At 44.6% G+C, this 237,936-nt stretch overlaps 18 protein-coding genes and 1 long non-coding RNA gene across 28 annotated transcripts; 4 read left to right on the top strand and 15 right to left on the bottom strand.

Moving 5' to 3' along the window:
• The first annotated feature begins 16,277 nt into the window (after nt 1–16,277).
• On the top strand, nt 16,278–32,104 carry CAT (catalase). Its single transcript, XM_064657091.1, has 13 exons — nt 16,278–16,574; nt 20,715–20,886; nt 21,796–21,906; nt 23,218–23,348; nt 23,997–24,101; nt 24,522–24,647; nt 25,100–25,291; nt 26,161–26,313; nt 27,103–27,241; nt 28,563–28,693; nt 29,206–29,313; nt 29,913–29,999; nt 30,420–32,104. The coding sequence occupies exons 1-13, from the start codon at nt 16,509–16,511 to the stop codon at nt 30,483–30,485; spliced, it is 1,587 nt and encodes a 528-aa protein (XP_064513161.1). The 5' UTR covers nt 16,278–16,508; the 3' UTR covers nt 30,486–32,104.
• A 6,427-nt stretch (nt 32,105–38,531) lies between these two features.
• LOC135415420 (acyl-CoA (8-3)-desaturase-like) lies at nt 38,532–48,018 on the bottom strand. 2 transcript variants are annotated; one of them, XM_064657102.1, is made up of 12 exons: nt 47,755–48,018; nt 45,901–46,011; nt 45,040–45,237; nt 44,577–44,678; nt 44,278–44,406; nt 43,119–43,179; nt 41,686–41,762; nt 41,268–41,365; nt 40,555–40,651; nt 40,001–40,080; nt 39,224–39,349; nt 38,532–39,130 (listed from the first exon to the last, which is right to left on the bottom strand). In XM_064657102.1, the coding sequence occupies exons 1-12, from the start codon at nt 48,001–48,003 to the stop codon at nt 39,079–39,081; spliced, it is 1,380 nt and encodes a 459-aa protein (XP_064513172.1). In that variant the 5' UTR covers nt 48,004–48,018; the 3' UTR covers nt 38,532–39,078. The 2 variants fall into 2 exon arrangements, with proteins under 2 accessions (XP_064513172.1, XP_064513173.1); XM_064657103.1 differs by lacking the exon at nt 39,224–39,349.
• On the top strand, nt 42,488–80,447 carry LOC135415425 (uncharacterized). The gene is made up of 3 exons (XR_010431119.1): nt 42,488–42,929; nt 74,703–75,028; nt 78,053–80,447. It is a non-coding gene; the product is annotated as an uncharacterized LOC135415425 (long non-coding RNA).
• LOC135415418 (acyl-CoA (8-3)-desaturase-like) lies at nt 66,558–78,447 on the bottom strand. The gene is made up of 12 exons (XM_064657100.1): nt 78,163–78,447; nt 75,440–75,550; nt 74,825–75,022; nt 73,739–73,840; nt 73,421–73,549; nt 72,061–72,118; nt 71,598–71,674; nt 71,075–71,172; nt 70,656–70,752; nt 69,960–70,039; nt 69,552–69,677; nt 66,558–69,240 (listed from the first exon to the last, which is right to left on the bottom strand). The coding sequence occupies exons 1-12, from the start codon at nt 78,445–78,447 to the stop codon at nt 69,189–69,191; spliced, it is 1,413 nt and encodes a 470-aa protein (XP_064513170.1). The 3' UTR covers nt 66,558–69,188.
• A 7,499-nt stretch (nt 80,448–87,946) lies between the features above and the next one.
• LOC135415422 (acyl-CoA (8-3)-desaturase-like) lies at nt 87,947–98,590 on the bottom strand. Its single transcript, XM_064657106.1, has 12 exons — nt 98,311–98,590; nt 95,831–95,941; nt 95,350–95,547; nt 94,494–94,595; nt 94,237–94,365; nt 93,090–93,150; nt 92,908–92,984; nt 91,938–92,035; nt 91,520–91,616; nt 90,873–90,952; nt 90,383–90,508; nt 87,947–89,657 (listed from the first exon to the last, which is right to left on the bottom strand). Exons 1-12 carry the CDS (start codon nt 98,503–98,505, stop codon nt 89,606–89,608), a joined length of 1,326 nt encoding a protein of 441 aa, XP_064513176.1. The 5' UTR covers nt 98,506–98,590; the 3' UTR covers nt 87,947–89,605.
• An 8,495-nt stretch (nt 98,591–107,085) lies between these two features.
• On the top strand, nt 107,086–127,201 carry FADS2 (fatty acid desaturase 2). Of its 2 annotated transcripts, XM_064657105.1 has the most exons (13): nt 107,086–107,555; nt 112,059–112,169; nt 113,526–113,723; nt 114,153–114,254; nt 115,215–115,340; nt 116,783–116,843; nt 117,138–117,214; nt 117,380–117,477; nt 118,327–118,423; nt 119,212–119,291; nt 120,109–120,234; nt 121,603–121,676; nt 126,361–127,201. In XM_064657105.1, exons 1-12 carry the CDS (start codon nt 107,349–107,351, stop codon nt 121,652–121,654), a joined length of 1,335 nt encoding a protein of 444 aa, XP_064513175.1. In that variant the 5' UTR covers nt 107,086–107,348; the 3' UTR covers nt 121,655–121,676; nt 126,361–127,201. The 2 variants fall into 2 exon arrangements, with proteins under 2 accessions (XP_064513175.1, XP_064513174.1); XM_064657104.1 differs by lacking the exon at nt 126,361–127,201 and having other exon boundaries at nt 121,603–125,944.
• A 6,808-nt stretch (nt 127,202–134,009) lies between these two features.
• RAB3IL1 (RAB3A interacting protein like 1) lies at nt 134,010–149,822 on the bottom strand. Of its 8 annotated transcripts, none has more exons than XM_064657092.1 (12): nt 149,471–149,822; nt 144,885–145,119; nt 144,349–144,444; nt 142,780–142,857; nt 141,983–142,198; nt 140,566–140,688; nt 139,668–139,796; nt 139,466–139,578; nt 138,609–138,632; nt 137,169–137,268; nt 136,288–136,354; nt 134,010–135,944 (listed from the first exon to the last, which is right to left on the bottom strand). In XM_064657092.1, exons 1-12 carry the CDS (start codon nt 149,692–149,694, stop codon nt 135,862–135,864), a joined length of 1,488 nt encoding a protein of 495 aa, XP_064513162.1. In that variant the 5' UTR covers nt 149,695–149,822; the 3' UTR covers nt 134,010–135,861. The 8 variants fall into 8 exon arrangements, with proteins under 8 accessions (XP_064513162.1, XP_064513164.1, XP_064513167.1 ...); XM_064657094.1 differs by having other exon boundaries at nt 140,566–140,637; XM_064657097.1 differs by lacking the exon at nt 149,471–149,822 and adding an exon at nt 148,221–148,348.
• A 5,072-nt stretch (nt 149,823–154,894) lies between these two features.
• On the top strand, nt 154,895–166,144 carry LOC135415414 (bestrophin-1-like). The gene is made up of 9 exons (XM_064657090.1): nt 154,895–155,046; nt 155,607–155,701; nt 156,212–156,445; nt 157,086–157,240; nt 158,220–158,297; nt 159,643–159,795; nt 160,233–160,313; nt 161,803–161,954; nt 162,297–166,144. The coding sequence occupies exons 1-9, from the start codon at nt 154,895–154,897 to the stop codon at nt 163,474–163,476; spliced, it is 2,280 nt and encodes a 759-aa protein (XP_064513160.1). The 3' UTR covers nt 163,477–166,144.
• On the bottom strand, nt 164,313–167,823 carry FTH1 (ferritin heavy chain 1). Its single transcript, XM_064657108.1, has 4 exons — nt 167,543–167,823; nt 166,020–166,166; nt 165,465–165,590; nt 164,313–164,650 (listed from the first exon to the last, which is right to left on the bottom strand). The coding sequence occupies exons 1-4, from the start codon at nt 167,651–167,653 to the stop codon at nt 164,486–164,488; spliced, it is 549 nt and encodes a 182-aa protein (XP_064513178.1). The 5' UTR covers nt 167,654–167,823; the 3' UTR covers nt 164,313–164,485.
• A 10,175-nt stretch (nt 167,824–177,998) lies between these two features.
• On the bottom strand, nt 177,999–179,083 carry LOC135415423 (olfactory receptor 5AS1-like). Its single transcript, XM_064657107.1, is given in 2 exon segments — nt 177,999–178,761; nt 178,764–179,083. Coding segments are annotated over 2 exon segments (939 nt in total). The 5' UTR covers nt 178,978–179,083; the 3' UTR covers nt 177,999–178,036.
• An 8,272-nt stretch (nt 179,084–187,355) lies between these two features.
• LOC135416546 (olfactory receptor 8A1-like) lies at nt 187,356–188,404 on the bottom strand. Its single transcript, XM_064659762.1, has one exon. It carries the CDS (start codon nt 188,310–188,312, stop codon nt 187,356–187,358), a length of 957 nt encoding a protein of 318 aa, XP_064515832.1. The 5' UTR covers nt 188,313–188,404.
• Nucleotides 188,405–190,571: 2,167 nt separating this feature from the next.
• LOC135416545 (olfactory receptor 5V1-like) lies at nt 190,572–191,992 on the bottom strand. Its single transcript, XM_064659760.1, has one exon. It carries the CDS (start codon nt 191,577–191,579, stop codon nt 190,572–190,574), a length of 1,008 nt encoding a protein of 335 aa, XP_064515830.1. The 5' UTR covers nt 191,580–191,992.
• Nucleotides 191,993–196,739: 4,747 nt separating this feature from the next.
• Nucleotides 196,740–198,871, bottom strand: LOC135415413 (olfactory receptor 4E2-like). The gene has a single exon (XM_064657089.1). The coding sequence runs from the start codon at nt 197,905–197,907 to the stop codon at nt 196,981–196,983; it is 927 nt and encodes a 308-aa protein (XP_064513159.1). The 5' UTR covers nt 197,908–198,871; the 3' UTR covers nt 196,740–196,980.
• A 4,067-nt stretch (nt 198,872–202,938) lies between these two features.
• On the bottom strand, nt 202,939–204,135 carry LOC135415412 (olfactory receptor 4S2-like). Its single transcript, XM_064657088.1, has one exon. The coding sequence runs from the start codon at nt 204,052–204,054 to the stop codon at nt 203,065–203,067; it is 990 nt and encodes a 329-aa protein (XP_064513158.1). The 5' UTR covers nt 204,055–204,135; the 3' UTR covers nt 202,939–203,064.
• Nucleotides 204,136–210,832: 6,697 nt separating this feature from the next.
• Nucleotides 210,833–212,099, bottom strand: LOC135416768 (olfactory receptor 8A1-like). The gene has a single exon (XM_064660083.1). It carries the CDS (start codon nt 212,005–212,007, stop codon nt 211,051–211,053), a length of 957 nt encoding a protein of 318 aa, XP_064516153.1. The 5' UTR covers nt 212,008–212,099; the 3' UTR covers nt 210,833–211,050.
• Nucleotides 212,100–214,177: 2,078 nt separating this feature from the next.
• On the bottom strand, nt 214,178–215,454 carry LOC135416767 (olfactory receptor 5V1-like). Its single transcript, XM_064660082.1, has one exon. The coding sequence runs from the start codon at nt 215,272–215,274 to the stop codon at nt 214,267–214,269; it is 1,008 nt and encodes a 335-aa protein (XP_064516152.1). The 5' UTR covers nt 215,275–215,454; the 3' UTR covers nt 214,178–214,266.
• A 5,194-nt stretch (nt 215,455–220,648) lies between these two features.
• Nucleotides 220,649–222,322, bottom strand: LOC135415411 (olfactory receptor 4E2-like). Its single transcript, XM_064657086.1, has one exon. The coding sequence runs from the start codon at nt 221,623–221,625 to the stop codon at nt 220,699–220,701; it is 927 nt and encodes a 308-aa protein (XP_064513156.1). The 5' UTR covers nt 221,626–222,322; the 3' UTR covers nt 220,649–220,698.
• A 2,115-nt stretch (nt 222,323–224,437) lies between these two features.
• Nucleotides 224,438–228,338, bottom strand: LOC135415410 (olfactory receptor 4S2-like). The gene is made up of 2 exons (XM_064657085.1): nt 227,451–228,338; nt 224,438–225,739 (listed from the first exon to the last, which is right to left on the bottom strand). The coding sequence occupies exons 1-2, from the start codon at nt 228,321–228,323 to the stop codon at nt 225,683–225,685; spliced, it is 930 nt and encodes a 309-aa protein (XP_064513155.1). The 5' UTR covers nt 228,324–228,338; the 3' UTR covers nt 224,438–225,682.
• Nucleotides 228,339–235,241: 6,903 nt separating this feature from the next.
• Nucleotides 235,242–236,265, bottom strand: LOC135416766 (olfactory receptor 8A1-like). The gene has a single exon (XM_064660081.1). The coding sequence runs from the start codon at nt 236,260–236,262 to the stop codon at nt 235,330–235,332; it is 933 nt and encodes a 310-aa protein (XP_064516151.1). The 5' UTR covers nt 236,263–236,265; the 3' UTR covers nt 235,242–235,329.
• Nucleotides 236,266–237,936: the final 1,671 nt, after the last annotated feature.

Raw genomic sequence — 237,936 nt, 5'->3', positions numbered from 1 at the left:
AAGCCCAGGACCCCGGCTCGTCCCTGCGCGGTGCGAGGGCGCTCCCGCTCGGCCGCACCGGGGAGCGGCAGCGCAGGACGCGGGGTCTGCCCGCGCCTCTGTCTCAGGTCCTTTCAGACTACAGTGATTTAACTTTAAAATTAAATATAAATAATTACTAAATTAATTTAACTTTGAAATGCACTTTTCACAGCTTCCCACAAGGCGCGACCGCCCCCCGCCCAAAGATCCTGCCATCTACAGCCAGCCGAGCCAGGCACACAAAGTAAAGCAGGAGAGAATGCACGTTCTTGAAAATGTGCATCCTTGATAATGTCGCAACTATGCCAAAATGTATAAAACTCAGAAGATTGGATTTTTATCTATTGGTTCAAAAGGATTCCGAATTTTTCTTTCTATTCTTGCCATATGCTCACTCTTTGTAGGATGTAAGTGAAAAGATACTTGTTCAGGCCAAAAGAGTCAATTCAAGATTTCTCACAAATTATATCCCCCCCCAAACTACAGAGTGGATCTGTAGAACTTCACACGAAAATCTACAGATCTACACAGTCCTGTAACAAAATACATAGATCTTACACAGTCCTGTAACTTACCTACAGGTTTAAAAAAAACCATTGTATATCTTTTCCACAGTAATGTCCCTTACAAGATACAGCTTCCAAGTATTATCAGCTTCAATATCTGGAGAATACCTTCCAAAACCTCCTTTTGTGTTTTTGTACTGCTCTATGTACACCACTTAGTGCAAGTAAGAAATAGATCGCTACTATTAGGTATGAGTTAAATACTTGAAAAATCATATTTTACTTATCCACTTCTGCTCACAGGATCAAGCAGCTCCTGTTTATACTGAAAAAGAAAGTACTTAACAGGGTGTACTAACTTTTCACTAGCTGACCATTAAAACTGATTTTTTTAAAAATCCAAAATATCTTCTTTTATCTTTCTTAGATCAAAGTCCAACTGTAATTCATCTCTCTGCTTTTTCACAGCTTCTCCCCACGAAAGCATGAACATGGAGTAAAAGTCATCTGATAAAACCAGACCTAATTCTCTCAAAGTCATTCTAATTTATTTAGAATCTTAACACCTCAGCACCTCATTTTGTGCTCCAGTCAGCTCAGGAATAGATATTTTTACTACACAACTAATACCTCACTCAGGTGTTATTTTACAGATCAAAGCTAACTCTGCTATTTTGTCATATTTTTCAGGTTTGAGCTCTACTTTTAAGAGTTTCAAACTCAGTAAAGACACCAGAGCTAGCTGACAGTGCACATGGTAAATAGGTGTGACAAGGCATAATGGATTCAAACCACAGCTTTAAGTCTCATGCATTCAGTTAATACACTGATTTTTAAAAATAATATTTCCTCTCTTACATCTGCATTTAATCCTATATACTAGGTGCCATGGGCCACTGCAGGGCTCTTAAGTGTGACTTTTGTGGGGTGCCCATCTCTCTGTCCCCACATCTCTCCATTACATCCTCAAAATAAGGGTTTTTTTGGGTCTTGTTTTACAAAACTACCTGTTAATTCTTTAAAGATCATACACAGAGAACTCTTTGTTTTGTGTTGCCTCTTTGCAAATGCCTTCCCTAAAACTCATCCTGTTCCATCTACCCCTTGGGATTCATATCAATCTTAAAACAACAAGGAAAAATTGCCATTGAGAATCACTACACAGTTAGCAACTGACATTATTTGGGAAAAATGCAGCTGTGAAATTACTTAAAACTTCCACAAATCATTTTTGTTCCTTCCCTTTATCACACTTCTCTCATACTCCCACACAGTTTGTTATTCCTTCCATTCTGTGCAATTTAACAGCACAAAAATCATCTGGCTTAACAAACAGTGTTTTCCCACTTCCCTCAGACAGCGTTTTCTCATTGTGGGGAGTCACAATTTCACTTGTATTTCCTTATACAAAACCACTTTGTTGATAAATCTTTCTCCCTCTGTACTGCAAAGGCATGACCAGAGTTTTCCTCAGGCAAACAAACCTTGGAACAGAAGCCCCCAAGCGCAGAAAGGATTTTCCTTACTGAAGATTTAAACCTCGAGCTCCAAGATATTGAACATAGCAAAGATACCAAGTCACGCATCTAAACACCAATAAAAACAACTTATCATTCCTTGATTTATAAGGCACAATAAGTATTTGGCTTTTTTGCATATGATGCATTAGCAATTTTCATGTGATAAAAGTCAACTTTCTACAAGCAGATTTTCTCATAATCATTTCTCTCTAGAATTAAAATCTTAAGGAAGTAGAAGGTATCAAAAGTCTTTCAGGAACATAAGGAAAACAGATAAAACACCTAACAGTGAAAGTTCCATTATAAATAAAAACCTGGCACTCAAGAAGCCCCATTTTCCTTCATGTAAAGAGTTCAGATATGAATTATTCTAGCTCTGATAAACTACAGAGTTTTAAAATTTGAATTCAAAGTACACCAGAATTCACCAGAATTTAAAAGCCTCAGCATTCTCTGATACACAAATAGCAACTGAATGAATAGCAAACTTATTTTAAAAAATAAACAATTTGTTTTAAAGAAACACAACAGTCAAAGCAAATGTAAAACCCCTATAAAGTTAATCTGTACCAAAGACTCCAAATCAATACTTCTTGAAGTAACCAATTAATCTGTTACTTGTTCAAAGTTCAGCGAACTTCTAGAAAATAATGTTCACACATAGACTATTGAGCATAGTTTCTACATCCCGTAGAAACTTATTTCAGTCACTTGAAGCAAAGAAGACTCAAGAATTTCCACCAGGAAAAGACAAAAATATTAATAACAGAACTGTCCTCAGCAGAGCCCTCAAAAAAGCTGCTTGAGTGGTGCAACCAAGCCTTGGAGCAGTACTTGGAACACACTTGGCAGAGGAGCCCTTTTCAGGCCTTATTCCCTGCAGCTGTGGGAGGGAGTGCTGATGAGCCCAAAGGCTCAGCAGCTGGGACCTGGTATTCCATGGGTATTTCTGGAAATTTCCTTCTCAAGCTGCTGTCTCTGTCTTGAGCTGGTGCTAATGGCATTTTCCTTATATAGCTACTTAATTTACTGCATTTTATCTGCACCATTCAGAGCTAACTTTGTTGTTAAACTGGAGCTGTGTTAACAGCTGGTGCCCGTCACCTGAAAATCAGGTGAACCCAGACACCAGAAGATGTGGGGGAAGCAGAGAAGAAGCAGGTGAATCACATATCAGGCCTAAATTAAGTGAAAAAAAAAAGTTTACTGCAGTTAAGAGAATACATTTTGTGTATTTTCAAAGCAACAGTGATGGAGAGATAACAAAAATCTGGTTTTCTGTACAGTAAAGGCACTCAATTTCTTGTCTAACTGGATTTGATGGTCAGGTGAACAAGTGACCAAATACTCACTGCTGACCTCACAACTGCCAAAGAAATAAGAGGAATATCTTCCCAGTTGAAGAGAAACTCTATTCAACATGTAATAGTTCAAATTCTTCTTCCCTTATTCATTTTGTGAAGAATGGGCTTTGCAAAGGTTATAATACTTACATTTCAGAATGTGTTAATTGGTAATTCAGGTAAATTTGCTTGATAGCACCAATTAAAATTGAAAAAGAGAACATAGAATGTCATGAATGTAGAATTTTAGGTATAATACTACCCCTTGTGTAAACTTTTCAGGTAGGTAGAACTCACTGAAATCTTGTGCAGAGAGTGCACTGAAGAAATCTTCAGGATTATTAGTAATAAGTGGCTATTCTACCTTCTCCCTGCCTTGGTTTTATCTGTGTGATTTAGCACAGATTAAATCTACATTTTGCTGTTAACAATTCCACAGAACCACTCCTGCCTAACAAATCCTGCCTCATTTTTTTTTCTACTCAAGTGATTAGTCTAATAAAAGACATTACTTGTCCTTACATAACTTGCCTTGCTGATATCCTTAGGCTGTCAATTAAAACATCATTTCTATTTAAAAAAGATCAGCCAGGTAAATTTGCTTAGCATAGGAAATCAGCCCAGATTAGCTTTACTGTTATTTGTAATGACAGATAAGGCAGAGCTTCTCAAAATTAATACTGTCAGGAAATGAGGGGTCATGTCTATCATGACTAATAGTGACTGTTAAGCAAAGACCTTTTAAAAAATTAATTGCTGAAGATTTTATATAACAACCTGCTTCTGACACACATTTTCATGTATGGAAAGCATAAGAGCCACTGCGAATCTATATGAAAATTATCCTTTCTACTTTCAAAAGCTGCCTTTTGTAGTAGACATAATTAAAGAGATAAGTAAGGTGGAGTGAATTCTCCTCTAGGGAGGAATAACCACCTGCATCACTATAAGCTGGGGGCTCACCAGCTGGAAAACAACTTTGGATAAAAATACGTGGTGGTCCTGTTGGAAAACAAGTCGGACATGAGCTGGCAGTACATCCTTGTGGCAAAAAAAAGCCAGCAGTATCCTGAACTGCACCAGGAAAAGCACTGCCAGCAGGTGGAGAAGGCGAACCTTCCCTCTGCTCAGCTCTGAGGAGACTCAGATGGAGTGTGGAGTCCAGCTCTGGGTGTTCCAGTACAAGACAGACACGAACAGACTGAGTTAGTCCATCAAAGGGACACAAAGATGGTTAAGGAACTGGAGTTTCTGTCATTTATGAGAGGCTGAGATGCCTGGGGCTGTTCAGCCTGGACACCGTGACACAGTATTTTAGTGTATAAATACCTGACAGGGGCAGAGTAAAAAAGAAAAAAGATTGATAGAGAATATTCCATTTAAACATTAAAAATCCTCACTGGAACAGTTTTCCCAGGGAGGTTATGGAGTCTCCATCCTCAGAGATATTCAAAACTCAGCTAGAAACAATCCTGGACAAGCTGCTTTAGCTGATTGTGCTTTAGGGATTGGACTAAAAGATCTCCAGAGGTGCCTTCCAACCTCGATAAGAATTCTATGAATTCTTTCCACTGTGAAGGACAGAGAGATGAACCTTCCCAAAGTCAGGTTCTCTGCCTACATTTGGAAGCCCTCTCCTCACTGGCATTTCTAACACTGCTGCTGAATCCTCTGATCTTTAAACATTTCTGGTTAATTTAGTTTTTGATATCTCTTAATTCAGCACACATTTTATAGGTGAAACATCTTTAAATCAAACACTAAGATTGAAAGTAGTATTGAAGATGCTTCCTACACTTGTTAGATGCAGGAAATAGCCTCCTTCCTCAGCCGCAGTTCCCCTTGTAATGTATTTATTCTGTTTGTTTTGAAAACATTTTGAAGTAGAAAAAGCAAACTCATCTTGGAAATAACCAGTGACATTTTACCTAATTTAAAATGCAATCCTCAACAAACACTGGACATTTCTGTCCAGAAATTTGGATTGTATGAAGACAAGAGGTGACAACTTTACTGAGGCCTCTTTTCCCATCCCTTCTCTTCTCATTTCAGCGCTGACTATTAATTACAATTTTACAGTGCCTGCATTTTCTTTCTCATGCAGGGATGGAACAACTAGAACATTCTGAGAGCCATTAGGCATTACCAAATAGCTACAAATAATGATGTTGTTCTTCAGCATTTAACAGCTACTAATTCATAACATGCAGCTATAAGGTTACAACAGGATGAACTTCCCCACTCTCCAAGATACTTAGCCCTGATATAACACCAGGTCTGCCAAGTCTGTATGATTACCTACCAGTGTCAAATAACTCTTGGGAGGCACTTAAAATAATCTCAGTTATCATGGAGCCATACGTCATGTTTCCACTACTATATCACAAACCTGCTGCAGCTCTGGGTACCAAAATACTCACGTATTTGGAAGAACTTCATGTCAAAATTGCACTTATTACCGTGGATGTAATATTAACTTGTCTCATGAGGCACTTGATAGAGCAAATTAAATGTATTGATGGCATAGGATGTGTGTCATGTTTCCTGGGACGCGTGCACTGAAATAATGTTCATGTCCTCAACTCTCTCTTATTAGCCAGGGATACAGTCCTGACAATAACATTATCAAGAGTCAGTCACTGTGATCACAGAGTCAATGGAAAGAATAGCCAGAGTTAAATATTGTATTTTTCATAACCCTGAGCAGTCAGGAAATTGCCAGGAAGCCAAATAGAGTATTATCCTCTAACATATAAAGTGGATGCTCCAAAAATTATGGATCCATGCTGAGATTAGTGGTTATATACAATGACAAACAGTACTGAAAAGAATTGAAGACAAATTATTAGGGGACATTCAAGGGCAAAACCCAAATCCTAATGTGTTCTGCCTTGCCTGGGATCATTCAGAGCTGCAGTGTTTACTGTGGTACTGATATGCAGGATCTCATTCCACGAGGTTCTTACCGGCTCTCACAAGAGCTACTACTCCATCACAGTCTACACTGGCCGTGTGCATAAATTCAGCTTCCCCCGGTTGTGCTTAGACCTTTGTTTTCCCAAGGAATACGAAACTTTGTAGGATTAGGAGCTGTGCTTTACCGCAGTGACCCACTGTCTCCCTCTTGTGGCCGGTTCTAGGTAATAATGTAACAGCACCGAACGTAAACTGCTCCAGGTTGCCTAAAAAACGTGGAGTAACTCAATTCCCGAAGAACGCTGAGGGGAAGGACGCAGAGCAGCTTTCCCGGCGCCGTGTGAACGGTGGCTGTGTGACACTCCTCATGGAACGGGGGCAGAGCCGGGCACGTCCCGTGATGTGGCACCATCACAAGGTTCTTGCCTCATGGAGGGATCAACGTGAGCAACACCTCTCCTGTGTGACTGCTTGGAATAGCTGCAGGATTGCCCAGAGCAGCAGCTGAACTGCGTAGTAATGAAACCACCAACTTTCTATTTATAAGACTAGGAAGAGATGTCTGCTTTCTTTCCTTATCCCGAGCCTAAAGCCTCTGGAATGGGGAGCACCCCTTTCTCTTCGCAATATGTTGGCAAAGCACGGTGCCCTGTTGCAGACACTTGCCCCACAAAGGCAAAACCTGAAATTCTGCACGAGGAGGAGATTTAAACCTTCTCATTTGCACATCACATTCCCAGCACCTGAGGAGGTGGCCCAGCATGACAAGGTGCTGTGCCTACCAACCCTGGCATCTCTCCGTGGAATAACATATTCCTGAGTGAGAAAATGCAAGGAAAAAGGAAGAAAAAAGCAAATGAGACAGAGATGTGAAAACAGCATGAGGAGACAAATCAAGCTGACACATTTATGACCAAGTGCAGTGTGGAAATGGAACTTGCCTGCTGTACTTCTCTATTCTTCCCTCAGTGAGGAGTGAACCAAAAGCTTTGTGATGCTGCAGGTGCCTCACTTTGAATTGCAATATATTCTGTAATTCCTGGAGCATCCTCTTTTTCACACATGCCCATGGGTGACAGGCCCATGGGAAGGTGTCTCCTGCATTTAGGAATCTCAGAGAGCAGTTGGCTGGGAAATGCACATGAAAGCATCAGTGGGAGAGGGCAAGAGGTGTGATGACTCTCCCTCCACCAGGATGATGTCACATCATTTATATAAACTGCATTACAGGGTGGTGGTGATGTTGTTTCCATGGGAAGGATGGGTAGAAGGGGGTTTGCACCTAGGGAGTACTACTTTTTCTGGTTTACACTGAAAAGTTTTGTGGGAAAATCTACAATGAATCAGTACTTCCAGCAACAAAATAATTACTAAAAGAATGCCAACTATTTTAGAATTAGGGGCAAAAACCACAGAAAATATCTTTACTTGCAGAATTTTCTTTTCACTAAGAACTTCCTACTGTTTTATTTTGTGATCCCTAATTTTCTATTCTCTGATTTCTCTGGTAAACTCCAGAGTTTTTAGCCCTTTCCACTATACACTAGAAAACCTTGCCTACCTGCACATAAATCCATAATAGAATGCTATAAATTTTTCAGTTTGAGGTATATTTCATATTGTTTAAATACCTCAGAGCCAAGAGCATGTAAAGTTAATTTAGTAAATAAATGAGTGGTTGTCCAAAATTAGGCTGAAATTTTAATAAACTTACATCTAAAATTTGTAAAGCCTATGTGAAAAGTGCTATATAACTCAGCTTGGGTTGGGGGTTTTTAATGAAATAAAAATAATTTCAACAAACAAACCAGAAAACAAAGCTTTGTAACACTAGTAGGCCACTAAAACATGAATATTTGAGACAGAGGAAAAATCTTTGTTTCTCTCTCAAAGATTCTGTAAGAGTTTCAAGGAGATATTTTTATTTTTTTAATGTTATATAAATATTTAAAATATTTACAATATACAAATATTCACAATATTTATGTTATTTATATAATATTGTAAGAGCACAGTAACTAGTTTTCTAGTATTTATCACCAAATTATATTGGCCTTATTACAAATTTTACAAACTTTCTTCAATGAGATTTAATCTCAGTATGTTGGGAGCAGGAATTTGTTTAGTTGGACATTTATTGCCCAAATGATTGGACTAATTAATGAAAACTTTCTAAGTTAATATGACAGTCAGAAAGTAATTTATATAAAACAGTGTTCACTCTTTTTCAGGCAGTTTCTTCCTAGTTTTTATGTGGATGGACAGTGTTTTACCACCTCACTATTCTTGTGGAATGTGTATCCCATGGTTTTGCTACAGTAGAAGAGTATCCAACCCAAAAAGGAAAATCCTTGGAAAAAAAACATTAGGGAAACAATCCCATACTAAAGTTCCAAACCTCCTTGTCAGCTCATGGCACATGTTGTTAATTAGCATTGGTGGCTCAGGAGCCACCTTGTCTGAATAAATATAGCACCATCCACCTCCTTGTATCCCTAATTCCAGGTATGACACAGGGCTGTTTGTTATCATAGAACCCAGGAGTATTTTTCCAACAAGGAGGCCACTGACACAGGCCAATTTGTCATTGCCACTTGGGATGAAACACATGCTGGAAGCGATGGGGACATAATTACCAACTCCCTTTTTTTCCACCTGCGTCATTGGGAAGGAATTCCCGTGACACATCACCTGTAATGGAAGGATCACAGTGCTATATAATGTGCATTGGTCCCCAAAAATATAGGAACAGTCTGTGGGATTCAGTAAAAGGGTGGGTATTACCAGGATTCTGAAGGATGGGATTCATCAGAGCTCAATAAAATGGTGTATCGGAAGTTGATAAAAAAATTAAATTAAATGAAGAATTGGAGGGTGGATGTTGTAGGATAAGTCATTAGGACTGGATAACAGCTAAAACCTCTACCTTCTGTACATTAAAATAGAGATGGATACACCAAAGCCTATCTCAAATCCATTGGGAATACTTAGAAGTTAAATCTCAAGTACAATGGAATGGAATATATTGATTACAATCCCTACAAGTGGTAAGGAGGAAAAGGAGAAAAGCATCAATACAAAAGAAAATGGTGAAAAGCCTCAGGAATCTCTCATGAAGCCAGAAAACTAAGATATCTCAGCCTTCCATATCTTGAAATCTATTTTCAGATTTCAGGAATATTTATGAATAGAAACACGAAACAGAAGAGGGATTAGCATGCTGTGAAACCAAATAAAAAAAACCCCTACCATATTAACAACAACAAAAAAGGGAAAAAATGTAAGCTTCCAAAATGATAACCAGAGAACTACTGAAAAATAGCTGTTTTCTCTCTGGGTGAATCAAAAGTAGTTGGTTGTCAAAAATAGGCCTAATTTTCATGATTAGTATCATGTAACTGTAAAAACTTATCAAATTATTTTAGACTAAAAGTATTGAAAAAAGGAAGGCAGCATATCCAGTGAAAAATGTGTATTCCTCTTAAAATTGTTTGGAAGTCCACGTTTTGGATCAAGACTGTGCTGTTCAACTACTGCCCTCAATCCAAGAAAAATAGGAAATGCACATAAACAAAGCCGGACAGGAATGCTGATAGATCCCTGTAGATCTGCTCCAAAGGGTTTACTGTGTTTATAAGTTCGGTGGTTTGTAAGTTATTATCTGTATTTCATTTTTATGCCTCCATTAGAAGTTTCTTGGCAATGTAAATGGCTTGTAAACCTCTCACAAATATCTTGTAAAGGGCCAGCCAGGGTGCAGGCAACAATTAGTAGCTAGAAAGAAACATATCAATTAACTTGGTAGCTTAATGTCAACCTCCAGGAAAAGAAAAACAAACCACATTAATTATTTGTTGTAGTTTCCAGATAAGTTTCACCTCTTGGTTGTCATGAAACAGCCAAGCTCTGTACTGATAAGTCAAAATCTTTTTATTTCTTTTAGCAACTTTTATAAGGAAGATGCACATTTTTAAAAACAGAGCTCTGCATACACATAAAAAAATCTTTAAGATGTCTAAAATTGAATTCAATGTCTAGCTAAATGCTGTAGTTGTGGAATTATGTTGGGGTTTTTTTCTACTATATTAGATGCTTCTATAATTTCGCTTTACCTATTTGAGGCCATGGATTTTCTGTTAATGGAAAACCTTGGAAAAATGATGTAAAATGTACAGAAGACAACCCTGGCTTCAAGAACAGCCACACCTAAATATGTGGAATAGAACCTGCTGTTTGTTTTCCAGGCATCTACCTGTGGCCAAAACACTCAAGGTCTTGTCCAGGGCTTTAATCCAGAAGCAGGTCCCTGGCAATTGTGTAAATCTTAAAGAAAACAATGGCCATCTTTGCAACCCATAATGTTACATAACTAGGCAGGGTGAAAAACTGCTTTTAGCCAAGGACTGGAACAACAACTCCAATGGTGCCGTTACACAAGAGAGCTGGGGCAAAGGGCATCAGCCAGCTCCTGGCCATATGGCAGGCACTGGGCTGGATCAATTATTCCGGGCTGCAAATGCTATTTTATGTTTATTTAGTGTGCTACTAACTGTTATATTTCACTCTGACCATACACCTTGGTTCTTTGTATCTCCCAAGACCCCAGAACTTTTTGTAGTCTTTCTTATTGTCAAAAATAAGATATGTAAGCAGATGGCTTACAGATTTTTTTGCCACTGTTCCATCCTTAGATGCCTCCTATTATGATGTAAAATAGAGTGAGAGTGGCAGTTACTTCAAGGGAAAAAAAAGGCTAAAATATTCACACCAAAATAAAAACAGATTTTCAAAGGTACTGAGAGCCTGCAGCTCCTATCAATTCAAGCAATACTAATTAGTGTGCTGGTGCCCTAGGATTAATTATTCCCTTGGTTCTATTTGCCACCATCTCAAGGGACAAGTCTTATGTCGATAGCTGTTATTCCTCTTAAATGGGACAACTAAAGAGATGCCATAATTCATCTTCTAGAATAAAGCAGAGTTTTAAAACTGCATTTATTTCACAACTCATTGAAATTACCTTAAAAATATTGGAGTTATGTTCAGCATCTCTTAATTAATGAAAATGAATCAGTGATGAACTGCCATATTTTAAAGTGTGTGTGTTTTCAGGACAAAAAAAAAGGTGCAAGAGAAACAATATTAAACTACGTTTGGATCATAAGCATATCAAACTTAGAAAATATTATCTTAATGGGATCCTGGCAGGCAATCTGAACACTGGGAATTAGCAGCAATTCCCTCCAGGTGATTCCATAGGAACTTGACCCATCAAGTCATCAGGGCAGATTATTATATATGTAAAGTGCTCTCTGAAACTGTGGCATCCAAATACCACGTGTCCCTGTTCCATTTGTCACATGCACTGGAAGAGGCTTTGATGTCTCTGTGCTTGCAGAGCTTTGCATCTTTCACAACTGACACAAAAAATATAGATCCAGCCTTTTTTTAGGCACCTAAGCATCATTACCTGCCTGACTTAAATCCCTCAGATTTGTTTTAGTGACTAGAGCTATTTGCCTATTGGTTTCAAAAATAATGACATTTTTTCTTTTTGTACCTTGCAAACCTTCTTCTTTGTCTTTCCTTGTTTACCGACATTCATATTTGCTCTCATGACACAAATCCCTCCCATTTGTTGCCATTCCACTGACTGTTTTCTTTGGGTTTTTTTCCCATAAACTCCCTGTGATAACATTATAATCTCTTTCAGTCACCACCATGATCCATAAAAAAATTCAGAAATCACCATGGAAAAGAACAATGTGTAATCAGATGACAAATTTTACACTGTTTTAATACCAAAACTAACTGAAATTTGATGTTAGAGCCATGCCTAAATCCATTCTAGCTGGTGTTATTCACTTCACGACCTAAATGTCAGTCATGCACTCAAAATTACACTAATTAGGGCTTTTCTTTCCCTGCTGGTAAACCTGTTGATATTGTAAAGTATATATGCCTATATCCAAATTTTTCAGAGGCACATATCTAATTTTTCCTGGCAATGAAACAACAGCCTGATTTTCCAGTCCTGCTGGGCAGCCAACATTTTTAATTGCCTTTAATTTTCTGGAAATCCAATTGGTTTGAAAAACCAGTTCATTTAGGATTCTCTTCTTTCTAGAGGATTAGAACACATGAAATGACACCTATTGTATCAAGGTATCTCTTGGATCAAACATCTATATTTATACATGCAAACACCCAGCATGCCAATTAAGCACTTGACTAATTTAAAGTACATGTGACTTAATCATACTAATGGTTGACCCATTTAAAAGCTTCAGAGCTTCTGATTCTAACAACTGGACAAAATATTGCTGTGTTCAGATGGAAATCTTTTGTTATGCAGAATGAAGCTTTTATGGGCAAAAACATGTTTCAAAACAGATGTTTTATTATTTATTAGGTAAATGCTTCAGATAATGCTGCCAATAATACAGAGGACAAATGCAGGAAAACATTCCTAACCTTATGGGTGCTCGAGCTTGAAAGGAAATCAAATAAAAAGAGCTACATTAACAAAAGAAAATTGTATGTGTACGATGTGAATTAATTTTAATAATGTAGTTTTATGGAATAAAAACATAAATATCCAGGATGCCAAATACATGTTTGAGTAACTCACCACTTGACAAGTGCTGTATTTCTTATTCTTTTCTTATTCTTCTTTCACTTACCTCAAGGACTATATTGCAGCTGTCTTTCCAGCACTAAATATGAAACACATAGATTAATTACATTCTGGTTTTGGTAAAAAATACAGAAAAAATTATTTTGCTCTAGGGCTGGTGTATCTATTGGCATTTAGGAACCACAAAGTTTGGAGACATCTAGTTCAAAATCACTGAAGTCACTCTCATGTTTTCAATGTTTTCCACTAGATCTGATAACTGAAAATACAAAATTTAAAAGTCTACATATAGTCAAGTTACTGAATGATAAACTTATCACCATGATGGCTTAAGCTGTAAATTGCTTTCAGACATACCCCACAGAGTACATAGAGATGACCAGTTTATTATTACCTCTCTATCTATCATCACAGACTATGTCCAGTATCTCCCACATGCCACCCAGAGGTTGGAAGGACTTTAAGAGCATGAAATTCACGTGTCTGTAATTGCAAGTTTGACATATAAAATTATTTTGGGTGTGTATTGTCAGCTTGAAATCAAGACAGACAATATGTTCTGTCTTCTGTATTACAATGGACTTTAATATGTTGTTTCTATTCATACGTCTCTGGGTTTTTTTCCAAAATATAGTAGCAACCTTCTTTTTCTGTCTGTATTTGCCATACTCAATCCTCTGTTGTGTGAGTAAACAGATAAATATTAGTCTATGTTCCTCTTTCAGTGATTTTTCTGGGCCCTGATATTTACACCACAGGTGACAGCAAAAGGATGGGTGGAAAAGTCATTTGCAGAGGTTCCTGAGGTGCTGTAAATATCCAAAGGTTGGCTACTGATAAAGGCCAATTACTATTTCAAGTCTTGAGAATAGATTCATTGTATTACTTCACAATTGGAGTACAGGCGGTGCTGAATTTGTTTCACGACTGAAAACATACTCAGTAATATCAATTATATTTTTATTACGTGAGCCTAAACCAGAGTTTTTATGTTTTTCTTTCTGACCTTATTCCTTGTGGCATAGGTAGAAAACGTATCCAAGCCTCACCTCTAGATACATAGTTTGGATACTCAGGAAGATACAAGTTTGAACATATTTAGTGGAAGTGTCAAAAATTAGGTTGCCCAATCCTGTGATCACTGTTCTCATCAATAATCAACTTAATTAAGAAGTAGGCACTCTCTGCCTTGTGCTTCCCTTTTCTGGTCTTTTAGAATAAAATAAAGGTTTGGATGCCTGTGTAATTTAATTAGCAAAGCAACAGGCACTGTGGACCTCCTACTCAACTAATTCCCTTGGGTGTAAAACACTGAATTACCTGTTTTATTTACAACACAATTGTGTATGTGTGTGTGAGTGACACTGACATTGCAGTTTTGTGTTTAAACTCACTTTAAATACAGAAAACAAAACACAAATGAAAAGCACCATGACTTTTAATCTCCCAAAATCTTAATTAAGGGTGAAGTGTGGTTTGGATTATGCCTCAGAAAGTCATGCAGCAACACAGAACCAGTCTCCCCAGGTAAATAAAGATGATTAATTCAGAATTGTTAATGGTTTGTTTACTTAACACATGTATAACAGGAGGCTCACACAGGCAAATAAGACGCCGCAGGAAACAAATATCAAGATAGAAGGGCGGAAAAAAGGAAATAAATGAAGATACCATAGCAAGAAACCAGTGGGATTCAAACCAGTATTCACTGCTTTCTTGACTAAAAAGGTAAAAAATTTGAGCAAGGTGAGAGATAAATGTATTTGTGTCAGGCTTAGCTTTATATGACCTTGCTTATGAAACACAGTCACTTGGTTTTAGTTAAGCTGAAGTGCAAACACTGTTTGCAATACATGCCATTGATGTTGCCACCTGCTCTCCCTTGGGTTTTATTTTGGCTTTTGCATATTTCCTTGGTCAATATTTAATCTCTTCTTGTTTGTTTTTTTATGCAAACATACACGTATGTATATACACTTATATCTTTTTCTCTAGCATATAATAAGAAGGGTTGATGGGAGAGGAAAGAAGTAGTTTTTACAAGTTACTCTTATTTTGAAACAGATTTGTGACCAGCAAGGTTATCTACACACCTTGACCAGCAACGTTAAACTTTAAAGGAAAAGCAAACAATAGCTTTTCATGAAAATGTCCACATTTTCCTCATGTTGCTGATTAAGCAAACTGAAATATCAATCACTGATTCAAAAAAAAATCATGTGTGTGCAATCCTAGTAGTAAATCTAGATGGTATAGTCTGATGATGTATATTTTGTATAGAAATATCAGAAACATAGGTGACCTTCCTTGCTCTTTTTTATTATGTTGGTTATCATGTTAAGGAAAAAAAGATTATGAAACTCAGAGACATGAAAGAAATGTACCGAATAAGGCTGAAGCAGAAAAAAGGGAGTTTTCTGTTCTTAATTCTGAGGAAAATTAATGATATTCCCTGTGTAGTACAGACAGAGGTTTAACCCTCTAATTCTCAATAACATATACTAGATAAAGCAATTGTCAGATTGAAATAATGAGCTAGACAACTCTTTGTGTCTGTTAAGAGAAAAGAATGCAAACATAATCTCGTAGATAAGCAGTTTAAGATAGAATATTCATGTTGCTCAAATGTTTTACCTCAGAATTAGGAAAAACAACCAGCTGTTAACCACTTTTATCAGCTGTGGTACATGAATTAGGCACAAAGCCAGATCTCCTTCAGTGTTACCAGTGCCTAATGGGAGAACAGTATTTATCTCATGATTCGTAAGCATAACTACATTATTAATTCAAAAGTGGGGTTTTTTTAAGGGTATACATTCAGAGCTCTAAAGAAATACTCTTTACTGTTGGGCGCATACGATTATTACCAATGTTAATGTATGACCTGTACCTCGTTTAAGGTACAAGAGCGAGCCTTTATATAGCTACACGTTTATATAGTTTTTATAGTTCTATTTGGTCACTTTGATTTTGCAGTTTACAAACATCTTTTTCCTGCCGAAACCAACCCTGCCTCTGAAACTCCGTAAGCAAGTGCAGCCTTCACAGCGCCCTGAGCCTGCAATTTCTTAACAACACCTCCACCCTCAGCGGCTGTAGAAAGCTCCGGCATCTCAAAATTTAAATCAGAGCCGAAAAAAAGTACTTTCACAGCTCCGTATTAGTTAATTACACTGCAACAAGGGAACGCCGCGGCCCCACCGCCCTCTCGGGGCGAGGCGGCGGGCGGTGCCTCGCAGGGCCTGATTGACGTGCCTGTTGGCCAATCACAGGTCGATCTGGCAGGCTGGCGGCGATTCTATTGGCTGAGGGGGTAGCGGGGGGCGGGCGCAGTGCCGGGGGTAGGAGCCGTGCGCGGGGTGCCTCCCGCTACCCGCTGGTGCTGCGGGTCCCCGAGGGGTGACACTGTGACACGGTGACAGGGCGGTGACAAGGCAACAGAGCGACCTCTCCGGCGCTGCCTCCTCGCTGGGAGCGAGCGCAGCCCCTCTGCTCCTGCTTTCCCGCAGCTCCCGCTTCCCTCCTCGCCGCCCTTCCTGCCTCGGGGGTCGCCCGCGATCGCAAAATGGCCGACGGGCGGGACGACGCCGCGGACCAGCTGAAGCAGTGGAAGAGCCACCGGGGCTCGCAGGTACTCGCCGGCACAGCCCGTTCCTCGCATCCCCGGGGGGAGCGGGCGAGCCCTGGAGCCGGAGGGTGCAGAGCCCGAGGTGTTCCGGGGGATGCGGGGCTCGCTGTGCGCGGGTGTCCCCGGGACACCGCCGGCGGGCGAGGCGCCCTCGCCCCGTTCCGCCCTCGCCCCCACGGGCTGGGGCCGTGCCCGGGAACAGCAGGCGCACGGAGGGCAGGGGAGCTGCCAGCTGGCCCCGAGCGATAAGGGCGGTCAGCGCTGCCTGGCCCCGAGCGATAAGGGCGGTCAGCGCTGCCTGGCCCCGAGCGATAAGGGCGGTCAGCGCTGCCTGGCCCCGGCATATTCCTTAGGCAGTAGTGGGGCTGCTCTGCGCCCAGGCCGGCAGGTCCTTGGGCAGAGATATCGTTAACTTTTCTCGTCTCAAGTCAGATGCTTGCATTTCAGTTTGCTGTCACATTGGTAGAACCCAGTGAAATTGTAACCAGGGAATAACATAAAAGATAAAGTGTGTTCAGCGGTATGTGGGGACTTGCTGACCAGGTTGAAGTGAATTTTTTAGGAAAAAGTTCTTCCCTGAGAGGGTGGTGAGTCACTGGCACAGGTTGCCCAGAGAAGCTGTGGCTGCCCCATCCCTGGAAGTGTCCAAGGTTGGACGGCTCTTGACCAGCAACCTGGGATAGTGGAAGGTGTCACTGCCCATTACAGGGGGTTGGAAGTAAAGGGTCCTTTCCAACCCAAACCATTCTGGGATTCTGTGATTCTGTGAAGTGAATTGACTGAAATCATAAGAGCATGTAACCAACAGCATGGCACTCAGCCTTCTGAAGCTATAGAATATTTCCAAAATATTTGGGTAAATATATAAATGCTGCAAGACTTGATTTCCCTCATTCTTCATCAAATCATTGTGACAGTTTCTGTATGTGTTTTCTGACAGAAATGTGTATATTCCATTTAATACTCTTCCTGCTGGTTTTACTAAGCAGAAATCTTACAAGATGGAAGTGGATGCCTCAGTTCCCGCTGGCTATATCTATTATGTCATCTTAATATTATTTTATTCTTCTCACTTCTAAAAGGTGCTGTGTGAGAACTACCTGCTGAGTTCTGACTTCATCAAGCCCCAGTGTGTGTCATAATGGCTCCTTTTTATCCATGAGTAATACTTTTTGTAAGGATGTCGGCTTTTCTGTAACATAGCAGCATTTGAAAACAGGCCAAGGTTAATTTGAAGGTTTGGGAGGCAACCCATAGTCTGTGTTGCATAAGGAGTCATGAGACTTTAAGATAGAAAGTAGGGAGGACTTATTAGAATTTTAAAGTGAGTTGTATAAGGTACAAAGTATCAGTAATGCCTGGAAGTGTGTACTTTGATGTGTGGTGTTTACAACAGCAGTGACTAAAATTCTTCTGGCTTTGTTTCCCTTCTTTCTGTCATGGCAGGTTGGTGCTGTAATGAAATACAAATGCAGATTCATGAGTTCTTGTCGTTTAAGGTTTGGACTGTATGCAGCTCCCAACCATATGAAAATACAGGCATCAAACAAGCTCAAGCCCAAAAGTAGTGTGAGAATTCTTCTTACAACTACTGTGTGGTTCTTTTCCTCTCCCTTCACACTGATAGAACTTATTTTGTGTGCTCCACAGGTTATCCTGAAACCAAAGTGAATATATCCTACCATTGCAAAAGTAAATATTTTTAAATTCTAATGAGAATGGTAGAAAGGACCTTTCAGAAAGTCTACTTGCATAAACAAAAGAGACTGTACAGCCACAAAGCTGTTAATTTTTTTATAGTCTTAGTTTCAACAAGCTGTGGTTTTAGCAACTACTTCTAGTAGTCCTAAATGTGATCATTAGAGGTGAAGTGGGTTTTAGACCTGTTGAGCTGGGAAGGGCTGCGTTACCTCTACAAACCTTCGCTCTTTGTGGCATGGCTTACAACTAATATTCAAAGGTTTTTTCTACCCTTAAGATAATCTCACAGATATTTTAAAGGCATAGGTGAATCAAAAAGTCTCCTTAAGACTAAGGATACATTTCCTCCTCCATTCTGTCTTTTACCAAGCTGTTGCAAGGTCTTTGCAGAGGAAAAGGTCATAGATGTAGTATATGCATTATAGTTCTGCCTCTGTGTGTTTAAACCTACTGGGCTGCTTAGAATTGATGAAGAATTCTGAGGTAACCAGAGCTCTAATTACACATAATTTTTCTATGTTTCTCTGTGGACTGAGTGAAACTTGGTTGATGCTTCAAGATGACATACTCTTGCATATTTCCATTGACAAACCGTAGATAATGTTTTTATTTAAGCAGATGTTGCTTTGACTTACGATACTTTAAATACAGGAAAGTTCCCATTTCAGCTTTAAGTTTCTGAGCATCATGTGCCTGTTTGTTATACATTGTCTTTTTAAATGTTTGTGCACATTTCAGTGTAGGTGAGAATTCCAGGCATCCTGAAGGAATTGAATTTATGCTTATGTCTTTATGCTAATGAAGTGGTGAAGGAAGAATAAAGAACTTGGATATTTTGGGAATGCAAGCCAGCTGAAGGAGTGTGTGTTGCGTATTAGCAAGAACACAGTGGAAATGCAGTTATCCTGTCAAATGTCTTTTATGTGGTTATTCAGGTACCTGAGCTAAACAAAGTGTCTGTAACTCCCTGTATTCTCTGCCTCATCCGGATCTCTGGGCGTGGATGTGAATAATTGTTCTTTCCCTGCCTTTGGGGGTTGCCTCTTGGGGAAAAAAGAAGTCTTCCATCAGAATTTTGTCTGTTTACCATAATTAAACCCCTTAAAGCAGAGCTTCCCTTGTCAGTGTGAAAATTGGAACCCCCTAAGTAGCTGATAGAAAAGTGAAGGCTTTTCTCCTCAAGAGTTGCTTTTTTCTTCTCTTCACCATCCCTTTTCATCTGTAGAACTTTAAAAGAAGGAGAACTAGTTATGAGGGGCTGAGTGAGTTTATGCTGGTGTGTCCTGTGGTCCAGGTAGGGTGGTGTGGATAGGGAGCCCATATGGATTCGTGGCAGTTTAGTGCAACGTGTGACTGGGTTTAGTGTTAATCTGTGACTTGGGTATTTGAGCTCACGCCGTTGCAAACTTTATTTTCTTTTCTTTGTACTAACTTCTGTTCTTCTGAGTCCTTTATATGCACTGCCCTGGCTCCTGACAACAAATGTACTCCAGGAAGAACTGGCACCTGTGACCATCAGGTCTCTGGAGCTGATGGACCTTTCTTGCTATGTTTTCTGCAGTACTCAGTAATATGGGAGTATTGCCTTAGAGGATTAATTGTATGACCCCATATGTGATGCAGAGAAAGTCCTTTCCACTGGGATTTTTTATGAGAAAATAGGAGTACACTCAATTGCGGTGCTACAGAATTCCAGCAGGTGTTTCTTGAAGTTTCTTGGAGATTTTTTCAGTTACAGGATCATTCCTGCTGCTGCTCTAAGTAGCCTATAAAAACTTAAACTCTTAAGGTATGAAAGGGAGGGGAAAAGGATGAGTGTGGGTTATCTTGGGCAGTTTCTTGATAGACAATAACAATGTTAGAAAAAAAAGAAAAGCTATGATTGCTGTCATTTTGACAGGACATTTCCGGGCAGTAGGGCTTGTGTTGATCTTGGTCCTTCCATGGTTCAGGAGTCAGAATGATGATTCCTCAGGTGTTCCTGTTATTTTCCATAGCTCTTCCACACCAATAGTAATCACAGATACCCCCTTTTATTCTTTATGCGGTGTGACTGTAGCTCTTTCCTTATGCCTCTGTCCCTGTACTGACATTACCTCCTCCTTCCTCTCCTTTCTTCCTTATTACTTTCCAGCAGCTTTTTTAGCTTTTTCTTCACATCCCAAATTTTTCTTGAAGCAAGACTAATAGTCTCAACAAGTGATATTTCTGAACCATGGAAAACATTCTTGGATTATACATGACTTGAACTCTCGTTCTTAAATAGCCTCAGACACAGCACTGGGATGTAGTTGACACATGTATTTTCTGTAACTACTTCCAGAAACTTAAGTCATTTTGTCATATACTTGTTCGTGTGACATGTAATGGTTGAACAGTCTGCACATTGTGTGATTTAAACACAGAGGGCTGAGTGTGATATTGACTGTCCCCTGCTTTCAGAAACCAGATGTCTTGACCACTGGTGCTGGGAACCCCATAGCGGATAAGCTGAATATTCTGACGGTGGGGCCACGTGGACCTCTTCTTGTCCAAGATGTTGTTTTCACTGATGAGATGGCTCATTTTGACAGAGAGAGGATTCCTGAAAGAGTTGTGCATGCAAAAGGGGCAGGTATGTTTAAACCTACGTATTTTCTTTGTGTAGAATTAGAGTTAAAAGCTTTGCAAGTAACACGTAGATTGTGACAATAAATTGCATTATGTTATCTATATTTAGTGTTATCAGTTATAATAAATCTATATGAACAACAGTGCTAGGGCCTGGTTTAAAAAAATCTCAGTGCCAAAACTTGAAGCACTGAAAAATTGTTTAAAAAAATTAAGTAGAAAAAATGCAGTTATTTGATTTTTACTGCATTTTCTGCAATCTCTGCTTCCTCTGCTTGTTCTTCCATAGTATCCCATTCCTCTGGAAGGGGAAACCTATCATCTCTATTTTAATGTTTGTTTTCGTGTTATTTAATAGAGAATCTTGTCTTTGTCTGCCAAAGCAAGCTGATGATATAATATTTAATTTAAAACCCTAAATAATTTAAAAATTTATTATTAATCTTAGAAGGGTAGAACTATCACCTCTGATTTTTGTTATGTGTTGCCCTAGAAGGAGCAGCATATGAATTTATAACGTGAATGTACATGGGAAAAGTTGCTCTGTGGGAGTGGAAAAAGTTTTGTTGCTTCATCCAGCTTGCAAGTGGACCAAAAATTCTGCAACACATAGCAGGATTAAAGAAATAATAAAGATAAATACACAGATCGTGGCAGAAGAGCATCTTCTGTACTGCTACTGGGAGCTGTTAACAATCAGTTAAGGAGCAGAGAGGGAGCACTGTGCAAATAGAGTGTTAAACAAGTTTCATTTTGTGAAAATAAATGGAGTGCTTAGAGCATGGAAATGAACTGTGTTTAAACTGCTGTATGTTTGCTTTTGGCTTGAAGTTGTATGTTGGACCACAGTAGAATAACAGATGAGTGGAAGGAAGGTACCTAGAGCTGATCTTTTGGAATTCCTGTTCTTCAGGAGCCTTTGGCTATTTTGAAGTCACTCATGATATCACCCAGTATTGCAAGGCAAAAGTGTTTGAGCACGTTGGGAAAAGAACTCCTCTTGCTATTCGATTCTCCACTGTTGGTAAGACTTTAAAATTACTGTGTACCCTCTCCTATGTGTGCCTTGGTTCCCGTGAGAGCAGTGTGGAGCACTTAAAGTAGTTTCAAATGCTTTTTGCCAACCCAGTCCTCCTCTGAATTTAAATTAATTTAAATTAATTAATTAAATGAATCGTGTGTAAGACCTTCAGCACCTTCTGCCTCTTTCTGTCAGAGCTCTCAGGAGACACTTTTCTGACTGAAATGCGAGAGGGAGGGTGACCTGCACTGTGTTTTTTCTAACAGAAAATCTGCTTTGTTTCTGGTTGGATCATAATCAACACTTGCACACTGCAGCTTAACACTTGGAAGTTAAATACATGTAATCTCTTATGCCCTGGGAATGTTTTGGGGATGAATGATGTAACGTAAATACTGGGCAAAAGAAAAGAAACAATCTTCCAGAAATAAACTCCGATTTTTTTAAAGAGTTGAATACGTAAACTAGCAAAATCTTAAATGCTATGAGTTAAAACATGCATTTTGATCAATATCTTGTCTGATAGAAAAAAATTATAATTCATAATGTGTATGTTACTACTTTATCTATATTTAAAAGAAATCCTAATGAGGATTTGGTTCTGGAAGTATTGGAGAGAAAAAAGTAATCCAAGAAGGCTGTGTCAGCAAAAATTAAGGGGTCCTGGTAGAGAGTAAAGACATGGAGCTGAGTTTGACTTTCCCTTCCTCTTCCCCTTCCCCTTCCCCCTGTTTGAACGCGTTCTGTAGAACACAGTTTTTATAATGAGAGGATGAGTGTCCTGCTTATTTCATCAGGATGTTCTGAACACTTCTGGAACACTTCTGCTCAGCTGTTGTGCTTGGCACTTCTGCCCTGGTAGAATTTACCCATTGAAAATTCTGTCCTGGATGAAGCAGGAGGAATTTAAAGGATTACAATCCTTCCATAATATTTTATTAGGCACGCTGGTTAGATTGCTACCTTCTACATGAGAGCTTTAACACTGGGATTTGATGCACAGAAACAAATGTACCTTTAGATGATTCAGCCTTATAATCTGATGATGTCTCTGTTAGTGATAATGCAGATTCCACTCTTAATTGGTTCATGTGGATATACTTGTTTTTCTTTCTTTTAACTTTAATGTTCGGGTGGGTTTCTGTTCACACTTTGAAGTACTGTTAAAAACATGCCTAAAATTCCTTGGTATAGAAAAGACTTGAATGCCCTTTTAGGATATTATGGCCTAATTTCAAGTTATATGGGGTTTTGCTTACAATTTGTATGCATTTCCGCTCCTAAGACTTCTGTATGTCCATGTGTTTCTTCAAGCTGGAGAAGCTGGGTCAGCTGATACAGTTCGTGACCCTCGAGGCTTTGCAATGAAATTCTACACAGAAGATGGGAATTGGGATCTTGTGGGAAATAATACTCCCATCTTCTTTATTCGGGATGCAATCCTGGTAAGCACCAGGGATGAGGGTACTTTGGGAAAGACTCCAAAAGTTCATTCACATCTTATTCTTGCCTCACTGAGAAGTAAAACCTGTTAAACTTTGTTACATACTCTGAACATTTTTGACTTGAAAAGATGTTACTAAAAAAAAAGTGAATTTGAGAACTAATGGTTGATTACTTATGTGATTTCATACTTTTCACTCTAAATTTTCACTTTAAAAGCTTCTTGCAAATTCTTTGTATTAAGTCTGATTTTTTTGGTCTTTTAGTAAGCTTAACAGCTCTTTGTAAGATGGTTTCTAGTGTCTTTGCATTTGTTTATAAGTCAGATCAGATACTCAGTAAAGTTACACAGATTTGAAAAGATTTACCTCTCACCTTATCCATCACAGAATGAAAACAGTCTTTATCTCTGAACAACCTGTTTATCCTAATTGTAAATGCTTGACTTTACCCTAATTTTACTGGTCTGTGAATGAATTGGTTGCAGGAGGGACGTGACAGTAGAAGATTTTTTCAGTTATCTTACAGCTTTGTCTCAGTTTTCAATATGCTGTTCTTTCATTGTGACACATATTGAAAAATTGTTTGTCTTGTTCTTGATCTCATAGAATTTCTTTTTTTTTTTCCTCCTCCACTTCTGGACAAATTAGTTTCCATCCTTTATCCATAGCCAAAAGAGGAACCCTCAGACTCATTTGAAGGATCCAGACATGGTGTGGGACTTCTGGAGTCTTCGCCCTGAGTCTTTGCATCAAGTGAGCTTCTCCTTTGACTTTATTTAGTAAAATCATGCTATGAAGCATGTTTTTAACTATCTCTTCTCCATGTTTGATCTAGAAGTCTATGTAGTCTTAGTTATATTTGTAATTTAAATTATCCATGCTTACCTGTTCTGTGCTTATGGGGAAGATCATAACATTACCACGAGGTTTATGTCTACTTCTTGTGGGCATAAAACTTCACATAGGTTTAATTCCCAGTTTTCCTTTGTGCAAAACCAAAGCAGTTTTTTCATTAGCACTCTTAAAACTTAAACTGGAAATTCCTCAAGGAATTCCTAACATTAACATAGCTTCCAGTGATACAGATTAATGCAATAAACAAACTTAGTCTTGAATGATCACTTTATCTTTGATCTGATGAGCCCTTTAATATTGTTTCATCCTTCACTTTAGGTGTCTTTCCTGTTCAGTGATCGTGGAATTCCCGATGGTTATCGCCACATGAATGGATATGGATCACATACTTTTAAACTGGTTAATGCTGAGGGAAGACCAGTTTATTGCAAATTCCATGCCAAGGTATTGATCTTTTCTTTTTTTTTTCCATTTATGTATTAGAGCTATACACCATGTTGGATTAAAACCATAAAAGTGTTCAGTGACTTTTCAAGTTTAAATCAGAGACAACTTTTTAGTGCTTGGACTGAAAAGGTGTGTGGTGTCCTTGTTTAATATCAGTAGCATACCTTTAATCAATATAGTGGGTCATTGTTCTTGCTAACACAGCAGTCATTTACTAGACTATAAAGAACTCTTCTTTGGGGAACTGTTTCTTGTTATTGGAGCACTATCAATGAACTGATTTTTATTTGAAAGGCAGCTGTTGAATGTACTGTAAATCTGAACTCAAATTGTTGCAAGTTGGAACATGGACAGTCTCACTCTTGGATTACAAATCTTGTTAAAATTCATTCTGATTAATGATTTCTGTAATACTTTGTAACTGGTGCTGTTGCTTTTATTGCTTTTAGACTGACCAGGGCATCAAAAACCTCTCTGTAGAAGAAGCAGGAAGACTGGCTTCTACTGATCCTGACTATGCCATACGTGATCTTTACAACGCCATTGCCAAGGGGGACTATCCCTCATGGTCTTTCTACATTCAAGTTATGACCTTTGAAGAAGCAGAGAGGTTTCCATTTAATCCTTTTGATGTAACTAAGGTACATCAAATTGTGAATATTCCATTTCAGCTGGTTTAAGAAAGGTCAGGAGATAACGTAGCAAGTGCCAGAACCGAGCTTATCTGTAAAAAAAGCGTAACAGTTTCTGTGGATTAGCACTGTTCTCTTACTAGTTCCTATCAATAAAGTTAGTCTGGCCTTTTTATTCTTCCCTTCTAGTTTTTAAGTGTACTCTTCATTATATAGCCATGATGAGTCAGATTCTGGAGATGAAATTGCAGTGATGTTGTATCTGATGTTACTCTTCCTCAGTGAAATAGGGATAGGGCTTGATTCCAGAACTGGATGTCACTTCAGAACTGTGATCTCAGATCAGAGGGTCACACCCTGAGCTCTGTTGGTCTAATTTTGTCAGACTTCCAATAGCTGTTCCTAGGAATGGCCTGTTGGAAAATCCTCACAAAAACTTGTACTACGCTTTTTTTCCCCTCTAATATTGCTCTCCCCAAATGGCTGAAGACTTTTTGAACTTGAAAATAATGGCTCAAGTGACAAAGACAAGGCCAGTTAAGCTAGTTAAGCATTTTGAAGTAGCTGAAAACAATTGTGCCACCAGTTCCACCTACGAGGTGCATTCCTAGGCAGTTTTTCAAGCCCCTGCGGGTATTTGATTTAAGTACTCAAGAGCTGAGATTATCCTGGGATGATGAAATAAGTTGCATTAATACTCTGTATTAGTTGCAAAAGACTTCTTAAAATAAGACATTTCTCAATGTTTGTTAGCAAAAAAGAAATGCAGGAATGAATTTTCTCAATCAAGGCTTAAATCAGGCAAACGCTGCCTGGCAATTAAGCTAGATAATACTATAATAATGTTGGTTTTAATGTATGTGTGTTATGTCTTATAGGTTTGGCCACATGGTGACTACCCTCTCCAACCTGTGGGGAAGCTGGTCTTGAACAGGAATCCTGTAAACTACTTTGCAGAGGTGGAACAGATGGCATATGATCCAAGCAACATGCCACCTGGGATTGAACCTAGCCCTGATAAAATGCTGCAGGTAAACTGCAATGTGTATGAGATTTGACCTGGTGAGCATTGTTTGCTTTGCTGTTTATGAAAACATTCCTATCCCTGTTCGTGTAGCAGCAGTAAACCTGATGGATCAAAAGCAAGTGATTTTTTTATTTATTTTTTCTGTGGCGGTGGTTTATTGATCACCATTTGATGTGCTCATGCAGAATTGAAATATAAAGAGAACAGGACAGAACTAAAGGAAGAGAAAATCTGGACTTTAGAGGGCATCTGCAACAATTACCAAAGTTGTCAGTCTGGGATGGATGAAGCCATGGCAGCAATGCACATTTATTCATGTTTTTACAGCGTTTCTCAGAATTCTAAATTCTTACGAGTAAGAGGTGAACTTTGGTGCTCTAAAATACAGATATAACTAATTCCTGATACAAACCACAAGACTAGAAGTAGTATCGGATTTCTTATAGCTCACAACATTTGATAAGGCTCATTGCAGAGTCATCGATGTTTGCATGTTATGGTTTTTCAGATTAAATCCAAATTGTTATTTCAAATTATATCTGTGGAAACAAGAAGGTATTTTGACAGTTTTAGCTGGATAAACCCTTGAACTATCATGCAGTTCTTTTTTTGCCTCTCTTCACTCCCTCAAACTTCATAGTCAGAGTCTGTTGTCTTGGCATCTGTATGTCACCAGAACTGCTGAAGGTTCAGTTCAGTAAATAATGCATTTAAAAATAAGTGAAATAGTGTTCAATGCTTTGAATTGACATGTACCACTGCAGTGATCTCTTTTCTGTTTATGATATTTTAGGGACGTCTGTTTGCATACCCTGACACTCACAGACACCGCCTGGGCCCAAATTATCTCCAGATCCCTGTGAACTGCCCCTTCAGAGCCCGTGTGGCCAATTACCAGAGGGATGGACCAATGACTGTTACTGACAACCAAGGTAGGCATGCAAATACCTTTCAGTGTAATGACACTTATGCATGGACTGCAGAATTCTTTTCTGTTCACTTCCCGAGCTTCAGAATTCCCAGTCTTCACCACTCCTGTTTGTGTATCCACTCTATCTCTTGTCAGTCTTGTACAAGTTTTGAGAATCAAAACTTCCTGTAAAACAGAAGTTTGATTGGGTAGATTACAGAATATATTATCTACATGTGTTTTTTTAAGACTCTAAAGAAGCTCATGGATGTTTCTGACACACCTTCAGGCTTGTTTCCAGTAGTTGATACGCTTAAAATAAGTGGTTTTCAAATCGATGTAACTTCTGCTTTCTAAAAAAAGACTAAATTATTCATTTTGTAAGCAAAGGGGGGGCAGGGGGAAGGAAGCTTTTGGTACCTGAAAATTAGAATGTTTGTCATCTTTACATACTTGTTATGATGGGTGTATATCTCTGCTTTTAATCCAGGAAAGGAGACTTCAGATGTTTGGATACGGGATGGGGAGTTTGTTTAAAAGTATGACAACCAAGTGAAGCTTAAGATGTTTTTAAAAACTTAACAAATAGGCCTTTAAGAGAAAGGGGGATTGCAGAACACCTGCAGTTAAATTCATTCAGTATTGTTTGTCCCTAGTTATGTTCCTTTAAAGACTTCTAGAAACATGCCTGTTAAAGGGGTTTAATTGAAAAAGTTCCAAATTAATTATTTGAAATGAAGAAACATGTCAGAGAAATATTATTACAGAATTTAATTACTACCTCTTTGTTTCTACTTCTAGGCAAAATCTAATCTAAAAATAATAGAGGTGGGCTAAATGTCTTTTGAGAAATCTGCATTTGAATCTGTTAAATTTAAAAACACTTTCTTATGCTCAGTCCACTTCATTGAACTGCTTTGCTTTTCTGATTTCCAAGAGATTGCGACAGGCAAGAGTGAAAATGAAGTGTAACTTTCCCTCTGTTGAGCAGCTCATGGCCTGTCAGTGTTTGCCCAATAGTGACAGTTTTACACCTGAGAGTAAACAAGGATATACTTAAGCTGTGGCTCATGCCAAAATATGTATTCCCTTGGGCTGGGGATTCTGACACCTGCTGAGGGAGGAGAAGGAAATATTTGAAAAACAAGAGAACAGCCGCTCTTGGCCAGGAACAGATAATAAGTTCATTTTTATGCAGTTCTGTACATTTGTGTTTAAAATACACCCCCTGTATAGGGAAGCTTATGTTCTTCTAAGCAAAGAACGTTGTCTTCTGGCTTAATCTGAGAGTGCTGGCATCTGATTGTTTTGGCTTTTGGGGGGTTGTTTTTATTTGTTTTCAGGTGGTGCCCCAAATTATTACCCCAATAGCTTTACTGGTCCAGAAGATCAGCCCCAGCTTAAGGAGAGCCGAACGTTCGTTTCAGGGGACGTGCAGCGCTACAACAGTGCCAATGAGGACAATGTGACTCAGGTGTGGGGCATGGAAGGACAGGATGGGTTTACAGGGTGACTTTAGAGAATATTAATAGTGTCGTGCAGACGTAGCTCCTTTCTGAAGCATCTGGGCTGAGCTGAAGGTCTCCAAACAGCACAGTTTCATGAATAACTGAATTTTTGCTGGCAGGACAATTAGCGAATTGTCCCAGACCTTTGCCATCCATATTTTGGGCATCAATATATAAAAGGCTGCGACGTGACTTCTTGCCAGTAGTATCTGCAGATACACAAACTAGAGTGTGTCATGCTGTGATCCTCAATTCCTGAATTAGATCCTAACAGCAATATTTATTTTCATTAATTCCATAAGCAACAGTTTAGTTCAAGTTAGAACCAGAAGGAATTGGTAGCAGGTTTGCCAAAGGAAAACCCTCACAGGTTGGTTGCCTTTTGAATTTTAAGTATTTTGAGTGTTTTGAGTATTTTCTAACTGCTTGCTTTTGGGAATTTCCAAATAACCCTTTTTTTTTTCCTTCCAATGGCAAGGTACGGGAATTCTACCTCAAAGTGCTGAATGAGGCAGAACGCCAAAGGCTCTGTAAAAACATTGCTGAGCACCTGAAGGATGCACAACTCTTCATCCAGAAACGAGCTGTAAGTGGCCTCTTTGGTTTTTAGCCTTGGCTCTTTATTCCAGGTTTTCTCCCAGTCCAGTAATTTTGTCAAAATGGCAACATGCTTATGGAAAAGAAGATCAGGAATTCTCTGAGAAGGCTGGATTTCTTCTTACACAGGAATTCTCAATACAGATGTGCCTATTTACATAATATAAATAACATACAACATGTTAAAATAATCTTTTCCTGGTGGGAAGAATAGGGTAGATATTGAACATTTAGGATGTATTTAGCTTAGTGCTTAAAAAATCAGATGACTGCCAGTGTAATGTTTAGCTCTAAACAAGGAAAAGGCAGTGAGGGCCAGGAAGGGATTGGATCTTTATTCTTCCCAGTGTAATTTGGTTTAAATTGAGAATGAACTCTAGGTGAGACAGTAGAAATAGTGTTTCAAGATGTTCATATCTCATTTCTGGCTGGTCAGAATTAAACTTAGAGAAAAGAGTTTTCATCCTCCTTTTTGTCCTTATGATACAAGTACTGCTTGTAAACTGCAGAGCAGAAACATGCTAAAGAATATGTTTGAAATGGAGGAAAAAATTCCTGTTGCCTTTTCTGTTCTGTCTTCCTGTTTAGGTGAAAAACTTCACTGACGTTCATCCTACCTATGGTGCCTGTGTCCAGGCTTTGCTGGACAAGTACAATGCTGAGAGTGGGAAAAAGGTATGGTCATGATTTTTGTAGCTGATTTTTGATTGGCTGTGAATTCTTTTGGCTTCTCTTGTAAATCCAGTGAAGTGAGAAATTGGTTCTGATTCCCATTTGATTTGAAGGCCAGAAGTCAGTGCATGTAGAATTACAAAATAAGGAAACATCACTCTAATAACACTCAATTAAATGTTGATTAACCAATGATGTGCAATTACTTTGTGTCAACTGGGGTTTGTAAGGCTTCTGGAAAATAACTGTATGTGATCTGTGATGTGTTCAGGTTAATTACCCCCTCTTTGTAATGGTAATGAAGCATTTCCACAAGCCTTTCCTGGGCTCAGTGCTTGCTCCAAGGAGCCACAGCATTGACTCAAGTACTCATTTTTTCTCTGAAGTTCTCTAATTTTAATGGAAGTGTTGTGTTATTTTTAGGATGTGATTAGAACATACACACAGTCCACATCTCGTATGTCTGTCAAGGAAAGATCCAACTTGTAAAACATCCTGCAGAGATTTGCTTTATGAATTTTGCATCCCTGCAACTGCACAGGAACCAGTTGAACACGTTGATGAATGTAGCAGATCTTGGCCCAAACACGGGAGTGTTCTAAGTTGTGATTTACTGAGCTTCCAAGTGCTTTTGTCTGTATTGGAAACCAGGTGACAAGAGCTAATGATCCCCTCAATAGTGCCTTTCAACACAAGTGCTTTACTGCTTGATATGGTGTTTTTAAAGGCAATTCATGGTTAGAAATTCTCTTCTAATCAAAATACTGTCTAATTTTGTTGTGTCAAACTTTCCTGGCTAAATCACACAGGAGGATTTCTATAATGACATTGTGATTGTCCTCATGGATAAACTTGTAATGTTAAAAAATTGATGTTGCTCAATTATTTCTTATAAAATAGTTATCTGTATGTATTTGTAAATGCATCCTTTAAATTTCAGTTTTGGCCTTCCAGAGGTAAAATGTTATGCAGTAGTTTGAGTAAAATGTTGGTATGTCTCATTCCTTATGGTAGAAATGAAGTTAACTACAAAATTTAATCTGAATATAGGTAAATTTTATCCCAATATGTGTTTTAAGATAATCTTTGCTTGCTAATGCTTGGTTGGGATATAACTGACATAGGGGACATAGGAAATGTTATTTTCTTATTCCATACACTGTCCAAGAAATTTGATTCCATCTTAAAGTCCTTTCAGGCACTGGGAGGTAAATTGTTCTTTCTAATCTGTAAGAAATTAAATAGAAAAATATAAATATGCCACCTGTTTGACAGATTAACCTCCAAATGCACAAATATTTTTAACTTGGCTGAATTCAAGCTCAGGGCCTTTCAAAATTATTCCAAATGGTTCCTGAAGTTCTGTTGTTTTACTGCAATAATCTGCTATTGCTATTTCTGAATCAAGCCAGAGCTAGTTTTTAGAATAAGACTTTAAAGTGGAATGTTCTTATGAATGTAGGTATCTAGAAAATATGTATAAAGTCTGATTTTAAGCATGTTTAATGTTACCTAATATAATCAGTGTCCAAGCTAAATACAGAGCATTTCAGAGCTCAGCTACTAACACTTAACTCAGACAAATGTGATAAAAACATCAAATCATGGCAGTTTGGAGGTGATTTTTCAATATTCAGTGTGCTTTTGGGTGTGTCTTGAGTTGTATTTTGAATAGCATTATTTCCTGATTTGACATTTAAGTGGGAATTCCCAGAAGTGATGGCAGATAGATAAAGAAAAGTACATACTAAGTGCTGTCCCATTAAATTAGAAAGCTATTAATTAAAATTAAGTAGAAAGCTACTTTTTCTGCAGCTCAGTGATCTACTAATATATAGTGTTAAATTATCTGAGATAGAGGTGCAGTAAAATAATATGAACTGATAACCTATTGTATTCTGGTATTCCACTGGATTTTTACCTGATCAGGCAGGTGGGAGCTGTGAAAGAGCTACGTGATTAGGTGGGAATATTTCTTGCTGGAACATTAAATCCTAATGAGTTTTGGAAAAGAGTAAACAAGGCCTAATCTTCTAAATTTTGGTTGTATCTGCTAAGTGAATTATATTGTTGTCTTTTGCTTCTGAAATAAACTGAATTTAAAAGTCTCTTGGCTACATGTTTTCTGTGAAAATGTCTTCAAATAGTGTGTTTTAATCTAGGAAGTTCATAACTTCATCAGCTTTTTTTGGAGATGGTGCAGAAGCTGTTGAAGTTCTGGGTAATTGGTATCAGTTTCCAAATGTAGTTATTTTGTTCCTAAATCCCTACTTTTTCTTTCCCAGGTAAGGAACTGCGTGTCTTGTTGTACATTGCGAAGTATCAGACCATGCCCATAAATTATCATTATTAATAAATTCTTCTGTAATTTAGAGTAGTTTAGTAATTAGGCTAAAATTTGGACGGTGTCAAGTTAAAAAAGAAAATCAAGCACGAGGGAATGAGGAACAGAGAGGAAACACCTTGTGCAGTGATGAGGAGACATGGAATGGGCTGGGTAGGTTGTATGTACCTTTTGCAGCTGCCTTTGTTCTGAAAACTCACATTTCAACTACACAGTTGTGCTTAAATGACCTGTGTTATGCTGCTAAACTGGCCATGACAAGTGTCACACAGAAAACTTGGCTTTTTTCAGAAGGTGCTGAGAGGGTTGGGCAACACTGGAGGACCAATAATGCTGTTTCTTCAAACAAATGAGACAACAAATCCATTTACAGCTACTTACTGTGGGAATTATAGACTGTTGACATGGCACAATCTCACTCGTGTTTTGATTTTGTGTTTTATTGAATTAAAATCAAACATTGCTTTGACAGGTTGTGTCATTACAATTTTCAGTGATCTATAGAGGAGAATTTCTCAGTGTTTTCTTATTACAGTTTTATTTCAGATGCTCATCTGTAACAGTGGAATTGGTAATGAATTTGAAACTAATGTTTTGGAAATTACAGTTTCTTCAGGAGTTCTTCTCCTTCTCATGGGCCTTTATTCCTAGGTTGTTTTCCCTTTCCCAAAATGATTGATCTTGAGTATCCAGAAAACCTGAGCAGATTCTCAAATCCCATTTGTTGAGGTGAGCTGTGCCAGGAAATAAGTGAGTTCATAGGATTGCTACGTATTATCCAGGGAAGAAAGGTGAGCTAGGTTTGGATCAGACTGTCACTGTTTTAAATATATTGGAAAAAGGAAATCAGGGCTTTCTTGAACCCAGCTGGCTCATTGTCTGGTGGAAGCCATGAATGGAAATTGTCTCCTAAGCAGTACATAGGTATCCATAACTTCAGCATCCATCAAACCAATCATGTTGATTTGCCAAATATTGTTACTCATCTTGGAGAAAAAGCCTGTTTGTTCTCTGGAGATCTGATACATAAATTCTCAGACAGGTGGATCTGTGAGTCACTGTTTTCTCACCAGATGTTTCCCTATGAGGGTGGTGAGGCCCTGGCACAGGTTGCCTGGAGAAGCTGTGGCTGCCCCATCCCTGGAAGTGTTTGAGGCCAGGTTGGACAGGGTTCTCTGTCCCTGGTTGCTGCAGGAGGTTGGTAGAGGGCCCTTCTGCGACTTTTCTGCACTCTGAGTTTAGTTTGGTGTGGGGTTTGGGGCTTCAGAGCAGCCTTGCAGAAGGCAATCAGTCCAGAGAAATGTTGCATGTTCTGATCTCCTGTTGATAGTACATTATATGAAGATTTGCAGTGTGTGGTGAAGCTTGGCCATTCCCCCCAGGCAATATTGTAGAACTTAAGCTGAAATTGTAGAACTTAAACTCGAAATTGTGGGGTCAGGACAAAGGTCATGACATGCAAATGTGGACTTGAGCATACCCTGGACTCTGTTGACATCAAGGGTGCAACCCAAGCAGTTGCCTAAGTCCATTTTGGACAGAACTGGAAAAGCACTAAGGCTCTATTTTGATGATTTGACATGAAATTAAGGCAGTTTTGCCAGATTTGTGGTTTATGTTTCAGTAATTGCAGGATTCTAACTTAGCTCTTGAATCCAACCTAAGAACTAAAGACTTTTAGTCTGTGCTGTACCATCTTCTCACAAACAGCTGTTTGAGGTACGTACAAACCTATCACGTTCCTGTTCTCTTCTGTGCCATATCAATGTACTTTTCCTGTGGAAGTTTCTCTCACATGAAAAATCCTGAGGTTTTCTCATTCGAAGTGATTTCAGTTGTGCGAATGGATCAGTCAGACCAAAGAATATTCCTGAAGAATCCCTGAGTTTGCAAAAGCTTGTAAAAGGGTGCACAGTTACACACTCTGGGAAAGCAAATCAAGGCTGAACAATGAGGCAGTGGTGTAAAAATAACAGTTGAAGTATATCCTGATAGTTTCCTGTTAATGATGACACTTTTACAGCCTGGATTGCTGAGCAGAGCCTGGGATTTGGTTGTGTGATGAAAGCTTGGATTTTGTCATGCTGGAGTTCCACCCAAAGCCAAACTCCCACCCCAGAGCAGCTGGAAATCTCCCTGAGGAGAGCTCTCAGGAGCTGGGCTGAAATTTATTTTTGTATCACTCACTGAAGCTTGGTAAACTGAGAGTTTTAATGCCTTTTTAATGAAAAAGATAAAATAATTTTGCATTCTGCCTCCCAGACCAAAGTAGCTGAATCAAGGAGGTCAAAGAAGACAACGTCTTCATGATTTCTTATGAACCTCAGAAATTCACCTTGATCTTAATCCATTTCATTTAAATCTTTACAAGATTATAAAAGGCTTTTTGCTTAGTGGAATCTTATGATTCAAATACTGTAAATCTCTAATGGACTAAGTCAGAAAAAAACCTTGGTTTCCTGTTTCATAACATGATAAAACAGAGAATGCTTTATATAGATTTGCTGTGCCAGTAAATGTCAACGTTTATTCTTTGCTCATTTCTCTCACGTTTCCCCATTTTAAAACTTTGACCAGTATTGGGAACTTTGTTATTATTTTATTTTATGGTTTGTTTGTTTGTTTTCCCTAGTGCAATTATCCTCCTCTCTCTGATTGTTGATTCAGGATTGACACACAAGTGGATGCACTTTCCTACAAATAGCTGGGAAGCCAAACTATTGTATGATCCTATTTTCCACACTTAAGTCTTGGGAATCTTTGACCTTGTGCATATATTTTGTAAGAATTATTCAGGAGAGATAGATGAGAAATTCTGTTTGCAGACCTAGTTGCAGCTGCAACACTCCCCAAACAGACTGAAAATAAAAAATGCCTTAAGCCAGCCTTCCCTGGGATGGGAGCTGGGCAAATTGGCAGCTTTAAGCCTGGCTTACAGGATGTGACTGGATTGCACTGGAAGTGTGTGAAAAAGTGGTAACTGAGCTCTTGTGGAAGTTGGTCTCTTACTCTGTACGTGGACTGCGTTTGTGAGAAGCTCTCCAGAAGATGGAAACCACTGGAACACCTGAATCTAAATACTCATTTCTCTCTTCCCCTTTAACTTGCTTTATTCCATCCACTGCAGTCACTTCGCCCTCATTGCCCACGTCCAGCCTTCTTTTTGCTTCCTCCTCGCTTTTAAAAAACTCAATTAAACATGTTTCTTCACCTTGGCATTGTCTTGATAGAACAGATCAAAGGAAAACATGCAAAATAAATTGCCTGTTTGGCCAAACATCCCCTTTTGTTGGGTGCTGGAGTGAAGGTTTGACCCTGCCCGAGCCAAGGGCTGCACGACCTGTTCCAACCACCTCTGCTCAGGCCCTTACATTACACAATACCAGCTCTGCCTAAAGGTGGAATCTTTAGCAGGAATTTGATGTATTTTGTCTCACTTGCATTTTCCCCTCTGATCTTTCTGTTATACCCAGTTAAATCAGGCAGTAATTCTGGTGTTATTTTTTGTGTAGCTCGAGTTGAGGGGGAACATCAATACTGATGTGTATGAAGGAGATAAAAGTATGTAGCTCTACTTAATCATAGCTCCCATATTGTCTACAGGGTCTTAATGCTCTTGATTTTGTGGAGAGAATTGGGAAAAAACAAGGATGAAGGAATCTGCTCATTTGTCCTGCTTTACTTATTGCAGAGTGCAAGATGCTTTAAACACTCAGTACTTTGCCTAAATGCTACTCTTTATTTAGAGTTAAATAAGTTTCAAGCTTCTTTTAATAAAATTATGCATCTGGTAGGTGTATATGTGCAAGTTTATGAGGGCTGCAGGATGAGCAATAGTTTCAACACTTCCATGAAATAAACATGGTGATTATACTATAAAAATTTTGGCTAAGATCTGTCAACATTTGAATTGACACAGCTGTTTGTTAAAATAGTCAAGATTTTTAAAAATTATTTGCTATTCAGCTTTACAACACAGAAAATAAAGTGCTTATTTCATTTATTTAGATTTATTTAGTATGTCTGTTAATGTGAGGTGTTGTATGTAAAATGAAATTTGTGATGCACGTTGTTGTTTCTTAAAACAGGGCCCTTTTCCAGAGAGATTTTATTGGAAAAATACTTCACTTTGAATTTAAACTTTCACTATTATTTCCAGTGGAAACTTGTCTCTCCTGAACCTCTGATTCCAAGATAAGACCATTGGAAAAGAACAGAATTTGCCTTTCGGAGTTGCAGGAATCAAGGGTGTATTTTAGAATAAGTCAGTTAATATTTTGTGTTATTTTCACTGTTCTTCCCATTTGGAGAAGATGCTTTAGTGGTGATGCTTATTTTACTTTCACGCTGTTTCCATGTACCATAACTGTTTTACGTAAGAAGTTTTTTTGTGTTTGTTTGTTTGTTTGTTTATGCTTTTCTGCGGTTGTGTAACTAATTTGTATGTGTTCCCTACCTTCTTTGTAAAATCTCACCCAGCTATCAAATATTTTCCTGAGGGAATGCTGGCAGCCTTTCCTCTGGGGCTGATTCTGATAGGATTGGTCAAAGATAATCGGCAACTCCTATTTGCTCTGGCATTGATCCATTTTGCTTAGGCTTTATTCCATATTTATCCACAGCCCTTCACCTCAGTCTTGCTCAACTTTCTTACACACCTTTCCTCATTTGTGCTAAAAACATTTACGGCTCTCTTTTTTTAATTGCATTTTGACTTGCAGGGTCCTGACTGCAAGTTGCACCAAGAGCCCAATGATGCCAAACGTCCAAAAATCAAATAAGGATCTTCAAAATCAGGCTTTTCATCTACCCAATAAATTTTCAAAGACTACTTAAGGTAATTTTGAAAGGCTTTTTAAAGTAGTGGAAATGAGTTTGTGAGTAACTGATTGTTTGACTCATTTACACAGAATTTTGGGGAATTGCTGCTTTTATTCCCGTAGGTCAGTTAGGAGTTAGACTTTTTGCTGTTAACCCCTAACCATAATTGCACATTTTCCAAGGCAGAAAATGGTTTAATAGCAAACCTTTTACATGTTCTGGCTGCCTGTGCAGGGGTTAAAGGTTTTTAAGTAGAAGCCAGTGCTGAGCATGGTACATGTAATTCAGTCATTGCACAAACGACACAAAGTCCATTCATTGTATCAGCAGAGGCTTTTTTATATCTTACTTTTTACCTTCTGAGATTTCTATTTATATTAACTTTACATTATTCTCAAAAGTGGTTCTAACTGCTGGTACTCAGCTTTTGTTGTTCCCACAGTCCCCTTTCCAAAAGCTGGTCTTTTATTTCAGGGTCTCAGTACTGTGGAACTCAATTTAGACAAAGATCATGCTCTCTTACTAATTAATGGAAAGATATTACCTCCTCTCAGGGGTGATTCAAGCACCTGGATCAACCTCTTTCCCTGACTCACCTTTTGCCTGGCATAGCCAAAATCTAAGTCCACTCAGGTAATTCCATTTACCCTTGAACTCTCAAAACTGCTTTAACAAGCTTGAGTTTAATAAGCTTTGACACACAAAAATCCATGTCGCCCTTAAAGCCTTGAGTCTGGGTCCTGTACTTTTATTCCCTTATGGTATATGGCCTTTTCCTAAGTCCAGCTGTCTGTGGCTGCTTTAAAAAGGAGCCAGGATCTAGTCTTGGATTAAGACCAGCTTTGCATGACCAGTTCACGTGGCTGCTGTTCCTGCAAGCCAGACTTGCATAAGCAACTATCTAACTCTCCCCTTTTCCCTGCTTGCTTGTCCCACCTTCCTCACCTGATTTTATTTGTAATCCAAACTCTCAGCTGGGAAGGGCAGCTCCCTGACCCCCAAAACGTCCCAGAGTGCTTAGAAACACAATGTGACTTTCTGAATAACCTCCAAAAATTAGTTGTGTTTGCAAAGCCTTGGAACTGAGGCTTCTCAGCCTTGCTCAGTCTGATATTTTACCCTCAACTTTTTATTTGGTTTAGATGCAACAGCAACTTTTCTATTTGACCAAAGGTCTATAGATAACTTATTTTACTTTTGGTTTATCTTTCTGTAGTATGATCTTTACATGGATAGCAGTACCAAGCAGTAAAATAAGAAATAGCTGTCTCTTAATATATAGAATTGGTATAATAGTAGCAGCTTTGAGAAGTGAAGACAAAGAATGTGGCTTGAAAGAGTACAAGGCATTAAGTGTTTGAGAACAGTAATGGAAACACATTTACATTTATTTATTAATTTGTCAATTAATTGTTTTTTACATTTATTTATTCAACTGTGATCTGTAGTTTGTTATAACTTATTAACCACATTGCTGGAACAAATTCAAATTGCAATTTCAAGTAACTTCAAATAAGCAAATATTGTATTAAACATTAAACCTTCCACATAAGGAGAACCTAAGGAAACATGGTCAGAGGACTCTGACATGAAGTGAGGTGTGTGCATCTGCACCAGTCCAAAGTCTGACTTGAGCCTGTGCTCAGACTCAGAAATGCTCAGACGTATTTAGCAAAGAGCTTCTCCCTGTTCTAACAATTCACCTTCTGCTTGCCCTCCCCACTCTTAACAGATCTGAACCAAAACCCCAGGAAAGACCAGAAGTAAAATTCGGGCGGCTTCATCCCTATTGGAATGGTATCCTTCAGTTCTTATTCATTCTCTTCTGCTAGAGAGTCCCTTGTGGTCCCTGCTCCTCAGCTCTGCTGGGAATGCAGACATGGCAGGTTCTGAATGGCACCACCAATTCTTGGCTTCTTATTTGTGCAGGTAGGCGTCGAGCCAGAGCTCTCCTGAGCTTTTCAGGGAACTGGGAGAGGGAGAGAGAGGACACATTGCTTAGAGGAGTGTCGGTGAGGGCCTCCTCCTGCAATCCTTCTACCTTTTTGTGTGCTTCACTTACTGCACGATGTCTGCAAAGGCCGTGAGCAGGGGCTTGCACTGATACTCCAGGCCGTGCTTGGCACACAGGGACTTCACCAGAGGGGCCACCTTCCAGTAGTTGTGTCTTGGCATTGTGGGGAACAGGCTGTGAACATGAGACAGGCAGGTTCTCTTCTGCTCCATGAGAAATCCTGCCTTTCTCGTGTCCACATCTATTCATACTTCTCAGGAATCACCCAGCTCACACTGAGCAGGGTCTGTAGCTGCTCCCAGCTCTTCTTTCTTTTATGACTTATACGACTTTTCCTGCTTTTCCCCCTCTTTTTTCCCCCCCAGTTTGTCTCTAGCGTCTTCAAAACAATGTTTCTCCAAATTAAGTGCTGCTTATAGAAGAAACTACTTTCCCCCTGCCCTCTTTCCAGAATTAACCACCTTTGTAGCACAGAGAAGGAGGTGAGCCCATCCTTCTCATTCTCTAAAGTAACAGCATAAATAGTCAGCGTAAGTGGGCTTAACTACTGTGGCACAGTATAAACAGGTGATGTAACATGGATATTTTCCCTAATCCTTACAAGCTACTACTTGAGATAGACCGTGTTGCTGCCCATGTTCCATTTTCACTTGTCATCCCTGTGATTTTCTTTAGGGGTTTCAGTCTTTTTAAAGACAAACTCATTGGTGCCCCACAACTATTTGTAGAATTCAGAGCAAAGAAGAGAAGGGAAAAGAAAGAGGAATAAAAAATAGTTTTAAATAAAAGGAGGGAAGAAAATTCCCTCTTCGTGTGTGCACTCACTGATGTTCAATCTGGAAGTTCAGATGCCCAGTGAACCAGTCATTGAAAAGTGACTGCTCAACATTGCACGTTGCCTGGAGCTAGAGGAGGGCAAAGGAAAGCAAAGTTAGTCCAGCTTAGTAACTGCAGCCTTTCTCATCTCTCTGAAGAGCACAGTGCACTGTGCTGCTCTGCTCTGTTGTTTTCTTTTAGCCTAAGCTGAGCTACCTCCAGCCAGGGATCATAACCATCCTGCAGCTTTGTCAGCCAGCAGATGTACAGACTGGCTAAACTGGACCATGGTAAAGCTAGGAGTTGGGTCTTGCAGAAAGTGAGGAGATGGGTGTGTTTAGGAACTGGAGCTGGGACCTGGGTTTGATTTTAGATTGCCCATGATTGCACATGTCATTGCTGTGCTCCTTTACCATTTCCATAAGTGAATCCATTACCGTGCTAACCTTCCCTGCCCAGTTGCCAGCAGGTTTCATCCCCAATGCCACAGGAGTCTTGCTTATCTTATGGTTAAAATTTGTACCTGTATGGCCACAATCCTTAAGAATAGAAAAATATTTTACCTGCGTAGACACCCAGTCCAGGTTCTTGTCGTAGTAAATATCCATAGGGATGTGGTTCATCTGGGAAACCCAGACAAACCAGCTGCTCTCCAGCATCCTGTGCAATCAGACCAGAGAGCAGAATCCAGCGTCAGGTGGGAGGGTTAGTGATGAGCCATTAATTAACAGCATAGCCAGACTCACAAAGACATGGCTGAACACCAGCCTTGCTAATCCAGCACCTGGAAGAACTTCCAAAACCTGGAAGTGTCATACTTCCTTTTGAAACTCATGATTATAATGTGTTTTAACACTGACATAGCTTGTGTGCAGCTTGTTTTATCTGCAGCCAAGGACCAAACTGATTAAAATCAGTGAAATTGTTCAAGTGGAGAGTGTGTTGTCCATTCAAACCTGGGTATTTGCAAGCCCAGACTAAGCTGTTTTGGTTAAATGTTCTCTTAACCAGTAGAAGACCCAACACCCAAAGCACTGAATGTAATTTAAGTATTTCTCAATTTGGTCAGCACCCAGTGAAGTCTCTTTGCTGCCACAGCAACCTAAAACTTGCCCTGGCAATTGAGCAGATGAGTGTTAGTTTAACTTTATGGAATTAAAACACTAAGCAAAAAATGAGGTGGTTAAGGGAGAATGTGGTAAGATAAGCAGAGGCAGACAAAGGCAGGCAGGTACAGATGGAAAGAATGTCTAGAGGAAAGCTAAAGAGACATCACCTGAATATAAAATAATATGCCAGGACACTCTTTATTTCTAATAATGATCCATAAATATAAAAGAATCTGATATAGAAGGTCATCATCCAGGCCAAGTCCTACCAAAAGCAGAGACAACAAGAAAAGGAAAAAAAAAAAGTGAATTACTTTTCTTTAAGTCTTTCTAATCTTCATTTATATGTGCAAGAGAATAATTTACATTCAGCTTTTTTAGTTTTGGTTTTTTTTCTGAATGGTATAATCTGAAGAAATTCAAGTTAACACATGTTAATAATAATTTTTTATGGCTTGTATAAGAGATGAATCTGAGCTTTCACACCCTGTAAGGAGATTTTTATAGGCACAGCTTTTCCACAGAGCTCAGAAGGTTGAAGGCCCCCAGCTGACCCCCTTTTGTCACACAAGGAGCAGTACTTACCACCCAATACCTTTTTGTGTAAGCAATGTAGAACGTATGCCAGTGGAAGTAGGTGGGAAACAGGAGTGGAGGAAGAGCTGTAGGGGAAAATCCATTATCATTGGGAATGTCATGGACTGAATGACTGGATCTGTCCATTGATCTGGTGGTGCTTACAAACCTCAGACTTCATTTTAGGCTTTTAGCTGGGGAACAGCCACAAGTGAGTATTTTGAGAAGTGGTTTCCAAAGCCCAAAGCTTATCTGGCTCCCCATTCTGCTGTACAAAGCAGGGAACAATGAGAATACACATGAAATCCGTCACCTACCAGGGATTTGGGGTTGGAGAATTAAAATATCAACCTTCCAAATAGACATCTCACTTGCAAAGAAAAACCCCCAAGCCCAAAAAAACCCCACAGACTATTATTTAAATTTGAAAAGTACTGAAAGATGTGGTGTGATATCATAACCCAGAGCCTCTGTGGAGGATGTGGGAGATCAGAGATACGATCTCCTTCCTCAACCAGGCATCTTGGAATTGTATATCTGAGATATTCACACCTGAACTAACCCTGCTGTTTCTGTTAGCCAGAAGAGAGAGACCTGACACTGCTGGGAGCAGTTCTTGCCTTCTTCAGAGGTTAAGGGTAAAAAAATAGGTGAAATTAGTCAAATCAAAGTGTCCATTTCTGCTGGGTTTTATGGTTCAAATTCATACTGTTCATTTTCAAGCAAGAAGGAAACTTCAGACTATTCTGGAGAGAGGCAAAAGTTGATTATCACCTTGTCCCATGTTGAAATTGAGCTGCTTTGCAAAAGGAATAAAGCTTCATAAAGCTTCACTAGGGTGGGAAGAAGAGGGAAGAAGGAGTGAGCCTGGAGATCAGGGCACCGATGGGAGAAATTCTGAGTTTTTCCCTCTCCTCTCTTTATATAGTTTATTAACCCTCATTATACAGCTCCCAAACAGCCCCTGGAGTCTCATCTCAACTTCCTTAATTAGGGAGTTAAGAGACTTTCTCCTTTTCTCTGTCCAAATAGCTGTTATGTTTATTATTGCAAAGCCATACAATTTTAAGATGACCTGGTATAAGGGTACCCCCCTACTTTTTCTACTGTGGAACAAACAACATTTGGCTAAAAATTCTCAAACCAAATCAATGTGTTTCAAGTCAAAAAGGGCACAGAAACCTGATCTCACACAGATAAGATAATTCAGGCTGGAAAGGACCTGAGGATCTTGGAGCAGCACCAGCTCTGAGGTCAGACCATTTGCTTGGGGTTTGATCCAGTCAAGTCTTCAGCTGTTCCAAAAACTAGGTCATTATGTTCTTTTATTGTGCTCTTTGACACAGGTACCTTCATTTTGCTGAATTTCTACAGGTCAAAAGTAGAATCTGCAAGCTCCATTAATACCCCTCATGGTATTGCAGGAGAATGGAGATACTCACTGATGAAGAAGTATTTGTGTTGGTGATTGTAGGGCATGTACTTCTTCTTTTTGATCCCAAGCTGTGAAAACAACCCAGAAAAACAAATTACTGAGTGGCAACTAGGAAATTTGCACAGCTAACTCGCTCTTTTCCATTTATTTTCCAGAGGCACATTCTTGCAGACTTCCCACAAGCCTCATTCCTTCTGTCTCCCTCCTATTAGTTTACAAATATAATATTGTCTATAAACCCTCATTGCATTAATGTAGGGACTTGATGCCTTTATCCATTAAAAGATGGTGTGATCTGTAAGTTATGGTAAAAAGAACATTGAGCATGGACAGAGGTGAATTTTAGCTGATGAATTTATTGGTTTTACATTCTTGCCACATTCATAATTAATTTTGTGAGGAATTAGATATTTCAAGGCTAAATTGTATTATCAGTCAAAAATAGTTATATGTATTTTCTCCCATTTCCCCCCCTACTGTCTTCTGTGATTTTATGCACTTAAATGACAGCTTCATGACGGCAGAGGTCTGCCAAGGAGAAAAATATTTCACTGCTGTAGCTGCTGTGACAGGGATTCAAGAACTGACGAAGATTTATAGCAAAAAGGGTTCAGCACTCTTAGGTTGTCACTTCTGGAAGTGTCCAAGCACATCCTGTACGGTCAAATGACTTCTGCCCAACTAGAGCTACAGGAGCAGCCCTGAGTTATTAAGTCCTGCTGTTCCTATCACAGCAAGGCTTCTGCCTTCTGGCAGACACAGCCATGCCAAAGGCACTTGTATCTCTGAACCTCTGACATTAGTATAATAGTAATATAAATACAATATTAAAAAAACCAACTGCAGACATGCTTTATATTAACGTTTACAGGTTATCTAATAATCATAAATTACTGAGTTGGTGCTCCAGGTCGTTAAGTTTCTATAACCATTAACAGTCCTTTTGCTGGTGGATTTTTCACCCTATGTGTGATGCACGTACATCATGTCTAATTTATTTACAACTTGTCAGCTGTTTAAGATATTCTTAAAGGGATTTAATGTGAACTATGAAGAAAGTAGACCCAATATTTTTGCAGAAACTGCCATCACATCTCACTTTTAGATCTTTATGGTCCGGCATGGTTTTGTTGACTGAGGTGTTCTTCCCATACACACACACTGACCTCCACTGAGAGTTTCTTCCCCAAAGTGAACAGGAAAGGGTGCATATCGATGTCGGGGTCTTTATGGAAGCAGTTGGGTTTGGAGTGGTGCTGGGAGTGCAGAAGAGTCCACCAATTGGCTGATGCCCCCTTTTTAAATGAAGAACAAAGTGTGAAAAGTATGATGCTTTCAGAGCCAGATTCTCCCCAGTTCCCCACTTCCCCCAGTGCTGAACAGAATCCCCCACAGAGTCTTCAGAATGCACGTTTTTAAAGGAAAACCATCCAATCTCAGCAGTTTTCCAGGGTCAGGTACTTACAATCAAGTGGCACATCACAAACTTGTGCAGCAAGTGGTTCCACTTGGTCTTCCTGAATACTGAAAGGTGTCCTAAATCATGTTGTAGCCACGAAGCCTGGACCTGGAAGAGGAAAAAGAAAACTTTGGGAGGGGAGAAGACCAGGATGGTGCCACATCCATCCTTTGCTTTGAAATACCCAGATTTACTTCTCTGACACCGCTCCAAAGTCACCATCAGAAAGGGACTATGAAATCCTGATGCTCTTAAGGCCTTCCCCAGAATATATCTCACTGAAAGGATGCCAGACTAAGTTTAGTGGGAGCCCCCCACATGCAGAATTTCTTAGTTATATCCATATAGTTGTTGTTTTCTTATGATAAAGGAGGACTTGTGCCAAGTCAGGAAATGAAGGACTAGGAAATGTAAGTGGATGAAAGGTGATGGAAGTCCTTGTGCACATTCTGTGGGCTCCGTTGCTTACCTGGGAAATTGTCAACACGAGCAGGGAGACAGCAAAAGGCATTAAGGATGTCCCAAAGTAGAAGAGAATGAGCCAGGCAGCAGAATCCAGCAGCAGGATGTGAGCGAGGTGCAGGAAGAAGAAAAGCTGATTTGGCTCCATAAGTCCCGTTTTCTCGACAGTATCACGCAATTCCCGGAAATCTTTCACCAGCATTTCCTGGAGGAAGCACCAGGGTTATACATTCTCTAGTTTTAGATGGCACTGCAGCCTCATAACCCAAAAAACAATTGAGGAAAGAAAGAGCAAAGGCTCTGGCTAAAAGGGCAAGACTTGGGCTTGCACACAAATAAACTGTTCATGGCTCTCTTACAGATTCTCTGTGTCTTTGCCAAGGTGCACAGAGCAAAGAAGCCATCCCAATTTCTGCACCCCCAGCCCCTAAGGCTAATCTTTGGTGCTCCTTCCATCACCTCCTTGGCAGGGGGAAAGTAGCACAGTAGCTCAGGTGGAGGTTGTGTCTAGTTGTACTTTATATGCATGAGCTTCACATGCCACCTTGTGGTAGGTCTTCGGATGAAATCATTCCTCTTAATTTATATTGTCACTTTACCCTTCCCAGGATTAAGAGAGGAGAGTTAAACTCCTCTATTAAAAATCTGCACCTCCAGCCCAGCTGGCCCCCAGCTAAACAGGAGTTACTGTGATAAGAAAAAAATAATCTTCAGGAATCTCATTCTCAGCCACAGATTGTGGATTTAGTCTAATATTCATTTATGGTTTCTAAGTGGTAGCACAAAAATTGGGAAGATACAGAACAAGGCCTAATCTCAGAGTATCTTTTTAATCTGCCTTTGATCTGATTTTTGAGGACAGACTTACATTTTTAGTGGGCTCAATACTGGGTTGGTCTGGTGCCAGCTCCCCAATCTGCAGTGGCTTCAAGTACTTGCTCACCAGCACCTTGTCTACATGGAATGCCACAAAGGCATCCTGCAAATGCATGAGAGTAAAGGAAGAGGTAAGAAAACCAAATTCCAGGTGAAAAACCCCAATCTGCTGTGCAAGACATTCTCTGTGGAGGAACCACAATAGCAAAGATCATTTATCTTCCTAATTCATCAAGCTTTTGCAGCCTTTGCCTTCCTGTGTTTATCCTAAGCTCTTGAATGAGATCTTATTTCAGAAGAGGGCTCATGTCCACTATTGCAACTAATGCAGGTGTACAGGCTTCACAATACAAAATTAAATGAATCTCCACCATATGCCTAAATCAGTCTTGTGCAGTGTCACCCTGACTAATATTGTGGCATTAATTATCCTCATTTTACCATCCCTCAGGTTTCTTTGCTTACTGAGCCCCTTCTGTGTTTTTCATCCTCTCCTGAGTTGCTACCTTTCCTGGCTTTCTGCTCTTGATTAAAATCTTCCAGTCAACAAAGATAATTTCTTAATTTTTCCTGAGTCTCAAACATCTGTTATATGTGGAAAATCAGGAACTATTTGTCTGGTAATTTCTTTTTTTTCTTTTAAAATACACAGCAAAGAAACAATCACATTTGTCACATCTTTGTCTAGATGTTAATTTACCACTATTTTCTACTCCTGCACATACTAAAAGGCAAGAACTCCAAGGAATTTCCTGAATGGTTCTGTGTGTGTTTACCACAAGTTTCCATGGCATTAAACGAACAAGACAAGCAAACCTGATGAGCAGAAGTCAGCACCAACTCCCATCCTTGGACACCTCTTAACTGGCTAATTCTTTCCATTTTGTTCATCCCAAAGGTCAGAAGGACCACAAGCAATAACTACAGAAACTTTTCCAGATGCCAGCCTGGAAAAGCACTGCTGTCTTTGCTTTCCCTCCAGCTTATACTGGGGGGCATTTAGGAGGAATAGAATTTAGGAAGCGTGTTTCTGGAAGCAGCTCCTGAGGCAGCTTTCTCACCTTACCCTGGCTGTGAGCAATCACTGCAGCTCACAGTAGTTGCACAAGCAAGATCAGGATATAAAAGTAATCCTAAAGGTTTAAGAATTGTAGAACTAGATAAAACTAGACCAGGTTGCTCAGAGTCCTGGCCTTGAACACTTCAGAGATGGGGCAGCCACAGCTTCTCTGGGCAACCTGTGCCAGGGCCTCACCATCCTCAAAGTAAAAATTCTTCCTTACATCTAATCTAAGTCTACTCTCTTTTAGTTTAAAGCCATTCCTCTTTGTCCTGTCACTCCAGGCCCTTGTCCAAAGCCCCTTCCCAGCTCTCTTGTAACCCCTTTAGGACTGGAAGAGGCTTTAAGGTCTCCCTGGAGCCTTCTCTTCTTCAGGCTGAGCACTGCCGGCTCTCCCAGCCTGTTTCCATAGCAGAGGTGCTCCAGCCCTCGGAGCATCTCCATGTCCTCCTGAGAACCGGTTCCAGTACCTGAAGGGGCTCCAAGAGAGCTGGGGAGGGACTTTGGACAAGGGCCTGGAGGGATGGGACAAAGGGGGAATGGCTTTAAACTAAAAGAGTCTCGCCTTGGATCGATGCCGTTGCCCCGAGAGCTGTCTCTCCTCATTTCTGCGTGTCCACAGCACGGGGCTGGGGAGGCTCGCACGGGGCAGTGACGCTTCATTCCCCCGACCCTGTCCCATGCCCTGAGCACCCCTGCATCCCGCAGTCGCCCCCCCAGGCCCTCCCTGCTCGGCCCCCGCATCCCGGGGCGCTCCCGGCCCGTCCATGTCCCGGCGCCCCTCACCGTGGCGTCCTGCCCGGCGTGGCTGACGAGCAGCCGGGCCCCTCCCGGGTGCCTCCGGCAGAAGTGGCTGATGTCGTACACCTTCCTGTCGATCACCAGCCAGTGCTCCTGCGGGGCCGGCCCCCGCCCGTTCCGCTGCCCGATCTCCTCCCAGGTGAAGCGCCGCAGCCCCGCGGTGTCCCCATCCCCGTCCCTATCCCCGTCGCCATCCCTATCCTGCACCGCCCCGCCAACCCCCAGCCCGGTCATCCTCCCTCCTTCCCTCCTCCCTCCCGTCCCTCCAGCCCGGCATCCCGCTCCGCCGTGGCATTTAAGGGTGGGATCCGCCCCGGCCCTCCCGCACCCCCTGCCCCGCCTTTCCCCAGCTTCTCCATGAGCTCCGACTGCTCCGAGTTGGGTTTGTCCCCAAAAAATCGCCCTTTCCCTGCCCCGGTTCTGCACCCCCAGAGCATCCCCAGCATCCAAAGCCCTGCAGTACCTATAGGTGGGGAGTACCTGACTACTTGAGGGGGGGAGGTCTCAACAAGCTCATCCTGTTCCCAGGACTGGCTCAGACAGGGAAAACTTCCCTTCAAACACACCCCTGATTAACCAGAAATGTGATATTGCTCTGCAGTTTAGCTTTGATGTTACAGTCCCTGAAACCCTTGGATGAAACATGAATTAAGCACATTCTTATGCGCAGTTAAAAAAATCCCAACCAAAACACACCAATTTCCAGGAAACTCAGTATTATATTTAGCACCTGATGAAACCCAGTATTTCTCTATTTCCAGTTCTCCAGCACTCACAGCAAAAAGGAAGCAGAGAGCAGAGGGTTCCACAGAGCAGTAATAATCCTTGGAGCTTGCACTGGATGCTTCTGTCACCTGGGAAAAACCTGGGATGGCACACACTAAATGTTGTACCAGATTCCGATGGGAGATTGTGAAACTGCTTTTTTTTAACCCCCTCTGTGCCCCTTTCTTGTTTGTAAAATTATAAGTAAATTATTGACTTGGGGACTCCAAGAAATGAGTATTAATTGCAAAACAACACTTGGTTCTACTTTTCCTATATTCCTAAACAGTCACAGCATCTAAATAATCTTCTGTTTTCAAAACAGACCACAATCTTGAAAATATAAAGCTGTGATTGAGTCGATGATTTCTTTGTTCCATAGAAAACCACATGTTAAAACCCACATCAGCAGCAACCCAGATGGAGGAGCCCACAATTAGGACAGAGTTTTCAAAGTGTGTGATCAAAGCTGGTGTTAGTTTATCTGAGTTACTGTCTTTGATGATTAATTTGAATTAATTCCTTTACATTTATAACATTTCTCGCACATCTACTTGCCTTTTTTTACTCAGTGCTCATTTGCTCTTGAGTCTGCTTGGGCTGGTAAAGCTCTCACTCAGTAATGATTCTGCAGTTTAGATTTCAAGTAAGAAATGCTGATGCAAAGAGAAATCTCATCTAATTATCACAATTAAATTGTTTACACAGTGTTTATGGCTCCTCCCCTTTATAGGAAGATGTGAAAGTCCTAAAGCTGGTTTCTCAACACAGCTCCCAAAGTCAGCCAGTGCAATAAGATGCCTTAAAAAAAGGTTTAATAGCTTCTATCATCAAACTGTTTCTTTGCTTCTCCCCTGTAGGCAGTCAGGAAGCACATTTTCCCTTTCTCGTTCCTGGGCTTTGGCATCCCTTTAGGCTCACATTTGGTACTTTTTATAGAATATGTTTTTATAACATTTGAGGTAAGCCACCTCCTGCCCACCAGCATGCACCTTTGGAAGGGCAGCACAACTTGTTCCTTTTAGCTGCCCTCCTACACTGAATACTCAATTTTGAATACTCAGCAGAAAAGGAGGAAGGATTCAGCCCCTCCTTGGCCTGTGTTCATACCTCCTTAGCTACTTCATAGAATCATTAGGGTTAGAAAAGACTTCAAGACCATCAAGTCCAACCTTTCTCTGATCCTAAAATCCTGCACAAAGGTAAAAAGCTCCAGTGACATCACTGAGAGATTTCTGTGTTTTTTCCCACCTCTCCAAGTGGAGATGGAGTGTGTTTCTCGATGGCCAGGACAATCTAACAGCCCTTTATTAATCTGCTCCACAGCTCTTGCATTAAGTCCAGCTGCTCACTTTTCTACTGGAACCCCACATTAAGCTAAACTCGAGCATTTCCAGTCTTGCAAGCACTGGTGTTTTGCAATCTATCTTTTCACAATCAAGATCTCAGCTGCTAAAAAGATAAACATCAAATTCTGACTTGACATCTACCTGATATCCACTTGTTCTATCACACATCCCACGTTTTTATGCTCTGTAATCCATTTTTCTTCTCCTTGCAGCAGGGTGAAGTGGGCGAAACCTGCACGATGGTTCCTTCTTAAACATTTGTCTTAATAAATATGTCATCAAGCCTAAATTAAAAAACCTAGATATTTGGGGCAAGGCTAAATGGATCTTTTGTGCAGGTTAAAATCTGATTTTTCCAAACTGAGCTGTTGCACCTCCTAAGTGATTAATATATTTGCTGCTTTTTTCACTGTAACTCAGTAAAATCTTTTTAATGGGTTCATCTTTCATTACAGTTTGTGGGCAGCAGCAACAGCCTCAGTAAAAGGTGATTCTGTGACTTCCAACAATACAAGAAACCAAGGGATGTAATCAGAGGTAACCCAAAATCTCCATAAAAGGAGAAAAAACGCCACACAAAGCAAAAAAAACCCCAACAAACCAACCCACAAACAAAAACCACAAAACCACAAAAAGAAAAGGAAAAAAAAAGGGGAAAAGGGAGCACTAATTAAGCTGAGCAACCTAGAACAAAATATAAATAAAAATATAAATAAAAGAAATTATTCATAATGAAGAACTAAAATAAATTATTAATAAAAATGCAATATATAGGAGGAAAATGCAAATTGTATCCATAAGTAATTATTTGCAGCCTGTAACTCCTGTTCCTTCTTTTTCTTTTCTCATTCTTCTTGCTCATGTTGTGCAACTTGTCAGAAGGATGTTCTCTGTTCATTCCTCATTCAGAGCAGGATCTGTGATTCTCTCCTTGGAGTTCAGAGCATCAAGCTGGAAAAAATGCCATGGTGGGGACTTTTGAGGGTCTTAATATTCTACTGAGGACTTGGGATATGGGACTGTTCAGCCAAACTGGTGCTGTGGGTCAGACCCTGTGATTTCCATGGGTCTGAAAGAATTTGGATTCTCCTTTAAGGAACATCAGGATGTTCCCCATGGCCTTTTAATATGTAAAGGGGACATAAGGAAGACAGAGAGACACATTTTTCTAAGACATGTAGTCACAGAACAAGGAGCAACATCTTTAACCTGAAAGAGGGTGGGTTTAGACCAAAAATAAAGAATACTTTTGTTGCAATAAGGGTGGTGACAGTGGAACAGAGAAATTGTGGATGCCCCATCGTTTTTGTTGTCAATCAAGCTGACAAATGCAAATTTGTGTGGAATTATGACAGAATATCTCTTAAACTCTTTATAGCTCTCATTAAAGTTGATTATAATAACTTTGCACAAGTCCTCAGAGGTGTCACACCATCTGCATAAAAGATGAATCCATATTCCCCTCCAGTTCGAAACATCACAACTCTTGTTGCTTCCTGGGACTAATTGATGACCAGAAGAGTGTCCCTCTTCTGCTGTAACTTGAATACTGTGCTTTAGGGAAGAGCACTAGTGTTATGTAGCTTAATCTGAACTCTTCTAGAGCCACAAGCAGAGTCACATTTTGGAAGAATAACAGTGACCTTTAGAAAATTTAGAAATTCTTCATTTCCTTTTGTTCAAGGTCCTGAATGCTGGTCTAGAAAAGACTCAGGTGAGTAAGGATTGGATAAATAGTGTTTTAGTGGAGCAGCTGATGAGGCCCAGAGTTGATGCCAACCCTATTCTTTATGGATGTTCCCCATTATTTGGGTATGCTCCCCTAGTTTTAACCAGCACTGGGTTCAGAGGTTGTCAGTAATGCCACTGAAAGTAGTTTGTTTGTGCCACTTTGCAGCAATTTCTGAAAAATTGAGTACTGTAACCCAGTGGAGGTCAGTAAAGAGGCAAAGGATGTGTGAAAAACCTGGAATTTCAAAGGAAAAACCCCACTGTATTTTGACTGAAAGATTTCTTATGCTTATACCGTGTAAGTTGTGTCTGCACATCACTCAGGATGGGATGAAAAAAGTTGTGCTGCCCTGTTTGCATGAGACATCTGAGCTGAAACACGAGGTTTTACAGTAGGGATGGAAGGGAGGCACTGGCAGAACTGTATCCTTGCATCTTCTCCTGATGTAACCTGTTCTTTCACAAGAGCAGATCTTATCACTGCCCCTCAAAAAGCATCAGCATATGACTCAAGGTTTGCAGCACAGATTGCTGAATAGAAGGTTATATAATCTGATTTTTCTATCACACCACACACCCTTTTTGGCCAGTAGAGCTGATTATATCCTGTTTTGGCTGCACCCACAGTCGTGGGCTGGGTGCCTAAACCCCTTGAAGAAATTATGGAAACATATAGAGCCATTCTCCCACTATTTTTCCTCACTTTTAACAACTCAAACTTGCTTTTCTAAGCACCAGATGATCCTATTTCCATCTAAATCAAACCAGAAGTTCTCTGTCACAAATTCAGGGCTGAGGAGGCACTAAATATGCAGCTCTGCATGTCTAAACAAGGCAGGTACGAATGTCATGAAGGAGAAGCTTCCATGGAAACTCAAAATATAATTGAGACTCACTTGAGCCAAGCTATGAATACAAGAATAGGGGAGAGAAGAACAAAAACTACAAAGAATGTGGCTTCCTGGGGTATATCAGCAAGGAATAACTTCTAGTTAATGGGATAAATGGAAAATAAGCTGAGAAAGGTGCTGTGTACAGAAGTTGTGGAGGTGTCTGTGCTCATGTGCTTAAAGTTGCTGCATAATGGATTTTGTAATCCTGATGGGGAAGTGATTTCTCTCATCAGCCTTGTTTCTCACACCTCGAACTTCATCAGGCGTGACAGCAATTACCTTGCTTCTACAGCAGAGGACAGAAAGGAAAGTCCTAATAAAGGATCACATACCACCTCTACATCGAAATGACACATAAAATGAAGTGCACGATCACTTAGTCCCACAAGGGAGCATTAGGTAGTAAATTCAGCAGCTGAAAGCTTTATCAGTCCACATAACTTTCCCTGGTGTTATCCTCGTCCATTTAGAGAGCAGCTGTCCTACAAGCACCCGAAAATCAGTGAAAGTACTTCACAACCAAAGTATTTCAAATTTGGTCCTGTGAAGAACTGAAAACAGAGTTAAGGTTATGCCAATTATTTGATTGCTATCCAAATATACCAGTCCTTCTCCCCCTGCAAAGACAGACACTCCTACTTCATTTTAGAATCGCAGTGAACAGGATTTGGTCTGGTTTTGGTTTAGCCCCTTTGATTTTTCCTACAAGGCCAAATATTTAAGTTTGGACTCATCATACCTCAGTTAATTGCCAAACTCCAGTTCACTGCCTGCATTAGGAGGCCAATTAGACTCTCCTTGGCCAGTGCAATGAGATAAACAACTTGAGTGGATGATTTGTAGGTTTAAATTGAATATGGAGGTTTAGATTGGATATTAGGTGGGAATTCTTCCCTGTGAGGATGGTGAGGCCCTGGCACAGGTTGCCCAGAGAAGCTGTGGCTGCCCCATCCCTGGAAGGGTTCAAGGCCAGGTTGGACAGGGCTTGGAGCAACCTGGGCTAGTGGAAGGTTTCCCTGCCCATGGCAGGGGGTGGAACTGGATGATCCCTTTGCACTGGATGACCCCTTTACATGTAATACTGTCCTCTGTGCTCAAAAGGGTCAGGGAGAGCCTGAAACCCCTTAGGAATTCTTGTCTCCTCCAGATAATCCTGTATCACATCATAGCTGAACTGACCTCTCACCATCCATTTCCCTGACATTTTAAGTGTACCTGGAATGTTCTCAGCTGATTTCCACTTTACATTGCCAATCTGTGGGGGAGATAGGGATTAATATTGCATAATTTCTTAGTTCTATATATCATAACCATAATTACTTCCTTTCCTAATCTGCAGAGAGTGATGTTCTGCTGAAGAGAATATTTGGAAAAGGCCAAAGGAACAGCCTAGAAACTATAAATATGTTGGAATTATGAAGGAAAAGGAACAAAATCAATGTCAAATTATATGGTATAGAATTATGAAAGGAAAGGGACAAAACCAACCTCCAATTACCTGGTATAGAACGTGAAACATGGGTTTCATGAAAGTGAGCAGAGAGATTTCATAAGAGTTATGTTGCCATCACACCACTGGCAAGGATGGGGAAAGACAGAAAAATGTGGAATAATTTGGTTGGAAAAGACCTTTAAACTCATATTCTTAAAGCAAATCTAGAGAGAAACTTGCGACAGTGTCCACAGTAATTACACATTTTCTCCTGGAAAGGAAGACAGAGAGGGACATTCCTCATTTTTATACCACTGCACCCCCTCTTTTTCCTATAAAAGAGAGGAACTGTGGACTCCAAGAGTTGAAGAAGCACAAGGAGATGAAGAAGTACAAGGAGCCAGCAAGGATTTCCTGCACGTTATAGGCTGTGTCCACACTCAGATTTACAGACACTGTTTGTAGAAAGCTTTGTCTGCTGTTAGTACTTGGAGAAAACTGGTCATTCCAAGCTAAAGATCCACCCAACCTTCCCATCTGAGGTGTGTCAGCACGTCCAGACAAGTCACAGCAGGAAGAGGTGAAAACACGTTGCAAAACACCCCAAATTAGCTCCATGAGAAGTCTCTTCCATAACATGTGGGCAGAACATGTGCTTCGCTCACTGGGGCTCAGGAGAAGAACTTCCTTTGTATTTCTTTGACCTTAAAGGCTCCTACAGGGAGCGACACAAATTCACATTGTTCTCCAAAATTTAAATATATACGTATAAATTACTGTTGTATTGGTTCCTGACTTTTCCTTTGGAGAAAAATACTACAAACATCATCTGGAAATTTGCTTGGTTCTTTTATTTTCTGATAATATGATCACCACAGCATTTATCTGACCTACCAAGTAGCCCTCTCTCTTCCATTTTTAGTTAATCATTCTGTGGAACAGGCAACCAGCACTTTGCACAGCCATTTAGAAGAGATTTCCCCAATCTTCTACAAGACCACTACATTTTTTCTGTCACTACTGATCCTTCCTTGACTGATATTTGTTTCTTTCTTTTCCAGAGATGCACCAAAGCACTTGGTTTGTAGATATTGTTGCTCTAGGAGAGTTCAGATATAGTAAATGAATTAATTACCTGAGCTTTAGCTGTCTTCAAATGCTTAATCTAAATGGTTTATGTATTCTTGCTCTGTAATCATTTAAGCAAATGGACAGCATAAATTAAATCTAGAGGTGATTATCTCACTCTGTTGACAAGAAAACTTAGGAACTATCTTGGACTAGATGCCTGACTTCATAAAGCTGGACAACTTAATGAAGTTGTTCAGTGCTTGCGTTGCTAAGTTTTTTTCTAAAAAGTCACTGCTGGAGGCAGCACAAGTTTTAAATTCAAAGAAAACTAAAGTACTTGAGATCTAATTATCTTTTCTTTGTGTTCCTTCCATCTGTTATGGGCAGTGACCAACTTACCTCTCCTCTTCTCTCTCATAAGTGAAATAACAGAGTTCTTTAAGGAACTGCACTTGCAGAAAAAGTCTGAAGAAGCAATTGAAACAGAAAATTAAACAATTAAAATAACCTCTTGCAGAATTGCTCTTTTACAATCAGCTTTTACAATCTCCTCACCTCTAGGAACGAGTCTAAATGATTCTCCTTTATTCTCCCCAAGGGAGACAGAAACTAAAATCAAGTTATTCAGCCAGTCTCAACTGAGAATTGGTGTTTTCCACACTTAGAATTGTCTTACAAAATCCCAGACACCCACTCACTCTGTGAGAACAATTTACTGACTTTTATTTGAGGGAAACGAGGGGGAGCAAAGCAGAGGAGTATAACTCATCCTGTCACTTCAGAGCATTATCAAGATTAAAAGGGAGGAACTATATTTTGTAGCTGGACCAGTTCCTTGCTCAATCTGTACCCAGCACCAATTGGGTTACCTAATTCCCTTGTTTCTCTTGGAGTGAATGGATCCACATTACATCATCCTTTCTTCTAGGGTCTTCTTCCTTCTGCTTCCCTACTAAGGGGAAAGAAAAAGAAACCTAAACCACACAATCATTCTTGCTTGCCAAACAGAATTTATCTAAAATAATCCATAAATTATCTAATTTGTTTATATTTTGGCTTATATAAATTTCTATAGATGCAACAGGTACCGGATACACACCAACTTCATTTACATCCCCAGGAATCATAAGTGCAGCTCCCTCTGGAAACTACGTGGATATATTAACTGCACCTTCAATGTTGTGAAACAAAGGGTACAATTCAAGCTATCAGTGTCACATCAATCACAGCCGCTCACTCTCACTTTTGAATGTATGTAATATTAATCAATATCTGTCAAAAGCTTCTTACACATTGATTAACAACCAGAAAAATAATTATGTGATTAGAATTCCAGCATACAAAGAGCAGATAATATAATTCAATCAGCCAGTGTAAATGGTGTTAAGTAGTGAATGTTGCATTGCAGTACCTCCTTTTTTATTTTCTGTTATAAATATCTTTTTCATGATTTCGTGTTATAAACATCTTTATCTAAGGGCAGGAGATGATTATATGTCCTTCCCACTCAGGGACAAACCCATTGTTCAGTTAAAGATTTCTTTATCCTACTTACCTATGATCAAAGTTTCTTATTTTTCAGACAGAACTTTTAATTATCTTCTCCGAAACCAATTTTTAAAGAACCAATAAGGTTAAAATTGTTAATTCTATCTATAAATGTCATGGAAGGTAGCAAAACTCTTTTCAGTATCTCTTTTTTTGTTTGCTTATTTCTGACTAAGACAGGAGATTTAGTATTAACTCATCTGGTACAATCTTCAGCCCTTTGCCCCTTTAGGATTATTTTATGCTCTTCATTCAAAATTGACCTGTATATTGCAGGGAAATTGGTAAAAGTACAGTTCAACTGTTCCCAGTTGATTTTAACTTCAGCTTTTTCTAATTATGGCTCAGCAAAGGGTAAAAAAGAGTAAATAGGAGTTTATTCAGAGTATCCACAGTTTAAAATTATCTGAGTAAAACAGAAGGTTAAAAGTTTGGGGAGGGAAAAACATCTTTAAAATATAAAGAAATGTTAGAACTGAGGCAGATAAAGCAGCTACTGAGGGAAGCAAAGACTCAAAAAGTAACTGGGGAAATTATAATGCCTGGTAAAAATAAAGAACAAGGAAACAGTGTGGACTTAAGGTGAATTTTGATGTGCAGCCCATCTCTTTTCAGTTCTACATCCCTGAATTGATTGGAATAAGAGCTCTCTTTTCCTAAATGAGACAAGTCCATTGAGCAAACTGATTGCATTATGAAGACACATTTCCTAAATCTTTTGCACCAGCCCAGCATGATGGATATTAGTAGATATAGTGCAAGCATTGCATTTAACTTCTAATTGCTCCTAATCCTTGATTAGAGAAAGGCAGGCCTTGGACTATGCCTGTGGGATACTTCTGGAGATCCGAGTGAAGTACTAATTTTTTAATCTTAGCCGTGGGCAGCTCCTAGTTGCTTGTGTACTGATTGCTTCCAGACTGTAAACCTAAGGAGGTGGTGATGCCAGGCACCACACCACTCCACACATTACAAGTGCTGTCCTTTGGGCATGGAACATGAAGCTCGACAGCAGCTGGGATTATCCCTGGGAGCTCTGGATCTGGACCTTCACTGTAGCAGGATCTCCCAGTGTCCTGGGACAACAGGCTAAGGAATTAATTTGCAGCTAAAGGCATTATATCAGGGACATAAAAAGACTTCATTTCCCATTGGAAAAGGGCTTTGTGAGCTGCAGATGGAGGCAAAGGAATGAGTTTAACTAGCCTAGGCTGTTAGAGTCAATCCCAACCACTGCTAGTCTGTCACAGGATGTCACATGGATAAAGCAAAGGAGACACAAGCCTACTCCTGGCCTGTGACACTACATCCCATTTCACTTTTTGTAAGATGGATTGAAAGAAAAGGGTATTTATATAAGAGTCCATGTAGCTATTCCTATGCTTCTTTTCTTGGAGAAGAGGTTTTGGAGGAGTCTTGTGCAGAAGGGAACTCAAAAGACTGACCTGTCATCCAAATCTCGAGTCTCTCCCCTTCAGAAAAGGATGAACCATAAGCTGGTAGCAAAGAGGCCTTCTGTGGTGCAGAGATAGTGTCCTTAAAGGTCCAAGGATGCTCCAAAGAATCTGTTGTTCCAGTCCCTGCAGCAAACAGGGAGGAATTCATACAAAGAGAAGGTAAATGTGGCCCATTTCCAGGCGTAACAGCGGGACAGTACCACAAGGGGGCAAACTTGGATTATTTTCCCTATCCTTTCCTGGGTTTCTCCTTGAGAAAGGATATACATCTAAATTATTGGTATGGTCGAGTGGTTTAGTTTTAGGTGGTCCTGCAAGGAGCAAGGAGTTGGACTCGATGATCCTCATGGGTCCCTTCCACCTCGACATATTCTGTGATTTTAGGTGACCTGGGCAGGACACAAGTCAGTTCAAAGTCTGTCAATGCTCTGGGAAGCTCCTTTGGCTGATGACAGGATGACGCAGGGTGACACAGGTGTAGCTGCTGGCCAAGAGAAGGCTCTCAGGATGCAGCCAAGGTAGGCAGGTCCCCGAAAGTGCTATGAGGGGCAGCTGAGGGGGCTGGGGGAGAAAAGGAGACTCAAGGGGGATCTTTTTGCTCTCTACAACTCCCTGACAGGAGAGTGATGCCAGGTGGGGATTGGGCTCTGCTCCCAGGGACCGGACAAAAGGAAACAGCCTCAAGTTGCACCAGGGCAGGTTTAAGTTGGATATTAGGGAAAATTTCTTCACAGAAAGGGTTGTCCAGCCTTGGCACAGGCTGCCCAGGGCAGTGGTGGAGTCACCATCCCCAGAGGGATTTAAAAGCCATGTAGATGTGGCACTTGGGGACACAGTTTACTGGTGGTCTAGTGCAAAGATCATAATTGGTCCTGATGAGTGTATCAGTAAATGCTCCACCACCGAGGAGATAAGGAGGCTTCAAAGCACCAAAATTCATCCCTCTTCATGTGTTATTTGTGGTGATAAAATTGCTACTGCAATATAATCAAGTTAAATGATGTGCATGTTGCTTCTCAACCCCTCCAGCCTCTGATCAAATTCTTGAGGCTCTCTAGCCCTCCTCTCATTAGTTGTCCCAATATCGATCGATTATAAACTCAGATGTTTCTCCCTAGGGAGTGAAGAAAGACACAATTTTCTCTAGATCTGCATCCAGTCAAACACTCCTTTGAAAGCACTTGGTAAATAAAATTTTAAAAAAAGCTTTGACTTGACTTGAAGTCATAAGGGGAACTTCTGACTCCTGAATCAAGATGTAATGCACCCAGGAACCAAGAATTGCACTCCAAAAGAAGGTGATTTGACATTTTGGGTTTAGAAAACATAAAGTATAATCCTGGCATGTATTTTATCTGCACTTGGATGCATGTGCCACCAGAGAGAGCACATTGCTACAGCCAATATTTAACTTTAGTAAGAGCTGGACAGCACTTGGAGCAGGCAGGTTTTACTCCCAGTTTCAGGTGGAAATGATGCTAAAAGCATCAAGCAGTGACCTAGAGGACAAGTTCAGTCTGAAGAGGAGTTCAGTAGAGAGTGAGTCTGAGCTACTAAATGGGAAGAGAATCTAAATGGGAAGATCCCCTCGCCAGTAAATAGAAGGAAGTCTTACCACCTTCTCCTGGCAGTGCCACCATGCAAACATGCAAACTTCGAGACAAATGAAGAATTTTTTGGTCTCAGCAGTGGGCTTATCAAGTACCAACTCACCACTTAGCACCAACTTCATTTGCCTTTTAATCAGCATTAATATCACAGTGAAATGTTGTTAAAGTATGTTGGAAGGCACACAGGGAGAGTAAATGACACAAGTGCCACATGGTAGGCTGAGACACAACACAAAGACAGAGCCAGGCGAAAAGGGACTGAGCCCAGTTGCCTTTCCAGTGCAAACACTCACCTTCAAAGGCCTCCAACCTGTTTTTAAATTACCATTCTGCATTTCTTTCTTGTCTTTTTCTTTTGCATATGAAGCTCCCAAAAGTATTTTGAAGATCAATGCACAAAAAAAATCATGTGGTATGATCAGATACTGCTATTGTGGAGTTACAGAAACTTCTAGTTACTGCTTTATTTTTCTCCTAAACACCTCATAAGGTCTTCACTTAAACCCCTTCACATTAACAGACCAAAGGCACACAAATGAGTAACAAGTCTTCAGCAAGCACTGGCACAGATTGCCCAGAGAAGCTGTGAATGCCCCATCCCTGCAAACACAGACTCTTATTTTATTTTAGAATTGCAGTAAATAAGATTTAGGGCTTATGGGACCTATGTGGCCTATGAGTTCTATGCAGCCTGTGGGGCCTATGAGGCCTCTGGGCCCCATAATTTGTCCTGGTTTTGGGTTTTTACATTTGATTTTCCTTACAAGGCCAAATATTTAGGTTTAGGGTCATCATATCTAACTTTAAGTGTCAAACTTCAGTTCACTGCCTGCATTAGGAGGCCACTTAGGCTCTCCCTGGCTGGTGCAATGAGATAAACACTCTGAGAGGATGATTTGTAGGTTTAGATTGGATATGGAGGTTTAGATTGGATATGGAGGTTTAGATTGGATATTGGGGAGAAATTCTTCCCGTGAGGATGGCTGAGGCCCTGGCACAGGTTGCCCAGAGCAGCCTCATCCCTGGAAGGGTTCAAGGCCAGGTTGGACAAGACTTGGAGCAACCTGGGCTAGTGGAAGGTGTCCCTGCCCATGGCTGGGGGGTGGAAATGGATGATTTTTAAGTCCCTTCTAATCCAAACCATTCTACGATCAGAGAAAACCCCGACTGCCTTTCCACAGCTTTTATTTAAAATCCTTTCAACCTTGCCCTGTCCCCAGGGAAGCTCTACACCTGGGAAACATGTTGAGAGGGTTTCTTTGTAGAGAGAAGAGGGATTATATTCTGTCAGCAGATTCAGACACGACAGCAAGAAGAACACAAGGCACACCTTGGTTCATGCAGCTGAACAGTGACAACACACTCGTGGAAGCCAATAAAACAGCCTGTATGAATGAGGCAGTGATGCCTCAACCTTGCTTTTAATATCTAAGGTCATATTTAAGAGCTTGCTAGTGGAGACAATTCCTTTTCCAGGACTTCTGTTCCACAAAGATTGCAGCTCTGAGGAAGAAGCAGCAAAGGGAATTATATTCCATGGATTTTTTCCAAAGTCACTCTTTTGTTAAGAGAAAAATTGAAGGCACCTTTTTATTGCCATGACCCATCAACACTGACACTGGGCAATAGGACCAAGTACACTCCAGTCTGTGCTGGGCGTGTCCTAGGACAAGGGGGAGGGTTTTAAACTGTCAGAGGGCAGGTTTAGATTGGATATTGGGAAGAAATTCCCTATGAGGGTGGTTGAAGCCCTGGCACAGGTTGCCCAGAGAAGCTGTGGCTGCCCCATCCCTGGAAGTGTCCAGGTTGGACAGGGCTTTGGAGAAACCTGGTCTGGTGGAAGGTGTCCCTGCCCATGGCAGGAGGTGGAATGAGATGATCTTTAAGTCCCTTCCAACCAGAACCATTCTATGATTCCATTATTCTATCAGCAGGGCTGGAGGGAGAACTGGAGCTGGAGGAAATCAGGTTAGAATGACGTTGGGGAGGTGCAGAGAAAAAAGGAGATACAAGATCCTTGTATTCCTGTAGTTCAGATTTTTCAGGAAACAGAGGTTCCTTGGTTCATTGGAGGGGACACATTTCAGAGGGATGCTCAAAGTGTAAATCGCAGTCCCAAGAACATCTTATTTCAGCCTGAAAAAAGTTCCCTCAGTACTTTTTCTACTACATTATTAGACACTGATGGATTACATCTCATTCCAGAGAGCAGGATGTGCTATCAACCTGCTGCCCTATCATCCTCTGGATATTGGATATATATATTTCATTCTCTTTTACAAATCTACAATAGAACACAATTAATTCAACAGAATGAACATGAACTCTGCAAGTTTAAACCTGCCTGCAGGTAAAAAGTGGGGACAACCCATGGTGTTACAAAAAGTAGGGTTAAAATGTACTCTGAGAGCTTCTCTTTCATTTTAACACACCCACAGCTGCAACTTCATTCCTGGGGTTAAAAACTTACAACACCAACCCTTACACTGAGCAAATTCAGAATGCTGCAATATCCAACTTTTTACTCATGTCTCACAGCTGATATTTAAAGTTATTATAATGAACATTTTGCTCCTTGCTGTGCATGGCTGATGAATACCAGCCTTTCTGATTCAGCAAATTGGGCCTTTGTAATGGGGTGTTGAAACAGGGCATCAGAAATCCCAGTAGGCCCTGACAGAAAGCCAGGTAGAACATTCCAATATTGATTGACTCCTCTAACAGGAAGAATACAGTGAATCTTAGTTTGAAATAAGTGTTTCCTATGGCATAGGTTTTTAAATATATACTATTTATTTGGTTTGGTGGTTTTTTTCTCATGGTGTGTGTGGCTTTAACACCCACTTCAACAAATATTAAAAAATAAATCCTTTGGCAGCTTCCTGAAGAGCTACAACCTGGTAAACCCACTGCTATTGCAACAGGTCAAGGTGCTTTAGGCTATTTCATCATTCCAGAGGAACAGAAGAAGGTTGGATCAATACTTGGGACATGTGGCATGAGGATGCAATTTCCCAGTAAATCAGTGGGAGTGGAGTAAGTAATTCCTGAGAAGAGCTACCATTTAAACCATTGTCTCAATGGTCAGAGCTGCTCCTTCCCACAGTGGATGTCACTGTATATTCAGTCCATATATGATAATAAAATAGACACTGTAATTAATCTTTATTGAGCCTGGGTTTATATCCTTCTTCAGGCACCCACTTTTGGACACTGGACTGGTTGGAATATTGCTCTGATGGTCTCTCTTTTGCCCCCTCATGCCTATTTGTTGTTTTAGATACCCCCCAGACCAGTAACTGAAGCTTTAACCAGTTTGTGACACTGATACAACAGGTCATAAATGGGTAGAAATACCCACGTAAGCAATTCCCAGCTCCACACTGACTGGTATCCAGCTGCTCACAAAAATGGAATTATGAATCACAGTGAAAATTAAGGACCTGCAGATCTCTGTGTGCAGCAATTCTCACGGAGTATATAGGCTTCATTTGCATAATTAGCTTGTTCTTGCTCAATGGTCTCCACGTAGGGCTGGGATGAGCCTGTGTGGATCAGCACGGCATTGGTTTTGGCACAAGAAATGTGCAGTGATAAATAGGCAATTTTAAACTTCATATTTGGCATGAGAGACCTAAACCGAAGCAGAGTGAAGCTGCTGTGCTCAGTAGACACTTCTCACATGTTTTTAAGACAGTTGTTGATGCTCTTATTCTCCTGTCGAGTTTGATACACAGCAGCAAATGGGTGAAAGAACCCAAAAATCAACAGTCACCATCCAGGGATGGCTTCCATAGGAAACGAGGTTCATAAAGCACATCTAGTATTAATTCACACTGGAGTCTCATGCTGGAGATTTTAGATCTTCTGTTAGATTTCTTGGGTATTATATGCCATTAAAAAAACAAAAGGCAAGAAATGGTGCTTTAAAAAATTACCCTTGTATTTATTTCACTAATACACATAGGATGAATCTCTTCTAACCCATCATAGGTCAGAAAAACAGCCCCCTTGTGTCAACACCTTCAATCAATAAACTTGATTAATTGGCACAACAAGATAGTGTGGATCACTAAGCATGTTTCCAGTAGAATGGGAAAACCAAAACCTCAAACACGAGCATGTTTTCTTCTAAGAATAACCACCCTGCTGATAAAACATAAGTATGACTTGAGTGGTAAATATATTTAAGGATAGGGCAGTGAATAGAGAGAGTTCTAGATCCCCTAGGAACCTCAACCATCCCCAAAAGGTGTATTTTCACATTATGTATATGTGTTTTTTCAAATGTTAATTTTCACTTCCAAGAAGGAATGTGGGTCCATTAGAGGAGAAGGAATTTTTTCAAATCTTATGTCACTAGATTCAGTTTAGTGACCAGGCAAATCAATAAAGATTATTTCACTTAATTCTCATTTTTCCTTGTGTATCCTCTACCAGAAGAGAATATGAGGAAGATGCATTTATGTCTTCTGAGAAGATAGAAATACCCTTGAGGGACCAAGGGTTCAAATGAGGAACATCCTCACAACGCATCCAGACTCCAATTTGTACGTGCAGAGCTTAACTTGTACTGACTCCACCAGTGTAACAGAACTCATCCCATACCACGACAGATGGTTCCAACAGCTCTTACAGCAGCATCATGAAAGTCACCCCTTCATATTGCACAAGTTTCTCTAGGCTGTCCAGTAATCTCTGCTTCTCACTCTGAGTTTATCCTCAACTTCTGCACACAGCTGTTTATCCTCTAGTATTCAAGGCATGTTGTTTAATTCCAGTTGGCAATAATGGGAGCAGAAGCAGGGACTGGGTGGCACTACGATGATTTTGAATTGTTACCTAAGACCCATCAAGTCCCTTGGGAGCAATTCCTCAAAAATGACACCAAACGCAAACATTTGAACAACTGACTCAGTTGCTTTTTAGTCCCTGGTGGAGTTTCAGCAGGGACAGGCTCAGCAGAACAACTTCAGGGCCCAGGCTGCCCAAGATAACACCTTAGGTATCACACTGCTCTTTAATTACAAAGGTGGAAATCTGCGTTGCGATTGTCAGTTGCCGTTGAACCTGAGATGTAGAAATCCTCTAAAATGGGGCTCAAGTTCCTGCTCGAAGTATTCTGAGAACCAGACAAGAAATGCCATAAATAAGAGGCTTCTGCCAGTTTTGAGCTCTTTGCTGTGCTGTTGTCCACATTCCAAGGAGAGGGGAATGTGCTACCAGTCCATCTCTGGGGAAGAGGTAGGCATTATGGTTTTAAACAACTTTTCCTTGGCAGAGAGTCAAACCAAGGTAATTATACTGCCACAACAACCCTATAAACACCCTTTATGGAAGAAGTGGAGGATCACCTCTTCCAGCTCCATTTTAGAAAGAAAACAGACACAAATGTCCTCTGAAAAGCACTTTCCTGCCTGGCTGCCAAGTGGGACCAGGCCTCTTGGGGTATGACAGGCAGGAAAACCAAACACACCCCACCCTTAGGTGGGTGATAAGATAAAAATTGCTCAGACAGAGGCAGCTCTGTACATGTAGAGACGCCCAGCTCAGCGTTTTTAGAGCTTTAGAGTAACAGCAGAACACACCTACTGTGGGCAACACCTGAAGAAAAGTTTAGGTGGTGAGATGGAATATCTGACCTGGATTGTCAGGGTAGATAATGGTTTTATTTCTGGCTGAATGTCCCTTTATGGGTGTACATTATATATATAATGTATGTATATATTACACATATATTATATGTATATTTTACACCTATATGCGTATACATATGTATATATATAATATATATAATATATATTATTATACATGTATATAATGATAAACATTATATATTATATATTTTATATACATATATATGCATATATAATATAGATAGATTTTTATATAATATGTACACATTATATATAATGTATATCTAATAATACATATGTATAATATATATGTGTATATATAATATATATTTAACATTTATATTTCTAATACATATTTACTATATATAAATGTATAATATAATATTTTTATATATGTATGATATGTGTGAATTTAATATACATATATTGGGTATACATTTATATATAATATATACATACTATATATAATGTATGTCTAATAATATATATGTATAATAGATATGTGTATATATGTATGATAATATATATAATATATAATAAAATAACATACTATATATTTTATATTATGTGCATATATATTATTATACCTATATTATATATAGATTTATATATAATGTATATATAAAATTCTAAATTATATTTTATAAACATGTATGTATAAATGTATATTATATTTTATATAATATATAAAATAAATTTTTAGATATAAAAATTTAAATGTATATATAAATTTCCTTCAGCTCAGACAACAAGTATGCAATAACATTGAAGAATTCAAGGAATTTTTTTCTAGGGATGGTTGGCAAGAGGAATCAGCGGATAAATCTTTCATGGGAATCATTTTACCCTTTGGTGGGAAGGTGCTAAGCTGAGATCCTGCCACACAGAGCAAGACAACAGCAGAAAAGAGAGTTATTCTTTCCATGTTTAAATTCTTTCCATCATAGTCCACCCAAACTACCTTATCCAATTGCATCCCTAAATCTGGAGCCTGAGTGAAGAACAAAAACAAAGATACAGAAGAGCTTTTGCTCCACCTGGATAAGAAAAATCACTTTAGCAGCACTTCAAACTCCTGCAGCAAATAGGATCCTGCAAACCATCTCCCTCATTTCCTTGTCTCTTCCAGGTATTCCAGATGGCATATATTGTCTTTCATGAAATATTGCAGTTCTCAGCAGCTGTTATCCTACCCCTTGAAGTTTGTGAGCCATGTCTGACCAAGGTAAACCAGCTCCATTGTTAATAACTTTTATAAAATAGATAAAAAAATGAATATTGGCACAGAGCAGCCTGTTAAGCCAATCGGAGACAAGACATTTTAATTAAAATGAGGCTGCAAAAAGACAAACTCAATAAATAACAACACTCAAAGAAGTAGAATTCCAATTAAATGCAACAAATCATCAGATTTATGAGTCACACCAGAAAGAATCATTTTGCATCAGTCTTATGCTGGTTTCAGTGGGACTCAGGATATAATGAACAAAGCTTTCAAGTCTCACCGGTAAAAAAAAAATATAGGCATCCTTAATATTTATATTGCCTTCAGCAAGACATCAGTTTAACACTATCTTCATGTGCATGCAATACAATTCCTGCAGTCATGTTAAGACAGTATTGTCCTTTAAATATTTATAAAATGTTTCTACTGTTGCAAATAATTGTGGATATCACCATTCTAACCAGGCTAGGATTTCAGAATACAGAATTGGTATAGGCACTAGTTAGCAGAGGTTTCCAAATTACATTTTAAACAGATTTTTTTTTTAACAGCTTCTTTTTTAAACAGGATCATTCTCAAAGGCATCTGTCAACTATTATTATGAAATAACCAGAACAATGCTATTAGTACCTGCACCTACACAAAAAAGAAATATAAATAAAAAGAAGAAATGGAGATGTTCTTAAAACAACAAAGGCAAAAATGAAAAGCCCAAACTCCTGCTTTGTGTGTGGGGGCTTGATCTTGTTACCTAGAAGAGGCTGTTGGTGCCTGTAGCTTGTAACACTTGAGTTGCTGCTCAGTTGTTCATGGTGGTATCTCACTTTAAGATCTTCCACATCTTCCTCCTGTGGGTGTTTTGTCCCCTGAAAGCTCTGGGTGTGAATGGTAGAGGAGAAGAACCACATGGTCTTTGTTTCTGTGGGCAAATTGTCTATTTACTTGCCATTGTAGACTCACCTTCACGGGTTTTGGTCAATTAGGTGGACATAGCACAACACAGGTTCTGCCAGTGTGGCTCAGCTCTCTCCTAGTGGAATATCTTTGCTCTACACAGTATTGGGAGATATCATTGAATCAGAATTCCTTTGCAAAATCAGCAAGATTAATCAGAGATCTCACACTCTTTCTAAACCAGGAATTAATTTCAATCCAAAAATCATGAAGAAGAACTTTATTCATAATTATAGCTATAATTTCTTACAATTTCTCTTTTTTTCCTATTTTTAGCTTTTCTATTTTAGCTTTTCCAAACAACCAGGTTATCACCACTCAGCTTTTTTCCCCCTGCTTTTTTCCCTGCTGTTAAATGATAACCACACATCAACTTGTTCTTTCATACATCCTCTATTTTTACTATCTGTTATTCATCTCTCTGCCTTGACATTTTACCTTTCCCATACAATTTAAAGCACTCTGAATGAAAATATTCAACCATAGACCCACTTCTTTCTTTTATTGTCTCTCTCAAAACCCAGCAGTGTTCTTGGAGAGCCTCTACACAGGTGTGTATGACACTTTCCACCAGCAGAAGCTGTCCTTGACCATAACCACAGGTCCTTGGAATGACCAAGAAATAATCATTTAGATAAAATTTAATACACATAAAACTCAATAAAAGCAAGAGTGCCATAAACACCCTTGAAATGTGGACCTGCTCCTCAGTGCTTAGGCTTGTTCTCAATCTTATTCAAGGCTGGTCTACATCAGAAAGCCAGTCAGACAGCACAGTTAGCACTCAATTAACATATATACATGTATTTATGCCTATAAATAATACATGCTATACAAACTGGATTCAAACTGCCTACTACAGGTGTAAACCAGCAATTAATTATCTCCCTCCCCACGCAATCCATGAACAGAACTAGTTATAGCACCTAAGTAATCAGAACAAGTAGTTTACATGTGATCAGTAGCAACGGGGACATACCCCAGGCCATCTTGTTCTTTGCACCTTTATCTATTCAGAAATATCCCTTAAAGATTCCCCCTGCCCTAATATCTCCTGACTTCCTGCAGTTTGCTTTGTGCTATCCCAAAAACACTGAGACCTTAATACTGAAAGAGGCTTGTAAGGAAGATGGGAAGAGAGTTTTAACCAGGACTTGTAGTGACAGAACAAGGGATAATAGTTTTAAACTGACAGAGAGCAGGTTTACATTGGATATTAGGGAGAAATCCTTCCCTGTGAGGGTGGTGAGGCCCTGGCACAGGTTGTCCAGAGAAGCTGTGGCTGCCCTGTCCGTGGAAGTGTCCAAGGCCAGGTTGGACAGGACTTGGAGGAATCTGGTCTAGTGGAAGGTGTCCCTGCCCGTGGAACAAGATGATCTTTAAAGTCCCTTCCAATCCAAATCATTCCATGATTCTCTGACATTATAAAGAATTTCAGTTTAAACTTCTTCCATAAGCAATGAGCTGGTGCCTCCAATGAAGTTCAACTCATCAAGTTGATTCAAATTCTCCCCAGTTTAAAAGCCCATCTCTAAATTCTGAGATTGAGAGCAGGAAAAATAGAGGTTCATGGTTGAGACCAAGAAAAAAATATGTATCTTTAAGCCACTTTCCCACTTGATTCTTACTGAAATTAGCTTTGCCCAGCTCCTGAATTTATATGCCTGAAGACACACACATGGATGGTCTGTGCTGAGTCCTGGCAGCAGTTGGGTGGTGAAGAGGTTCCCTTTGAGAGTTGCCAGTTTTTACCCATGCAGATATGCTTCAAGCCAGTGCTCCCCAGAATCCTTCAGGGAACTGCAGGAACAGAAGTTCAAAAAACCATTTGTGAAGAGACTATTCAGTTTTCTTGGAAGCAAATTGTAGTTAAAGGAATAATTGGAAAAAAATGGATTTTAAAGTGCATGGATATCTCATAGCAAAGTCTGACTACTGGGAATGAGTAGAGAGGATTTAAGGAAGAGGGAAAAAAAAAATCTTTCAAATTGCCTGTAGAAAAATCTAAATAAACTACAGGTTTGATCATGGTTGCTGACTTGCAGCAGTTCCCTGCATCCTTCCCTTACATGACATTAGAGTGCAAAACTATCTTGTTAATGGATACTTACTGCAAAATATCTACAAAGGCTGTCAGTAAAGTCTTGGTTTTATATTCAATGCCGTGCTTATCACAAAGGCTTTTCACTAGAGGAGCTACTTTCCAGTAGTTGTGTCGAGGCATTGTGGGGAACAGGCTGCAGAATGGGATGAGACAGAGTTATTGTAAGACTTGGCTTGCACCACTTTCTGCCCTCCCTGATCAAAATATTCCCCTGCCCTCCCCCAGAAGGAGAGCAAAATGTCTCCTGAGATGGCTTATTCCTGGAAACAAAGAATAGTTTGGATGGGAAGAGACCTTAAATATCATCCGATTCCACCAGATCCTTTAAGGTCCCTTCCATCCCAAACCATTCTAGGATTCCACAGTTCTAAATGCCCCATATTATTCCCACTCTTACGCCCAAAATTATACTCACTGGTGCTCAATTTGGAAGTTCAAGTGCCCAGTGAACCAGTCATTGAACAAAGATTGCTCCACGTTGCAGGTTGCATGGAGCTGGGAGGGAAAAAGACCCCAAAGTACATGGTTTAGGTTTTATTTTCCTGCAAGTCTGATGTTTGAACCCCAGCAATCATTGCCCACCCTCATCTTGCATAAAAGAAAAGTCAGGAATTACAGCCATCATTGCCCTGAGGAACTAAATAAAGTCTAGACTAGCCAGGTTGAGTCTTTTTCCCTTAATAAAAGGGAAAATGCTTAGAACACACTACATGGGATTTTGTTGCTGGAGGCATTATATATGTGAGTAAAGTTGTATTTACATATTTATTTTTATCAGATTTTACCAAATTTTGTCAGATTTATCTTATCTGCAATAAACCTGCAACCTGTAGGGTAAAAATAAAGGGATCCAATCCCACTTTGCTACCTTTAGTTGGCCTAAAAGGGAGATTGACTGTTTCACCATCAATACTTTTCTGTAATAGGAAGGGAAAAGCACTGCAAAAAATATATCAACACCTTTCAGTCAAAAAACCAAGACTTTTTAAATCTAGATGTCCTGTTTTCCAACTAAAGCTTTAAAAGGTTTGATTATTACAGAAAGGATGTTGTCTTTGTCCTATGATTCAGAAGTGTAGACCCGGTATTCCAGAAGAAAGGAGCTTCTCACCTGAGTAGACACCCAGTCTTTGTTCTGATCATAACCAATGTCCATGGGAATGTGGTTCATCTGTGACACCCAAATAAACCAGGTGCTCTCAAAGTACCTGGACAGATAAACAGGGAAACACTTGTTACATCTCCAGTGTCGTCCAAATTTACCATTAAAACACATTGCTGAGTCTCTTAGTCTTAACTAAAAGAGCATTTTATGTAATTCAGGATTTCCTGTTCCTAACTTTTAGAGTGTAAGAACCACTCAACTTGTAGTTGAAGGTGTCCCTGAGCAGCGACCAACACCCTGAAGTTAAACTGATCCTTCTTAACTATTTATTGCTGAGAAAATTGTAGTGACTGGGACTAATTTTAATTTATTTCAGTATTGATTACACATATTAGTCTTGGAGACTCAGATGTTCTGTGTGTTACCTGGACAGCCAATAGTATATCATGAAGTTCTTAAATCCCATTAAAGGAATATACATGAGGGAAACTCGGATGGTGAAAGACACAAGCAATATCAGGTCCTGTAAAAAAAATAACCCAAACCAAGATGAAAATCAGCCTTTGTTGATGAAATCCCTCCACTCCATCCTCTCCCCTTTACTTGAACTGCAGCTAAAAACTGTTCTGATGTATGGATTTCTTATTGATTTATCAAGAGGAAGCTCCACACCAGCATTCTACAGCAAGTTGGGTGTATCCCTAAAATATTCCCACAGCACTCACTTAATAACTGCAGACAACAGCCCTGTCATCACACTCTGGCTACGTTTGAGTTTTCTCTTAACTTTTATTTATCTGCTAGAAGATTGAAAAGCCTTTTCTAAACAATTCTCCCTTGCTGCAGCAAACCCAGAATCAGCCTTTGCTATCTTAAACCCCCCAAACGGAGGTAAATATTAATATAGTGACATTATTTGGGTTTTCCAGATGCTGAAGCTGTGCTTACCAACCACTTTTTCCTCTTGATTGTAAAGTGGAATATAGTCAGCTGGAAGAAGGGGATGAGTGCAAGTGGGGCCAACACTGAAGGAAAGAATGGAAAGAGAGAGGCATTTATAATTTCACTGCATCATAGCTCTTACAGAATAGTCTACTGTGAGAACAATGATTCTTCTTTCCAGTGGAAGAAAAATTGCTGTCTTCCATTTACACCAACATTCATGAATTTACAAAATCTCTTAGTCTTTTTTCTCATCACTTTTTCATTTCTTTCCCATCCCTTTCTTCCCTCTACTTGACTCACCCTCATCTAGTACTTCCATCACATAACCCTTGCAGAGACACAGGGGCAATTCCTCCTCAAGTGGACCTTCTTGAACATGAAGGAAGCTTTCTGAAGGTGTCACTTCAATCTTAAAAACACCTTTATTTTGGGGAGGAGATGCACTCCTGATTTAGCGGATACTCACAGAAGAAATACTTATGCTGGTAATTGTAAGGCATGAACTTCTTCTTCTTCTTTCCAAGCTGAAAAATGAAAAGATATTGTAATGAGCCAGTGAGAGACTATACAAATATGCTCAAAAAAAAATGCTTACAAATAATTTGCATTTTGTAGGAGAATGAAATTCAATCTAATCAATTCACCATGGAGTGCTGAGGCTATTGGCGCTTGGAGAGGAACAGGTTGTTAACATGGAAACTCAGTCACTAAGCTGGTGGGTTCCAACTTTGGAGATTGGAACTAGCTGATCTTCAAGGTCCCTTCCATCCTAAACCATTCTAGGATTCTATGAATGCAGGATGTGTTTGCTGTGGAAGTTACATCTGAACTTCTGTATCCCAAATTTCTGAGTAATAGAGGAGAGGGTGGTCAGATATGACATAATTTGGAAGCTGTCCTATAATGTCTCTAAAATAACTTCTGCAAGATCAAGGTACTGAATGTTCTATAAATAAATCTGCCTTCTTGTTTTGTCAAATACTTTGTCTTCAATTACAGAAATATGTACACCTCAAAGATGTCTTCCCTGGATCAAAACCGAAACAACAAAGGAAGCAGACAAACAAAGCCCCTGAAATCCATTTTGCCTGGCCATGGTGTGTGGTATTTTGTAATTCTCACTAGAGAAGCCTTTCTGAGACAGCAGAGCTGGAATTTTCCATGTGCCTTGGAGAGCTGTAGTTTCTTTGCTTATTACTAGCTAAAGGAGAGAAAGAGGCTTTATTTTAAGAAGCTGATTACCTTGCAATAAAGTCATTTCATCACCCCATGAGTAAATAGAATTAGTCGGAAAACAAAAGGCAAATGAGACCTTGATGATATCAGAAATCATAATGGTGCAGGGAGGATGTATTCCTAGTTTTTCTTTTTGTGAAAGCCATACAATTTTGGGTTAAGAAATCATCTGCACTCGTGTTCGGTGCATGGCAGCAATACTGGTCCTGAAGGATTTAGGTGCCAAACAGCCAGAAGGACCCAGAGGGAACATCTGACTCACTAATAACTGACTAATAACATGTAACATTAATGTAAATGCACTGACTCACCCTCTGAGCTGCCTCCAAGGTGCTCACCCTTCCTTAAGCACCGATTGCAAGACTTGGCTTCTCAGGAGCTGGTGCCTCAGCATCATAAGAACCAGGCAGTACATGAGACTCTTAGACCTTGGAACACTTTGGGAATTATCAGAGAATCCTGAATGGCTTGTGTTGGAAGGGACCTTAAAGATCACCTAATTCCAAGGCACAATCTGGATGATTATTATTATCCCTCCCTCTATAGATTTCTGCCATTAAATCTGCTTTTCCAGACATCCCCATGCTCACCTCCACAGAAAGTGTCTTTCCCAGGCTGAAGAGGATGGGGTGCATGTTGAGGTCAGGGTCTTTACGGAAGCAGTTGGGTTTGGCGTGGTGCTGGTTGTGCAGGTGGTTCCACCAGCTGGCAGGTAAGCCCTGGAAAAAGGGAACACCAGGGATTCAAACCAGAACGATATCAATGATCGCATTGCTATTTATCCACCTGTTATTGACAGCTTGCACTGCAATTCCCTCCCAGTTGATATTGCCTGGATATAGGGACACTCCAATCCATTGCTTTGTCCCCATTAGCCCCAGAGAATATTCCCACCATGAGCCAACTACCTTCAGAACATTTATCACCACCATCTGCAGCACCCGATTCCATCTGGGCTTCCTGAAGACAGAGCAGTGCCCCAGATCATGCTGGAACCAGCCCATCTGGATCTGGAAGACCAAAGGGTCAATGAAGAAACAGAATCTTGGCAGCATTGCAATAATTTGCCTTGTAATAATAATTTGCCTCCGTAACTTCATAGTGTGATGCATCTTCCTTCTGCTTTGGGGAAACAACAATCCCTGATGTCTTGCATGTTCAGTGCTGAGAACTTCCAATCAAGCTACTGTCCACTAAAGCTGCTCAATTCCAGATATTGACTTTAGCTGGAATATAGGGAAATCAGCAAAGCATCACAACAATTAACTGTTACAGCATAGAAGTCTGTTTGCTCCTATCACAAATAATGAATTTCCAAGTAACCAGCTAGAAAGTGGAAGAATTTCCAAGTCTACAGCTTTATTGCATTCCATATTCCCATGGAAATATGAGTGCTCTTTGAGGAATATCCACCTTAACAGATAATAGGCAAGTAGAACAGATCATGTAAACGAGTTAATTTGCATTTGTTCTATGGATGTCTGAGCAAATTTAAACTTTCAGCTCTACTAAGAAAATCTTTCTTCTTCCCCTCACCCTAAATTTATCACATCTAAGGGCCACAAAGTCCTATTCCCTCCTTTCCTGCATGGATCCTGCCCTTCTATGGTTGAATTCACTAATCCAGCAGAAAACTATTCAGGGTTAGTGAGGGAAAGTGGTTCATAAAGGACCAAACAAACATCAGACAGAAGGAACAGGGAGCCAAAAGTGCAGCTGAGAATGAAATATTCCCTCTTTTGTGATTAGATCAGCAAATCCCATCTTGTGAAACAGCCAGTTCCACAACATCCCACCAACTCCTGGGTTGTCAGCAAAACCAGATTTGCTGGAGGCAACAAAAATTGTGACGTAGAACGTGCTTGTCTTCAGGCAGGTAACAGGACCTGAGGAGAGGCAGTGGAGCAATGCCTGGGATGTGAACATTCCATGAATCCTCTCCATCTGGAGGAACCAAACATGTCTGCAGGGCTGAGCAGCTGTCAGCACTTTACCTGAGCAACGGTGAAGAACGCCATGCCAGCCAGGAAAGGCACTAAGGAGATGCCAAAGTACCAGATCACGAGCCAGGATGCAGCATCCAGTACCAGGACGTGAAGGAAAACGAGGAAGAAGAAGAAGTAGTTTGGCCTCAGAAGTCCCATCTTCTCAACAGTGCAGCGCAGCTCACGAAAATCCTCCAGGAGGGATTTCTGGGGGTAAAGTTAAAATTAATGCACTATTTACTTTGAAAATGTAACACAGCAGACTCAGAAATCCCAAAGCAGCCATGGGAGTCAGAGGAGATATTCTCTCAGAGGGGACTCTGCAAAACCAGGCATGGGATCAACAGGTATTGCTTTTGCTTTGATACTGAGACATCACAGTGGGGAGAACTGAGCAGAATTTGGGGCTCTGGAGCTCATTCCTCGCACCCAGGGAGGATTTAGTGAGCCTGAGATGGTCATGTTTCCATGCCTGACTAGCACCGGTTGCCTCCCCACTCCCTAGCCCATGGCACGGCGTCAGGTGTGCTCCTTCAGACAGGATTCCTGCTCCCTCTCTTATTTTCCTTCTCCTCCCAGGCTGAACCCCAAGCCGTTCCCAGCTCTGGAATCTGGGACACTCACCTTTTTATTGGACTCAAAGCTGGGTTGATCTGGTGCCAGCTCCCCAATCAGCAGAGATCTCAAGTACTTTTTCACCAGAGACTTATCGTTGTGAAAAGCTACAAAGGCATCCTGAGAAACACAAAGGGAGGGAGTGAGAAAGGGCACGTGACTAAATCCCAGACGCTGAGCCTCTCCTTTCCTCAAGTCTTTGATATAACACGTAATCCAGTTCCCATTGTCCAGAACCCTTTGGGTTCCTCTTTACCACCTACTGGAGCTCGGCCCAAGGATGCTGGAGAAGTTTCAAGAAACCAGATTTCATAAAAGGCCCTGGGCGAGGCTAGTAATGAACATGAAAGGGTTTGATGAAAAACTCTTTGCAGAGGGAAGCATGTTCTTTCATCTGCTTGTTTCAGCACAGTCTGTCCCTAGAAGGCTCCAGCCAGCAGCCCTTCCCTATGGATGGGACCCAGGTGTGGGAGAACACATCAGGGAATGGGATGTGTCTTTGCCATGCTTGGGATGAGGCTTTTAAAGTCCTGTTTGTAACCCACTAGGGCCAAAGGGAATATGTGCTGAAGTTCCTTACACAGCAGGAGTGCAGTTCCCTGCAAGTTTTCAGGCTGGATGATATTTTGGGGAAGTAGGTAACAGTAGTGACACAAATGGGTCCATTCAAGAAGCATTTGAAATCCCAGTTTTAAAATCAAAGACAAGCAATGGAATAAAGGGTGAAATTCCAGGTAAATCAAAACTCTTCTTTAGCTCAGTGAATTTTCCAGAAGTAAGATAAAAAGGCTGACCATGCTCTATTTAGGTCCAGAAAGAGTAGATATGGCAAAATCCTCAGTGTTTGAGCAGTCAGGTACTTGCTGATTTTGGGTGTGAGAAACAACGTGGATGATTACGACCCCAAAAAATTCTGCACGTGCCTGGTCAGGACCAAGTCCCTGGAAAAGGACAGGGGACTTCCTTGCAGTCTGACATTGCTCTGGAGCCTTTTGGCTGGAGAACTGGAGACAGTCTTTCTCTGAGTACTTTAGTCCAGAAATACTCAGAGCAAGGTGATTTTTTGGACATTTGAGCTTTTTACAGACATCCACTGATCCTTTGTCACAGTGGCAACTGAATAACTCTGTCCAGACCCAGAGGACTGGGGAAATCTCTCTATCCTAATTCTGTGCCCCTCATACATTCTTATATACCTCCCTCCTGCCAGGAATCTGATTCAATCCATAAGTGTCTATATTGCAGCTTGGAAACAGGAACCACAATGCCTTCAAGCAGGAATCCCTCTCCACAAGATCAGTATCACAGATTCTTATCACTGAAAGCCCCTCAGTCCTGCCTGTCACTTCTCCTCCCTCCTCTCAGGTCCTGATAATCATCTTAAGAGAGATTAACTTTAAGATTTATCACCTGCAACACACACAACTCCCAGCATTTGGCATCAATGCAATGTTCTTGTTGACATTTTCAAATTAATCCACACAGAAGAAGAAAATTCTCACTGTATATATACAATTATAAGGTCTAGAGTAGTCAAGATACTTGAAAAAAAATCCTGGATCCCAGTTACAGGTAAAGTCCTGCCCCAGCAATTTTTTGAGACACCTTCCAGTCCTGCATTTCTGTAAAAGTGTGTTTTTTCTCAGAATATATGAACAGAGCAGCATTTTAAAAGCCAAAAAAATTATACAGATTAGCAGAATACAAATTGAGAGCAAGACAGAAGGATATTGTTGTGATGCAACACAAATCCACACTGTACCCACAATTTTGGCTACTAGTTGTGGTCCTGTGCTCAAAGGGATGTAGCACAGCTACAGGTTGGAAAAGACCTTTAAGATCAAGTAAAATTAGGTTGTAATTATTGGAATAATAAAAGCAGGCAGGATCAAAGGTCATCCTTTAAACACATTCACCCCAGACAAATTCACTGTGGTTAAAACCCCTGGGTGTCTATAAATAAAATAATCTAAATGCAGGTCCTTACACTGCAGGAGCTGGGAGGACATTGCTTGGGGCCAAATAATTCCATGCATTCTGTATTCCTTGAATCCTTTTGTGAAAGTCCAGTAACAGAACCTGCAGGAGGTGGCACCAGGATTTCTAGACTAGCCTGGCATGGCTGGTCTAAGTTCTTAAGTCACTGAGGAAGAGGAGAAAGCCAACGAGACTCAAACCTTTCTTTTCCTTCCTTTGAGAACACCAGATATTTTTCTGCCCCACTTTCAAGCACGGAAACATTCAATTCAAGGAGTGAAATGTGAAAAATAACTGATCTGGTTCATTCTGGGCCAGGACTGGGGAAGTGTTATCCCATTTCAAACTGAAACCTGAGAGATTAGACTGGCTAAAGAGCTTCCTTCAAGTCAAAAAGTCTTGTTGAGACAAGAATTAAATCTCCCACATCACAAGCTTATGCCTGAAACTTGGCCATGTTTTTAATGCTCATATTTCTGACTATTCAGATATTCAATATCTCTTTCAGCAGAGAGATCTGCTTCGAATTTATTATTTCTGTCAACAAGCAACACAATTATTTCAGAGAAATCCACTAAATCAACAAATTTTTGCAGGAGATCTGTTTTCAAATATATTTGTGGAAGTTTTCCTTGTCTCCTGCAGCCACTGTGCCTCTTTCTCAGCCCACTCTTTGGCCAAGCACAGTGACAACCAGCACGTCCTCCTGCCCTGGCACTGGAATCACCTTCCTGCTCTGTCCTTCTGGGTCTTACCGTGGCATCTTGCCCAGCATAGTGGCTGATAACTCTGCTGCCTCCAGGGTGCTTCTTGGAAAACCTGCTGACATCATAGACCTTCCTGTCGATGACCAGCCACTGCTCCTGGCTCTCCCCACGGCCATCGTGCATCCTGACCTCTTCCCAAGTGAAAGGCTGCGGGAAGGCCGGAATGGGACTCGTCCCCTTCTCGCTGGAGCCCGTCTGAGGAGGCATCTGTGCACTCAGAGCCGGGATCCACCAGGCTGAGCCTTGCTCTTGTCCAGGCTGAGGGTGGACCATCCCATCCTGCCCGTTATACAGTCTCACTCCAAGCCACTCCCTTGTGCTCCAAGGGCTGGTTGGCTCTCCTTGCCCAAACACACCCTTCCAAAGTTCCCTCCCCTTCCAGATGCTTTACACACCCATAAATAAAAGCCCTGTTCCTTCTTGTACTTTCTGAGTTGCCTTTAGAAAGTCTGATTACTCATGAGAGTTGTGGACTGCTCTACTGAACACGAACAGGAATAAACAGACAAAATTAGGGTTATCTGTTGTCTCTAAATGGCCTCATCACTGCCCAAAACCTTCAGGTTGTCCTTCATCTTTGAAATTTTCTGTGTTGACCCTGGCATGGTAAATTCATGTGTCTTTCTTAACTAAAATAATCAAAATGCTATCAAATCAGAGTAAAGATGGTAAAGATTCAGAGTAAAAAAAGAACACAATTAGGAAAACATCCTTTATTTCCAGTTAATTTGGCTTGTTCATTGTATACTTCGCATAGAGCTGTGAAAACAGAGTTTCCTGTATATTCTTGACTCATTCAATCATCTAATTGTTCAAGTAATTAATTCATAAGTCTATAGCATTAGAATATTTTGGAATTAGGAATAATAATAATAATAATAATAACAATAATAACTGTTAGCACCAAATTTGGCTGTAGATTCAGAGTTCCTAAAGCTATGTTTAAAGGCAACGTTGACATAATTAACCTCACTTAAACATTGCTCCTGAAGAGACAAAATCTGAGCATCTCTGATGTTGAGAAGATCTGCTATGAGTACAGAGGTGAAGAGTTCTCAGCTGTAACAAAGAGCAGAGAGAAGAAGGCACTGCCAAGCTTCCTATGCACCCACATCAATTCTGCCCATGACCCAGAAAAAACTAAGCCCGCATATAGGAAATACTGCCCTACTTGAGATTTAGGATTCTTTTTATCCTGGTTGGATTTTTTTAGTCCAAAACTATGAGCCCTGATTGCTTTTGAGGAACGTACAAGCAGCAGGATGATATGGTACAATCTGTTCCCACAGATTTGAGTTAAATCAAAAATCATGAGTTTTCCCCCTTTTTATTTGCACTTATGAATTTATTATGTCTGTAACCCCAAATATTGCCTACAATGATGCCCAATCCTTGCCTGAAATCTGACCAGTTCCAGGCCTCAACTACCTCTTGTGACAGTGAGTTTCACAGACAATTCACACACTGTGATCCAGAGAAAGGAGGGAATTGTGTGAGCTCCCAGTTCTGAGAAGGACTGAGAACACTCAGCTGAAGTTGCAGACCTCTGGCAGGACAGAAAGATAAAGAAAGACAAAGACAAAGAAAGTTTGGAAAGCCAAAGGCACTTCAGCAGGATGAGTTGTTTTCCCTGTCTCCCAAGCAGATGGCAAGGAGGAGGCCTGGGCAAGAGCTGATCGAAGCAGAGATGATCTGATATCCCTCTCATGAGGTGAAAAGTACCATTTGATTTTCGTAAAATAACTTTATTTTCAAGAGTTTGTCCCTGAGTGACTCTGGAATGGAGCTCACAGGATATTCATGCTGTAAGAGACAATGAGGCTTCTCAGTTTTTCACTCTGTGCCAGTCTCAGACTGCAAACACAGTGACAAATATGAAGTCTTGGTTTTTGTGTTCCCCAGTGAATTAATAACAGCCCAAAAGCAGTTGGATAGAGACAGCTGAAATTCCCCAGAGCAGACACCTGCCTTGCCCTTAGACCTGCATGGAGCGAGCAGTTTTCTGACTGCCGCAGAATCCTAACTTATGCAATTCTAATTCTTTAAATCATGTAGCATCTTGTGAATTAATAAGTCAAGCCCAAAACAGCTGTGTAGAAGTTCCTGGCATTTGGCAATGGTTGAACCACCCAAAGTAAAAGAGAATGGGACCGTTGGTATTCGTCAGAAGACAGTGATAAAAGAATGGGAGGAACAATTTCTACTCTGCTGTCACATTGCATTTTGTAACTCTTTATCTTGCTCTAAATAAAAGTTGAGAGTGTCCACGCCAATGATGTGTTCATGTTCTATTGTATATGTGTGGAGTCTTACCTAAATCATGTTTAGTACTTGAGGTGCTGAAAATAAAATATGCAATAGTTTGCGCAATTTTCCACATATGTGGTTTTTATAGACATGTGAAAATATCAAGTTACTCCACAGCTGGCTGAAAGTACAAAAAAACCCCTTCCCATGGCCCTGTATTCAGGCTTGTAAATGCAGCAGTTACCTGAAAAGGAGAAGATAAAAATGAGGGATTTGATTTTGGTCACAGAGCCAGGTGTGAACAAATATGGGATGTCTCTGTCTATAAACACAGTCAGCTGTGATTTCACTGTTAACACACACTGTGGGTGCCAGTACCCACCAAACTGTTGCTAATTAGATGAATTAAGTTTGGGAACTTTAAGATATTTTTTCTCTGTATTAACAGTGTGCATAATATTTAATGTCTGAATTTATTTTCCATCGGCTCCCATCCAGAGGGTCCTGCAATGCCCATTGATATTCCATCACATTAAATCCCCTCCCAGTCTGAAAGCAGAAGCTCTGTCTATGTTATCCAGGTCATCAAACAGATTTCAGAGCTGCATGGAAAAGCCCAGAGAGTGAAAGCCACAGCCATGCTCACTCAGATAAACTATTGGGAAATCTGTCAAAGTGAATTTACACCACACTCAGTGTTCTGCAACAACTACCCACAGACCTGCCAAAATCTGTGTCGTGTGCTCCTGGGAGCTGGTACATGTGCTCAGAGCTGTTCTCTTGTGACTAAGAAACTCCTTGCCCAGGGACTTGACATGATTTCCCAGATTTCCAGAAAGACAGTATGTGACTCCTCAGCTGGGAGTTGTTGCATCAACACTTTTATCCCCCATAAATATTTGCAGCTTAATCCACTGCAGATATGTGGTCCAGAAATAAATCTAGTACTGAGACACCCCAAAGCATCTTGGAAGTGGTTCTGTGATTCTGTGAAGTGGTAGGACTCGATGATCTTAGAGGTCTTTTCCAACCTTAATAATTTTATGATCTCATTTCTAAGAAAATCTCCTTTTCCTTCAAGCTCTGAGGAATTTTTTCCTATAGGATACCAATTTTCTTACAGGGTTTTTTGACCACCTTTTCTACAGAAACAAAGTATTTCATGGGGCCTGTCACACGTGCTGTGACAGCACCTACCAAGTGATGCTCCTGGGCAAAGCTGGATGGAGAACATCTACTTCACAAGATTTACAGTCTACCCAGAGTTGTTCAACATGAAACAGATATTTATAGGTTGCACATGTCTCCAGAGTCAGCTGTCAACAGTAGAGAGAGCTGGAAAAGCAGGACCTTGTGCTGAAGCCGTGGGACAGCACCTTGCCTTTGTGGAGAACTCATGGATGCTCTTCTCTAAAGTGGCTCCAGCCTATGGCAGGGAACTCACCTGCAGCCATTCACAGGCCAGCACACAGGTCCCTGGAGATAGAGCCTGTTTTTCTTCCTGGATTTCATGGACTCAAAACTCCCTTTTCATTCAAAACTCCCTCTTCTGTGACTGTGATGTGCCTCTTCCCAAACACAGCCAGGAAATGGAAATAGTTATAATTATTTTATCCCGAGCACAAAACTTAATGGGGAATCCATAATTCAGGACAAGGCTACATTTGGAAAGATTTCTTCAATCTTTTCAAGAGACAAAAACTTTTGCAGTCGGTACAATTTTGTTTTGGAAAGAAAAAAAGATAAATCCAGTAATTGCTTGATGAGAACATTAGAAGATACCATATCAGTCAGGAGGAGAAAAGGATCGGGTTTTCTTTTTTTTTAGCATATTCCACATTAAGAGACACAACCCCGTATCTCAGATGGGGTTACTTATCAGGAATACCATGCAATTTCAGAGATGGGAAGAAAAATCAAGGAGTTTTTCATAGGCAGTCATGTTTGCAATGAATGTTTGCTTCTCTTCCCTGCATTGAGGGGTTTAATTTGCTCAGATATTCAAAGTCTTTATTAATTTTTTTTCATTCCTTAATCCAGATTTCAGTAGTAAGTTAACACATGGGTTTTTTCCTCTATATCCTTTGCAAAACAGAAAAAACCATCTGTGAAATACCACGTTTTCCCTCCCAATTTTGGGTTACATTTTATGGCTGAACAATAAAACCCCAAAATGAGTACCTTGTTAATTATAATGACATCTAAAACTAGGTTCTGTAATAAACCTTCTCACCCAAAACTCCCCACAGAACAATAATTTGCATTAAGACACATATTATGTAATTTTTTTGTACTTCTGAGCAAGTTCCTAAAGTCCCTACCCAGGAGATGCTGCAATGCTGCACAATGAGATGTAAAGCCTGACAGGATTTGCTATTGTAATTCTGATGTGACCTTCTCTCACACACACCAGCTGTAGTTACACCCCCCAAATTCTTTTCAAACAAGGGTGATATCAATCTCTTCATCAATCACCATGTACTTTTCTGGTTTATGTTTCTTATTTAACCTGCAATTCCAATTAAATATGAAATATGAATATACTCTTTGCATCATTCAAATTCATGGAAGCCAGAACTCCATGGGCTCTTCTGTGGCTTTAAGATCTAAATTCAGCTGATCTAAAATGGTATATTCTAAATTTAACAGCTGATAAAAAGGCTCTCTCTCAAGTGCACAGATAGCATTATATATTATTAAAAAGAAAAATAAGACACAGCATAATTCAAGATCAAATTGCTAAATGAATGTAACAAACCCATTTTGTTTTCCCACTGTTGTACATTTGGGTAGCATTTTTATAGCTTTTTAGCATTTATATTTTATAGCATTTTCTGTGCTCAGTGCAGAGCTCCCACTACTTGCAGACACACTTCTGAATATTCTGCTCATCCACAGAAGGAAAAACCCTCCAAAAGGTGACTCTGCTTGAAAGTTTGTTTTAATTCTTGACTTGTGCAACACTAGTTAGGAACAAAGTGACATAAGCAAGGATTAAGACACCCACAGCCTACACACAGAACACCTTCCTTTGTCTGTCCTTCCTATGGGTCCTGGGCCACTTTCCAACCTCTGCAATATGTGCAGCAGGAATCCTGCAACAACTTGCCTCCTGTTCTGTTTGACCAGAATTCAATTCCCTAGCCTTCATCATCTGCCTCTGTCTTCCTCAGACACATGTTGTGCTGTATATTCCGTGCATTTTGACTCTGAGATGTCCATCATCCTTAAACTTCTACATCCTACCCTGCCCACAAGGACATCAGTCATATTTTTCCTCTACATGGCTGAAGGGGCTTTTGCTACTTACTTTAATTCCTTTTGAAGTTTAATTTTTCTTTGACACTATTGCAATTCCTAATTGCAGTTCCATGACCTTTTCACTACTCTTTTTATTCGCAGTCTGTCTCACAGATTGTTCCTCATCAATCCAAGATGCTCTTGTGAGTTTGTTTCTCCCCTCCTTGCAAGGGATGTAAGTCCCATAAATGTTATATACTTCTTATATGGAGTTTATATAAGAATCCTCACATGGTCTCACAGGTTTTCAGCATCATTTCAAGGGACAAAGGATATTCCAGAGTTGTACATGAATGTCTGGTTGATAAAGGAAAATACTCAAGCACCAGGCCAACACCTACAACGCTTGTAAGCATCCTTGTAACTCTCCAGCTTGGAGTAAGTACATGGAAGTTACACCCCATTCCTGTCCTATTAGATATTGGGAAGAAATGAGGGTGGGGAGGCTCTGGCACAGGTTGCCCAGAGAAGTTGAGGCTGCACCATCCCTGGAAGTGGTCAAGGCTCTAAAGTGCTTGGAGTAACCTGGTCTAGTGGAAGGTGTTGTGGAACAAGATGGTTTGTAAGGTCCCTTCCAACCCAAACCATTCCATGATTCCATGATTATTAGGCAGACATTGTCTAGGCAATCTAGAGACCATTATCCAGACTGTTATGTTTTATTTATTCCTTTATTTTTGGTAATTTGGAATATTTGCTCCAGACAGAAATATTTTAGCTTTCTAGTTTCTAATGAAGCCACAGGTTCCTGATCTTACACTTGGATGAGGGAAGAAGAGAGAATAGAGAGAAGAAAAATGTCAAAATGACTAAGCCATAATCTGAGCTCATTGGCAGCATCTTCATTCACCTTTTATTTTACTTGGGCAACATTCAACTTTTCTTACTTCATCTTGTTTCTTTTTCACAACTGATTGTGAGATGATCCTGAAGAGGAGTTCAGACTCACTTGTTAGAACATTGGCATCTCTTCTTGCCAGAAGAAGTTATCTTTCTATCTGGGTCTGCAGCTAAATGGTTGTTTTAAAGGCACTCGTGCATCCCAAAAGGTGGATTATGCAGGATGTGACCCAATTAGGATAATTCTGCCCACAGGACTGTCCTAATCTCTTTCTGAGTCAAAGCAAACAACTGCTACAGTTTACAAGGAGTCATCTGCTATAAATCTTGAATTTTGATATTTTGATATTTCCCTTAGTGGATAATCTATCCCTGCTCTTGGGCAATTAACCTTGGCACTAGGAATTTACACCTCCTGTACAGCTTGAACTGGTATTGATTCACACTTCAGCTGCTATTTCTTTATCACTGACAGATTGAAGTACTGTCTGCTATAAAACTTCTCATTTTATGGTCAAGTCACTGCCTCTTCCTTCACTGGGCTCAGGGAGCTCCAACAATTTCATTCTCTCACAATAAGGATCTTTCCTGAAGCTTTAGTTTTTCCTGCATCTCTTCCCTAAATCTTGATAGCAGACATATCTACACAGAATATGTTTTAGGTATTTATAACTTTGAAAGAAATTAAGCCTAACCTAGGCATAGAACAACTTAAAATATTCCCATGAGACTGCTAGACTGGTCTTACCTGATCCTACCTCCCCTTTCCAAAGCCTTAGAAGAAGAGGGAGAGAAAGTGGAAAAAAAGACAGGCTTGGCAGGAGAGGTGAAACAGCGAAAAAACCAGCCCCAGAAAGGAAATCCAAAAGGGAAAGAGCATCACAAAAAATATTCTGCTATCACAAAAAATTATGCTGCTAAGAGCATCCTGTTTTAATAGGGGAAGCATCAGACTCTGCTCCTGCTCACATGCTTGGCTATCAAGTAGGTTTTTGAGCACTGGACAAGTTGAAAATCAACTCAAAACCAGTGTTGTGGAGCAATTTTCATTCTATTTTTATTGGCACAAACACTGAACCTCCATTTTATGCATTAACAGCAATAAGTTCCCATTCAAGGCACGGTGACCATGGTTGGATGGAGAGAGATGTTTCTTGGGGTGGGCAAAAATCAAAAAGCCAGGTTTGTTCTGGAGACCAAATCAAGGCAGACTACTATGGATCAGTCAGACTTTTGGAATTTTTGCCTAAAGAACATAATTCTAACCAGCATTTCATATAAACTGTCATCACTGTATTACTTCTATTGCTATTTCAAAACTGTGTGGAAATTCCTCCCCATTTTCCAAACACTTAATCCCAGTCTCTGTAGAAGATGCAAATCACAGAGAAACCAAGTTCATGTCAATGAACTCTCTTCCAGTGTCATGTCAATCCTCTTCCTCTCCCACCCATGAGTAGTGTTGCATTACTACCTCACCTGTTAAGAAATCCCTTTATACTCCTTATAAAAGAACTATCTTGGGAAGTAACAAATCCTCCTGTTTCCAGGGGTTCAGCTGCATCCATTATCTATCTTGCATGGATCTACAATCATCTTCCATTCTGCTTCTTTTCTAAAGATGGAGAAAATTCCATTAACCTCTTCAGGAATTTGGGATAATGGAAGCAAACACACACACACAGAAGCTGGGCAAGGATTGCAAATCCCCCCCATGAACAAATCAAAAGGAGCGGGTGTTGGGAAGGGGAAAACTACAGTATTTTCCTCTTCAATTACCCCATCATCCTTAACTGTTTGAACATTTTTGTAAGTCCAGTTACTCCATTGTTGCAAATGTCTCTCTCTGATTTGAAGAAAGTGATTTAGTCCAGGTCAGAGCCACCTCTTTGTCCGAGGACACTCCACTTAACTGGAAAATCTTTGAAGCCTGATGAACATCTGATTACTGTTTTTAAGAGACCCCATGCAAGTGCCTGATGGATTTTTTCTTCTTTGAACGTTTTTGGGGACTAAATCCTCTCCTTCCACTAGCCCAGGTTGTTCAGAGTCCCATCCAACCTGGCCTTGGACACTTCCAGGGATGGGGCAGCCACAGCTTCTCTGGGCAGCCTGTGGCAGGGCCTCACCACCCTCACAGGGAAGAATTTCTTCCAATTATCCCATCTAACCCTGCCCTCCGGCAGTGGGAAACCATTCCCCCTTGTCCTGCCCTCCACACCCTTGCCAAAAGTCTGTCCCTTTATCTGATCCTTCCCTTCTGATTCCCTGGGGAGTCCTCCTTCCCTTCTGATGCCCGACTGCCACCCTGTGGCTATTCCACAATATTCAGGTTCCACTTTTAAGGTTGAACTGTGAAGCCAAAGGGTTTCCACTAAATGCCCAATTTGAGGTCAGTGTTGTTCCAAAAAGGTGTATTTCAGTGCAGGTCCAGAGAACCTGAAAGGGGTTTTGAACTTGCATTTGAATATTGTTGTAAAATGTCAGTATTATTAGCTTAAGAGTAATATGCTACTGTGGACTGTAAGGAATCCAGAGTACTCACGGAAACTGAAGTTGTCATATAAGGTATTTCTCCTCTTGAGTTGGAGAACTCTTCTTGAGCCTGGAGTGTTCTTCTTGAGCCTGGAGAACTCTCTGGAAAACTCTTCTTGAGCCTGGAGATCTTCCAGCAAACTCAGCACATTCAGTTCTGGTTATGTTGATTCAGGTCCCCTTTCGCTCTTCCCCTTTAGGACTCTGAATCTGTGTTCTTTTTCCTGGTTATTCAGGCATTTGGTTTATTGTATTGTTTCCTCTTTATTGTAACAGAGAAAACACAGGAGTGTCCAAAGTCTTAGGCAGTAAAGCAGAACTTAGAGAGACCATTCTCTTCAAAACTGTCAACTCCCAGATCATCCCAGCCCAGAGAGTAGCTCAAATCTATCTCTATTTTCAAAATTAAACATCCAGATAATGATTGTTCTGACTCTGAGCATTCAAAAACAAACCCAAGAAACCTCAATATTGCTGAACACTCATGGCCCACTTCAGCAACAAGTGGAGTTTCTTCTGCTTCCCTCTTTTGCCACACTTTTTGTCTAGTCCCTCTCCAGCTCTCTTGGTGCCCCTTTAGGCACTGGAAGGGGCTCTCAGGTCTCCCCAGAGCCTTCTCTTCTCCAGGCTGAACACTCCCAGCTCTCCCAGCCTGTGTCCAGAGCAGAGGGGCTCCAGCCCTCTGATACAAAGTTATGCAGCTTCCAGAAATCAGGAGTAGATTTGTTTTTCCTTTTCTCCTCATTTTGGAGAAAGAGGTTTATGACAGTTCTTTCTCTGCAGTTGTGGATGGGGATTTGTTCCATGTTTTAGAGAGTGCAGACATATTTTACTCTGGTGACAGCAATAATTGGTAAGATAAGGAATTTTATTATTAGTCTTTCCTCCATCAACAGTTCTAATAAAAGGGAGAGAAATGGAGCAGGGAAAAAACAAGGTAAAACAATAACTAAGGTCCATTTTATTTATGGTCTTAATCAACAGGTATTTAATGATTATTTTATTATTTCCATTACAGTTTTATCCTGTGCTTAACAACACTCTTGGCCTGGGAAGATGTATTTCTTCCATTCCTTCACAAGTCATTCTGATCTTGGATGTTGGTTGGCAAAAGCACCACATGTTCCTCAAGACAACCCATCCCTTCTGGGTACTAATCCCTGGGGTAACAAGGTGATGGAGCATCCTCATTAGTGATGTGGCAGGTGTTATATCCTGCTTTGGCATCTGTATTGTTGGTGTGGTAAATGAAAAGACCCTGGGAAAGGCACTAAGGCTATTCCAATAAATCCCACAGCACATGTTCCCTTCTCGTGGTGTGTTTGGAAGGCACAACATCCAAGAGAGGAAGAACCAGCAACGTTTTGGCTGATATGAGCCTGTGGATACCCAGCTGACTGAAAAGTTAAACATATTTAAACAGTGGCCCATCCCCTAACACTTTCCTAATTTCATTAGATTTGTCTGCAGCTCTGACAGGAACACCTCATGCTCCCTGGGCCAGGAGTCAGGAGTTGTCTCCCCTTAATAGAGGTTTAAAAAACCCTCCAGAACTTCAGGTGATCACAGACTGATTATGATCACCCTTTTCACTGAATCATCACAGAATGGTTTGGATGGGAGGGGACCTTAAAAATCATGTTGTTCCATGGGCAGGGACATCTTCCACTAGACCAGGTTTCTCCAAGCCCCCTCCAATCCAGCCTTGAACACTTTTGCTTCCTTAGTCACCCCTGTAGGGATCCTGAGCATGGATGTGACATATTCCTATCTCTTCTGACTTTCACTAATGGGTTTGTAACACTCCAAAGTCTGGCACTGTGGAAACCACTTGCAGATTCCCCATGGGATGTTACCAACGGACAAATAACCCAGAGGCTTCCAAAGGAGACGTGGAGGGCAGCATTCCCACAGAATATGGCATGTGGAATAACCTCTTTTTTCCTGTTTCTTTACCTCAGTTAGGTCCTATTCCCAGAGTACTGCTGCCTGCACCTTCTCCACCTCACCCACATATATACAAATTGGTTTGGGGGTCTCACTAACTACAAACAGGTATTTGAAAATACTAGACCTACCCAATTGCCTAGAGCTTCCATATTTCACTAACTCCCACATTCCTTGATTTCGTGCTGTCTCAGCATTCTTACACTCACAGTGAGAACCACCCCAAAAAACCTATGTTAGATAAGAAACTCCCCTCCTAAATGAAGTATCAGCAGATGGAAAGGAATCTGTTCCCTGTCTCAAAGCTGCCCCCAGCTTGGTGGAACAACTTCCTCCATTCAGCTTTTCCCCATAACTCAGTACCAAAGAGGAATGAAAGAAGCACAAGAAGAATTAAGAGCACATCTTTACAAAAATCCATCAAATTAATTACATTCATCAGTGGAATCAAGTGGTGCCACCTCTCCCCACCTCTAGCTTAGCCAGCTCGGCCTCCTCTTCACGGTGACCACCACGGGAGGCAGCAAGGCTGGGGAATTCCTCTGCAGGGATCCACTGCTGCTTATTTATGTAGGTAGGCATCGAGCCAAAGTTCCCCTGAATCTTTCAAAGAGCTGCCAAGAGAGAACCACACTTCTTTAGAGACAAGAAAATGAAATACAATGTCCTTGTGGGAAGAATTTCCACCTAGAGATAAAGCAAAGGAGATCACAGAATGGTTTGGGTGGGAAGGGACCTTTAGAGGTCATTTAGTCCAACCCTCCTGCAATGAGCAGGGACATCTTTAGCTCAGGTTGCTCAGAGACCTTCAGAGACAAGGAAGTGTTGGTTACAGACCCATTGAAAAGAGGAAGAAGAAACAAACCAGTGGGGCTACATCAGACAAAGGTTGGAAGGTTAAAGCAAACAATGTAATTACTTAACTAGAATGAAAATAAAAGGAGCAAGTGTGAATTTTTGATGGAATAACAAATACCTAGGGGCAAGGAGGGGAAGAAAGGAATAAAAAACCAAAGAATGGATGACAGTTAAAACTCATCTTTATGGAAACATCGCTTTTCCCTGGAGACAGAGGTACCAGACCTGGCATCCTATGCACCTCTGACTTCAGAGCTGAAGGAAAAGGAACTCTGCATTGGGTCATTCCCACAGACACCTTCTGTCTGCTGTGACAGAAACCAGTGCCGTGGCTGCACAGTTTTCCCATTCTTTTCATAGTCATCTATACCACCTACTCTTCTGCGAGCCAAGCTGACCCCTCCCCTGGCCTGTCTGTCCCATTTTCCCTCCATAATACTGGAAAACCCTTCACTTGGGGACACAGTGGATGGATACTTACTGCACAATGTCTGCAAAGGCCGTGAGCAGGGGCTTGCACTGGTACTCAATGCCATGTTTGGCACACAGGGACTTCACCAGAGGGGCCACCTTCCAGTAGTTGTGTCTTGGCATTGTAGGAAAAAGGCTGCAGGAAAACAAGAGTGGAATTCAATGGCATTTGTCATCACCTTACAGAATTCCTGGCCCTCTTCTGTGCTTCTAACCTCTGGAGTGCCCCAACCTCCATTTGTGTCACAGTCATCAGTGCTTTGCAATGGTCCCTCTCGTGCCACTGATAATTCCCACCTCTGTGCCTTGCACCTCTTATCTGAGGCCATGGTGGTGCTCACTGGTGCTCCAAAAATCTTCTGTGTTCCCATTCCATCCCCATACAAAGAACCAAGATTTCCCCATATTATCTTTTCTATCAGCCTTGTAGGTTCTTCAGCCTTAGTGTAACTAGCATTCCTGGAAACTCCCTGGCATTCCCAACCCATGTTTCAACTCACTGGTGCTCGATTTGGAAGTTCAGATGTCCACTGAACCAGTCATTGAAAAAGGACTGATGAACATTACAGGTTGCCTGGAGCTGAGGGAAAAGAAAAAAAAAAGTAATATTTTAAGTGCTATTTTAGGAATGCCCCTTCTCAAACCCAACAGCAAGCAGGTACAGGTTTCTCATCATCATGGGAATTCTGGCTGAACACAGCAGCTCCAAGAGTTCTTTCCAGTCCACAAGAGATGGCCAAGCTGAGATATGTGATTGTTAGGGACTTAAGAGCACAGATTTGACTTCCCCAGTGAGATGAGCCACAACAACCCCAACTTTCACCTCTCTAATTTAAAAAAATTTGTAATGACTTCAGAACTAAAATAAAACAAAGCACAAAAGAGATCTGGACCATCCTTCCACTATCTGAAGGGCATTGTAGCATCTTTAATTATTCCTCTTGAGACTCCTGTGCTCAGCATTTGAAGTGTCAATCACTTCTGCACCTCTTTCCTGGCACTGATCATGCCACACAGTGAGGACAAGCTGCTTGTGTTTCCCTCTCTCAGTTCCCACCACTTCAGTGATCAGCTCCCTTGGGCTTTACACACCCAGAAGTGTAACTTCTCCCCTCAGAGTCACAGATCTCCATCAACAAGGTCTTACCTGGGTAGAGAACCAGTCCACATTCTTATCATAATCGATGTGCATCGGGATGTGATTCATTTGTGTAACCCAGACAAACCAGTTACTCTCTATAAACCTGTGCACACAAACACATAAAAAAACCCATTGCAGGTCTCACACCCAACCAAAACAAATCAGCACAAAACACTTGTACACACACAAGCTGTGTTTTTCTTGACAAAATGAACACCAGGAACCCCAAACATCTGATCAGATCAGACTTACACACACCTTCCACCTTCTAAAGACACAAAAGACAGAAAACCACCTCTGTCTTGCCGAAAAGCATTAGGAAAGAGAAGAACAGGGAGCCATGAGAAAGATAACCAGGAAGCTGAAGAAAGGCTGAGTAAAAAACTGGGTAAAGAAAATGTTGGAATTATAAACTGAATGATACCTGACTAACAGATGGAGCCCCAGCGTACCCTTCACCCCCAGGAAGGGCAAATAGGTGAGGAAGAATCGGATGTAGAAGGACAACATCCAGGCCAGGTCCTGTAGTCCAGGGAACAGAGAAAACTTCACTAAAAGGAAGAATTTCTGGTTTCTGAATTTACCACCACTCCCTTTAAAACCTCCTTCTATTAATTGACTCTTCCTCCCTGGCCCCATCACAAAGCAACCTGACACCAGCCATTCCTGCGCTTGGGAATTATCCTGGTTTTATGAGCCCAGCACAGGGCAAACACCAGCCAGAACATGTCCTAAAGCATCCTATTTTCCTCTGGATCTAAAGAGAAACCAAGCAGTGAGAAAGGTAAAACCCCAGCCAATTAAAAGAATAACAAGCTCTGGTTTACCTCCATCTCATCCTTTTTTGTTCCACTTCACATTTCTTGCAATCTCTTCTTCCCCTCATGGTCATTTTCTCCTGACCATCCCGCTTCCCAGGCAGGAATAAAACAGCAGGGTGCCTTCTCTCTAGCCCCATCTCAGAGAAGAAACTTCTTTTTTTCCTGAATTTTTCCCAAAGTCTCTAAAAACCACGCTGTTCCTCAAAGTCCTAACAAGCCATCTCTCTAAAAACTCTGAAAATCTACTACCCATTCCCTGTTTCACTTCACACTGAGCTGTGAGGATTCCATTTTAGGCTTTTTGAAAGCTACTTGATTTTTAATGTATCATTTTGCAAAACAGAGTCTCACTACATCCTTCTGCAAAACCCCTTTGTTATCCAATGGATCTTCTACAGAGAAAGGCTGTGTGGAAGGTACCCTCTCTCCCCTAGCAAACATTACTTCCCAAATCATATTCCCACAGAGATACACAGCTCAGAATTCCTCCCAGTAATTCCTTACAATGGAATTTATCCACAAACCAAGGAGAAGTCACCCCTGCTGTCCAAAATTGTGCTGGAGCTGACTTACCACCCACTGCTTCCTCTGCACAGCGAAGTAGAAGATGTACCACTGAAAGTAAAGAGGCACCAGAGCTGGGGGACCAACTAGAGTGGAAAAACAGATTGCAGAGGCATTAATTATCCCAGTGAGATGGGCTGGAAAAGGAAGGGGCTGCTGTCCACAGAACTGCAGAGGGGTCGGTTACTCACTGATGAAGAAGTACTTGTGCTGGTGGTTGTAAGGCATGAATTTCTTCTTTTGCACACCAAGCTGTTAAAATAAGCAAATTACTCAGTCTGTGGCTGCTATGATGTGTTTTCACCCTGCTTTGGGTGCACAAGAGGCTGGGCACTCCCTTGCAAACTGACGGTGACCTGCACAGGAACCTCCATCCCTACAGAGGGCACAAGTTGCCTAAAAATGCTTAAATCGAAACCCACATGAGGCACTGAGAACAGTTTGCTGCCAAACGGATTTTCAGGGAAAAAACCCCCTCCAAAAAATAACCTATGATACTATTAATAAAGATGACAGTGTGTACAACTCCTACCTATTTGCAATTAGTCTTCAAAGCAGATAAATGAGCACCTAAACATTAAACTGTGTCCATGGGAATGAGAGTGAATAGATTATCCTCCCTCTGAGACTGCTAATTTTTCAGTGTTTGCTGTATAAACATAACAGATCATGTCACTGACTTCCTTAGGAATGCCATTATATCCCTGTACATGTCTAAACTAATTCCCAATAGCCCATCCCTTAATTTCAATGAAAATCAGAGCATTTAAAGTGATATTTTGAATTTATATGACTATTTTTTTAAAGAAACAGCAAATGCTAAAGCCATTCAATTATCTCCTGAGCTGTACCAGAAATAGAGCTGGACTCCAGATGGGAGCCACTCTGACACCCACTGTCAGGCTGAGACCACCAAAATAGCTTCTTTGATCAGTGATTGTAAAAGTTCCAGACAGCCCTTGCTTTTCATCTGCTGCTTCATTCCCCAGATCACTACAATTAGTCACACTGAGCTTGGTAAAGAGAGAACAGCTTGTCATTTTATCTTCATACCACTGCGAGTGTCTCAGCAGGGAAATATGAACTTGTAATTGTGGCAGATATTTCATTCTTATTTTCTAGCAGAAATAACTTCTAGTGAAATTTTAAGGATATAAAGATCTCAGAAGCATTGAAACATTGAGGTACTACTAAGGAATATTGGGAATTAGTGAAAGGCAAAGTAGCACTATATAAAACTTGCTCAATGAACCAAATGCTCTGTAGCCTCCAAGCTCTCTGCAGCTTTCCAAATTTGAATCCCACTGCTGCAACCTCCCAGCTTTTACGAGGTCTCACCTCTACAGAGAGTGTTTTTCCCAAAGCAAAAAACAAGGGGTGCATGTTGACGTCGGGGTCCTTCCTGAAGCAGTTGGGTTTAGCATGGTGTTGGAAGTGGAGGTGGTTCCACCAGCTGGCTGGGGCTCCCTGTGGGAAGGGATGAGAGGAGAGTGGCCTAAAAATGTTGTATTCTCTGCCTTTAATCCTCCCTCTCCAGCAGCTCCTTGGATTTGCTTTCTCCTCATTCTGCTCTTGCAGCCCCTCCCAGCACCCACCTTCAGATGGCCGATCACGAACTTGTGCACCCAGTGGTTCCACCTGGACTTGCTAAAGACTGAGAGGTGTCCAAAATCATGCTGGAGCCAGCCAGCCTGGGCCTGGAATTAAAAAAAAAACCAAACAACAGTGCAGCTGAGGGAAAAAGAAGTGTCAGGAGGGTCTGCATCTGAAAAGGGCTTTATTCTCCCACGCTCCTCGCAACGTATCCCTGGATAGCAAGAGCACTCCCACTACCAGGACTCAATCCAAACACTCCTCTTTTACTACAAACCAGCGTACTCCAGACTTTGCCTAATGACTTTTAGTCCTGGATAGCTGTTTTCACGAGGAAGGAAAGAAATCCTGGGAGAAAAACAGCCACGATGCCAAGAAACAGCATTTATTCCCTCACAAAACTGCACTGAAATCAGCAACAAAGTCTCCTTTAAGGAGCAGCTTGCTGCTGCCTCCTCCGAGTACTTGTAATTCCAAGGGGATCAGCTGGCCACAGGAGGAATAGCTGGGGCTTTGAGAGCTGCTCTGTCCTCTCCTCTAACTCCCTGCAAGTTCCCATGGGAACGCTGTGGCTTGGCCCCTGCACACAGCCTTGGAGTTCGGGCACAGGGGAGCTCACAAGGGGAGCATGGCTTTCATAGTATGAGGGAGGCTGGAATAAGGAGGGCTTTGATGGAATAGGGGAAGAAAAAAGCAGGGCAAAGCCTGCTCTATCACAGCAGCCCTGTAGTTTTGCCCCTTTGGTGGAAACCAGGAAGAAGCAGCATTTTGGGGAGTCCATGATACAATTTCTCCTGTGGCAATGAGCACCTAAGTCCCAAATGTGGGGTTTGGGGATTATTTTCCCCAGCTCCTTACCTGAACAGTGCCTAAAAGCACTGCAGAGAAGAGGAAAGGCAGCGTGGATGCTCCAAAATACCAGATGACAAGCCAAGCTGCAACATCCAACACCAGGATGTGGCAGAGATACAGGAGGAAAAAGGTGTGGTTGGGGTTGAGAAGCCCCATTTTCTCAACCACTGCACGAAGCTCACGGAAATCTTCCACCAGCTTTTTCTGTGGGGAGACCCAAAACATCTGCTGGTCAGAAAATGCCTCAGGAACTTAAAGAGCAGCTGAGTTTTCCCCCTCAGGGATGAAAAAGGGAAAAGCTGAGGGTCACCTGGAGACAAATCTTCACCAGAAAATACTAATAATGACGTAGAATGAAGGGGAAACTTCAGCCAACAGAGTGATTCCAGGAGATACTACGATATCATGTACAAGGAACTCTGGCTGCCAGCAATAGAAATTAAATAGCTCAATTTCAACCCAGATCCCGAATTTTTAAGACACTTACATTCTTGCTGGGCTCCAAGCTGGGTTGATCTGGTGCCAGTTCCCCAATCAGCAGTGGGCTCATGTACTTTCTTACCAGTGTCTTGTCAAGATGAAAAGCAATGAAAGGATCCTGAAACACAGACACAGGAACAGGATGGAGAAAAACAATCATTCAGGAGGCAGAAAAAGAAATATATTTCATGGTATACTGGACTCAGCAGAAAGCAACCCAGCTAAGGGAGCTGGCTCAACCAGATTTTACTGCCACAAATCTTATTGCCTTCTTCACACCATAAATGATCATTGAGCAACCTGACCTAGTGGAAGGTGTCCCTGTCCATGGCAGGGCCTTAGAACTGGATGGTCCCGAAGGGCCCTTCCAACCCAAATCATTCTGTGATTCTATGATTTGAAGCTCAGTTCTCTGTCTCATTTTCAGTCTGGATGGTTCTGAAAAGGCCTTTTTCCAGCCTTACCATTCAAAAGATCCCTGGCGGGGAAATCCATGACTTTCATAATTTAAATGTAATGTCCTTCTCCATGGCAACCAGGTGAAAAGAATCACTAGTGACTGTTATCACATTCTATGTTATACTCACATTCTATCCCTACATTTAAATTACAAATCCCTTGAGCACACAGGGCAGTTTGACATCTAATTCCTACTGAAGATCTCCCATTTATCCCCTTTTCCACATTTCTCTCCCAACATTTATTTCCCTCAACCTAAGGATGTTTTTTTCCTCTTTTCTGAGACAATATTTGCTTATTGTGTGTCACTGTGTAATCTCCCTTCACCATGTACTGTTTATCACTATAATTACTAGGTCATCATGTGCTTTTAAAATAAATTGTGCTTTTAAAAGATCTCTGGTCAGGAAAGGGGTTAAAAAACTGGCTCATGTTGCCAGCTCTGGGTCAGCTGTAGCATCCACTCTGCTCAGGGTTACTGAATAAAGGAGGGAAAGAGAGAGGCAAACCAACATTTGCATTTTCTCTTTGCAAAAGGGGAAAGAAAATAGGGAGGAGTACATGGGCAGATCAGAGGAGGATGGTACCACACATTTAAACCAATCCTTTCCATGGGGGCTGTAAAACCTCCCAGTGCAATCCCAGCTGGAGGTGAAGGGTTGGCTGATTGCACCTTCTAGAAATCAGAACACTCCAGAGGCATTCAGCAAACCAAAAGTGCTCTTTCTTCGCTTCCCATTTTTTCTTGGTTTTGAGGAGTCTTGTTCTTTTCAATCCCAGGACAAAACTGTTGGAAAACAAAACTTGGCAGGGGTTCCTGAGCGGTCAGCAGTTCAACTGCATCCAGCAGTGACAATGATGATATCACCTAAGGAATGCAGCTGGCTGCAATCCCACCATCCAACCATGCTCACACCATGTGCTGACCCTTTTCTGATCACAGAATCACAGAATGTTTGGGTGGGAAGGGTCCTTTAAAGCTTATTTTATCCCCCCCTGCCATGGGCAGGAACATCTTCCACTAGCCCAGGTTGCTCCAAGCCCCTTCCAACCTGGCCTTGAACACTTCCAGGGATGGGGCATCTACCACCTCTCTGGGCAACTTGCTCCAGTGATAGGGCTTTGCAAATGCACATGTGCATCCTGAACTCATGAAGTGTGTGTGAAGTGTGCAAATCCACATGTCATCTTCAGCCTTAAGTGATATTTATCTGATGAGATCTTCACATGAAGATCTGATGTTCCATCCTTTCTGATCAGAGACAAAATTGAAACGTAGCCCATCAAAACCGCTCTTGATGTAGATTCACATCCCATCCCCACCCTTGGGTCCAAATAGGTACATTTGGAGAAATTAACTTTCTTCTGTGAAAAACATAAGCAGATTAAGGAAGGAAAGACACTGAACAAAGTCACCCCACATCCAACTCGATCGAACAGCATCTACTCTGCTTCACAACAGTTGCTGGCATCCAGGCATGAGTGATTCATTTCTTTTGATGACTGAAATACGACCTTCAGTAATAATTTTGCTCTGGTGCCATCTCTTGGAAACACGGTGCTCGGTTCTTTAAAGTTCCAGGAGGTTGGATGTGCGTCCATGCACTTGCAAACAACTCTGCGTGCGCACACACAGCAGTGTCACTGTGAAACCCGCCTGTGCCACACCTGGAGATTTAATAGTCTTATTGACTCTGCGTGCAAAAATTAGGGAGAGGTCTTCCCCCAGATTGAAGCCCGGCTGCAGTCGCCCTATTCGCACACTTTTGAGAAATTCCTTTTCGTAATTCCTTTAAAAATGTTTCCTTTTAAAAATAGTCCCCCAGGAGAAGTGCGGGATGTGTATATTCCTTTGCACATAGAAGGCAATTCACACCGTCCGTGTGTAACAGAGTATCTCCTTAAACGTGTTAAACACGAGCTGCTCGCTGCTGTTCCCGCGCCCAGTGATCCTCCCCCGCGCATCCCTCCTGCATCCCGCCCCGGGATGCCGGGGATGGATCCCCCCCTCCCCCGCTCGCCCCTCACCGTGGCGTCCTGCCCGGCGTAGTGGCTGATGACCCGGGAGCCTCCCGGGTGCCTCCGGCAGAAGTGGCTGATGTCGTACACCTTCCTGTCGATCACCAGCCAGCGCTCCTGCGGGGCCGGCCCCCGCCCGTTCCGCTGCCCGATCTCCTCCCAGGTGAAGCGCCGCAGCCCCCGGCCGGGCTCGGAGCACTCCATAGCCCGGCTCCGGTGCGTTCCGGCTGGGCTCGGCTCGGCTGGGCTCAGCTCAGCTCGGCCCGGCTCCTCCTCTGCGATTCCCCCACGCCCACTGGGCTGCGCTCGCCGTGCGACCGCCCCCGAGGCCGGAGGGACCGGGGGGGCTGGAGGGGAGCGGGGACAGTGGGGGATTTGGTGGTGGACATCACGGAACGGGAGGGAATTCGGGCTCCCGCAACAGGCGTCCTCGGCTGTCCAGGCTGGAATGATTCACAGAACCATTTAGTTTGGATAAAGTCTCTGGGACCAACGAGCGCTGCCGAGGCACGTCTAACCCATGTCGCGGAATCACAGAAGTTTTCGGGTTGGAAGGGACCTCTGGAGATTACCCAGTCCAACCCCCCCTGCCAAGGCAGGGTGACCTGGAGTAGGTGACACAGGGAGGCGTCCAGGTGGGGTTTGAATCCTTCCAGGGAGTGAAATTCTGCAGTGTCCCTGGGGAGCCTGTTCCACTGCTCTGCCACCCTCAATGGAAAGTTATTCCTCGTGTTGAGGTGAAACTTCTTGTGTTTTAGTTTATGGCCATTGCTCCTCATCCTGTTGCTGGGCACCACCGAAAAGATGTCCCCAAGTGCCACATCTGCCTGCCCTTTAAATCCTTCCAGGTCATCTGTCATGTGGGAGGGGGGATGGAACTAGGGAATTGGATTTGGGGACTATCTCAAACCATGACATCATCCCTCCAGGTGACTCCACCACTGCCCTGGACAGCCTATTCCAGGGGTTGACAACCCTTGAAAATTTTACCTCATATGCAACCTAAACCTCCTCTGGTGCAACTTTAGACTGTTTCCTCCTGTCCTGCCTTGTTACCTGGAGAAGAGACTGACCCCCACCTGGCTACAACCTGCTTCCAGGGAGTTCCCCTTCCCCACACTCGAGTTGCTTCTTTTGAACCACTTTCACAACCTGTTTCTCCTTATTTCTGGGCTGAGGATGCCTCATCTTCCTTACCCTGAGTTTTGTTTCCCCTTTGCTGCAAACCCCTCCGTCTCTTCCATCTGTCCTGCCTCCCCCTTCCAGCTGCCACAGCCTCTTCTGTTCCTATGGCTCCATTTGGCTGCTCCTTCCTGGATATGCAGGGAGGAAAGGTGTTGCCACAGGTATATATGACATAACAACCCTGCAGCCAATTCTTCATACAACAGACTATTGAACAGTGTTAGAAGATGAATGATGCTAAAAATCCATCTGCGTGGGACTTCATGGATATGAATTACAAATGTACATTAAAATGCCTCTCCCCACATTCCTCTCCCTCCTCCCTTTCCATAGTAGCACCATTCTTCTCTGTGATCTCTCATTATTGATTCCAAATTTCTTTGTTTCCAATCTGACCTAGTTACAGCAATTCCAGTTGAATGTAACCATAGAAACAAAGAACCACCAGGCTGCATCCCTTCGTGTTCCGAGCATCACCTGATGGCTACATCACATCTTGGAATTCTATCCCTGCAAAACACTTGATCAAACATACTTATTTCCTTCCCTTTAGCAATGTCACAGCTAATGCAGTGAGCTTCTACACATTTTCACTGTCAATTGTGAAAGAAAAGGTTCTCTCCTGATCTCAGAAAAATTAAGTTGTTTTTTTTGTTGGCTCTCAACCATCTCACCAACATAACCAGAAAACACACTAATAAATGTTTAGCATATTTTTAAATATAACAATTATATTCAGAACTGTGCAGTAACTATTTCAGTTTCTTATTTTTTTCTGATTATCTGTTGCACAAAATAATAACAGTCTTAAATTTATTTTATATTTATGAGTTTTCCTCATAAATACTGGGGGAGAAACACATAGGACAGTTTTATTTTTTCTATACAACACATTAAAAGAAAATAAATTCTTCCTACACAAGTTAAACCTTTGGAAACTTGTTTTTCTAAGGGCCACTGAGCTTGATAAACTGCACTCCTATTCCCCTCATATGCCAATCTCTGATTTCAGCTATAAAGGGTGTTAACACCTTATCAACACATTTTCTCAGATAAATTATACAGCAATCCTTGGAATTCCCTTCAAAGCTTCTTCTGACATAAAATCTGTGTCTCTGCTTGTTTTCCCCTCAGCAGAGGATTCAACCTGAGGTAAGACATGGAGGCTACTGGAATCATCCAACCCTAAGCAGTGAAGTTTTCATGTCCTGCTATGAGTTGCCAGTTGCCAGCAGTGGTTGTTTCTCCTGCACTTGCCACACTCAGGATCTCAATGGGTGTCTCAGAGACAAGAATGGGATCTTTGTGATAAAGACTGCAAGGGAAATCCAGCTGCCTTACACACTGGCCAACATCCTGCATCCAGCTGTGACTCTTGGCATCCAGACAGTCTCTGCTGGAAGACAACTTGGTAAAACGAGACCTTCAGTGTCCTGACTCCTTGTTTACCTCTATTACTCCCATCTCCATATCTACTGTCACGGTCCAGCAGTGACCCAGCTCCCCAGGCTATCAAAGATCACTCAAAATCCAAGGGGAGATAAGAGATGTACTTTGATTCAGGCTTCTGATCTGGCTGCAAATCATTTCTGGCATCTCAGATGGCTGGGGATCACCAGAAGTTGGAGAAAATGTATTAAAATTCCTTATGCCACTGCCATGATTTGGCTGTAACGTATTTTAAAACATCCAAGAGACCTGGGTGATGAGGGATCACTAAATATTCAGGCATGTGGTGAGTAAACCAGTAATCAGGGAAGGAGGAGATGGATTGAAAGGAGAGCAGCCTTTCTTTTACCATCAGGGAAAATGAGTTACAATAGCAGATGATGAGGTCCAAAACCACAAAAAAAATTTAAAGAAAAACTAACAAATGCTGAAATACAGTTTAAAAGAGCAAAGTCTAAAAGAAGAATCAGTCGTTGGCTTTGGTTCAGACTAAGAAAAGCTGAAGATGACAGCCCATGGGAACTGTGGTGGTGTGATTTACAAGCTGCTGTCATCAGTGCAATTAAAACAGCCATGCTGATGAAGCAAATGCAGGAGAAAAACACTGATTTTATCATTGTACTCCTACCAGGGAAGAGCTTGAAGCTCTTGACAGCTCACTGCACCAGGCTGAGGACCCACTGGAAGGATTAGTGTAACACCAGAAGAAGCGGGAGAAACTTGAAATATTTCCTCTATTCCTGTTGTATTACTGGGAATGAGCTGTAATAGTTGGACAATTTGGCCTAAATGAGTTAGTATTGTACCTAGAACTCTTTGTTTGGATTGGTAACACTTTACACCAGCAATAAGTTCTTGATTTTGCATATAAATTATGTATCTTCAGCTCATATTAACTTTATGAGGCATTTGCTTAATTCTCTGCCCTAACAACTGAGTGTTAAAATTTAGGTGCAAAAAATAAACATGACAAAGGGAAAGAATTAATATAGTATAGTGTGGATTACAGGAAGAGGAAGATTGGGATTTGGGAGCAGTTTACATCTTGCCAGAGAAAGCAACCAGGAATATGTAAGGGATGAGACAAAAATAAGCTTATTTTTTGTCCTTCAGAAGAAGTAAATTCAGATTAGTAACTGAGGGAGTGAGGCAGTAATTGTTTAGACTTTTATACATTTGAAAATAAAATCTGAATAAGGAGAAAAGGAAAGAATCTGATGATAACAGGAGAACATTAGTAGGACAGAGTTTTCATTAGAAATTATTACAAATGAGATTCTACTGTAAGGCAGCACCAGAACAGAGCATTTCTCTCCTTATTCCTGTCCTGGTGGGACCTTGCAGTGTCTGCTGCTTTCTGTACTCCAGCAGTGTGATTCTGTCCTCTGCTTCCTTGGCAGCCAGAGCAGTTTGTGCCCTGACCCTGATAATCCTCCTGCCAGCCCAAGATCCACTGCAGAATGTGGAATCCCTGCCAGTCAGGGCACAATGGGGATTTCTGTTTCTTTGTTGGTTGTTTCCCTCATAAAGTTACTCAACTCTCAGCCACTCTCTCAGGACTGGAACAAGTGCCATCAACACTGGAATATGTCAGAGTATAAAATATCAACACATCTAAGATAGCTTTTTGTCTTTATTTAAAATATATTGACTGCTACAGCATCCCTACCTAACCACTGGTACTCTCACCTCAGGCTCCATGTTCCAGCATCCCATTCCCCAGCCTAGTTAGGATGTGATTTAGCTGTTTCCCACTATGTTTGAATTTATTATTCACCCAGTTCAGAGCTCCTCAGTCTTTTCTTCTAGTGACAGGGAGGGAAAACATGGGATCCTTTCTCTCCTTACATTTGTTTTTCCTTGGCAGAGTAGCTAAAGGTATCTAAAAGTCTAAAGATGCAGTTAAATCTGATCCTCACTGTATTTTTCTCCCAATATTCTCAGTTTCCACTTTCTGTCTTAGCCCGTCCCATTTTTCCTCTTCACGTACCTGCTCCCATGTCCTTACCACACACCCCTTGTTCACTGCTCTCTCCTGCTGCCTCCTTTTCCCACCACATGTCATGGATCTATCCATACCAAGTGATGGATCTCATAGTTTAAAATGGGGGAAAAGGAGGATTTTCCCTCCATCCATGGGGACTACCGCACAGTTACAGTGCATTTCCAGGCTGGGTGCTGATGTCAAAATCAACCAGGTATTAATGGAGACTCCAGTCCTTTCTAAAAACCAAATTAAAAGAAACTTACCTGGTCTTAGCAACCTCTACATAAAACTCAGTAAAGGGATGAGACAACAAACACATAAAAGGCCGTTTTTTACTACATTTTTAAAACGCTTTCCTGAGGGTTTCCACTTCTTTTACCTTAAACCAATGCATGACACAGTGTAAAGATATCTGAACTACCAATTTGTCCTGTTTCTTTTCCCATTCCAGTCTAATCTAGCATGATATCCTTGACTTACTCATTAGCTTATGTATTTCTACATCACCCTGAGGAGCAGGCACACCCTTCTACATGTGCTTCCTGCAAAAAGGAATTCTCCCTCCACTTCACACTCCTCTGCATCTCCTCTTCCACATTTTGTTTCCTTTCATGTTTCTCACCTTTTTTTTGCCCCCATCTTGTGACTATTTGGTTAAACTCAGGGCTTTTATGTCTCTCACACAAGCTCTTTGTGCCATTAAAGCTACACTGAGCAACCACTGCAGCCTTTCACCTACTTGGCCATAGAGCAGAGTCTGTTCTCCTCTCATTGCCGAGGCTGCTTTGTGTCCCAAGAGCCAAAGAAAACTGGGAACAAGTGCTGCATGAAGCCTGACAGCCTGACTGGCTGTGCTGCTGGAGGATGAGAGTGACAGGGATTATTTTATAGGCGTCTTTCATTGACTTGTCATGAAGTTACTGTGCAATTATTTATGGGAGATATCCAGATGAGGAGTTCTGGGTGCTGACTTTGCTTCTATGCCCATCTACAGGGACAAGAGGCATGTCCAAAATGTACCAATCTACTTTTCAGCTCATTTTATAGGATCAACACAGTCACAGAGTGGTTTGGGTTGGAAGGGACTTTAAAGCTCATCTCATTTCAACTTCCTACCATGGGCAGGGACACCTTCCACTATCCCAGGTTGCTCCAAGCCCCATCCAACCTGGTCTTGAACACTTCCAGGGACGAAGCATCCACAGTTTCTCTGGAAAACCTGTGCCAGGGCCTCACCACCCTACCAGGGAATATTTTCTTCCCATTATCCAATCTAAATCCACCTTCTGTCAGTTTTAATCATTCCTTTCTCTGTGTTGCCCACCGGGCCTCTCCATCCTCTTGGACATCTCTGTGTTCTTCAGCTTTACAATCTTCTTCTATATGGAATTATAATGCAATGTGGTTTGCAAAGGACCTCTGAGGGTTAAAGCACAACCTCCTGGCTCAGGGCAGGGCCGTGGTCCTCCTCAGCACAATCACACAAACTAGAGAACCAGATTTTCAACTGCTGTTACCAGGAAAATCACCATTTGTACCTAGCCAGGATCAAGATCCCAAAATTCAAAGAACTCAGAAAGTGTCACAGTAAACTTTTCCCACATCACAAGCAGTGAGTTTCAGGTCCACCTTAATGCAATGTCTTGCTGTACTTTAGTATAATCCTGGTCAGAGGGCTATTTTGAACCAAACTAAATAAAACTAGCAAGTCTTAGGAAAACATTCCTTTCATTTCTGACTTTCCTCACCCCACACCACAGCAAAAGACTCTTTAATAGGCTGATGTCCTCCTGTAGCACTAACACCAGGCAGAAGCAGAGGAAAGCTATAGCAGGGTTTGGCACAAAGGCAGCACAGAGTGGCTCTCACTAGTGTAGAAGTTTTTGTTCTCTCCCTTTGATCTCTGTTCCTGTTGCCTGAGTAGGGGGTATAGATGGAGAAATGGAGAGGAACAAGTAATCTTTAGATTTAGGTTGTTAGATTTTTAGATTTTAGATTTAGATTGTCAGCTCCTCCAGGCTAATGGCAGCAGGGAAAAACAGAATATCCCTTGCCTGCGCCTGCTCTAAACCATGGCTTGGGCCGGACAACAACACCAGGACTGGAGGCACTTCGTGCTTTCACTGGTCTCATCCCATGCTTCCCTTCAGCATTGAGGTGTGGGAGTTGGCTAAAAAGAAAATTTCATTGTGAATTAAAATATTTCATGTGAATTAAAACATTTGCTAGGACAAGGGGAATGGTTTAAACTAAAGAAAGATATTTAGATTGGATACTAGGGAGAAATCCTTCCCTATGAGAGTGGTTAGGCCCTGGCACAGGTTGCCCAGAGAAACTGTGGCTGCTCCATTCCTGGAAGTGTTCAAGGTCAGGTTGGACAGGGCTTGGAGCAACCTGGTCTAGTGGAAGGTGTCCCTGCCCATGGCAAGGGGTGGGACTGAATGATTTTTAAGGTCCCTTCCAACCCAAACCCTGTGATTCTATGGTGAATTCCTTCTCCTGCTCTGACCCAGACAGTGCCACTATAGAAAGGATTAATAACCCTTCCATTTATTCATGGAAAATAATCTCAAGAAAAGATCCCTATCTCCAGGAAAGCTGGGGGGTCACACCTGCCTGGCCCTGGAAAGTGGTCACAGAAACTCTCAGATGTGAAAAAAGCAGCAGGGAAAGTGCTGTGAGTGGTTTCTGCTCTTGCACCACAACACCTTGTGTAACATAATGACAGGGATTGGATAGAATAAAGTGCCCCACGGCAAGGAAAAGATGGCATTGTCCCACCTGTTCATAAAATCATGGCCCTTGGCAAGCAAACTGGCTGAGATCAACCAGCTCTCTTTTTGACACAAGGAAGCTGTGAAGTCTGGCAGCCTCAGTGGCAGGATGGCAAAAATAGAGCAAAACAATGGTAATTTCAGGCAGAATTGCAACATCTTTTCAAGCCTGACAGTAAAAAGGGAGGTGAGAAGTCTGGGGGAAAAAAGAGAGACAAAGGAAAAAAGGGGATAAAAAAAGGGATGAAAAAGGGAGATATGTTTAAAAAGGGTCAAAATGTTTTAAAAGGTAAAAAAGGATAAAAAAAGGGGGAAGAGGGAAGAGGGGAAAGTGAGGGAAGGGGGGAAGAGGGGAAAGGAGGAAAAGGGGGAAGTGCGGGAAGGGGAGAAGGGATAAAGGGAGGAAGGAATGAAAAGAGGGGTAAAGGGGGAAAAGGGGAGAAAGGGGTGGAAAAAGAGGGAGGGTAATGGGGGAGGGAGAGAGAGAAAGGGGGAAAGACTGAAAAGAAGGGGGAAGGGAAGAAAGAAGGGAGAAGAGAGGGAAATGGGAGGAAAGGAGGGGGAAAATGAGGGGGGGAAAGGGGGCAAAAGGGAGAAGGGGAAAAAAATAGGGAAAAGGGGAGGGAAAAGGAGAGAAGAAGGGGAAAAAGGAGGGAGAAATGGGGAAAGGGGAGGAATAGGGAAGGGGGGAAAAGGAGGGAAAAGGAAGGAAAAGAAGGGATAAACGGGGGAATGAGGAGGGGGAGAAAAAGGGGATCGGAGAGGGGGTAAGTGGGAAAGGGAGGGGAAAGGCAAATAAAAACAAAAAAAAAAGAGGAAAAGAAAAAGGGGGAAAGGAAGAAACAAAACCCAAAAAAAAAGAAAAAAGAAAAAGAGAAAAACAACGGGGAAAAAAAAAAAAAGAGGAGGGGGGGCAACTCTTTAAAGCAGGAGTAAAAATCTCGAGAACACGAAGCCCAGAGCGAAGAGGAGGAGGAGGAGGCGAGGGGCTCCCTCCCGCCCCCGGCCCCGGGCGGGCGGTCCCGGCCCGCGGCCGCCCCGGCTTCGAAAGATCGGTTCGGGCCAATGGCCGGGAGCGGGAGGGCGGCGGGACGGCCGGGATTGGCGCTGGGGCTCGGCTGATCCCGCCGGGAAACCCGCCGGCACGGGCTGGGGGGGGGATGCTGGAGGGGGGGAGGATGCCCTGGAAAGCGGGGGGGATGCCGGGGAAGGGGGTGGAAGGAGGATGTTGGAGGGGGGAGGATGTCGGGAGTGAGAGGATGCCCTGGAGGGAGGAGGTGGCAGCGGCAGGGGGGGGGGGGGAAGGAGGAGGAGGATACCCGAGGGGAGGGATGCGGGGGGGGGGGGGGGGGTGTTGGAAGGGGCCGAGCTTCCCACAAAACAGGGCTATGTGCGAGGAGAGAGTGCACCAGTGCGGGGACAGCCAGCCTAGGGGGCACTTCCGAGCAGGCGGAGAGATTCCAAGGGCTGGGAAGCGAGAGACAAAGAGAAGGGAGGACATGAGCGAGGGCGAAGGGGGAGAGCAGGGGATCAGCTGAGTCAAATCCCGCAAGGAAAGCCCTTCCCCTCCGGCGCATCCCTAAGAAGCGCAGGGACAGGTTCCCCCCACAACCTCACCCTTGGGGCAAGAAGACAAAGAACGGAGTGGCCCCATGGGGAAAGGGGGAGAGCAAGGGGGGGATTCGGGGGACCCGGCGGCGCAGATCCGCTTCTACACCTGGGAGGAGATCCAGAAGCACAACCTGAGGACGGACAAGTGGCTGGTGATAGAGCGAAAGGTTTATAATATCACCAAGTGGGCAAACAGACACCCGGGGGGTCAGCGAGTGATCAGCCACTGCGCCGGCGAAGATGCCACGGTAAGGACCCCCCGCACCGACCCCCGCTGCTCTCCCGGCTCCAGCAGCATCCTCTGACAGCTCCTTCTCTCCCTGCTGGGTCTGAAGGGAGCCGGCTGCCTGCCTCTTCCCTCTCCCAGTCTCCCTACCACCTGCTGGACATCCAGCTCAGCCCTTTCGCTGCTTGGAGGAGCGAAAAGCTTGATCCAAATAGATGCAGCTCCCTGGAACCCTGGCAATCCGCAGCCCAGAGATTGCTCGGCTCTGCCTAAATCCTGCTAGTTTGCCTTTGTCTCGTTTGTGCTGTGCCTGGAGCTCTGAATCCAGGAGCAAAATGTCCCAAATCTCCCCCTTTCTGGTGTGTCTGACATGCAGAGTCACACAGCCAAGCACAGGAAGGGTTAAGGAGAGGCCAGGCTGTGTCTCAAAGTTGCTTCTGTGAGGAGGGTGAACTTGAGGCTTTAAAACAAGAAGCTTTTTGGTTTTTTTCCCCAGGAGCGAATTCTCTAGAGAATTTGGTTACAGGTTGTTACAGAAAAGAAAAAAAAAAAAAGCAAACCATTTGCTGCTGCTCTAGCTGCTCCAGTGCTGGGTTCAGCCACCTCTCAGGTTTCAGCAACTTAAAAAACAAGAAGCCAAACCAAACCGAACCAAAAGAAAACCCCAACCTCGACAAAGGAACAAATTAGAAATAAATTGTTTGTTGTCTGGAGTTTCCCTCAAAACCACCTTCCTCAGAAGTGCATCCAGAGAGTGTTCTTTCATCAGGGTACATTAATAAAATCCAAACTGCCTCAGAGCTTTTCCCAAAATGTGCAGAGATCAAGCAGTAACATTAACTGTTGATCTCCCACAGCTCCTGACACCTTAAGAAGGAGGAGGTTCCATGTGTTACAAAATTATTTGGCAGAACCACTAACCTTACCTTTCCATCAGTCCCCATTTCCCTGCATTTCGTGGTAATTTTTCCATTCTTTTCCTTGAAACACGGAGCCGCACTTTGGCATTCCTGTCCCTTTCCAGTAAATCCTCTGAATGAATAGCTTTCTCCCTCAAAAAGATGGGCCAGGTTTTACTTTCAACTGCTTAAACACAGAGCTGGTGAAACTGGAGGAATTTGACTCCTGTTCCCAAGAATTTAACTCCAATATCTCCATTAGAAACCAAAAAGCATCAGCTATTATATTTGTCTGGAATCCTTAAAAGGGAGGCTGAAATACAGGTTGGTGATTCTAGGATTGCTGGTCCTCCTCCCACCTCCCCACCCACCTTCCCACCCTTCTTACATCTCATGCCATGAAGTCACGGTCTTAAAAATGCTCTGAAATTGTTAAATCACCACTCTGAGCCCTAAAGCAGGATTGGCATCAGTTTTCCAGCTTCCCTGTGGTGAATAATAGTTTAATGCCAAAAAAACCTCTCTCATTAGGCGTGAGAAAGGCTTGGCCTTGACTCTGTTGAGGCTTTAGCTGACAAGTTTTATTCTGTGTTGCAAGGTATCACAACTGGGAGAGTTTAGGAAGAGGAAAAGGCAATGATAAAAATTCCCACGTTTACATCCCTATTTTGTGTACGGCTTCCATCTTTTTCAGATTCTCCTTAGCAACAAGTGTAGTTGGCAGGGAGTGCCAGGACAAGGGGGAATGGCTTCATACTGACAGAGGGTGGGTTTAGGCTGAGATATTGGGAAGAAATTCTTCCCTCTGAGGATAGTGAGACTCTGGGATGGGTTTCTCAGTTAAGTTGTGGCTGCCCCATCCTTGGAGTGTTCAGGACAGGTTGGACAGGGTTTGGAGCATCCTGGGATAGTGGAAGGTGCCCCTGGGGGGATGGAATGAGATGATTTTTAAGGTTCCTTCCAACCCAAACCATTCTATGAGTTTTAGGCCACACTTTAACACAACATATTAGTGTGGGACAACCTGGTCTGGTGTCACGTCATGCACCGAACAGGAAGGCAGGGACACCCTGTAGTATCTCTGTTTCAGGATGTTCAAGGATGTGAAAGAACATCCTTGTGCCGATGCTCTAAGCACTTCAAATGTCCATACCTCAATTATACAAAGCTTTTTTGCGTCAAAAGCAGCAGGAATAAATCCCTCTTACCCATATCCTGTAAGACACTTCAGCTTATTTGGTCAGTAGAACATAAAGCTGGGAGGTCAAGTGCCAACATCACACAGCGCTTCCCAAAGACTATCTTTTGCCTTTTGCTTTTTATCTCCTGTGGTACAGAACTGAGGACAATCTCAAAATTCAGATACTGTCTAATATTCAGGACCTATTAATATAGGAGATACATGACATATAGCTAATAAAAACATTTCTTGTTGAGTAACATTGTATTTTGACATCCACGTTTGCATTTCTGACCAGTTCCAACCCCGACCTTTCATCCCACCCAAAAAGAAGTGAACTATTCAGTTCAGGGGCAGAAAAAGGAAAAGGCCCTGGAAAAGGCATGACAGAGCATTTATAGGCATGTCTAGAAAACAGGTTACTGGCAGGGAAGCCCCAGGTAGACAAAAATACCTTTTAGCTATATTAATACACCTAAATTAATACAACACAAACCAGCAGGATCTCCAGCACAGTAACAGGCAGTACCCAGTCAGACTTCCAAAGACTTTTTTTTCCCATTAGTTTAAATAATATTGAGTTGAAATTCTTCTTACATGTTCACCCTCTTCCTCTTTCCCCTTCTTCCCCTTTTTTTCACCCAAAATTGCACAGCCTTGCAGTAGGTACAGTCAGCTCTTCACTCCCCCATTCATTCTGCTCTTCTTTCCTCTTTTATACCATCTGAAAATTGTCCCAAAGAAGGGAGCCAGCAACCAGAGTTAACATTTCAGTGATGTATTTGTGGGTCCAAGAGCAGAAAATGCTACAGTAACTGTTTACATATATGTACATATATACACATATACACACAAATATTACCTCCCACAGCAAAATTTCTACGGTCAGAGTACTATTTCAAAGCTCAGTCCAAAGCCTTGGAATCAGGTGAAAGGTGCTGTTGCTTTTGGTGGACTTTGGGCTTTTGATGGAGGTCAGCTCCCAGCAGGGTCAGCTTTCACTCTGCCCTTTCTGTTTAGAGCCAGGAGGGAGACCTAGTTGGTCCCTATAATTGTTAGGCAAGGGGACAAAGGTGGAAAGGCTGAAGCACAGTACTCCTGACTCCTGGTTTTAACTCTTTTTTTTCCATACTGGTCTTATCATTTCATGGAACTAATCTTCACAGCTCTCCTGGGTGAATTCCAAGAGTTAACTCTGTGCAATAAGGAAAGGGCAAGGACAGAATAAGGGGTTCTGATCTTGGTCAGCTTTTTGTCCCCAACACTGTGTTTGGGTTAAAATTTAAGCCTTGGTATGTGAAAGGAGGGGTGGGCAAGATCTCACTACTCACATCAAATATGCTCCCATCAGGCACCTGTAGGATACAGGTAGACAAAAACCTATGGGAAGGGAAAGGAGTAGAAAAAGAGAAGAGTTGGTTAAACTCATGAATTCCAGGATCAAATCAACTCTACAAACAAGGCATTATTCTTCCATATTAGAAGAAGCCTTGAAAATAAGTAAGAAAAATCATATTCCAGCTGGTTTCCTGCTTTTCCAGCCACAGGAGTATATAGGATGGTACTTATCTCACAGGTTTCATCAATATTGAGTTTCATTCCTCAAATTAGATTCTGTTGCTGAAATTTAACAAACTATTTATGTCTATTAGCAAGTATTACAGAGACTTCAGTGAAATGCACCCAACATTTCAGACATGCACTGAACAGAAAATACACAGTAGAAATGACAAGAAATCTTATCATATGTATTGATAACTATGATAATTTGAAGATTTCTAACCTGCTTAGCATGGTTGGGTTCCTCTCTAAGGCTTGCGGAACAGCCAATGTAACCAGAATATGGTTCTAGAATGAAGAAGAGTTAAGGGAGCACTCAGTTACTCATCTTACAGAATAAAAAGAGAAAGGCAGGCTCCAAAATAAAAAGTCACCAAATTTCCTCAGCTGTTTTACTGCTGGGATCTACAGGATCTATACCCAGTAATATTTTTTTTATTTGGGGTGGTTTTTTTGTATTTTTGGTATTTTTTGTATTTGCAGTTATGTCCAGGTTCAGTCACCACAGTCAACCCCCCCCCAGCATCAGACTTTCCAAGGGTATTTATATCCTAGTAGGGATTTGCACAAATTCCTCCCTGCCTACCTTCTAAGGGAATTAACAGGGTTTAAGTATTTAGTTGCTTAGAAAACATTTCTTGAGGTGCCTTTCACCATATGGCTGAATAACTTCCCAGGTCTCACCATTCCCTTGAGAATAGGGAAGCAAATCCATTTTGGATTTAAGGTGGAATTAATGCAGTGATCACAGAGGTGGAGGTCACCTCCTGCCCCTCTTTCACAGGTACATGGGGGGCACAGCTGTTGGAGGTGGAAGGGAATGACACAGTGAATAGGAAGCACATTTTACTCCTGAATCTCACAGTTACTCCTGTTTCCACTCCAGGATGCATTTCAGGCTTTCCATATCAATCCCACCTTGGTGCAAAAGTTTCTCAAGCCATTGCTTATTGGAGAACTTGCTCCAGGGGAGCCCAGCCAGGACCGAGGTAAAAATGTGAGTATTTTTGTCCGATTTTTGGGTTCATGATGGGTATTTCCATCATTTTTAACTCTTGGTATATTCTCCAGGTCAGAAGCAGGCAGACTGTAAAGGTGTCTTCACTACAGGCAGCTCCAGAGAGGGAGGAAAATTCTCAGTAACTAAACATCTCCACGTAGCAACACACACATCCCAGTACAGATTTAAATGTCTGTGGGAGTGGGGTGACAGGTTCAGACTGTGTGTGCAAGCCTTCCCTTTGCCACAGAGCCACTAACAGCTGATTTCTAGGCTGGCCTGATCCCATCCTGAAGGGAAATGGGAACTGAGACATGTGGAGTGGGAAATGTGCAGCAGCTCTGGTGACTGGGGTCCCTTCTGCTGTTCCTTCTCTGGTGACAAGCTCTAAAACATGTTGCCACTTGCCTGTTGTGGGGGAAGGAGAGGAGTAGGCAAAGAAGTCTGAATAGGCTTCCAGACAGGTGTTCACCACCTCAACAAGACCTAAATCTCATTCCCTGTTTGCTCTGCAGCTCCCTTTGACACATTAATCCCAGGGAAATGCCTCTTTGAGACTCCAACTGGCTTATCCTGCTGAGCACAGTACCAGCAAAGCTCTGGGGAGCACATTGTGCCATGCATGGCATGAGCAGAGGTGACCCAGATGTCTCATTTTGGTGGCTGTGCTAAGGAGCAGCAACCCACCAAGCAGCTTTTCCACCCACTCACCATTCCCAGGGCAGCTCTGTCTCCCTGCCAGACTGTTCATCCATAATTCAGGCCCAGAGTGTGGCACGACTGGCTCCTGCCACGAAACCCAATCCTGCCCCGATGTTTGTGGCTGGCCATGATTATGATATATCTGTGTCACTCACAATAGAGGAGCCAGCACTGACCCCCAGTGACCCAGGAATGCTCCTCATGGACGAGTGCACAGCACTGTCCCACAGCTTGAATAGACGACCGTTGCGCCGATATTGGATGCTCATCATCAGAGCTCTGGAATTCTGCACAATAGCACTGGTTTCCCTCTTTCTCCAGCTTCTCTTTAGCACTTGGGAAGCTCATTCAGACAGGAGTCATCAGGTGATATGATTCTTGACACAGCCAGGTCATGCTGCTGATCCACAGCAGGAGGCTTGAATTACTCTCCTGGCTCAAGGTGTAAAAGGTCAGGATGTGGGCTCAGATCAGCCAGGATGTTTATTCATAGGGAAGTACTGTGAAAAGCTGTAATACAGGGTGAATATGGAGGCAGGTCCTTTACTTCTGGAGTAGCCAACCAATGCAGGGTCCTTAGCATGGAATTCGTCCTTCAGCTCATTCGGATTCACTGAAAAGCCTCACACTGCTCTTGCCTGTATCTTGCAGTCTCAGCTGGTGGAGGATTTCCGGACCCTGAGGAAGACTGCAGAGGACATGAACTTGTTCAGAGCAAGTCCTTTGTTCTTCTCTCTTTACTTGGGCCACATAATTGCAATGGAAGTGGTGGCCTGGCTGATGGTTTCATACTTTGGTACTGGCTGGATCACAACCCTCATCCTGGCCTGCATCCTTACGACTTCCCAGGTGAGAACTTGTAGGGATGGAGCACACTGGCTGCACAAATCACTCAGGAGAAGGACACTGTGTGCTGAACTTTTCATATTACATTATTGATCAGTGCAAAACAGTCACACCAGTGAAAAATACTCACAACTTACCTGCCGCTGTGGTGCCTCCTGATTGTGGCTCACACATTTTTCTCACCTTTTTCTCTTTTCCTTCCACATCTGGTGGATTTGGCAGTGTCACTATTATGGTTGGATTCATGATCTTAAGGGTCTTTTCCAATCTGAATGATTCCATGATTAAATGTTCTCCTCCAGAGATCTTCACCTTCTCACTCAGTTAATTCCCTCCTTCCTCACACTCACAATGTGCTTTCTGTCTCTGTTTCTTCATGCTTCACTCTGATTCCAAACAGCTTCCTAACTATTTGATTTCCCTTCATCCCAGGCTCAGGCAGGGTGGCTGCAACATGATTTTGGACACCTGTCTGTCTTTAAAAAATCTTCCTGGAACCACATTGTCCACAAGTTTGTCATTGGACACCTGAAGGTAAAGGACACTATGGAACCAGGGCTCTGTAGAAACACCTGTGGGTCACTTTGGCTGTGTCAGGGTAGGAAAAAGCAGCTCTAAACTTTCCCAAAGTGAGCAGAAGCATAAAGAACTTTGTGACCATTGCACATGGAGCTGTTGTGCAGAAGAGATAAGAGATTGTATTCATAGCTGATTCAGTAATTCCAAAAGTTCCAGTGGAATCACTCTAATTTATATCAGCTGAGGACAAAGCTTAATATTTTTTTACATCCGTATTTTTGCCATGCACTCCAATAAGGAATAATATCTTTCAAACATCCCATCCTGCTACATGCCACCCATTCAAGATGCCTTCAGGATTTCTATCCTGGGTAAAGTCCAGTGCAATCCAGGCATTTCATCCATGTGCAGCAGGAACCATTCTCCCAAACCCACTTTGTGCCTCACAGGCAGAGAAGGGAAACAAGAATAATAACTGGCAAGGCAGCAAGAGTGGTGAATTTGGTTAGTGTTAATCAGTGGTTGGATTTGATGATTTTACAGGCCCTAAATGATTCTATCCATCCCTGGAAGTGTACAAGGCCAGGTTGGACAGGGCTTGGAGCAACCTGCTCTAGTGGAAGGTGTCCCAGCCCATGGCAGGGGGTTGGAACTGGATGGTCTTTAAGGTGTCTTCCAACCCAAACCATTCTGTGTGGGAAGACATGGTGACGTGTAACTCACTGAGAGTGTATTTATTCCCTGCCTTTCAATATGGATGATCCTTAGTGAGGGTGAACCATCCCTCTGGAACCAGCAGTCTCATATCAACCAACAGCTCAACCACTCCCTGCTTGTTGCTATTTCAAAAGCAAATAACATTTTGGCCATGATCTGAGTTGCACCAGTTTAGTTTATATGAATGATTGGGTAATCCTACCTTTAGAGGAGCCGGAGCTTCCCATGGATGAATCCCTTGTCCTTGTGTCTGCCCAGGGTGCCTCTGCAAACTGGTGGAACCACCGTCACTTCCAACACCACGCCAAGCCCAACATATTCAAGAAGGACCCAGATGTGAACATGCTGCATGTTTTTGTCCTTGGAGATACACAGCCTGTTGAGGTAAGAGAAAGTGGATACAACATGGAAAACTACTGTCCTAAAAGGGCTTCAGGCAATGATTGCGCAAATCCAGGAGTTGGCTCCTGTTGGTAGACATGACTTGCACAGTCAAGACTTCCTGGAATGCTAGAAAGGAAATGTTTAATCCAGGGATTTCATCTGGCTACATTGTCTGACAGGAGTTTGGCCATCACACCCTCCCCAACGCTTGGGCTGAAGAGCAGGGTTGACTAATAATTCCCTATCCATCTCCTGTGCTGACCACAGGAGAAAGTGTTTTGGGGTAGCTTGGGGAAAACAATGCAGATGGGGTTGGAAAGAGAGCAGAAAGCCCTCAAAGGCAACTTCATCCTGCTGGCTTGAAATATCAGCGTGAGGGGGAAATTGTGTTCCTCAGTCCTTCATCAAGAGCATTTCAACACTGATCTTCCACTTCCATAGCAAATATCTTCCAGCATTAGTCAATCCAGCTGTGTCCCAGATGATCTGCACAAGGTCTTCTCCACAGAAACAGTTGAGGGGATATTGTTTGCATAAGAATATTTTCTCATTTTTTTACATTAACTGACTTGCTGCACATGAATGAACAGGCTACATTAAGTGATTTTTAATTCAATCTGTCCCTCTAGAGCCAAAATATTTACGTCTACTTATAAAAACCTACGCAAAGACTTAAACCTTGTACCACCCTTTGTCTTTTTCACAATGGAACAAGGATTTCTAGTTTACAAACAAAAAAACCTGAAGAAAATAAACAAACAGGTACCTGCAGCAAAGACCATACAGGGAAATACAACATTAAAAATGGTTTCTCAGCCAGCTTTTATACTATTGAGAAAGTAACTCCAGAGATATATAGGGGACACAGATACTGGTATATGGTCATTGGGAAGTTGCTGTGCTGGGAGCAATAATGCAAGTTTACAGCAATCCACGTTCTCCAGGCTCCTGGTGGGAGCAATCCTGGAGCTCAAAAAAAACATTTCTGTATAGCTTTAGATATTTCACTGTGGAGGTGAGGTTTGGAGACTTGGTGCTTCAGTTTTGCATGGAAAACTACACAAGGATCGTTGCCTTGCACAGACATTCTGTGTAGTGACTTCCAAAAAGTCAGGCTTTATGCCTATCACATTTATATCAGGAATGATGGAGGTGCTGGCAGATTTTATCATGGCCACAGGCATGGCAGAAGTGCATTAAAATGCCATCAGGCTTTCAAGGAAATAGAAATTACCTGAAGATCAAGCCAGGAGGCTTTATAAATGAGTTTACACCTAACACAATTACAAAGTCATGATATTTAATCATCCCAAAACACTTCTTAGCTGGTGGTGGAAATTCAGTCAAAACTCTGCAGCCAGTAAATAAAGCATTGCAGAGGCTCTGCTCCTACTTGTGAGTGGCACAATCCAAGGCTGAGCTTTCTCCTCTGTGTCCTGCAGTACGGCAAGAAGAAACTGAAGTACCTGCCTTACAACCACCAGCATGAGTACTTCTTCTTCAGTGAGTATCTGCCCTCCACTTTTCCCTTTTCCTGGAATGCCAGTTGACCCTTCCAGCCCTTACTGTGTCGGCAGAGCAACTCCTTAAATCTCAGCTCATCCCACCCTTCCTCAGGACTACTGTGCAGGCCCCCAAGTCAGGACTGGGAGTAACCTCCATGGGAGATGCTCCATGGAAAAAAAAAAAACAGACATGTTCCCAGTTCCCTGGGACCAGTCCCAAACCACCAGCTTCCTCATATCACATACCTTCCCCGCTCCTCTGATGGCCAAAACATTTCCCTTTGCTTTGCAGTCTTCCCACCTCTGCTCATCCCTGTGTATTTCCAAATCCAAATCATCTCGACCATGATCAGGCACAGGTTCTGGGCGGTGAGTGAAACGTTCCCTCCATCCTTGTGGGGTCTGGCTGTTCCATAGGAGATCACCCTGGAGCAGGGAGGGAGGGATGGATTACCCAGTGTCCCCAGCATCACCAGCAAGGACATGTTATCCCAGATGGGCAAAGGGATGCCTGATGTCTTCTCTCTTCCCTAGGACCTAGCCTGGGCCATCAGCTACTATCTGCGCTACTTCATCACATACATCCCATTCTACGGCCTCCTGGGATCCCTGTGTCTCCTCACATTTGTCAGGTAGGAGATAAAGGGCATCCCTACTGCTCTCCCCTCCTTCCAGTGCCAGAGAAGTCCGGTTTCAGCTCTGCTCTGCCCTTTTTTAGGTTCCTTGCTGTGTGTTATCTTGGCTATTCCCACTGCTTCACTTCCCTCTTACCATCTCCCAATCCCACCTCCCTGCAGCACAGATGGTTCTGATGCTCAGCATCTCCCCCTGCACTGTGATGGTCCAGCCAGGATTCTCCTTGCTTTCCTCATTCCCTGTTCACATACACTGTCCAATCCCAACATGTTTGCGTGGTTTTTCCACTTTGGTCATGGCTGGATGCTTCCAGGGTGCTCAGGCCACCCTTTCCCCGAGGTAATTCTATATCTGCCTCCAGCCTGAAATCAAGCTGAAAAACTTATCTCAACTGACCCATTACTTCCAAAATTTCTGACCAGGCTCAAAGTGTAAGAAAAAAAAGCAAAATTGCAGAAAACAAGCCTAAAGACTTAAACAAGACTGGTGAACATCCTAGAAAAAGGATGAGTCCAGGCAACACCTTGTCAACATACATCTAAATCTCAGTTAATCTAAGTTACAATAAAGTAACTTCTTGGTTAAAGGGAATAGAAAGTGCATTTATGCAGACTGCTGTACAGGTGCTAAAAATGCCATTTTATACCATAAGCAATAAAAAAAGCCACTCTAAATAAAGAAGCCTGAGGCAAAGTTGAGACTTTGAGTGGTTCTGAGAGAGCAATTTATTTCAATACCTCAGAGAAATATCCTTCTCACAGGTTGTGTCTCCTGATGCTTCCTGTAAACCCCACCTGGTGTCCCCACCTATGTATCAATTGTCATGATTTCTCCTGGTTTTGAAGGTTTCTGGAGAGTCACTGGTTCGTGTGGGTCACCCAGATGAATCACATTCCAATGGAAATTGATTCCGAGAAGCACAGAGACTGGCTGAGCTCTCAGGTAACTGGGAGGGGAAAGGACACCCCAAACTCCCCCCAAAATGGAATTTACTCCAAGACTGGGTTACCACTACCCCCCCATGTAGTGTAGGGCGTCTGCCCATGACACCTCCCATAAAGATGTTCTTCCCAGAGCCAGCGCTGCTGGGTCAAGATATGAAAGACCAAAACTTTGGAATTAATGTAATCAAAAGGTTCCCTCAGACTGAGGCCATATCAGGTTAAAGAAGTATGATTTGGCTTTTCTGTGTGCTGAATTTTGGCACATAGATACAAATAGTAGAGACCCAGTGAAAGTCAGAGCTGGAGGGAGAGCTCAGCATAGCCAGTTCAGAGTGCAAGAGGATTTTAAGAAAGAATATTTAATTTTACAATCATTAATAGCAAGAATAGCTAAGAAATATTGTCAGGATACTCAGACCTTGCACTTAAGGCAAACTGGGAATTAACTAGATGGGATGGAAAAGCAGGCTTTGTGTCCATGCATTTTTCCTGCCCCATTTTTCACATTGGTACTGTTGTCAACCATCTGATTTTTCTGGGAGAGGCTGAGATTTAGGAGCCTGGGCTTGGATTGCCACATTACTTTACCACCAGTCAAACCCACGGACTTTGACTTACTTCAGGTTTACTCGACAGTAAGCTCTGAAGGAGGATTAAAGCTCCCCTTTCTGCACCCAGGTGGCCCCACCATGGCAGTGTCTGCACTCTGACAGCTCAAGCAAGAGGAGCTTTGGTCTGATTTTGGGGTAAGATGTTGCTAATCCTCACCTTTTCTTGCCCTCACAGATGGCAGCCACCTGCAACATTGAGCAGTCCTTCTTCAACGACTGGTTCACCGGGCACCTGAATTTCCAAATCGAGCACCAGTGAGTACAGACCCAGCATCACTTGGCCTTGCTACCAAATACTTCAGCTTTCATCCTCTCAATTCTAATTTGGGGTTTATTTAGGAGTTATGATTATGATTATGAGCTGTGGGCTCAAATCCTAAGCAAACTACTTGAACTTGAGTATCCATATCAGGAATCTGCTCTCTCCTAAAGCACTCCACTGTTTTATAGTGTGTGGGACTGCATGGGCTGCCGGGCACCAGGTTCCAGAAAAGATGTTAAAACTAGGGCCACATGGGCAGTCTGTTGCCAGTGACAACACGAAATGTAAAAGAGATGGCTTTTAGGGTGAAGCTTTAGGTTTGGAAGTCAGCTTAGGAAATGTCTGTTAAACAGCACTGGGCAAGGTGCCCCCAGATCCTTCTTTACCTGTGTCTCTTCCATGAGCTTCCAGGAAGTGGGAAAGGGGTTACTGGGGCTAAAATTTGGCAAGAAACAGTTATTCCCAAAGGAAATGGGCAGCCATGAGAGCAGACTGAGGCTGTTCCCTCCCTCCTGCTGCCCTCACATTGCACTTGTAGCATCCCCTCTTGCACAGACTGACTTTCATTGTGTCCTGAACGCAGCTTTGCTTTGAGGCACAGCAGAAGAATCAGTTTTCACAATCTCCTTGAAACAGAGGGCTGTAAAGCATGGATGTGTCTGTGCCTCTCTTCCTTTTTCTGCTTGTGCAGCTTGAGGAGGAGGAGGCACTAGTAATGAGCCCCCTGAGGATGTAGACAGAGATGCCCATCCCTTGGGGTTTGTCTCCAGGGTTTTCTCAGGTTTGTTTTTTTCTCTCTCTCTATTCCAGCCTGTTTCCAACAATGCCACGGCACAATTTCTGGAAGGTGAAGCCTTTGGTGAAGTCATTATGTGCCAAGTATGGAGTCCAATATGAGGAGAAGCCTCTTGGGAAAGCATTTGTAGACATTGTTGGGTAAGGTCCTTCTGGTACCACCTGCAGCTGCAATTCATGGTTACAGGGATGGGACATCCTGTATTTTCTAGCACAGAGAATTCAGAACACTCTAGACCCTTCAGAAATACCATGCCAATGTGTTGTTGCTATCAAAATACCAAACACACAACATTTAGATGGGTACTAACCTGATTGTGGCGCTTGGGGACATGGTTTAGTGGTGGCTCGGCAGTGCTGGGAGACTTGATGATCTTAGAGGGCTTTTCCAACCTTAATGATTCTGTGATCTAACAGGGACCTTTTTTTATAACACTCTTTTTGAAATGCTGCTCTGGCAGCTGGTGATTCTTGGTTTTGGGAGCTGGCAGCAGATCTCCAGGCTGAAAAGTGAGATGAATCAAAGGGGGATGAGTCAGGTTACAGCCCGTGCTGCGTCCCATGTGAGCTCTGCCAGCAGCAACAGGCTGTTCCCCACAGGCAGAGCTGGAGACGAGTCTAATAGTCCTTGTCAGCAGCCTCTGTGTTAATGTTTCTGTCTCAGTTTCTCCAAGGGGAATAATTTATGACAGGGAACATGAGAATGCATCCTGCAGTCCAGGGATCTCCTGTACAAACCACTCTAAGCAAAGGCAAATTAAAGTGGGTTGGCCACAACGCGCAGAAGAGCTGAAAACTGGCTCAAAACCTGCTTTTGTCCCCAGACACAGTGAGGTGATACCCTGCACCCCACCACATGGTCCCCACAGGACCACAAATAACACAGAGGGCATCAGGGGAAGTTCTTGCTCGCTCCAGCTCTTCTTGCTGTATCTGTTGTCCTGAAGAAAGACATTTGGTGTCCTAAGGATTCATATTCTGGTGTCCTAAAGGCTTCAGAACCTTTGCTCTGGAAAGAGGCTGGGAGAGCTGGGGTTAACAGCCTGGAGAATAGAAGGCTCCAGGCTTCTTAAAGTCTTAAGAGCCCCTTCCAGTGCCTTAAAGGGTCTCCAGGAGACTTGGGAAGGGACTTTGGACAAGGGATGGAGTGACAGGACAAGGGGATATGGCTTCCCACTGCCAGAGGACAGGTTAGATGGCATACTGGGAAGGAATTCTTGGCTGTGAGGGTGGTTAGGCTGTGGCACAGGTTGCCCAGAGAAGCTGTGGCTGCCCCATCTCTGGAAGTGTTCAAGACCAGGTTGGATGGCACTTGGAGCAACCTGGTCAAGTGGAAGGTGTCCCTGCCCATGGCAGCAGGGTGGAACTGGATGGTCTTTAAGGTCCCTTCCAACCCAAACCATTCTGTGATTCATATTAAAATTCAGTAACAGGCTTCTTCATAGGAAAAAACCCAACAAAGACAAGATTCAGAACCCAAACAAACTTGTCTTCATTTTCTTCCCACAGGTCCCTGAAGAAATCTGGTGACCTCTGGCTGGATGCTTATCTCCATAAGTGAACATGAGTCTTACTGGGGAGGTGTGAGTGACCGGGAGGGATGGGAGGGAGCGGGGGGGAATCACACTTGTGTCTTTTACTCTCAGATCTCAGTCTGTATCTACACGCATGGTTGGAGGGGACTTTCTTGTCTTGTCAGCTGCTTCTGGTGCAGGCTCAGGCCACCTGTTGAACCCAGACAGATTTAAAATGTGCTTCAGAGGATGAAAAGCGATGCCAGTATTGCATGAAACAGAAGGTTGGGAGAGGATGATGAGGAATGTTTAAAAAAGGGGCATTAATATCCGACCTTGACCTTCTTTTTCGCGAGATCCATTCTAATTCTGCCTAAACCACACAAGCCCTGATTCACACATGAGTTTTTAGGCCTCAGAGAGTGTTTGCAATCTGAGGACACCCCAGTCAGCTCATGCCTCTTTCCCATGTTTGTGTAAAAGAGGAATTACCTCCCACAGGACCGGCAGGTGCTGGACTGTGCTGGGGCTTCCAGCCCTGCCCAGAACCCAGCTCCCTCCTTTCCCTCCCTCCTTTCCTTCTCTAATCATAGCATCCCTTTAGCCCAAGCTGTGACACTGACCCTGCACAACTAACCCCTAACCGTATTTTTAGCATCATCCTCTATTTCCAGGGGTCTGTAGAAGATTTTTGGGCTTAAACAGCCCAAACTCTCCTTTAGGAGAGGGTCTGTTTTCTCTTTAATGAGCAGCAGGTCTGGCAGAGCATTATGGCTGCTAGGAAATGACACAAAAGACCAAAACAAGTCACATAAGCAAAACTTGCTAATTGCTCATCAGTGCCCCAGAGGAGCCACAAATGGTCTTTTCACCATCCTGGGCTGCAGAAGCACAGGGTTCTGCCTGTCTGCACATGCCTGGCAGGCACCAAAGTGCTTGTCAGAGGCCAGGAGCCATGGCACTGTTCACTCTTCCCTTGGGAACAAGCAGAGATGAAAAGGAGTTCTCCCTGTGAAAGGACGAGCTGCACAAACATTCAATCTCAACCCTTCTGGAATCAGGACTGACCGGGCTGTGCTCATGATCTGAAACCTTCTGGAGAACCCTCTCCTGGGTTGTCTAAAACTCAGTTTTCTGCTCAACACCTAATTACCAAAATCCACTGATGGTTTATCAGGAGATGTGGTTGAACAGCATCCAGCTGCTTCTGTAACAGGCAACCTGATCCCAGATAAATCAAGGGCTTTAGATCAGGTGTAATCCAACAGAAAGGACACACCTTTTGGGTTATGACAAAGGGCCATGGTTTCAAAAGCAGCCTCCAGCTACCAGAGCCATCTCAGTGCTCACTGGAAACACACAGGAGGGAGACTCTGGTTACTGTTCATGCCTCATTACTTCCCTCAGCTCTGAAACTGGATCTTCTCTATCAAATCCTTGAATTCCAACAGCATCCCACAGAACCAGCAAGGTGTTTCATGAGCAGAGACAACTCTGGGACTGTGGCCAGCGTTTCAAAAAAAAAAAAATGTACTCCCACCCCGCTGCCTTCTTTGGAAAATAAAATGAGATTCTATCTTTGCTTACAGATGGGAAATTCAGCATCGGGATTGCAACTTAAGCTACCTAGCAGTAGTTAGAGTTTGTAAAGGGCTTGTTCTGGTGTTCTTGGCCACCTGAATATCACTAGGAATGTTTAGGATGAAAAACTTCTGTCTCCAGGGCACCTGAAGCTCAAACAGACTTGGAGCAAACTGATTTCTAATATTGTAAACAACAACATCCTTCTGGGTGCTGTAATTTCCCAGACAGGTAGTAACAAGCTAGTCTGGAATCGTGGCTAACCTCATTAAAACTGCCTTAATATGTGCATCCCTTCCTGACTCTTTGAATGTATCTCCCTGTCTGTGCCACCACAAGCCCACAGTTGGATCAGCAGTGCAAGCTTTGAAATATTCAGCTTATTCTTCTGACAGCCCACATTTTTTGTCACCTCTCCAGTTCTTATTTCCAGAGCAAATATTTTCCTCCTTAGCCCTGTTCCCTCTTCTCTTCTTGGGAAACTGTTTGCTTTGTAGCACCTATAGAAACTGCTCAAAGCTTGGCCTAGGTAAATAGTTCTGCTTTAGCAGCTTGGCTTTCCTGGGGGCCACTGGTCAGTTGACTGGAAGAACTGGTTTTCTGCTAAAAACTCAACACAAGAGCCTGGTCTGGCCTAACAGGAGGCAGCAGCTGATGATGGTGGTGGCTAAAGGAACTTGAAAGATTCAAGGAGAGCAATGATCTGCAGAAGGAAAGACCAGCTCTCAGGCAACGTTTTTTCCCCAAAACCTTGGTAAAAGGGAAGAAGGGAGGACAGGATTGATCTTGAGATTCAGCCTCATGAAAAATTCCTTTTCATGAAAAAAAAAAGTTCAGTTGCTCAAATCCAGAAATAAAACCTGTGCACTGGTGGAGTCAGAGCTGATTTCCAAGTGTCATGGATGGGCCTTGCTCTTGCAAAAGAAAAAGGTCTTTTCTCAAAAAAACAGGGCACCAGCCCTCTATAAATAGCTGGGCATTTATCTTCTTAATTGAATTTTTATGTGCTAAAAGTTTGTCTGCTGGAAATACAAGATACTGGTAATTTTATTCAGGCAAAGCCTCTCTGGCTCATATGATTTTTTTTTCCCCTCCCTCCAAAAAATCCAGCACTCTGTGTTGGAATTCAAGGTATTTCTTAAGTGCCTTGATGCCTTGTTGACTCCCCATCCCTGGAAGTGTTCCAGGCCAGGTTGGACAAGGCTTGGAGCAACCTGTTCCCATGGAAAGTGTCCCAGCCCATGGCAGGAGGTTGGAACTGGATGATATTTAAGATCCCTTCCAACCCAAACCATTCTGGGATTCTATAAATTCTTCATCCTTTAACTAGAGCAGGTCAAACAGATCCCTGACAAAGAGCCCTGGAAGTCTGGCTCAGTTTGTTTTATTATCAGTGTAAGTAGCATCAAAATAAAATTAGGCTTACAGGAGATATTCCTGAAGTTTCAGTAGAACTGCAAACATAGATGGATATAAACTTCACATCATGAGCTTGCTTGGCATGGTCTCTGTCTCCTAGGCAAAACCTAGGCAAAAGGCAGCAACCAGTCAGACACAACATCCCTTGCAGGTTAAAATTTGCCATTAAAATGACTGAAACTCAGAATTTAAACAGAGTTTTGCCCGGATTTCTGAGGACTCTAACTTGTTTCTCTGAAAATAATGAGGTGAAGTCTTGTTCGCTTTCTCTCTTGATAAAGGTCATTCATTTGCACTGTAATGACAAACATGGAAAAAAAAAATCAGTAAGACATGCTGGGAGCCTGCCAGGGGTTATTGAACCCAGCTGCACCACATCACTGGCACGAGGCAACGGGGAGAGGCCACGAGCTGGAAACACAAAGCTGGTTTCAGGGCAGATAATCGAGGGAAGGGCTGGGTTTGCTTCTCCTCACACATTTCTTACTGGGGACTGGAGTAGGAGGAGATGGAAGCCCAGGAAGGTTAAGGAAAGTTGGCAGGGAATGGCATAAACTGCAGCAAAGAGAAGCCTCTGGGCAGGAGAGAGATGGGCATGTGCTTTGTGAGGACAAGGACAGGGATGGGAGAAATTTGGGAAGGTAAGGGCTGGGGAGGGATGCATGAGAGTGGGAGGAAAATCGCCAAGGGGGTGAAAGGAGAGAAGAAAAAGCAACTTGGAATCAGATGTCCCATGTTCTCCCAACTCCAGGTGTCTGCCTGGAGAACTGTGCTGGAGAAGGAGACAAGGCAGGGCAGAGCTTGGGCTCAGAGGAGAGACAGGGGCTGGCGACATCCCTAAACACCTCATGGTGAGCTGGATCTCACATGAGCTCCCCCCACCCAGCTCTGAGAGCAGGGACTGACTAGAAATGGGAATTAAGGGACTTGCACTGGGGTTTTCCTTTTAAGCATGGATTTGAGGAATCTAGATCCCAACTGCTCACTGAAATAGGGCTTGGGAGGCTCAGAGCCTCATCTGGACCCATCTCCAGGCACCATCTGGGCACTCTGGCTGGATTTGAGGTCTTTGTTAGGGCAAAGACATCCTTTTCCTTCTGTCACAAGCTGCCATGTCCTAGCCATGGCCTCTCCTAGTAGATGCTTTCCTAAGAAAGCCTTCCTAACAAAGCCCTAACATTCCCAATGTTAAAAGAGCAAACCCACATTCCTTATTAGGACAGGTCCTGATTTTTTCATTCTTTAAAAATAAAGTATTTCAGTAACTCAAAAAGAACAATTTTTTCTTGTGTACTCTGCAACTCAATAAAATCATAACTATTTGTTGACCATAAAAATGCTTTATGTGGTTTTTCCAGGCACATCCAGAGTCACTGGAGTGCTCAGGGAATCTACTTCCTCTTGGAGTACCTTCTGCCATACAAACCCCCTAGCAGGTGGCATGGAGATGCCAACTAAGGAAGGTGGGACATTTATAGGGCAGGAATGTCACCATCCAGGTTTTGCTCCGAGATCAAGAACTTATGATGTTCAAATTCAGAGCTTTGAAGGGGCAGGGCAAGATTTGGCATAAAGGGGAATTCAAGCCTGAATTTCAGATTTAATCTTGTAACTGCTGTTTTTATCAGTTTAAAATCAGACCCCAAACCAAGAACACTGTGGAAGCAAACTCTGAAAAAGGGTTTGGGATCAGACTTGCTGATTATGGTTTCTCTTGGTTTTTCTAACTCTTTTGTTTTGTTTTTTTTTACAGAGCTGGTGATTGTGGAAAGTCCTTTTTGCACTTCACATGGTGAATTTAGGGAAATTACTTTTATAGCATGGATAGGTTTCTTTATCAGCCTTCACACAGCTCAGGAACAATGGTGCTGCTTTCCCTCATCCTGGGAATAAGCACCAAAGGAAAGGAGACCTTCCTGTCAAAGATTTGCCTGGCCATCCAAACTCAGCCTCCAGACTGTTCGGGGAGGCAACCGAGAACCAAAAATTGTTGTGAAAACTTCATAGAAGCATTTTACAGTTTTCTAAAAGTCAATTTTCTGCCCATTCATGGCTCATCCAGGGCTATGGTGAGCAGCTTTTCTAATTCACAGCTTGGATCCAGTGCTTTGGTGAGCCTGAGGTCAACACCATCAGTGGGTTTTACGTCAAACACCATTTGAGGACAAGGCCATCAGTGGACTTGAGGTCAGCCCAGAGGCTTTAGGAGAACTGGGAGACTGTTGGTTTTTCCAAATAACCCCACTTAGATCTCAATCATCAGCTGGAGCAGCATGAGAGCCTGAGGCTGTGAGTGGGAAGCGCAGAGGCTGCCCCAGTCACGAGACTAAATGATGGTTGGGGAAGGCCAGACTGGGCTTATCTGCCACCTTAAATCAATACTACAGCTTTACCAGAGTACACAGGAATTGCTCCATAGGTAAACCAGAGAGCAGGTCCTGTGAGCAGTCAAACCAGAAAATGACCCTACTTGCCCCATTTTTGAGACTTTTATTTAATCCTAGAATAAACATGTTCCCCTAATACAAACACAGGGAGCTGTTACACAAAAATAAACTGTTACAAATCAATAAAGACTTGGCTTTCTTCCCTGGGAGTACAGCTGTTCCCAGGATGGCTGAGCATCCCAGGACAACATGGCTTGAACCTCCAAGCATTCCAAAGGAAGATGGCTCAAAAGGGACCAAGGACCTGGAAGTTCTGGGATCGCATTCTGGATTAAGATGCCTACACCAAAACACTCTCTGCTTTTCCACAGGGCTTGTATCTCTGCTGGGAATCTTCAAGCATTAGCTGAAATGCGGAAAGACAGACAGTTTTCCAAGTTTTATCTTCCATGAGTTTAGACTTAGCCTATCCAAAGGTCAGCCCATTGTTCAGCTGAGAATTGGGAAGCCATTCTGCCCCTGTGAACCCAGTACACCTGGCTGCGTGATTTTTGTACTTAATTTATCTGGTTTTAAGCTGTGAAAGACTAAAACTTCCACAGGTTACTTGAAATTAAACCTTTTCAACTCCCTCCTTTGAGATTAGCACAGGGATAGTCAGGAATCTAAAGCAGGAAATCAACATAAAATGCACCTAAGTTGGACTTGATGATCTTGAAGGTCATTAACAATATTGCTTAAAAAAAATGTTTTACTAACTCTGCAGTGGCCCAATTCCAGATGTCTCAGGAAACTGTTTCACAACATACCTTGGCATCAGCATGGTAAGAAACATGTTTATGGTGCTCAGACATGCAGTTTTTACCCAGATGGTGCAAGGAGGTACCTTGTTACACAGAATCCCAAAATGGTTTGGGTTGGAAAGGAGCTTTAATGTCCATCTCATTCCACTCCCTGTCATAGGCAGGGACACCTTCCACTAGACCAGGTTTCTCCAGCTTGACCTTGGACACTTGCAGGGATGGGGCAGCCACATCCATGACCTCCCTTTTTGCAACAGGTTTTTCAAATTCTGTTCAAATGACAAGTTGAGCCTCATTAAGTATTTGTGCTGGGTTACAGCATATTATCATATATTTTATTGGGCAGCTTGAAAAATTAGTCTGAATTCCTCAAATATCATATAGAAACACTTCCATACCGGGTCCTGCTTACACCATCCCTCTGTCCTGGTTGGCTGCAGATTCTACAGAACAGGGTATAGGTGAAGGCAAATATTCCATTCACATTTCCACACAGACTCATTATCCATTTGAAAACTATGTTATAAATATGATGAAGGGAATAATCCAGGATTCTAGAATTCGAAAGCAAGCCAGGAGATTAATTATGCCCCCATGGCAACCCCTATGCAAAATATAAATAAAAGTGTTATCTAACCCCCCCAGAGGTTGGTGGGTGCAAATTTCCACTGAGGTAAGTGATGATGTTTTCTTAAATATCCTGTATCAGAGCTCTTCCCACAACTGAGGTTTGAAGGTCAAGCTCAGGCTACTCAGGTCAAGGGAAGCTCAGCAGAAATCCAAGAAAGGGGTGGGAGAAGGTCAAGGAGAAGAATCCTCCCCTGGAAGCACCACCTTCGCCTGCAGCACCCTTCTGAGCACAGTTAGGTAACCACACAACTACATTCAGGTGCTGGATGTGTGAATGACAATGAGAGGATTAATCACCTTAATTGCCTGTGATTGCACTCATCCTCCTTCAAATGGGTGTGTCTGGTTCATTTGCCTGATTAAGTTCATTGGCCTTAATTATCTTGGCCTCAGATCTGTTTCATTAAGCAGCAAATGGTTTTATATAAAACACAGGAACCATACTGCTCTTCCTCCATGTGTTTTATTCCCTTGTTGCTTACAAGGTGCCTGATAAAACCTGAAAACTTGGGTCCTGGGTTGCAGAAGATGCTGCTGGTTTCTGGCTGGAGCCAGTTGCTCCTGCCTGGCCCAATGAGCATCTGCAGGTAAATCATTCTGAGCTGAAATTACCACCCTTTGCAAGTCTATAAAACCTTCAGGCCACACTCATAATCCCAGATGGACCAAAGCAGCACAACCTGTGCTTCACCATCACCCAGGGGAGGGGCAAATAAAGTGTGAACCTAAATCAAAGTGCTGCTGCCAATTCCAATTCCATCCCGTGCTCATTCTTGTCTCCTCATCATGCTGGAGCTCACCAAATGCTAAAATTAAGCACCTGATTTGGTGAAAGTATGCAACTGAAATGCAATCCAACAGCACTAGAGGGCAAGGCATCACAAATCCAGTGTTCCAGTGACATTCCAGCATCATGACTCCTTTCACATCCTGCAAAAAGTCAACAACTCAATAATAACAAAGTGTCTGGGCTTGAATGTTGCAGCAGGAGATTCTGGGCAAGTCAGGGACTGGATAAGCTTTAAAAATCTCTTCCAACTCAAACCACTCCATGACTGTGATAATTTCTGTCTGCATAACTGAAAATAAAATAAATAAAAAGCAAAGAGATGTTGAGTCTGCTCTGTTCTGTGATGAGCAAAGGAATCATGCACAAAACAGAAGATAGAGATTAAGAAGCAATTTCCTTTCTGCAATGTTTCCTAACAGAGAGGGGCAATCTTCAAGGCCTCTATTGAAATATGTGGCAAATGGACCCGAGTTTCAGAGAGGTTCTCCTGGATGTGGCAGTGTTAAGACAGGGATGAGTCCCATGTGCTGCAGTAAGAGGGTTTAAGACATTTGTGCATTTTGAATGTGTAAATCCAGGGTTTTAAAACCAGCATGATGAAGAGGAAATAGTGACACCACAGCTGTTGACATCAAAATGATTTCTGGGCTTTCAAAACTCAGTTGGGTCAGGCACTGACCAGCCTGACATCCTCAAACTCTACACATAAGGTCTTCTCCACACACACACACATAATTTCAGTGCTAGATGAACAAGATTTGGAACTCATATTTCCTCTGTTAATGTTCCTGTGTAGAAGAAGCTTTAGGACTAATGGAAGCCAGAGGTGCCAAGACTTTTGGGTGGATGCAACACTTCTCCTGTCCAAAAGCATCATGGGACCATTAGACAATTCCCAATGCTCCAATTCCCCCCAAGACAATATTTGTCACTGCCTTCAGTTTGACTGAAAGTTGGATTAGTGCTTCATTCCCTCTTTGTGGCTTTTGCCAACTGGTATTGATGGCCTGACAAAGAGGAAGATCACCAAGGGCAACAGGGGAATCACATCTTCCAGCCCCAGCTGCTGATGCAGAAAGAGCAAAGGTGCCTCTCAGTCGTGACCAACATACATGTCCGTCATCAGGAAGCATCTTAAATTGACTCTAAGGTGATTAACAGAGCAGAATTAGCCCGATGAGCCAGGGGAATTAAGGGCAGAGAGCTGTCCTTGAGCCAATATCCCATCTACATCTGCCAGAGGAAAGCCTGCAGTCCCAGAACTGGAGTGGAAGCAGAAATTAGAAACACGAACAAAATCTTTGGTTAAAAAGTGCATGGGGTTCTGTCTGCCCACGTGAACCCCACTAAAAGCTCTGTAAGTAGCACAGGAATGAGTGCTGGAGTTTTCACTGCAAAGCTTCCTTTTCACAGCTCTCCTCTCTGAGACAGACCCACAGGGAGCTGTTTTGGGACTTACTACTCCTGCACGAATGGCTGTGAATTCCTTTTCTGTCACTGATGTTACTTGTAAGTAACGACATTTGTACCAGTGACTCAGCTTTTCCCTTGTAGCTGACGTCTTCTCCTACAAGGGGAATCATTTCAAGTTTAAGGCAAAAGAAAGTTAAGGATTACCTTTTCCTTCCCAAACTTTCTCTGCTGTCTCTCTGCTCCATCATCTGAGGTAGTGCTGTCACATCTCCTGAGCCAAGGCACCACTGTGAGCTCAGATTTATCAGAGAATCACTGGATGGTTTGGGTTGGAAGGGACCTTAAAAATCTTCTAGTTCCAACTCCCTGCCATGGGCAGGAACACCTTCCACTAGACCAGGTTGTTTCAAGCCCTGTCCAAGCTGTCCTTGAACACTTCCAGGGATGGGGCAGCCACAGCTTCTCTGGGCAACCTGTGCCAGGGCCTCCCCACCCTCACAGGGAAAAATTTTTAACTAATATCTAATGTAAATCTATTATCTGTCTAAATCTAAAAATCTAATCTATTCAACTTAAGGCCATTCTATAACCCATTTCTCCTTTCACATCCAGCCCACAACTAGTCCTGGTCTCATTGTCTCTATGCTCCCTTTTCCTTCTAATCCACCCCCAAACAAGGTAAAATTCTCACTTCTCTCATCTTTGGGTTGTGCACCACACACCTGTCATCTCACTATTGCAGTTTATCCCCTGCAAATTCAGGGAAAAGCAAGGAATTACCCCCCTGGGGGCCTGTTCTGGCAATTCTCTGAGTCTTCTATAAATCAGCACAAAGTCCATCTGCCTCCACAGCCTGGCTCAAGTCAACCTTCCAGCTCAGCCCAACAACCCTCGTACAAACATGGGAATATTGACATGATAAATAGCAAATCCCTTGGCTCCCAGCACCAGTGCCACCGCAGGGATTGCTCCTGTTGGGAATGTGTTGCCTTGGCAGAGTTGACCAGCCCTCAGTGCCACGTGCACATTGAAAGTGCAGCCAGATTTGACTTTTCCTGGCAGGGCCACACTCCCTGAATGCCTGGAATTTCCCCATGGCTGACACAGTGCTGCCTATTCTGCAATAATTCCCGTTGCTTTGATAGATTCATGCTGCGGGAAGCTTTGAAACATCTGACTTTTTTGAGGCCAGCTGCTTATCTTCTCCCGCTTTTCTTGATTGCACCTGGAGCAAGCAAGCAAACAAAAAAAAATCTTTCATTTGTTGGTTCCTGGAAACACACAGCTCTGAGAGCATGTGGGGACAGCCTGACCGCTGAGCAAAGCCTGATTTACAGCCTTGAGCAAACCTGGAGGAGCTCTGCAGGCAGGGGAAAAGACAGGACTAGCACACACAGGGAATTGCCAGGAGTAACCAATTCTCAAGGTCCCTTATCCTGCTTTCTCTCTTCTTGCCATACCAAGTCCCCTAAATTCTCCTCCTGTGTATTAACATCTAAATACTTAAAAGCACCTCATTGCGCACAACACTAACCTCCATCAGAGAGAGAAAATATCCATTTTCTCTCCCAAACTCTCACTTTATGACAGGGAAAAAGGATTTAGAAGGGAGAGGGGAATGAAAACTAAATCCTCTTCGATAGTTTTGCTCGTTGTCCTTCAGCTCCAGCTATAGGAAAGTTTCTGACAGCAATCCCTGCTGACGCTACACCTGAAGACCAGCCAAACATTCCCAGTCTGTCACCTGGCCACCCTCATGGCTTTGCAACATTCCCCTTCAAGAAATCCAAATCCTTCCTTCCCACACACAGACTTACACCCATCTAACACCAATTCCCATTTCCAGCAGCACAGAGAAGCTGTTTCCCTGTCAAGGGGCTGCAGGGGACAGGTCAGCAGGTGTGAGGTCTTCACTGAGGCAGAAGCCAGGGGGGGTCTGGAAATGCTCCGTTCCCACAGGGAGGGAGGATCAGGAGGAAGGACAGTCCTGTCTGGGCTGTCTGTGCCCTCTCGTGGCTGCCTGACCGCGCTGCACCACCAGATTCTTGTATTACTTTTGAATTTAAAACTATATCTCTTTCTGGAGACTGCTCTCCCTCGGACCTGTTAGGGTTCTCCAGATGTGGCAGCCCCTCCTTCTGGGCATTTGTTGGGCACTGAACTGCCTCCAGTGCCCTCCTCAAATGCCATCGTGGGAGTGTGAATCCAGCCAGTACAGACCTCACACACCCTCACTGACGAGGGAAATCCGAGAGCAGCATGAGGTCAGCTCATCCCATCAGAGGGAGGCAATGCCCATGTTTACACAGGAATGTGAAGGGAAAAGGGTGACAGGGAGATTTAGGGGCTGAGCTTGGAGTGTGTCAGGGCACTCTGAGTAGGGAGGACACAGGACTCCAGTTCCTGCCTTTCCCATCATGTGAAGGTCATGGTGATGCTTCTGGCTGGCATAGCAACCCCCAGCGATGGGATCTCAGGGTGCATCCAAGCAGGAAAAAACAGCCAAGGCCTGACCACCCCTCATACAAGTTTACAGTAAAAAGCAGCTCCAGATCCCAGAACCACTATTCCATGGGGTCTAATCCCGTTTTCTGCTCTGGCTGTACCTCAGCTTGCTTTCCCAAAGGTCTTTGATGTTTTGCTTTTTCCTTCCACTGTCATCCCCAAGAGATGATGATGAGATCTTTCATGTTAATGTCCAGAGCTGAACATAGGAGGAGAGCAAGTGATTTTAGAGAAACCAGAGTGGCCTAAAATCTCTACCTGATGTTAGGAAAAGCAAGAGACTTCTTGGCCCTGCAAGGACAGAGGAAGAAAGATCCTTGAATTAATCAGCCTTCAGGACAGCAGCATATCCCGTGCAATGCTCCAAGCCAGCAAATTGAGCAGGAGAAACCTCAGCTTCCCGCATGAAAAACAGGGACCTGTCCTGTCGTGTTACTTCCCTGTGAGGGCAGTGAGGCACTGGAACAGGCTCTCTGAGGATGCCCTATCCCCGGAAATCTTCAAGACCAGGCTGGACTGGGCTTGGAGCAACCTGAACTAGTGGAAGGTGTCCCTGCCCACGGCAGGGGGTTAGAACAAGATAAGCTTTAAGGTCCCTTCCAACCCAAACCATTCTGGGATTCTGTGAAGAAATGTTCATCCACCTGTGGGAAAAAACCCTTCCATTTGGCACGAAAACACTATCACTTATTCCCCTCATGAAGTCAGGGAGCAGCCAACTATGGGAGGGACACAGTGATGAAAAAAAAACATTAAAACCCAATCCAAGAGGTCACACAGGGGCCAGAGAAGCTCAGAGAATATCAGCCAAACTTCATTTTCTCTTGGCTACTGAGCACCCCAACCAACCCAACCCCTCAACCTCCAACCAGACTTTTAGAGGTTAATAGCAAATGTTTATTTTCCATTATTAAAGAGCAGGGTGCAACCATCCCGCAGTTAACGGAGTGACTTCATTTTCCTTTACAAATTGTACTCTCTGCTTCATTTCAAATGTAAGACAACTTCACACATGGCATTTCTCCAATTCCTTTCATCTCAAAAGTGCTTTACAATGTGACACTGAGGGGAAGAAAAAAATCCCACAAACCAAAACATCTCCTACCTTGAGAGATCACCTCATTCCCAGCGCTGCAATGCAGCCACATATTGTGCAATGTAGCAGCCAATGGCACAGGAAGACATGGAGAGATCAAAAGGTCAGGGGGAGCAGATAAAAGGGGAAATTCCAGGGATAGAATTTACCTGAGCTGAAATCTGCAGCTGGGGAAACCAAAGCTTTTGCCTTCCCTGTCTATTCCTCCATCCTCTGGACAAAACCACAGCAGCTCAGTTTGTGTCTTTAGTGGAATAAAACTGAGTTCTTACTGTAGCATCCCTCGGGAGAGGCTGAAAGTTCTGGAGCTGAGGATGGTGATCCGGTGCTGGGCAGGGCGATGTGCCAGTCAGAGATGGAAACCCCAGGGTGGGTGGTGGCTGCTCCACAGACACTGAAAAAAAGGCTAAATTGGCTACAAACCACTGTCACGGCTTTAACAAACCTGGGTCTGTGGCAGATCTGTGTGTTCCAACAGCTTTAGTGACATCCCTCCCTCCCAGCACAATTTGGAAGACACAGGAACCGCAGCCACACCCCTCACATGCACACAAAGATGTCTCAATTCCCTCACTGGGGATGGCAGCTCAGGAGAAGCTGGGATTCCCACTGGAATGGGCATTTCTAGGTCTAGTGTAATAGGAGGGAGGAAATCTCTGGGCTTCAGGACTGCCCAGCCTGGGCATGCTCCTTCTGGGACATGAAGAACCCAACCTGGGCAAACGGATTCTACCTAAACAATGCAAACAGGACTGCCCAAAGCTCCCTCAGGATCAGGAACAGCTCCAGGGCATGTTTGTAGGTGAGGTTTGTGTTTAAGAGCACCAAGGCGGACTCCTACACCAAGAACTGTCACAGGGTCTGTAATAAGGTCTGCCTGTGACAACTGCAGCAGATTTCCTAGTCCAGGAGAAAACATCCTGCACTGACTGCAGCCAGCTGGGAGTTAGGGAATTTTCCTGCTCCCTTTGTTCTGCTGAAGGCCCCAGGTGCACAGCTCCAGCTATTCCCCAGCCTGGATAACCCAGAGTCAAACAGCAAGCTAAAAAGAGGAACAATTCCTTCTTTGTGACTCCGTTGGCAGAAAGCTTCTCTCACAGGCTCCTTTAAAAGGAACAAGGAAGTACTTGGAAACAAACTGTTCATGGCTCTCCGTAAGATTATTGTGCTCTGCTGGCATTTTCTGGGCTGTTACAGGAGTATGGTCAGCAGGACCTCAGAGTACCCCCAAAAAACGAGTGGGGCACAGGGACAGACAGCCACCATCTGTCCTGACAGACTGGCTTACAGGGAAGGTCCAGAATTCCTGCCCTCCTCAGAAAATGCCAAAGAAGACTGCATATAAAAACAGAAGTTTAAAAAAATGGATATACACTGCATATAGGAGACTCCAAAGTCTATAGATGGCCACCTCAGAGCAGCCAGGGCCAGCCCAGCTCCGAGGGGACAGCATGGAAGCTGCATTCCAGTCACAGTTGGAGAGTTGGACAGCTGAAGGTGGAAGTTGTGCTTCTTGGTCAGCTTCAGGCAGAGAGAGGGTGGGGAAGGAGAAAGGTCCATTGCAGGGCAGGCACTGCACTCACAAAGCCCTTCATACTGGAGCAGTTTCCTTCCATGCTCAGGCCTCTGCTTACATCTCACTGGGATAAAATCCAAGTTTGGCCAGGGACATCTCCCTCCGGAGCCGCATGACCTCCCAGTACATCAGCTCCACTGCAAAGCAAAAGGGTGTGGGGAAGAGAAGGGAAAAAACAACCAAAAATCAGTAAGCAAGGCACAGCTGGACACTACCTCACAGTGCAGCCCAGTCAGGCTCCTTCCCAAAGTCAGGGAAGCAGGACATGCCGATCAGGTCACCATTCATCAGTACCACCCCAGGGCAAAGCTCCCAGGAACTGGTGCTTTGCTTCCTTCCCTCATGTTTTTCTTTTGTCATTTAACTGCTTCTCAAAGACACAGGGAGCTGAGGGGACCCTGAGCTGGCCCCACTCCTGTCATTTGGAATAGCACCTCTTAATTCCTCCACAGAAAGCATCCCACTGGAACCAGCTCTTACCATCCTGCCTCACCAAGCCTTGCTGGATATAGCGGATATATGTGAAGAAGTTGCAGACTGCTGTGATCTGAGAGAGAGAGGGAAAGAGAAAAATCAGGAATTAGCTCCAGAATTGCTCTGCCAAAAGGCCTGCCCTGCACTCAGCAGCAGAGCTCAGTGTTCAGCATCTGAGAAATAGTCCCACATATCACCAGGTAGGATGAAAGCTGGTTAAAAATAAAATTTAAAAAAAACATCTGGGTATCTTCCATTCCATCCCTAGACATTACATTATCCATGAGACACAACATGGAACAACTCCAATCTACTGCAGATTTGAGACACTGCTTTGGGGCAAGTGACACAAATGAGTCAAGTCTGTGCAGAAAAAACAACTTTTTGTATCCAAAATGGTCACATGTTTCAGGATCAGCTCTTGTGATATGCAGCTCAGGAAAGAATAAACTTCTAAAATGCTCCATTGAATCAAAGCCCCAACAGCAACATTAATAAATTATCCACCTTTTGCCTTCCCTCCACAGAAAGAACAACTTGTTCTCACAACCACCCGAGTCATGGATCTGACTGGAACAGTAAGAGCATTTAAAGAGCAGAAAATTACTGTATTTTACAAAGGGGAATTAAATAATAATAAAGCCAAAAAACCAAAGCCCTGTACAGAATGAAACCATGGAAAGTGAACACACTGAGGGCTGTCTGAAAGCATAAGCAAGGCTGGATCTGCACCCTAATTATAAACCAAGAGCCACCCTGAGCTCAGGAACAAACTCAAGTCCCACAGGTCTTCCTTAAGTTGAAGGCTGACCCTCAAGAGCTCCTACATCTCAGGGTATGGAACAATTTTGGAGGGTCAAGGCACCCTGGGAAGGTAAAGGACTCACCCTGGCCCTGCAGGAAGGTGAAATGTAGTAGTAATTCCCAGAATCCCCCAGCATGATCCGGTGCTTGCAGGTCCTGGGGAGGCCACTTAGAGCACATTTCCTGCCAGGAAAGGAAAAAACACTTCAACAATCCAGTGGCACAGCAGAGATCAGGAATTTAGGAATTTCAAGAGGTGGAAGGGGGAGCTCAGAAGCCGGATCTGGGTCAGTATGAAAAAAAACCCCATGGCTGATAGAACCTTTTGCTCCTAAAAGATTCCATAAATGACAAGTTAGGAGAGTTAAATATCTGGAATCATGAATTATTCCATATCCAAATACACCAAGCTGTACCCTTTCCCTGGCACAGAGCCCAAGAGAAAGCTACAGAAAACAGAGTGTAATGTCATCTGGTCCCTGCATATCTCCTCCACATTCCAGGGAAGACTCAGGTGTATCAGCTTTCCTGCTGGGATGCAAACATGCTGGCTGGACATCAAACCTGGCCTCAGAACTGGTAAATCCAGCATTAGAGCAGAATTTGCTCATGCTGAGAACTCAAAAGAAGCCACACGGCTCTGGATGAGGCATGCAATCCGTAAGGACAAGCCAATCCCTTCTTGGGCAGACAGCAAAGAAGCCTGGCTTCACAATTTTAGGATTTCACTCAGAGTGACAAAAACAGTCTTTTCAAAACAGGCAACAGCCTCTCTTTTCCTGCCATTTTTTTCTGTTATTTCTTCTATTATGGTTTCCATCACCAGCCAGTTGCCTTTCCTTCATCCTCACTTTAAGCAGTAAAGCAGAATTTTCTATTGCATAGTTATCACCACATTCCTCAGAGGCTCAGTTCCTGCATGTGGAAAGAGCAACATCACTCCCCAGCTGCAAAAAACTGCTCTGGGAGCCATGGAAGGTGCCAACAGATGGGAGCAGATGTTTTAAGGAGATTCTGAGCATGTCTCTGGGCTTGTTTTCCACTGCTATCAAGGCAAATATTAGCCAAGAGTGGAAGCATGGGCTGTAGGAGTCCACATGCAAGGAGAAGCAATCACTGACCAAATATTAACACAACTTAAGGAGATTAAATTCTCAGGAAGTGTAGGATGACCAATAACAAGATATTTTTAAGTCACAAAATTGAACATTGGAGCACATAGAAAAAAGAGACTCTTGGTGACTCGGTGTAACTACAGCTGTCACAACCATATTTAGAGGTAACCAAAAATGCCACAAAAATCAGTGTTTTACACCTGGGAAACAAAAGTAAACAAATTCCTTTTGGATTTTTTTTATTCCCAATAGCAAAACTCCTCACCATCCTGCCTGGAAATTAAACAGGGTTAAAGAGTTAGCTCAGTTCAGCTCGAGCCTCCAAGCTGCTACATTGCACTGAGTTAGTCACTTGTTAATGGATTAGAGATCTTTGATCACTGGCTAAACAATAAATGCTTCACTTACGTTACAATTTGTGACCGGAACCCACTGTGAAGACAAAAAAAGAACGCAAAAGGAAAGTGATAAGGATGAAGACAGGATGGGTTGTTCTTGGAGCAATTTGCCTAGAGATGGCAGAAAATGCAGGAGCGTGGTAGGAAACCTGTGTTTGCCCTCACAGGGACACTTTAGGGGGTGCTCTGCTTGAAGGTAAGGGAGGGAAGGACAGAGAAAGGGAGCCCTGATGGAACTTGAATTCATCAGCTGAATAAAAACCCCTCCTTCATCTGGAATACCATGTCATTTCTGCTAGTGCTCCCCTTCCTTGAGGTGATCCCAAGCTGTTTGTCACAGCAGATACAGTCACACAAGCTCTGAAGCAGCCACAGCCCCAATTCTGGTGGCAAGGTGACAGCATCAGGTGGAAAAGATGATGTGCAGCAAAAGGAGATCTCTTCTGACCTAGGCTCAAACCCACCAGCAAGGTCAGGATGCAAGGTGAGCTCAAACCTCACCAGATGCAAGAATGCAGCTCTGATTTAACCCTTTCACTCCTGGTTATGCACAAACACCTTCAGAGAACATAAACAAATTGCTGCCTCAAGGCAAGGGAAAAAAACCCACCCCCCCCGGTCAAGGGCAGTAACACGTCACAGGTTATCCCAAAAACCAGCCAACAGCTCATCTGCTGAGCTAAGCTCATTCCTCTTCTCAGGCAGAGCAGAGCTAAATTCCAACTGCTCACAAGCCTGGAGAACGCTCAGCTGAGCCCTTTGAACTGTTCACCTCAGCGACTGAGCGAGGCCCGGGCAAACTCCACGGCATGGGACAAACCGACCAACAGCAAGGAGGGGACAAAAGACGGTAAATACGGTCCTTACTTTGGCCCACCACACTCTTCTGCTGCCACCTTCACCACAGGGAGTGTCTGGGAAGCCACTGGCTCGATGGTGAGGGTGTTCTGCTCCACAGCCACTCGCACCAGCTCCGACAGCTGCGGCAAACAGAAGGGAGAGCGGGTACGAATGTGCCAAGGTCACCTCCACAAAGGTGACCCTCTGGAGCTGCTTTTCCAGCACTCACCTCCTGCTTAGTAAAGTCCAGACAAGGTCCTATGTCTTCTCGATAAATCCTGTCCAGGAAGGAGCAGGATTTATCCAAAGTTGGAGATTCCTTCCAGGCCTCGAACTCGGCAAATAAGATGGAGTCGACCTGCAGCAAGTGTCCAAGAGGAAAGGGAAGTGGCAGGGTGGTCACAAGAAAAGATTTCATATCAGAAGGTAAATGCTACTGTGCAGGTAACCGCACTGCAAAACATCTCCTTTGGCATCAGAGAGGCTCAGACACCACGGAAGTGTCTGAGAGAAGCTGCCTTGCCTCTCATCTCCCACCCACCAGCAGTTCTGTAACAGTTCTGAGCCACAGCCATCCTGGGCTTATTGTGCCAGAAACCTGCAGGTACCTCTCTATCCCATCTTCCTCCAGCACCCGTGATGCAGGAAAAGCTACTACACAACCACTGAACAGACCAAGTTCCCACTCAACCCATGTCAGGAATGATGAGAGCAGCTGAGTGGCAAAGCACAGTGGCAATGGGAGACTTTGGGACCTGGCATTTAAATCCCAGATGGATCATTAGCCAAACCACCAACTTGACTGACAGGGCATCTCCTACAAGCCCAGCAAATTATGTTAAAGTTGCTGAAAGGAAACAATAAAACTACAGAAACCTTGCTGAGCAACACAAAGCACATGAGTGAACACAGCTGGGAAAGTTTGGATTCCAGCACACTCCCTCTGTGCCATGGAGACTGCTCACCTGGGACCAGGAACAGCTTCAGAGACACAAGATGGAAAAACAAATGGAGAAAAACAAAACAAAAGGAAAAAAATGGAGGTTAGCATAAAAGGGAGCTGGAACTGAAAGGCTGGAAGCATGAGAGGTAGCTGGGTCCCACCTACCCCCAGAAAGGTTGGTTACCTGCCGTGAGGAGGAGGAGGAAGCATCTGCTCCCAAGGCCTGCCAGCCTGGCTCATAGGTGATGTGGATGGCCTTCCCAGGGAGGATGCAAAGGAGCAAGGAGAGGAGAGCAGGGAACCCAGACTTGGAGGGCAGAGGGAGAGACAGACAGTGAAGGAAAAGGTTTAGAGTGAGACAGGTAAGAAGGGAGGTAAAAAACGTGAGGTAAAACAGGAGATAGGAAGAAAGGGTCAAGTCCTGCCCTTCAGGAACTGAGCATGCTACTCAAGGCATCACAGGGACACAAGTCACACCTTTAGATTTTAGCTTAGGGTGCAAAAAGGGAACAGATATTGCCATTTTTAGGCTCAGTTTAGGATGGGACACATCTTTTTCATAGGGCACCAACCCTCTGAACGCCAGATTCCCTTTTATCACCTCTCACATAGGCCATTAAAGAATCTGAGAGACAAAGAAACCACCCCATCCTTGATACAGAACATTATTAGTCACTTTAGAAGCTGAGCCCTGAGATTTTAGACCCCAAGATATCTGCACCCTGTGGAAGTTGCCTCCATGATGAAATGACAGGTCCAGATCTTAAACAAACAAGTCCTTGGTGTTTCCTCAACAATTCTTCATGACAGAGGCAGTAGCTGCCCCCAAAAAATCACCAGTGAGATATATTCCCCCACCACATTCCCACTCATTTTCATTCTTCCTGACCAAGTACCATAAGTTGCCTCCTTTTTGCTCCCCAGGACAGCTGTGTACACATCTAGCTAGTGGGAAATTCCCAGAAGGAAAGATCCTGGTAGCAGGAAGAAGTGTTACACTCGTGGTCACAGTAGGTTTGGGGGGGTGCTATAGAAGGATCACCTTAATTAAACAGGGCTTGTTTGGAAGTTATTCACAATGCTTTGGATGCTTCTCTGCCCAGCTCCTTCCAGTGAGGAAGGAATTAAATATAATTAAATATATACTCTGCAAAGAGGGAGAACAGTGCCATGCCCAAGAACACAGGACAAGTGAGAGGCTACTAGCTGATGGAGGTGTCCTGGTGTCCAAGCCAAACTGAGTAGGAAGAACCACCACCATGTCATGCCAGAACAGGCTATGGACTCATCTGCCAAGGTGCAGAAAACCACTGGCTTCTGCTCAGCAACTCACAGCACTGGTACCTCTTGGATCTGCCCATGTCCCCCACAGATCCCTCAACTGCTGTTGTCCTGACACAGCCTCCAACACGCCTCCCAAAGAGGAAATACCCACAAAAGGAAACCCACCACAGCCTGCCTCAGCAAAAATTTAGGGAACAAGGCATGTTACCACACAAACAGCTTCTTCCAACACTGAAACCACAGATTTCTCCAGGAAGCCCCTGAGCACAGTGCCAGCAGTGGCTCTGAGGCCGATTCAGCGAGTGGCCCTCACCCACCTCTCTGCACTCCCGAGTGACTGGCTCTGGAGACACATTCTGTCTGGCAGCTGAGACCATGGCACTGCTGGTGCTTTTGTTTCGCCCATGGCCCTTCCTGAAGCCGGCTTTGGAAGGGCTCTGGAGCTGAGGGTGCAGCTCCCGGTTGGGGGAGGAAGGTGTGGACGTGATCACCAGCGTCTTCAGAGCTGTCACCTCTGCCTGCAGCATGTCAATCTGAGGAGACCAGGTAGAGTCAACACCTGCTGAACTCAAGTTCGCTGCGTCCCATCACATATTGAAGCCACAGAGAACCAGCTACAAGCCCAGCCATGAAGCTTCTCCCCATCCCTCCCAGTGCCCAGCACCACCCAGAATTTTAAACAAACAGCAGCTATTTGGGATCCCATCTCTCTGCCCTTTTAGTCAGCACATTTTGTCCCAGGCTCTTTTCAGACCCAATAACCCCAAAGAAACTTCTCTCTTGAGTTAAGCAACGTTGTGATTCAGCCCTGCCAGGAAATTCCAATGCCCCAGGTCCCTGCTCTATCCATTCCCACAGCTGTGACGATTAAACAGCTTATCAGTTCCCTGTGGTTTCCCTGGCATCCATTTCCCAAAAAGGAGCTAGATCAGGAACAGACTGCAAGGATCCCTCTTTCCCCTCACTCTAGTCCCTTTCCAGTGTCTGCTGGAAAGGGAGAAGAGCAAATGCAAGCACTTTACTCTCCTCCAGCCAAAAAGCAGCACTGTGGCCAGTCTGGGCAGTGATGCCACCAGGCTACCCCAAAAATCAAGTCCCAGAGAGCAGTTCTCACCTTGCCCCGGGCCTCCCTCAGCTGTTTTTCTGCTGCAGCCTGTTTAGTGTTGGCTTCTCTCACCATCTTGTGGGCTTCCTGCACCAGAGAGAATTTAGTCTGCTTGTTACACAAAGCCACCAAGGCAGGTCACAGCTATGCCATATCACATGATCCAGGCAAGCAAGCAAGGGGACAGTCATCCCTGCCACATCCAAGGGATTTGTTCTGCAAGCTGTGAAGTGTCTTCCCCCAGAATTTCCCGGAGAACGCTCCCAGTGCCAGAGCCTGGAGTGCATCCCCTGCTAAGGAGTGTAATCAGTTAAACCAAAGCATTTAGCTGACTAGTCCAAGGTCATCTCTCTCATTGATAGGGGCTGCTTGAAGAATGTCAGAAGCAAGGGCCTGCCCTTCCTTGCCCTTGGGAGTTGCTTAAAGCTGAGGCTTTAACATGAACACTCAGCTGTGTTGCTATGGGTGCTGTGGCAGGGGCTGTGGGTGCCCCTATTCCAACATCTCTGACTCCAGCCTCCCCTCAGCTTGGCTTCCTGGCTTGACCCCAGTCACTGCAGCCCTGCTGGTTGATCACTAAACCTATTTCTGCCCCTGCCCTGCTGTCTGTGACACTGATCCTGATCCAGACCTGCTTCTCCACATCTTGGTGAGTTCACTGCTCCTGCCTGGGTTGTCACTGCACTTTGCTCCCACTTCCCTTGTGGAGCAGCCAGTCCTCACTGCTCCAGGCACGGCTGGGACACAGCAGGACATGGAGCTCAGGCGGGGGCCAAATGGTAGAAACTGGCTTAAAAGGCTCTCCCACAGAAAGAGGGGAGTGGGATGAATCCCACCTGGATCCTCCCTGCAGCACTGTCTGGAAGCAGAGTCTGGCCAAGGCCACCAAAGGAAGGGAACAGCCCTTGGTTTTATTATCTCCAAGATCATCCTGAGCTCAGGCAGCCAAAATTTCAAGGGGGAGTTGCTCTCTTGGCCCTCATATTCCTGTGTGTCAAAGGTACAGATGGGCTCTGGCTTTCCTCACTATCTAGACAGATCCAGACATAAGAGCTGCTGGTGAATGGGATTTTGCCAGGATAGACCTTGGCAAGAATCACATTACAAAAAAACAAAACAAAACAAAACAAGAAACCACCACAACTGACAGGCCTTCTGGACACTCATTGGAGCAGAATGTGTGAGGACACCTAGCCTGTTCCCACCCCCAGCAAGGGCTGAGACAAGCCAGGGAATCATCTCTATTCCGCAGTAGCTGCCCAGCAGGTATGGAGAGGGACGTGGAGAGGGACAGGGAGCTGTGCCTGGCTCCAGCTCCAGGTATCCCCACATCTGATTTTGTCACCATAACTACTATGCTCTTTATGCCACCCCACAGCTGCCAGAAGGGGCAAGAAATACCTGTTAAATGCTCCCCAGGAGCTTGTTCTGAGGCTCTGCCTGCAGCACTGCCCAGCTCTGCTTCTCCAAGTGGGAAAGAATATGGGAAAGGAAGAAACTGTAGGAGGACGCAGCTGGAAAGCCTGTCTTAAAGGGGCTGGATGCAAGCTTAGGGTAAGAAAAGGAAGAGGGTGGTACCTCAAATAGGCTGGCTGTTAACTCCTCCAGTTCCTGCTCCAGTTGTTCCCTGACTTTTGACAATCTCTCACATTCTTTGTCCTTCAGCTTCAGCTCCTGTTGAGGAAATGGAGAAGGACACATCAGCCCACAGCAGATCCCAGGAGTGCTGATGCCCTGCCCTGTCAATCACAACCCTTCCTCCCCACCATGACACAGAACCCTGATCCCAGATTCCCGTCACTAAACTCTGCGCCAAAGGCACCCTCCCTCCACAAGTTGTAGCAGGATTTTCAGGCTCATTTCAGGAATAGCTCAATTGTCATCAGCAAGGAGGCTCCCAGTTAAGCACTGCCTTGAGCTGCTTCCTGCAGTAGGTTTCCAGGATTAATTTGGATATTGGCACATCCAGCAACTGATGTCCTGCTCCAAAGCACTTCATGGCCACCTCAGCTCAGTCACTCTCCTCTTCTGCCTGCTCCAAACTCCTAAAACATCTCTAGGAAAACTCCTACTGCTCCAATCCATGCTGCCATCCCCAGGTGTTCTCCCTTTACCTTCTGTGCTTTGTGCAGCTCATCCTTCAGGAACTCAGACCCCTTTTCACGGATCTCCACCGAAGAGCTGCGCAGGCGCGACACGTTGAGCTGCTCGGTGGACTGGGTCTCACCCACACCTCCAGCATCCTGGCATCCCGTCTCCAGCTCCTCCTTGTTGCCTTTGGATGGCATTAGTGGCTTCCAGTGCCCCACAGCAGGTTGCTTCTGGCTCTCTTCCTCAAAACTGACCTGGCTGTGGGGTGACAGCACAGAGAAACTTCTCAACCAGTGAGAGGACACTCACAATAAAGCAGGAGAACTAAAGACAGCTGTTCCAGGAATCCTGTTCTCACCTGGATTCCAAGAGAAACACACTGCAGCTGCCTTGTTTAGGACCCTGGTACTCACCCAGCAGACCCAAGTTCAGACACTGCTTCCCCAGCTGAAGGAAAGTAGGAAAAAAAAGGAACACAGCTCTCCCATTTCCAGTGTACAGACCCTAATCCCCTCTGCTGCCAACCCAGCCTTCCCCTACCCCTACTTCCCACCAAAAGTCTCCACAGAGCTGCCTAAACCGGTGCATTTCCAGTGGGCTGAAGCCCTGTTTTTTAGTTTCAGTGGCTGGCAAGTGGAGATGTACCGGAAAGAAGAAACCAGAAGAGCCACCCAGGAGACTGTTCCCCAGCAGCGCTTGTGCAACTCCCAAATTAACACAGATGCTGGAGAGGCTGACGGATTTAGCTGGCTTTGCTGGGGTTTTAGGAGAGGAAAACCTCATTAATGCCTGCATGACAGGGCACTGCAGTCACCCTGGGGTGTGCATCTCCCTTTCTTTGTGCATCAAAGTGCCCTCACGTGGTTGCTCGCCGTTTGAAGGCAATGGGAGCACGTCCAAGCCTTGCACACATGGAAGTTTTCTATCATGCCCAGCCACCCAGCAGGACACACACACTGCCCTGCAGATTAACCTGCTGCTGGTTATCTCTGGGTCACAAGCCTTGACTGAGCTCTGGTGCCCAAGCCCTCTGCCCACACTCCTACTGCTTCTTGCCCGCTGCCTTCTCCTTCAGAGAAGCCACCACCTCCTTTGGTTTGGTTCACTTTCTCTTTTTCTCTTTTCCCAATCTGCTTTCCTCTCCTGAACTTGCTCTTCCTCCTGCATTCCAGCCAGGACATACTCTTCCCTCTGATCCGACTCCAGCCCAATACTGCACAACAGAGCACAGGCTGGGCTTATCTCCTCAGCCATGTGCTCCTCAAAAATAGCCTTGTTCTCCCTCAAACACAGAAAGGAGCCAAACTACGAGGCCCAACCATCCTTTTCACCCAGCCTCAGTGTCCCACCACCTTTTCTACTCAGATTTCTCTCTGTTTGTGCCCACTCCAACTCCGTCTATGAGCAACAGCTGCCCACAGTCATTTTCCAAAGAGGGAAAGAAGCAGCAGGTACCAGCTAAATCAGCTCAGGTACCACAAGAAAGCATGTGGAAAAGCACATATACAGAACTCTCTAAACCCTTGGAAGACAAAGAGCACAGGATCTGCGAGATGGTGGAGGACAACAGGATCATCCCTGCTGCCATGCCATGCCAACTGGATGGCATCCAGGCAACAGAACTCGGGGAGGGGGACATCCGGTTGGTATCAGATTTTGCTGACCTCTCTGTCAAGCAAGTACATGTGAAAGCACCACAAATATGATCATAGTGTCCCACTGACTTCACCTGGTTTTACCGACCATTTCCTGAGGAGATCTAGAAAGGGAGGCTCACCCTGGTGATAAGACTAAATTTTCTGCAATGGATTTGCCATGGGAATCATGCCAAGCAGAGAGGTCTGTCCAGCAGATACACCAGTTCTCAGATGGCACAGGGGAAGTCCTCTCTGCTTTGGACTTTTGGGATGAGACAGGGTAAACTGCAGAAAAGAGACCTCTCCAGGTATTCCTGCATTAGAGGAAACAGAGCAGAAGGGACCCAGCCAGTCCCAGTACCTCCAGCTTCTGTGAGCAGAGCACAAAAATCAGAGCACGGAGGAAAAGCAAGATTCAGAACCAAGCAGCTACTAAAAAAATAATAAAGAAGCAGCAGAGAAAAGGGCATTTCAACAGTCCATTAAACTACTCATGCAGTCAATCAAACCCACAGGAAGAAAAAAACAATGTTGTTTCTTTATGACTCTCAAACTCTCACATAAAAGCTGCCTTGGGAAACAGATATTTCAGCACATTTCCACACACTACAGAAGAAAACTGGAGGATATGGAAGAATGAAACAGTCCCACCCACACCCTGTAATGCCAAAAACATATCCTGAAAAACCATCTGTGATAGCTTATTCTCCACACTGCGCAAACAGAATCCTCACGGAAGCCTTGGCTATGCTGGATCTCCATTGTCCAGGTGGGGCTCTGAAATCCAGCCCACAGAGACCAAAAGACCACCACATACACTCGCTCTCTCTTGCTGACTGGTAGCTGTCTTTCTTGGAAAAATGGATCATATTATGTAAGTCCCACACTGACACAAGAAGTACAAACTTACATAGGAAAAAAAAATTCACAACACCCCACAACCTTCTAAAGTTGGTTTCTGTAGAAAAAGCAAAAAAAATGTGCAAGATCTGCACTTTTTCCAGCGGGCCCCACATGTTTCCTGCACTGCTGATCCAAGAGGGTTATTTCCCGTACAAGCAAGCCTCTGGCTCCCTCCAGGTTAAATTCTTACCCGCGGGTTTGGGAGGAGGACCCGACTTTTCCATCCCGCCGGGACAGATGCCTGACTGGCACCGTGTTCATCATCACGGGCTGTCATCTGTCCAGAGCCCGTGGCTGCTCAGTATCATCCCTCAAAAGCTTTGGCAAAGCATCTGGTCATGTTTCATTATACTATTATATTATAGCAGAACACACAATTGCAGTTTCTTGTCTTTGCCTCAGCAACGACCCTGTTGTGTCTTACGTCTGGGGGTGCTGGTGCCGCACGGCGTCTCCTCATTCCATCTCCTTAGTTGGCTTCCACACAACTCTTTCCACAGGTTGCCCAGAGAAGCTGTGGCTGCTCCATCTCTGGAAGTGTCCAAAGCCAGGTTGGACGGGGCTTGGAGCAACCTGGTCTAGTGGAAGGTGCCCCTGCCCATGACAGGGGCTTAGACTAGATCAATCTTTAAGATCCCTTCCAACCCAAACCATTCTGGGATTCTGTGAATCCTACGAAACCGCAGCGCCCTGAGCGCTGGCGGAGCCGGGGGCTCCGGGCTGCAGGGACACAAGGTGTGAGCACCGAAACCACCAAACCCCGTGGAAGCCCGAGGGACACAGACACCCCCCCAAGCCCCCGATCCCCCCCGCACCTACCCCCGCAACATCGCTGGGTCCCTGATGCTGATGCTGCTCACGGCGGAGGGGCGCCCGCCGCCCCCCCCATGCCCGGAGGAGCCGCAGCTGGAGCGGGAGCTGCGCCCGGAGAAGCCGGAGCCGCAGCCGGAGCGGGAGTCCTTCCCGGAGGAGCCGCAGCCGGATGAAGAGTCGGTGCGGTTCCTGGAGGAAGGGGAGCCGTTCCCGGAGCAGATCCCGGAGGAAGCCGCGCTGGAAGCGGAGCGGATCCCGGAGGAGCCGCAGCCCCACCACCGCCCACGTGATGCCGGCGCGGCTGCGCCCTGAGCCCGCCGGGGCCCGGGGGGTCACTTGGCGAGCGGCGGCACGGGCAAAACGGGCTGGAACCGCGGGAATTAGGGTGGTTTGTTACCGATCACATCAGTGCAGGGCAGTGAGAAGCGAAAATTAAATCTTAAACAGCCGTTCCTCTGCCCTTCTCTTCTTCCCCGGCTCAGATTCGCGCCTGGTTTCCCCTGCCTCCTTCCACACGGGGCTGCGGTCAGCTCTCTCCTGCTCCTTCTTGCTCAGAAGGGTTCGTCACACTTTTCCCCTGCTCCAGCATGGGGTCCCTCCCAGGGGAGACAATCCTCCGTGGACTTCAACGTGAGTTATTCACGAAGTGCTCCCGCGTGGGTCACTTCCACGGAGTGCAGTCCCTTAGGGACGGGCTGATCCAGAGTAGGATCCTTCCACGGGGACCACCTCTGGCTGCAATTGCTCCCATGCAATAGCTTTTGTCTCCCTTCTTAAATATATTGTTCCAGAAGTGCTCCCACTGTCGCTGATGGGCTCAGGCAGGTCCATCTTGAGCCGGCTGGGAATGGCTCCATCGGACATAGGTAAGCTTCCAGCAGCTTCTCACAGAAGCCACCCCTGTAACTCTCCCACTACCAAAACTGTGCCCCAAAACCCCAACACACTGAGGAAGTCAGGGATAATATGCAGGAAGCTGAAAGGATGGGGGAAACCTGGCTGGGGGAAGAAAAGCCACTGATTGTCCAGGATTTTTAAACTTGGCATTCAAGGAGAGCACAGGGCTGGGAACAAAACAGGCAAACCACTCCTGCTATTACCCCAGTCCCAACAGCAGATCCCACACCCACCTCTGAATTGACAGCACTGAAATTTTGGTGTCTCCACTCAACCAAAAACTGCCCCTGCCCTTGCAGGCCACCCTAAGAGGATGTTTTCCAGATCGATCCTTCCCCACATTTCCCATCACATCCTACCTTGCCATTGCCCAGGGCTTCCCTCCAGGCAGCCGTATCCCCTCAGAGCCTTCACATGCTCCTGCCTTGCTCTCCATTTGCCCATCCTCTGCCTCACTGCCAGACCCAAGGCCAAAGGCTGGTGAGTCAGACATGGTGATCCATGTATCCATTGCGGAATGCTGCTGTGGATACCACGTAGGGAGCACTTCTCTGTCCCAGCATCTCCTGGGTGTCCCTGTCATCTGCAGCCCTGCCCTGCCTCATGGCCAGGATCCATGGTGACAGCACAAGCCAACCTCATGCTCTGAGGTCTGGGAACGGAGTGTCCGGGACGTTTGTGTCTGTTTGTGTCACTGGCTGTAACCTTTGTTATCTTCAGGGAGCTTTTGGGAGGAGGGGAAAGATCTTCAGCTTTCCAAGGCAGCACCACAAGTAATTAGTCTTTGTAATTATTAACTCCCAAGGCTTGGCTGGCAGGGACGGAGGGTCCTCAGATTAGAAGGGTAGAACTGATTCCAGGAGCCTACAAAGGCAGGAAGGATGAGAACTGATAGTGCAGACAGGAAGCATTGAGGGGATGTGCTGAAGATTCTGAATCCCAGCCACTTGCAGAAGTTAACTTTTCATAGGGGGAGAGTGGCATGTGCTTCCCTCTTCTTCCCAGAAGGAAAGGGAAAAACCAGATGCAGGCTGGGAAGAGGAGGAATGGGGATTATTTTAGAGCTTGGAAAGCAGGACTACACCCCAGACCCAGCAAACCCAAACCGGATGTTATTGCCATGAAAAGGAGAATGAAATGGCCTCAAACTCCAGGCTCCTTCCAGCCCCTCCTTGCTGGCTCAGATGCTGTGCTGATGTTTGCTCAGCTGGCTGCAAGGCTTTCAGCAAGGGCTTTCTGGGATTTCTGGCTCTAAGATCCCTGATTTCCAGGACCAACACATTTGGTCCTCCCTTTGGAGCCTAATCCCTGCCACAGAACCTATGGCAAGAGAAAGGGGATCTTGCTAAGGACCTTTCCCTCCTTTTCATGCTGTGCAAACTGAACTATGCAACATCGGAGAGGGAGATTTGTCACCCTCCAAGCCCCTAAAAACAAAATGCAGAGGGTAAGATGGAGATTAGCACTCGGGTCTGAGGGAGGTGCAGAGCTTGGCACCCACAGCTCTCAGAGTCCCCCAGGATGGCACAGAATTAGTGAAGAATTCTGCAGCATAAGGGGAAGAAGCCTGGGGGTCCTCACAAAAGCATTGAGGGTCACTGCATCCTCTTCAAACATTCCTGGCCAGCTCAAATCTCTGGGTAAATCCTGTCCTTGCAAAACAGCACCTCCTCAGATAATTCCTGCTTTATCTTTTTTTTTCAATTACGTAAGATTCCAGGGAAGAATGCTATTTTGAGAGACATCCCTGATGCCAGCTGCCTCTGTGTCTATCTCACCACTGAAACTGGACCCACTGTCTCAAAAAACACTTACTCTCTACGAGACAGCAAGGGGGGCACCGTGCCATTCCCAGACAGTTGCTGCTAACTCAGCACGGAGAGTGGCCCTCTGGCATTCCCAAAACAGGGATTCAATTCCCACCACAGTAATTCAGTTTCTGCGTCTGTAACATTGAGAAAATGAGGATGATTCCAAGGCTGTGAAGCTGAGGAGGGATATCAGACCTCCTTGCTTTCTCCTCTGCTTCTGTGCAAGGAATCTTCCTCAAGTCCTGCAAGGTCTGAGGCCACAGGGGATGTGAAAAGAGATCCAAGCAGGGCTGACATGCTGGTAGCCCTTCAGTTATTTACTTTAATATTAAATTCCACACATATTTCATGCTGTCCCAGCAGCAGCTGTGAAACACATGAGCTGCCAGCTGAGCTGCTCTCAGAGGAGGGCAGCAGAGTCCCCCAGATGCCAGCACATCCTTCCACAAACAGCAGGACACGCTGGGTTTTGTTGTTTCATGTCCCCAGGAGCACCCAAACCACTCCCAACAGCACCCTCCCCTTGTCTAGGATCAGCCACAGGAAGGATAAAACTACTACTAAAAATTTGGGACAAATTGATCCCAACTGCTGATGTTAAACAAGTGTCAAAGACATAGGCATACAACCAGCACAAGAGAAAGTTGATTTTTACAGGAATCCTGGTCTCCAGCTGCTCTTACCTGCATGGGTCAGACCTGTGCTCCCTCTCCACAGCATCCCACAGCTGGGTAAATGATGGAAGACTAAATAGTGAGAAAGGATTTTCATTCAGAGCCCTGTGGAAGGGGAACATCCTAAAGACCTAACAGGGGGGATTGTTGAGGTGGTGGATGAGAAGGATGGTGGCAATTGGGAGGGATGACTTGGGAGCAGAAAAGGGACCCTGGAGAGACAGAGGGAAGGAGTTTCTGGCTTGGTGGAGATTTCAGAACAAAGGCAAGGACTGATGTTTCCCAGGATGTCATGCAGGGAAGAGCAGTGAGTCCCCAAGCACTGCTGGAAGAAGCCAGAGGAAGAGAAAGTGAACCCATGGAAAGAGTCTCGGGGAGGCAGTGGCAGAGTGGAAGTCCCCAGCATCCAAACCACAGCTGGAAGAGGTGACAAACTCATCCAGGGACAGCGAGGAGTGACAGAGAAACATCCTGTGAGAGCCAGGCAGAGCATGGACCAGGTGTTTCACCAAGCTAAGGAGCTTCCCCAGGGAAGAGAGGGCTGTGCAGCCCCCCAGGCATGACACATTTTACAGCCTTTGTGGAAAATTCCAGCCCTGCATAATCTCCTGGGGTTCCTGTAAGATTGTGACATGGAGAAAGGGACCAAACAGGAAAGAATTAGAGGAAAAATGCCTCTCTCCTGGCAGCCACCATGGCTGTGCCAGGAGTTAGCAGCAGCAGAGCAGCCAGCCCTGCCTCCCCCTCCTCCGGCCGCCTCTATAAACACGCAGGGCTTACTCAGAAGATTAGGAGGGAACAGGGCAAAAGACAACAGAGTCTCTTTTGTAATGAGGAAGGATTACAGCATCAAGTGACCGGCTGCAGCTCCCAAGTGGGTCTCAGGCTCCTTAGCACACCGTGTCGGGCAGGTTCAATCCCCCCATGAGCCAAGGGGGCACGAGGAGGCGGGCGGTGGCGTGGGCCACAAAGGACCCAGCGAGGACACGTGCGGCAGCAAACCTCCACAGCCTCCAGCGCGGCAAAGGAGCCCATGACTGTGAGTATCCCGTCCTCCTAAGAGCAGGCAGATTCCTTCTGAGACCTTCCTGCCTTCCTGTAACCTCCTCTCACTCCATCCTTCTGCTCTGTCCCCTTGTTCTCCAGCTCTGTGGTACCTGCTCATTTCTGTTTGCCGTCTCACGTGGCGGGTGATGCACCTGATGTTGCAGAATCCTGATTGCTGTGGGTTCCCACACTCTGATTAGTGGCAGTGGACCTCCAGGTGCAATGGTTAGTCCAGAGGGATGAGGCAGGTGGATGCAGGAAGTGGCAGGCAGCAGTGCCGTGCAGGGGATGGCTCTTCCTCCCCATACTGACTCCGGTGTGCCAGTGAGTCACCTCCCACCTCAACCCCAAATGGTACTTGGAGTGTGCCAGCTGCCCAGTGACATCCCTGGGCAGTCCCATGCAGGCTGGCAGGTGGGCAGGGAAGTGCCTTAACCATTCTGGGCTGGAGGGAAAAGCACTGGGGAAAAAAACCATATCCCATGCGGGGGCAGAACTGCACAGAGGTGGGTGACATCCATTATTTACATGGACAAGAGCTGAAGTTTTCCTTCTTTGGTAAAAAGTGAATGTGTATCTGAATTACGCAACAAAGAGTCTCCCTGGGCTCTTTCAAGACCCAAAGCATAGAGAAAGCAGATAGCCTTGTGTAAGCAGACCCCCCCAAATTTATGGGTTTATAGGCATACATTTCTTTTCCATACAGCCCATGTGTGCAGTCTCTGGGGCAGTTAAAACTCACTCTTCCAAGTCCTGTGCACAGAAATCCGTATGAGAATGGCAGAGAAGTGCACGAGGATTTAGTGAAATGTGCATTTGTGCAGCTGGGGACAGGGACCAGCTCTGCTCCTCCACATAACCTGTGAGAGGGGACTCAGGGACCTGAGTTACTACAGGGAAAGCCAAAGGAGGAGCAGCACCAAAAAGCCAAAACCAGGAAAAAGATGTTGTTTGGTTGAAGTAGCCAAAAAGCCCAGACTTTGCTGTTTTTCTTCACAGCAGCAGCTCACTGGGACTCAAGTTGTCCCCACCTAGGTGTAGGTTTTTCACTGAGATGTTTAAATAAGGAACAGGGCACAAATTTATCTGCCTTCAGGTGTTGCAAGGTGTGAATTGTCCCTTGAAGTTTTTCATTGTCTCCATCATTCAGGGGAGAGCCCGAGGTGCCATAATTACTGACATTGTTACCTCTGTTAAATAGCAATGCCTGTATAACACCCTGGTGACATGTTAAGATTTAGAAATACCAGTAGTTTCACACTGGTTAATTATAAGCCAAGGGATCATTCACCAACCTGCCTGGTGTGGATTACACCAGTGTTTTGGTGGGGTTTTTTGTTGGTTGTTTTTTGTTTTGTTTTGTTTTTTACAAATTCAGATTTATATGAAAGTGAGTCTGATTACTAATTGATGATAAAGAAATATTTATCCCTGTTAGACTAGAATTGCAATGGGAGTGCTGCATGACTGGGAAGCATTTCAGGAGCCTGAATGCCTTTTTTTATCCAGTGCAATTTATTGTGCAACATATGGTGGAAGGAGAGGGGAGGCAGAGCTGCTGGAATTTGGGCTCTGTGAGCCTGGCCGAACTCCATCCCGCAGATCTGTAACAGGGAGGGCTGTTCTACCTGGAGGACTAGGACCAGCAGAGTCCAGATATGGCCCTCAGCCCAAGTTTAAAGACAGCAATTCTTGTTGGGTACCTTCATCTGGATCAGTTCTAAGAAATCTCTACTTTTTGGGGTTTTTGCTTTCCTTTGGGTTGAATTTTTTTGCCAGCAGCATTCCAGGAAGATGCTTCCCAACATTTTACAGAAACATATTTGAAACAAATAGTATAACAAAAAAAAATAACACAAACTCACAACTGTGGAGTTTGTGACCGTGACACTTAACCTTACACCAGTGTTTTGTGGGAAGGTGGTGGCACGTGGGCTCTGTCCTCTCCAGCCAACCAGCCCCACTTCAGTGCTGACAATCAAGCACTAGAAATCCAGGGCTCCACCAGAAAATACATCCTCTGTCACTGTAACCAGCTCATGTGCAGCTCAAGGACAGGGGAAAGATTGCAAATTAACTGCTTACAACCGATTTCCTCCTGGTTGTGTGTGTCACTGACTTCACCTTACCTGGCTTTGGATCTCAACTGTTTCTTGCTGTCTTTTTCTCTTCTATCCTTGCATCTTGCTTGGCTCCTCCTTCTGTTCAAGCTTCAACACTTCCTCCTTTTGTGTGTGCCACAGGACCTGTGATGACAGTGACATACACCAACCGTGTGGCAGACGCCCGCCTGGGCACCTTCTCCCAGCTGCTGCTCCAATGGAAAGGGAGTATCTACAAACTGCTCTACTCAGAGTTCCTGATTTTCATCTCACTCTACTTCACCATCAGCCTTATCTACAGGTGAGCACCTTACACCCTGACACCAACACAGCCTGTCCTGGAGCAGGACAGCAGAGCAACATGGGATTGGAACAGGGATGCTGGACAGACACTCATCAGCCTCTGTTTGCAGGAGGGAAGGGAAGAAGAGGAAAAAGCTGAAGGAGGAGAAAAAAAAGCTGAAAGACAAGGGAGGGAGGGCAGGGGAAGGAAAGGAAGCAACTTTAAGAGGCAGGAACTCAGGGAAGAGCACAGCTTGGGACTGACGTTTTCCAGGATATTAAGTGAACTGCAGTGCACATCCAAGCTCCGTGTCAAACCCTTGGTACCACACACTGTTCTCCTGAGCGAGAAAAATAAAGGTGGTCCCTGACATCAGGCTGCATTACTTACCACACAGTTCTCTGGCCTCTGGACCAGTCAATAGGGTATTCTGGGGATGTGGGCTGATATCCCAGGCTCACGAGGGCTGTTCACCCACAGACTCCCCATCCTTGGCTTCCCTTGCCAGACTCACCCCAGCAAGTCCAACAAGGCCCAGACTCTTCTCTGAGGTTGCTGCTTCTATTTGTCCCTTTTAGGCTGATCCTGAGTGAGAGCCAAAGGCTGATGTTTGAGAAGCTGGCATTGTACTGCAACAGCTACGCTGAGCTAATCCCTGTATCCTTCGTGCTGGGTAAGGAGCTCTGCCTGAGATCACACAGGGAGGGGAATGGGACAGCATTTCTTCTCTCTGGTTTGATAGAGATTGTAAATTTCTTTAGGAAGAAATTCTTTGTTGTTTAGGAAAAAATTCTTCCCTGTGAGGGTGGTGAGGCCCTGGCACAGGTTGCCCAGAGAAGCTGTGGCTGCCCTGTCCCTAGAAGCATTCAAGGCCAGGTTGGATGGAGCTCTGGAGCAACCTGGTTTAGTGGAAGGTGTCCCTGTTCATGGAACGAGATGATCTTTAAGGTCTCTTCCAACCCAAACAATTCTGTGATTCTATGAAACAAACATTGAAATCCAGACTCTTTTTAGCCTGAAGGTCTGAATTCCCCTCTGCTTATTCCTGCACTCATCCCTGTATGAGCACTAGAAGAAAAGAAGAGGAGAAGAGCAGAGCTTCCTACTCCCTTACGATGACTAATTTGCTCAGCTTCCTTCTCCCACTCCTCTGGGATGCCTAATTTGCTCAGCTCCCCTCCAGGTTTCTATGTGGCGCTGGTGGTGTCCCGCTGGTGGGCTCAGTACGAGAGCATCCCGTGGCCTGACCGGATCATGAACCTGGTGTCCTGCAACGTGGACGGGGAGGATGAGTACGGGAGGCTCCTGCGGCGCACCCTGATGCGCTACAGCAACCTGGTCAGCGTGCTGATCTTGCGCTCCGTCAGCACCGCCGTCTACAAGCGCTTCCCCAGCATGGAGCACGTCGTGAGGGCAGGTCAGCCCTGGCACCACCACCTGGCTGCTATTTTTGGGGCAGAGAGCCTCGGGAAAGGCCTCCTGACCTTCAGGTTGGAGGTGGGATAGTGCTGCAGTCTGCTGAGTGTCTGCAGCAGGCAACAGTTTTCCGCTGGTGGGTGGGAATTGGAGCCTCACATCTCCAAACTTAACTGCTGGGCTCCCTGAATCCTCTTTGGGAGGATGCTCCTGAAGGTACAACGTTTCCCAGTCTGCCCAAAGGGAGAGGTCTGCACCTGCCCCCATTATCTGGGTTCCCTTTGCGATCCAGAGAGAGAAACAGGCACTCTAGGGCACATGTTATGCCATTCCAAACAAATAGCTGTGGACATTAGGCAGTTGTACCCTCAGCAGTACTGTGATCTGATCAGATGTGCTGCAGACAGCCAAAGTGAAATCCCATAAATCCCACCTCTCATACCTCTATGACTCAAAATTTTAACTATGAGACTTATCCTCCTTCCATGTGTCTCCCAAAATTCTGAGCACCTGAGTCTTTGCCGTGGTTTTAAGAAGAGCTGAGGCCACCACCTGAGATTCAAATGTTTTCATTTTAGACCAGATCAATTCCTATCTGCCCTTTGTGGCCATCCCTTTTCCATTTACTGTCTTCCACACAGGCCTCATGACACCAGAAGAGCACAAGAAGTTTGAGAGCTTGAATTCCCCCCACAACAAGTTTTGGATCCCATGTGTGTGGTTCTCCAATCTGGCTGTGAAGGCAAGGAATGACGGGAGGATCCGAGACAGTGTGCTGCTCCAAGGAATCCTGAATGTGAGTGACAGAGACAATAGGCAACTGTGTGAGATCCTGGGGATCCCTGGGGATGTTCCATTAACTTTGGTGGAAAATGCTCCCAATGCCACACTCCAGCTGGTGACAGAACAGAGCTGTCCATGGCCTACTGACATGGCAGCACTGTCACATATATTTGAGGAGAGGGCAATGTGACATCTTTCTCAAATATGGGACTGGGAGGAACCATTGGACTCACTTTTAGGTGTGGGAATGGGAGGTATCCAAGTAGCAGGTCCCTGATCAGCCTTGACACGCTCCAGGGCAGCGAACAAGAGTAGCCAGTGGAGGTCTCTACGATACAGCTGGAAAGCCATAAGAAAGTAGGTATCTGGAAGAGATCAGGAGAGGTCAAAAAAATCCCCAACAATGAAGGTCCTTTAGAAAACTTTGCTATTGAAAACCCTTTGATAGTCCTGGGCAGCAGGCCACACTCCACAGGCAAGACCTGGCAACAATCCCTGCCCAGCTGCATAGAAAAAGACTCTGGAGCAGCTCATCCTTCTTGGTATTCATGTGCAGAGAAAGTCACATGGTTTCTGTTGCCTGAAGTAGGATTCATCTGCCCAGAGAGAGAGATCTCCCTCTGGCATACTTATCTATAGGCAGGAGAGAGAAATGGATACTCCTGAGACATCCTTTTGCCTCTCCTGTTGGCTGCTCATTTTGTGAGGAGATAAACTGCTAGGAAGTGAGTTAGGAAGGGATCTTGGGCTCAGATGGAGACACCCAGGCAGCAAGGAGTTCCTCCAGGAACGTGTGAGATCCTGCTGGTGGTCTGCTGGGCTAGAGCTGGGCACCACAGGAACAGGAGTCCTGACTGAGCCTCCCTTTCAGAGGAGGTGCAAGCAGGGGAATGGGCTGGAGCAGTGAGGGACAGTGGCTCCAGAGAGGCTGTGTGTCCTCAGCAAGGACATGCAAAGTTATTCTGACAGGCCATTCCTTTTCCCCACTGCAGGAGCTCAACACCCTGCGCAGCCAGTGCGGGAGACTCTATGGGTACGACTGGATCAGCATCCCCCTGGTCTACACCCAGGTGAGAAGGGATCCCCACACCTTCTGCTCCACCACCTGCCTGTGCACATCCCCATTTACATCCTTACCTGGAATCCTGCAGTGGTTTGCATCGGAAGGGACCTTAAAGCTCATCTTTTAAAGTTCCACCCCCCTGCCATGGGCACCCTCTGAGTAAAGAATTTCTTCCTAACATCTAATCTAAACCTGCCCTCTGTCAGTTTAAAACCTTTGCCCCTTTTTCTGTCACTATCTGTCCATATAAAAAGTCCCTCTCCCTCCTTTCTCTAAGTCCCTTAAGGTACTGGAAGACCTCAGTCTCCCCAAAACCTTCTCATCTCCAGGCTGAACCACCTGTGCTCCATACCTGCCTCACACATGGACCATGCAGGATACTCTTGAATCCCTCATCCCCACCTACACATATCTCTTTTCCATAGGTACCTCAGCAGCACACATCCATCCCAGCCTCATCTCCCTAACTCAGATACATCCATCTCTATAGACACACCCCTGTCTGGGGGGAACTAACCCCAAATGTGCCACACAGGTACATAGAAAACACAGGGACCACAGACCCACTCCCTGCACCAGTTTGCAGGGCACACATTCCAGACAGGGAGCTCCCGGGGAGTTGTGCCACAGGTGTGAGTGAGCTCTGTGCGTGTCCTCAGCTATTTAACAGCCCAGGCAGACACTTGGGCACCAACTTGCCCCTTTGTCCCCTACAATCCAGCTACTCAGATAACACTGATGCCCTCCACTGTGAAATAGGAGCCACTGAAGGTTAATGGGGAACACCTTGGAAAAGTATGTTCTTATTTTGAACCCCTTTCCTTGTATCAAGAGAGTCTCAGTTACTGTTAATTTGAAAAGGGGAAGTTTCCAGTCTCATGGTTATAGAGAAAAGCACAAAACTCAGCACAGCCTGAGATCCAGGCAAGCAAGCAGGCAAACAGAAAAAAGGCTCAGCATGAGGAGCAGGAAAGAAGGAGCTAATAGGACTGCCAGGGTTCCCTTCCAGACTTGGAAGCAGCCTGCCAGCTTGGACTGAGCCACGAGACAGCTTTCAGTCCATCCAGGATGTCATGTGCTTCCTTTTGCCACTGCCCTGTGACACCTACACAGATCTCATTCCAGGGACAGCATGGAATGACATACAGCGCATGCAACAGCTAAAGGGAATATTTAAAGCTTTCTGCTGTGGGAATGCATCCCCCTGCAAAACAGCAGCCTGTCATAAGTGAATCCAAGGCTTTCCAAAGGCTGCAGAGCCAGAATCTGGCTTTGGAGATGTGTGGGGTGGAACTGAAGGGAGATGCTGGGAACTCACGCTCCCGTGGTGTGTCCCTTGGCATCTTTCCCAGGTGGTGACCGTGGCTGTTTACAGCTTCTTCCTGGCCTGTCTGATTGGGAGGCAGTTCCTGGATCCAGAAAAAGCGTATCCTGGCCATGAACTGGATCTCTTCGTGCCTGTCTTTACATTTTTGCAGTTCTTCTTCTACGCTGGCTGGTTAAAGGTAAGTCCAGGAAAATACGTCTGGAGCTGGAATATGACTCAGCCAAGGGTTTTTCCCCATGTGAGCTCACCAGGGACCCAGCTGTGTGTTCTTTGATCTGTGTGCAACAACAGGAAGCCAAGGGGAGGCTGAAGGGAATTACCTTCTGATTTTCCAAGTGTGTCACCCTGGAGACCAGCTGCACCTTTCCTAAGCTTTGGTCCTCACTAGTTTGGGGAAAAGAGAGGCAGTAGGCTGCAGGAGGGCTGTTATTGTGTGTGCCAATGTCTCCCAGCCACTGGCAAGCCTCCACTTTTAACCCTCCCCTTTTTGGGAGGAGCAGCCTTTCTAGGAATTCAAGGGACATCACGCTTGTCCCTGCCCCACAGGCCTTCTCCTTGCAGGGAAAGGGGCAGGTATGACCATGGTGACCTTTGCTGTCTGCTCTCCACATGCAGGTGGCCGAGCAACTCATCAACCCTTTTGGGGAGGACGATGATGACTTTGAAGCCAACTGGCTCATCGACAGGAACCTGCAGGTAAAGGGAAGGAAGATCCTCCCACCCTGTCAGTGCAGTCACCAAGTTCTGCAAAACCCCCACCTCCCTGCCTGTGAGGGGATGGAGAGACAGTCCCTCCACAGCCACGGGGACAGCCCAGGCTCCAGAAAGGGTGTGGGGCAAGACCCGTGACAGGAAGGCCCCCGCCTGTTCTCCACACCAAGGAATTTAGGGCTTTGGGCCTATCTTTGTACACAGAGACCAACAGCAGCTTCAGTCCATGCTCTGGCACATGGCATGAATGCAGGCTGCTCATTTCAGGCCCTCATTGCCTTTGAACGACACATTATTCCTGTTTCCATCTTTACTACCCTATATCTACCTAAAACAACCACCTCTGCTTTCTTCTGTGCAACAACTCCACACCTCCAGCCCTTCATAAGACTGAGCCCATCTGTCCTAGTGAGGCTGCTGCTTTTTCTATTTCCTTCAGCATCATTTTCCTTACAATTAGTCAAATCTCTGTGTGAATAAAATCTCTGTGTTGATTTGCTGGAAGGCAGGAGGGCTCTGCAGAGTGACCTGGACAAGCTGGAGAGATGGGCTGATTCCAACAGGATGAGGTTCAACAAGGCCAAGTGCCGGGTCCTGCACTTTGGCCACAACAACCCCCTGCAGTGCTACAGGCTGGGGACAGAGTGGCTGGAGAGCAGCCAGGCAGGAAGGGACCTGGGAGTGCTGATTGACAGGAGGCTGAACAGGAGCCAGCAGTGTGCCCAGGTGGCCAAGAAGGCCAATGGCATCCTGGCCTGGATCAGGAACAGTGTGGCAGCAGGACCAGGGAGGTGATTCTTCCCCTGTACTCAGTGCTGATGAGGCCACCCCTGGAGTGCTGTGTCCAGTTCTGGGTCCCTCAGTTCAGGAAGGACATTGAGGGGCTGAAGCAGGTCCAGAGAAGAGCAACAAGGCTAGTGAAGGGACTTGAGCACAAGTCCTGTGAGGAGAGGCTGAGGTTGTTTAGCCTGGAGAGGAGGAGGCTCAGGGGAGATCTCCTCACTCTCAACAACTCCCTGACAGGAGGTTGTAGCCAGGTTGAGATTGATCTCTTCTCCCAGGCAACCAGCAGTAGGACAAGAGGGCATGGTCTTAAGCTGTGCCAGGGGAGGTTTAGGTTGGATATTAGGAAGAAATTCTTTACAGAGAGAGTAATCAAACATTGGAATGGGCTGCCCAGAGAGGGGGTGGATTCACCGTCCCTGGGGGCTTTTAAGATGAGACTGGATGTGGCATCGGTGCCATGGTCTGGGAACCATGGCGGGGTTGGATTAAGGGTTGAACTTGATGATCTCTGAGGTCTTTTCTGGTTAATTCTGTGATTCTATGAAAAACAACCCAAGTGACAGGAAACCACAGCAACCTCAGCCACTTGCCCCACTTCCGTGCTACACTGCTTCCTCCTGCCCTGCATCCCTTCATCTACAGAAAACAGGCTGCTCACCTTGTGTGACATTCCTGCTGTCTCCTGCAGGTCTCCCTCATGGCAGTGGATGAGATGCATCAGGATTTACCAGTCCTGGAGAAGGACCTCTACTGGAATGAGCCTGATCCCCAGCCACCCTACACAGCAGCCACTGCTGAGTACAAACGCCCATCATTCCTTGGCTCCACTTTTGATATCAGGTCAGTGCAGGGTGTCACAACAGTCCACAGTTACACCTGGATCAGGTCTTCAAAGGATATTACACCTGAGGAGCAAGAATGGGTAGTAATATCTTTCTCCATAGTCTGTGAAATCTTGCTCTAAGATCCCTTTAGGCTCACACAAAGACAACAGCCAACATCCTCCATGGAAAAGGATGACTCTGACCTCTTTCCCCCACTCACCTGTACTGTAAGCTTCCCTGCTTTGGGGGCGCTAACACATTTAATGGCAGTACAGGGAGAGGTCTGCCACGGGCAGCAGTGGCAACGCAACCCCCCTCCCTTTGTGGCTGCGTAACAGCCCTGCTTTGCCTTTCCCAGCATGCAGAAAGAAGAGATGGAGTTCCAGCCCCTGGAGCAGATCAAGGAGAACGAGGAAGCCAACCACTCCACACCATTACTGGGACACCTGGGCCGCCTCTTGGGTGTCCAGTCACCAAACTTCTCCAGGTCCTCCTCCCGGATGAACCTGCTGCGCAGGCGAGGAGACCCCGCATCGCCCTTCTCCCACTACACCTACCAAGACATGGGGAAGTCAGGAAGCCCTTGTGGCATCAGTCAGCCAAAGGGAGACTCCCAGGAGCAGTGGGACAGCGAAGATGGAAAACTAAGGGAGTTTGATGCCTTCATGTCAACCCCCTTCTATGAGAGACCCGGTTTCTACAGCGCCCCCCAGACACCCATCAGCTCCATCCCCATGATTTTCCCTTCCAGACGCCAAGGCCGGAAGAAACCACCTGCTCTCTCCAGCATTGCTGCCTGCTCAACTTCCCTGAGGGATGTCATCGTCAACACCTCCCCTTCCAGGGCCAGTGATGTCTACAAGAGCCAGAGCTCCCTGGGCTCAGCTGCAAAGGAAACCTTCGTCTGGCCAACAGATCGGAGCAAAGGTCCCGACTCCACAGCTGTGACAGTGGAAGAGGAAAAGAACAACTCCAGGGAAGCTGCCACCACAGGAAGCCCAGGAGCACAGTCCACAGCATCCGACAGCCCAAAATTCCCCTTCCTGGCAGAGTCCCCTGACCAGGAGAAGCAGGGCAGCTACAAGAGCCTGAAGAGCTTGAAAGCTTCGCACCCACCCTGGCTAACCCTGGAGAACACAGCATCAGCTCCTCCCAACTCAGAGCATTCTGGTGCCTTTCACACCCCCAGTAACAAAACCCCCGGGGGCAGCACCTCCCTCTGCTTCTCCTTCACTCCCGTGACCTCTCCAGCCCTGGAGAGGTCCCATAAGGGGAACCTGGGCCCTGATGCTCGCAGCCTGAGCTTGGAAGACGCAGCCAGCCCTCCAGACCAGCATCCAGAGGTTTCCAGGAATACGAGAGACACTGGGAATGGAAGCACTAACCCAACCCCTACAAAAGAGCCAAGAAGAGCAGAGAGTCCATCCCCTAATGACTCCGGAATCTCCCTGGCCGAGGGCGACTTCGTGGGGCTGATGGAGGTGATCATGGAGGCCAGTGAGAGCCCAGGTGAGGAGCAGATGGACCAGTACAGCTAAAGGAGACAAGGTTCCATGGGATACCTTCCTTATCCTCACACCTGGCACTCACCTGAACAGAAGGGCAGTGCTGGACATGCAGCTAGAGCCTGGCCTAGGCTAAAACCAGCACTAAGGACACACTACTCCTGGTTTTGGTACCATAGCGAGCTCAACTTCTGCTGCAACAAGAAAACCACCAAAAACCCAATTTTTAGCCAAAAGCCAAGACTGAGTGTTAAGTATTGCTGATATCTCAGCAGGCACCAGCCAGGTGTAGCCCAAACAGGAGTATAGTTAATATGGATACTTACTTCCTCCTCCTCCTCACAGCAAGTAGAACTTGAGCTTACAAGTCTCAGGCAGGACTTGCACTACTCCAGGGAAAGTAAGGGACTGAAGCAAGTCACATTATTACTGATGCAGACCCACAGTGCTTCTTCCAATCCTGTCTTAGCTCTTTTCCAGTACTGGGAAAGTACTGGAGTAAGGCAGGGTAAGTGTCTATACCAGCACAGGCAGCTGCAGTACCTGCCCCCACATTGCTTCCTTCCGAAGCTCCAGATCACCTCCGCCACAGATTTGAGTGCTCAGAGAAATGTGGATGGTAGCCCACACCACTCAGCTGAGCTTTACTGCCCACCCTCAGAAAATAAAAGCAAGGCTCAAGCCCAGGACCATCGTTTTGTTTCCTCATTTTAGTTCCCATGCAACGGGAATTTAGAGAAACCATACAAGTTCTACTTCTGCCTTCAGCAGCAGCTGCAAGACTCCCACACCACATGACAAAATTTACCTCCCACACCCCTTCATTACAGCTGCCTTCTCTCCCTCAAAACTAAACAGGAAAAGCCAGCTGGAACCAAGTCACTTTATTGGCTGGAGGGCAGTACATAAAACACAAGAGAGAAGGGGGGTGATATTTGGTACAGAGAATGGAACTGTTTCTCTAGGTAGCTGAAGCTGCATGCACGGCTGGACATTAAGTAGGAGTCCCACTGAAACCCACAGCGTGTCTCTGGGCCAGACTTCAGCTGTCATTGTCACTGTCCCCGAGGGTGTGCTTGTCGAAGAGGTACTCGGCCATGCCGTATTTTGGTGCCCCCATCTTCCGCAGGTTGGTCACATGGTCACCCAGCTCCTTGATGGCTTTCACCTGCTCATCCAGGTAATGAGTCTCAATGAAGTCACACAACTGGAAGGGAGACCAAGAGAGTTTAAATTCAGGCCCAGAAAGGAGCGGATACAGCATGACAACTTTCAAGCTGAGAGGAAGCAGCTTTTAAGTTTTGCTTCAGCAAAGCCAGGAGATCAAAGTGAGGCAGGGCTTACACAGGCACACTGGCTCCAGAACCCTGCAGAGCTCAGGAAGCCTCTCCTCTTCCTCACTACAGGAAGCATTAGCCAAGTCTCTGAACAGATTTTGACTCCCCCACTACACAGCAAACTCACAACTGTGAGGATTTACACCTCTAAAACAGCCCAGTTTTATTGTTTTCTTTAAAAAAGTCCCTCCAGCTTACACAGGACACTCACAAGAGTACTTGGATTCACACACATTAATCTCTTCCTGATACTAGACAGCTTCAATCTAGCCTTGCCAAAAACTTTCATCTGTGAAGAGCCCTGTGTTTTCAGACCCTGTTCTCAAGTATCAGGGCTTGAGAAACCAGAAGTGACACCAGAATTTTGTGGCAGAAAAGCCTCATAAGATAGAACTCAACCACCTCAGAAACAAGCCTTCATAAAGCTTAATACACTTCAGAAGGAATAAAGCAAGTCTCAGCTACCATAAAAGTCCTCCTGGAAGGACAGCAATAACCTCACCAAAGGGCTAAAGGACAGGCTGACATCTGGGCCCTTCCCTCTGGAAGGGCTGCACCCCTGGTTCACCTTTTCTCACCTTTATTAACATCAAGGACACACAGCTCAGCCCTAAACCTGCACAATTAGACACATCCAAGCCCCCTCCTTGCACAGCTACATTCTCGGGCTCAGCCTCCACTTACGTGTGGGTCATTCTTCTCAGTTGCCAATTTGTGCAGTTCTAGCAGTGACTGGTTCACGTTCTTTTCCAGGTGCAGGGCACACTCCATTGCAGTCAGGCCATTCTCCCAGTCATCACGGTCTGGCTTCTGCCAGGGGAAAGCACAGCCCAGGTTTTCTCTAAGTACCCACAGATCAGTAGGGAGCAAAGCCTCAAAGCTTGTCTGGATCAAATTCAGACATTTAGGTAACAAACACTTGACGTGCACTCAGAACACAACTGAATGCAACCCCCCCATCCCACTTCTCAAAACAGTGCACAGAGCATTTTTGCTGTTAAATTTAATGATGATGAACCAGTTGCCTTCTTGTTCTGACACAGGAAACCATTACCCTCTTCTTACACAAAAAGTACTTTTTCTTAGTCAATCAGCATAAATTATCAAATTACTACACGTCTCAAATGACTCTCCTTCTCCAGTGTCAGCTGCTGCTCCTTCTGGGAGAGGACCCAGAGGGAAACCCACCTCCTCCCAGCCCCCAAATGTAGTTCTGGGCCGGGAGAGCCCACTCCTCACCTTGATGTCCTGCAGGAAGATGCGCCCTCCCCTCTGGTTCTGCAGCTTCATCAGCTTCTCCGCGTGCTCCCGCTCCTCATGGGACTGATGCAGGAAGTACTTGGCAAAGTTTTTCAGAGCCACATCATCCCGGTCAAAATAGTAGGACTGAAAAATAAGGATTCACAGGCTCAGAATCCCAAGCTAAGCCTAAAGTGTGGCTTCAGATGTGTCTCCTCTCAGCCCTGCCTCAGGATGGCCCAAGTCCAAGCTGAGGCCAGCAGACAGCAAGGCAGTGTGGAACAACCCTCCCCTTACTATTTTTCCAACTAAGATTAAATCTTAACCTGCATCCCCTGCCAAGGACACAAACGGTAGTTGTGTCCTTGGTTCAGTTCTGAAGATATAAAAAAATCCCCGATACCCCACAGATACCTGTTCTGATCACCATTCAAATGCCTTAAACTGCGGCCTTGAAAAGCCTTTTTCATGGAGAAATCTTCCCTTTGTTTGCTCGAGCTTGTTTACAATGATCACAAGTCAGGGTTATGACTTGCAACACCAGCTGAGTGGCCATTAACTTTTAGGTACTTCTGCAATAAAGCTCTCATGCCTCCCTAGGCTTTTCAGGGATTAGACTAAAGAGTACACTTGCTACTTTTGGAGAAAAATAGCAGTATTGCATTTAAAAGACAAATGGAACTAAAATATCAGGTCAACAGCGAATACTGTTTTGAAAGCCAAAAAAACCCCTCCTCTAACAACAATTAGAAGCCATCACACAGCTTGTCTGTTCCTCAGTCAGGGCCATTAGCAGGATTCAATGGAACTTTCGCATCAACTGCCACTTATTTCCCAAACTACTACAGAATTCTCTGCCGCTAAACCAGCAGCCTGGAGGTTCAAAGCGAGACACTAGTGCTTTGTGTACCACTATCATCCACCAACGGAAGAACAACACAGCGTTAAAACTTTTACAGTAACACAGAAACAAGCCGTAAAGTGCTGGATGCACATGCCACGACATTATGGAATGCCACCGGAAAGTCTCAAGTTCCCTGCACGTCTAAAGCTGCACAGAGGTCAGAGCTGCTCCTTGCGCCAGAGCAGCTCAGTGTGGCTAAAACCGGACCCTCGTGCCAAGCGAGACAAGTAGACACAGGGCCAAGGATATCGCGGATTTCTCCTGATTCACGGAGGAAAGAAAAACCGTGCCTGGGAGCCGAGCACGCCCGCGGGAAAGGCGCCAAGCGCCTCGCTAGGCAGGTCCTACTATCCAGCCCAGCCCCAAGGGCAGAGCCGGCCGGGAGCCGCTGAGCCGGGCTGATAACGGGGCCCACAAGGGCAACGGCCGCGGGGTCCACGAACACCGAGATAAAGGGCCTCACCTACACACAGGGGACGGCCCACAAGGGCCCGGAGGCGCTGGGGAAGAAGGAGGAGGAGGAAGAGGAGGAGCTGCGCCCGCAGGCACCGCCCGGCACCCGCGAACCCCCCCCACCGCGCCGGGCCCGCGTGCGGCCCCTCTACCCCTCGCCTCTTACCATGCTGAGGTACACGTAGGACGCGTAGAGCTCCAGGTTAATCTGGCGGTTGACGGCGGCCTCGCAGTCCTGGTGGTAATTCTGGCGCACCTGGGAGGGGGGCGCTGCCATGGCTGGGTGCTCCGGTGGGTACGGCGGTGGCTGTGTGAGCGGTGGTGTTGTGGGTGTGTGGGAGGGGGCGCGGCGGGCCCGAGCGCGGCCGGTTCCGTCCAAGCACTGTTGACGCAGGAACCCGCTCCGCTCCGCCGCCGACGCGCTCTGAGGGCCGTCCGCCCAGCGGCGCACGTTTTATACCGCCGCGCGCCGGGCGCACCTACCGAGGGGCGGGGCTTCTGTGCCGCGCTTCTGCTGGCCCAGCATGACTCAGCACCCGCCCAGGCCACGCCCACCACGGGGGCGGGGTCCGCGCGCGCCGCTTCCCTCAGCCCCCTCCGCCATCATGGAGTTGGTGCTGTTGGAAAAGCCCTCAGAGCGCGCCCTGCCCCCGGCCCCCAAAACACGCCCCCAAAGCGTTTCTAAATGTTTCTAAAATCCAATCTAAATCCAGAAAAATGAAAAATCAAAGGGCAAATGTTAAAAAACTGAGCCCTCTGGTAACGAGATGGTTATTTCAGCTGCTTTTAGTGCTATCCCAGTCAGTGCTATAATTTATTTTCAATAAACACTGGGTTCTTTAGTCATTCAGTTTGCTCATTTATTTTCAATCACCACTGGACTATCTTACTTTGTGCTTTCTGTAGTTTTAAGCTGATAAAAAGTGCAACTTTGAGGGCTAGAAACATCCTGCTTAACCGAGACCATCTTTTAACATCAAACTCCCAAGATCTAGGCTTTTACCAAGCCAGCGTTCAATCCTGGCTTTTACCAAGCCAATGTTCACGCTGAAATCCATCAGAAATTTAACTTACTGGGCCTGTAAACTCAGATTACATAGTTTTTCTTCTATTTACTGTGCCTGTAAACTCAGATTAAATATTTCTTCTATGTATTGAGCCTGTAAATTCAGATTAAATAGTATTTCCTCCACGTACTGAGCCTGTAAACTCAGGTTAATTAATTTTTCCTCTAACCAGTTCTTTCTACAGCACTTTTCCAGGCAGTTCCAAACAGCCTGGAGGGAACAGGGAGCCTCTGCCTTCCTTTGTTTCACCGTTTTCTGTCGGTTAAACATCAGAAGTAATTAAGATCTATAAGATAACGTGGGTCATACCCATCGCTTCAGGCTGCCAGGTACACTTGAAATCTGTTCTCCTCCCGCACTAATGCTTATGTAAAAAACAACAACAACAACAAAAAAGTCGTAGCTGCTGGGCAGACTTGTATGACTATGTTCACACCAGAGTGTTTTCAGCTCCCTGGAACATCAAACAGACCTTTATAATTACAAAGTTTATAACAGCAATATTTCCTCTGCAGTTCGGACAGTCTGTGCCACCCGTGATTAAACGTCAATGAGATTAGGGAAGTCCCAGATTCTGCTTTCTGGATCCACTGCGGGTTGCACAATGCACATGATGTTTGGTGACAGCAGATTTATGTGGGCAGGAGAGGAAACATGGGGTTGCACGGCCGTGTGTCATGCCTTGGTGACCAAGGTGAAGAGTTCAAAACTCTGGTCTTACATGAGATTATGTTCAGCCATACCCAGATCTTCCTATCTCAAACTAGTGTTTTAATTTCAACTTTACTTCACGCTGTTTCCTCATGGTTTGGTTTAAGCCTTCTTTTATCTTGTACTGTTCTTCCTGAAGATGCATTTAATCATAAAAACCTCGGATGGTTTAGGTTGGAAGGGACTTTAAAGTCCAACCCCCTGCTGTGGACAGGGACACTTTCCACTATCCCAGGTTGCTCCAAGCCCCATCCAACCTGGCCTTGGACTCTTCCAGGGATGGGGCAGCCACAGCTTCTCTGGGCGACTATGCCAGGGCCTCACCACTCTCACAGCCAAAAATTTCTTCCTAAATAGTAAAGAATTTCTTCCTAAAGGACTTTACAAGCATTCTTGGGAAGAAGCCTGCTAAAAGCATCACCTTATTAGGCTGGACTTCCCATCAAGTAACATTCACATTTAGGAGGAAATTGTGCCCTGTGAGGGGAATTGTTCCCTAGCACAGGTTGCCCAAAGAAGCTGTGGCTGCCCCATCCCTGGAAGTATTCAAGGCCCAGGGCCTCTCCTATCCTTGTGTGTGGATTTTGAATTCACATCTCTCTCAGCTGCTTTGTTGGTCTGAAGTAAAGGCATATTCAGGCTGCCTACAGGCAAAATCATTGTATTGTCTCCCTACACAAGCTTCAGATTGTTGAAGACAATCTCTGTTTTCCCTTGGATAATATCCCAGCAGGAACAATGGAGCAAGCTTTTCTTGTTTACAGCTTGTACATAGAGCACAGACCCTAAAATCTGCCAATTTAGGGACAGTAATGCTGAGCTTTAGGTGTGCAAAAATAGTCGGGGCTTCTTTGATGAATGTCTCCATATAAATACAAAAGGTCATCAAGTCAGAGATCAAGATATACCTGAAGGGAAAGTTTCCATGACTCTTACACCCACTTCAATATCATTTATTCTGACTCTACCTATGGCCTTCTCGTGCATGACCTTCGCAAATGACCACAGTGACCTTCCCGGGGGTTGAAAACAGGACTTCTAAGCAAATACTGGACAATATTTGCCCAAAGTAAATTCTGAGGCAGATTTTTGCTGATACAGTCCCTGAGCAAAAAACTTGGCATGAGACTTAGGCTTACAGTTAGACCTTCAACAAGAGGGCTGCCTTGCTGTGATCAGAGAGAGCCAGAATGCTCAGGAATGCACAAAATTTCATTTAACATCTGTAGAAACAGTTCACCCATAACTTTAAAATGCTTGATTTTGCCATGCTGGTTTAATTACAGATTAATAACAGATCTCAGTTAAAAATCAACAACTGTCCCAGATTCAGTGAACAAGAAAGTGCTGAATATGCCTCAAATATTAAATCAACAAAAATACAGTAACCTTTTCTCTTTTTTCCCCCCCAAAGCTCAAAGTCCTGTAAATAAGATAAACTGCATCCAGTCAAATATTTGTTATGGAGAACCTCCATTCCACCTACGAATTTCAGTGTCATTCAGGTCCCAGACTTTCTGTAAACACAAAAGCAACTCTAAACTTGGCTCCAAGGTTGATCATGTGTGGGGAAATTTGACACTGATCTCAACTGTGAGTTTTGAAAGCTGTTTGCTAAACACATCTGGGCTCCATTTGCTCTGTGAGATTAACTGCAAACTCCTTCTGTAGCTCCTTGGGCAAAACGTGGTGCAAGTTTTTCAGTTGTTGCTTTTAGGTGTCCAAATTTCTCCACGTGGGAAAGCCGGGATTTCACTGAGTTTTCACTGGGTACTTACAGCACAGAATGCAAATGACTGGGGAACACAGAAGTGCTGGTTCCTGGAAACACTCTCCAAAGACAGAAAGACAAAGGATGTTTGAAGTTATGCTGGGAAATTTGCCTTGGAGACTGAACACGAGGCTATTCTGACTCAGGAAAAAAAAGTCCCGAAGACAGACTACAGGATTTTGTAAACAACTAATATAATCCCTGTTTTAAACAGACAAACATTTTCTAAACTCTGTTACAGTTTTTTCTCTCTCTTGAACATTTTTGCATACAGTCTGAATGAAATGCGATAGATAACAATTCTCTAGTTTGTCCACACTAGTCTTGATTTTATTTTTATTTATTTTTATTTATTAGTTATTTGTTTTTACAAGCCTCTAAAAATACAGTTAACAGAGTGAGGAAGAACGTTGTTAATAACATGATAATTCTGTCAGCCCAGCATGGCCAGAAGCAGAATTTGGTGAATTTACTTGCATGTATCAGCCCCTTTTAAACTAATTTCAAGACCAACTTCAATATCTGTGACAGAAAAGCTCCAGTTTGGATTCCAAAGGCATCCTGTGCACCAGCTGCATGTACTGGAGCTTCCACAACAGATTTTTCCAAGCTGCAAAAGTCACAATAATTTGATGTTGACATTCCACCACAGGCCACAATCCACAACATTTACTACACTGTCATGATCCTCCTGCAGGGCCATCCACTTTATTTCCCTCTCAGATTTACCAAGTGTTAAAAACTAGGGGGTGGGTATCATTCCTGTTCTCTATTTCTGTTTATTTAACTTACTCTAAAACTGGAAAAAGATTGCAAATAGAACCACCCATCTAAAGTCAACAACCACAGGGAAATTTCTCAATATACCAAAAGATCACCTTCTTCCTACCATGAATTCCCCTGGAAAACACTGGGGAGTATCCAAGCCCTCATGAATGATCAGGCAGCTTTCATTCTGAGTAGGATACACAGGCAAAATGTTGTTTTTTAAAGACGAGGTTTCATCTGGGAATCAAAAAGAGGTGTCTGTCCTCCCTGTCCCTCATGCTGCCACCTTGTTTTCCACAAAAACTGGATTTGTTACCCTCCACAGAGACACTGATTCTTTATTTCAGACCACAGTTTGCACCTCAGGCCTCAGTTAATTTTGTGAGGATGTTCCTTAGGCACAGTTTGTGTAGCATCCTGAACAGATATTACAAAGCCTTCCAGAGAAGGTGGTGGCTGCTTTTATATTCAGCCACCCAGAAAAGGGGCTGGCAGGCAAATGCTTTCAAGCATGATGAGAAGAAACAAGCTTTTACAGGGAACTGGCGGTTAAAAACCGGCTTAAAGAACATGCAGCAGCCCGATAAAGCACCACAAAAAACAAGCAGTGGCCCATGTCATGATCTCTGTCAGGCAGGATGGGCGGGGGGAGCACCTCCAAACTGCTGCTGCTCAGCAGGTCTCTCCAGGAACTTATTTCATGGATTATTTTAGAGGAAGTGAAGAGATTAAATCGATGTAGTGGCTTAGAAAAATTGGAGGGATGTTGTCTACAAGAGGTGAGAAAGCAGGGAGAGTTTTCTGGGAGCCTGTGGGAAAAGCAGGTTCCTGCTGTGCTGTGAAGAGACACTGAAAACACCCGTGTGGTTCATGCAGCTGAGATGGAGCCACAACTCCACAGCTTTCCTGTTAGGTATAATTTCCTCCTAAGTCACATCCCAGACCTTGGCATCAAGGTAAAAATATTTAAAAGCAGTTCAAGGGGCTTGAGTTGGACCTGCTCCTACGTGTGTGACCTGTGGAGCAGCCAGATAGTGTTGAAAAGTAGAGTATTGTCCCTGAAAAGTCAGCTCAGGATGAGCTGGACACAGCTCCTTCCACAAGCCAGCAGCAGCTGGGTGGGGAGGAGACCCACTGGTGCTTTCCCTGCCTACTGAACAAACTGGGAAGAACCTGGTTCTCCATTTTTAAACTTATTCCACCAGCATCTGGGGGGGGAAGGAAAGCCATAAAATTAGAAGAGAGAAATAAAACAGGAAAAAAGAGCAAGGCCTGACCATGATAGTAATAAATAGGTTGGATTAAGTCGTTGTCTTTAACTTTGCAGATGTTGGGCCAAGCCCACAGATATCAGCATTCCAGCAGCCAATAAAACAGTGACAGAGCAGGCCCCCTGCTCCATCAGGGCAAGGAGATAACAGGGAAGGGCAGCCACAGGAACATATGGACTCCTCAGCAATCACATCTGGCTGTTTCAGACTGGGCAGAACCATTAACTTCAGGCAGACCACCAGCTCTTAAACCTTGGCCTCCAGGTCTTGCTGACCTGGGGTCGTGGTCAGAATGCTGGGAAGATGCTCCCACTAAAATAATCAGTTTTATGTGGTAGCAAAGCTCTCAGACTGCCCTTGGACAGCAGCCACCTTAATTTCAGGTTTAAGGCAGCCAGAGGAATGCTCTGCCTGGTCTAAGGAATCAGTTCTTCCACCCAACTGCTCTATGAGTAGCTTGCTCAGTCATGCATGGCCACACTGCCCAAAACCTGTCTAAATAGGCAGTGATGACCAAGACTGAAACTACTCAAATCAGGAACTTTCCAGTCTGACAAGAAAAAACCACAAGATTTCCGCTCCACACTTGTTTAGCACAGGCCAGGCCCTTCCTTGCTTTGTGTTTGGTGCTCCTGGTTCCTTCTAAAAGCCACTGTGAAGGGACACAACCCTCAGGGGAGCAGCAGGTTCAGTGTAAAGCTGCACCTTGCAGCTGAAACATTCCCACGACTCGAGGCTGCCAAAAAGGGGAGACTGAATTCTCCACCCACATGCCTTGTCTGTCTCCTTTCCCTGTCCCCAACCACCCTTAGAGTGTTCACCAGGGTCTCTGCAGGCAGAGACTGGCAGAAAACAGCATTTTTGGCCAGTTTCTAGGGCTGGCTTGGCCAATGGATGGATCTAAAAGCTCCAGAGTCATGAGACACATGGAGGAGCTCAGCCAGCCACTCCTCAGCCAGCGACTCAAGGCAAAGGGTGAACTGCCAGGATTTGGTTGAGATGCCAGAAATCCTGGGAGCAGTGAGGATGTTCAGTCAGGCCCAAAAGGGTTCTCTTACAAAGCATTTCTGCAGTCAGGAGGTGCAGGTTGAGCAACAGGCTGACATCAGCTAAAACAACAGCCTGAGGGAGGGAGCAGCTCCAAGGCGAAACCACGTGGGCATTTCTTAGGTAAAACAAGAGTTTCTGATTGGGAAGAAAAAGAAGCCAGAATTGCAGCATTGTTACTTAATCCAGGAAATTTTGTTTAGCAGAGACCAGCAGGCTCAGCATGACCACACGAAAAAGCTTTTTCTCGGAATTCCTAGGCGCCTGCATCCCTGCCTCAGCCAGGTTCAACTAACAGTGGGGAGTGCCTGAAAAAGGCAATTCCAACCTTTTTCCCTGCCTGTATTTACTCTCATGTACTCTGGAGTCACCAGGCTCTACACCCCCCTCCCCCCCGTAAACTTCAAGAGGAACATGGATGACTGTCTGTGTCAGCCTAGGAAAGGAAAGAAGATCCACTTCCAAAGTTTTCTACTGGAAGCCCTTGTCCTTTGCATTACCAGATTAGTCCTCCTTGCAAGGCTGTGGCATCACAAAATTCATCAGGTGGGAATGGGAGGGTTCGATACTTTCTTGCTGTATTCCAGAGGCCAGAAAAGCAGCTCAATCCACAGAAAAGAGTACTTCCCAAACTACTTCAACCTAAACTGCCCCACAGTCACACCACAGCCACAGAGACACCTGTAATAACAAGGATGACAAGCTGGGAAGCAGCTGGGAATTGCAGAGACTGGAAAAAAAAAGAGGAAGGGGACTGAGAATCTGTGTTTCCACAGCCACATCCAGCATAAGAACACCGGTGCACGGAGAGGCTGAGGAATGGGAAGAGAAAGTGACACCACCGTTACTTTAGATCAACTGGAAACTTTCTCTTCTTGTTCCAGGGCCTTAAGAAGTGGCTTTTTCCAGAAGTAATTGGGAGGAGACAGTTCTACCCCTTTCCCCCTATCACCCTCAGCCATAGCCAGCCCCATCTCTCTATTTCAGTGAGTTTCTGCTTTCCTGTCAGGTGGGAGGATCAGGACTGAGCAACAGCACCTAAGAAAGCAAACAAACCCTGAGAGTTGGATTGGGAATTGGGAAGGGGGGGAAGAATCTCTTCCTGACCAGCACATGACTTTTACTCATCTTCCTTACTGAGAGTGAGATAACAATTCATTCTCAGGCAATGTGCTTTGCCTGATATCTACAATAACCAAATTAACAAAGTCACGATTCATTTGCCAAGGACAAGTTTTAAAACCCACTTTTTTTTCTCCTCTTTGAAAACTTGTGTTATACTAGAAATCAGGAGACAAAGGAATGTTAATTAGCTTTAATTTCAGCTCTAATTTCAGTCCAGTTGCCTTGTGAAGGATGCTGTCCTTTACAGCTCTCTCTAGGAGGATTCCTGAAACTTTGTTAACATTCCCATCTTCTTCCAGCACCAGGATTACAGTCAAGAATTAGAACACTGGGAAGCTGGTCACAACTCCCAGCACTCTTACTCCCATTTCAACCTCGAACGCAGAAGCTTAATAGAATTTTGGGGACGGTGGAAGGACAACAAAGCTGCCAGTGGTGCCTCCCGTGCCATTCCGTGGGCACAGCTCACACACCAGCCCGATCCTGTCATGGGAAAACTCCTTTTCCTAGAAGTCCTTCCCACTCTGTCGGTCTTCACATACATCTGCTCTGCTTCCTGAGGCTGTGTCACAACCCACTGGAATCCTCTCTCCCGTGGCAGAACCGATCCGAGCAGCACTTCCACACCGTGGAGGTGCGGGTTTGTCCCGGTTTGTCCCGGTTTGTCCCGGCCGGGCCGAGCCGCCACGCGGGGGCGCCCCCGCTGCGCTGACACCCGCAGCCGGCAGGGGGCGCTGCACACGGAGGCGCGCTCCGCCGCCCCGGGGCACGCTGGGAGTTGTAGTCCCTGCGGCGCGGCGGGAGCGCGCAGAGGTAGTCCCGCCATCGCCGCTCCCGGGGCCCGGCGGGGCCCCTCCGCCGGTCTCCGGGGCGGTTCCCGCACTGTTCTCGCGTCATGGACACTTGAGGATCTGCAGAATGTTCTATGCCATCCCCCAGCGCTGCCGGGATGCAGCGCTGTGGGGATCGGGCAGCGCTGTGGGGATCGGGCAGCGCCGTCGCGCTGCGATGACATCACTGGTGCTGACACCGCCTCCGGCAGCGCGGTCAGACTATTCCCGATTTTTTTTCTCTGCGCAATGACAATCATTTTCCGGTGTATTTATAATAATTTCCCTGCTGTTACGTGTCCTTCTGGCTCTGTGAGCCACTCACAGCTCCAACTCTGCCACTAACTGTACTCGTAACTCCCTGCTGGGACACGGCACTTAGGACACATGGTTAGTGCTGGATTAACGTTCGGGCTCGATTTCAGAGGTCTTTCCCATTCTTAAGGGTTCGACTTTCTCACAGCTCTTCCCACAGCACGGTTTCTCAGCAGCCCGAGCCACAGTTATGCAGTTGGGCCATCCCGGAGTTGGACCTTGGACACTCGGCCCAGGGAGCTGAAAGCTGGGAACACCATGACAGGGGAGGGTTACAGAGATGTTTTCAATCCATAGGAGGAAGGTTTTGCTTCCTCTGAGGTTGCTAGCCTGCGAAATTACCATTTTCACTGTTCGTAAGACGAAGTCCTGATTATCATTGAATCCCAGAATCCCAGAATGGTTTGGGTTGGAAGGGACCTTAAAGATCATAGAATTCCACTCCCCTGCCATGGGCAGGGACACCTTCTACCAGACCAGGTTGCTCCAAGCCCTGTCCAACCTGGCCTTGAACACTTCCAGGGATGGGGCAGCCACAGTTTTTCTGGAAAACTTGTGCCAGGGCCTCACCACTCTCACGGGGAAGAATTCCTTCCAAATATCCCATCTAACACTGCCTCTGTCAGTGGGGAGCATTCAGTGGGCTTGGAAAGGATGGGATTAGGAAACCTGTTGTTTAACTGCAGGTTAGAGTGACAAGGAGCAGTCAAGGGCAACTAGAAGGGCTTCTACAGACATCAGCAAGTGGAAAATCCACCAAAAAAGGGTCCAGTGCTGAAATGTCAGGAATTCTGTGCAGACAAAGCAGAAGTAGCACACCCATGTTGTACCAGGATACAATTAATATTTGTTTATACTGAATCCAGACACAGGTGCACTACAAAAGTCTGTCTTGATATCAGTGCGTGTGTTTTGTAACAGTGCCAGGCCCATAACCACCAACAAGCATTTCATAACACAATTAGGCAGAAATAAAAACCTAATTATGCTGTGGGAAGGGAAACAAGGGCTTGTGGTCTGCAGGCACAAAGAGATGATGGAAAAATACATACGAGTAGTAAAACTGTCAAGAACACAGGAGGAGAACAAGCATGAAAAATGTCTGGGGGGAGCAGAACAGGCAGGGAGGTGCCTAGTGAAACCTGAACAAGTCCAGCCACAAAAATATGGTAACACAAATAAATAAATAAATAGATAAATAAATAAATAAATAGATAAATAAATAAATAAGTGGCTCCTTTCTCTGTAGCGGGTACGGCAGAACTGGCTGTCAAATATGAGAAGTATTTTCCCTGTGCAAAAGCTTTTAGCTTTCCAAATATAATACAGAGAATCACACCCATATGTAATAATTGTTTTAATTGGACTTTTCTTTCAAACATCTTGGTGAAGAGTTGTCTCGGTAATTGTAATCTGCAAAAATGTAACTTTCTTCTGCATTTGGGATAGACTCGTTATGGACAGTGAGGAGAAAGAGATCATGGAATACTGGGATTGTTTGGGTTGGAAGGGACCTTAAAGACCATGTAGTTCCAGGGTTGTCACTCACTGGATCCTTCTGGGGTGGGATCCACCTGACGTGAGCTTCTGTTTGATAAGGTGAATCACCTTCTCAGTTGACTGCTTTTTCCCAGTGATTATCAAATGGACCTGGGAAGCAAACCCCCATGCAGATATTCCTAACGACTCACCTACATTTAGCCCAATGGTTCCCATCACTGGTGCTTTTATTGTGTTTTGGACCAGAAACACACTCTAAGAAAATCCCTGAGAAAAGACCCTCCTCTCCACTGTCCTCCTCAGGGCATCCTTCACTTCTTTGTTCCACAGGCTGTAAATCAGGGGGTTCAGCATGGGAAAGACAAGAGTGTAAAATGCAGACACTACTTTGTCTGTGTCCCAGGAGGAGTGGTTGGAGCTGGTCTTTAAATAGGTGAAGAGGAGGGAGCCATAGAACAACGCGATGGCCATCAGGTGGGAGCTGCAGGTGCAGAAGGCTTTGTACCTGCTCTCAGCCACCTGGATGTGGAATATGGTGCTGAGGATGCAGATGTGGGACACAGCAATGCTCAGGAAGGTACTGGTCTGGATGAAGCCACACAGGGTGACAAGCAGGACCTCATTGAGGCGCGTGTCAGAGCGAGAGATCTTCAGCAGCAGCGGGATGTCGCAGAAGTGGTTGATCCATCTGGAGCCGCAGAACGGCAGCGAGAATGCGAGGCAGGTGTGGACCAGCGAGGTCAGACCCCTGCTGAGGAACGCCCCAGCCACCATGGAGGTGCAGATCCTGTGGGACATGGCCTCAGAGTAGAGGAGAGGCTGACAAACGGCCACGTAGCTGTCGTAGGCCATGACGGCCAAAACGAGTCACTCAGTGGAAGCGGCAAAGAGGAAGACCTGCATCCCACAGCCAGGGAAAGAAATGGCTTTATGCCGGGCCAAGAGGTTCACCAGCATCTTGGGAGCGATGGCAGAGGAACATCTGAGTCTAGGAAGGATAAATTGCTCAGGAAATAATACACGTGGGTGTGAAGGCAGGCATTGAGCCGGATGAGTGCCATGAGGCCGACGTTCCCCACCGAAGTGGTGCCGTAGATGAGCAGGAAGAGCCCAAACAAAGGAATCTCCATCTCAGGCCAGTCTGTGAAACCCAGGAGAATGAACTCAGTCAGGGCAGTGCAGTTTCCTTCAGGCATTTCATGCCCTTGTGTTTGGCTTTGTGCACAAAAGATTTGTCAGGGGCTGACTTGGTACTGGTGGATGTCGAGGCACAAATGCATCACATCCTGCACAGGAAAACGTGGTGGAAATTCAGGCACCTTGCCCAAGTCAGAGGGGAAACCAATGATTTGGATGATGCCCATTGAAAGGAAAGCTTAGGAGGGCAAAGAGAGCTTTAGAGACACATTTTAAATGTGGAATTCCTTCCTGTATATTCCTTTAGTATCTGTGAAATAGGAGCCCGGGTAGGATTTTATAAGATCTAGGCCATAGTGTACAGAAACCATCCATATAAACCCACACCAGAGGTATAGAAAAGACTCTGTGTCCTTTCTTGGTGAAGGCTTGGTACATCCAAAAATCTGAATTATTTTCTGCAAGTGACTGTTTACTCCAGAAAATGTCTGGGTTGAGTCAGGTAAGCACAATATCACTTGAGAAAAAACATCTTATTGAAGTATAAAAGCTGCTACACATTTCCCTGTGTTTCAAGTAGAGGAAGCAGTTCAGGCACAGTTAATAATGACTTTTCTTAGGCAGCAAGAAAATGAAATACTGGAAAAGTTGATTGAAATGCTGAAACAAAAGCAGATTTATTTTTTTTTTAGAAAAAAAGAAATAATAAGTTTGGAACAAACAGGAAACATTGAGTTTAAAGTGAAATATCGCATGTCATTCTAGGATTTCCTACAAATATATTGTGGGTTTATTTTCCCGAGGCTGATTAATTCTTAAGCAGTTAATGAAAAGCAAGTCATGAAGATTGTTTTTAAATATTCAAACTTAAATATTTTTAGGATTTCCAAGCAGTTTTCCCCACCTTTTGGTTTTTTTTACCTGAAATTATTAATTGAATTTGAATTGGACTCAGTCTGCTAGAAAACGAATTCTGGGTATTAATTTAACATTTCAAGAAAAAAACCATCATTTTAATTTTGAGAAAGTTAATACACATTTCTGCTGATGCCAGTATGAATTCTACACAGGGCAGATAAATCTTGCTCACCTTTACAGGAAAAATAAGGATTACAGAAGGACATCTAATAAAAGAACTGTTAATGCAGTTAAATAATTCTGTAAATATCAATGTTATGTGGACAAAGGCACAGACAAATCAGAAATGTCTATGTTGCCAAAATAAAATAATTATAATTTAAGATGCTTCCTCCAGGAGAGGATACTAAATGGTTCCAGAAAGGAGGATTTTAGATTCCAAAGGTGTTTGCAGACACTGGTTACAACAAATCTCACCTGCATTTTGCTTTGTAAAGGTTGGTGTGAGGAGGTCTGGATGACCAATATAAATTCCAGAATTTTGGATGATTATCCCTAAGTCAGGTGAATCCCATTTTTGGCAACTTTGATCTTGTTTTTCAAGCCTTGGAGAAGGCTTAGTGCATCCTAAAATCTCAATGATTTTCTAGAAATGACCATTTACTCCCTAAAATATCTGGAGTGACTCAGGTCAGGACACAGGTCCCTCAGTTGATTCCTAGAATAAGGTGACAAGTTCCACAAACATTCAATTGAGGTTTATTTTTAGCCAAAAGATCCTGTTACATTACCATTGATTTTGACACCACCACAGGCAATTTGAGAGATTCCTGGTGAAAGGCCAAAAATAGAAGATTTCAACCCCCCCAAATATGCCTTGGTTATGTACACGTGGCTGTTTCTCCTTATTGTCACCTCTTGATCATGCTCTGAAATGAACTCACAGAAGCACAAGCAGCTGCTAAAAAGTCAGTGCTCTCTGATGAAGACCTGCATGAAATTTCAGTCCCCAGATAAAAATTTAGACACAAAAATAATAATTTAAGAAAACCACAAAAATTTCCCCCTTTTTAAACATATATTAGTATTTATTCTTTATTTTGTTGCATGGTGATGCAACAACCTTTTCCTTTGGTGAATCCAAAATTCACACAGTCAACAAGACTAAGACACAACTCCTTCAATGGAAGGAAATTTTACTCATCTGGAGACTCACCTGCTAGAGAAATATTTGAGTTTTTTTTTCCTGGATGCAGGAAATGCTTCTTTTGGGGGATGTCAGAGGTTTTATATCTTCCTCTTGGACACAGGAGACCACGAGGGAAGAGAAGAACAACCAATTAAAGTGCTCCTGGTGTTTTCTCAGCATGGAAGTATCTCAATGAAATTATGTGCTCTAAAGATCATGACTAGAGACCCATAAAGTGTGGTTTTTAAAGCATCAAAACATTGCTAAAAGTGAGGATGGACGTTGAAGAAAATTGGATTCTCAACCCATGATCTGGAGTCATGGATACAAGGCCACTGCTATCTTGAAGCAAAGACTTTTAAAAAATGTGCTTAGAAATTGAAAAAGAAAATTAAATTTAAAACTGAAAAATTTTAAATGCACCTCCAAGTGAGAATTTAGAAAATGGAATTCCAGCAGTCATTAGAACTTTTGGTGATGTGATTATGGTCCTATCAAATTAAAGGTGCTGGTTCTAGTCCCAATATAATACAGAAATTATACACAGATTTGGAGCAGTTTAACTTGTTACTTTGCTGCTTATATTAAGCAGGCAGTTGATCTCTTCCCTTCATATAAATTTAGTTGATAAAATAGGAGATAATCCTGGTTCTTTCATAGGAGAGTTGATATTAATTGACTGTGACTTGACCTTCTAGTGGGAGAGTTGGAACTAGATGGTCTTTAAAATCCCTTCCAACCCCAACCATTCCATAAATATTAAATATATATATATTATTCTCCAACTAAGAAGCTTTATTTGCATTTTTTTGCCTTTTCCTTCCTTCCACCTAGTTCATGTGCACAGTGGAGGGCACATAAATGTTCATATCACATACTTGAGGACTTACATATGGGAGAAAGCAAAATACCATGGGAGAACTGATGTTTATTTCTCCCATTTCGACAAAGTGTCTATGGAGAGATGGGAAAGCTCCACAGAGGTTTCTAGTGGCCAGTGATGGGTGTGTTTGGACCTTCCCAAGCTCTGGGCAGAGGCTAAACTATGACACATAAGAGAGATGTGATGGATGCTCTGGTTTGAGGGAAAGCCCATCCAGGAGAAGAGGGGAAAACTACCATGTTTGGATGATTATTTATATCTCTGCTCTTTCCTTTGATATTCTTAGTATGGGTTTCATCACGCAAAGAATTAAAAGTTACTTGTTTAAGATTAAATTCCTGACATGTAGAGAAATAATCCCTCAGATTCTAGAAGGATCCAGAGCACAAACATCTCTGTGTAGGCTCATGGGGACATTGCTTCTCTGAGTTCTGGAGAGGACTGTGTGTCTTTTCTGACCCAGTTATGATTTCAGGGAGCAGGCACATGCCTGTATTAATCACTTCTCTAGTATTAATCAAGAATCTCAGATGACTGTAGAGTGTTAATTAATTAAAATACTTCTTAATGATCCAATAGGGAAGACTGTTAGGGATGTAAAATATCTTTAGATGAAATAAGGAGAATATGGACTGGAATTAACTTGCACTTTGGTATTCATAAAATGAGAGAATCCCAGAGTGGTTTGGAAGGGACCTGAGGGACCATAATTTTCCAACTCCCCTGCTGTGGGCAGGGACACCTCCCACTATCCCAGGTTGGTCCGAGCCTCGTCCAACCCAGTCTTGGACACTTCCAGGGATGAAGCAGCCACAGCTTCTCTGGGCAACCTGTGCCAGGGCCTCACCACCCTCACACGGAAGGATTTCTTCCCAATATCTGATCTAAACCCTTCCTCCTTCAGTTGAAAGTCGCTTAAAGCCAAGTACTTAAAGGGGAACTACAAAGAGGACCAAGTCTCTCTCTGCACGAGGTGCCTTGGTTCTCTGATTCTGTCTTTCGTATACAGAATTAAAAAATATCAGGGAAAGGGAAGACAAAATGGCACTGAAACACTGAGTGTAACATTTTTTGATTCCCAGAATCTTGGAAATTTTAAAGCCAGAACTAGAGCCCAACCTGAATTCCACAAGTGGACACTATTTTTAGAGAAAAGTAAATAATTTACAACCTCTTTCATGTTGTATATTTTCATATCTGGCAGCACCATACAAAAAAGAGAGAGGAAAACCAGTCCTGCTTGCTAACCACACATTCATATTTGGATTTTGTGTAAAGAAAAGCATCCTTTCTTTTTTGAAGGCACGTCAAGAATTTCAGGAATTCTTTATATTTAGGAACAGATACATGAAAATGGTTCCTTTCCATCCCTCACTGGTTGTATGAGATCAGACAAATAATAGGTGAAATCTGATTTTCAGAGGCAAATGCAAAGTGTAAATGCAGAGAAGATGATTCATAGGAGGATTTCATAATAAAAATACATTTTTCCTCCATTTATTTGGATGATGGTGCTGTCTGTGTTTCCATCCCCCTGTTCCAACAGGGCAGTCCCACCGCTAAGAATATGAGAAGAGCTCTGTGGTGAGAGACAGGCCCAGGGGTATCCATTTGTGAGAGCAGCCAAAAAGAGACCGTCAGAGAAAGAGGATCAGAAACTGGATGAGTATTTTCTGTTCAATTTTTCCCGCTCTGGCAAAGAAAATCGTGGCTGGCTGACAGAGTTCCCTCTTTCTAGTGTTCCAGGCTGTTGGGCACAAGGAAGGAGCATGTCTTGGTTTTGAGGAAAACTTAGGGATAAGCCCCTTGCTCCAGAAAGGGGTAGCAGCTCTTTATCCTGGCTGAAGGTCAGAGAATCCTGGAGTGGTTTGGGTTGGAAGGGACCTTAAAGTTCATCTTGGGAGCACAGGGCTTTGGTGGGTGGGAGGGGTTGAAGCACAGCAGAATTAGACTTGATATTGCAACCATTCCAGCTTTGCAAGACAGGAGAAGCATCAAAATCTCCCATCTGCTCATAGCTTGGCAATTGCACTCAAGGTTGGTCACATGGATTCAGATGCCTGTTTTAAAAGGCATCCAGGATTTGGAGTTGCACACAAGCTGATATCCGTCCTTAGGCATCTCTCCATCCAGCTCCGTTTGGATTCCAGCATCTCTGGAAAGAGGAGTGTTCCTGAATGGTTTCCAGCTGAGAAACAGCCAACAGTCCCATCTTATGGAAAACCAAGTGTTCTTATCCCTGTGTGGCACTCCATTTCCCCCCACCATTTTAACATGGGAATTTTGGTTTCATGAGGGTAAAAGGTAAAAGCATGGGATCAAATAGGGTTGAAGAAGAAGTTTGGAAAAATTAAAGCTTTTTCTTGTGCAAATGAGCAGGCCTAATGTTAATAATATATTGTATTTTTTTCTCTCTTTTTTTCTGTGGGTGTTAAACAGCCTATTTTAGTCTAAGTCTTGGTCTGTCTGAAATTAAAATAATAAATAGTGTTATGGAGAGTGGAAGCTAAAAGTGAAACTAAATAATAGATGGATCCTGAAAATTGAGCCGAGTTAGACTCAAAATGGCTCCAATATCTTCTTTAGCTTTTTAATCTGAAGAACAACAGCCTGGTGATATTTCAGGTGAAAATAGGAGTCGAGGTAACAGTCAGAATGGGATGGTCAGATATTCCTGCTGTTTGGTGCCATCCCAGACCAGGAGCCTTCAGCCACCTCCCAGGAGCATGAATTAATTAATTAGCCTGGAATGATGCCCAGAACTGAGTTTGGACGTGGTGGGCTGTGTGCTGGGGAAGTCTGCATCTCCTGAAAACTCTCTTTGGGACAGTGTAAGGTGACCCCTTGGATAGATGAAGCCTTTAGTGGGCAAATACAAGGAGAAATGGAAAAGTGATCAGCACAAAGTGAGAGAGGAAAAGGGAAGTTTGTCCAGAGCCAGACACCAGCCTTGTCCTGGACCAACCCTGACTCCCACCACACCTAAAGGAGTGTTTAGTTTTTAAAAAACATTCTTCCCATGAGTGAAAGATAGGGCAGAGAAGGCAAAACTAAAATATCAAGAAGAGGCCTCCTCCAGCAGCAGGTGGAGGCAAAAGTCATAGCATGAGCCACTGGAAGCCTCAGCAGACCCAAACTCCAACAGCAGCTCAGTCCTTACATCTCTTTCCATCCCAAATTACCCTTCCCAAAAGAAGGCCCTCCCCTGGGAGCAGCCACCCAAGGGTCTTCAGCTTAACAAGCCCTTCTGGGCATCCTGAAGAAGCCTCTAAAGATCTTGAAACCCTCTCAGGAAGCTCATGGCAGACCTACTTCATCCTTCTAACAAGCCCCTGGGGACAAGTTCACAGACACTAAGGAGAAGGAAACTTTCCTTGTTAAAGGAAAGGAGAACTTGTAGAGCACTTTACTTTGTGACAACTTCTCCACAGCCTGAAGTTCCTCACTTCTGCCTTTGGGTGAGGGAAAGGGACATCAGCACCTTATTTCTCTTGGAGAACTTCTTGGCACCTGCCTGAATCAGCAGTGGGGTGGGGGGTGGTGTGAGCTCCTCAGTGTGACCTGGAAGCAGTCAAGGAACACCAAGGACAACAAGGGGATCCACATCCTGAGATGGTGCTGGGGAATCACACCTGAGGAGAGGCTGAGCAATAGGGCATCTGATGGAATTCAGTCTATCTCCATCGAAAGAAATGTCCAAAAGGAAATAAAAAGCCCCAAGTTCTGTCCTTGGCCACTGTTTCATGTTCTCTGCTGAGCTAAGCAAAGGGAAACAGCACCTCTGGTTTTTAATAGAATCTAGAGAAGAAAATTTACATTAAGGAAAGACTCAGAAGATGGATTTAAACAGCTCATTTAATGTGTGCTTTATGTATACAGGGAAGTGTATTCAGCTGAAGGATATGAAGTTATATGGTGACTATCTTGGGGTCTAGAGGTGGCCAACAAATGAGTAAGTGCATCATTTCATGATTCAGCCAAAATATTGAGATATATAAAATAAATTTGTTGAGAATTAGTAAAACTTTATATTTTATCTTGACTTTGAAAGTATTTTTCATTTAGTATTGCACATTAGAATTCATGCTCACCAAACACTCTGGAAATACAGCTTTCAGTCAAATTGCCTACCAAAAATGGAAAAGAAAGCAAAGAGTTCTGGTTAACCAAAGAGAGTGATGGTTTTAGGATGGTACCAGAAGATCTAAAATATCCAAAAGCTGATGGTTTTACGTAGCTGCAAGTATTTTGATGGGAAATGCAACCACTGCATGCAGGTTGTACTGCCATTGAGAGACCTGGAAAGGCTGGAGAAATGGGTCAGGAGGGACCTCCTGGGGTTCAACCAAGTGCTGCAGCCTGGGAGGAATAACCCCAGGCAGCAGGAAAGGCTGGAGTGTGACCTGCTGGGACAGCGGGCTGCCCATGAGCCAGTCCATGTGTGAAGGAAGGTCAAGATCCTCCTGGGCTGCTCTAGGAAAAGCATTGCCTGCAGGTCAGAGCCCACAGCTGGGGTTAGATGGGGCTTGGAGCAAGCTGGTCTAGTGGAAAGTGTCCCTGCCCATGGCAGGGGGTTGAAACAAGATCATCTTTAAGGTCTCTGCCAACCCAAACCACTCTGTGATTCTATGATGCTACAACCCAGTTGAAACATAAAAAAAAGCTTTATTTCCATAAAGGCAATCAAGACTGAAACTGCAGAAAGGTTGTGGGGTGCCCATGGTTAAACCTATTCAGAGTGGACTCACTCCTTGGCAGCCTGTCTGGTTGCCCTGGCTTTGAGCAGGACTAGGTCATCTCCAGAAGTCCCATCAAATTTCCACCATCCTGTGATTGTGTGTGAAGATCCAGAGCGTCCCCGTCTCGGGCTCTTGGACACCTTTTCCCTTGTTTTGCCCAGTGGCATCATGTCTATCACATGGCAGGTAGAGGGTAAGAGTCGAGGTCGAGTAAGTGGGCAAGAAGTTTGTACGTGAGACAAGAGTGATGCAACTTTATTAGTGGACAGAGTTTGAGAGCAGACTAATTAATTTTTCCGCTGTAACAACATCCCAAATGCTCTTGGAGGCAACAGTCTCAAAGACCTCCCAGACTCACAGAATCAAAGAATATGCTGAGTTGGAAGGGAAGGATCATGGAGTCCAGCTGCTGGCCCTGCACAGGACCATTCCCAAGTCACACCATGAGCAGGAGAGTATTGTCCAAACACTCCTTGAGCTCTGTCAGCCTTGGTGCTGTGACCACTGCCCTGGGGAGCCTGTTCAGTGCCCAGCCACCCTCTGAGAGAAGAACCTTTTTCTAACATCCAACCTAAAGCTCCCCTGACACAACTTCAGGCCATTGCCTTGGGTTCTGTCCCTGGTCACCACATGAGATCAGTGTCTACCCCTCCTCTTCCCCTCCCCAGGAAGTTGTAACTGCAATGAGGACTCCCCTCAGTCTCCTCTACATGAGAGATTCTCCTTAAAGAGAAAAAACCCAGGGAAACAATAGAAGGTAGCCTTTCATCAGTACGTTGTCCTCCTGATGAAGCTGCTGAGGGCGTTGTTCACCTCCTGGTTCCTCAGGCTGTAAACCACAGGGTTCACCAAGGGCACTAGGGTGGTGTAGAACACAGATGCCACTTTCTTGCTCCTCAGCGAGTGGGCCGAGCTGGGCTGCATGTAGTTAAAGGCGAGAGACACGTAGAAGATGCCGAGGGCTGCCAGGTGGGCGGCACAGGTGGAGCAGGCCTTGCGCCGGCCCGCGCCGGGGCCCATCCTGCCCACGGCCACCGTGGCGCAGGCGTAGGAGCCGAGGATGAGCAGGTTGGTGGCAACGATGTTGAACCCCGCCAGGACAAACACCAGAGCCTCGTTGAGGCGCGTGTCCATGGAGGCGACGAGGAAGAGCGGTGGCCCGTCGCAGTAGAAGTCGTCGATGAGCAGTGGGCCGCAGAAGGACAGCCGGAGTGCCGCGCCAGTGTGGGCGGCCGCGCTCAGCAGCCCCACAAGGAAACAACCGGCCACCAGCCTCATGCAGAGCACGGGGGACATGATGAGCTCGTAGAGAAGGGGCTTGGAGACGGCCACGTAGCGGTCGTAGGCCATGGCTGCCAGCAGGTAAACCTCGGCCGTGCAGAACGCCGCGTAGAAGTAGAGCTGCGCGAGGCAGCCGGCAAAGGAAATGGCTTTGGTGTCTGCTGGGAGGTCCAGCAGCATCCTGGGGCTGATGGTGGAGGAGTAGCAAATGTCCAGGAAGGACAAGGCACTGAGGAAAAAGTACATGGGGGTGTGGAGGCGGGGGCTGACCCTGATGAGGGCGATCAGGCCCAGGTTCCCCACTAATGTCAGCGTGTAGGTGCCCAGGAAGAGCCCAAAGAGGAGGAATTTCAGTTGTGGGTGTTGGGTGAGTCCTGCGAGGGTGAACTGGGGCACCTCGGTGCAGTTCCCATCAGCCATCCTTCCATTCCTGCAGAGACACATGGAGGGTGAAACAATTCCTGATGCAATTCCCACTTCATAAACATCGATGTAAACAAGCTGGCGCTGGCACTGAATTTAAATGGAAAAGAATAAAATGGATGAACTGCTGACTTTTGTCTTGCTATGACAGAAATGCTTCTTCCATCTCTGGAAGAAGCATCAGCAGATCTTACAAGTTTTTTTTCCTTAAGTCCTTATAGAAAGTAGGTTGTCACAACCTCCCCTTTGACCCAATTCCCTTCCAGTTTCAAGCCCCATATCTGTACAAGGACATTTCTGGACATTTCACTAATATAGATGTTTTACAAATATCCTGCTCACAGCTGCAACCCTGTACCCTTATTCACACTGATGAATTTTCCCGTATTTCAAACTATTACTTCATTTCAAATACCCTATGCCTACGGTTAATACAAGGTCTCACCACCAAATGGAAGCATTTAAAAACCCAGAGCCTCTTGTAGTTAAATAATAGAGAATTTATTCATTTCTTAAGATGTCTCTTCTCCTGCAGCTCCTGAGGTGAAATACACTCCAGGAATGTGTCTGCAGCTTGCCTTTGGTCAGTAAATATTCTCGGTTTGGGATCTGTGTTACTGGGAGAACAGTGATCAGATATTGCCACTGGATTAGATATTTCCAACCCTTGTAATTGAAACCTTCCCTCAGTTCCTCATCCTGTTGATATACATTCGATTCCTCTACAGTCTTCACCCAGACTTGAAACTGCAGACTCTTGTGCCATTGAATCTGCATGAATTCCTGTGTAAAAGTGTTCTCCAACATGTGTTATCCTTTTTCTCCTCTTCTCTTCCTCATTGCTGCATTTTTTATCACTAAATTCTGAATCAAATCCTTAATTTTCCTGCCTTACCTCAGAGTTTCCTCAGTTTTTCAGAGTTCTCCTCCATCCCAGGGAAACTCCAGGCAGGTAGCACCATCAGGCAGGGGTTGGTGGAAGATTTTGTCCATGCACAAGTTGATTTCATTGTTAACAGAGACTGAGTAAAGGCAGCCAACACTTTACCTCCAGCATTGTAGCAGCAATTCACCCACTCTCTGTCCTTCCAGAGATCTCCATGTTATTTTCAGAGCCAATTATTATGCCACAGGCAAAAAACAGGCTGCACAGGTCTTTATGAAGCCAGAATGGAGTCCATGCTCATGGGATAAGTGATCCCAGCCTCTCGAGGGCACCTGGAAAAGAGAGTGAGATTCCTCCAAGGGCATGCCAAAGGGATTTCTCTCGGAAGTTTTCTGTTTGGGGAATTTGTCAAAGCATCGGAAATAATATGTGTGTAGGATGATTGATTCTGCTTCCAGATATAAGTTTGGAAGAAATCAAAAAGCTCAAGACCATGCATTTTGTGGAAAGATTTGATTTGGAAGAACTTTTTCTCCTGTGTGTTTGGGGAATAAACTGCAGCAACTGTTTATGAATGGGCCGACGGTTTATTACTGGAAACCCTGAGTTTATTTTTGCAGTGGCCACTTAGGTTAAATAGAAACCCTTGGGAGACAAATCTAACAGGATATATATTTAATATATATATCTTCTGACCATAGAAGACATGTAAAACTTCTTTTTGCACACAAAGAAACCCTTTGTGTTTCTCCTCTTCAGTCCAATGGGAATGGAGGATTCCAGCAAACAACACAGACCCAAAAAGGAGAGAGAGGGAGAGGAGTGAGATTTCATGGCTAATCCATAAAACCTGATTTAATAGATTTGGGATTTGATTTGAAAAGGGATCAAGGATTTTTATCTCCAATTTCCACCTCAGACAGGGTGGAAAGCTCTCTGTTTCTGCCATCTGCTCATGGAAGCACAAACCCTGTAGAACTGACCAGGATAGAGGCATCTTGTCACCAAGGTGTTCCTTGGAGACCTTGAAGTCATGAAGCACTAAAAGAGCTCAGCGCCCCCTGCTGGCCGTGCTGAGAATCGCGACAGGGGACCAATCGCCAATCGCCGGCATTGGGGCTCTAAAACATGCATCCAACACCCGTGTGCTCTCACCTAACCTTCCTCTGGGCTCAGGGGACAGAAACCTTCCCAACTGAGGTCTTCTCCTGCTGTGACCGTGACCTAAAGCTGTGCCATCCAGTTGGCCCTCTGGAGGTGCACAGTTCTCCCTGCTAACTGCAAAGGGAGCCCAGAAAAGGAGTTTTGAGCCCAGAGGAGGAGTTTTGAGCCCCCAAAAATGAGTTTGGCTTGCAGCATCTACTTTTTAGAAGGTCAGTCACAAGCTGCAGTTCCTATCCAACTGCTGGAGCTGCAGAGGACGCCCGAGACTGGGCGAGGTGTTGTTGCGCTGTGACAGCAGTTCTGAGCTGTCTGATCGCTCTCCTTAGGGCACTTCTCAGCTCTTTGTTCCTCAGGCTGTAGATGATGGGGTTGAGCAGGGGGGTGAGGATTCCATAGAGCATGGAAACGATCCTATCCCGCTGAGGTGAGTAGGTGGAGGAAGGGCGCACGTAGGTGCAGATGGTGGTCCCATAGAAAAGGCAAACCACGGTCAGGTGAGAAGCACAGGTGGAGAAGGCTTTGTGCCTGCTCTGGGAGGAGTTCATGGCCAGGATGGCCAGGAGGATGTAGAGATAAGAGATGAGAGTGAGCACAAAGGCGCCGCTCCCCAGCACCCCAGCGACTGCCAGAATCACCAGTTCCCTGCTCCAAGTAGACGAGCAGGAGAGGCCCAGCACAGGAGGAATGTCACAGTAATATTGGTCCACTTGGTTGGAGTCACAAAAAAGCAGGGTAAAAACCAAAGAGGTGTGCAGGAGGGAGTTCAAAAACCCTACCAGCCAGGTGCCAATGGCCAGGTGAGCACACAGCTTCATCCTCATGATGTTCAGGTACTTCAGGGGGTGGCATACGGCGACGTAGCGGTCGTAGGCCATGAGAGCCAAGAGGAAGATCTCTGTGCCTACCACATGAATGAGGAAAAAGAGCTGGAAGAGGCAGCCCTTGAAGGAAATGCCCTTGTTGTCAAGCAACAAGGCCCCCAGCATCTTGGGCACGGTGATAGTAGGACATAAGATATCCAGCAAGGCTAAGTTGCCCAGGAAGAAGTACATGGGGTTGTGCAGGCGGGTGTCTGTGCTGACAGCAAGGAGGATTGGGATGTTGCCTGCCATGGTGGCCAAATAAATGGTCAGGAACAGCACAAAGAGGAGCAAACGGACGTGTGGAGCATCAGAAAGGCCGATGAGAATGAATTCAGACACTGCTGAGAGGTTGTGCCTCTGCATCTTGTCTTTCATTCTGGAAAGGAGACAGAGGTTTCCCTGGAAGAGAGAAAAAGTTGGGACTTAGTCAAATTTGCACCCGCCTTCTGAAGAGTGCAAGGGGTCTGTTTTGCAGTTCAAAAACATTTGCAAGCTTGCATTGCCACACTCCAAATCTAAATCTGACCCACCTCTACCTAGTGTGAAAGGAAAAATGTAGGCATTAAGCTTCAAAGGCATGAATCCAGAATGTTGAATTCTTGCAAGTTGTCATCTCAGCCTGAAGAGCTGAAAGTTGGTTTTACCTTGTCTGAGGTGTCCAGCTTGGTTGGACGCAGTTGCAGGCAAGGTGAGTAGTCTTTGAAGGTTGTCAGAGTGAGGAGAGTGGGGTACAGATCCCTAGAAAGCCTTTCAGCATAAATTATTTAGTGATAACAGTGTCCCCAACGGTGTCTAGTTTACCAGCTAAAACTAAACCTTATTTTTAGAGGAGTAATGCTACCCCAGAAGAATTAAATCCCTAATAATCAAGAGAAAAATGTCCCTTCTCATGGCAGAGGGTTGGAACTAGAGGATCTTGAAGGTGCCTTCTTTCCAAACCATTCTGTGGTTCTATGATTTTGGTTCTTTCAGGTTCACCGAGTGGGATGTAAAAAGAGATCTAATCTGGTATCCAATTCAAGACTTCCCACCTTTCTCTACATTTTGCCCTCTAGACTTCCATAACAGAATTAGTCCTATTAGGATCTATCTGGACTTTTGCTCTTTTTTCATTTCAAAGAAGACTACATTTGGCATTCAAGGGTCTTCCCATTTATCCTGCAGTGCTTCCTGGAATGTAACTCAGGATTTATGGTAAGGATTTCCATATCAGCTCTATAGGGAGATAAAGCAAAGTTCAGAATAAGTGCCTCCTTTTTGGAGATTAGAGCTTGATTATGGGGCTGTTGGTGTGACTATTGTCCCACATTCTCATTTGTAAGAGATTTCATTGGTCCAGAGATTTAACAGGTGATTATGATATCCCATCCAAGGCAGGCTCCTCTGTGCTCTCATGTTCTCACAGAAGCTTGAGAGGGACCAAAGTCAGAGCTTAAAGTACGGAAGGGAATATTTTAGTCAACAGAAATAAAAGGCAGGTTCTTCAAATGGGGAACTTATTCAGGTGAAATACCACAGAAAGAACCCAGAAATACTCACTGCTCCACAGAATTAATGACAGGTAGTCCTGAGTATCCCCAGGAAACACAACTCTCCTTTTTCTTCCTTCACCATGGGATTGGAATATCTACATAGGACAGAACAATTCTTTCACTGTGAAGGAAGAGATGAGTCCAGGTTGGGCAGTGTAGCAATATTCACCCAGAGCCCTGTGAGCACTGGCAGAAGGGCTGTCTGGGCTGCCAGGGTGAGCACCTCTCCTCTTTGATGAGGTTTATAAACAAGAAGGTGTGCCTGGGGACAAGTGTCTCTGAAGCTTTTTTGGGTGTTACCTTAATTGCATGTATGTTTGTTTTTTTTCAGAATGTTGCCCAAGGGGGCTGGAAATGGTAGGAACTCAAATGATCAGCACTAATTTTGGAGAGCTATCAAAAAATTGCCCTTTGGTTCCAGAAAGCTTCCCTGCCTTAGTTTATGGGAGAATCACTTCCCATGTGATGTCCAGGACTAGGAAGAGGCCTGTTCCTATTGCAGCAATACCTGCCTGTAGTTTCTGCCCTGTTCCCATGAATGACACTGCCTGTCAATCACTTCTCAAGCTTGCTTGCTGTGTTTGCAGGCTGTGACTCTTTCAAAATTAAGGCATCTTCTATGGGACAAGGGGGAACACTTTTGAACTAAAGGATGAGAGATTTAAGTGACATATTAGGAAGAAGTTCTTCCCCGTGAGGATGAGGAGTTCCTGGCACAAGTTTCCCAGAGAAGCTGTGGCTGCCCCATCCCTGGAAGTTTTCCAGGCTAGGTTGGACAGGCCTTGGAGCAACCTGGTCTAGTGGAAAGTGTCCCTGCCCATGGCAGGGCACTGGAACACGATGATCTTTAATGTCCCTTCCAACTCCAACCATTCTGGGATTCCCTAAATTGCAGTTATCCAAGGGTCTGGAATAAATCCACGTGGTCCAGGTCTTTGCCTGTGTGCTGCAGTTGGCCCAAGGACCATAAACCCTCACACTTCCCATGAAGTTTTGCAAGAAAGAATGAAGAGAATAATTTTGTGTTAAAGCCAGATGCCAGAAAGGGCTGCAACAAGGGGATCAATCCCATGCATAGCTGTGAGGAGAAGGAGGGCTGTGCCTTTCCATTTTCCTACACTGGCTTCATGTCACTTCCACTGCCTGGGGCCCAGCTTTTCATTGAACAGCCATGAGAGGGCAATACCTCCCACAAAATCAAGGTGCCACTCACCCAGGACTATTTTTTGGACTGCTGGCTCTCAGCTCTACATCCAGTGCTCCAGTGTGTATTTCCAGGGGTATTTTTAGTTGGGTCAATAGAATTAGAAAGACAGGATGGTCTTTGGGCTAAGCTTTCTGCCTCAGGGTAAATCAGTCAATAAAAATCCCACTTGTATTCCTCATCTTGCAATGCCTCCAAGCAGCCTGGAGATCCTTGGGTGGTGTAAAAATGCCTTTAATGTTGCCACCCCATAGGAGCTGCTGGTATGGGCAGCCCAGTGAAAACTCTTTCTGTGTCTTGTTCACCCAAATTGCTCTGTCATTCCAAGCCACTTGGTACAAGGCAATTTGTGAGCTGTGGACTCAAGAAGGAATCCCTGGCTGAGGAGGCACAGTTGAAAGTTCCAGTTCTTACATTATATTCTCTTCTAAAACCAGTTATTAAAAAACAACACACAAAACACCCCCAAAACAGAAAAAAAATGTCTCTATTGGCAGAATGCAGATGTGCCCCAGTTGATGATATGCTGGATTAGCCCTGTTGCCCTCCCGTCCTGCCAAACCAGGACCACCCCCAGTGTAACACAAGCAAAGGGATTTGATTTTAACCATTCTGGGACTACCCAGCCTTGTTAAGCCTTGAGTTTTCCACCTAGAAATGCTCATGGTGGGCCCAGACTGACTGCAGTCCCTTTTCTCTGATGTCCATTTGTGTTTCAGTCCCATGGTCTTGAAACAAAATTGATTAGACGGGGATTTCTTCAGTTGACTTGGCATTTAACAAAAGCATTGTAGAGATCCTAGCAGTTGTCAAGGGAATATTTTTGCCCTTTGAGGCCATTTTTCCCTGTCCTCTGGATGACAGTGAGCTCAGAGCTGCTAATTTGCAGGAGAGAAAGAACTTGTGGTTTTAATGATGCGCAGTGGAGCCAATTTCCAGACACTTCCAAACTCAACTGCCAAAGTTGCACCTTTGCAATTTGTCAGGCCCAACTTTTTAGCAGCACCAACTGAGGCCTTATTAAAGTCATGCCAAGATGTTTCCTGGAGAGAAAAATCAATTGCATTGAATTGTTTGTCTTCCTAGAATGGTTTGGGTTGGAAGGGACCTTAAAGCTCGTTCATTCCAACCCCCTGCCATGGGAAGGGACACCTTCCACTGGACCAGGCTATTCCAAGTCCTATCCTTGTACTGAGTCACCAGCTCCCAAACGTATGGAATTTTCATTTGGTTTTCTGTTAAAGCTGAGCTGGGAGATGTCTTTGGAACACAAAACATGTAGTCCAAAACTGGGTGACCAGTCTCTGGGTGTGATTTCCTGCCTAATTTTATGCCATCTAAACCAGAATTTTATGAAAGATGATAAGATTGTATGTGATTTCTATAATATACATTCTGAAATGTCTAATAAAAACTTGATTGGAATTCTTAAAAATTATCACAGGGATACATTTTAATTTTTTTCTCCATTGAAATTTACCCAATTGACCTGGAGGACATTTTAATATTTCAGCATTTCCCTCTAATACTAAAGAGAAAAACTCCCTTCCAATCCAGACCATTTCATGGTGATGCAATCATGATTCTAAGTAGGAATTCACCATTCAAATGAAGTCTGATTTGCATCAAGATGGGAGATAGGTGGAAATCTCTCTTAAGCAGGAGGATCAGGGACTCCCTGATGCTTCTGATCTTCCTCTTCTTTCTGCTGGTGTGAGAGTGAGGGCTAATTTCAGAGAGGAATTTGAGCCTCCCACTTCCTTTGCAGCAATTTAGTTTGGATATTGGGAAAACTTTCTTCCTAGAAGGGTTGTCCAGCCCTGGCACAGCTGCCCAGGGCAGTGGTGGAGTCACCATCACTGTGGGATTTAAAAGGCACGTGGATGTGGCCCTTGGGGCTGTGGGTTAGTGGTGGCCTTGGCAGTGCTGGGGGAAGGGATGGACTTGCTGGTCTTAGAGGGCTTTTCCAATATAAATAATTGAGTGATTCTAATTTCGATGGGATGAATCCAATCCTAAATCATTCTGGTTAGTGTTCTCCTGATGGCAGCCACTGCACTTCCAACCCTGATGGATTTGGTGATGTCATTGCTGCCCTCAGAAATAGGGAAACTTAATTACTGTGAGGTGGAAATGTTATTAAAACCACATTACAGAACAAAATCCTACTGCCTTCTCCTTAATCTCCTTCCCCAAACACTGTTGTTATCTCCCCAGGCAGAATGCTGGGTTGGGTCATTCCTTCATAGGATCACAGAATCCCTGGATGATTTGGATTGGAAGGAACTGTAAAAATCATCCAGTTCCACCCCCTGCCATGGGCAGGGACACCTTCCACTAGCCCATGTTGCTCCAAGCCCTGTCCAATGTGGTCTTGAACACTTGCAGGGATGGGGCAGCCACAGCTTCTCTGGGCATCCTGTGCCAGGGTCTCACTCCCCTTACAGGGAAGAATTTCCTCCTAACATCCAATTGAAACCCACTCTCTGTGAGTGTGAAGCCATTCCCCCTTGGCCTGTCACTGCATGTTCTTGTCCAAAATCCCTCTCCTTCCTCTATATATTGTCCCTTGTATGTTTTTAATAATGCACTTCAGTGAGAGAATTAGGACTGTGTTTCGGAAAGGTTAAAGGAGTTCCCATCCTTATATGTCTGAAGAAAACCCTACAAACAATGTCTGCACTGTCTCTGCCTTCACCTGAGAACATCGGTGTCGGTGGGGGAATTTGGGGACACTAAGTACATGTGCCTCTGCCATCTGCTGTCTCAGCACAGTAACAGCACGGCAGAGAGGGAGAAAATGCTTGTGCTGGATTTATTTATTTGAAACTTATGATCCCACACAAATGAAAAAGTTTAGAAAGTTTTGGTTTTTTCAACATGGATTTTTAATATTTTAAAAAGCTTCAATTTTTCAACACGGATTTTTAATATGAATATTTATATATGTGTGTGTATATATCCACACACCTAATTTGAAGTGTGTAGGCATTAGTCACCAAGCCATCAGTCTGTAGGAACGTCCCTCCAGGTGCAAGTCTCAGAAGACGCTGCAGCACTTCCACAGCCTGTGCATGGATTCCTTCACCTCGTTATTCCTCAGGGTGTAGATGAGGGGGTTCATCAGCGGGGACAAGATGGTGTAGATGACACAGACGTACTTGTCGAAGGGGAAGGTGCAGGGGGGCCTCAGGTAGATGAAGATACAGGGCAGGAAGAAGAGGGTGACGACCAGCAGGTGCGAGGTGCAGGTGGAGAGGGCCTTGCGGTGGCCCTGGGTGAGGCGTCCCCGGAGGGAGAGCAGGAGGAGCGTGTAGGAGGTGAGCAGCAGCAGGAAGCAGCCCAGGGAGATGAGGCCGCTGTTGGAGGCCATGAGCCACTGGGTGAGGTAGATGTCGGCGCAGGCCAGGCGGATGACGGGCTGCACGTCGCAGAAGTAGCTGTCGATGGTGTTGGGGCCGCAGAAGGGGAGCTGGACTGTGAGCCAAGTCTGGGTGATGGAGTGCAGGAACCCCCCTGCCCAGCAGGAGCAGACCAGCAGCCAGCAGGCCCAGCGGCTCATGATGGCCGTGTAGTGCAGGGGCTTGCAGATGGCCGTGTAGCGGTCGTAGGCCATCACGGCCAGGAGGAACATCTCCGAGGAGCCAACAAAGTGCAGGAAGAAGAGCTGGGCGATGCAGCCTTCAAACACAATGGCCTTCCTGCGGGAGAGCAGGTCCACCAGCATCCTGGGAACGGTGACAGAGGTCCCGCAGATATCAATGAAGGACAGGTTGCAGAGGAGAAAGTACATGGGTGAGGAGAGCTTGGGGTCAGTCCTGACTGTCACAATGATGAGAAGGTTCCCCAGCAGAACCATGGTGTAGGCCAGGAAGAAGATGGCGAAGAAGAGGACTTGCAGCTCCCTGGCGTCAGAGAGCCCCAGGAGGATGAATTCAGTCACCTGGGAGAAGTTGCTCCGTGCCATGGCTGCAGCTCAGGCTCCCGTGGCACAGGTGTTGGGGGGCAGTCATGGGCTGGCCAGCAAGAGAAGGGAATGTGCTACAGCTCCAAGGGTCATGGATGGTGACAGCAGTGTGCATTTGCTGCTGTTTTTCCTGCTACAGAAAGCACAGTGTCATGTCCTAAATCACAGTGAGCAACGTTTGCAAAGAGCACTGTCCCCTGCTCCTCTGCCTTCCCGCTCCCGTTTCAGATCTCTGACCCCTCCACACTGACCCTCACCCCTGAACCCACTGTTTTCCTGCACTGTAGTTGTTGTGACAAATGTGTGCTCCCATTCTGTCAGGGAGGAATCCCAGAATCGTGGAATCATTGAGGTTGAAAAGATCTCTGAGATCATGGAGTCCAACCCTTCCCTCAGCACTGCCAAGCCCACCACTCAACCATGTCCCCAAGTGCCACATGCACATGTCACTTCAAACCCTGAAGGCATGGCAATTCCACCACATCCTACTCTCACAGAATAGAGAGCTGGAAAAATGCTACAGTGTCCTTTTATCTGTTGGGAATTGGAAGGGCTAGGATGGAAGTAAATCCTGCCACGCTCAAGCATCTTCTCTACAATATATGGCTCAGGCACGAGATGCTGCATGTTCTTTTCCTAATGGCTCTCCTCTAAGTTGAGGAAAGGACTCTCTAGTTAGCTCATCCACTCTGAAACTGGAAATATGTGCACAGAAGCCACGTTCCTCACTGGAAATGCTCTCCCTTGAGCCAGCAGCTGTTTGGAAGCTTGAGTGCTCCCTTAGGCCTGCTGTTATCAGGACACACTCTCCCTCCCAAAATTGGAGTCTCTAACAAAGCAGAAGCTGCAAACCCCTGCCCAGTTTCTCTACCTCTTTATTTTTTAAAGGAATTTTTAAAGTTCTCCAGTAGACAAATACACTCACTGTCTTGGGGAGGTTCAAATGGGACCAGCAGAGGAATGCCCATTTCCATTAACAATCCCACCAGGAAATTCCTTTGCTACTCATTTCTGCCCAAGAGCTTCTAACTCAGCAAGCAGGAGGTTACTAGCAAGAAACCGGAGTCTGTTTTTCTTACGTGCCTCTTGCCTTTTGCACTTTCCTCAGGTCTTGCTCTATTTTCTCCCCCTTTCTGATAGATCTCAGCACAGAATTCAGAATATCTGTCTGCAAATCACGGCATCAGTTTAGAAATGATCCCACTTTTCCCTCTCTCTTTCCCATGGGCTCAGTAGTTTTCCAGAGGTGCAGAAAGGGTGAAGAGTCTACAGCCACCCCAAGGTAGTACTAGACAGAGAGCTCAGAACAGGCATCACAGTTGGTGTGTAGCAGCTCTGCCTCCCTGTGTAGTCAAGAAAGAGGAAGAAACACCTTAAAGACATGGCTCAGTTGACCTTTTTTAGGTCATTACATCACAGTGAGATGATTTAGCCCATCAAAGATTGTCCCTCTGTCCTTGAGTGTAAATGGAGAGCAGATACCTGCCCCAGGCCAGATGTCTAGGATGCCATCAGCATTAAATAAAGCTGCCTTAAAGGATCCCAATGGCCAACATTTAGCATTTACATGTTTCTGCATATTTTTCAACACTTTATCAAGGATTCCTCTCTGCCTTTCACATAAACAAACACCACCACACACGTGCTTTAATACCCCATGGCTGACATGAAGAACATAAGGAAAGGAGAGAAAAAATGCTTCCTACAGTACCCAGTTCCTAAATGTTGCTACATCAACTTTCTGAGCTCCACATTTGTTGCCTGAAAACGTTTAAAATCATTCACTCCATGTTTCAAGGTCTTCACCAGACTGGTCAGGGAATTGTTCCACTCTTCTTCCTCCTGCTTGCAATTCCTGTACCCTTGCTCTTATTTTTCTTGTTGCATCGAAACTTGCTTCAGGTATTTTTCAAGGCAGTTTTTTTTCTTGCCAGGCAGGTTTTACTGTGATGGCATCAATGTCCTGTTTTCTGTCTGTCACTTACACTGAGAGATCCAATGAGGGAACATCTCCAAGGCTTTCGGAACTGAGCTCTGCATTTCCCGCATCTTCCTTCTCCCTGAAGTCACCCCACCCCAGCACAGCCTATAAATACTCCTGGAACATACTGGGGACTAAACACAGGCAAAAGAGACTTGGACCTGAGAGAAATGTGTCATTAGCAAACTGCAAGCAGGTCCCCCAGGGCCTTATTAAATAGTTTTGCTGGTTGGGTCCCTTGGTTGGGTCCCAAGTCACTTGAGGACCTTTTGTGAGTGGAGTCCTGGAGGTTGATGAAGAGAGGAGAAAACACCACACACTTCCAAGCACTCAGAAGACCTTTGTATGAAACAAAGCCTGAAGTTTCTAGTAATAAAATGGCAAATGTAGGGTTCTACCACTGATCTGTGCATTGAGCCAGTGTGAGGCAGCAGGAAATGTTGCTTGAGATCAGAGAGCTTCAGGGCCAGGACAGGGAGTCCTGGTTTCCCAGGGATAGACTGGATCAATGCCTCACCAGGATGAGATGTAAACATGACCAAATAGGAATGTTCACTCCCCAAGTCAAAGGAAGGTCTGGGCAGACCATGATATTGGTGGGGATATGTCACTGAGAACTGTGGCTCAAGTTCAAATCAGATTGAACTGATTCTTCCAGCCATGGTGTTAATTGAGAAGAGATCCCTCATCTTTATCTCAGCACACAAGTTTTTTCTTTCAATTTCTTCCAGCTGAGGATGAGTGAGAGAGGGGCTGTGGGGGTGTCCAGCAGCCAGCCAAGGAATCAAACCCATGGCATGAATTTTAAAGACAAGAATCTACTCTCTGAAAGCATGTAATCTCTAAAAAGAATGAATGTGATTATTGAATTTGAAGGCTATTTCTGCTCCATCTTCAGGGGCTGCTCTTCCAATCCAGAAAGAAAGTCTTATTGACTGCATCCCTGGGTTTAGTTTTACACAGTGAAGATAAATCCTTCCTCTTCTGCCAGTCCTCATTACCTCTTTGTCTTGGAGGTGCCTTCCATCCCAAACCATCCTGTGATTCTAAAGCTGTAATTGAGGGGGTTTTTTTCTCAATCATAAAATAGACCCCACAAAAGTCACTCACCAGAAATGCTGCTTTTCAAGGGCAGGATTTCAGCCAGGCCTGAACAAAACCAAGGGACAATCTCCAAACATTTCCACTGAGAGCTCTCTTGCTGTCACTCCTCTGAGGACCTCCCCAAAGCACTTCAGGGGGTTTCATCAGAATGTCTCAGCTGCAATTTGCTGCTTAGAAGTTGTGAAAGCAAGTGGAAATCTCTGCCAACTCTGAGCCCTGCAGTGGCTGAAAAGAGCAGCCCATCTCTCTGTCTGCATTTCCCATTCTGAAAAAAAAAACAACTGCAAGAGCATCTACAAGAACAATTATTTCTGTAGCAGAAGCTCAAGACTCTCAGGAGTAAGGAGATCCCAGAGGCAAATGACGTTTTGTCAGAAATCATCAGTGGACAAGGAGCTCAAATTGTTCTTTGGATAGTTCTTAGGGTAGTGTCTGGAGAGAAGTGTTGGAGTAAAGATGCCTCTTACGTAGGATGTCTCAAGCGTGTCTCATATATATAAATTTCTTACAAATTTATATAAATTCTGCTTTCTGTCCTAAGCTAATATTTCTCATCTGCATCCTTATTTCTTATTAACTCGCTCTTACCACTGCACAAAAAAAACCCCAACAAAAATCACACCTGTGCTACAGTTGTTATCCCTTAGATGCCTGATGAATATAAATTTGAAACAAGAAGTAACACAGGAAATTACTTCAAAAATTTGGAAAGGTTTGTGGTGAATTCCTCTCTTCCTATCAGTAATTTTTACTGCCACAGTGCAAAGCACAGAAGCAACTTTTTAGCTCAAGTCTGAAGTTCTTGTAAGAATTTTTAATAAGATGTGGAGAAGCCTAATGCTGCTTTCAGTGACACCTTCCATAAGCTCTGGGGGAATACTTCCTCAGCAGCACGCAAAAATGAGACCTCCAAAAACCCCATTGGTGTTCACCTCCAAAGCATTTAAAATTGATTTTTAAATATTTTTCTTATTTTGTGTGTGTGTGTTATTGTGGCAGTTTGAGCCACATTAGAAATCCAAAATCCAACTTCCAGGCTTCTCCCACCCCTTCCCACAATTTATCCCAACACCGAAGAGAAAAACCAAAGAGAAAAACTTTCAGGCCAGAGGCTTCTATAGGAGAAGGGGGAAGCATATATACATTTTATTTACACAAATAAATATTTATTTACACAAATAAATACTATACAAGCTAAAAGCAAGTATATATTTTAATTTTTTTTGTGTGTGTTTGTTATAAACGACATTTTTGTGTGTTATCCTGACCCTGTCTTGGGCTGGGAACACCTTGTAACCTTCAACCCTACTTAAGGCAAGGAGTTATCTTGACACCTGGAATAGTTGCTAAACAATTCTTTTTTATTATTATTCTCCCATGTCTTTGTGCTTCCAAAGCCCTACTTTGGTGACTCCTTAATTTTTAACAGTCAGGAAAGCGTGTTTAATTAGATGTGTGATTCTCTATTCGTCTAAGGATGAAAATAAAAGACATGAGGTCGAGCTGAAAGATAGAGGGTAGGGTTGGAAGGATGGCAGCAGGGATGGGAGAAGTAAATAGACTTGTGGGATTCTAGAATATCTGTTTGGTTTGGAAGGGACCTTAAAGACCATCTCATTCCACCCCCTGCTATGGGCAGGGAGACCTTCCCTTTACCCAGGTTGCTCCAAGCCCCATCCAACCTGGTCTGGAACACTTCAGAAAGGATATGTTGAGGGGAGAGGGGAAGGAGAGAAGTTTCCTCTCTTATTACTTGCATCAGCAAAGGACTCAACTCCCACATAATATCAGGTTTTTGTTTTTCTTTTTTTAATGGAATGCTCTACCTGGACAACATTTTCAGTCCTTTTGATAGTATTTATTTCAACATTGGTGTTGAGTTTGTGCTCAAGAGGCCCTGGTCTGGACCTGTGCTTGTTGACAAAGAATAGACAAGGAATGCCAGCTCATCACAGAGTTCACACTGTCTTTCCCCTCAACAAATAAACCTTTAGTGCCTTCCTAATTACAGCAGGAGCTCCCAGCAAGCTGTCCTGTAAAGGGCAAGTGGTGAGGAATTGTCACAAAAGAAATCATAGCCAAAGATGCTTGATTTTCTCTGATCCTTTGGAAACATGACTATGGTCCCACACCTTTGCATTTTGGCTTCCCACTTTTCTGCTCCACAGCTTTCTCATGGCACTCTTCACTTCCTGGTTCCTGAGGGTGTAGATGAGGGGGTTCAGCATGGGTGTGATGATGGAGTAGAACACGGCCACGCCCTTGTCCTCCGCCAGGTTGCTGGAGGGGCGGATGTAGATGAACGTGCACGGCCCGAAGAACAGGATCACCACGGTGATGTGGGAGCCGCAGGTGGAGAGGGCCTTGTGCCACCCTGCAGCTGTCTGACCTTTCAAGGAAACCAGGATGACAACATAGGACGAGACCAGGATGGCAAAAGCACTCAGAGTTATCAAGCCACTGTTGGCGACCACGGAGGCACCCACAGCACGGGTGTCGGCACAGGCCAGGCGGAGCAGGGGGTGGACATCACAGAAGTAGTGATTGATTTTGTTTGGGCCGCAGAACGGGAGGCAAATGGTGAGAAGGAGCTGCAGGGTGGAGTGGAAGAAGGCCCCAAGCCACGAGCCCAGCACCATGAGGCCGCAGGTGCGGCCGCTCATGAGGGCGGCGTAGTGGAGGGGCCTGCAGATGGCAACGTAGCGGTCGTAGGCCATGGCCGTGAGGAGGAAGATCTCAGCGCAGCCAAAGAAGTGAAACCCAAAGAGCTGGGCCATGCAGCCCACAAAGGAGATGCTTTTACTGCCCCCCAACAGGCCAGCAATCATTTTGGGAGCCGTGGTGGAGGAGTAGCAGATGTCTACAAAGGACAGGTAGCAGAGGAAGAAGTACATGGGCGAGTTGAGGCCCTGGCTGCTGATGACAGTGACCACTATGAGCAGATTTCCTGCCACAGTGATCAGATAGAAAGCCAGAAAGAGCACAGAATATATTTTCTGCAGCCCCTGGTTCTCCGAGAGGCCCAGGAGGATGAATTCCTTCACGCTGCTGGCGTTGTCCATGTTAAGGCGTTGGGGGATATTCGATGCAGAGCCTGGGAATGTGGAAAAATAAAGGCAAAATGCTTCATCAGGTTTTTTAATGATTAAAAATGAATTCTTGATCAGAAGTACAGTCACACTAAGAAAAGTGTAGGATTAGAACTAAGTTTATCAAGGATGGGGTTTTTTTGGTTTTTGTTTTTTGTTTGTTTGGTTTGGGGTTTTTTATGTTTTTTTGATTTCTGTTGTTGATTTTTCTTTCCCTCCCCCTCTACATGGTTAATTTGCCTTGCATGAGACTTCAGCCATAGAACCATAGAATCCTGGACTGGGTTGGATGGGACCTTCAAGACCATCTAGTTCCAACCTGCCTGCCATGGGCAGGCGTGCCACCCACTCAATCCTTCTGGATTGGGTCCATCTGATGCAGGCTTTTGCTTTAGGATTGCAAATTACGGCAAAATTAGAAACTCTTGTGCAGGCAAAAAGCTGCTCAAGTATCCACAGGAAATGGAGAAACCCCAAAATTGCTCTCAAAATTGCCCACAAAGGGAAGCCTAGAGAGGAAGTTGGGAAAGTTTGAGACTTTTCCTGTGCTTCCAGTTGTACTGGCAGGAGGTAAAAGGTATTCAAGAAAGGGGGCAAAATTTATAGGTCTTCCCTCTAAAAGTATCTTTCAAAGGACAGATTAGAGTTATGTGATATAATGTAGTCAACTGCAATATGAAAGAAATACAATGTGGACCGTTTTAATTTCAAGAAAGGATGAGAACTTGCACCACCTCCTTCTTGCAAGTGTTTTCCCCTAAAATCTCAGGTGGTTAATGGGAAAGAGAATTAAAGAACTTAATTTGGGACTGCAGGACTGGCTCTGGATGTGGTTCTGGGCAAAGAGAGCCAGAGATGGTTCAGTGAAAATTTCTTCTTTGTATTTTCACATTTGTTAAAATGAGGGGGAAAAGAGGAAAGGAAAGCAGAAATAGGAAAGAAAAGAGGAAGGAAAAAAGGGAAAGGATGCAGAGAATGTGGAAAACTTACCTCCTCTGTGTTTGAAGATCTAATTGTTTGTGTAAGGGCTGCAATTTATCTCCTCAACCTCTGCCTTTCCTGGGATGAATGAGATAGAGCCCATTCTTTCAAAAACAGAGAACAGCCTCTGGGAAGCTTGCAATGCTTGCTTTGGAGGTGCAATAATCCCACCTAATTGAATTTCTTGCTTTCCTGTATCAGCAGGTGTATCTGGATGTTTCCTGCCCCCGAGAGCTGCTTTGGAGGCTGCTTGGAGATGGGTGGGCACTGAAGGCTGCACACCCAGCCCAGCAAGCAGAGAGAAGGCTGAGAAGCCAATTGTTTAAGTAGCTCTTCTTAAGCATCTCCAAGGAAATCTCCCACCTCAAGGGCTTAATTCCCTGTTTCTGTAGAACTCCTGCAGCCTCTCCAAGGAAATGTCTCCTCTGCAGGGCTCTTGGGGCTGCAGGAGGGAGGTGTGAAGGCTGAATGAAAGGAAGTTGGGAAGGAGGAGAAATTAATCCTGTCCTGGGAGGGGAAGTTTACATCAGATAGGAGGAAAACTTTCTTCACTGAGAGGGTGCTGAAGGGGTTTCAGACTTGTGTGGATGTGGCACTTGGGGCCAGGGTTTAGTGGTGGCCTTGGCAGTGCTGGGGGAACTGTTGGACTCGCTGATCTTAGAGGGCTTTTCCAACCTGACTGATTCCAGGATTCCTTGAACTAACAGGCAATGGATGAGCTGACTATTAAACTGGACAAGCATGTGATGTGACCTAGTCCAGTTAACCATTCCCAGAATCCATCATGAAACCAGGATTTGTGGTTTTCCCAAGTCTAGAGGCCCACTGGATCCACTGCTTTGGCTTTATAGTTTTGTGAGAAATAAAACAGAACTTCTAAATCAGGTTTTATTCAAAAAGCAAACCACATCAATCAGGAATCATCATTAAAAAAATAAAAATAAATATAAAATCAGAGATCCCTAGTAGTAAGTAGAAGAGAGAAAGAAGATGGTCACCTCTTGATGACCCTCCAAGTCCCTGTTTGACATGAAATTTCATCACTGACAGCCCAGTGAATGAAGTCTCTTGCAAGAACTTGCAGGTTTCAGCAAAAATCAGGGAATTACAGAGTAAAGGAAAACCCCCTAATTTTACAAATTGGGAAACTGAGGGAGGGGAGGAAGTCAACTCTTGTGCATCTGTGGAAGTCAGCTGAGTTGAGTCTTTGCAACCCCAGGCTTTCCTATGATCACCTGATCAATTAGGGGGAGTGGCTTTCAAGTGCCAGAGGGGAGGGTTAGATGGGCTATTGGGAAGGAATTGTTGGCTGTGAGGGTAGTGAGACCCTGGTAGAGGTTGCCCAGTGAAATTGTGGATGCCCCATCCCTGGAATTGTTCGAAGCCAAGTGGGAGCAACCTGGTCTAGTGGTCAGTGGCCCTGCTGATGGAGTGGGTTGGAATTCAATGATCTTTGAGGTGCCTTCCAACCCAAACCATTCCAGGATGCAATGAATTTAAGCATCACTTAAACTCCTCACTGCTCTGAAGTTTCCTGTGTATTTTTAAATTCTGATATATGGGCATCAGTCAATAGTTTCATCCACTGCCCATGACTTTGTTTTGTTGACATTTCTTGCAGTTTGGAATGGCCCATTAACAGCCAAGGTGATGTGACCATCTCCTGACACAGAATGCCAGTGATCCCTGCAGGGAAAAGAGAAACCCTCCAATTTATGAGGAGGTTAAATAGTGCTCTGGGTGCAAATAGTCTTTTAATTTAAATAGCATTTTCCACTGGAGTCCTGGCCAGGTTAATAAGGGCTACCAGCAACAACTCAAGGAAGAACTATTGGGTGAGGAAGTTAAAGCTGTCTTACAGTCTTTGGGAAAGGAAGATGAACAAATATGTATCTGATTTTCAGTGGAAATGCAAAGTGTGAATGCAGAGGGCATGATTCATAGGAGGATTTCATGATAAAAATACATTTTTCCTCCATTTATTTGGATGATGGTGCTGTCTGTATTTCCATCCCCCTGTTCCAACAGGGCAGTCCCCCAACAGGGCTAAGAATATGAGAAGAGCTCTGTGGTGAGAGACAGGCCCAGGGGTATCCATTTGTGAGAGCAGCCAAAAAGAGACCGTCAGAGAAAGAGGATCAGAAACCGGATGAGTATTTTCTGTTCAATTTTTCCCGCTCTGGCAAAGAAAATCGTGGGTGGCTGACAGAGTTCCCTCTTTCTAGTGTTCCAGGCTGTTGGGCACAAGGAAAGAGCATGTCTTGGTTTTGAGGCAAACTTAGGGATAAGCCCCTTGCTCCAGAAAGGGGTAGCAGCTCTTTATCCTGGCTGAAGGTCAGAGAATCCTGGAGTGGTTTGGGTTGGAAGGGACCTTAAAGTTCATCTTGGGAGCACAGGGCTTTGGTGGGTGCGAGGGGTTGAAGCACAGCAGAATTAGACTTGATATTGCAACCATTCCAGCTTTGCAAGACAGGAGAAGCATCAAAATCTCCCATCTGCTCACAGCTTGGCAATTGCACTCAAGGTTGGTGACATGGATTCAGATGCCTGTTTTAAAAGGCATCCAGGATTTGGAGTTGCACACAAGCTGATATCCGTCCTTAGGCATCTCTCCATCCAGCTCCATTTGGATTCCAGCATCTCTGGAAAGAGGAGTGTTCCTGAATGGTTTCCAGCTGAGAAACAGCCACCAGTCCCATCTTATGGAAAACCAAGTGTTCTTATCTCTGTGTGGCACTCCATTTCCCCCCACCATTTTAACATGGGAATTTTGGTTTCATGAGGGTAAAAGGTAAAAGCATGGGATCAAATAGGGTTGAAGAAGAAGTTTGGAAAAATTAAAGCTTTTTCTTGTGCAAATGAGCAGGCCTAATGTTAATAATATATTGTATTTTTTTCTCTCTTTTTTTCTGTGGGTGTTAAACAGCCTATTTTAGTCTAAGTCTTGGTCTGTCTGAAATTAAAATAATAAATAGTGTTATGGAGAGTGGAAGCTAAAAGTGAAACTAAATAATAGATGGATCCTGAAAATTGAGCCGAGTTAGACTCAAAATGGCTCCAATATCTTCTTTAGCTTTTTAATCTGAAGAACAACAGCCTGGTGATATTTCAGGTGAAAATAGGAGTCGAGGTAACAGTCAGAATGGGATGGTCAGATATTCCTGCTGTTTGGTGCCATCCCAGACCAGGAGCCTTCAGCCACCTCCCAGGAGCATGAATTAATTAATTAGCCTTGAATGATGCCCAGAACTGAGTTTGGACGTGGTGGGCTGTGTGCTGGGGAAGTCTGCATCTCCTGAAAACTCTCTTTGGGACAGTGTAAGGTGACCCCTTGGATAGATGAAGCCTTTAGTGGGCAAATACAAGGAGAAATGGAAAAATGATCAGCACAAAGTGAGAGAGGAAAAGGGAAGTTTGTCCAGAGCCAGACACCAGCCTTGTCCTGGACCAACCCTGACTCCCACCACACCTAAAGGAGTGTTTAGTTTTTAAAAAACATTCTTCCCATGAGTGAAAGATAGGGCAGAGAAGGCAAAACTAAAATATCAAGAAGAGGCCTCCTCCAGCAGCAGGTGGAGGCAAAAGTCATAGCATGAGCCACTGGAAGCCTCAGCAGACCCAAACTCCAACAGCAGCTCAGTCATTACATCTCTTTCCATCCCAAATTACCTTTCCCAAAAGAAGGCCCTCCCCTGGGAGCAGCCACCCAAGGGTCTTCAGCTTAACAAGCCCTTCTGGGCATCCTGAAGAAGCCTCTAAAGATCTTGAAACCCTCTCAGGAAGCTCATGGCAGACCTACTTCATCCTTCTAACAAGCCCCTGGGGACAAGTTCACAGACACTAAGGAGAAGGAAACTTTCCTCCTTGTTAAAGGAAAGGAGAACTTGTAGAGCACTTTACTTTGTGACAACTTCTCCACAGCCTGAAGTTCCTCACTTCTGCCTTTGGGTGAGGGAAAGGGACATCAGCACCTTATTTCTCTTGGAGAACTTCTTGGCACCTGCCTGAATCAGCAGTGGGGTGGGGGGTGGTGTGAGCTCCTCAGTGTGACCTGGAAGCAGTCAAGGAACACCAAGGACAACAAGGGGATCCACATCCTGAGATGGTGCTGGGGAATCACACCTGAGGAGAGGCTGAGCAATAGGGCATCTGATGGAATTCAGTCTATCTCCATCGAAAGAAATGTCCAAAAGGAAATAAAAAGCCCCAAGTTCTGTCCTTGGCCACTGTTTCATGTTCTCTGCTGAGCTAAGCAAAGGGAAACAGCACCTCTGGTTTTTAATAGAATCTAGAGAAGAAAATTTACATTAATGAAAGACTCAGAAGATGAATTTAAACAGCTCATTTAATGTGTGCTTTATGTATACAGGGAAGTGTATTCAGCTGAAGGATATGAAGTTATATGGTGACTATCTTGGGGTCTAGAGGTGGCCAACAAATGAGTTAGTGCAGCATTCAGCCAAAATATTGAGATATATAAAATAAATTTGTTGAGAATTAGTAAAACTTTATATTTTATCTTGACTTTGAAAGTATTTTTCATTTAGTATTGCACATTAGAATTCATGCTCACCAAACACTCTGGAAATACAGCTTTCAGTCAAATTGCCTGCCAAAAATGGAAAAGAAAGCAAAGAGTTCTGGTTAACCAAAGAGAGGGATGGTTTTAGGATGGTGCCAGAAGATCTAAAATATCCAAAACTGATGGTTTTAAGTAGCTGCAAATATTTTGATGGGAAATGCAACCACTGCATGCAGGTTGTACTGCCATTGAGAGACCTGGAAAGGCTGGAGAAATGGGTCAGGAGGGACCTCCTGGGGTTCAACCAAGTGCTGCAGCCTGGGAGGAATAACCCCAGGCAGCAGGAAAGGCTGGAGTGTGACCTGCTGGGACAGCGGGCTGCCCATGAGCCAGTCCATGTGTGAAGGAAGGTCAAGATCCTCCTGGGCTGCTCTAGGAAAAGCACTGCCTGCAGGTCAGAGCCCACAGCTGGGGTTAGATGGGGCTTGGAGCAAGCTGGTCTAGTGGAAAGTATCCCTGCCCATGGCAGGGGGTTGAAACAAGATCATCTTTAAGGTCTCTGCCAACCCAAACCACTCTGTGATTCTATGATGATACAACCCAGTTGAAACATAAAAAAAAGCTTTATTTCCATAAAGGCAATCAAGACTGAAACCGCAGAAAGGTTGTGGGGTGCCCATGGTTAAACCTATTCAGAGTGGACTCACTCCTTGGCAGCCTGTCTGGTTGCCCTGGCTTTGAGCAGGACTAGGTCATCTCCAGAAGTCCCATCAAATTTCCACCATCCTGTGATTGTGTGTGAAGATCCAGAGCGTCCCCGTCTCGGGCTCTTGGACACCTTTTCCCTTGTTTTGCCCAGTGGCATCATGTCTATCACATGGCAGGTAGAGGGTAAGAGTCGAGGTCGAGTAAGTGGGCAAGAAGTTTGTACGTGAGACAAGAGTGATGCAACTTTATTAGTGGACAGAGTTTGAGAGCAGACTAATTAATTTTTCCGCTGTAACAACATCCCAAATGCTCTTGGAGGCAACAGTCTCAAAGACCTCCCAGACTCACAGAATCAAAGAATATGCTGAGTTGGAAGGGAAGGATCATGGAGTCCAGCTGCTGGCCCTGCACAGGACCATTCCCAAGTCACACCATGAGCAGGAGAGTATTGTCCAAACACTCCTTGAGCTCTGTCAGCCTTGGTGCTGTGACCACTGCCCTGGGGAGCCTGTTCAGTGCCCGGCCACCCTCTGAGAGAAGAACCTTTTTCTAACATCCAACCTAAAGCTCCCCTGACACAACTTCAGGCCATTGCCTTGGGTTCTGTCCCTGGTCACCACATGAGATCAGTGTCTACCCCTCCTCTTCCCCTCCCCAGGAAGTTGTAACTGCAATGAGGACTCCCCTCAGTCTCCTCTACATGAGAGATTCTCCTTAAAGAGAAAAAACCCAGGGAAACAATAGAAGGTAGCCTTTCATCAGTACATTGTCCTCCTGATGAAGCTGCTGAGGGCGTTGTTCACCTCCTGGTTCCTCAGGCTGTAAACCACAGGGTTCACCAAGGGCACTAGGGTGGTGTAGAACACAGATGCCACTTTCTTGCTCCTCAGTGAGTGGGCCGAGCTGGGCTGCATGTAGTTAAAGGCGAGAGACACGTAGAAGATGCCGAGGGCTGCCAGGTGGGCGGCACAGGTGGAGCAGGCCTTGCGCCGGCCCGCACCGGGGCCCATCCTGCCCACGGCCACCGTGGCGCAGGCGTAGGAGCCGAGGATGAGCAGGTTGGTGGCAACGATGTTGAACCCCACCAGGACAAACACCAGAGCCTCGTTGAGGCGCGTGTCCGTGGAGGCGACGAGGAAGAGCGGTGGCCCATCGCAGTAGAAGTCGTCGATGAGCAGTGGGCCGCAGAAGGACAGCCGGAGTGCCGCGCCAGTGTGGGCGGCCGCGCTCAGCAGCCCCACAAGGAAACAACCGGCCACCAGCCTCATGCAGAGCACGGGGGACATGATGAGCTCGTAGAGAAGGGGCTTGGAGACGGCCACGTAGCGGTCGTAGGCCATGGCTGCCAGCAGGTAAACCTCGGCCGTGCAGAACGCCGCGTAGAAGTAGAGCTGCGCGAGGCAGCCGGCAAAGGAAATGGCTTTGGTGTCTGCTGGGAGGTCCAGCAGCATCCTGGGGCTGATGGTGGAGGAGTAGCAAATGTCCAGGAAGGACAAGGCACTGAGGAAAAAGTACATGGGGGTGTGGAGGCGGGGGCTGACCCTGATGAGGGCGATCAGGCCCAGGTTCCCCACTAATGTCAGCGTGTAGGTGCCCAGGAAGAGCCCAAAGAGGAGGAATTTCAGTTGTGGGTGTTGGGTGAGTCCTGCGAGGGTGAACTGGGGCACCTCGGTGCAGTTCCCATCAGCCATCCTTCCATTCCTGCAGAGACACATGGAGGGTGAAACAATTCCTGATGCAATTCCCACTTCATAAACATCGATGTAAACAAGCTGGCGCTGGCACTGAATTTAAATGGAAAAGAATAAAATGGATGAACTGCTGACTTTTGTCTTGCTATGACAGAAATGCTTCTTCCATCTCTGGAAGAAGCATCAGCAGATCTTACAAGTTTTTTTTCCTTAAGTCCTTATAGAACGTAGGTTGTCACAACCTCCCCTTTGACCCAATTCCCTTCCAGTTTCAAGCCCCACATCTGTACAAGGACATTTCTGGACATTTCACTAATATAGATGTTTTACAAATATCCTGCTCACAGCTGCAACCCTGTACCCTTATTCACACTGATGAATTTTCCTGTATTTCAAACTATTACTTCATTTCAAATACCCTAAGCCTACGGTTAATACAAGGTCTCACCACCAAATGAAAGCATTTAAAAACCCAGAGCCTCTTGTAGTTAAATAATAGAGAATTTATTCATTTCTTAAGATGTCTCTTCTCCTGCAGCTCCTGAGGTGAAATACACTCCAGGAATGTGTCTGCAGCTTGCCTTTGGTCAGTAAATATTCTCGTTTTGGGATCTGTGTAACTGGGAGAACAGTGATCAGATATTGCCACTGGATTAGATATTTCCAACCCTTGTAATTGAAACCTTCCCTCAGTTCCTCATCCTGTTGATATACATTCGATTCCTCTACAGTCTTCACCCAGACTTGAAACTGCAGACTCTTGTGCCATTGAATCTGCATGAATTCCTGTGTAAAAGTGTTCTCCAACATGTGTTATCCTTTTTCTCCTCTTCTCTTCCTCATTGCTGCATTTTCTATCACTAAATTCTGAATCAAATCCTTAATTTTCCTGCCATACCTCAGAGTTTCCTCAGTTTTTCAGAGTTCTCCTCCATCCCAGGGAAACTCCAGGCAGGTAGCACCATCAGGCAGGGGTTGGTGGAAGATTTTGTCCATGCACAAGTTGATTTCATTGTTAACAGAGACTGAGTAAAGGCAGTCAACACTTTACCTCCAGCACTGCAGCAGCAATTCACCCACTCTCTGTCCTTCCAGAGATCTCCATGTTATTTTCAGAGCCAATTATTATGCCACAGGCAAAAAACAGGCTGCATAGGTCTTTATGAAGCCAGAATGGAGTCCATGCTCATGGGATAAGTGATCCCAGCCTCTCGAGGGCACCTGGAAAAGAGAGTGAGATTCCTCCAAGGGCATGCCAAAGGGATTTCTCTCGGAAGTTTTCTGTTTGGGGAATTTGTCAAAGCATCGGAAATAATATGTGTGTAGGATGATTGATTCTGCTTCCAGATATAAGTTTGGAAGAAATCAAAAAGCACAAGACCATGCATTTTGTGGAAAGATTTGATTTGGAAGAACTTTTTCTCCTGTGTGTTTGGGGAATAAACTGCAGCAACTGTTTATGAATGGGCCGACGGTTTATTACTGGAAACCCTGAGTTTATTTTTGCAGTGGCCACTTAGGTTAAATAGAAACCCTTGGGAGACAAATCTAACAGGATATATATTTAATATATATATCTTCTGACCATAGAAGACATGTAAAACTTCTTTTGGCACACAAAGAAACCCTTTGTGTTTCTCCTCTTCAGTCCAATGGGAATGGAGGATTCCAGCAAACAACACAGACCCAAAAAGGAGAGAGAGGGAGAGGAGTGAGATTTCATGGCTAATCCATAAAACCTGATTTAATAGATTTGGGATTTGATTTGAAAAGGGATCAAGGATTTTTATCTCCAATTTCCACCTCAGACAGGGTGGAAAGCTCTCTGTTTCTGCCATCTGCTCATGGAAGCACAAACCCTGTAGAAGTGACCAGGATAGAGGCATCTTGTCACCAAGGTGTTCCTTGGAGACCTTGAAGTCATGAAGCACTAAAAGAGCTCAGCGCCCCCTGCTGGCCGTGCTGAGAATCGCGACAGGGGACCAATCGCCAATCGCCGGCATTGGGGCTCTAAAACATGCATCCAACACCCGTGTGCTCTCACCTAACCTTCCTCTGGGCTCAGGGGACAGAAACCTTCCCAACTGAGGTCTTCTCCTGCTGTGACCGTGACCTAAAGCTGTGCCATCCAGTTGGCCCTCTGGAGGTGCACAGTTCTCCCTGCTAACTGCAAAGGGAGCCCAGAAAAGGAGTTTTGAGCCCAGAGGAGGAGTTTTGAGCCCCCAAAAATGAGTTTGGCTTGCAGCATCTACTTTTTAGAAGGTCAGTCACAAGCTGCAGTTCCTATCCAACTGCTGGAGCTGCAGAGGACGCCCGAGACTGGGCGAGGTGTTGTTGTGCTGTGACAGCAGTTCTGAGCTGTCTGATCGCTCTCCTTAGGGCACTTCTCAGCTCTTTGTTCCTCAGGCTGTAGATGATGGGGTTGAGCAGGGGGGTGAGGATTCCATAGAGCATGGAAACGATCCTATCCCGCTGAGGTGAGTAGGTGGAGGAAGGGCGCACGTAGGTGCAGATGGTGGTCCCATAGAAAAGGTAAACCACGGTCAGGTGAGAAGCACAGGTGGAGAAGGCTTTGTGCCTGCTCTGGGAGGAGTTCATGGCCAGGATGGCCAGGAGGATGTAGAGATAAGAGATGAGAGTGAGCACAAAGGCGCCGCTCCCCAGCACCCCAGCGACTGCCAGAATCACCAGTTCCCGGCTCCAAGTAGACGAGCAGGAGAGGCCCAGCACAGGAGGAATGTCACAGTAATATTGGTCCACGTGGTTGGAGTCACAAAAAAGCAGGGTAAAAACCAAAGAGGTGTGCAGGAGGGAGTTCAAAAACCCTACCAGCCAGGTGCCAATGGCCAGGTGAGCACACAGCTTCATCCTCATGATGTTCAGGTACTTCAGGGGGTGGCATACGGCGACGTAGCGGTCGTAGGCCATGAGAGCCAAGAGGAAGATCTCTGTGCCTACCACATGAATGAGGAAAAAGAGCTGGAAGAGGCAGCCCTTGAAGGAAATGCCCTTGTTGTCAAGCAACAAGGCCCCCAGCATCTTGGGCACGGTGATAGTAGGACATAAGATATCCAGCAAGGCTAAGTTGCCCAGGAAGAAGTACATGGGGTTGTGCAGGCGGGTGTCTGTGCTGACAGCAAGGAGGATTGGGATGTTGCCTGCCATGGTGGCCAAATAAATGGTCAGGAACAGCACAAAGAGGAGCAAACGGACGTGTGGAGCATCAGAAAGGCCGATGAGAATGAATTCAGACACTGCTGAGAGGTTGTGCCTCTGCATCTTGTCTTTCATTCTGGAAAGGAGACAGAGGTTTCCCTGGAAGAGAGAAAAAGTTGGGACTTAGTCAAATTTGCACCCACCTTCTGAAGAGTGCAAGGGGTCTGTTTTGCAGTTCAAAAACATTTGCAAGCTTGCATTGCCACACTCCAAATCTAAATCTGACCCACCTCTACCTAGTGTGAAAGGAAAAATGTAGGCATTCAGCTTCAAAGGCATGAATCCAGAATGTTGAATTCTTGCAAGTTGTCATCTCAGCCTGAAGAGCTGAAATTGGTTTTACCTTGTCTGAGGTGTCCAGCTTGGTTGGACACAGTTGCAGGCAAGGTGAGTAGTCTTTGAAGGTTGTCAGAGTGAGGAGAGTGGGGTACAGATCCCTAGAAAGCCTTTCAGCATAAATTATTTAGTGATAACAGTGTCCCCAACGGTGTCTAGTTTACCAGCTGAAACTAAACCTTATTTTTAGAGGAGTAATGCTATCCCAGAAGAATTAAATCCCTAATAATCAAGAGAAAAATGTCCTTTCTCGTGGCAGAGGGTTGGAACTAGAGGATCTTGAAGGTGCCTTCCTTCCAAACCATTCTGTGGTTCTATGATTTTGGTTCTTTCAGGTTCACCGAGTGGGATGTAAAAAGAGATCTAATCTGGTATCCAATTCAAGACTTCCCACCTTTCTCTACATTTTGCCCTCTAGACTTCCATAACAGAATTAGTCCTATTAGGATCTATCTGGACTTTTGCTCTTTTTTCAATTCAAAGAAGACTACATTTGGCATTCAAGGGTCTTCCAGTTTATCCTGCATTGCTTCCTGGAATGTAACTCAGGATTTATGGTAAGGATTTCCATATCAGCTCTATAGGGAGATAAAGCAAAGTTCAGAATAAGTGCCTCCTTTTTGGAGATTAGAGCTTGATTATGGGGCTGTTGGTGTGACTATTGTCCCACATTCTCATTTGTAAGAGATTTCATTGGTCCAGAGATTTAACAGGTGATTATGATATCCCATCCAAGGCAGGCTCCTCTGTGCTCTCATGTTCTCACAGAAGCTTGAGAGGGACCAAAGTCAGAGCTTAAAGTACGGAAGGGAATATTTTAGTCAACAGAAATAAAAGGCAGGTTCTTCAAATGGGGAACTCATCCAGGTGAAATACCACAGAAAGAACCCAGAAATACTCACTGCTCCACAGAATTAATGACAGGTAGTCCTGAGTATCCCCAGGAAACACAACTCTCCTTTTTCTTCCTTCACCATGGGATTGGAATATCTACATAGGACAGAACAATTCTTTCACTGTGAAGGAAGAGATGAGTCCAGGTTGGGCAGTGTAGCAATATTCACCCAGAGCCCTGTGAGCACTGGCAGAAGGGCTGGCTGGGCTGCCAGGGTGAGCACCTCTCCTCTTTGATGAGGTTTATAAACAAGAAGGTGTGTCTGGGGACAAGTGTCTCTGAAGCTTTTTTGGGTGTTACCTTAATTGCATGAATGTTTGGTTTTTTTTTTTCAGAATGTTGCCCAAGGGGGCTGGAAATGGAAGGAACTCAAATGATCAGCACTGCTTTTGGAGAGCTATCAAAAAATTGCCCTTTGGTTCCAGAAAGCACCCCTGCCTTAGTTTATGGGAGAATCACTTCCCATGTGATGTCCAGGACTAGGAAGAGGCCTGTTCCTATTGCAGCAATACCTGCCTGTAGTTTCTGCCCTGTTCTCATGAATGACACTGCCTGTCAATCATTTCTCAAGCTTGCTTGCTGTGTTTGCAGGCTGTGACTCTTTCAAAATTAAGGCATCTTCCATGGGACAAGGGGGGACACTTTTGAACTAAAGGATGAGAGATTTAAGTGACATATTAGGAAGAAGTTCTTCCCTGTGAGGATGAGGAGCTCCTGGCACAAGTTTGCCAGAGAAGCTGTGGCTGCCCCATCCCTGGAAGTTTTCCAGGCTAGGTTGGACAGGCCTTGGAGCAACCTGGTCTAGTGGAAAGTGTCCCTGCCCATGGCAGAGCACTGGAACACGATGATCTTTAATGTCCCTTCCAACCCCAACCATTCTGGGATTCCCTAAATTGCAGTTATCCACGGGTCTGGAATAAATCCACATGGTCCAGGTCTTTGCCTGTGTGCTGCAGTTGGCCCAAGGACCATAAACCGTCACACTTCCCATGAAGTTTTGCAAGAAAGAATGAAGAGAATAATTTTGTGTTAAAGCCAGATGCCAGAAAGGGCTGCAACAAGGGGATCAATCCCATGCATAGCTGTGAGGAGAAGGAGGGCTGTGCCTTTCCATTTTCCTACACTGGCTTCATGTCACTTCCACTGCCTGGGGCCCAGCTTTTCATTGAACAGCCATGAGAGGGCAATACCTCCCACAAAGTCAAGGTGCCACTCAGCCAGGACTACTTTTTGGACTGCTGACTCTCAGCTCTACATCCAGTGCTCCAGTGTGTATTTCCAGGGGTATTTTTAGTTGGGTCAATAGAAGTAGAAAGACAGGATGGTCTTTGGGCTAAGCTTTCTGCCTCAGGGTAAATCAGTCAATAAAAATCCCACTTGTATTCCTCATCTTGCAATGCCTCCAAGCAGCCTGGAGATCCTTGGGTGGTGTAAAAATGCCTTTAATGTTGCCACCCCATAGGAGCTGCTGGTATGGGCAGCCCAGTGAAAACTCTTTCTGTGTCTTGTTCACCCAAATTGCTCTGTCATTCCAAGCCACTTGGTACAAGGCAATTTGTGAGCTGTGGACTCAAGAAGGAATCCCTGGCTGAGGAGGCACAGTTGAAAGTTCCAGTTCTTACATTATATTCTCTTCTAAAACCAGTTATTAAAAAACAACACACAAAACACCCCCAAAACAGAAAAAAAATGTCTCTATTGGCAGAATGCAGATGTGCCCCAGTTGATGATATGCTGGATTAGCCCTGTTGCCCTCCCCTCCTGCCAAACCAGGACCACCCCCAGTGTAACACAAGCAAAGGGATTTGATTTTAACCATTCTAGGACTACCCAGCCCTGTTAAGCCTTGAGTTTTCCACCTAGAAATGCTCATGGTGAGCCCAGACTGACTGCAGTCCCTTTTCTCTGATGTCCATTTGTGTTTCAGTCCCATGGTCTTGAAACAAAATTGATTAGATGGGGATTTCTTCAGTTGACTTGGCATTTAACAAAAGCATTGTAGAGATCCTAGCAGTTGTCAAGGGAATATTTTTGCCCTTTGAGGCCATTTTTCCCTGTCCTCTGGATGACAGTGAGCTCAGAGCTGCTAATTTCCAGGAGAGAAAGAACTTGTGCTTTTAATGATGCGCAGTGGAGCCAATTTCCAGATGCTTCCAAACTCAACTGCCAAAGTTGCACCTTTGCAATTTGTCAGGCCCAACTTTTTAACAGCACCAACTGAGGCCTTATTAAAGTCATGCCAAGATGTTTCCTGGAGAGAAAAATCAATTGCATTGAATTGTTTGTCTTCCTAGAATGGTTTGGGTTGGAAGGGACCTTAAAGCTCGTTCATTCCAACCCCCTGCCATGGGAAGGGACACCTTCCACTGGACCAGGCTATTCCAAGTCCTATCCTTGTACTGAGTCACCAGCTCCCAAACGTATGGAATTTTCATTTGGTTTTCTGTTAAAGCTGAGCTGGGAGATGTCTTTGGAACACAAAACATGTAGTCCAAAACTGGGTGACCAGTCTCTGGGTGTGATTTCCTGCCTAGTTTTATGCCATCTAAACCAGAATTTTATGAAAGATGATAAGATTGTATGTGATTTCTATAATATACATTCTGAAATGTCTAATAAAAACTTGATTGGAATTCTTAAAAATTATCACAGGGATACATTTTAATTTTTTTCTCCATTGAAATTTACCCAATTGACTTGGAGGACATTTTAATATTTCAGCATTTCCCTCTAATACTAAAGAGAAAAACTCCCTTCCAATCCAGACCATTTCATGGTGATGCAATCATGATTCTAAGTAGGAATTCACCATTCAAATGAAGTCTGATTTGTATCAAGATGGGAGATAGGTGGAAATCTCTCTTAAGCAGGAGGATCAGGGACTCCCTGATGCTTCTGATCTTCCTCCTCTTTCTGCTGGTGTGAGAGTGAGGGCTAATTTCAGAGAGGAATTTGAGCCTCCCACTTCCTTTGCAGCAATTTAGTTTGGATATTGGGAAAACTTTCTTCCTAGAAGGGTTGTCCAGCCCTGGCAGAGCTGCCCAGGGCAGTGGTGGAGTCACCATCGCTGTGGGATTTAAAAGGCACGTGGATGTGGCCCTTGGGGCTGTGGGTTAGTGGTGGCCTTGGCAGTGCTGGGGAAGGGATGGACTTGCTGGTCTTAGAGGGCTTTTCCAATATAAATAATTGAGTGATTCTAATTTCGATGGGATGAATCCAATCCTAAATCATTCTGGTTGGTGTTCTCCTGATGGCAGCCACTGCACTTCCAACCCTGATGGATTTGGTGATGTCATTGCTGCCCTCAGAAAGGCTAAAGTTGGCTGAAGAAGTAGAGAAACTTAATTACTGTGAGGTGGAAATGTTGCTTACTAAAAACACATCACAGAACACAATCCTACTGCCTTCTCCTTAATCTTCTTCCCCAAACACTGTTGTTATCTCCCCAGGCAAAATGCTGGATTGGGTCACTCCTTCATAGGATCACAGAATCTCCGGCTGATTTGGATTGGAAGGAACTGTAAAAATCATCCAGTTCCACCCCCTGCCATGGGCAGGGACACCTTCCACTAGCCCAGGTTGCTCCAAGCCCTGTCCAATGTGGTCTTGAACACTTGCAGGGATGGGGCAGCCACAGCTTCTCTGGGCAACCTGTGCCAGGGTCTCACCCCCTTATAGGGAAGAATTTCCTCCTAACATCCAATTGAACCCACCCTCTGTCAGTGTGAAGCCATTCCCCCTTGGCCTGTCACTGTATGTTCTTGTCCAAAATCCCTCTCCTTCCTCTATGTATTGTCCCTTATATGTTTTTAATAATGCACTTCAGTGAGAGAATCAGGGCTATGTTCTGAAAGGTTAAAAGAATTCCCATCCTTATATGTCTGAAGAAAACCCTACAAACAATGTCTGCACTGTCTCTGCCTTCACCTGAGAACATCGGTGTCAGTGGGGGAATTTGGGGACACTAAGTGCATGTGCCTCTGCCATCTGCTGTCACAGTACAGTAACAGCACGGCAGAGAGGGAGAAAATGCTTGTGCTGGATTTATTTATTTGAAACTTATGATCCCACACAAATTAAACTGTTTAGACCGCTTTGGATTTTCAACATGGATTTTTAATATTTTAAAAAGCTTCAATTTTTCAACACGGATTTTTAATATGAATATTTATATATGTATGTGTATATATCCACACACCTAATTTGAAGTATGTAGGCATTAGTCACCAAGCCATCAGTCTGTAGGAACGTCCCTCCAGGTGCAAGTCTCAGAAGACGCTGCAGCACTTCCACAGCCTGTGCATGGATTCCTTCACCTCGTTATTCCTCAGGGTGTAGATGAGGGGGTTCATCAGCGGGGACAAGATGGTGTAGATGACACAGACGTACTTGTCGAAGGGGAAGGTGCAGGGGGGCCTCAGGTAGATGAAGATACAGGGCAGGAAGAAGAGGGTGACGACCAGCAGGTGCGAGGTGCAGGTGGAGAGCGCCTTGCAGTGGCCCTGGGTGAGGCGTCCCCGGAGGGAGAGCAGGAGGAGCGTGTAGGAGGTGAGCAGCAGCAGGAAGCAGCCCAGGGAGATGAGGCCGCTGTTGGAGGCCATGAGCCACTGGGTGAGGTAGATGTCGGCGCAGGCCAGGCGGATGACGGGCTGCACGTCGCAGAAGTAGCTGTCGATGGTGTTGGGGCCGCAGAAGGGGAGCTGGACTGTGAGCCAAGTCTGGGTGATGGAGTGCAGGAACCCCCCTGCCCAGCAGGAGCAGACCAGCAGCCAGCAGGCCCAGCGGCTCATGATGGCCGTGTAGTGCAGGGGCTTGCAGATGGCCGTGTAGCGGTCGTAGGCCATCACGGCCAGGAGGAACATCTCCGAGGAGCCAACAAAGTGCAGGAAGAAGAGCTGGGCGATGCAGCCTTCAAACACAATGGCCTTCCTGCGGGAGAGCAGGTCCACCAGCATCCTGGGAACGGTGACAGAGGTGCAGCAGATATCGAGGAAGGACAGGTTGCAGAGGAGAAAGTACATGGGTGAGGAGAGCTTGGGGTCAGTCCTGACTGTCACAATGATGAGAAGGTTCCCCAGCAGAACCATGGTGTAGACCAGGAATAAGATGGTGAAGAAGACGACTTGCAGCTCCCTGGCGTCAGAGAGCCCCAGGAGGATGAATTCAGTCACCTGGGAGAAGTTGCTCCGTGCCATGGCTGCAGCTCAGGCTCCCGTGGCACAGGTGTTGGGGGGCAGTCATGGGCTGGCCAGCAAGAGAAGGGAATGTGCTACAGCTCCAAGGGTCATGGATGGTGACAGCAGTGTGCATTTGCTGCTGTTTTTCCTGCTACAGAAAGCACAGTGTCATGTCCTAAATCACAGTGAGCAACGTTTGCAAAGAGCACTGTCCCCTGCTCCTCTGCCTTCCCGCTCCCGTTTCAGATCTCTGACCCCTCCACACTGACCCTCACCCCTGAACCCACTGTTTTCCTGCACTGTAGTTGTTGTGACAAATGTGTGCTCCCATTCTGTCAGGGAGGAATCCCAGAATCGTGGAATCATTGAGGTTGAAAAGATCTCTGAGATCATGGAGTCCAACCCTTCCCTCAGCACTGCCAAGCCCACCACTCAACCATGTCCCCAAGTGCCACATGCACATGTCACTTCAAACCCTGAAGGCATGGCAATTCCACCACATCCTACTCTCACAGAATAGAGAGCTGGAAAAATGCTACAGTGTCCTTTTATCTGTTGGGAATTGGAAGGGCTAGGATGGAAGTAAATCCTGCCACGCTCAAGCATCTTCTCTACAATATATGGCTCAGGCACGAGATGCTGCATGTTCTTTTCCTAATGGCTCTCCTCTAAGTTGAGGAAAGGACTCTCTAGTTAGCTCATCCACTCTGAAACTGGAAATACGTGCACAGAAGCCACGTTCCTCACTGGAAATGCTCCCCCCCGAGCCAGCAGCTGTTTGAAAGCTTGAGTGCTCCCTTAGGCCTGCTGTTATCAGGACACACTCTCCCTCCCAAAATTGGGTCTCTAACAAAGCAGAAGCTGCAACCCCCTGCCCAGTTTCTCTACCTCTTTATTTTTCAAAGGAATTGTTAAAGTTCTCCAGTAGACAAATACATTCACTGTCTTGGGGAGGTTCAAATGGGACCAGCAGAGGAATGCCCATTTCCATTTACAATCCCACCAGGAAATTCCTTTGCTGCTCATTTCTGCCCAAGAGTTTCTAACTCAGCAAGCAGGAGGTTACTAGCAAGAAACCGGAGTCTGTTTTTCTTACGTGCCTCTTGCCTTTTGCACTTTCCTCAGGTCTTGCTCTATTTTCTCCCCTTTCTGGTAGATCTTAGAACAGAATTCAGAATATCTGTCTGCAAATCACGGCATCAGTTTAGGAATGATCCCACTTTTCCCTCTCTCTTTCCCATGGGCTCAGTAGTTTTCCAGAGGTGCAAGAAAGGGTGAAGAGTCTACAGCCACCCCAAGGTTGTACTAGACAGAGAGCTCAGAACAGGCATCACAGTTGGTGTGTAGCAGCTCTGCCTCCCTGTGTAGTCAAGAAAGAGGAAGAAACACCTTAAAGACATGACTCAGTTGACCTTTTTTAGGTCATTACACCACAGTGAGATGATTTAGCCCATCAAAGATTGTCCCTCTGTCCTTGAGTGTAAATGGAGAGCAGATACCTGCCCCAGGCCAGATGTCTAGGATGCCATCAGCATTAAATAAAGCTGCCTTAAAGGATCCCAATGGCCAACATTTAGCATTTACATGTTTCTGCACATTTTTCGACACTTTACCAAGGATTCCTCTCTGCCTTTCACATAAACAAACACCACCACACACATGTGCTTTAATACCACATGGCTGACACGAAGAACATAAGGAAAGGAGAGAAAAATGCTTCCTACAGTACCCAGTTCCTAAATGTTGCTACATCAACTTTCTGAGCTCCACATTTGTTGCCTGAAAACGTTTGAAATCATTCACTCCATGTTTCAAGGTCTTCACCAGACTGGTCAGGGAATTGTTCCACTCTTCTTCCTCCTGCTTGCAATTCCTGTACCCTTGCTCTTATTTTTCTTGTTGCATGAAAACTTGCTTCAGGTATTTTTCAAGGCAGTTTTTTTTCTTGCCAGGCAGGTTTTACTGTGATGGCATCAATGTCCTGTTTTCTGTCTGTCACTTACACTGAGAGATCCAATGAGGGAACATCTCCAAGGCTTTCGGAACTGAGCTCTGCATTTCCCGCATCTTCCTTCTCCCTGAAGTCACCCCACCCCAGCACAGCCTATAAATACTCCTGGAACATACTGGGGACTAAACACAGGCAAAAGAGAGTTGGACCTGAGAGAAATGTGTCATTAGCAAACTGCAAGCAGGTCCCCCAGGGCCTTATTAAATAGTTTTGCTGGTTGGGTCCCTTGGTTGGGTCCCAAGTCACTTGAGGACCTTTTGTGAGTGGAGTCCTGGAGGTTGATGAAGAGAGGAGAAAACACCACACACTTCCAAGCACTCAGAAGACCTTTGTATGAAACAAAGCCTGAAGTTTCTAGTAATAAAATGGCAAATGTAGGGTTCTACCACTGATCTGTGCATTGAGCCAGTGTGAGGCAGCAGGAAATGTTGCTTGAGATCAGAGAGCTTCAGGGCCAGGACAGGGAGTCCTGGTTTCCCAGGGATAGACTGGATCAATGCCTCACCAGGATGAGATGTAAACATGACCAAATAGGAATGTTCACTCCCCAAGTCAAAGGAAGGCCTGGGCAGACCATGATATTGGTGGGGATATGTCACTGAGAACTGTGGCTCAAGTTCAAATCAGATTGAACTGATTCTTCCAGCCATGGTGTTAACTGAGAAGAGATCCCCCATCTTTATCCCAACATTATTTATTTCAATTTTTTTCTTTCAATTTCTTCCCATAGCCAGCTGAGGATGAGTGAGAGAGGGGCTGTGGGGGTTTCCAGCAGCCAGCCAAGGAATCAAACTCATGGCATGAATTTTAAAGCCTAGAATCTACTCTCTGAAAGCATGTAATCTCTAAAAAGAATGAATGTGATTATTGAATTTGAAGGCCATTTCTGCTCCATCTTCAGGGGCTGCTCCTCCAATCCAGAAAGAAAGTCTTATTGACTGTATCCCTGGGTTTAGTTTTACACAATGAAGATAAACCCTTCCTCTTCTGCCAGTCCTGGTTACCTCTTTGTCTTCCTATTCTGATGGACATATAGAGAAATTCTAACACCTTTTTGTCCATGTAATGATGTTTTACTTCTAATTTTACTACCATCATAAAGTGCCAAGGACTTGCTGCTGTATTTCATCTCCATGTGTCACCAGTTACCTTCAGGCAAATGAGTGAATTGTCAACTATTTTAAGGACATCTCATTCCTCTGCTTCCCTTTCCAAAATTTTAGGGCCAATAGAAGTTTTTAGAAAATTCATGCCTTGACCACAGCCAGTCAATTTGCAGTAGAAGGGCATTGCCCAGAGTTGTGAGATTCTGGGGTCATTTCTACATTGCTGTAGTGGAAATAGCTTGTCCTCCTTGTCCTGTCACTCCAGGCCCTTGTCCAAAGTCCCTGTCCAGCTCTCTTGGAGCCTCTTCAGGCACTGCAAGGGGCTCTAAGGTCTCCCCAGAGCCTTCTGCAGGCTGAACACCCCCAGCTGTCCCAGCCTGCCTTCAGAGCAGAGGGGCTCCAACAGACATATCAACCATGCCTGTGCTCTGTAACCATGCTCAGGCTGCTGCCCTGATAAGGATCACCTGTGACATCAGATCAGTGTCTCAGGATTCCTTGAAATAAAGTTGATCCAACCCATAATAGCCATAATTTCCTGTTTATTGTACAGGAGTGGTTTTTGGAGGTGGGCATTAATTTGCATGTCTTCCAGTTGTTGGCAGTGGACCTCCTAGGGGAGTATTTGAGCACCCAGGGGCAGGAGGGAGAACAAATCTGAAGGAGACAGCACATTCACCAGAAGATAGGAAATCTATCAAAATGGGAGCATTCAGACTGACTCGCTGTTGTAGGAAAGCTTCCAGCTCTTACCCTGATGAACATTTTATCATGATACTGATATTGAATCGGAATAGTAATGATTTCACTGGAAATTGCACAGGTAGAGGAAGAAGGAAAGATTCCCCTCCAGTAATTGGCAGCAGCAAATCACCAAACTTCCACCAAATACCAGTTTTTCTTTCCCTCTCCATGATGTCTTAAGCTCCTGTCATCTTACAAACATTGCCGTGTCCTTTCATTTCTCACTCCTCCTCACTGTCCTGCTCCACAACTTTTTCATGCTGTTTTTCACCTCTTGGTTTCTCAGGGTGTAGCTGAAGGGGTTGAGCATGGGTGTGATGATGGTGTAGAAGACAGAGACCACCTTGTCCGCTGGGCAGGTGGCGGAAGGGCACTGGTAGATGAAAATGCAGGGCCCAAAGAACAGGGTGACGACCATGATGTGGGAAGAGCTTGTGTCGAGAGCTTTGAGCCACCCTTTGGGAGACTGTGTCCTCAAGGAAAGCAGGATAGCAGTATAGGATACTGCAAGGACAACAAAAGAGCCCAGGGAAATCTGGGCTCTGAAAATGCCACTGCTGACAGCTACGCAGTAGCTGCTTTCTATCCTAAGCTACTGTTTCTCATCTGCATCCTTATTTCTTATTAACTTGCTCTTACCACTGCACAAAAAAAACCCAAAAATCACACCTGTGCTACAGATGTTATCCCTTAGATGCCTGATGAATATAAATTTGAAACAAGAAGTAACACAGGAAATTACTTCAAAAATTTGGAAAGGTTTGTGGTGAATTCCTCTCTTCCTATCAGTAATTTTTACTGCCACCGTGCAAAGCACAGAAGCAACATTTTAGCTCAAGTCTGAAGTTCTTGTAAGAATTCTTAACAAAATGTGGAGAAGCCTAATGCTGCTTTCAGTGACACCTTCCATAAGCTCTGGGGGAATACTTGCTCAGCAGCATGCAAAAATGAGACCTCCAAAAACCCCATTGGTGTTCACCTCCAAAGCATTTAAAATTGATCTATTTTTAATATTTTGTGTGTGTTTGTTATAAGTGACATTTTTGTGTGTTATCCTGACCCTATCTTGGGCTGGGAACACCTTGTAACCTTCACTCCAACTTAAAGCAAGGAGTTATCTTGACTCCTGGAATAGTTGCTAAACAATTCTTTTTTATTATTATTATCCCATGAATCTGTGCCTCCAAAGCCCTACTTTGGTGACTCCTTAATTTTTAACAGTCAGAAAAGTGTGTTTAATTAGATGTGTGATTCTCTATTAGTCTAAGGATGAAAATAAAAGACATGAGGTCAAGCTGAAAGATAGAGGGTAGGGTTGGAAGGATGGCAGCAGGGATGGGAGAAGTAAATAGACTTGTAGGATTCTAGAATATCTGTTTGGTTTGGAAGGGACCTTAAAGACCATCTCATTCCACCCCCTGCTATGGGCAGGGAGACCTTCCCCTAATCCAGGTTGCTCCAAGTCACATCCAACCTGGTCTGGAACACTTCAGAAAGGATTTGTTGAGGGGAGAGGGGAAGGGGAGAAGTTTCCTCTCCCATTACTTGCATCAGCAAAGGACTCAACTCCCACATAATATCAGGGTTTTGTGTTTGTTTTTTTAATGGGATGCTCTACCTGGACAACATTTTCAGTCCTTTTGATAGTATTTATTTCAACACTGGTGTTGAGTTTGTGCTCAAGAGGCCCTGGTCTGGACCTGTGCTTGTTGACAAAGAATAGATAGGGAATGCCAGCTCATCACAGAGTTCACAGTGTCTTTTCCCCTCAGCAAATAAACCTTTAGTGCCTTCCTAATTACAGCAGGAGCTCCCAGCAAGCTGTCCTGTAAAGGGCAGGTGGTGAGGAATTGTCACAAAAGAAATCATAGCCAAAGATGCTTGATTTTCTCTGATCCTTTGGAAACATGACTATGGTCCTGCACCTTTGCATTTTGGCTTCCCACTTTTCTGCTCCACAGCTTTCTCATGGCACTCTTCACTTCCTGGTTCCTGAGGGTGTAGATGAGGGGGTTCAGCATGGGTGTGATGATGGAGTAGAACACGGCCACGCCCTTGTCCTCCACCAGGTTGCTGGAGGGGCGGATGTAGATGAACGTGCACGGCCCGAAGAACAGGATCACCACGGTGATGTGGGAGCCGCAGGTGGAGAGGGCCTTGTGCCACTCTGCAGCTGTCTGACCTTTCAAGGAAACCAGGATGACAACATAGGACGAGACCAGGATGGCAAAAGCACTCAGAGTTATCAAGCCACTGTTGGCGACCACGGAGGCACCCACGGCACGGGTGTCGGCACAGGCCAGGCAGAGCAGTGGGTGGACATCACAGAAGTAGTGATTGATTTTGTTTGGGCCGCAGAATGGGAGGCAAATGGTGAGAAGGAGCTGCAGGGTGGAGTGGAAGAAGGCCCCAAGCCACGAGCCCAGCACCATGAGGCCGCAGGTGCGGCCGCTCATGAGGGCGGCGTAGTGGAGGGGCCTGCAGATGGCAACGTAGCGGTCGTAGGCCATGGCCGTGAGGAGGAAGATCTCAGCGCAGCCAAAGAAGTGAAACCCAAAGAGCTGGGCCATGCAGCCCACAAAGGAGATGCTTTTACTGCCCCCCAACAGGCCAGCAATCATTTTGGGAGCCGTGGTGGAGGAGTAGCAGATGTCTACAAAGGACAGGTAGCAGAGGAAGAAGTACATGGGCGAGTTGAGGCCCTGGCTGCTGATGACAGTGACCACTATGAGCAGATTTCCTGCCACAGTGATCAGATAGAAAGCCAGAAAGAGCACGGAATATATTTTCTGCAGCCCCTGGTTCTCCGAGAGGCCCAGGAGGATGAATTCCTTCACGCTGCTGGCGTTGTCCATGTTAAGGCGTTGGGGGATATTTGATGCAGAGCCTGGGAATGCGGAAAAATAAAGGCAAAACAATTCCTCAGGTTTTTTAATGATTAAAAATGAATTCTTGATCAGAAGTACAGTCACACTAAGAAAAGTGTAGGACTAGAACTAAGTTTATCAAGGATGGGGTTTTTTTGGGTTTTTTTGTTTGTTTGTTTGGTTTGGGGTTTTTTATGTTTTTTTGATTTCTGTTGTTGATTTTTCTTTCCCTCCCCCTCTACATGGTTAATTTGCCTTGCATGAGACTTCAGCCATAGAACCATAGAATCCTGGAGTGGGTTGGATGGGACCTTCAAGACCATCTAGTTCCAACCTGCCTGCCATGGGCAGGGGTGCCACCCACTCAATCCTTCTGGCATTGGGTCCATCTGATGCAGGCTTTTGCTTTAGGATTGCAAATTACGGCAAAATCAGAAACTCTTGTGCAGGCAAAAAGCTGCTCAAGTATCCACAGGAAATGGAGAAACCCCAAAATTGCTCTCAAAATTGCCCACAAAGGGAAGCCTAGAGAGGAAGTTGGGAAAGTTTGGGACTTTTCCTGTGCTTCCCGTTGTACTGGCAGAAGGTAAAAGGTATTCAAGAAAGGGGGCAAAATTTATAGGTCTTCCCTCTAAAAGTATCTTTCAAAGGACAGATTAGAGTTATGTGATATAATGCAGTCAATTGCAATACGAAAGAAATACAATGTGGACCGTTTTAATTTCAAGAAAGGATGAGAACTTGCACCACCTCCTTCTTGCAAGTGTTTTCCCCTAAAATCTCAGGTGGTTAATGGGAAAGAGAATTAAAGAACTTAATTTGGGACTGCAGGACTGGCTCTGGATGTGGTTCTGGGCAAAGAGAGCCAGAGATGGTTCAGTGAAAATTTCTTCTTTGTATTTTCACATTTGTAAATGAGGGGGAGGAAAGAAGACAGGAAAGCAGAAATAGGAAAGAAAAGAGGAAGGAAAAAAGGGAAAGGATGCAGAGAATGTGGAAAACTTACCTCCTCTGTGTTTGAAGATCTAATTGTTTGTGTAAGGGCTGCAATTTATCTCCTCAACCTCTGCCTTTCCTGGGATGAATGAGATATAGAGCCCATTCTTTAGAAAACAGAGAACAGCCTCTGGGAAGCTTGCAATGCTTGCTTAGGAGGTGCAATAATCCCACCTAATTGAATTTCTTGCTTTCCTGTATCAGCAGGTGTATCTGGATGTTTCCTGCCCCCGAGAGCTGCTTTGGAGGCTGCTTGGAGATGGGTGGGCACTGAAGGCTGCACACCCAGCCCAGCAAGCAGAGAGAAGGCTGAGAAGCCAATTGTTTAAGTAGCTCTTCTTAAGCATCTCCAAGGAAATCTCCCACCTCAAGGGCTTAATTCCCTGTTTCTGTAGAACTCCTGCAGCCTCTCCAAGGAAATGTCTCCTCTGCAGGGCTCTTGGGGCTGCAGGAGGGAGGTGTGAAGGCTGAATGAAAGGAAGTTGGGAAGGAGGAGAAATTAATCCTGTCCTGGGAGGGGAAGTTTACATCAGATAGGAGGAAAACTTTCTTCACTGAGAGGGTGCTGAAGGGGTTTCAGACTTGTGTGGATGTGGCACTTGGGGCCATGGTTTAGTGGTGGCCTTGGCAGTGCTGGGGGAACTGTTGGACTCGCTGATCTTAGAGGGCTTTTCCAACCTGACTGATTCCAGGATTCCTTGAACTAACAGGCAATGGATAAGCTGACTATTAAACTGGACAAGCATGTGATGTGACCTAGTCCAGTTAACCATTCCCAGAATCCATCATGAAACCAGGATTTGTGGTTTTCCCAAGTCTAGAGGCCCACTGGATCCACTGCTTTGGCTTTATAGTTTTGTGAGAAATAAAACAGAACTTCTAAATCAGGTTTTATTCAAAAAGCAAACCACATCAATCAGGAATCATCATTAAAAAAATAAAAATAAATATAAAATCAGAGATCCCTAGTAGTAAGTAGAAGAGAGACAGAAGATGGTCACCTCTTGATGACCCTCCAAGTCCCTCCAAGTTTGACATGAAATTTCATCACTGACAGCCCAGTGAATGAAGTCTCTTGCAAGAACTTGCAGGTTTCAGCAAAAATCAGGGAATTACAGAGTAAAGGAAAACCCCCTAATTTTACAAATTGGGAAACTGAGGGAGGGGAGGAAGTCAACTCTTGTGCATCTGTGGAAGTCAGCTGAGTTGAGTCTTTGCAACCCCAGGCTTTCCTATGATCACTTGATCAATTAGGGGGAGTGGCTTTCAAGTGCCAGAGGGGAGGGTTAGATGGGCTATTGGGAAGGAATTGTTGGCTGTGAGGGTGGTGAGGCCCTGGTAGAGGTTGCCCAGTGAAATTGTGGATGCCCCATCCCTGGAATTGTTCAAAGCCACGTGGGAGCAACCTGGTCTAGTGGTCAGTGGCCCTGCTGATGGAGTGGGTTGGAATTCAATGATCTTTGAGGTGCCTTCCAACCCAAACCATTCCAGGATGCAATGAATTTAAGCATCATTTAAGCCCCTCACTGCTCTGAAGTTTCTTGTGTATTTTTAAATTCTGATATATGGGCATCAATCAATAGTTTCATCCACTGCTCATGACTTTGTTTTGTTGACATTTCTTGCAGTTTGGAATGGCCCATTAACAGCCAAGGTGATGTGACCATCTCCTGACACAGAATGCCAGTGATCCCTGCAGGGAAAAGAGAAACCCTCCAATTTATGAGGAGGTTAAATAGTGCTCTGGGTGCAAATAGTCTTTTAATTTAAATAGCATTTTCCACTGGAGTCCTGGCCAGGTTAATAAGGGCTACCAGCAACAACTCAAGGAAGAACTATTGGGTGAGGAAGTTAAAGCTGTCTTACAGTCTTTGGGAAAGGAAGATGAACAAATATGTATCTGATTTTCAGTGGAAATGCAAAGTGTGAATGCAGAGGGGATGATTCATAGGAGGATTTCATGATAAAAATACATTTTTCCTCCATTTATTTGGATGATGGTGCTGTCTGTATTTCCATCCCCCTGTTCCAACAGGGCAGTCCCCCAACAGGGCTAAGAATATGAGAAGAGCTCTGTGGTGAGAGACAGGCCCAGGGGTATCCATTTGTGAGAGCAGCCAAAAAGAGACCGTCAGAGAAAGAGGATCAGAAACCGGATGAGTATTTTCTGTTCAATTTTTCCTGCTCTGGCAAAGAAAATCGTGGCTGGCTGACAGAGTTCCCTCTTTCTAGTGTTCCAGGCTGTTGGGCACAAGGAAAGAGCATGTCTTGGTTTTGAGGCAAACTTAGGGATAAGCCCCTTGCTCCAGAAAGGGGTAGCAGCTCTTTATCCTGGCTGAAGGTCAGAGAATCCTGGAATGGTTTGGGTTGGAAGGGACCTTAAAGTTCATCTTGGGAGCACAGGGCTTTGGTGGGTGCGAGGGGTTGAAGCACAGCAGAATTAGACTTGATATTGCAACCATTCCAGCTTTGCAAGACAGGAGAAGCATCAAAATCTCCCATCTGCTCACAGCTTGGCAATTGCACTCAAGGTTGGTCACATGGATTCAGATGCCTGTTTTAAAAGGCATCCAGGATTTGGAGTTGCACACAAGCTGATATCCGTCCTTAGGCATCTCTCCATCCAGCTCCATTTGGATTCCAGCATCTCTGGAAAGAGGAGTGTTCCTGAATGGTTTCCAGCTGAGAAACAGCCACCAGTCCCATCTTATGGAAAACCAAGTGTTCTTATCTCTGTGTGGCACTCCATTTCCCCCCACCATTTTAACATGGGAATTTTGGTTTCATGAGGGTAAAAGGTAAAAGCATGGGATCAAATAGGGTTGAAGAAGAAGTTTGGAAAAATTAAAGCTTTTTCTTGTGCAAATGAGCAGGCCTAATGTTAATAATATATTGTATTTTTTTCTCTTTTTTTTTCTGTGGATGTTAAGCTGCCTATTTTAGTCTAAGTCTTGGTCTGTCTGAAATTAAAATAATAAATAGTGTTATGAAGAGTGGAAGCTAAAAGTGAAACTAAATAATAGATGGATCCTGAAAATTGAGCCGAGTTAGACTCAAAATGGCTCCAATATCTTCTTTAGCTTTTTAATCTGAAGAACAACAGCCTGGTGATATTTCAGGTGAAAATAGGAGTCGAGGTAACAGTCAGAATGGGATGGTCAGATATTCCTGCTGTTTGGTGCCATCCCAGACCAGGAGCCTTCAGCCACCTCCCAGGAGCATGAATTAATTAATTAGCCTTGAATGATGCCCAGAACTGAGTTTGGATGTGGTGGGCTGTGTGCTGGGGAAGTCTGCATCTCCTGAAAACTCTCTTTGGGACAGTGTAAGGTGACCCCTTGGATAGACGAAGCCTTTAGTGGGCAAATACAAGGAGAAATGGAAAAATGATCAGCACAAAGTGAGAGAGGAAAAGGGAAGTTTGTCCAGAGCCAGACACCAGCCTTGTCCTGGACCAACCCTGACTCCCACCACACCTAAAGGAGTGTTTAGTTTTTAAAAAACATTCTTCCCATGAGTGAAAGATAGGGCAGAGAAGGCAAAACTAAAATATCAAGAAGAGGCCTCCTCCAGCAGCAGGTGGAGGCAAAAGTCATAGCATGAGCCACTGGAAGCCTCAGCAGACCCAAACTCCAACAGCAGCTCAGTCCTTACATCTCTTTCCATCCCAAATTACCCTTCCCAAAAGAAGGCCCTCCCCTGGGAGCAGCCACCCAAGGGTCTTCAGCTTAACAAGCCCTTCTGGGCATCCTGAAGAAGCCTCTAAAGATCTTGAAACCCTCTCAGGAAGCTCATGGCAGACCTACTTCATCCTTCTAACAAGCCCCTGGGGACAAGTTCACAGACACTAAGGAGAAGGAAACTTTCCCCCTTGTTAAAGGAAAGGAGAACTTGTAGAGCACTTTACTTTGTGACAACTTCTCCACAGCCTGAAGTTCCTCACTTCTGCCTTTGGGTGAGGGAAAGGGACATCAGCACCTTATTTCTCTTGGAGAACTTCTTGGCACCTGCCTGAATCAGCAGTGGGGTGGGGGGTGGTGTGAGCTCCTCAGTGTGACCTGGAAGCAGTCAAGGAACACCAAGGACAACAAGGGGATCCACATCCTGAGATGGTGCTGGGGAATCACACCTGAGGAGAGGCTGAGCAATAGGGCATCTGATGGAATTCAGTCTATCTCCATCGAAAGAAATGTCCAAAAGGAAATAAAAAGCCCCAAGTTCTGTCCTTGGCCACTGTTTCATGTTCTCTGCTGAGCTAAGCAAAGGGAAACAGCACCTCTGGTTTTTAATAGAATCTAGAGAAGAAAATTTACATTAAGGAAAGACTCAGAAGATGAATTTAAACAGCTCATTTAATGTGTGCTTTATGTATACAGGGAAGTGTATTCAGGGAAGGATATGAAGTTATATGGTGACTATCTTGGGGCCTAGAGGTGACCAACAAATGAGTTAGTGCAGCATTCAGCCAAAATATTGAGATATATAAAATAAATTTGTTGAGAATTAGTAAAACTATATATTTTATCTTGACTTTGAAAGTATTTTTCATTTAGTATTGCACATTAGAACTCAGGCTCACCAAACACTCTGGAAATAGAGCTTTCAGTCAAATTGCCTACCAAAAATGGAAAAGAAAGCAAAGAGTTCTGGTTAACCAAAGAGAGTGATGATGGTTTTAAGATGATACCAGAAGATCTAAAATATCCGAAAACTGATGGTTTTAAGTAGCTGCAAATATTTTGATGGGAAATGCAACCACTGCATGCAGGTTGTACTGCCATTGAGAGACCTGGAAAGGCTGGAGAAATGGGTCAGGAGGGACCTCCTGGGGTTCAACCAAGTGCTGCAGCCTGGGAGGAATAACCCCAGGCAGCAGGAAAGGCTGGAGTGTGACCTGCTGGGACAGCGGGCTGCCCATGAGCCAGTCCATGTGTGAAGAAAGGTCAAGATCCTCCTGGGCTGCTCTAGGAAAAGCATTGCCTGCAGGTCAGAGCCCACAGCTGGGGTTAGATGGGGCTTGGAGCAAGCTGGTCTAGTGGAAAGTATCCCTGCCCATGGCAGGGGGTTGAAACAAGACCATCTTTAAGGTCTCTGCCAACCCAAACCACTCTGTGATTCTATGATTCTACAACCCAGTTGAAACATAAATAAAAGCTTTATTTCCATAAAGGCAATCAAGACTGAAACCGCAGAAAGGTTGTGGGGTGCCCATGGTTAAACCTATTCAGAGTGGACTCACTCCTTGGCAGCCTGTCTGGTTGCCCTGGCTTTGAGCAGGACTAGGTCATCTCCAGAAGTCCCATCAAATTTCCACCATCCTGTGATTGTGTGTGAAGATCCTGAGCGTCCCCGTCTCGGGCTCTTGGACACCTTTTCCCTTGTTTTGCCCAGTGGCATCATGTCTATCACATGGCAGGTAGAGGGTAAGAGTCGAGGTCGAGTAAGTGGGCAAGAAGTTTGTACGTGAGACAAGAGTGATGCAACTTTATTAGTGGACAGAGTTTGAGAGCAGACTAATTAATTTTTCCGCTGTAACAACGTCCCAAATGCTCTTGGAGGCAACAGTCTCAAAGACCTCCCAGACTCACAGAATCAAAGAATATGCTGAGTTGGAAGGGAAGGATCATGGAGTCCAGCTGCTGGCCCTGCACAGGACCATTCCCAAGTCACATCATGAGCAGGAGAGTATTGTCCAAACACTCCTTGAGCTCTGTCAGCCTTGGTGCTGTGACCACTGCCCTGGGGAGCCTGTTCAGTGCCCGGCCACCCTCTGAGAGAAGAACCTTTTTCTAACATCCAACCTAAAGCTCCCCTGACACAACTTCAGGCCATTGCCTTGGGTTCTGTCCCTGGTCACCACATGAGATCAGTGTCTACTCCTCCTCTTCCCCTCCCCAGGAAGTTGTAACTGCAATGAGGACTCCCCTCAGTCTCCTCTACATGAGAGATTCTCCTTAAAGAGAAAAAACCCAGGGAAACAATAGAAGGTAGCCTTTCATCAGTACATTGTCCTCCTGATGAAGCTGCTGAGGGCGTTGTTCACCTCCTGGTTCCTCAGGCTGTAAACCACAGGGTTCACCAAGGGCACTAGGGTGGTATAGAACACAGATGCCACTTTCTTGCTCCTCAGCGAGTGGGCCGAGCTGGGCTGCATGTAATGAAAGGCGAGAGACACGTAGAAGATGCCGAGGGCTGCCAGGTGGGTGGCACAGGTGGAGCAGGCCTTGCGCCGGCCCGCGCCGGGGCCCATCCTGCCCACGGCCACCGCGGCGCAGGCGTAGGAGCCGAGGATGAGCAGGTTGGTGGCAACGATGTTGAACCCCGCCAGGACAAACACCAGAGCCTCGTTGAGGCGCGTGTCCGTGGAGGCGACGAGGAAGAGCGGTGGCCCGTCGCAGTAGAAGTCGTCGATGAGCAGTGGGCCGCAGAAGGACAGCCGGAGTGCCGCGCCAGTGTGGGCGGCCGCGCTCAGCAGCCCCACAAGGAAACAACCGGCCACCAGCCTCGTGCAGAGCACGGGGGACATGATGAGCTCGTAGAGAAGGGGCTTGCAGACGGCCACGTAGCGGTCGTAGGCCATGGCTGCCAGCAGGTAAACCTCGGCCGTGCAGAACGCCGCGTAGAAGTAGAGCTGCGCGAGGCAGCCGGCAAAGGAAATGGCTTTGGTGTCTGCTGGGAGGTCCAGCAGCATCCTGGGGCTGATGGTGGAGGAGTAGCAAATGTCCAGGAAGGACAAGGCACTGAGGAAAAAGTACATGGGGGTGTGGAGGCGGGGGCTGACCCTGATGAGGGCGATCAGGCCCAGGTTCCCCACTAATGTCAGCGTGTAGGTGCCCAGGAAGAGCCCAAAGAGGAGGAATTTCAGTTGTGGGTGTTGAGTGAGTCCTGCGAGGGTGAACTGGGGCACCTCAGTGCAGTTCCCATCAGCCATCCTTCCATTCCTGCAGAGACACATGGAGGGTGAAACAATTCCTGATGCAATTCCCACTTCATAAACATCGACATAAACAAGCTGGCGCTGGCACTGAATTTAAATGGAAAAGAAAAAAATGGAAGAACTGCTGACTTTTTTCTTGCTATGACAGAAATGCTTCTTCCATCTCTGCAAGAAGCATCAGCAGATCTTACAAGTTTTTTTTCCTTAAGTCCTTATAGAAAGTAGGTTGTCACAACCTCCCCTTTGACCCAATTCCCTTCCAGTTTCAAGCCCCATATCTGTACAAGGACATTTCTGGACATTTCACTAATATAGATGTTTTACAAATATCCTGCTCACAGCTGCAACCCTGTACCCTTATTCACACTGATGAATTTTCCCGTATTTCAAACTATTGCTTCATTTCAAATACCCTAAGCCTACAGTTAATACAAGGTCTCACCACCAAATGAAAGCATATAAAAACCCAGAGCCTCTTGTAGTTAAATAATAGAGAATTTATTCATTTCTTAAGATGTCTCTTCTCCTGCAGCTCCTGAGGTGAAATACCCTCCAGGAATGTGTCTGCAGCTTGCCTTTGGTCAGTAAATATTCTCGGTTTGGGATCTGTGTTACTGGGAGAACAGTGATCAGATATTGCCACTGGATTAGATATTTCCAACCCTTGTAATTGAAACCTTCCCTCAGTTCCTCATCCTGTTGATATACATTCAATTCCTCTACAGTCTTCACCCAGACTTGAAACTGCAGACTCTTGTGCCATTGAATCTGCATGAATTCCTGTGTAAAAGTGTTCTCCAACATGTGTTATCCTTTTTCTCCTCTTCTCTTCCTCATTGCTGCATTTTTTATCACTAAATTCTGAATCAAATCCTTAATTTTCCTGCCTTACCTCAGAGTTTCCTCAGTTTTTCAGAGTTCTCCTCCATCCCAGGGAAACTCCAGGCAGGTAGCACCATCAGGCAGGGGTTGGTGGAAGATTTTGTCCATGCACAAGTTGATTTCATTGTTAACAGAGACTGAGTAAAGGCAGTCAAGACTTTACCTCCAGCACTGCAGCAGCAATTCACCCACTCTCTGTCCTTCCAGAGATCTCCATGTTATTTTCAGAGCCAATTATTATGCCACAGGCAAAAAACAGGCTGCATAGGTCTTTATGAAGCCAGAATGGAGTCCGTGCTCATGGGATAAATGATCCCAGCCTCTCGAGGGCACCTGGAAAAGAGAGTGAGATTCCTCCAAGGGCATGCCAAAGGGATTTCTCTCGGAAGTTTTCTGTTTGGGGAATTTGTCAAAGCATCGGAAATAATATGTGTGTAGGATGATTGATTCTGCTTCCAGATATAAGTTTGGAAGAAATCAAAAAGCACAAGACCATGCATTTTGTGGAAAGATTTGATTTGGAAGAACTTTTTCTCCTGTGTGTTTGGGGAATAAACTGCAGCAACTGTTTATGAATGGGCCGACGGTTTATTACTGGAAACCCTGAGTTTATTTTTGCAGTGGCCACTTAGGTTAAATAGAAACCCTTGGGAGACAAATCTAACAGGATATATATTTAATATATATATCTTCTGACCATAGAAGACATGTAAAACTTCTTTTGGCACACAAAGAAACCCTTTGTGTTTCTCCTCTTCAGTCCAATGGGAATGGAGGATTCCAGCA

The sequence above is a fragment of the Pseudopipra pipra genome, chromosome 6 (genome assembly GCF_036250125.1).
Source record: "Pseudopipra pipra isolate bDixPip1 chromosome 6, bDixPip1.hap1, whole genome shotgun sequence".
In the NCBI taxonomy this organism is placed as follows: Eukaryota; Metazoa; Chordata; class Aves; order Passeriformes; family Pipridae; genus Pseudopipra; species Pseudopipra pipra.
The sequence above is the reverse complement of the archived record's forward strand: the minus strand, read 5'-3'. Positions and strand labels throughout refer to the sequence as shown.

What these genes read in the sequence shown, in the direction of transcription:
- CAT (XM_064657091.1), top strand. Translation starts at nt 16,509, where the DNA reads ATGGCCGACGGGCGGGACGACGCCGCGGACCAGCTGAAGCAGTGGAAG. An exon ending in GACTGTTACTGACAACCAAG is followed by an intron (nt 27,242 to 28,562) that starts GTAGGCATGCAA and finishes ATTTGTTTTCAG; the next exon opens with GTGGTGCCCCAAATTATTAC. An exon ending in ATGAGGACAATGTGACTCAG is followed by an intron (nt 28,694 to 29,205) that starts GTGTGGGGCATG and finishes TCCAATGGCAAG; the next exon opens with GTACGGGAATTCTACCTCAA.
- LOC135415420 (XM_064657102.1), bottom strand. Translation starts at nt 48,003, where the DNA reads ATGACCGGGCTGGGGGTTGGCGGGGCGGTGCAGGATAGGGATGGCGAC. An exon ending in ACGCCGGGCAGGACGCCACG is followed by an intron (nt 46,012 to 47,754) that starts GTGAGGGGCGCC and finishes ATGCATTTGCAG; the next exon opens with GATGCCTTTGTGGCATTCCA. An exon ending in GTATTGAGCCCACTAAAAAT is followed by an intron (nt 45,238 to 45,900) that starts GTAAGTCTGTCC and finishes TGCTTCCTCCAG; the next exon opens with GAAATGCTGGTGAAAGATTT.
- LOC135415418 (XM_064657100.1), bottom strand. Translation starts at nt 78,447, where the DNA reads ATGGTCCACCCTCAGCCTGGACAAGAGCAAGGCTCAGCCTGGTGGATC. An exon ending in GAAAGACACTTTCTGTGGAG is followed by an intron (nt 72,119 to 73,420) that starts GTGAGCATGGGG and finishes TTCATTTTTCAG; the next exon opens with CTTGGAAAGAAGAAGAAGAA. An exon ending in CCAGCATAAGTATTTCTTCT is followed by an intron (nt 71,675 to 72,060) that starts GTGAGTATCCGC and finishes TCTTTCCTTCAG; the next exon opens with TGTTGGCCCCACTTGCACTC.
- LOC135415422 (XM_064657106.1), bottom strand. Translation starts at nt 98,505, where the DNA reads ATGGAGTGCTCCGAGCCCGGCCGGGGGCTGCGGCGCTTCACCTGGGAG. An exon ending in GCTTGGAGCCCAGCAAGAAT is followed by an intron (nt 95,548 to 95,830) that starts GTAAGTGTCTTA and finishes GTCTCCCCACAG; the next exon opens with AAAAAGCTGGTGGAAGATTT. An exon ending in GGGCTCCATCTGTTAGTCAG is followed by an intron (nt 91,617 to 91,937) that starts GTATCATTCAGT and finishes TTGTGTGCACAG; the next exon opens with GTTTATAGAGAGTAACTGGT.
- FADS2 (XM_064657105.1), top strand. Translation starts at nt 107,349, where the DNA reads ATGGGGAAAGGGGGAGAGCAAGGGGGGGATTCGGGGGACCCGGCGGCG. An exon ending in GCCAGGACCGAGGTAAAAAT is followed by an intron (nt 112,170 to 113,525) that starts GTGAGTATTTTT and finishes TGTATCTTGCAG; the next exon opens with TCTCAGCTGGTGGAGGATTT. An exon ending in TTGTCATTGGACACCTGAAG is followed by an intron (nt 114,255 to 115,214) that starts GTAAAGGACACT and finishes GTGTCTGCCCAG; the next exon opens with GGTGCCTCTGCAAACTGGTG.
- RAB3IL1 (XM_064657092.1), bottom strand. Translation starts at nt 149,694, where the DNA reads ATGACAGGGACACCCAGGAGATGCTGGGACAGAGAAGTGCTCCCTACG. An exon ending in CCTCCTCCTCCTCACGGCAG is followed by an intron (nt 139,797 to 140,565) that starts GTAACCAACCTT and finishes CACTTGCTGCAG; the next exon opens with GTCGACTCCATCTTATTTGC. An exon ending in AGGCTTGGTGAGGCAGGATG is followed by an intron (nt 135,945 to 136,287) that starts GTAAGAGCTGGT and finishes TTTGCTTTGCAG; the next exon opens with TGGAGCTGATGTACTGGGAG.
- LOC135415414 (XM_064657090.1), top strand. Translation starts at nt 154,895, where the DNA reads ATGACAGTGACATACACCAACCGTGTGGCAGACGCCCGCCTGGGCACC. An exon ending in TCCCCCTGGTCTACACCCAG is followed by an intron (nt 158,298 to 159,642) that starts GTGAGAAGGGAT and finishes CATCTTTCCCAG; the next exon opens with GTGGTGACCGTGGCTGTTTA. An exon ending in TCTACGCTGGCTGGTTAAAG is followed by an intron (nt 159,796 to 160,232) that starts GTAAGTCCAGGA and finishes CTCCACATGCAG; the next exon opens with GTGGCCGAGCAACTCATCAA.
- FTH1 (XM_064657108.1), bottom strand. Translation starts at nt 167,653, where the DNA reads ATGGCAGCGCCCCCCTCCCAGGTGCGCCAGAATTACCACCAGGACTGC. An exon ending in TCTTCCTGCAGGACATCAAG is followed by an intron (nt 165,591 to 166,019) that starts GTGAGGAGTGGG and finishes TTCCCCTGGCAG; the next exon opens with AAGCCAGACCGTGATGACTG. An exon ending in CTGAGAAGAATGACCCACAC is followed by an intron (nt 164,651 to 165,464) that starts GTAAGTGGAGGC and finishes TCTCCCTTCCAG; the next exon opens with TTGTGTGACTTCATTGAGAC.
- LOC135416546 (XM_064659762.1), bottom strand. Translation starts at nt 188,312, where the DNA reads ATGTGTCTCTGCAGGAATGGAAGGATGGCTGATGGGAACTGCACCGAG.
- LOC135416545 (XM_064659760.1), bottom strand. Translation starts at nt 191,579, where the DNA reads ATGAAAGACAAGATGCAGAGGCACAACCTCTCAGCAGTGTCTGAATTC.
- LOC135415413 (XM_064657089.1), bottom strand. Translation starts at nt 197,907, where the DNA reads ATGGCACGGAGCAACTTCTCCCAGGTGACTGAATTCATCCTCCTGGGG.
- LOC135415412 (XM_064657088.1), bottom strand. Translation starts at nt 204,054, where the DNA reads ATGGACAACGCCAGCAGCGTGAAGGAATTCATCCTCCTGGGCCTCTCG.
- LOC135416768 (XM_064660083.1), bottom strand. Translation starts at nt 212,007, where the DNA reads ATGTGTCTCTGCAGGAATGGAAGGATGGCTGATGGGAACTGCACCGAG.
- LOC135416767 (XM_064660082.1), bottom strand. Translation starts at nt 215,274, where the DNA reads ATGAAAGACAAGATGCAGAGGCACAACCTCTCAGCAGTGTCTGAATTC.
- LOC135415411 (XM_064657086.1), bottom strand. Translation starts at nt 221,625, where the DNA reads ATGGCACGGAGCAACTTCTCCCAGGTGACTGAATTCATCCTCCTGGGG.
- LOC135415410 (XM_064657085.1), bottom strand. Translation starts at nt 228,323, where the DNA reads ATGGACAACGCCAGCAGCGTGAAGGAATTCATCCTCCTGGGCCTCTCG. An exon ending in ACACCCTCAGGAACCAGGAA is followed by an intron (nt 225,740 to 227,450) that starts GTGAAGAGTGCC and finishes AGAAACCAAGAG; the next exon opens with GTGAAAAACAGCATGAAAAA.
- LOC135416766 (XM_064660081.1), bottom strand. Translation starts at nt 236,262, where the DNA reads ATGGCTGATGGGAACTGCACTGAGGTGCCCCAGTTCACCCTCGCAGGA.